The sequence below is a fragment of the Larus michahellis genome, chromosome 15 (genome assembly GCF_964199755.1).
Source record: "Larus michahellis chromosome 15, bLarMic1.1, whole genome shotgun sequence".
NCBI lineage: Eukaryota > Metazoa > Chordata > Aves > Charadriiformes > Laridae > Larus > Larus michahellis.
This window is the reverse complement of record NC_133910.1, coordinates 11,352,866-11,632,940: the sequence shown is the minus strand read 5'-3', so window position 1 is coordinate 11,632,940 and position 280,075 is coordinate 11,352,866. Positions and strand designations below refer to the sequence as shown.

General features: G+C 50.7%; 9 protein-coding genes across 34 annotated transcripts; 7 read left to right on the top strand and 2 right to left on the bottom strand.

Annotated features, from left to right (window-relative positions):
- Positions 1–42,193: 42,193 nt before the first annotated feature.
- Positions 42,194–86,997, top strand: NOTCH1 (notch receptor 1). 2 transcript variants are annotated; one of them, XM_074608685.1, is made up of 34 exons: positions 42,194–42,373; positions 44,101–44,182; positions 61,822–62,084; positions 62,460–62,798; positions 66,243–66,365; positions 66,539–66,772; positions 66,915–67,070; positions 67,173–67,358; positions 67,804–67,917; positions 68,510–68,623; positions 69,615–69,848; positions 70,180–70,290; positions 71,065–71,257; positions 71,514–71,659; positions 71,986–72,099; positions 73,091–73,210; positions 73,564–73,716; positions 74,130–74,358; positions 74,522–74,723; positions 74,869–75,022; positions 75,278–75,462; positions 75,660–75,792; positions 76,245–76,364; positions 76,470–76,582; positions 77,110–77,681; positions 78,405–78,833; positions 79,633–79,781; positions 80,406–80,622; positions 80,968–81,058; positions 81,333–81,498; positions 82,240–82,535; positions 82,868–83,015; positions 83,128–83,225; positions 83,669–86,997. In XM_074608685.1, exons 1-34 carry the CDS (start codon positions 42,316–42,318, stop codon positions 85,136–85,138), a joined length of 7,512 nt encoding a protein of 2,503 aa, XP_074464786.1. In that variant the 5' UTR covers positions 42,194–42,315; the 3' UTR covers positions 85,139–86,997. The 2 variants fall into 2 exon arrangements, with proteins under 2 accessions (XP_074464786.1, XP_074464785.1); XM_074608684.1 differs by having other exon boundaries at positions 76,107–76,364.
- A 4,437-nt stretch (positions 86,998–91,434) lies between these two features.
- Positions 91,435–123,245, top strand: SEC16A (SEC16 homolog A, endoplasmic reticulum export factor). Of its 10 annotated transcripts, XM_074608885.1 has the most exons (33): positions 91,435–91,741; positions 95,819–98,401; positions 99,170–99,700; positions 100,270–100,415; positions 103,434–103,519; positions 104,451–104,586; positions 105,344–105,542; positions 106,668–106,845; positions 107,618–107,760; positions 108,520–108,581; positions 108,812–108,950; positions 109,202–109,444; positions 109,772–109,869; positions 110,692–110,773; positions 110,956–111,073; positions 111,316–111,427; positions 111,708–111,813; positions 112,261–112,401; positions 112,512–112,625; positions 113,227–113,431; positions 113,643–113,891; positions 114,150–114,238; positions 115,171–115,218; positions 115,397–115,555; positions 115,795–115,872; positions 116,122–116,178; positions 116,871–116,982; positions 118,421–118,558; positions 119,066–119,166; positions 119,597–119,665; positions 120,282–120,341; positions 121,257–121,331; positions 121,574–123,245. In XM_074608885.1, exons 2-33 carry the CDS (start codon positions 95,894–95,896, stop codon positions 121,640–121,642), a joined length of 6,651 nt encoding a protein of 2,216 aa, XP_074464986.1. In that variant the 5' UTR covers positions 91,435–91,741; positions 95,819–95,893; the 3' UTR covers positions 121,643–123,245. The 10 variants fall into 10 exon arrangements, 8 of the variants coding, with proteins under 8 accessions (XP_074464986.1, XP_074464987.1, XP_074464982.1 ...); XM_074608886.1 differs by lacking the exon at positions 115,171–115,218; XM_074608881.1 differs by having other exon boundaries at positions 95,819–99,700; positions 106,728–106,845.
- Positions 123,246–124,684: 1,439 nt separating this feature from the next.
- INPP5E (inositol polyphosphate-5-phosphatase E) lies at positions 124,685–134,446 on the top strand. Of its 2 annotated transcripts, none has more exons than XM_074608876.1 (10): positions 124,685–125,675; positions 127,460–127,583; positions 127,924–128,021; positions 128,719–128,843; positions 128,998–129,117; positions 129,497–129,604; positions 130,516–130,677; positions 131,239–131,354; positions 131,808–131,944; positions 133,010–134,446. In XM_074608876.1, exons 1-10 carry the CDS (start codon positions 124,831–124,833, stop codon positions 133,140–133,142), a joined length of 1,968 nt encoding a protein of 655 aa, XP_074464977.1. In that variant the 5' UTR covers positions 124,685–124,830; the 3' UTR covers positions 133,143–134,446. The 2 variants fall into 2 exon arrangements, 1 of the variants encoding a protein (XP_074464977.1); XR_012590053.1 differs by having other exon boundaries at positions 124,691–125,675; positions 131,808–132,668; positions 133,010–134,419.
- Positions 134,447–134,629: 183 nt separating this feature from the next.
- Positions 134,630–141,045, bottom strand: PMPCA (peptidase, mitochondrial processing subunit alpha). Its single transcript, XM_074608877.1, has 13 exons — positions 140,899–141,045; positions 140,589–140,791; positions 140,335–140,414; positions 139,916–139,998; positions 139,526–139,620; positions 139,266–139,366; positions 138,611–138,874; positions 138,285–138,377; positions 137,935–138,053; positions 137,001–137,091; positions 136,816–136,878; positions 136,436–136,580; positions 134,630–136,166 (listed from the first exon to the last, which is right to left on the bottom strand). The coding sequence occupies exons 1-13, from the start codon at positions 140,949–140,951 to the stop codon at positions 135,997–135,999; spliced, it is 1,560 nt and encodes a 519-aa protein (XP_074464978.1). The 5' UTR covers positions 140,952–141,045; the 3' UTR covers positions 134,630–135,996.
- A 99-nt stretch (positions 141,046–141,144) lies between these two features.
- On the top strand, positions 141,145–145,362 carry ENTR1 (endosome associated trafficking regulator 1). The gene is made up of 7 exons (XM_074608900.1): positions 141,145–141,342; positions 141,422–141,706; positions 142,287–142,360; positions 143,131–143,242; positions 143,845–143,907; positions 144,614–144,753; positions 145,186–145,362. The coding sequence occupies exons 1-7, from the start codon at positions 141,229–141,231 to the stop codon at positions 145,277–145,279; spliced, it is 882 nt and encodes a 293-aa protein (XP_074465001.1). The 5' UTR covers positions 141,145–141,228; the 3' UTR covers positions 145,280–145,362.
- SNAPC4 (small nuclear RNA activating complex polypeptide 4) lies at positions 145,328–165,077 on the top strand. 3 transcript variants are annotated; one of them, XM_074608889.1, is made up of 23 exons: positions 145,328–145,461; positions 146,800–146,840; positions 147,893–148,051; positions 148,602–148,727; positions 149,595–149,673; positions 150,316–150,397; positions 151,280–151,384; positions 151,975–152,047; positions 152,366–152,530; positions 152,763–152,910; positions 153,917–154,023; positions 154,293–154,387; positions 155,093–155,187; positions 155,821–155,906; positions 156,619–157,029; positions 157,867–157,956; positions 158,190–158,430; positions 158,534–158,604; positions 159,092–159,190; positions 159,444–159,471; positions 160,031–162,135; positions 163,491–163,618; positions 164,496–165,077. In XM_074608889.1, the coding sequence occupies exons 2-22, from the start codon at positions 146,838–146,840 to the stop codon at positions 163,608–163,610; spliced, it is 4,488 nt and encodes a 1,495-aa protein (XP_074464990.1). In that variant the 5' UTR covers positions 145,328–145,461; positions 146,800–146,837; the 3' UTR covers positions 163,611–163,618; positions 164,496–165,077. The 3 variants fall into 3 exon arrangements, with proteins under 3 accessions (XP_074464990.1, XP_074464988.1, XP_074464989.1); XM_074608887.1 differs by having other exon boundaries at positions 145,438–145,779; XM_074608888.1 differs by lacking the exon at positions 151,280–151,384 and having other exon boundaries at positions 145,438–145,779.
- Positions 165,078–166,733: 1,656 nt separating this feature from the next.
- Positions 166,734–177,294, top strand: CARD9 (caspase recruitment domain family member 9). 3 transcript variants are annotated; one of them, XM_074608899.1, is made up of 13 exons: positions 166,734–166,970; positions 168,528–168,751; positions 169,859–169,996; positions 170,444–170,769; positions 171,171–171,350; positions 171,539–171,688; positions 172,173–172,298; positions 172,421–172,612; positions 173,174–173,215; positions 173,824–173,869; positions 175,110–175,180; positions 175,933–176,015; positions 176,911–177,290. In XM_074608899.1, the coding sequence occupies exons 2-13, from the start codon at positions 168,568–168,570 to the stop codon at positions 177,005–177,007; spliced, it is 1,635 nt and encodes a 544-aa protein (XP_074465000.1). In that variant the 5' UTR covers positions 166,734–166,970; positions 168,528–168,567; the 3' UTR covers positions 177,008–177,290. The 3 variants fall into 3 exon arrangements, with proteins under 3 accessions (XP_074465000.1, XP_074464999.1, XP_074464998.1); XM_074608898.1 differs by having other exon boundaries at positions 166,773–166,970; positions 171,536–171,688; positions 176,911–177,294; XM_074608897.1 differs by having other exon boundaries at positions 166,784–166,970; positions 175,933–176,027; positions 176,911–177,289.
- On the top strand, positions 177,237–186,069 carry DNLZ (DNL-type zinc finger). Of its 6 annotated transcripts, XR_012590060.1 has the most exons (8): positions 177,237–177,788; positions 178,082–178,221; positions 181,436–181,642; positions 182,182–182,329; positions 182,961–183,057; positions 183,322–183,398; positions 184,964–185,812; positions 185,901–186,069. XR_012590060.1 is itself a non-coding variant. In XM_074608901.1 (3 exons), exons 1-3 carry the CDS (start codon positions 177,363–177,365, stop codon positions 179,011–179,013), a joined length of 738 nt encoding a protein of 245 aa, XP_074465002.1. In that variant the 5' UTR covers positions 177,286–177,362; the 3' UTR covers positions 179,014–179,121. The 6 variants fall into 6 exon arrangements, 1 of the variants encoding a protein (XP_074465002.1); XR_012590059.1 differs by lacking the exon at positions 182,961–183,057; XR_012590057.1 differs by having other exon boundaries at positions 184,964–186,069.
- Positions 184,353–266,258, bottom strand: GPSM1 (G protein signaling modulator 1). Of its 6 annotated transcripts, none has more exons than XM_074608894.1 (14): positions 266,125–266,258; positions 239,949–240,170; positions 239,282–239,417; positions 238,845–238,987; positions 237,189–237,312; positions 235,879–235,994; positions 235,444–235,599; positions 233,558–233,666; positions 230,434–230,560; positions 216,015–216,085; positions 212,569–212,748; positions 190,408–190,567; positions 187,009–187,217; positions 184,353–186,600 (listed from the first exon to the last, which is right to left on the bottom strand). In XM_074608894.1, exons 2-14 carry the CDS (start codon positions 240,167–240,169, stop codon positions 186,412–186,414), a joined length of 1,941 nt encoding a protein of 646 aa, XP_074464995.1. In that variant the 5' UTR covers position 240,170; positions 266,125–266,258; the 3' UTR covers positions 184,353–186,411. The 6 variants fall into 6 exon arrangements, with proteins under 6 accessions (XP_074464995.1, XP_074464991.1, XP_074464994.1 ...); XM_074608890.1 differs by lacking the exon at positions 266,125–266,258 and adding an exon at positions 265,662–266,027; XM_074608893.1 differs by lacking the exon at positions 266,125–266,258 and adding an exon at positions 254,615–254,858.
- Between the last annotated feature and the right edge of the window lie 13,817 nt (positions 266,259–280,075).

Sequence of the window (280,075 nt, the reverse complement as noted above, 5' to 3'; positions counted from 1 at the left end):
TCCCACCCTGTCCTGCCCAGGCACCCCCAGTTTGGGGACAGGGAAGAGCGGTTGCAAACATCCCAGAGCAGCATCTTCCCCCCGAGCTCTCCGGTCCGGATTCCTCCAGCGGGGTCTGTTTTCTTTGGGCACCATGTTCTTCTGGGGCGCCGGCCAGGCAGGAGCCCTTCTCCTCCAGCCCCTCTCCCTGCTGCAGTCCTGCTGGCTCCAGCGCCGCTGTCCCCAGCCGCCCGCTGTCCCAGCACCCCGCACTCGCCGCTCCCCTGCTGCTGAGCACGGACAAGCTCGCTGCACGCACTGGCACGCACAGCTCAAACCCGGTGTCGGTGTCAACCCCGGGTGCTGCTGGCAATCCTTGTCACATTTTCTCAGTAGCTCCCTCCTTCCCCACACAATGAAGGTCAGGGTGCAGAGGGACATTTGGTTTCTTGCCATCAAAAGAGCATGGTTTTGGTGTTGGGTTTTTTTTTTCCTTCTTCCTGCCCATCAAATCCGAGCTCCCTGTATCCAGCAGCCCCAAGGCGAGGTGGCCAACGCGGCATGTGGCTACTGGGTCGGGGCAGCCCTGAGCCAGCCCCGCCGGCTGCCGCTTTGCAGCAGAGCCCTGTGATCTGTCCTGCGCAGATGGGATGCCGCTCACCCAGACTCCCACCCGGGCAAGCCGGGAAATGACCAAAACGGGAAATTAATGTAGTCAACAAGCTTTTGCAGCTTTGCCTATTTTTTTTTACTGCTTAGAGTTTGGGGTTTTTTTTGAAAGGGCTCAGATGTTTCCACGGGTGGGAAAGCCCGCCCCAGAGCTAACCCACTGGGACATCCAGACCCGGGGGAGCAAGAAGATTCTGGTGATTTTGAAATAAAACTTTTTTTTTCTGTTAGAAAAGCAAGTACTTGGCTGGCCAAAGACAAATATTTTGAGTGTCTCCTTTTAACGCTTTCGGCACCAGCCATCTGTGCCTTTGTTTAACAAGAGTTTCTCACCTTGCAACGCTCCTTAAGTGCGGGGTTGCTAGCTTTTTAAACTAACTTGAAATCAAATCCAAAAATGGTTTAATTTGTTCCAAAAGAACACAATTTATTGTTTGGCTTTGTGAAGAGAAGCTTTTTCTGTCCGTGTGGGTTTTGCACAACCCAAACAAGCCTTCTCCTGCCCACCACAGCCACGCCACCAGCTCTCGAGCTTCCCCCACCTCGTGCCCAGCACAGCTCCGTCTGCGCAGGAGCGTGTGGGGCCAAATCCAGCCTCCTCTGACCCAGGAGTGACAATCTCAAAGCTGTTTGCTGCCAGCAAGTTTCACGCATGTAGGAGGTGGAATAAAAGGTCAAAGAGGCCCTATTGGTGTCGCTGCTGGTGTCACCTTCAAGAAAGAGAATACACGGGGAGCTCAGCCTTCTTATTAGACAGCAGAGCACCCACACACGAGAAACCCTCTGAGCGATAAGTGCGTAGGAAACCAGGCTAGTTTCCTGTCTCAGCTCTGCTGCTCCGGGCGCTGCTTCGTGCTCTGAGCCCCAGTTGAGCCCCAGCTCTGTCCGTACCAGCTCTCGTGCAGCGTGGCACAGCATGGAGCTCATGGGGCTCACGGCAGCTCTGCCCTGCTTTGGGGGGAACGCTGGCAGCTGCCCCCACCACGGTGCCCATGGCTGTGCAGCTCCGTCAGGAATCACCGCAGCATCATGTAATGCTTTGCTGAACTCTTGCTTCCCCTATTGATAGGAGCACGCTCTTGGCCAGTGCCCAGGGCCAGGTTCTCCGTGAAAAGGGGGATGCGGCTGGCAGGCACTCCCTGGCATGAAGTTACCAGGCTCCAGGATGGAGGCACAAGCTTCCTGGGAACTGAGGGATGGGACATCTCCTTTGCTTGGGCATAGTGGGAGGTGGGAAGGATCAGATTTATGGGACTTGTTGTCCTGGTGTCAGCAACCATCATGCTGTGATCTCCACAAAGCTCTGGTGACAACATGGCCTGGGCAGGCAACCAGCTCTGGGCACCAAATGCCTCGGTCTGGCCTGCGATGGGGAAGGGGAGCCCAAGGCACCCCCCTCCCCCGGGCTGCACTGCCCCTTCCCACCCCAGAGGCTGGCTGGTGCCATGCTGTGCCATGCCATGCCATACTACACCATGCTAAGCCATGCCACATCAAGTAACACCATGCCATGCTGCGCCACGCAGCCAGGCAAGCCACACGGTGCCATGGTGGAGGCGAGGAGCCCCATGGAGACAAAGGGCCGGCACTCTGCAGGCCGGCGCTCGCTGGGGCTCAGAGGAGGAATCTCAGCTGTTTGTGTTCAAAGCCATGGGCGGCTGGGGCCGGGAGCACGGCAGGAGGGTGCGGAGCAGCCTGGCCGGGTTTTCAAACCCATTGGTTCACAGAGGAGCCAGCAAGGGAGGGGCAAGGGAGCAGCCTGCCTTGTAATTGCATTAATTAACCAGGCTTGCTCCGAGCAGGATCCCACACTGAGCATGCCACGTTTGGGGCTGTGCCATCCACGCCAAAGGCAGGTGCCTCATCATCCTCTACCTGGGCAGCTGTGCCCCAGCAGTGTCACCGTCCCCTCCTGTCCCCACCGTCCCAGCAGGAGCATCCAGCCAAGCCTGGGGCAAACTCTGCTCCGAAGGTGGCTCCCAAGCTGCTTCCCTGTCCCCATCAGACAGCAAGGGTCACATCTGGGGTCATCCTGGCGGTGCAGCCCTTGGAGACGATGACTTTTGGGAGCAGCCCAGAGCGGTCACACACTTCCTCCTGGGAAGGGAGGGCAAGGCGAGGGTTCCCAGTGATGCTCAGGGTATCGTCAGCGTCCCTGTGTCCTGTCAATCAGCGGGGTAGCACCGGGCTGCCAGGAGGACGCTGTGCTTTGCAGGACCGGGCAAGGTGGTGTGTGTGGGATCTGGCCCTCGGGCGTTCGCTCAGCCCGTGTCGAAGTGACGCAATGGAAAGCGGCAAGCAGGAGCGTGCCTTGCCCCTACTTGCAGCTCTTCCAGCTCTAGGGCTCGATGGTGGAGATAAACGGCCTTGATGGGACGGCAGGACAAGTTCCAACACTGCTTCCCAGCGCCTGCTGCCAGCTTCGGAGCGTGAGAAAATACCAGGCAGAGAGGGAAGGATCAGCATCGCACGGATGTTTAGAGATGATTGATATTTTTATGGTGAAGTTGGGATTTTTGGGTTCCTCCATCCCTCCACGTGGCAGGTTTCTAGGTTCGGGCTTGCATGCACGTGTTCGGCACAGTGCTGCCCACGGGCGCCCAGCGACCTGCCAGGGGCCGGGCTGCACCCCGACTTCTCGCGCGTGCACCCACAGCTGGGTGCAGGCGCCCGCTGAGGCCGTGCACAGCTCAACGCATGGCCGGCCAGCCCCAGCCCCTTCCCCACTCAGCACCAGCATCCCTGGTTGAGCCCAGAGGCTGGTTAAAACCTAGAGAGTCTGAAAGTAAATAAAGCAAAGCACCAAAAGCACAAGTCACCCACGGATCTCTATCCATCGGAGATGGATAGAGATCCATCTCTGTGGCCAGGGAACCCCGAGGTACGCCCTGGGGGCTGGGTGCCTGCAGGGAGCTGCTACCTCCCTGCCTGTGGTGCAGCCGACTCTGTGGACTGGCCACAGGACAGGGCTCTGATTAAAGAAGGAACAGAGACAACTTGTTGCTTCTTAGACAGGCAGTGAAATAACCTTTCCACTCAGCTCTGGGTAATGATGCCGTGGGGATCAGAAGGTCCCAGAACAGCCCCACTCCCCCCTTGCTTGGGCTGTCTGCATTTACGGCAGCTCTAGCACCAGCTGGGAGATTGAATCCTGGGAGATGGCATCTCGCGGCCAGCTGGGGAGGACCAGACCCTTCTCAAGATGCTCTAAGACATCTCATTTGTCTCTTTTCACCAGCACTTCCTTCATACCGTTAAGAAGACAGAAACCAGACGGGGAACTCAACTCTCATCTCCTAGCAGGTTGTGGGACATGTCCGGGCATAAGCCGGCTCCGTGCTGCAGACGATGAGCCACCGCATGCTCTGGAGATGCTGCCTCCGTGCAGGGGCTTCGGTGTGGGCAGGAGCTCTGGGACAGGTCCCCAGCAGGAGCCTGTGCCCCTCCATGCTCCCTCGGGAGTGGGAAAAACACAAAGAGCAAGCTCAGTTCTCTGGGAAAGCTCCTTGCCTGCTATTCAGTGCCGAATCCCTTGAGGTTGTCTAGAGGAATTCAGCCTGATTATCATTAGAATAAAGGCCAAAGCAGCCCAGCTCTCTCCCTGGACTCTCTCCTGCTCTCAGCTTCCCCCAGTGTCCCCGCTGGGTCCAGCTCGTCCCCGAGTGCCTGGCGCAGGAGCGTGCTGTGGGGCAGGCAGGGCTGCAGCCAGAGGTCCTGAGCCCATGTGAAATGGCCTGTCCTGCAGCAGAAAGGCCATGCTTCCAGCAAGTATGTGTTGGCGCTCCCCAACAAACACATGTTTTATCTGGTCCCAGGCCCTCCAAAACGAGCCACTCTCCTGCTCTCTGTTACCAGCCTGCCTGGTCATCACCACCCAAAATTCCTAAAGGGAGAGATGTTAAAAGGCACATGCTCCAGAAGGATGCAGGCTTGATCCAAAGCCTGAATGAACATCCTGGAGCATCTTATCAGTGCTTCCTCTGGGACATGGGTTAGGAGTAGATGTAGCCGGATAGAGGGCGGTCTGTTCCTTCCCGGACCTACGTGCCTTCCCCAAGTGAGGCTGGAATTGCAAAAAGAGAGTTTTTCCTAAAGGAAGATGAGGCTGAGCCACAGACAGCAGGAACTGAACTAGAAAGGCACAGCTTGCTTCAAAATCAATGTCCTTGCAGAGCAGCCGCTCAGGGCAAAGAGAGACTTCAGACAGGCAGCCCCAGCCTCGGGCAGTCCTTCCACACCACATGTGGATGCTCCAGAAAAGGGGGAGGTAAATCTACCTGGGTAATTGGGTGCTCTTTCAATTAATGGGGAACCTGCACATGGTTCCTATCATTATTTATGTCTGAGTGTGCAAAAGCAACAACCACGCATCTTGGAAGCAGGGCACACACTTTTTGCCTCTAGCCCTCCCAGCAAACACACGTTTCCGCTCGGGTCCTGGAGGTTTGCTCTCGCCTCCTTATCGGAGCCGGGACACGTGTGGTTTTTTGATGGGGAATTGTGGCCCCAGGCGCTCCACCTGCCAGCTCCCCTCCGCCGCTCCCTGTGGAGGAGGAGGCTCCGCACCGTGGGATTTCTCATCCTCCAGAGCAGCGACGCGGGGAAGCGGCTGTGCCCGGGCACGTTCCTGCAGCAGGCAGCGCTCGGCTCCCCCAGGCACTGGGGATGCGCACCTCCATGGCCGTGAGCTCACCCCAGCCGCTCACCCCAACTCAGTCCGTTCCTCTTGTCCTCCTCCAGCCGGGACCTTGAGGGATGGGGGCTGTCTGTGGGGCAGTGGTGGAGGGGACCCCAAATAGGAGGTGAGGCTCAGAGTCCGGGCAGGGCAGGCCAGTCCCTTATACTGCCCTCAGACATCTGCACAGCCATGGTTTAACCCTGCTCTGGTCCCTTTCCAGCTCTTGGGCTGTTCCCTTGGAAGTCCAAAAGCTGTCCATGAGGGATATGACCCCACAAAGACCCACAACAGGGCTGGAGCAGAGGAAATATTTATACCCAACCTTTAAACCACCTGGTTTTCAGAGAATTGATCTGCAGATACGTGAGTGCAACAGCCTGTCCGCATCCCCCTTGCAAGTGAGTGATGCTCAGTGCCTGGCCCCATGGCTGGAGGGCTTGGCAGGTCCCCCCTGTCCCTGCCACCGCTGTGCTGGCCTGGGGCGAGGGCGTCCATCAGGCAGCACCTGATGCATGAATTCACCTGGAAAGCCCCAGCCAGCAGTGCCAGGACGAGCGGAGGGGACATGGAGAGCTGCCCTTGCACACTCGCACCCCACCGAGCCATCGCCTGCCCTGCTGAAAAGGGCTCAGTGCTGCGCTGGCTGAAACGGGGAGCAGTGTGGGGCTGATGTACCCAAGCCAGGGCGATGCCTTGGAACAAAAGGTTGGGAGTTTAATATTACACCAGGAAAACAACTCACTGGAAACACGCCACCGTTCATAAATAAATAGGGGACGAGCCCTGACAAGTCAGGCTCATAGCTCCGGTGACACAACCGCTCTCTCTTCCCCGTGCCCTTTAAAAAGTCCTGTAAGCGCGGATGGAGAGCATCCTCCCTCCTGCGCTCTCCAGGGCTGGGGATCGTGCCTGGCAGGCCGCTGCTGCACTGTCCAGGGACCGTGGCTTTTTCCCAGGGACCAGCCATGGCTCTTCCAGGCAAAGCAGTGACACGTGGCCCAATGCCCCGGCATGGCCGCTCTGCCCATCCTGCATCCCACCCGTTCTGGCCACTAAGCACCTTGCTGTGAGGCGGGGAACGGCACCCGGGAATGCTACAGGGTGACCCTTCCCCAGGGAATACCCTCACTAAAGCCACCAGGGAAGTTCAGGGCAGGGGAATTCCGGTGTCCAGAGCACGCTCAGCCCCTGTGAGTGGTGACTGACAGCTGTCAATCAACAGCTGACACAAAAGGGGCTGGGAATGGCAGTTTGAGTGCATCTGCCCTCCCGTGGGGGCCCGGGCCAAACATCTGCCTGCCAACCTACTGATAAAAAATAGTGTTTTCATAAAACTGAGATTTGGGGGGAGGGTGCGTGGGGGGTGACATTTCCAACAAAACTCTTCTCTAGTGCCGGAACAGCAATCATTTTTATCACTTTTTGGCAGCCAACCAGATTTACAACGGCCTTTCACTGAAGAAACAGAGCTTCTGTTTGTTTTCGGGGCATCCACATTCCCAGGGTTTGACAGAAATGACTATTTCCCCCCCTCTTTTCTTCCAAATGTTGACACAGGAGTGAAACACTGCCTTTGCTGCCAGGTCGCTGGCCAAGCTGAGAAAGGGAAACGTGCTGCTTTGCTGGAGGAGAAGCCGGGACGTGCCCGGGTTTGCCTGTGCCCCTGGGATGCTCCATCTGCCCAGCCCAGCCCGGCTGGGATTGCTCTGAGTCCAGAGCGGCTTCTCTGACCCTGCTGCACCAGCACCACGTCCTGCATGGTCCCAGGGAGATGCTGCAGCCTGGGAACTACCACGGGGAAGGGCAAACCCAGCAGGAGCAGCGCTGTGATGCCCTCCCTCACTGCCATGTCGAGCAAGAAGCCCAGAGCCATGGCGGGTCATGGCTTTGCAGGGATCCCCGTGGTGGTCACGGATGTGCAGGGACCCCCAAGGTGGTCGTGGCTTTGCAGAGATCCCTGTAGCCATCTCAGTCCCCATGTGCGGAGGTACCAGCAGTGCCCAGCCTGGCACAGGGCACAGGTCCCTCTGCAAAGGGGGCTCCCCCGCGGGACAGGGCATGAGGAAGGCATGGCCCAGGACCCCTGGGCTTTGAGGAGCCCGAGCACTGAGCCGTGCCCAGACCCATTTCTGCCCTAGAGCAGGGTGCCAATCTGCAGACAACCCCAGCAAGACCCATGGGCGAAAGGCTCAGCTCCATGTTTTAATGCACCCTCTTTATGCAGGGAACCCCAGTTTCTCTCCCAGCCTCTGTTCACCCCTCCAGCCCTGCAGCAGCCTCTTCACAGGGAGCCTTTGGGGCTGCTCATGGCCCTGACACACCATCCCCAGCCCATCCTGCCCCCCCGAGAGCACGAGCCCGTCCCTCGCTGGCAGCAGCCCAGGCGGGGGCCATGCGGGGCGGTAGGAAAGCAGAGATGCGTGCACCTGCCCGTGGCCCCGGGGGGGTGGGCGGCTGCGCAGGGAGGAGGCAGGGGTGGGCTGGGGGAGCAGCATCCTCCAGCGGGGAAGGAGGAGGCTGGAGCAAGGACAAGCCGGGGGAAAAGGCCGGGCAAACTCATTTCTTGGTCTTTGGGCCAGGGCGCCAGGGTATGGGGAGGATGGGCCACCGGATGCCTGTCTGACACCATCCCCGCACCGAGACTGAATCCTGCTGGGAGACAGGTGCCGACGGGAGGCCGCGGGCCTCTCCGGCATGTCCCCACACGCCCGCCTGCCTCGGTGTCTCCTTCTGCAAGAAACCGGGAGCTGCACCAGCCTCCCTGTCTCCTGCCTGCTGCCGCCAGCACTGGGTGCTCGCGTCCCCCGGGGATGGGTGAAGCACACAGCCCGCAGCCCACGGGCAGTGGTTTGCTCCTGCATTCCTGCCAGCGCTTTGCATGGAGGTGCCTGGCTAAATAAATAAGGATAAATTAATGACAAATAAGGATAAATTAAAAAAACCAACACGTCTTGGGCTGCTGGGTTGCCCCCAGTGAGGCGGTGGGCTTACATCTCGACTCTTAGGGTTGCTCTCCGTCCTGGTTTGAGGTAAAACATGAACCTTGGAGAGAGAGGTGGGAGAGAGCATCTGTCTTCTTTCAGTGGCCAGCCTGGCCCAAACCGCGACACTCGCAGCAGGCGCAGCAGACCCAGGCCAGAGCAGCAGGGAGCTCCCAGCCCCGGTGCTTCGGAAGCTGGAAGCACCCTTCCTCCGGGTAACACCAGTGCCAGATTCCCAGGGAACTTGAAACGAAACAAATCCAGTCCAAGACACGCATCTCCAAGCTCTGTAGCTGGAGGGCACCGGGGGGAGCTCAGGGGGAGAAAAGATGAGGGGAATCAAAACTTTTTTTTGCAGCCAAGTGCGCGTTTTCCCAAATCCTTTGCAGCTCTTGCATCAGAGGCTGTAATTACCAAGACTTGCCCTGTCTCTCTGCACCAGGCTGCTGGATGCTGCCCCGACACTTTGAAGTCGCTCTTTGCAGCAGGGTAGAGGTTCATTAACTCTTTTGGGACGAGCAGGGCAACCTCCGTCATCTCCTGGCTGGTGAGCGGTGAGAGCACCTGCAGCACCGTGGTCGGAGCTCGGCCTCCACCGCTGCGGCCATGATTTGACGTCGCTGCCAACCGCCTGGCCCTGCCGTAACCATGCCTCGGCAGGACCATCCCACCACGGTCCTGCCCTGCCACCAGCTGAGGGGATGTCAGACGGTGTCCTGCGCCCGGGCCATTTCCAAATGGTGACCAGCAGCATGGCAGGGTCCGACGCTGCGTGCCCGGACGTGTCAGCAGATGGCAATGTTTCTGTGCTCTGCATGTCTCCGCAGATCTCTCCTTCTCATCCCGCAGCCCACTACCAACTCTGGCAGCATCAGCAGGACCTCCCTGTGGGATCCAACCAGGACCCAGCCCAGAAAGTCCAGAGCACCACGGTCCAATGATGTTAACAAGCCCAAACACCTCCAGCACCCTGCTAGCAAGGTCTCCCAGCGTTTCTCCTCCATCCATGCCCAGGACACAGCCGTCTCATCCTCTCCGTTGTGGCGTTACTGTTTCTGCTCTCAGCCCTAGCCAGGAAGGGCAGAGGCAATGACAAAAATAGCCAACAAACTGTTCAATGAAGGCTTTTCAGACGCTTGGGTGTGGTGTGACGTTTGGGCAAGAGATCAGGGGTTGGCTTTTTCCATCCGGCACTGCTCCCCTGCACTGGCTCGGCTCAGCTTGGCTGCGCCAGGGAGCTTGGGAGCACTAATGCAAGCAGGCAGAGACTGGGAACGGAGGAGGAGGTGGAAGAAGGTTGTCCTGGCAGTGGCTTTAGTAAAATGTCAGCCAAAACATCCCTGTGGGGAGCTCTGAAACGCCAGGTCTGAACAGCAGCAAGCCAGGCTTTGGCACTTTCAGTCCCTCTCACCATCCTCCAGCAAAAGCCGTTCCCTGTACCGCCGGTGCCTGGCCACAGCTCAGCCCGCCTCGCTCGCAGCGGGAGATTTCTATTTCCCAGACTTCCTCTTTTGGGTGAGATTTATGAATGTCTGATCACGGCAATTAGGAACTGGGAATGACCCGGCAAGCCTGCCCCAGGCAGGTAAAAATAGCCCCGGGTGGTGACTCAACAGCTTGTGGTGTGCAGAGCCCCGAGGCTGGGGACACGCTCCAGGCTGGTGATGCTGCCACAGCCCTGTGTCACCCGCCCTGTGTGGTCCTGTCCTGCAGACGCGTCAGGAACTCTTTGCGTCCCACTGATTAGCCGTGTGGGAAGGCGCCAGGGGCATCGAGCTGAGCCGAGCCGGGGCAGTTTGCATGATGGGGTGCTCCAGAGGCGACCTGGCTCTCTGGAGCTGATGCCTCATTGCAGGTTTCCACGTGCCCTGAGGGAGCTGGTGTTCATCCCTGAGCATGGCCGTATTGCTGTGTTTGCCTTTTGACATCTCCCAGCAGCCGGCAGAGCCGGTCCAGGGGCAGCTATGGGATGGGGGCTGCTTTCCATGGAGCCTCACGCCCTGCTGGGAGAAGGCACGGCAGCAGCGAGGGCCTGGGAGAAGCCAGGTGGGACGTTGGGAACATTTAGGGATTACGTTTTACCTTCCAGTGTAAAAGCCTGCACCCCAGCAGCCCTGTCACTCCCTGCCCGCAGGCTGGGACTGGAGGGGGGCCAGACCCTTCGTGCCGGCACAGCACCGCAGCACTTCCCTGCCACGTCCCCATGCCATTCCCTTTCTCTGTCTAATCCCATCAGGTAACGACCTTCGCTGATGCGAAGCCCCAAGCAGTCAGGCACACTCGGCTGAGTTGTGTGTCAACTCGGCTGAGCAGAAGTGTCTGCTGAGGGTGGGTGGTGACCGCAGGGTAATATGTGCTTCCTCTGTGCAAGCTAAAAATAGATGGCAGAGCGCAAAGAAACAAGGTGCTGGGTGCACCTTTGCAGGCGCAGGGCACGGGGGAAGGAGGATCTCGACAGCTTCTGGGTAGATGTTGCAAGAACAGCTTAATTCAATGCAACATGCACTCCAGTTTCGGGACTCCTTTTTGTTTTCACAGGAGATTTGCACTTGAAAAGCCACTGTCAAATTTGCATGCACAAACATGTACATAGTCAGTCCAGAATGAGAAGCGATGCCCTCTGGTTTCCAGAGCAGTCCCTGCTTCCTATTGCGTACCTGGCTTGCATACCCACGGAGCAGCACCGGGCTGGGCTCCCGGAGCAGTCGGTGAAAGCAGTGTGGCAACCAACAGCCAGGCAGTCGGTGAAAGCAGTGTGGCAACCAACAGCCAGGCCCATACCCCATCACGGAGCAGCTCTGCCCTGCCTGCTGGTTAATGACCCTCCGCTGAGATTTCCCAGAAAGAAGCAAGCATCTTTCCAAGGGAAGGAGCTCGTTTCTTATAATGCAGCCCTAACCACTCCCGCCATCCATTGCAAAAGGGGCTTTGAGCATGAACTCCCACTCTGGAGGCTGACTTTGCATTCCTGATTTAGGAAAAGCAGCAATGCCCTTGCGAGCCCATTCCTCCGGCTGCCAGCCCTGCCCCGGAGCCACTCAGGACGCGGGAGCAGCTCGGTGCACATCGCCCTGGAGCAGAGCAGAGCAGAGCTGATCCCCGGCACAGTCTTTCTCTCCTTTGATGGCACCCGCCCTCCCGCGCAGCGAGCTGTTCCCTCGCGTGGCTACACGTCCCCAGCCGAGCCACCGAGCAGCAGCAGCACCGGTGCCAACTTGTATTTAAAGCCGAATCCTCGGCGGCTTAAGGGACCTGTGTGGTCTGAGCATCACTTCAATCCGCCCCCGCGGGGGCTCGCTCCCAGCACATGCGGCTGAGTGCCTGCACGGGGCGAGCGGTGCCGTGCCAGAGCCCATGAGGAGCGTTGCTGGCCGGGCTGGAGCTGGAGATGGGACCCAGCTTTAGGGCCCTTTGCCTGGCCAGGGTCTCCCCCAGGCAGGTGTGGGGAAACGTGGTTTGCACTCCTGCAGCGTGGAGCTCTTTTTGCAAAGTAAAGCCAGCTGCCCATCATCCCAGCACCATTCCAGAGGGGCAACGCAAGAAACCACAACCCTGGCCAGCCCCAAAACATCCCACTGGCCCATTGGGCCAGCAGCATCCAGCCTCCTGCACAGCATTTGCTCCTTGTGCTTTTGTCCGGAGCGAGCACAGAAAGATGGACCAGGCCGGGGAGGAGCCGTGCCAAGAGCTGATCCTCTCCCACTCGCCGCTGGAAGGGTTATCAGGACAGGAGCGAAATCTGGAGCGGGGCCGAGCTGGGAGAGGTGTGGGAACGCAGACAAGGCAGGGTTATTTCCCCTGCACTGCGGAGAAGCGAGGCAGGAAAGACACACAAATAGACATAATTGAGGCTAAATGTCTTAGGTTTTTGAATCAACATGCACCACTGAGAGCACAATCAAAGGCTCTTTAGTAATTTATTGACTTACCCTGAAGTTAAATTATCTGCGCGTATTTATCACACCCACACCCACACCCACCCCTTCCTATTCGGTAACTGAGTCCTTCCAGACCGCTCCGCTCCCCGGTGCCGCGCACGGGTGGGAGGAGGATGGGATGTGGGACGGGGACCTCGGCGCGGGAACCAGCCTCGCGCCATCGAGGCGCACATCAGCGCCCAGGAGGGTGCACATTTGCTGCCTCCCCATCAGGTCAGTGGACAAGGCCAGATCCTGCTGCTCTGAAATTCAAATCAGATCAAAACGCTGCTCCAGAGAGACCCTCAAGGCATTTGGTGGTTCTGCAAGAGCCATGACCATGGGGAATGGGGAGATTCCCAGCTCTGGCTCTAAGCCAGGGAGCCTTGCATGGATCAGCAGCACCGTCGCATCCATCACACCCTCCCTGCCCAGCCCAGGAGCACAAAGAGGCTCCGGCAGAGCAAAGGGAGATGGTACAAAGCACTGGAGTTTTGCGTTCAGCCCCCCACGATGACCCAGCTCCCTGTTGCTCTGCTCCCAGCTGGATGCGCGCCCCCTTCCTGCAAAGCTCAGCTGAGCCCAAGCAAACTCATGGCAGGGGTGGCCTGCCCTACGGCCAGGCCAGCCCGAGTGACATTTCAGCCCCCGCTTTCCAGGCAGAAAGGGGAAGGCAGCGGCGAGAGGCGCAGTCACCGGGCCCCGAGGTCAGGCTCAGTTTCAAAAGGCACACGCAGGTTTTCTGCGCTTGCAAAACTTCCCCCTCCCTCCTCTTACGAAAGACCCTCAGCTTGCAAAACAGCGGGAGGTTTGGAGCACGCAAAACAAACAATTAGTAAAGAAAAAAAGAAACAACTTAAGGTATCAAGCTTGCAATGGAAGTGAGCACCTGTCTCTGGTTTCCCCACCATGCCAGCAGCGAGGGCAGCCTATGCCTCAGTTTCCCCTGCCGAGAAGCGGGGCAGGCGCTGGGAGAGCAGCCGGTGCCGCGGGGCTCCCCCCGGCAGGCTCCCGGCCGTGCTCCTGCTCCCGCACTGGCACCCGGCCCTGGCCTGGGGGCTCGGAAAAACCCTCCCTCCCCACTGTGCACTGCAGATTCAAAATGCTGATTTTTATTACTGACAAATGAGGCGGCCAGTCGGACGAGGCCGATCCTGACCCCGCATCCTTGGAAAGCACCGACTGCCGCAGCGGGCAGCTGGGAGCATCCCTGGCTCCCTTGGGATGCATCGCCCTGGCTCAGCTCGGTGGGTCCATCCCAGCCCGCTGCAGCTGGACAAACACCCCATTCCCTGGCACAGCTACAGTCCAGATTCCTGAGGATCCCCAAAAATATAGGGAAAGCCTTGCTGTGGTCCTTGGGAGCCCAACTCACCGCGGTAGGGCAGGCAAGGGGCTGTCCAGCCTGGGGAGAGCCGGCAGTGACCCGGCCCTGTGCTGCAGCCTCGGGGAGCCGGGCGAACCCTGCTTATAATTAGCTGGCGGCGAAAGCCCGAAGGGGAAACACATTTGTTTGTGCAATCCCGTGCACAGCAGACAGGGGAAAAAAGCTCCTACGCAAAGCCTTGCCCACGCTTCCTGGCGGACACGGCTCAGCGGTGGCCATCCCACGCAGGATTGCTGCCGCGGCTCGGCCGGGATGAGGTGTGCTGTGACCGCGCCGGGAGCACACATCTGTCCCCAGCTCGGTCACCTCCCCTTGTGACAGCCCTGAGCGGGTGCCAGAAATGGACTCAGGCTCTTCTGTTCCCACCAAGGACTAGTTGTTACTGTGGGGAAACTAAAATAATTGGAGGTTCGGCCCCAGCGTTGGGTCTCTCGGCTGCTCACCCAGCCCATCTTCCGAAATAAACATCTTCCCAGCGCCCGCGAGGGGAAGGGAGCTTCTGCCGCTGCAGAAAAAACACACAAAGTGAACCAAAGCCACAACCAAACAGGAACACACGCCACCACTTCCCCACACCAGGGAAGATGAATCATCGGGAGATGAATCTTCGCCAGTGGGAGACGCCGGGACCGGGCACAGCCCTCCTGCACCCCAGCACGCGTATCAGGGGCCATGAGCCAAAACAGGGGCTAGATGGGGTTTTACAGCCCCAAGACTCATCCCTGGGCACCGAGGACAAAATGTGGAGCAGAGCTGAGCCAGGGGCAAGCCCCGAAAAGAGCACAGAGCCCGTGCAGCCCCCAGATGTCTCCAGACATGGGGAGAGGAGCAGGGTCCAGCCCAGCACCTGGGTGCAGGGGGGGTCCACACAAAGCCCCCAGGCTGGGAAATGGGGTATTTTCCCCCTGGCTTGCCCCGGCCCTATCGCACAGAGCCAGCTGCTCTGCGCATGGGAAACTGTGAGCACGAGAGAGAAAGATAGTGGCCAAGGGGAGATATAGCCCTGGCTTCCTGCGGGCAGCACACAGCCCTCCGCTCCACGCCGGCCACGGGAAGCTGCGGTTCACCAGCCCCAGAGCCCCTCTGGCCCACGGGTCATCTCCTCGCCTGGCACCAGTCAGCCCGATTAGCACCAGGACTTCGCACAGTGATAGATCAGGAGCAGAGCCTGGTCTGTGCAGGGACAGGACGAGGGGATGCTTCTCCCGGGCTGGCACTAGCCCCCAAAAAGGGGCAGCGCTGGTGGCCCCGTCTCATTTCAGTCGCAGGCAACCTCCTGGAGGCCAGCCCTGGACGGAGGGTGGCACAGCTGGGAGTCAGAGCAGCCTCAGGGCTTCCTGTAAAGCCATGTTTAGATGTGCTCTTAAGCACACTTCTCATGGGCACCGCAAAACCGAGTGATTCGGGACCCAGCAAACCACTGCCAGAATAACGTAAACACCCATTACAGGTGCCTCGCATCCTGCTGCCGCGAGAGTTTGGCCCCAAAATCACAAAAAAACCCCTCAGTGCTGGGCAGAGCGATGCCTGAATCCCTCCTGCTGCTGCCCAGGCCAAAGAGAGAGAAAAGCAGTGTCGTGGGTGCAGGAGCGCACAGGTGTGCGGGTAATGGCTGCGCGAGCAGGGCCAGGCGTGCGCGCACACCTCGGGACACGGCTGGCAGCAGGTCATCACCCGGGTCGAGCCCTGCCTTGTGCATGTCGTGAAGTCGAGGGGCCGGGAAGGGGCAGGGGGCTGATGCTGGCGTCGTCCCCAGTGACAGACCTGGCCCTGGGAACAATCACCAGCAGCTCCGGTTGTGCCGCCGTGAATTATGGACACCTCCCCGCCGCCGACGCGGCCGGTCCCCGCGGCAGAAGGCACTGCTTGGGTTCAGCCCCCGCATCTGCCTCCCCAGGGCTCCCCGGGGATGGTCGGCCCTGGGAACCGGCACTTCGCAGGGCAGAGCGCAGCCGTGCCAGGATGGGACCCACATCCTCTGCTCTGCCCTGGCAGCCCCGCTTTCACGCTCTGCGGTGAAGCGCAGCACCCGTGCCATGCTGCACAGCCGTCCTGGAGCTACTTGAGCTCCCACCGGAGCCCAAAGGAGTCCTGCAGCTGGGAAAGAACAATCCGCCCCATAAATCTATCAACCTTTCCCTTTTTACCAGGAAAACGTCTGGAAAAGGGATATCGTTATTAAAGTAGCCCAAGTGCTGGGCTCAGCTGGGTGGAGGTGTGGGGCGAGATGAAAACGGAGCTGCACGAGGGCTCCCGAGACACCAACAGTGGAAAGGTGCAGCCCCATCTGCTGCAGGCAGGATTCAGCCCCATCGTGCAGGATTCAGCCCCATCGTGCAGGATTCATCTCTGCCGGGGTGGCCTATCGGGGTTCTGCTCGCCCGGTCACGCAGGTCTGAACATGGATGCTCCCATGCCAGCTTACAGCAGGATAAATCCTCGCCGAGCCCCAGGATGAGCCTGGAGCGGTGCAGAGTCCTGCGAGAGCCAGCTGGGGACAATCCCTGGGCGAGGAAGATGTGTGGGGGCAGGAAAACACAAGGCAGGGAAATGCGGCAGCACTGGGAAAAGTCTGCTTTTTTTTTTTCTTTTATTATTGTTGGGGGTTTTTGTTCTTTTCTTTTTTTTTCTTTTTTTTTTTTTTTTTTTTTTCGGAAGGTGCCTGGGAAAGGAAGCGATTGTTTGGAGCAGATCTTGATGGCTCCAGGCCCCTCGTTGGGGAGATAACCAGGCGCAGCCCCTCTGCGGCAGCGAGCCCCAGCCCGGCCCCAGTGGGAAACGTCCCGCTGCAGCCGGGCAGCTGCGGGGGGGCCAGGGGGCTCTGGCACCAAAACTCACCACCCTCGGAGCCGGTGTGACTTGGGGAGGGGGACTGTGAGAACTGCAGGGTCCCCGGCATTGCCACCCCCACGGCTGATGTCCCCGGGGCAGCCCCAGGCCGCGTCCCCGTGTCTGCTTGGGGCTATTTTAGGGGCAAGCAGGAATTAAGCAGCTTCAGCTCCTTTCTGATGCTGTTGCCAAAAATCTTGGCTAAGCACATGTAATTAGGGACTCCGTCATCTTTGGAGCCATTACCCCCCCTACCCGGTGCTGATTTGCAATATCCACGTCTTAAATACCACCCTCCTGGACCTCTCCTCTGCCTCCCACTGTCTCTCACGGCTTGAGCTGGAGATTAGGGAACAAGAGAGGGGTTTGGGGCCTCGCCATCAGTTGGGAGATAGGGCCGGGTTTGCTCTGAGGAGGGAATTATTCTGGGTATGAATTATGTCATTTTCCTCTCCGGAAACGGCGCATGCTCCCGGGTGTCACAGCTGGCGGGGCGGAGGGGGAGGCTCTCTCGCCGGCACGTCCCGGCTCCCCGACCTCCCCAGGTCCCCAAACCACCAGGAGAAAAAAAGGAGCGGCCAGAGGATGAAGGAAAATGAGCAGCGACCCCTCTCCCCTCCACCCCAGGGGAAGGATGCGGCCGCAGTTGTGCCGGGGCCGTGCCAGGCCCGCGGGCTCAGCTGTGCCTGGGGTGCAGGCGAGCTGGGGACATAATCCAGGCTGGCAACAGGGGGGTGATGTGGGGTGGATCAAAGGCCCCAGAGCCCCTCTCCCAGCTCCCCCCAGGGAGCACCCGCCGGGGTCCGGGCTCTGCGGCACGTGGAGCATCCCAAGAATCAGAGCAAATGGTGGGGGGCTGCGTCCCCCTGCCCTTGGCGGGGCGGTTAAAGATAGCAACGGGGAGAAAGAGCTCTGGAGGGGACGGGAGCATCTGCCCCGTGACCGGCAGCACCTGGCTCGAAGTCGGTCGGCAGTGGAGGGCTGAGACGAGCCCGATCGGGGTGCAACACCCCACACCCTTGCTGGCACCCCACAAACCCAGCTTGGGAGCGCTGCGTGGCAGCAGCCTTGAACCCCGTTCCTCATCCTGGCCCTTGGCAGACACCGTCAAAGGGAGCATTTAGGGCCGTGCTGGCACCCTCGGCAGGCGCCGGGGCGGGCGGCCGGGCCAGCTGCTGCCGCTGGCGCCGGAGCCGGCGGCGCGGGCTGCGGGGCAGGTGGACGGCTGGCTCGGCCGCCTCACTCCCCACAAAGGCGCCCCTTTCTCCGGGGCAGAATCGGAGCTGAATGAATCCGCCTGATTTATTTGGCATCATTTCCTCAAATGGCTTTCCCCTTCCAGCGTGTCCGCGCCACTTCTCCCCCCTCCCGCCGCCGGCACAGCCCGGGTGTTCGTGGTGGGGAGCGTGGGCAGCAGGTGAGGGTCCCTCCGGAGCAGACGGTTGCTCCCACCTCTGCGGATCCCCCCCCCAGATGTCTGGGGAAGGGGACACCTGAACATTTCTGCAGAAAGGCTAAATGCGAGGGCAAATGGTTTGCCAGCCCCTGGGGAAGATGCTGGGCACTATGTGTGTGCAAGGAGGGAATTGCTGCTGGGACGTGCTCCCAAGGCCCACCTTTACCCCTAAATACTTCCAAAAATGCACAGTCCAAACCTCCCCACATCCTCCCCTTGTGCAATGGTGGGCTCTGGGCTTGCAGAGGGAGAAGCAGAGCGAAGGCCCGCTCCATCCCTGCAGGCAGCGGGATCACACCCTGCCTGCCCCGGCACCCCGACCCCGGCAGCACCCGAGAGCCAGGAGCCCCCCGGGGACCCGGGGCTCTGCAGGAGAGCTGGGGCCCAGACATGAAAAGGCCTCCACAATTTTCCTTCCTCGTGTTATCCGAGCACAATATCAATTAAAAACCGCTCTGTTTAAAAATGCAAATGATCCCTGGCATGCCAATGCAGACAGAGGGAGTCTCCCCGTCTCTGTCGGTGAGGGCCCAGATCTGCTCATTTCACTATCTCACTCCGTCGGAAATCTTAATTAAATTCTCCCTTTGATTTGGGCATGCTCCTGCACCCCGCGCGGCTCCTGCCGGGGCGTGCAAGCCTCCCCCAGCCCCCGACTCCCTCCTCCTGCTCAGGGGAGCACCCCACGCCCACGGACCTTGGGGGTGGCCGTAGGAGAAACCCCACCAAGACGGCGGGTCCTGGCGGCCACGCAAGCCACGGCGCAGCACACGGAGCAGGTGTGAGCCACACCATGTCTGCCCACGCGTGGCAAAGCAGGGACCCATGATGGGAAAAACTTTGCCTTCTCGGCTCTTGAGGGCTGGTGACTGGGAGGCTGGTCGGAGGTGCCTTTTCCTTCTGGGGTTTTCCACCAGGGTTGGCATCCACCTGGCCAGCCATGCACTTGGCTGCACATCCGTGCCTCTGCTTAAAAAGAAAATAAAAGAGAAACATCAGTCCCAAGAAGACGCCCTGGCTCATTGCAGGCTTGTTTGCGCACCCTCAGACAGCCGAAAGGCCATCCACACTGATCCAAGATTCCTTCCCTGAGCATCCCAGCTGCCTTTTACTGAGTGGGGCTCTCCCAGGGCAGCCCCCTCCCTGACACGCTGCCGGCGGGGGGGTTTCCATCCCCGCTGGAAAAGCAGCCGGAGGGCGAAGCCAGGCGAGTGCCTGACAGCTCACAGATGGGGCAGAGCAGCAAAGTAGGACAGCTTGGGGAGGCAGCTCTGCCTCTCCGGCCCCATTGTCCCCTTTTCTTCCCTGAGCCCCAGCGCGGGGAGGACGCGCGGTGCTCAGCATCACGCCGGCGGGTTACCATGGCATTTCCCTGCCAACACCAGCCGGCGGCTGCCCCGCTGCCTGGCCCCTCCGTGCCTGCTGCCGCCTGAGCACAGCCGAGCTCCTGCCCGCGCCGGGGGCTGCCTCCCTCCCCTCCTGCCTTTCTGCTGGGACGGTGGATGAGCAGCCGTTGGGGAAGGAAGCGGCAGGGAGGAATACATTGACCCGGTGTCAGCTGCGCTGGCACGGCTGGAGCTGCTCCAAGGATGCATTTCACCTGCCCAGTGCAACGTTAAAGTGGGACTTTCCTACCCAGGTAACTTGGACCAAGCGCAGGATCACCTCATTTGCTGCTAATTTGCTATTTTGTTCCTGCTGCTATGGCAAATATTTGTGTGCGGTATGTGTGGAGAAGTTCCTTCTTTGTTCCGCAGCCTCTCCCTTTGCCAGTCCCTGCAGCAAAAGCAGTCTGGGCTGACTGTTGATGCAAAGTGGTTTGGCAGGAAAGATCCTGTCTCTCCCCAAAATCTCCATCAGCGATGGGCTTGGGATGGCACAAGGCTCCGCTTCCCACCTCTCCTCCTCCACACGGGCCAAGGGAAGAGGGACTGAGCAGGAAAGCGGGAAGTCTGTTCTGTAGGAATTCAGAGACAAGTTTGCAAAAGATTTCAGGCATGCATTTTTGCAGACTCCACTGTGGCAGAGCCAGAAAAATTCCCGCCTCCCAAGGCACAGGAGCAAACGAAACGGTTCAAAGGCTTGGTGCTGGAAGCCTTGATGACCTGAGAAACCCCCCAGCCCCAGGTCTTGTACAAGCACACGGGCTTGTAGGAGACACTGCCCTGTCCCAGGGACCTGTCCCTCCTGCAGCCAGTGTGTTGGGACCAAAGACCTCATGGAAAATCCGGGGCTTTCAGTGGATGCTGATCCCCCCTGCAGCCCTGCACAGCCCACCCAGGGCTCCCCTCCAGCCGTGGGCAGCACCTGCTGCGGGGCAGGGAGGTGACAGAGGGGCAGTGGGGATGGCTGGGAGACTTTGCACACCCCAGTTCACGCTGTGCTCCTCACAGCACCCCAAAATGAGGGCAAACAGTGCCAAATCCAACCCTGAAGACAGAAACCGAAATTCATTTGCTTTGTTAATTACCTAATTACACTGGAGATAAACAACAGAGAATGTCTCCTGGGCCCTCTCCATCTGTTGGATGTCAGGTACCTCCAGCCCAGCCATCCCGCAGCAGATCAATTTTGGGGTGCCTCATGCAAGGGCTCTCTCCTGCTCCAGGCACTGCCCCGAGCTGGGCAGCCCCCCCCCCGCCTCCTTCCCGACTCCACTCCCACCCAGCGCCCACCCACCAGAGCCAGGAAAAGGAATTTGGCCTCCGGGGCCACGTTCATTAAGATTGCTCCTTGCTGCCGCTGCTGCATCCAGCGGATGAGGTTCCCCTTGCAAACACCCGTCTCCCCAGCGCGGGACTGTGGGGGCTGGGACATGCCGTCCCCGTGCTGCAGGTGCTCCCGCATCCACCTGCCACCTCGTCCCGCAGCGCCGAGACACGGCACAGCGAAGGGTGGCTGGGGAACGGCGCTTCTTCCCAGCACCCTCCTGCCGCGGGGATATGCCCGGGCATATTCCCCATCGCTAAAATGCAGCCACCCGAAACTCGCTTTCCCAGAGTTCAAACGTGCAGAGATGTCCCCAGGGCGCGTGGAGAAGGGACCCTGCCGCCTGTGCGGACACGTCGCCTGCACGTGGGGTCCTCGCGCCTCCCTTGGGAGCACTGGAAACCCTCTTGGGTTGGAAAGGAAGGGTCCCAGCTGAGCTAATCCCAGCAGCCCCCCCAGTACAGCCAGGCCTCCCCAGCCTGCCCAAACCACCCCGTGCCATCCCTGGAGGTGCGTGGGAGGGGGTGGTCCGGTGCTGGCGGTCCCTGAGCCGGGCTGAGCACGGCGTTGCCGCAGACAGGCTGGTTTCACAGTGCGGGCAGGTTTCCAGCTGGGGCCTGGCCAAAACCAACCCATTCGTTACAGTCCGGATCTCAGACTGGGCTTTACAGACACCGCGGTTCCGGGGTGGGGGGGAGAGGTGCCTGAGCCCGGCCACCCCGTGGCTCCTGCCCTCCCCGGCCACCCGTCGCCCCTGTCCCTCCGGCACCAGCCACCTCCAATGCCCCGGTGCCAGAGCTCTGGTGGGAGAGCCCAGCAGGAGAGAGTCCAGCCGGCCGGACCCTGCTCGGCAAAGCACCGGCACCAGGGGATTTGGGGCTGGCGAGCCCCCTCCTTCCCAGGCAGCCCCCCCCTCCTCGCCCCATGGGACCCACTCTCCTCAGGGGAGCGTGTCAGTGGGGCAACTGGAGGGGCTGCAGTTCTAGCCCTTGGGATGACTTTGCTGGCACGGTCTTGGGCACGATGGTGAACGGTTTAGCTGGTGTCTATGAGACAATTCCCTGCTCCGAAGGGCCGGGCTGCTCCCAGGAAAGCTTCGTGGTGGAGGCACGGTGGGTGTCCCTCCTCCCATGGGGACCCTGAGGTGCCAAACCCCAGCCAGGCATGGTGGCAGCAGGGAGAGATCGGAAAAAGTCCGTGCTGGAATTGGGGGGAAGAGCAGTAGGGAAAGACATCTTGAATTCCCCCTCCACTGGGATCCTTATGGTTAAAACTGAACATCTTTGGCAGAGACGTGTGGGTTGCTCAAGTGACTCCCCGGCCGTGAGGAGGCTCGGGGGGGGCCGGCGGCAGGCCGTGGGCGTGCGGGACGGCAGCTTAAATTACCCCAACCGCCTCTCCATAGCCAAGACTTTGGAAAGACTCTCCGGAGCCTGGGAAGAGTCTCTGCCAGGCTTGACCTCACGTCAGTGACGCTTTGGAGCACAGACACTCTCCCTTCGGGGTTCTCGCAGAAGCACCGCTGCAATCAGCCCGGCGCGGGGCGAGGACGCGGTGACGGGGGGCAGCAGAACCGGTGGTGGCCACGGCAGCACGAGCAGTGCCCGGCTCGTTGCCCCGATGCTGGGCTGGCTCCAGCTGGAGTGCGAGCGCAGGCGTGCGGGCAGCCGGCCCCTGCCCAGGGCAGCGGGCTCCGGCTGGGGGGTGCGTTCGGCACGGCTGGGAGCAGCGGTGGGGACGGGGACAGAGGCACCGGCACCCCGGCTGCCATCCCACAGCCCCCCCATGGAGCTCCCCACCTCTTTTCCCTACCGCAATTCAGGATTTTGTGTATGGAAACGAAAGGAGCGGCCCCCAAAAGTTTAATTTCCTCCACCCTCCCCTTCCCGCTCGCAGCAGCGCGAGTTGAATTTAATGCTGTTAGTCAGGCAGTGCCTGGCTGGCTGTGCCGCTCTGCAAGCTGATGGGGAAACCAATTGAGGGCAAAATTGCTGCAAACAATTGTCCTTTTGTCCCTTTCCCTGGGGTCTGTCTGCCAAGGTTAGTGGAGCTGAATAAAACTCACTTGAGCTGCAACTCACACAACATACCAAGGGCTCCTTTCGGGGCTCGGCGGGGCGGGAGGAGGGGGAGCAGGAGGAAGGGAGGATGGGGAGCAGGAGGGGATGGCGAGGGGAGGACAATCCGCCGGGTGCCGGGATGCGGCGATGGGCTGGGGAGCATCCTCCCAGCTCCGGCTCGGACCCAGCGGTCCATGGCCAACCTCCGGCAGTGAGCGAGCCGCCGGGAAACAGGACTTCACCGAGGTTGAGCCATGGCTCGTCTCACCTCCTCGGCACCCCAAAACAGGCAGTGCCACCTTCCTGGGGAGCCCAATGGGGCTGTGGATCCTCTCCTGAGCACCCCCTGCCTGGTGGCAACCCAAGAGCAGTTCGGCCGGGCCCTCCTCATGCACTAAGCAGCCTCAGCAGGAATCATCCCTCCGTGCCCGTGCGCTGCCCAGGCAAACCCTTGTAAAACACACGGAAACCGATGCCTCCTCTGAATAAATAATAGCACACTTGTTTGATTTCCTGAGCACAATAATTAAAAGCCCGGGGGCAGGAGGCATTGTCTGAACGCCCCTGGGACCCAGCTCCCTCAGCTGACTCTTTACATTCCCCCAGTTATTCTTTGCATCCTTTTTTTAGCTTCTCCATTGGCAAATGAAAAATAAAAGCACTTTTTTCCATCAATCTGGCTTTGTTACTGGAAGCCGATGCCTGAAAAGAACTTCTGTGGGTTTTTTTTTTTTCATGAGTAATGAGCACTTCTGTTCTTGCTGCCCGCACATGTATGTGTTTTCCCATGGGGATGCCCCTCGCTTCCTCTCCCCCCTCTCCCCTAGGTTTGTCCTGGGAGATTTCTTGCCTTATGTGTGCAACGCGCTGGAGTAACGGCCGGAGCCACTTCTCCCTTTCCCTGCCGTGTTGCCTCTCTTTAAGTATTTCCTCTCCTGGCAGGCGGTGCAGCATGGACATGGTGGGATGGGACCTGCAGGCTCGAGGTCCAGGTGATGGGCTGGCATTAGCAGGAGAGGACCTGCAGGCTCAAGGCCTGGGTGATGGGCTCCTGGACATCTGGGCATCTAGGCTAGCAGATCTGTCCCAGCATCTCCAGGAGGACAGGAGCAGGGGCTCAGCCTCACCGGCACACGATGCAACGCTTTGGGGCTCTTCCGTGCCGAGGGCTCCTGCCCCAATGCGGAGACCCTTCTCTCTGCTCCCGCTGGGGGGTCAGAGGGGCTGTGGGTGATGCAGCCCCCCCAGCCACTGCCAGGCCGTGGTGGAAAGCTCCAACATGCAAGAAAAATAAAGCGAAAGGACACCAAAGCAGGGCTGCGCACTTCATTGTCATCATTCCCAGATTTGTTCGCAAAGCTGCGCTGAGCAAAATCCAACTCCTGGGACCTTTCTGGGAAGCCAACCAGCTGTGGGGAGGACAAGGGACGGGCGGGCTGGTGGCAGCTCTGCCACCCCAACGGGGACCATTTCCCTGCCGTTACGGGGCAGGTTTCAGTTCCTCCCCAGGGATGGCTCCTCCGAGGCGAGAGGGGCTGTTGCCCGCCTGGCTGCGCTGGTGGCCCCAGGGGAATGGCACGCTGGGGTCCCTCAGGGCGCAGGGGCCGGGCAGGGGAGCGAGGGGTGGCAGAAGAGGGCAGCAGGGCTGCTCCAGCTCTCAGGATGAGCGTTCCCACAGGCAACACCCCTCCGGGTATTTTTATTCCCCCACTCGGAGGTCTTGCTTTGCCAATGGGTGTGAAATCTCTCGTCTGCCTGTGAAGAGCAGCCGGGATGGCCCCCGTCCCCATCCCCCCGGTGTCTCGGTGCCGGCACAGCCCATGTGCCCAACAGCTCCAGCGCCACCACCCCAGGGACACCCCGTTTCTACTGAAACATGAGCAAGAGGAGACCGAGGCCTCGCGCCGAGGCCGTGCTGGGAGCTGCGCACCCTGTCACCCCCAAAAGCCTGCGGTGTCCCCAGGACGAGCCACCGAGGAGCAGCAGCAGCGAGTGGTGTCAGGGCATCGGAGCAGGAGCACTGGGAAGGGTCGGGGTGTCCCGTTGCCTGGCCACCACCTGGGAGGCATTTTTGCCTCTCCATTTTTAACTTTGCTGGTGACGAAAAGCAGCAAACCCCCCCAAAGGAGCTGCGGGGAGGGGGAAATGCCTGAAAGTGAATCAAGCCAAGCCCAACACTGCAGTTTGCAGCCGGTGGCGCTGGTAAGACCCCGACGTGCATTGCACCATCGGCTCCAACGTGGCAATTAGCTGCCTCTGTGAAGCGAAACCTCCTGAGATGCCAGCTCAGCGCTGGTTTACCAGGCACCCAGTTTGGCACTTGATTTAGCGAGTTGGAAACCAGAGGGGCCCATGGCAGCCACAGCAGCGGGGTGCCCGAGCAGAGATCTACAGGCACTGCCAGCTGCGGGCTCGGCCACGGAGCCACGCTCCTATCAGCCCAGAAGTGATTCTGACCCAGAGAGTTTTTAGTTTACAGTTGCGAAAGGCAAAAAAAAAAAAAAAAGAAAAACCAAAATCCAAATCATTATTTTTATCCCTGTTTTGGCAAGTTTTGCTCTGAAAAACCTCTGAGCGTCGTAGTATTGTTGTCTTTTTCCAAGCCAGAGGCTGCCTAGTGATTCGAACCATCAATGAAAGCTGCTGCCCCGGCCACAGCAAAATGAGGCGCTTTCAGCAGCCTGAACGTGTCGTTGGGAGGTTGCCATCAAACGCTGGTTAAAAAAACACAGCAAAAAAAAAAAACCCCAAAACAAAACAAAACAAAAGCAAGAGTACAAACAGACAGGGCTTGGGATCAGACTGAAGGACAAAAAAAAGAGAAGTTATGAACTATATTTACTCTGCCCGAGATCCTTCACTGCCTTCACTTCTGTGTGCGGTTATTTATTCACTGAGGGCCAAATCGCAGGAAGCGCTCGCAGCCGGCAGCTCCCGGCAACTCACTGTGGCCACCGTGGCCACCACAGCAATCCTGCCCCTGTGCCCCCCACCCACCTGGCCACGCTGTCACGCACCCTGGGGACCGTCTCCCGCCACGACCCGACGCCCGTGGTGTGGCCGGGAGAGCCCGGTGATCCCCAGCGACTGCAAACCATCAACCAGCGCACGAGTGGATCCCCACGGTTGATCCCCACTGCGTTACCCCCAGGTGATGGTTTCCAGCTTTTCTGGATTCTTATTGACACCCCCAGCACAACACCAGCACGAGCATCACAAGCTGCCGCCACCACCAGTGTTTCTGCAGAGCAGATTGGGTTTTAGTCAAGTGGGAGTTGCTGTCCCACAGTACCCTGAGCCCAAATTTCGGGGAGGAGCTGGCTGGGCACCCATAAACCATCCCAGCTCCTGCTAGAGCCGAGCGAGGTGCATTGGCCCCTGCAGCTGGGGCAGGGGACTGGGTCGGGTCCCACAGCGAGCAGAGCTGCCACCGAGGGAGTCGCAGGGTCAATGCCACCCAACGGCAGGAGCTGGTTGCTTGTCCATGCTGTGATTTACCAGTGGGGTAATGGATGCACTAGAGGTGTCCGTAAATTGCAGCCCTTGGAGCGACCATGAGGCCGCCGGTGCATGGACTGCCCAAGCTCAAAATGGAATAAAAGTGGAGGAAGCCCTTCGAGCAGGTTCCCTTTCCCAGCACCAAGGAAAGGTGATGCCGGTTACCAGCACCAGCTGTGGCAAGGAGAGGAGACCTCCAGGATGTCCCTCCATGAGGGACCAGCCTTTCTGCCAGCCCCACATCACACCCTGTGCCCCGGAGTGGGCTCCCGGCCGGGCTGAGCCCCGAGTCCAGCCCGCTCCAGTTTTACAAGGCAAGCAGAGCGATGGGACCCACCGCGCCAGCCCCAGAGTTCTGCCCAACCAGCATGGCCAGGCTGCTCCCTAAAGTGGGATGGGAGTGAAGGCTGACGGCTGACCCCACATTATTTTTCATTTTCTTATTGTTATTTTTTGCCAAAATGCCTCCTCCCCAGGCTCAGGGGTTTCTCACAGACCCCAGGCAGGTCGCTGGCAGTGCTTTCACCCCGCTTTGGGGGCGGCAGGTGGGGAATGACTTGAAATGCAAACTCTCCTTTGCTTTCTGATGCTCTTAACACATCAATCAAGCCGGCAGTGAAAGCGTGCTGCAGCCCTGCCGAGCACTTCACACCAAGGTGTGCAGCCCACTGCCACCACCGCCACCACCGCCGCCGCCACCACCACCAGCACCACCGGCACCACCGGCACCAGCAGCACCACCAACCAACCCATGGGTCTCCCCAGCCCAACGCCGGGCAGTGGGGCCGGCTGGCGGCTGCAGAAAGGTTTCCCTTTGACTCTCCGCTGCTTTCCAGGAGCACCAGCAGCAGCGCGGGGTTTCTGCCGGCTGGGAGCCCCGCAGCCGTCAGGGCTCGGCACTCCCACGTGCCTGCACGCAGGGTTATTTTTCTAGCATTTACTTTCTTTCCACTCATCCGGTACGGTTGTTGTGACACTACAGTCAGCAAATATCATTGAACAGTAGGAAACTTGAGGTTTTACTGCTTCAGTGAGATTCGTCTGATAAAAAGAGGAAGAGAGAAACCCTCTTTGAGAGGGTGCGAAGTCCCGTCGTGCCACCCCCAGACCTCCCCACATCCCTCGCCTGCTCAGACCCCCTTGGTCTGGGTCCAACCCACAGCTGCAGCCCCACTTGGGGTGGGGGGACGTGCTGGGGCTCACCCGCAAACATGCTGGGGCATCACTGCCTGGTGTCACCCCAGTCCTGAGGCAGCAGCAGGGTACGACCCCCTCACTGCCACCACAGAGTGCCTGGGGGACTGGGGCTGGGGGCTGCAGCCGGGTCCCCCAAAGCCTGGGTAAAAGCCATGGGCTTGCTCTCACCGGTGCTAGTAGCCATGCAATACTCATGGCCGGCACAGCCCAGGGAGCCGTTTTCAGCTCCTTTATCTGATGGGACATTTTGAGGGAACAATGTCCCCCATGGCAGAACTGGGGCAAACAATGGGCGCGGGGCGGCGGGCGGCTCGGCGGCCGGGCTGCGGGACCCTGGGCGCCCCGGTCCGCAGGAAATCCTTTTATTTTTCACTTGTGAACTGAAACAAACACAAGCTCTTGTTTATTTCCTGGTCGATTGTATTTTGGAGGATGGAGGTGGCTTCCCCACGCCGGGCAGCTTAACTCCTCCTGCGCCGGCTGTGACTGTCCCCCTCCCCGCAGCGAGGTTCGCTCCTCGCGTGGTGGTCGCCAAGTGGCAGGACCCCCGTTTCCCCTCCCCGCCCCCGCTAATTTATGTTTAATTTCAAAACCTGGGAGTCATAAATAACACGTGCTGGCGTGGGAAGTCTGGGAAGCGGGAAGCCGGCGCGTCCCTTCACGCAGCCGGGGCTTTAGGGCTGGAGCTGCTGCGGGAGGAGCAGTGCAGCATCCCTGGGGCTGCTCCACACCAACAGCCCAAAGCGGCCACCGCCATGGCCCCAAGGGATGTCCCGCTCCGAAATGGGATGGAAATGGGTCTCCGACGCAGCGCTGGCTCAGCACAGAGATGCTGGGCAGGATTTGTCCCTCCTCTCCCCATCCCTCTGCGCTTCTCCCCGCCATCCCCCAGCCCGGACTGCCACCGTCTCTCGGGCTTAGGGCTGGCATCGTCCCGTGTCTGTGGCTTCCGAGCCCTCTCCTGTGAGGGAGAGCGGCTCCCACGGCGAGGCCGAAGGTTTGCCGACCTCAGGCTTTTCTCACAGCTTCCCCGTCACATCCTCTCCGGCTCCCACGTCTGCCGTTCACAGGCGCTGCTCTCTTGGCTCCCGGCCCCGGGGCCTGCGCCTGGGTGGAAACAGCATCCAGATGGAGCTATTTTTTCACATTTTTGGGGGGGAGGGGAGGAAGGTTTGGGAAAAAACCGCCGGGACCAGGAAAACAGAGGGAAGGAGCAGATTTACAAGGGGGCTGGTTAGCACAGCCCCGTTTCTGCAGGGTGTTCCTGGGAGCAGGGGGGGGCTCGGTGGGGAAACTGAGGCACAGAGCACCCCACCCAGGGCTGTGTCCTGGCTGACCGTGAAGTCCTTAACTCCTGCCCCATCCTCATGTGGATGTAAGTGGGGGGACGGCATGGTCCGGATCACACCTCCATCAGTGGGGAGAAGCTGCCTGGACTGGGAGTTCGGTGCCGCAGGCAGAGCCCAAACTTGGCTCTCGCTCATCCAGAGGCTGGAGGGGGAGGAAAAGCCCCCTCCGCCCCCTCAACCTTAAATCACATCCATAGAAAACTTTCAAAACCCCACCATTGTGTTAGAGGATAAACATTTATTGAATATTTCCTGTTTGGCACAAATACGCTTTGACTCCTCTATGGTCTTTTTCTTCTCCTGTCTTTAAACGAGAATGATTTGAGCTGGATGTAAAGGAAAAGTATCCCCGGAGCACGGAGCCCCTGGGAGCGCGGAGCGAAGGAAAGCCCACGTGTGTGCCATGCCTGCTTGCTGTTAGCTATTAATTTCTGTCTCCCGAGGTCTGACATGAGCAATGCATTATGCAAAGGTTGTGGGAATATTTCAGACGCTGCATCCCGGGAGAACTACAATTTCAGTTTTACAGGGTTTTAGGGTATTTTTCCCCCCCCCCACCTTTCTTTCAAATGTGTTATTTCACTGAGATGTAACAGCAGTTATGACTTACACAGCAGAGGGAAGGAGGAGCCGGGGCTGGATGGGGTGGTCAAGGGCTCACCGCCCCCGGGCACCCACGGTTCAGTCTGGTCCCCTGCGTCCCCAGGCTGGAGCCAGGGAAGGTGGGGGGACACGGGGCCACCCTGTCCCATGCCACCGGGAGCCCGGAGGGAGAGAGTGGGCTCAGGTTGGGATGAAGTTGAACGGGGCTGGGCCAGAGGCAGACTAATTCTGGCCCAGGCACAATCAAAAGGGATTTATTTTTAGGCTCTGGGCTATCGCTGCTTTGGGGAACTGAATGGAAAATGTATATTTAGCCTCTTTGGTGATTTGCTTAGAAAAATAAGCTCCTGTCACCGCTGCGGGTGGTGATTTGTGCCAGCCCTGCCCTCGCCAGCGCCGCCAGGCCCCCAGGCAGCCGAGCGAAGCCGGGAGACATCGCCCTGCCGCACCACTGGTGGCTGCGGCCCCGGCTCGCTTGGGCAGCCCTGAGCCGGCAGCTGGCTGCAGGCTGGCTTCTTTTTTGTGTCTTGAAAGGATCTGCAGCGCAGACTTTGCCCTCGCGGTGCAAATGCAGGTGTTGGAGGGCAGCACCGGGCACCCCTTGGGGTATCCCACCCGGCACCGGCACCGGCACCATCCCTGGGACCGGTGGCCAGCACGGAGGGATGCAGTCACGTAGGTCCCACCGCGGGGACCTCATTTGCGCAGTGCCTGTGGGAAGCGCTGAGGCCTCTCTGGTGTGAAAGACGCGCACAAACGCATGGGAGGGAGGTGGTGTTTCCTCCCCGAAATGCAGGTGAGAGCCAGAAGAGCAGAGCGTTACGGAGCCATTCAGACTATAAATACACGCGATACACAGGAACCCGGGGCCCGTAGCTATTTTTGCCCGCAGGAAGCCGGGATGAGAAGGAGAGCATCCCTCCCTCCCCAGCACGTTGCTGGCAGCGGGATGTGCCCAGGGCCAGCGGTGCCAGGCGGGGCACGTCCTGCCCCATGCCAGCTCTGAGCCCTTCGGTTGCACGCCACCGATGCCAAAACAGGCAAGAACGGGCACGGGGCCGGCGCTGCCCCATCGCCCTCACCCTCCCGCGGCAAAGAGCGGTTTCCAGAGAGCTGCTGTCCCTCAGCAGGGTGCGTGGTCCCTCTGCCAGGCTGCTGCAAGCGTCATGTCTCAGGGCGGTGGAGATGGCCAGGATAGGACCTGGCATCGGGTAACCCCAGAGCTGCTGGACCCCGCAGCAGCTGGTGCTCCCCAGGACCGCCTGGCCGGGTGGCTAAAGGAAAAGACACCTTGTCTTCTCCGGGGCTGACACCAGCTCCACATCCTGCAGAGATGTCTGCTGACCGATGGCCTGTTCCCCTTGAACATGGGAAATCCCATCGGTGTCACAGGCACCGGATCAGGCCCGCGAAGCGTACACAGCTGGTACGGGAGGCAGCGAGGGCTCCATCACACTCCTCCCTCCTCTTCCTCGCTGGCGGCACTGAAGGCAACTCCTGAGCAGCTTCAGCTCCCGATCTGTTTTCTGATCCCACTTTTGGCTCTCTGGGCTGCGTTGCCGTGGGGTCACCGTCACTCCCGTGTCTCGTTGGAGCACACCGGTGAGCCGAAATGCAAACCGCGTGGAGGGGATTAAAGGCACTTGGCCCCGAGAGGGGAGAGCGAGAACAGGAGCACGCTTGGGGCTGCTTCATCCCCTGGTCAGGTCTCTCTCCATCCACACTCAGCTGTCCCGATTTCCTCGTTGCTCGGCTATCTCTTGGCCGGCATCTCTTCTTTGGAAGAAGCCAAAGGCAAGAATTGCACGAAACCAGTGATGGCAAATCACCAGCAGCAGCGTCACTAATTGCACAGATGTTATCTCCACCGTCAGCAGTGCCTGTCTGTCTCTGCATCCTCGAAACTCTAGAAACATTTCCTGGTCCAAAAAAACCTACGGCAGAGTCCTGTCTCTGCCGGACATTTGCTTAGTGCCTATATGTGTGTGTGCTGCACAGACGTGCCTGTGGGTTTGAGTGTGTGCGTGTTTACGTGTGGGTGCACTTGTAGATAAAGCACATTTTGCAACAGACAAACGGGAATAAAATATTTCAAGAATGTCTCTTGAATAAAGTAATCTTGGGGAATTTGACAGCCAAGGTCACCAGCAACTTTTGCTCCTTGTTTGCTCAGTGCAGAGCCAGCTCTGGGCTCTGCACAGGCAGGGTCCCACGGAGGAGGAAGGTGGCAGGTCCCCGTGTCCCCAGCTGAGGACAGCTGTGTGTTTGGGGATCTGTGTCCAAGGGCAGCAATAGCTCCAGGACGTGGCTGGGACCCGGAGCCCCCACCTCAGCCCCGTGGGAGGAAACCTGCCCGGGGAGCGTCTCTCCTCCGAGTCCCGGTGTGACCTGCTGGGGCACGCTCCCTCGCCGGCATTCAGCAAAAGAAAAGAGGCAGGAAGAAAAAAAAGTCAGGTCCTCGTGATGTAGCCTCATAATTACCTGTTATTCTCATATTGAGGTAATTAACAATTAGGCAGCTGTCTGAATCACATGCAGAGGAACAATTATTTCATTATTAATGGATTCTATTTAACAGGTCCTATTTTCCCAGATGTTTTGTTTTTTTTTCCTTGTGCTCTCATGAATTATCCTAGCAATTAAACCAGCACCAGAAAGAGGGAGGAGTAGTCCTAATATTTACTGAACCTTGCAAAGCATCACATTTCTCAGCTTATGAACCTGTCACAAGTCATCGGGGGGCTCCAGCGGTGATGGGGAGCCGGTAACCCAACACCCTCCGCTGTCACCTGCGCAGATCTGCTGGCTCTGCCCCGCCGCTGCCGGGGAGCTTATTCATTTCACGGGTACCGCTGCAGATAAAAGCTATTATTTACAGTCAGTTACATATTTCCGTTGGCAAACCTCCTCCCTTAAGTGCAGGTTTGAAAACATCCCGCTCAGCAAACCGAAGCCGCACACGCTAAAGCCAACCCGCTCTCGCATGGGTGCCGTTCCCCCGATGCCCCGGTGGTGCTGTGCCGGGTGTCACCCCAGGACGGCCGCGGTTTGGGGCGCGGGAACAGCCCGGCTGGGCCCTTCGTGCTCCCTAAAGGCACGCCAGGCTCTCCCCGGAGCTGCTGCCGAGAAGGGATGCGCTCCCCTTCCCCAGGCACCGTGCTTCTCTCCCGCAGTGCCGTGCAAAGGGACACGTCAATAGCCCCCGAACACTGAAAGCCCCGTGGCAGGGACAGCCCAGCTCCAGCCCTTTGGGTGAGCTCCCAGGGGTGGTTTTGGCTGGGCTGCCCAGGGCTCCGCAGGGACGGGGACCCGCCGGGCTGCCCTGGGGACCCTGGGTGGGCACAGGAGCAGCCACGGGCTGGTGTGGCAAGTGGCAGGGATGCCGGGAGGAGGGCAGAAGGTACACAGGGGCTAATCCCTCTCCAGGGACAGTTTCCTTTTGATTTTGCCACCTTTTGAGTTTGGCTCGTGCTCTAAAGCAGGAGGGTTTGACTCTTTCTCAAACCCTTGAGTTTGGGTGGGGTTTTTTTCAAAGGGGATAGTTTTTTGAGTTTGCTTTCACCGGTTTGTGAGTAGGGACTGGTCCAGCTCTGGAGTTTGTGTTTTCAACAGAGGGCCAGGGCTGAGCCCCCGCAGCCGCCCTGCCCAGGGCCAGGCACCTGCTCCGCTCCCATTTGTTTTTTCCAGGCACGGAGTTGGAGTTTTCACTGAAAAACAGGAACTTTGCTGGACAGCAGCTGCTCCGAGGCGGTGAATCAGCCCATCCCGCTGACGCCCAGCGGAGCGGTGCCAGCGCCGCGCAGTGCTCCCATGCCCAACGCCCCCCATGCTCAGCACCCCGACGCGGCAGCACGTGCCACCATCCCGTCGGGCAGCCCCTGCGGCGCAGGGACCCGGACGGCGGCTGCGACCACCCGCATGGCAGCAGCGAGGGGTCTGCGGCTGGTGCCCTGTCCCCGCCGCCGGCGCAGAGGTCAGCGGGCCATGACCAGGCGCAGACGGCTAATGCCTTTTGTCCCAAGCCTGACTTTTCCCCTCCTGGCGGGATTAGGACGGGATGACCAGGCAAGGAGGCCCCTAATCCTATTACCGGACCCTTGCGCAGCCCCGTCAGGCAGCCCTGGGAACCGGCCGCGCTGCAAGGCACGAGGGCAGCGGGCGAGGAAACGGCCCGTGACGCGCTGCACCGCTGCTGCAAAGCCTGCTGCCCACTCACCCCTGTCTCCACTGGTTTTCCTAAAACCACTTTGCTCCGCAGAGCTCTGGGCACGATGCCCCGGTACATGTGGACAGCAGGAGATGCACAGGCACCCCCGGCCCCCGCAGCCCCCACCGGTGGGGCTCAGCCCCCCGCAGCCACACACCCGGCAGCGTTTGGGGCAGGTGGTCCTGAGCCCTTTTGGCCCATTTGGCTCATTTGGCTCATTTGGCACATTTCTCCAGGGGATTGCAGCTGAGAGGGCGGCAAACCTTCTCCCGCCTGGAGAGTAAGTTGTTTTTCTCCCCCGACAGTTGCAAGGAGCCATGTTTGTCTTTCTCTCCCTTCCTGTTTACTCGCTGCCATCAGGACGGGCTTTGATGTGTTTTTGCTGCTGGACGTTCGTGGGAGCATCATCTCGCAGGCGCCTGCAGCTCCCTGCGCAGTGCAGTGGAGACCGTGGCTCTCAATGTGGCAGCTCCAACCGCGCCAGGGCCCCAGCAGAGCCCGGTGCCGCAGGGGCACAGCTCGGCGAGGTGCCGGAGCAGGAGGGAGCGAGCACGTCACCACCCTTGGCAGTGCCTGGGCTCCAAAGTCCAGGTGGAAGCGAGAGCCCTCCCTGGCCGTGCCCGGGGCAGACGCTGCTCTGGTGGGTCTCAGGCTCCTGCTGGGAGTGGGGAGCATGGGGGTCCCACTGGGCAGCATCACCCTGTCCCTATGTGCCAGAGCAGGGGGTCAACCCCATCCGTCCAGTGGGTCCAGGGATGCACAGATCCCCCCGCCCCGGATCCCCACTTCCTCCCTGGCTGTGAGTCTCACCGCCCCGTGCAAGAGCTGCTGCATTTGAAAGGCCGCGGGGCTTTGAAGTCGGGGGCTCGGGGCGGCAGGGGAGGGCTCACACCTTGATGGCATCTCTTTGCCAGCCAGTTCCCAGCCCGCCACCCGCCCCGGCCCGTGCCACGGGGAGAGGTGCTGCCGGTGGGTGGTACGGCACACGGCACGGCCCGTGCCACCAGCCCTCTGCCGCGGCGTGGGAGCCACGGCACCGTCCCTAAACGTGGGGACGGGGAGAATCCCCACGGGCCAGCCAGGATGCCGGAGGGGACAGCCCGAGTGAGAGTCCCCATCCCGGCATCAGCTCCAAGCAGGAGCGATCCCTCCCTGTGGAGGGGACCCCACAAAGGGATGAAGGGTCGTGGCATCACAAGGGTTTTTTTGTTAATTTGTTTTTCAGCCTAATTCTAAAGAAAGTCCACGATGATTTTCCAGGAAATAAATCGCTCAGGTACAGCTGCCAGCGGGCAGAGGTCGGAGAATGGGCTCTGGGGCTTCTCCAAACCCTGTGCCACCGGTTGCGGCACCGTGAAAGCCCTCGAGTGCAGCCAGCCCCATGGGAGCCACCACCCCACCGGGGCAGGGGACCTCCAGTGCCCCGGCACGAGGGGTGCACTGGGCATGATGGGGGGTTTCCTGGGGCTCCTGGGTGCACCCAAAGGAGGTTCGGGGGGGTCTTCCCTCCCTCCCTTCCAGGAATGGAGCCCACGGTGGCAGGGGACCCTGTGATAAAGCCGGCGGCTCCAAGGAGGCAGCCAGTGCCCTGCAGCCTCTCCCCTCCAAGAGGAAACGGCATCTTGCGGCCGATTTCTCCTGGTTCCCGTCTTCGTGTGCCTGGCTTTGATTCACGGCCGAGCCCTGTGATAATGTGGCTGCCTGGGAAGGAAGGGAGTAGAAGGAACGGGCTATTATGCTTGGCCCCTCTCCAGGAGGTGTTTTTGCTGGGAGGCACCAAGGTCAGAGCTGGGTGGGAAGCGTTCCCCGACAGCAGCCCTCGCACATGTGCCCGGCCATGGCGGGTGGGACGCAGGAGCCCCCACACCACCCCGGCAGCGGGGCTGCCATCCCGGCTGCCCACAGCCCAACTCAGCTTACGTCGGCGCAGAAGATGCGTGGTCCCCTCTGCATGTGTTGGGTTTTTTTTGGGGGGGAAAGGGGGGAGGCAGGCGGGAAGAGCTGCTTTGCAGCTGCTCTGTGAAATTTAACATCTCCAAATCTTCCTGTTTCCACGCGGAAGGAAAGAGGGGGCGGTGGGTGGGAGCGCCCGCGAACAGAGACAGCAGCAAGGGCTGGGATGCAGAAAGCGCTTTTTCGCCCTCTTTTTGTAATCACTTAAGAATTTCAGCTGGCTTCAGCCTGGCGCAGGAGCTCCCAAGTCCCGAATCCCATTGCTGTGAGAACAGAGCTGGCACTGAAGCACCCCTGAAACTCCCTGCCGGCACCAGTGGCACCCCCGGACCCTGCAAACCAGCCCCCCCGGGGGCCAGCGCAGCGAGAAAGGGCATGCCCGAGTATCCGGGAGCGACGACTCCCAAAAAAAACCTGCCCAAAAATCTGCAAGGAGCGAGTGTCCATGCGGCATGACATCTTTCTTGAGCGCTTGCCCTGGGAGAGGCGAATCCCAGTGGCGCGCAGCCGGGTGAAACTGCGGGGATGCCAGCCTAACTCAGATGTGCTTGGCATCGCGCGGCGGTCCAGAAATCCAGTATCAGGTTCATGCCCAGGCTTGTGTGCAGAGTATCACGCTTGGGTTTTCACTGCTGCGAGCGATGGTTTTCAATTATTTAACATAAATATCAGAGGAGGCCCGATCCTGGCCCCTCCACACACTCCGGTGAGCAATTTCTTTGCGGAGATGATGAAAAGTTCCATTTGCCTCAGCAGGAAAAGGAAGAACGGAAGAAAAAGCAAAGAAATGGACATTCTTGAAAGAAGATGCTCGTGAAACGCAGGGTGCAAACGCATCCCACACGTCCCCAGGGCTGGGGACAAGGCTGGGCTGGGGTCTGCACTTTGAGAGAGCAGGGTCAGATCCCACCTACCCCGGGCAGGGCCACCCCCCGCCCCATGTTGTGTGCCCACGATGCTCCCAGAGTCATTGCCCCGACAAGGGAGGGGAGGGGACGGGGACACGCAGGTTTGCAGCCCCCGGGTGCAGGCAAGGGCACAAGCAAGCCTGGAGGGGACAAGGACACCCACCGAGGGACCAGAGGGACACGCATCCCAAGCCAGCCAGTGCGGGTAGGTGCACCCACGTCCCGGCACCCGCAAGGGAGCAGCGCGGGGATGGGACGGGCTTGGGGACAGGCACATTGTCACCTGCAGCTCCATAAACCCCGTCGGCCTCTGTTTACACAACAGCAAATATTTCGGTTGGTTTATGGAGGCGGATAAGAGCAGCGCGGGGGCCGGCGAGGCCGGGGCCGGGCAGAGAGACGCCTGCCCAGCACCTGCTCTCCCTCCACAGCCCATAAAGGTGTTTTATTTTAAACGTGACACATTTTATAGAGCAATAGCGCAGCAGCACCTTTCACCCCAGTACAAACAGTGTGGGGAAATCTGCTCCTCCGGGACATCTCCTGTCGCTAATCCCGTGGGTGAGAGTTACTAAACTGACTTTACACGCCGAGAAATGATGGCCAGAAGCAACCTTGCAATTAAAACCAGTTTCAGCAGCCTGCGAGGAGGAAAACCCCGCAGGCACCGAGCCCGGGCGCAGCAGCCGTGGCAGGGCAGGGACAGGCATGGCATCGACCTGTGCCCATGGCGGGGCTGGCTGTCCTCTGTGCCATCCCGACCCCGGACACCCTGGTGGGACCGATCCTCACAGCGCTGCGGGGAGGAAAGTCATCGTCCATGGGCACGTGCTGCCGGAGGCGCTGCCGTCACCGCCGTGCCAGAGGGATGGCGCGATCGCTGTGATTTATCCTATGGCCGCCCATTCACAACCCTCCACTCAGCTATTTAAGAAAAAAAAAAAAAAAAAGAAGAAAAAAGTCAGGATTTAGACCATTCTTGCAAATCCAGCCTCATTTCTCCGGTGCCCCAGGGAATCGCAGTTTAATCCCATTATGGGGCAGCTTTGGCTGGGATAGTTTTACATCGCAGGCTCCCTGACCAGCTGTATTTTTATCTGCTCAGACTTTCCAGGATGCTCTGCCCACTTTGCTTTACGCTCAATTACTAAAAATTGCTTTTTTTGAGAGCGCGAGCAAAGGTGCGGGTGCGTGTACCCGTGCAAGGAGGGCTCACCCCGCGAGCTGCTCCGAAAACCAGCCGGCAGAGCGATGCCAAGTCAAGCACGGTGGGGAGAGCAGGAGAAATCCAGTTTGATGTCTGCCTTATCGGTCCTATTTTTATTGCACTGAATGTATAAGAGCAAAATATTGATTGTGATGATAAAGAGATGAAAGTGTCAAGAAGGAATAGGCACACTAGTTACTCAAGCGATTGGAAGCCGCGTTGGTTGTATTTAACAGGCATTTGCCATTAAAAAAACGCCTGTTTTTATTTAAATAGCCTAGGGCAAATTTCTCACTAAACCAACTTTCCCACGCCAGCCCAGTGCTCTAACTCTGGTTTTTGGCAAATTTTTTCCTGAGCTGTCAAGGCAAAATATATATAAGAATGCTGGTCTCACTTAGGTTTTTTTCCAGCCCCTGGAGACATGAAAATAATTTACAGATGTGCATTACCTGTTTATATTTGTATTAAGTTTTGCTTAACGGACATAATTTTCTTAGCTTGCAGTAACAAAAAAATATTCCCAGAGTTTCACTCATTTAATTTTAACTTATTAAAACTTTTAAACATGTGTGGAGGTTTCATGTTTTTAAATCACTAATCACATGGACAGTTGCCAAGGTTTCTATTAAAGCCTTTTATGAACGCTATTTTTAAGAGTACCTAAAATCCCATTATTTTTAACCCCTGAAGACCACTCAAAATAAAAATTTTCTTTGGATTTATGTCATATTCACCTCCTATTGCAAAAGGATTTATGCTGAACGCTGGCTTTTCCCTTCCTCCCTTTTTTTTTACCTTTTGCTGGTGGGAGTCTCTGGGGGAGGCGTTTGGAAGAAGGAAACTCAAGGAGGTTCCCTGCGAGGATCTTGCACCAGATCCCCCCTGTACCAGGGGAGGGATGGCACCAGGTGGAAGCGGGGCATCCCACGGCAGCGCCTGGCTGGAGGAGTCATCCTCACGCCGATGCTCGTGCCCCCGTCCTGCCCATGGGAAACCACAGCGGAGCCTTTTACCTCCCTCGTGGCAAAGCCCTCCCCGGTGCAGAGCCGCCCGGCTGCCGCAGGGTGATGGCAATAAATAGATGTATTTGACCTTTCGTGTTCGGGGGGGTGAGGCGGCACGGCTGCGCGGCCGCACGCACGGGTGTGTTTGCATTTATCGGCAGCCTTGCCCCCGGCCGCCGCGGGCAGACCCTCCCCACCGCCGAGGAAGGACGGGGCCAGGGCACGCACGTGGCTTCCCATGGGCTCTTTCGGCCCTGGGCTCATGGGTGTCCAGCACCCGAGAGCAGCCGGTGCCAGGGACACCCGGTTGCCCAGCAGTGCCGGGGCAGCAGGCAGGGCTGGGTGTCCCCAACCGCCCGCTCCTGCCACCGCATCCTGCCACGCCGTGCATCACCACCCCTCCGTCCCCAGTCGGTGCAGGCACAGCGGGTACCCCAATGGCCCCGTGTACCCCAGCACGGCCACGATGGTCTGGCGGGGCTGGGGGGGCTCTCTCCAGTTTCGGGGAGCAAGCCCCCGAGCACAGCTAAGCTGAACGCGTGGTGCTTTTCTGCACATGGGGAACAAGCCCGGGCAAAGCTACAGCCGGTATTTCCAGGCAGGTAGAGCCGAGATGCTCCCTGCTCGCTGGGCGCCGACAGGGAGGGAGAAGGGGGGAAGATGGAGAGGAAGAGAGCTGAAGGCTCCGTCTCCAAGAAAGCCCGAGCGGTGGAAGCCTCCAGCCACCCTCACGGATGCCTCGTCTGCGGCCAAGGCTGAAGGTGGTGGCAACATCGTGGTGGCACAGGGACACCACTCAGCCAGGGCAGCGGCAGGGGACGCATCCCACTGCCTAGCTGCTGTCATCTCATCTTCCTCCTGCCTGCAGGGAGGAGAACACGGGGGCAGCACCCACTTCCCTACCAAGGGCCAAAATGAGGGTGAGGAGCCATTGCAGCCTCGCTTCCTTTGGCATCTGTTATTTGCTCTTGAAACGGGCTGGTGGCCCGGCCTTGCCCCTGCTCTGCCATGATGGAGCGAGGCAAGTGGCACCTTCCCGGGGTGATTTAAGGTTTCAGAGTGGGCTCAAGCTCCCAGTGGCACCCGAACCTGAGCGGCACCGTGCTCTGCCCAGAGCCCTGACTCCCCCAGCCGGACCAGGGCACCGCTTTAGAGCCCAAAGTGCCGAATGCAGGAGGAGCAGGGAAGGAGGGGAGAGCGCGGGAGCGAGGTACCGCTGCAGGGCTCGCTCCTTTGATCTGACGAGCAGACTCTGCCCTTCGGTTTGTTTAATTGTTTCACACTTGCTCTGGAAATAATTTACAACAGGAAGCAGTGGGATAACACTGGGCCTGGCATGGGACGGGATGAGCCCGGGGGCTGCCGAAGAGGTGCCCTGTGATGAGAGACACAGATGACAGTGTCACCTCCTTCCCATTAACCCGTTGCCTACCCCCGCTCCTCTTCCTCTTTCCCAAGCTTTCAGCCAAAGGCCGTCAGCTGGCCCCTCACGTCCCCATATTTGAGAGTTGTAAAAGAGCCATCCGATGGCCTCCAACAGCCACAGCTCTGAGGGGTTCGGGGGGAGACCCAGGAGCCTGATGGAATTTAGGTGCCCCTCATCCCCAAGGCAGTTGGTACCCCAAATTCTCTGTGCCCTGAGCTTTTGCCCCCTCACTTTGGAGGCATGGTGGCGCAGTGCTGCGGTGGCAGACCCCAGGCTGGCCTGGTGTGAAGCAGAGTTACTGGTGTGGCGATGAGCCTGGCTGAGCAGGGCTGGCCCCCACAGCCCCGCGAGGAAGCATCCATCACTCATTAGCACCCTCGCACGGGCTGTTTTGGGTGGCGGTGCTCTGTGGGTACAGCCACTGAGCACCCCTCTGCAGGCACAGCCCTGGAGTGACACCGGCAAACACCAGTTTGAGTGCTTAAGCCCATCCTCATCCTCGGTCTCAAGGCCTGGCTGGGTTTCGGGTGGGACATCCCCACACTCCCATCCCATGGGCTCTGGGGCCGGGCTGGACCGCGGCACAGCGATGGCCGGGGGCTGGAGTGGGGCTCTGGGGACACAGGGATGACGGCGTGGGGACCCACAGGCAGCGCTGCACACGCGGGAAGCCTGCACGCATCTGGGGGTTGTCGGGCTGCAGCCTCCCGGGTTTGGCTTCCCTCCTTCTTCTAATTTATTTGTTTATTTGTTGATGCGGCGCATGGGGCTGGCCGGGGCTCTGCCTGCGAGTTCATTAGTTCACAGCACAAAACAAACAACATCCGACCCCGGCTCCACGGCAGCTGCATGCACCTATGGCAAAGGCGGGGAGGAAAGGGCTCGCCGTACCTGCGCGCCTGCCTGCACGCACCCGCGTCCTGGCGCAGGGCACAGGGTGAATCCCAGCCCCATGCCCCCAAGCGCACCCTGCGCCCAGCTGTCCTCAGACCCTCAGGGGTTGCTGAGTCCAAGCCCTGGTCCCTCCGTGCAACCGGCCACACACACCCCTGTGTGTCCCTACGGTTTTTGCTCCCAGGGCCCCCTCCAGACACGCTGTGGGTCAGGCTGGGGGCTGGGGTCCTCCTATGGTCCGTGACCAGGGGCTGCAACCCACAGGGGCTGTGTCTCCCGGGCTGTGCAAGGGCTGGGGGGGGCTGCACTGGGGGGGCTGTGCAGGGCTGAGGGTGGTTAAGAGGGCTGCACCAGAGCTGGGAGGGGGTTGTGCTGGTGCTGCACTGGGACGATGGGGGGAACTGCACTGGGATTATGCAGGGTGTGCATGGGGGGGCTGGAGTGGGGGGCTGAACTAGAGGTGTCCAGGGATGTCCAGGGGTTGCACTGGGACAAGGTGGGGGCTGCTTGGCCGGAGGAGGTGGGGGGGTGCGTGGAGGTGTCAGGGGTTGCACTGGGGCTGTTTGGGAGGGCTGCACTGGAGCTGCACCGGGGATGGGGGGGCTGCACTTTAGAGTTGTGGGGACTGCATGGAGGGGGGCTGCATTGGGAGTGTCTGGGGGCTGCATGGGGAAGCTTCACTGGGGTGTCCAAGGCTGCACCGGGGGTGTTTGGTGGCTGCAGGGGGGGAGACTGCACTGGTGGTGTCCAGTGGCTGCATGGGGGGGTCTGCACTGGGGGTGTCCGGCGACTGCAGGGGAGGGGGCTGCACTGGGGGTGTCCGGTGGCGGCACGGTGGGGGGCTGCACTGGGGGTGTCCGGTGGCTGCGGGGGAGGGAGGGAACTCGGTGTGTCCAGTGGCTGCATGTGGGGGGGCTGCGCTGGGGGTGTCCGGTGGCTGAGGAGGGGAGGGGGGGAACTCGGGGTGTCCGGTGGCTGCATGTGGGGGGGCTGCGCTGGGGGTGCCCGTGGGGGCCGCGCGGAGCCCGCAGCCCCACTCCGTCCCCACGCAGGGACCCTCTGTGGCGGGAAGGGGGATCCCAGCGGCAGCCCCCCGGGCTGGGCAGGGAGGAGCGTCCCGTCCCGTCCCGTCCCATCCCATCCCGTGCCGCGCCGTGCCGCGCCGTCCCGCCCCGCACCGTCCCGCCCCCCCCCCCGCCCTCCCGCCCGGCCCGGCCCGGCCCGCCGGGGCTGAGCAGCCGCGGGAGGCGCCGGCGCTGGGAGTCGCTGCGTTCGGCGCTGGGTCGCGGTGTGTCTGGGGGGGGGCTCCCGGCGGGGCAGCGCGGAGCGGCACCGGCTCGGCTGGGCTCGGCCGAGCCCCCGCGGATCTATGCGGCTGTGAGCGGCGGGAGCAGAGCGGGGATGGAGCGGCTCCTGGCGCCCGGCTTCCTGGTGCTCCTGCTGCCCGCCCTGACGCGAGGTGAGGGCCGCCGCGACGGGACCCGGGACCGGCAGGAAGTTTGCTGAGAGCGGGGCCGGGCGCGGTGTGTGCCTCGCTCCCGGCCGGGCACCGCGGGCACCGGAGCCGCGGAACCGTCGAGGGGGAGCGGGTGGTTCGGGATGCGGGGTCCTCGTGGGAACCGGGACTCGGTGCCGCGGGATGCCGGGGGACCGGACTCGGCTCTTGCGGGGGGGGACCGGAGCTCGGGGCCGGAACCGTGGAGGGGGAGCGGAGCTCGGCACCGCGGGGGGGCCGGGGCTCGGTGCCTGCGGAGAAAGTGGCGGGGGAACGGCCCTCGGGGCCGCCGGGAACCGGAGCTGGGTCCCGGGGGGTGCTGCGGGGAGCCGCGCTCGCTGCCGTCGCGGGGAGCGGCGCTCGGTACGGGGGGCGGGCGGAGCGGGGCGCGGGGGGAGCCGGAGCTGGGGACGGGCTCGGCCCGGCGGAGGTGCGCGCAGGGCGGCCGCGCTCCTGCCTGTTGTTCTGCGAGAGCTTTTGACCGTTTTGCAAATTTTTCTCGGTTTCCTGTTTCTTGAAAGTCAGCCGGGGCCCCTCCGCGCCCCCCCCCCCCCCCGCCCCTGCCCCGGGGCGGGTCTCAGCGCTTCGCCGCAAAGCGCTGGGCGACCGTCGGGGGCGGCCGGTCGGGGCCGGGGTAAAGAGCCCTAAAAGTGACCGGAGATGCGGAGCGGAACGGGGAGCTGCCCGCCCCGGGGGGGCCGGGACCCTGCGATGTCCCCGCGGCCCTGCGATGCCCACCTCTCCCGTCCTGGGGCCGGGCGAGCAGCCTCCTCCGTCGCGATAGCGTCCTGGGTGGATTTTGGGAAGGGGGAGGCAGAGGGGCTGCCGTCATCCTGCTCCACACCGGGCTGAGAGCCGTGCCTGGGCCCTGGCTGCTCGGAGCCAAAGTTTGTAGAAAGTTGTGCCCGGCCAGAGCGGTCCCCAGCACCCCACTCCATCCCCCGTTGGGACACACGGGGCTGGGGACAGAGCCCCGAGGGCAGCAGGGGGTCCCCGGGCAGGGGGCAGAGCCCCGAGGGCAGCGGGGTATCCCCGAGGGCTCAGCAGCCGTCCAGGGGGAGAAGTTTGGTTCTGGCGGTGGCGGTGCGAAGCTGTAGTCGCTCAATGTGAAACTGCTCTGGCTGCACACGCGTGTCGCAGAACCGGTTACCGTGAAGAGCGAGCGGGGCAGAGAAGGGGAAGAGCGAGCCGTGGTGGAAATCGGAAGCGATTCTGGTACTTTCAGCGAGTTGCTGTGGTAACTGTGCAGAATTTGGCTCTGAGGGCCAGACAATGAAACCTCTACTCATAGCAAGTTGTGTCGGACGACTCATTTCGTTACTGAGTTAATGGCAACTAATGGGCCCTCGGGCAGATGGTTTTTCCCAAATGGCATTTGTCACTCAGGGGCCTGATCTGGGGTTTCTCTGTCAGTCCTCCCGCTGGAGGAGAAGGCAGAGCCTACCCTTAAGCCCACCCTGAGTTTATTTTTAGGTGAGCCTCTCAGCGCTGGGGCCATGCGGTCCCTGCCTGCCTCCGTCAGCCCGCGGGTGGGGGCCGCCGGGTGCTGCAGCCCCCATCTTCCCAGGCTTCCAGGGGTAGGGTGCTCTGGGGATCTCTGCGAGCCTGTCCCCGGCCCAGGTGACACTAGGGGATGCAGCCCCCCCGCCACTCCACTGGCGCTGTGGCTAACTCTCTCCTTCTGTTTGCAGGTTTACGGTGCACGCAGCTTGCTGAATCCTGCCTCAACGGGGGCAAGTGTGAAACTTTTCTCAATGGGACGGAGGTGTGCCAGTAAGTATGGAGGAGGCAGAGGATTTTCATCTCCCCCGACCAAAGTATTGACATGCATGTTGACTTTGCTTTGAAGGCTCTGGATTTAATAGGGCAAGATGCGTTTTCTTTCCTTGAGTGGCAAGAATAACCTGCTTGTGTAGGAGTCGCTGCGAGTCTGGCAGGATCGGGCTTTGTTCCTAGCTGGGTGGAAAAACATGGGCAAAGGGCCATGTTTTACTGGTGTTAACCTATGCAGACTGTCCTGCTGATGGAGCAGGAGGTAGGGCCAGCCCGCGGCGCTTGTTGGACCGTCGGGCAGGGAGGGAGGCTGGCTGTCTGTCTGTCTGTCTTCCAGCGACTCCCTCCAGGCCCCGAAGCGTTGCCTTTCAGTCCCTCACACCCTGGCAGTTCCTGCTGCAGTGTCCAGTACACGTCCGATAAATGTTCAAGAGAGGTTTCATGGTGTGGCTCTGGCTGCTGGAGATGCCCCACTGGTGTCTGTGGGTCTGCAGGGCATCACCCAGGGCAGGCAGGGGAGCAGGGCCACCTCCTCCCCGCAGCCCTGCTGGCACCGGTGCCGAGCTGCGGTCCAGCTCGGCATTCCTGGTGGGACCTGGCACCCGGGCAGGAGCTTTCTCCAAGCCGATTGTGGGGGAAACGGATGTGTAAAGCGTTGGGACTCTTTGAAGGACCCAGCGACCCACCGCAGCGATGGCCGATTCACTCCAGGCTCCCAGGGAACAATAACCAAGAGAAATGAATAAGACTCCAGCTCCCTTTTTAAAACTATTCCATAAAAGAAATGTGAATGGGCAAGGCTCTGTTTTCCGGCCAGATTTCCCCTCTGCCTGTTGAACGTGGCCTGAGCCGAGAGCAGGCGGGGAGACGTTCCCACCCACCCCAAATTTCCAAATAGGAAGTCCTCGGCGGAGGAACCTGAAGGCATTTCCAATCCCAACCTGTTGAATGGCAGTTTCCCTTGACAATGTGTGTTGCTTTTTGCGAATCCGCCTGGGTGCCGTTACTCTGCCCAGTAGCTGGGCACCTCCCGCCCCCTTCTCCAAGCTGAGCCCCCCAACCCTTTGGTGCAAATAAATCAGCAAATCAATCAGGCACATGAGCAATTTAATGGACAAAGGCTGGGTCCCTTTGTGAGCCACTAATGAATGCACGCCACTTTTTTTTGCACAGAAGCCCTTACCAACGCTTGACGCTCTAAATCTTGTTTTCTTTCATTCAAAGAGCGACAGCTGGGATTCGGTCGAAATTCGGCAGCTATTGTTAAGGGAGGCAGATTAATGCTGTGTGACTAATCATGTATGGCTTCCCAGAATGCCCAACCCTCCACCCCCTCCCCAACCTTACACCCCTCCTTTTCCTTGTGGTCATTCTTCCCTTTTTTTCTTAAGTCTCTGCAACTCCTGATTTACATTTCGTGTGCAGATGGTGATGGAATCTAATTAGATCTGATGTGTGCGAGCTCTATTTGGAGGAGAAGCCTCCAAAGTAGGCTCGGGGTGGGTTTTTTTTAAGAGAAAAAGTTAACTTTAAAGAACTTCATCGTTGCTAGCTGTGAATAACCGTCTCTCTCTTGGCGGCAGCCGCCGGGATGGCTTCGCGAGTGTGTGCGAGTTATTTTTTTGCGGGAAAGCAAAGTGTGGTGTGCTCGCAGTGTGTTACAGTGCTTGTCCCGTGCGGGGTGCGCTCCGTGAGCGATGGGGGCAGATATTAGAGGCACTGCCAGACTGGAGGAGGTGCAACTTTCCAAGGTATCTGATAGCAGCTCGCAAAATCCTGGTTTTTCACTTGTTTGAATATCTCTTTACGAGGAGTTTTGCTTCCAAGCTTCTTAAACAAAGCAGAGCCAAGAACACAGATACCAGACGCAGAAAAGCTTGGCACTGCCCTTTGGCGCCTGCGTGAAATGCACCATTTTGGCTGCTGGCCACATCTCCGCTCGGCCTGGCACTTAACAAAGTTTGGCCATAAAGCCCCATTGTGCTGCCCCCACAAATCCAATTAGAAAGTGGAGTGAAATAAATAGCGTACGAGGGAGACGCTACTCCAGCGGACAAGTGTCCTGGCGTTTGTGGCGGGAGAGAGTTAGTTGGGTTACGTGAAGACGGCTCTGATAACACCAAAACCGAGTTATCAGCCCTGTTACGGAAAGGGAATCGCCGGTGCGAGACGAGGAGCTTTCTCCGCCTTTATTATTTTACAGCGATAGTTTGTAAAACTCCAGGTGCCTTATCTTGCTTGTCCCTTTGCCAGGCAGTCCGGGGCATGCAGGGCTTTAATTGAATGGAGGGGACGGAGCATTTGATCGGCTGGAGGGCTCGCGACAGAAGCGGCCTAATTAAGCCGCCTTTGGAGCTGCTTTCCATCTTGGCAGGGGCGGTTGGGTCTTTCAGTGCTGGAAGAGCAGCGGCGGAGTTCGGTGCATCGTGCCCAGACTCCAGCCGAAGGCGCGGGGTGTTTCCGTCCCACGCAGGACACTCGCACCGGATCCGGAGCTTTAGAAGGTCCGGGCTGCGGAGGGCTCGGAGCAGCAGGCGACGGCTGCTGCGGTGTTTGACGTGTGGTTTCACGGCGCTGGGGAGCTGTGGCTTTCCAGAAAAGGCACTCGCTTTTGACTGAAGCATTTTCCCAGGCAAAATGAGAAGGTTTTCCAAAAGGTCGTTTTGATTTCTAGGGATAGCTCCTAATTAGACTGTTGGATAACCGTAGTTTTGCCTGGCATCCCTGCAAATGAGTGGGGCTGATTTTAGATCGCTGTGCCATGTGACGGTTATTCCCAGGACCTCCCTTGCTCCGCTAGTTAAAAGCAGATGGCATGAAAGAGGGCTGAGTTTCAAACCCCGCTCCACCAGCCTTTCACCATTAGAGTCAGAGGAGCTGCGCCTGGGTTGTCATACTCTTGCCCGGAGAAGCCAAAGAGACGGCAAAGGAAAAGAATAAGTTAAATTAATCACTAGGCTTGCGCTGAAAAGGGGGAAAAGTCGGTTTGCTAAAGTACTTCCTCTGTTTACGAATCAGCGCGGCGTTGTAGTTCAGCTGGGGCCGATGGCTCCTGAGCTGGTGCCCATTGCCACTACCAGCTTCCACGGGCAGCGGGCCAGAAACCTTAGAAGAAACATTCAGAGGGGAGACCGTAGCGGGACGAGATGATTATTTTAGCTCAAAACTCTTTCAGGAGACAACCAGGAAGACAGAGGAGTGACCTGAGCCCTCCAGCTCTCTGCGCCCTTCGAGTTATTCAACTGCTCAGTCATTGTTATCTCATTGTAAAGGGCGGAAGTTTCCTTCTGGTTTGCTTTTTCTCATGTGCTTTAACCCAGCGTTATTTCCATGAAATAATAACAAAGAAAAAATGCAGTCTCCGTGCTGGAGAGGAAGAGGGTGGAGTGTTGAACAATCAACCAGAGGAAGCTCTTAAAGAAGTAGCCGAGCGGTGATTCAGCCATGTTGAGAACTCTTGATGGCTCTTTCGAGTCTGATCTCATTCTCGGAAAGAACAAGGTGGAAATGGGTAAGAGGGTACATTAAAAATACAAAAGCGTCACCTGTTGCGGATTCCAGTGGAAGAGAAACTTAGCTGAGAAGCCCAGCTGGTGAGGTCACTAGGACAGCAGTGGGATTTTTTGGCGCTTTTCTAGAAGAATCTCTGTTTACATCTCTCCTCTCTGCAAGGTGTCGTGATGGTCATCCGTTGCCTCAGGTGGTCCCACTGACTCCCGCTAACTTGCCTTGGGATTTTATTGGTTGGGCTGAGGGTTTTTTTGCTTGATTTTTCTCCTGGCTTGGTACTTGCGATGGCCAGAGGGTTGCACCGCGTTTGGGCAGGGGCCAGCACGGGTCATGCTCAGGAGGAGATATCTCAGCAGGTCCCTCAGCAGTGCCTGCGGTACGGAGATGAGCAGGAGAGGTGGGGTGATGCCTGCTGAGATGAATTTGCTCGGGGGCTCCCCAGGATGCGGAGGGGATGAGGTATTCGTGGTGGCCATCACCTGAGATGAGAGGGGCTATTCCCCACCAGGTACTTGCAGCTGTTAAAACGCGTGATCCCGCGGTGTGGTGCAGTGCACGGGGCTCTGCTCCATGGGCAGCTTCTGGAGGTGGCTTGCTTCATCACACAGGGTATGTTTTATTCCACCGAAACCTCTGACTTGCTGTCTTCCTACATGCTGGAAGCCACAATACATCCTTTTGTATCTGCACGCCCTGGTCTCACCTCCAAGGCTGTTATGGTTTATTGTATGTAGCATGAGGCAGACATGCTTGGTCCTTGCAAGGCCAAGCTATTCACCAATTAAGGGCTTGGATAACATAATCAGCAGGCAGTTAGCAAGTTTTAAAATAACATTGTTTGGAAATTAACCTGCTCTTTCCAGGCCTGGAGGTGTGCTGACCCTCGTTTTGCTCGTGTTGGTAGGTGTCCCGAATGGTAACGGCATGTGTACATGAGTGGAATGTGAAATTTATAGAGCATCGGTGTGTTTAACGAGGGAGTAGCCTCGAGGTGCAGTTACCGAGAGCTGGTAAGCTCTGGATGGAGACTTCTCCACAGTTAACGTGTTGCCAAACTCCAGGTGAAGGTTTTAGATCATGTATTGGGGCTGCGGCGTGGAAGAGCCTCTGGGATACAACTTAACGCCCCTTAGGAACACAGATCTGCAATGGGGTCTCGGTTGAGTCCCGCCTCCGTCCCAGCGGCCAAAAAGGTGGTTGGGGTCTGTCTGCGTCACTGCAGGTGCGTGGCTTTGTGTCCAGCAGGTTCCTGCTGCTGCCGAGGATGGGGCAGCACCGCAGGACACTTGTGCTGCATGTTCACCACTGCCCAGGTCAGCCTGGGGCTGACCTCCTGCAGCCCTTTGCTTTGGGGGCCAGGGTTAGAGAGACCATCAGGCTGGAGAGGTGAAGGTTTGGGGTGATTCCAGATACTTTCCAAACGGTCTTTTCATCTCATGGCATGCCGTTGGCATAAAGCACCGAGCCCCAGCGCCTGGAAGTGGCTGTGCCAAAATTCTGCAGGTCCCTGACATCGCCCCGCTGCACAGGGCCCTTGTGAGCCTGGATTTGCTGTGGGGAAGAGGCATCCCAGCTTCCGCAGTCCATCCATGCATGGAAGGGCTCCATCCTTGGGGTTGGCCTTGATGGGAATTGGCAGTGGCAGGTCAGTGTTACCACCATCCCGAGGGCTGCTGGCCATGGGCGTTGTGTTGGGCACTCACCAGCCCGGGGCTGTGCTCGCACTTGGGTCTGGGGTGAAGCTGCAGCTACTCGTGCTGGCCAAAGATGTGGAATGAGCAGTAGAAATGCTGCTCTGGTGTTGAGGGGGGGGGGGGGTGTTGCATTTTTGTTTCTTGGATATCTGAGCTCAGAGGCATCCAGGAGCAGAGACGTGAGAGTCAGGGCTTTGGCACCGCCGGCGTCAGTGGGGTCTGATAAGGGGCACGGAGCCGGGGCTCTGAAGGGCTGAGGAAGCCCTGCTTGGACTTCATAGCACAACTCTCTTGGCACATCAAGGCCAGGCTGGATCGGGCTTTGAGCAGCCTGGTCTAGTGGGAGGTGTCCCTGCCTGTGGCAGGAGGGTTGGAGCTAGGTGATCTTTAAGGTCCCTTCCAACCCAAAGCCTTCTGTGATTCTATCATGTGTGATGTTGGGAAGCCTTCGCAACACTCCACTAGGTCTTAGTGGCACCAGATCGTGGCAGCTCACATCTGCCTGCTTGGAGAGCCCAGGGACAATTAGAGATGCCCACCTGGGGACACCCCAGTCTTTACTTTGAAATCTGAGTCTTGCTGGTAGAGCAGCTCGGCGCTGCTTCCAGGTGGCCATCTAGCCAAGGTGTGACGGTGCCCGTTCAGACTTGTGTGCCCTTGTGTGGACTCTGCCTTCCCCGGTGCAGGGCAGCGCCTGGACCCATTGCAGTGCCTCCCTCTACAGCTCTACCATGTGTCTGGTGGAGCTGTCTGGTGGATCTCGTCTCACCTCCCCGTGTTGGCGAGTGCCCCATGGCAGAGGTTTGCAGTACAGGATGGTGTCAGGGTTTCCACGTACATCAAGTGAGGTCTGCTCAGTGCCTCGGTTTCCCTCCACGTGCTGCTGCTTATCTGAACATCAAAACCTGTCTTGGTGTGAGCTGGAGCAGCACGACCTGCCAGGCGCATCCCGGCTCACGGAGGTCAATTAGGTGATGGAGGTGCCTGTCGGTAAACGCAGTGCTCGGCGTGAGAGGTGCAGGAGCAGGACCACGACTCAATCCTACACACGGGCTTTAGGGGGAAGGATCCGTCTGGGTCCTGCGGGGAGCCCTGCCCCAGGACGGAGCAGCATCCTCCCCACACGCAGTGGGGTTCATCCCTGCTCGTGGCCGGCGGTGTCCCACCTCTGTCTGCGGAGGGCCGTTGGGAGCAGGTGAGCGGTGCGAGGGCTGGGTGTGCTCCCCTCGCACAGCAGTAATTAAGTCCGCTTCAAGCTTTCACCCATCACGTCCTCCCCTCCCCCCACGGCAGCCTGGAGTTAATATTGGAAAAGTCAGTTAAACAGTTAATGTTTAGGCCCTGGTTATTAGGCTCTTGCACATTTCCAGCAAAGGGACCGGAGTTGCATTTTAATGGGAAACTTTCACGCTCAGTCAAGTTGCAAAAATTTATTTGTGCAGAAGTCATTTTCTTTTAACAAGTTTTCACCCTAATTCCCTTCCCCAAAATCTGAATTTAATGGTATTTATATGGGAAATGGATTTATTAAGTTTTAATGATGCCATAACTTTGCCCTTATTTAATAGAAGGGGCACCCTGCAGGCAAGCGGGGGTGGTGGTGGGCTGGGAGGGCTGGGTGCCGGCAGCACCGATGGGCTGGGGAACCTGGTGCTTTGGGCTTGGTCTGAAGTGAGATGGAGGTGCCAGGTGAGAGCGGCGGTGCCAGGCTTTGCTTGGACCTCCAGGGCTGGGCAGGATCAGTCCCAGGCTGTCGCAAGGGCTGCAGGGCTGAGCCTTGCCTCCTGATTCCTCGTCATCCTCCTGGCGTGATGTGATACCACCTGTGGCCACCACGACTGTCCCCAAGTGGAGCAACCAAAAGAGGGTCTTCACTTTGTCAACTGCCCTGTCCCGCGTCCCTGTAGCCGACAGCACCTGCGTCAGCGGGGCGATGGGGACCCCAAGGACCACATGTTCCCCGCTGGCATCGCTGCCTGGGGGGGGTGAGTGTTTGTGAGCGTGCAGTGATTTATTTTAAGACGGAAACAGTCTGCTGTTGATGGGCAGCCGTGGAGGAGAGCGTGTCCCCAGCACTCCCGCCCCACGGGTGCATCCTTGCGCAAGGGGATCAGGAAAAGAGCCTCCCAAAGGCTCTGACGGCCGCTTAACCCATGGAATAGCTCCTCTCGGGGCAGGTGGAGGAATGTGGCTGTCGACAGCGGGATGTGCAGCACCGCCGGCTCCCGCCTCGCACCCGCTGCCCGTCGAGCCCCTGGCTTCGGGGCGGGCTGGGAGACTGACCCTGCGGGGGAGCACCCGGGAGAAGGGGGGGCCTCTCCCCGGCCCCCAGCCCCTATTAAAATGTTAGACACAGACCTCCAAGTCAAAAGGCAGGGCGACAGACGGCCCTTTCACAGGGCCTGCTGCTCCCCACAAAAGGGGGGTTTCCAGGGGAGGGGGGCAGGAATGCGGGCTGCGGCCGGAGGGCAGAACCGCCACCATTGTCCCCGCTCCCTCGGCGAGGGCGTCATGTTGACACAGGGATTTCTGCCGGCAAAAGGTGTCGGAGGCAGAGTCTTCCCTCCCTCCCTCGCCGTTTCCTTGGTTAAACTCAGCAGCAACAGAAATCCCAGGATACAGATCCCGGGAGCAGATACCCGTCTGCTCGGAGGTGCTTTACGTCCCTCGGGCCGTAGTTTCCAAGGGGGCGAGGTTTTTTGTTGTTAATAACTATTTTCGTTGCTAATAACTATTTTTGGGAGCTTTGCTTTGCTTGCAAAGAGAAACCAGCAGCTTTGTGGCTCTGAGGAGCTGGATCCGTCGCTGTTTGGCCGTTGCCATCTTTGCCCGCTCACCGTCTCACCGAGACATCCCCGGCGCCATTTGCTCTGCCTTTGGGGAGGGTTTGTGCCGCAGGGGCACCCGTGTGCTCTGCAAAACCCCCTCTCCTCCCGTTTATAAATATCAGGGCTAAATATAGCTTGTTTAAACTCTCGGTGGCTGTTCAGATCCTAATCTCAAGTTTAATGTTCAGGATTAGAAGAGTGGGATGGTGGGGTCACGCGTGTCCCTGGTGGGAGTTTTCCATATTTGGCTCTCGGGCAGCGCGGTGTTTAGCCAAAACTTGGTTTGAGGGGAAAAAGGGGAAAAAAAAAAAAATAATAGTTCATCATTGCTTAGTGAGACGGTGACACCGGCACTGCATGTGTGCCAGAGCTCCCGGGAGCACGGCAGCGGGAATTCGCCCTGCACAGGCAGCAAGAGTGGGCAGAGTGGGAGAAAATGGGCATTTACCCCAAAAAAGGGGTGGGGAAGGGAGAGCGGCCTCGGGCAGCAGCAGTGCTGGGCTGGCGGGTGGCTCGGGGAGGTGGGAATTCCTCATCTCCCCCACATTCCAACTTTTCCCTCTGCTGGCTTAAAAAAATAAAACATTTTTAAAGGGAACATGTTTCCAAATGAAAAATTGAAGCAGGGAGCAGTTGCAGCGGGTGCTCTGGAATGCCGCAGCCGCTGGAAAAGAAGAGCTGAGTAACTTAATGGTGTCTAACAGGGACACCCGTCTCCCCTGTGGGCGCTTGCTTGAGGGCCTGCCCAGGGGTGCTCGCCCCTGCACCGTGGGTGGGCGGTGGGACCATTTGCCGGCCTCAGCACAGGTTATTCCCTGGGGATCCTCCGCTGGGAGCGCATCCTTCCTGGTCACCCCATCACGAGACTCCTCCAAGAGAAGGAGCAGGGAGCGGGGCGGAGCGGGGAGAGCCGCGCAGGGCAGCCCGCTCCCACAGACAATGGGGCCGTGCGGATCCGCACCGGCAGAGGATATAAAAAACATCAACTGGGGCGGGGGGAGGGAGAAAAAAAATATTTCATAGCAGCCATTGTTGAGGGTGGGAATGAGGCAAGTTTTGTCTTGGTCTCTTCCTTCGACATCTTTCATGTTTATTGTGAATGAAGCTCCATTGAAAGGCAGCTCCTTCCCAGGTAGCCATTACCAGCCGGTGAATAGCCTGGCCACTTTGCTTAGTAATGGGATTATATTGTTTTTCATTACAATGGGAACTTTGATTCCCAAACTGTCCTGACTAATGTCTGCTTAAGAAACAAAGCCATTTTTTTTTCCCCCTCTCTCCTTCACGCTGGAGAAGGAGTTTTTCCCCACTCCTGTCCATGAGTATATCCAGCTTTGGGAATTCCTTTAGTTTCTCTCCAGATGAAAGTCTGGGTCTTAAAATCTCAATTAGATGGCTTGGGCTAGGTCAAAAATGAAGTGGAACAAAAAAAACACATCAAAGACTTCGGATTGCAGTTTGCTTTTTTTAATTAAACAAGACTGGAGATCTGCTCTTGCTTTATTAACCTGGTGTCACTCGAAGTAACCTGCTGCTTTGCCAACCACCCTCCCTGTGTGAAACTCTGTTTTTTTCCCAGGCTGGAGTCCTGGAGTGTTTAATAAAGCAGGACCTGGATGGGACTTCATAAAAAACCACGGTTTTGGTCTAGCGCTGGGTTTTGGTGCTGGAAGCGGCGTTGCAGCTGCCGGCGGTGTTTGTGGGGCCGTGCTGGCGCCGGGGGAGTGCAGCAGGGCCGGCAGGAGCTTTGGGGTGCATCGCCCGGTCGGGGTGCCCCGTGTGGGCGAGGGGGAGCTGGGCAGCTCTGCCTTGGCTCTCCTGGGAGCTGTGGCGAAGCCTTTGGTTTCCTAACGAATGCATGTGCCAGAAGCCACAGAGCGAAGCTGCAGGTGGGGCGCGGGGAGCCCGGCCGTGCCCGCTGCCGGGAGGGGGCTCGAGCGGCCCCCGCCAGCCCCTGGCTGCCAGGGCAGGAGGGAGCATCCACGGCCCCGTGTGCCCCAGGGAGCTCAGGGCAGCGTCCAAAAGTGTTCCTTGTCTCCCTGCACCCATCTTCCTTCTGCTGGCCGCAGGGGTGCCGTGTCACCCCGAGCAGGGTGGCGATGCCAGAGCAGGAGATGGGAGCAGAGCGCAGGGTGCTGAGCTCTGCTTTCCCAGCAGGACCGTTTTCCAGGGCTGTCTGCCTGCCTTCCCCTGGCTCCGGAGAGTGCTCCCACACTCAGCAGGGTGTTCCTGAGGTGGGATGACGCCGCTGGGAAGCCATCCCATAGACAGTCATGAGCACCTGCGGTCTCCAATGATCACAGAATCACAGACTGGTTTGGGTTGAAGGGACCTTAAAGCCCACCCAGTGCCACCCCTACCCTGGGCAGGGACACCTCCCACCAGCCCAGGTTGCTCCAAGCCCCGTCCAACCTGGCCTTGAACCCCTCCAGGGATGGGGCAGCCACAGCTTCTCTGGGCACCCTGGGCCAGGGGCTCACCGTGCAGGAACACAGGAGGGGCTCATGGGGAGGTGGTGGAATAGGGATGAATGGAATAGATGGAATGGGAAGATGGAGCAAGAAACAGATCTCTTCCCTCAGTGACACCGATACGTATCCCCGAGCACTGGCCCTTTCTCTGGTCGATTGGAGCTGGAGGAGATCAGGATCCGCCGGGCTGGCACCGAGGAAACGCGTTCTTAGAGGGAAGGGTGTAACTTCAGGAGAAAGTTGGGGTGTTGCTTCTCGGCTGTGCCAGGCAGGGAGACGCTGGCACAACTGGAAAAGTGACTCTTGTGCGTGGATGGCTGATGGAAAGCGAGCTTAACGCCCGGGGTCTGCAGCTGCTGGGGTTGCGCGGGGGAAGGTGTGAAAGCAGGCGGTTGTGGTTCCCGTTTGTGAGCCCGAGGGTGAGAGTTACCCCGGGAGGTGTGGGGACGATGGGGTAGGGTCGTGTCACCGCTCTGCGGCTGGCAGCAGCCTGCAGTGGCTGTGGTCTGCGTGCAGGTGAGGGAGATTCTCCTGCTGGGTATTTCTCCTTCCCTCAGCTGTTGTCAGCAAACACGTGAAATCTGAGTGTCCCGCTCACGTTTGGCCACTTGCTTCGCTCTGCGGGGTCCGGACCGTGCTGGCACAGCTCAGTCGTGCAGGGTGTTTGCTGGTACACAGGGCTCTGCGGGTGCGATGGTCTGTCGGTGGGGACCCTCTGCACCACGCAAGGTCACGGTCCTGGTTTCTGAACGACCTCTGCGCTGGGGGGGCTCTGCCGGAGACTCTGGGGCACCAGGAGGGTGGCTCGTCTGGGGTGGCTGCTCCGGGCCACGGGTACCACAGAGCAGAGAGCAGCATCCCGCACAGCCCAGCCTGCGCCAGGGGACGGGTGTCAGGGTGGGGGATGCTCCCCCCGGCGGGGGAGACCGTTCGCTGCTGCCACAGAGGCAGCGGGGACCCTCCTGGCCCCATTAGGCTCAAGTACCCTCAAAATGGGGCTGGAGTGAAGAGCTGAGCCTCCCCTCCTCGGCTTTCCCACGGTGCTCGTACCTTGGGGAAAACAACCACGGCCGTTTATGCTTCCAGCAGATGAGGGTGAGGAAGAGGTTATGAGATAGCAGCGCAGATAAGAGGCAGCCTGGACGCGGGGCTGGCAGCTGGGATGGGGCTCCTCGCCAGCCCCCCGTCCCCTCCTGCCCCCCAGACCTGCCCCTCCATGGGATGGGGACAGGGGGCAGCCCCTGCATGTCTGGTGGCAGTGCTTCAGCTTACACCTGGTTTTCATTTTGCTTGTTGGTTTATTTTGTGAGTTTTAAGCCCAAAGTGGGTTTTAGCTCCAGCCCTGACACAGTCTCAGCCCTTGGGAGGACGCCCTGGGGCCGGGCAGGAGGGCAGTGGGTGGTGTGAGCGCGGCCGTTCTCAGCTGCGGGGCGGTGCACACTGAGCCCTCCCCATCCAGGGCATCCCCCATGCACCCAGCACCTCTGAAACACCCCCCCGGCCCCCAGGCTGTGCTTGTGCAGGGCTGACGCATCCCAAATTTGAACAAAGCCCCCGTGCTGCCATGCGGGAGCCGTGCCGGGGAGGGCTGGGCTGCGGGAGCGCCTGGGTGTCATCTGTGCCGGCTATGGCAGATGGCAGCTTAGCGCAGAAAGGAAAACATTAGTCTTGGGTCAGAGGTCGGAGAAACATCTGCCTCGGGATGCTTTCAGTGCCCGCATTGCTGCAGAGGGACAAAACCTGTTGCTGGTGGGTTGGAGGAAAAGCCTTGCGCGCTGCGAGCGGGGAGGAGCGAACAAAGGGCCGGCGGAGCCGCGCGCACCGGAGCACCCGGCGTGGTGGCCACGGGCTAGCAGGGGGCCAGGATGGGCACCCTGACTCTGCCGGTGCCGCTCGTGGGGGTGCTGGAAGCTGCAGCACCCCGGCAAGCACGTGCGTAATGCGAAGCCGGGGCAGCGGCGTGGCAGCCGGGCTCTGATATTGGCACTCTGATATTTCTGCGGCTCATTCATGCTTTTGATTACACGATCCGCCGAGCTTTTCCTGGAGCCTTGCTGAAATCACTGCAGCGTTGGGCCCTTGTTTGCAACTCGTTAAGGATGTGCAGCAGACACAACAAATGCACGTGCCCACGCTGAGCAGATCCAGATTTGGCCTGGGCTCGGCGCTGGGAGCCAGGGTGGGAATTTGGGGCCACTGTTCCCGTTCCCAGGCCGTCCCCCGGGACTCGCTGTCTGACCTTGGACAAGGCCTTCTCCATCACCCTTCACATCGCCCATGAATCGTGCCAGAGATTTATGGGTTGGGAGCGCAGCGCATTATTAATTGTGCCTCCCCCCTCGCAGCAGTTTGCGCTCCGGGTGCGGGTGCTCGCTTGGGGCCGGCGTGGAGGGGGAAGACGCGTCGCAGCCCGGTGTTGTGGGAATCCAGCCCCCAGCCTCTGCCTGACCCCCCGAAACAAAAAGCCACCGGGATGGACAGGAGCCCCAAACGCTCGCGGGGGGTGTAAATCAGTGTGTTCGCACCTGCAAGGAGCACACGCAGCATCCCCGTCCCCGGGGATGGGGACCGGCTGCTGCATCCCTGTTCCCTGTCCTGCCCGGTGCTTCGGTGACAGGTCCCTTGGTTAAGTCATATAGAAAATATCCTAGAAGTGAAGAGCTGTGACTGTCCGCCCTGTCTGCTCCGTGTGCCAGCACGGTGCTAGGAGAGGGAGCATCGTGCATTGGAGCCGGGCTCGGCCGTCACCAGGGTCGGGATGCCGTCACCTTCCGTCACCGTCTAAAACGGCAGGGTGGGTCGCGCCTGGAGCGTTTGGTGCCTCTTCAGCAGGTTAGTGAGTCAACGGAAACGTTTCTCAGCTGCGTGCTCAGGGGAGGGAGAGACACCGGTATTTTTAGCCGTTCCTGCCTGGGTCGGGAACGGGGCGTGCGTCACGCGTGGGACCAGGAGCATGGCCACGCTGGCCACTCCGGGCATCTCACAGGGGCTCCTCAGGACCCCAGGGAGCTTGGCCGCCTTTCACCTCCTCGGAGCTGGTTTCTAATGGCTCTTCTGAGCTGTTTTGATCTTGGAGCACCCGCCCTGTCCTCTGCCAGCGCATATATCTATAATTAAAGCATAGCTTTAATGTCTCTTCTGCTAATTTCCATAAGCTGCTTGGGGTTTGGTTTGGGTAGCCCTCGCTTGGGAAATGCCAAAGGAAAAACCACAGGGTGATCTTCACCTGGCTGAGCCTGCAGGGACGTCGCATCCTCCATGTCTGCTCACCTGGGAGACCTGATGCCACCACCCACTGGTATCTTTTTTACAGAAAATAAAGCTTTGCTCCCTGGGCTGAGCTTCAGGAGTGGTTTTAAGCCTCTGGAGAAGTAGGTGGGACGTATGATGAGGTTGCAACGTGGCTGGGAGCTGAACCAGGCTCTGCTGAATCCAGCCTTTCCAGACCTAGGAGAGATGAAAAGTAGCTACGTCTTGGGCTGGCCTTATTCTTCACCTGGTTTTTGATCTCTTGCTTTGCATGCGAGGCTCGTCTCCAGGCTTTCCTCCGCAGCCGGGACTCTGAAGCTGTTGCGGTCGTCAGGCTTTTAAATGCAGCTCGAGAGTCTCTGGCTGTGAGTGAGCTCTGGGAGCTGCGCGGGGAGGAAACAGCAGGGGATGATCCCATGGCTTCGTCAGCAGCCATGCTCTTCCCTGCCACGTCTCAGACTCGCAGCATGGGCAGGAACAGCATCGTTTCTGTGCAGAAGTATCTATAGATGATGCAGGAGTGGTGTCGAAGCCGCCGGGTGCGAGGCTGCCGGTGGGCACATCCCGGGCGCTGCTGTGTGCGAGCAGAGGAGCGTCTGGTGTCCTCATTTCGTGCTCTTGCACTCTTGTGGTAGTGATATCCCTGCCGTCAGAGACTGAGGTGACTTAGGAACTGTGGAAAGAGGTTGAGAGGGCTCCCCCAGCTGGGAGCTGGCACGGTGTGTGGGTACGTGGGGGCTGTCCCCGTCCCTGCTGCGGTTGTGACCCGGGAATCGCCAGGCATCCGCAGCAGGTCTGTGCTGCACAGATGCAAACTCTGCACAATGCAAACTCCTCCGTGGGTTGCAGGAGGGACTACTGGATTTTAAGGGTGCCTTTGTTGTATTGCTTTTTTTCCGAAGAGTTGCTTCACCAGTACTCCTCAGTGGCTGGAAATACCCCTCCTGCAGGGAGGAGAAATGCGACGCGTGAGCGTACCCTGGTCCCGCCTGCCCGCGAGCGCCCATCGCTCCGCTCAGCCCCTCCAGCCAGGGCAGACCCCTGCCAAGCCCTTCCCCGGCATCTGCAGCACCCTCCTCGCTGCTTGAGCTGATTGCGGCCATAAACCAGCTCTTAGAACAAACGCATAGGAAGCCACTTAAAAAAAATCTGCAAACTCCATGAAACTTGAGGGGTTTCCTGAAGCAAAAGCCTGGAAAGCACCCGGGCAGCCCAGCCTGGGCACTGCCAGCGGCCCCAAACCCCCCGGTGCCTTCAGGCATGGGCTCCCCTGTTCCCCAGGGGAGTTCCTCCAATCACAAATTAACCTCCTGGCTAATAACCGTGCCCATGCTTGGGCTGGGCTCTGCTCTGGCTTCCCATCCATGAGCTCAAACCACCGTTTGCCTTCACTGAAATTGGAAACGGTCTGAAAACTAATTGGGTGGGAGGGCTTTCGGCTCCGCGCCCCTCGCCCCGGCCTCGCTGAAGCCCCGTGATATGGGAACCCCGATCCCAGTGGATCCCCCCGGGATGCAGAGCATCCCCTCCTGGTCCCGGCTGCCCATGGCTAAAGCCCACTCTGTGGCCGTTCCCGCGCACTCGGTGTTTCCCGCGCTGCCCTTGGGGCTCTTTGTCCAGCATCGAATAATTTTTTTTTTTCTTACTCCTTTTTTTTTTTTTTTTCCTGCCTTTTTCTCCCATTGGAGCATCTCGTGACGCTTCCCTGTCCGCCAGCCGCCGCCAGAGCCCGGAGGATTGTTTTAAGAAAAAAAGCGTGTGTGGTGCGGGGAGGCAGGGGGGGCGAAGAGCGGTGCTTTTAACAGATGACTGCACACTTGAGCGGTTTGCCGGCGGCGTGCCTTCGCCGGCCGCCCGGCCCCGCACAATGGCCCCTCTCAGCCCTCGCATTCCCCCACGCGGGGCCACGGCGCAGCCACCCAGAAGCGCCGTCGCCCCACGGCCGCGGCGCCCCGGGCTCGGAGCTGGGCATGGACCGCGGGCGCCGGCAGCTGCTCTGCCTCATTAGGATGCACACCTGCTCCCCGCCGCCCTTTGTGTGCCGAGCAGATGCCCTGATTTATTATTATACACATTTTCTTTTTCATTTGGCCTGGATAATGCCGTCTCATTAACTCAAAATGTCTCCGAATCCTGACAAATTCTCACACAATCCCCAACAATGAAATCAGAATTGGGTTAAAAAAAAAAAAAAAAAAAAAAAAGAAGTAGGGGAAGAAGAGAAGGGGGGAGCAGGGCCGAAATGTGGTGCCGGCGTGGCGCGGCAAAGCACGGTGGCTCCGGGTTGGGGCCGGCTGAGGGTGGGGGTTTGCTGCTGTGCTTCACCGGAGGAGCCCCACGTTCTCGTTTTGGGGTTCGCAGGCTGGTGGGGGTTGTGGGTGGGTGCTCTGCTCTGCGTTCCCTGCAACCCTCCCTGCTCACCCCAGGGGGGTTGTGTGCTGCAGGAGCCTTGGAGGCCATGCACAAGGCTCGGTCCCACCAGCTGATGTGGCGACGGCTGCGAGCACATGGGGGATGCCCCAAACCCCACCCTGCCAAAGCACAACGGGGAGCACGGTCCCCCAGTGCCCGGGTGCTGTCGTCTTCCCCAGCCATCACCTCCGGCGGTGGTTGGCTTACCCCGAGCTCACGACAATGCATGCAGCCACCCCCAAATTTATTTCTGCTCCCGAGGCCTCTGATAGCCGCCCGGCATGAGCAGAGCGCAGCGTGCCCTGCTCTGCTGCAGTGGCATTGCCATCGCGGTGTGGGACAGCAGCGTGCCGGCTGCATCTCACTCCTCCCATGCCCAACTCGCGACGGCTGCTCGGCGCAGCCCAGCCAGGGTGGAAAATCCCCCTTTGGAAGCGGCGTAATGTGAGCAGAGCTGGTTGGGGACAAAACGCGTGGCATCTCACGTTGCAGACGTGATACAAGAGATGCTGTGCTGGGAGGGTTTGCGCTGAAGGGCCTCATCCCCGGCATCTTTTGATGTCAGGTTCCCTCAGTCTCTCTGTGCACAGCTTTGCTCCGTCCTCCCTTTCCTGGGGGGCAGCTCCCCCCTCTGCAGGATTCTTCGCCAGCTCTGCATCCTCGACAGGATTTACCCTTGTGGCCCGTCCCCGTCGCCAGTCCCGGTCCTGCAGCAGGCAGTTGGTCCAGCCCCGTCGGCCAATGGTGACAGATGGTAGAGCTGGTGGCCGCGTCGGGTGGGCCTTTTCTCAGGGCCCCCATGCAGAGGGACGCGGCAGCCGGGGCCGCTCGTCCCTCCTTGTGCAGGGTTCATCTTTGGGGAAGATGTCAGCAGGCTGTGAGGAGCAGGAGCGTGTCCTGCCTGCTACCAGCCAACACTGAGCCCGTGTTTGATCATGTTCGAGTGATTTCGTATGATGGAGGGAAGATAAAAACCACTCTGGTGGAGCAGGGACTGTGGTGCAGGCAGGGACAGGCAGGGGTGTAGGACTGTCCCCGTGCTGCTTGGCCCCACGGGCCACGGCGGGGTTTCCTCTCCCTCGGGATCTGTAGGTGCCCTGGGTTGGGTGCAGGTATGGGGTTGACCCTCCTGGCTCCACCACGTCCCCCCTTGTGCCTTGGTTTCCTCTTCAGCAAGTGGGGTGGCAAAAAAAGCCCGTTGCGATGAGAAGCAGGACGTCAGCGCTGGAGGCTGCGGTTCTGCAAGTCGGTGCAGGCCCCTGGATGGGGGACGCCTTTGTTCTCAGCGCCTCTTTCATCTTCCTCTTCTCAGCCCAGAGCGGCCAGGGCAGAGCCTTGCAATTGCCAAACCCGACGTGCCGGGATGCAGTGCGGGGTCAGTCTGGAGAGGCGTTGCCGGATCCGGTCCCTGGGGTGGCCGGGTGCCCCGCAGCCATCACGTCCCATCCCGCTGACGGCGTGTCTCGTCCCTCCAGGTGTAGCGGTGCCTACGTGGGCGAGCGGTGCCAGTTGCCCAACCCCTGCCTCAGCTCCCCCTGCAAGAACGCCGGCACCTGCACCCCGGTGGTGCGCGGCAGCACCGTGGACTACACCTGCGCCTGCCGCCTGGGCTTCACCGACGAGCTCTGCCTGACGCCCCGCGACAACGTCTGCCTCAGCAACCCCTGCCGCAACGGGGGCACCTGCGACCTGCTGACGCTCAGCGAGTACAAGTGCCGCTGCCCACCGGGCTGGTCAGGTGAGGCGGTGCCGTGGGGACACAGTGACACGGTGACGCGGCCAGCGGGGAGGGGGACAGCCGGTGACAGGGGTTGCTCCTGGAAAAACCCCATGGATGGAGAAGGGTGCTGCCTCTGATTTTGGCTTCCTCCAACACTGGGGGAAAGGAGGGGAGCCTGCACACCTGAGCAGGGGTTAGGGAGGGTCCGGGCTGGGTGAGCTGCAAGCCTCCTGCATGGGTGAGGGTTTTTGGGGGAGCAGAGGTGGGGGGAATTAGTTGCACCCCTTGTGAACACAGTCCCAGAGCCGGGTCTGCGCCCCAGCACAAAGCTCACTCTCGCTAAGAGCCTGAGCTGTGGTTTGCATCCTCATCCTCCCTCCCTGCCCTCCCCAGGCAAAACCTGCCAGCAGGCCGACCCATGTGCCTCCAACCCCTGCGCCAACGGCGGCCAGTGCGTCCCCTTCGAAGCCCACTACATCTGCCGGTGCACCGCCGGCTTCCACGGTGCCAACTGCAAGCAGGACGTGAACGAATGCAACATCTCACCCTCCGTCTGCAAGAACGGCGGGAGCTGCACCAACGAGGTGGGCACCTACCAGTGCTCCTGCAAGCCGGCGTACACCGGGCAGAACTGTGAGCACCTCTACGTGCCCTGCAACCCCTCGCCCTGCCAGAACGGGGGGACGTGCCGCCAGATTGGAGACACCACCTACGACTGCACCTGCCTGCCAGGTAGGGGCTGCCTCCGATGGGGGGATACGGGGACCAGGGACCCTCTTGCAGTCGCTTTGCCCCCCCTAAACAAGTAGTGCCCAGTCTTCTCTTCCCCTCAGTTATGGCTCTGAGAGGGACAAAAACGAGGGGCCGTGGGCTCACTGTGCCGCCTGCGTTTGGGAAGACGTTGGGCAGCGATGCCCGAAGAGAAGAGGTCACCCGGGGGCTTTTTATATTTGGTGATTCACCAAAATAGCTCTTCCAAAACAACTGTTGCAGCAGAGGCCCCTGTGCGGATGCTCATATTCCAGAATAAGAGTGCCTTTTTCCGCTTTAGCTTAATCCACTTCCAGAATGGAATAATTAGCCCGGAATAGCTATTTTGGAAAGTTTCCGAGTGCAAATGGAGTTGGGGAAGGGAGACCCTCTCCGTGCTCACTGCTGCTCCCTCCGGCAAGCGCCAGAGCAGCCCAGCCGATTTACAGCCTCTGGAATGAAGGGCTCTTGTGGGAGGGGGGCCGGTGGGGGCTGTCCTGGGGCTCAGCACCCTGTACAGGAGCTCAGCACCCTGCGGGGGAGCTCAGCACCCTGCGTGCCAGAGGAAAGAGAAGCGGCTGTGAATGGGCCCCCTGACCCCGGCAAGCCCTTTCGCTTCTGCCCTCGGCAGCGGTCTGCAGGGAGCGGAAGGGGCTGCGTGCAGCCCCACGTTGCCCCCGGCCCCGTGACAATGAGAGAAATGAAATAGCGGAGTTTCCTGCCGGCGGGTGGCACAGCCCCGAGCCAGGCTACCGCCCGGTGCAGCCCCATGCTTACACCAGGCTGTGTTTGCCAGGGGGCGAGTGCCATTTCTCGCCCAAGCCAGCCGCGCTGGCCGGCTGCGGCAGATGCGGAGGGGATGCATCCGCCCTCTCCCTTGGAAGGAAGCTGAGGGCAGTGTTAGGCCGCCTGAGAAGCCCCTCGTGGGCTTGCTTTTGTCTCCTCTGGTCGCCCGTAGCCCCACAGGGGCTGGGGCAGGATGAGGGGTAGGCGGCTTCTCTGCTCTGCTCCCCAGGCAGTGCTTGGCATTGCCGGGGGGAGCTCCAGCCTCCCCCAGCCATAGCTCCTGCCCCACCACCACTGGGGACATGGCATCAGGGTGGGGATGGGGTCCCCCAGCCAGCACAGACGTACCCGCATCCTGCTGGCAGCCCAGGAAGATGCATGATCCCCGTGGGGTAGCATGGGGGATCTCATCTTGATCTCTGGCACAGGCTCAGAGGTTCAGTCCCCTTCCCAAAGCTTTTGGCTGCAAAAATTCAGGAGACCCAGTGGTGAAACCCTGGCCCAGGTTGCCCAGAGAGGTGATAGGTGCTCCATCGCTGGAAGCATTCAAAGTCAAGTTGGATGGGGCTCTGAGCAACCTGATCTAGTTGTCCCTGCTCCTTGCAGGGGGCTTGGACTAGATGGTCTTTAAAGGTCCCTTCCAACCCCAACTATTCTATGGTTAACCATCGAAAATACGCAGGGCCCTGCAGGATCTCCTGCTTCCCCTCCATGCCTGCTCACCCAGGCTGGAGCAAAGCTCCTGTCCTTCAGGGCAGCAAGGCGCTGAGGCTGACGGCACGAGCGGTGCCGGGGAAGGAAGCCTTTCCTTCCAGGATGAGCGGGTGCAGCCGGGAGCTCCCAGGGGCGATGCTCTGTGGGAGCAGCCCAGAGCCCTGGCCCGGCCGCGCAGTGTTGCCGCCGGGACGGGCAGGAGGAGCAGCGCTGGCCCTGCCCTGCCGTTCCGCTGACGAGGCACTTTCCCCAGAGCAGCCTGAGCATGGGGCAGGTTGGGGTGAGGTTTGGCCCTGAGGGAGCATCCCTGCTGCAGGGGGCCGGAAAACGGCGCTTTCACACCCAGCTGCGGCTTCGTGGGCCGCTTCCAGGAGCTTTGCATGCTGCACGAGCTGGTTTGTCTCCCGTGGGGTGGCACGGCCCCCGCTCCGGGGGGGACAAGGGGAGGGTCCCTCGGCACCGCCGCCATCCGGCATGGCTCGCTGCAGGAGCTGCATCGGCTTTGGGCAGAGGCAGGAGGGACAGGGGGCTGTTTCTCATGATAAGAGGGTGATTGATACGCTGGTATGCAGCGCAGCAGACCTGAAACAATGTCCCCTTTTCATTCCCGGAGAGGCCTGGCCGTACCGGGTTTCTTCAAGTTAAACTAATCATGGCTGTTTTATCATGCCATCGCTGTAGAATGTAACCCTGAGTTTAAAGTAATTGCAGTACTAATTACTCATTCGGATGGTTCAAAATGAGTTAATCCTGGTATCTAGGACATTGCCAGTTATTGCTGTTCAGTCTCAGCCCAGCTGCTTAAAAATGAGGCGCAAATCAATGTTATCTGCTTTGGACTCCTACCAGCAATCGTAAATAGCTGTTGCTGCTCCTTGTGTGATGGGGCTGAGGCTACGGGGGAGGGGAAAATATGGCCCTTCGGAGAGAGTAGGGGGAAAAGCCCCAGCTGGGACAGGGTCTGGGGTCCCACAGAGGCTGAGCCTGGACACCCGGTCCCTTCCCCGTGGAGGCGGAGGTGACGCAGTGAGCTGCCTGCGCCGGGGAGCAGCCTGGTCCGGACCTGCAGAACACCTTGGGGAGTTAGGGGGAGCTGCAGGTGCACGCTGGCACCGCTGGCATTGCCAACCCGACCCTGAGCGCCGGGGGGGGCTTGGAAGGCAGACACCCAACGAGGGGCTGGGTGGGGAGCTGCGCTGCCCTTACAGCAAACACAGCTCTTAACCCACGTTGCAGTTTGGGGGGGACGGGGTGGCTTGGCAGATGCCCTGCGAAGGGCTTGGTTATTTTATTTCTGCTGCAGACAGCGCTGGGAGAGGCCGGGGGCGGCATGGTTTCCATGCCTGCTGCACGCTCAGGTGGAGGCGATAAAACAAACCCGAGCGGCCGGGCTGGGATTAGCCCCGCGCCATGCAGGGCGGTGGTTCACCCTGCCAGGGACTCGGATCCCCCTCCGGGGGAAGCGCTGCTGATGAGGCTCTTTACATGTGAAATTAAAAGCCGGTGATTCAGCACCGGGTGCCGCAAGCCTTCGTGGGAGCAGCCCCGGTTCATCCCGGCTTGCTGTGGAGCCAGATCCTCCGCTGCTCGGGGCGAGCGTCTCCGCAGCCGGGGGCTTTGGCAGACGAGCCCCGCACCGGGGACGCCCTGTCTGCCCTGCGTGGAGGAAGCCGCCGCTGCTTGCCAGGCTCCGGTGATGGCGGCCTGGCAGGGAAACCTGCACGGCAGAACCGAGCCCCAGCAGAGGCGGGACAGGGCTGGGGATGAAACCAGGCGGCTGGCTTCAAAGCCGGGCTGGGAGCGCCTGGCGCACGCTCAGCACCCAATAACCGGCAACCTGCCATCGGCGGGGGGGTGGCGGGGGGCTGAGGCAGTGGCACGGCCGGTTGGTCGGTCGGCATCACAGCAGACATCTCCTCTGCACAGGGTTCACGGGTCAGAACTGTGAGGAGAACATCAATGACTGTCCGGGCAACAACTGCAAGAATGGGGGCACCTGCGTGGACGGTGTCAACACCTACAACTGCCAATGTCCGCCTGAGTGGACAGGTAACGCCGCCGCTGGCAGCGAGGGTGGCACGGGGCTGGGTGGGAGGACAGGTCCTGTCCCAAGGGATGCCGGGGACCGGGCGGGGAGAGCCGTCCTGCTTCGCAGCGATGCTTGGGGAACCTGCAGGAGCTGGGCAGCGCCAGCCTCATGCAGGTGCCCTGTCCCCTGGCAGGTCAGTACTGCACCGAGGACGTGGACGAGTGCCAGCTGATGCCCAACGCCTGCCAGAACGGGGGCACCTGCCACAACAACCATGGCGGCTACAACTGCGTCTGCGTCAATGGCTGGACGGGTGAGGACTGCAGCGAGAACATTGATGACTGTGCCATGGCCGCCTGCTTCCACGGGGCCACCTGCCACGACCGGGTGGCCTCTTTCTACTGCGAGTGCCCCCACGGCCGCACAGGTGAGGCCCTGTCCCATCTTCCCCCTGCTCACGGAGTGGGATGGCAGCTCCTGGTGTGTCCCCTGCCTCCTAGCTGAGGTCTCGGTGTGCGATGACTTGTGTGCCCATCACCCTTGACATGTGCGTGCCTTTTGCTGCCCAGGTTTGCTGTGCCACCTTGATGACGCCTGCATCAGCAACCCCTGCAACGAGGGCTCCAACTGCGACACCAACCCCGTTAACGGCAAAGCCATCTGCACGTGTCCTTCGGGGTACATGGGGCCCGCCTGCAACCAGGACGTGGACGAGTGTTCGCTGGGTGAGCGCCGGGGCTGGGCTCATACAAGCGGCCAAGGAGCAGCTTGGGAAAGCACCGGTGCAGCCGGGAGCGTGTCCTTTAAGCCGTGCTTGTGTTTTGCAGGAGCCAACCCTTGTGAGCACGCAGGGAAGTGCATCAACACCCAGGGGTCCTTCCAGTGCCAGTGCCTGCAGGGCTACTCGGGCCCTCGCTGTGAGATCGATGTCAACGAGTGTCTCTCCAACCCCTGCCAGAACGATGCCACCTGCCTGGACCAGATCGGGGAGTTCCAGTGCATCTGCATGCCCGGTGGGTGGGCAGCCCTGCAGACCCCTGCCCCTGTGCTGGGTGCGGGCGGCGGGAGGGCTCCGGGTGCCCCTGAGCTTCAGCTTGTTGTTGGTTTGGGTGAGAAGCCATGGGAGGTGCCTGGGGACAGCAATGAAAAGAAAGAGCTTGGTAAAGATTGCACGTTCTCCCGCAGCAGTGGCAGGACGGGAGGTGAGAGTTGGGCACCATCATCCCTGCTCTGCACTCCTCCTCTTGCCGAGCTCGGTGGCTTGGATCAGGCCAAAGGCAGGGAGATCTGGGATGGACAACCATGGAGCAGCTTGTGCGTCAGGTCCCACCACCTGTAGCACCGCTCCTGAGCTGCCTTTGTAAAGACAGAGGGACCAAATACACCCTGGTGTAACCTGCCCGTCCTTCGCGTTGTGCCGGCCCCGTGCTGCGGCGCTGACGCTGGGTCTCTCTGCAGGTTACGAGGGGGTTTACTGTGAGATCAACACGGACGAGTGTGCCAGCAGCCCCTGCCTGCACAACGGCAACTGCCTCGACAAGATCAACGAGTTCCACTGCGAGTGCCCCACCGGTACGCGGCATCCATCCCGCTGCCATCGCGGTGGAAACAAAGCCATGGTGCATCCCGGCTCGAGCTGGGAAGGAGCAGAAAATGAGCTCCTTAAATTTCGGAGACCCCCAAAATGGGGAGAGGGCACTGAGCACCTCTTGGTGCTTTTGGTGGGGGGGTTCACCCGTAATGGTGAGGGGCTGAGCCCCATGTGGGCGATGGTCCAGCCCATGGGAGAGGGGAAGGAGGATTAAACTCCGTGGCTTTGCACTTGAAAAGGCCCCTCTTTGGGAAGGAGGGCCGGGGGCCGGGGGGGGCTGCGCCAGCGGCTTTGAATGTGGTGTCAAAGTCACGGGGTGGAGCGGAGAATGGGGAGACGGTTAATCTGTGAAAGGAGGTTTTGAAGTTCAGAGACTTTGCTCCTCTAGAGATGTAAATAAGATGCTCTCAATGGCGGGTCGCAGCCCCACATTCAGGGCCCCCAGCAGCCATCCCCATGGAAACCCGGCGCCCCGGCTGGGACGCGGGGGGCCCGGCGGGATCTGCCCAGCGGCGGGGGGAGGCCGGCGGGTCCGGCCGCTGCACGGGGACGTGACTTCTCCCTCCGTTCCAGGCTTTAACGGGCACCTGTGCCAGTTCGACATCGACGAGTGCGCCAGCACCCCCTGCAAGAACGGCGCCAAGTGCGTGGACGGCCCCAACACCTACAGCTGCGAGTGCACCGAAGGTGAGGGGTCCGGGGGGCTCGGGGGAACAAGCCACCTTTCTGCCCCATGGTGTGCTGCAAAACCACATCACTGAATTATTAACACCTGCCCACCTCCCCAAACACCTGCCGTGGGACATCCCCGAACCCCCTGGCAGTGGGGTCGCTCCCTGCTGCCATGACTCCCGTGGGACAGGACTGTCCCTTTTCCCACACGATGGAGCGAGCGGAGCCCTGCTGCCCGCCAGCCCCGCAGCCGGGTGTAACGTGCCCAGCGCTCATTAGGTGTGGCCCCGCAGCAGCCGTCCCGCCGTGCTCCCTGCCTCGGCGGCGGGCGGCAGCGAGGGGGAAGGCAGGAAGGAAGGAATAAAGCTGCCTCTATGGGGACGCAAGGTGCAGGGCTGCGGGGGCTTGCCGACCGAAACCCAAGGAGCGGTTGCACAAAATGATGACTTGAGCCCTGGTGGCAAACAGTGGCTCTTTTGTGGAGCAGCTCCCGCCAGAAATCTTCCAGCTGAATGGCCTCTAATTAGTGTCTTGCTAATGCCAAGCCCCGATGAAAAGCTGCTATGTGGGCTTGGCGGGGTCTAGTCAAAGCTGTACTTTGTCCTCAGCTCTCCACCCCCAGCCCGGCGGGGAGGGAGCCGGCCAGGAGAATAGGATCTGTCGGGGGGGTTATTATTCGGGGGTGCTTGTGGCCGACCCCCCCGTGCGCTCCGGGACGAGCCGCAGGCGAGCGCGGGGCCCCGCTCCTGAGCCGAGGCGGCTTTAATGCAGGTCATTGTGCACCCCGGGACAAAGCCCGCGAGCCGGGGTCTGACCAGCCCCGCCGCCAGGGTACTCCCCTGCCTGCACCCTACTCCCGGGGGTCCCGAGGCTCATCACGGGGAGGGTGGGCAGGCCAAGCCATCCCGATGTACTGCCCCACACCTGGCCAGGGCGAGAAGGAGTGTCCCCCCACCCTGACCCCGCATCCCACATCCTGACCCCGTGTCCCTCCCGCGGGTGGCAGGTTTCTCGGGCGCTCACTGCGAGATCGACATCGATGAGTGCGACCCCGACCCGTGCCACTATGGGACCTGCAAGGACAGCATCGCCGCCTTCACCTGCCTCTGCCAGCCCGGCTACACGGGCCACCGCTGCGACATCAACATCAACGAGTGCCAGAGCCAGCCCTGCAAAAACGGGGGGACCTGCCAGGACAGGAACAACGCCTACAACTGCCTCTGCCTCAAAGGGACCACAGGTGAGCGGGAGGGACCCCCCGGGGGCTCCACGCGGGTCGGCCGTGCTGCACGGCACCTCGGTCCCATCCCCATCCCCGGGCGGGTTGGCCCTGGGCCACCGCCAGCAGCCGCCCTGGTGGCGGGGCCAGCCTGGGGCGTCCTCGGTGAGGGCGAGTTCTCCCGGTTTGGTGCCCGGCTCTCGCAGGAACCGCGCCCCAGCCGGGGGCCGGGGAGCTGCTGGTGGCGGAGGCGCTTTGTTGTGGAGTGGCGGTGGCGGTCAGTGCCGGTGGGCTTCGTTTTGCCTCGTCAGCGGGGCCACGGACCCCCTAATGGCACCGCTCTCCTCCCCAGGGCCCAACTGCGAGATCAACCTGGACGACTGCGCCAGCAGCCCCTGCGACTACGGCAAGTGCATCGACAAGATCAACGGCTACGAGTGCACCTGCGAGCCAGGGTACACAGGTGAGAGCAGTGCGTGGTGGCCATCATGGCACCCTGGGACCTGATCTGGATGCAGCCTTTTGTCAGGGAGCCCTGGGATGTCCCCTGTCCCTGCAGCAGTTCAAGGATGCCCGCAGCTGGTGGTGCTCCACGCAGCTGGGGCAAGGGTGCAGCCAGGAGGGGAGATGCTGCCATCCCACTTGCCGGAGGTTTTGCACCCTCCAGCGCTCCTGTTTGTTCAGGAGGGTGACCCTGGCTCAGGCCAAAATCAAAGGGGTGTCTGGTGCCGCGAATTCGACTCCCGCTGCGCCCACTCCCATGGGTATCGGGTTGCCGCCTTGTCCGACTGGTTTGTTTGATCGCTGCTGGAAATGGCGGAGGGCTTTGATGGCAGCAGCCCCCGCCTCTCCCCGCTCCCGCAGCCCCTTGTCCTTCTGCCCGCCGGGAGCCGCAATAAAGCCTGGCTTTGTCAGCCGTGGCAGGTAGGGTTACAGGCTGAAACCGACTCCCTTCGTTAGTCCCTCCTGGACCAAACGAGCCCAGGGCATGGCCTCTTCCCAGTCACATTTAATTAAGCCAGGCAGGCGATGCAGGGGTGTGAAGTCACCCTACCCAGAGGGAGCCCGCTCCTATGTGTCCAGCACACGTGTGCCCAGAGATCTGAGCCTCTGGCAGATGTTCCCTGGGTGGCTGGAGGGGGGGACCTGCCCGATGGGTGCCTCCCCGGAGGCAGTGCGTGCCCACTGTGCCGTGCATCCTACGGGGTAACACTTCCTCACACCCCCCCTTTCCCAGGGCGAATGTGCAACATCAACATCGATGAGTGCTCCAGCAACCCTTGCCACAATGGGGGCACGTGCAAGGATGGCATCAACGGCTTCACCTGCCTCTGCCCCGAGGGCTTCCACGACCCCAAGTGCCTGTCTGAAGTGAACGAGTGCAACAGCAACCCCTGCATCCACGGGAAATGCCACGACGGGCTCAACGGGTAGGCTGGAGGGCACGGGGGCTGCTGGGGGGGCCGCAGGGACCAAAGGGCCACCCAGAAAAGTCAAGGTTAGAGGCAGGGTGAGCAGCCATCCCCCGTGCTGGAGCTCATCCGTGCTCCGTGCTGGTGGTGAGGGATGTTTCGCTGCAGGGCCATGATTATGAGCCAGGGTTTGCTGGGTAAAAGATGGCTGGTGTAGCCAGGAGGGCCAGGTCAGACCAGATCCCATGCGTTATGCCCCAATTTTTCCCCAAAGCTACAGGTGTGACTGCGACCCAGGCTGGAGTGGGACAAACTGTGACATTAACAATAACGAGTGTGAATCCAATCCCTGCATGAACGGTGGCACCTGCAAGGACATGACCAGCGGCTACATCTGCACCTGCAGGGAGGGCTTCAGCGGTAAGGGTGCAGGCGGGGACACCGCCCCGTCCCCCCCACGGTGGGGCCTGGGTGGGGGCAGTGGGTGGGTGCCCCATGATGCCAGATGAGCTGGAGGCTTCGCTGTGGGGCTGGTGGAGACCCCAGGTCTGGTTGGGAGATGTGGCAGTGCAGCCTAGGGACCTTCAGCAGAGTTCAGGCACCCATGGCTGGAGCTGAGAGCAGAAGGCTGTTCCAGGGCGATGGGTGGGCCATTGCCATTGTCACCATGTCCCCACTGTACCCCCAGCCCCCTCCCACCAGCACACCTCCATCACAGCCACTTTTATCGGTTTTTCCTAACACAGGACCCAACTGCCAGACCAATATCAACGAATGCGCTTCCAACCCCTGCCTGAACCAGGGCACCTGCATCGACGATGTCGCTGGCTACACCTGCAACTGTCTCCTGCCCTACACAGGTGAGGGGGAGCCCCCCCGTGTCCCCTGGGCCGTCAGCGGGGCTCTGCAGGGCTGTTGCTTTGGGTGTGACAGCAAATCGGTCCCTCTGCACATGCAATGAGCCACCACCAGCGCAGAGGCTTCCCTCACACTGCCCTGCCGTGGGGCTGCCCATGGCCACAGCTCCACCTCCCTGTACCGTGGTACAGCTGGAGGAAACTTGGAAGAACTTTGGGAAGCAGCCAGCCGAGAGCTTCCTCCCTCTTCCTCCTCCTCCTCCTCCTCCTGGAGGGCACCGAGGTGGTGGCTCAGCCACAGCCTGCACCAGGCGGCCGCCCCCCTCCCACCCCACCGCCCTGGGGGGTCGGCGCTGCCGGTGGCCCCTTTCTCCTGCCATGACGCTCACGCTGGAAAAAGCGAGCTGAGGCCGAGGGCTTGGGGGGATTCTGCTGAGCCAATTCCTGTTTGCCGGCCTCCCGCTTCCGCTCGCGCAGAGCGGCAGCCGGTGCACAATTGCAGGAAGCCGTGAGCCGTTTCCTGCCCTCGGCAGTGGCCATAGAAACCCCTGGGGGGACGGGGACGGGGCAGGCGGGGAGGGGAAGGCTCTGGAAAATAGCAAAGGCCAGTTCAGGAGATACTGGCTGACAGGGAAGATAAGGGTTCGGAGGGAACGTGTCCCTCAGCTGGACGTAAACAGGAAAAGCGGCTGAGAGGGACTGGGGGGAGCGCAAGGGGGAAAAGACACCCCGAGCGGTGGTTCCCTGCCAAAGGAAGTGTGCAGCGCTTTAATGCAGCCCAGATTGCCAGGGCTTAAAGGCTTCGTGGGGGGCCTGGGGTCATGGGGGACCAGGAATGGAGCAGACGGCCCCAACTGCGCTGCCCTGGGGCGATGGGGAAGCCCAGAGCCTCCCCAGGGCTGGCAGCGGCCCAGGGCCAGGGGATGGGGGTAGCCGGGTCTTGGGCCACCCGTGGTTTCGGAGCGGGTGTCAGTGGGTGCTTGTGCCTGTGCAGGAGCCACCTGTGAGGATGTGCTGGCCCCCTGCGCTGGCAGCCCCTGCAAGAACGGTGGCGAGTGCCAGGAGTCAGAAGACTACGAGAGCTTCTCCTGCAGTTGCCCCTCTGGCTGGCAAGGTAGGGGCATGGCCTGTCTTGGGGATCAGCACACCCTACTCTCCTCAGCTGCTCAGGGAGTGGAAGGTGGAGGGGAGGGAGCATGGCTGGGGAGCAGCGGGCAGGTGATTGCCCCCATGCCCTGCCAGACGGGAGCAGCCCTGCACGGTGCCTGGCCTCGGGGAGGGTCCTGACCTGCCCCACGGCTTAGCTGGGTGGACGGGACGTTGCCATCACCCTCACCCCTTGGCGAGGGCAGTTTGCTGTGAGGGCTCCCACCGTGGTGCAAGAGGTGCCCAAGACGTCGTCATCATCCCCGGGGCCTTCGCCAGCACCTCCAGCCCACATGGTCCCTGTCCCGCTCTGTCCCGCAGGTCAGACCTGCGAGATTGACATCAACGAGTGTGTGAAGAGCCCCTGCCGCAATGGGGCCACGTGCCAGAACACCAATGGGAGCTACCGCTGCGCCTGCAGAACCGGCTTCACCGGCCGCAACTGCGACACCGACATCGATGACTGCAAGCCCAGTAAGAGTGGGGGCCGCTCCGCAGACCATGCTCAGCCTGCACCCAGCCATCAGCTCCATTACCCTTTCTGGGGCTGGGGTCCTCCTCCCCGTGCATGGTCTGGGCCATGCTGCAAGCCCTTCTTGGGCTTTTGGGCCACCTCGAGCCCGTCCTGGTTGAGCTGCATCAATCCAAGGCCAGACAGGAGCTGGCTGGGGGGTATAATGACGTGCAGGCGGTGAGCAAGTGTGTCCCATGTGCCCTCCTTGTGCCCAGTCACCTGGTGGGGCTGGCCCAGCTTCTGCCTGGTCCATGGGCTCTGTCCCATCCCTCCATGTGGCCAGGGGACACGTGTGGGGACAATTCCGCAGGGCAGGGCTGCTGCACCAGGGCTGGACCCATTGCATCTTCACATGCACATCCCTCCTCTCCAGATCCATGCCACAATGGTGGCTCCTGCTCCGATGGCGTCGGCACGTTCTTCTGCGAGTGCCTGGCTGGTTTCCGTGGGCCCAAGTGCGAGGAGGACATCAATGAGTGTGCCAGCAACCCCTGCAAGAATGGCGCCAACTGCACCGACTGCGTCAACAGCTACACCTGCACTTGCCCCTCTGGCTTCAGCGGCATCCACTGCGAGAACAACACGCCTGACTGCACCGAGAGGTACAGCCCGGCACTGCTCCTGCCACGGGCACAGCCCTTGTCAGGGCTGGAGCAAGGGGCTGAGGTCCCTGCGCTGCCCCGTAGCCCTGGGCCAGTTTGTGGGGGCTTCGGCACAGAGCACGACCAGCAGTGACTCACCGGGACGTGATGTCTGTGTTCCCAGCTCCTGCTTCAACGGTGGGACCTGCGTGGATGGCATCAACACCTTCACCTGCGTCTGCCCGCCCGGCTTCACGGGCAGCTACTGCGAGCATGACATCAACGAGTGTGACTCCAAGCCATGCCTGAACGGGGGCACGTGTCAGGACAGCTACGGGACATACAAGTGCACTTGTCCCCAGGGATACACCGGGCTCAACTGCCAGGTAGAAGACCCTTGGGCTGTCGGACGCTGACCCCAGTGTCCATCCGTGCATGCTTGGTGTGGGGATTTGGGGTGTCTCTGCAGTCTCCACACCTGCAGGAGCTCTGCTGGATCCTGACCCCCATCTCTTGCTCTGCTCCCCCCAGAACCTGGTGCGTTGGTGCGACTCCTCTCCCTGCAAAAACGGAGGCAAGTGCTGGCAGACCAACAACCTGTACCGCTGCGAGTGCAACAGCGGGTGGACAGGGCTCTACTGCGATGTCCCCAGTGTCTCCTGCGAGGTGGCTGCTAAGCAGCAAGGTAAGTCCCTGCCATGTGTATGGGCTCACAGGGCCAGGGTGGGGTCCCGTGGTGGCCCCCGTGCTGGGCTGTGAGCAGGGACGTGCTCAGTTGTCTTGGTGGGGATCTTTGGCATGACCGGAGCGATCTCAAGGATGGCTCTCAGGTGCACCCACCAAGGCTGCAGTCCTGGCTTCGATTCCTGGTGGCCAGGACAGGGCCCTGTGGTGTGCGGGTGTCACCAAGGTCCCCGTGTCTTTCTGCTCTCCCTGGCAGGTATCGATGTAGCACATCTCTGCAGGAATTCAGGGCTGTGTGTGGACACTGGCAACACTCACTTCTGCCGCTGCCAGGCCGGTTATACTGGCAGCTACTGCGAGGAGCAGGTGGATGAGTGTTCTCCCAACCCCTGCCAGAATGGAGCCACCTGCACAGACTACCTGGGAGGCTACTCCTGCGAGGTGGGTGCCGTGGGGGACAGAGATGCGTGGGGAGAAAGCACCAGTTCCTGCCTTCCTGCTGCCCAAGGAGCTGCCCCAGCCTCGGGCTGGCTCGGTGCCCCTCTACCGAGTTGAAGGCTGGGGTGCTGGCTGTGCTCCTGCAGCCGTGTGGGAACTGAGCGAACCTCTCTGATAGTTCCCCTCTTCCCTCCTTGTAGTGTGTGGCTGGTTATCATGGAGTTAACTGCTCGGAGGAGATCAATGAGTGCTTGTCCCACCCATGCCAGAATGGAGGAACCTGCATCGATCTCATCAATACCTACAAATGCTCCTGCCCCAGAGGAACTCAAGGTAAATTACTTCCCCAGGCTGGGGCATTAGTGGGCTGAGTGCAGATATCCTCGGTATCTGCTCATTAGCTGCTCGGGCTAGCAGAAGCAAATGCAGCGGTAGAGGTTTGTGGTTGCTCGCGAGCTTAGCTATCAAGGCCACGCAACCTTGGATGCAAGCTGCGCGGTGCTGCGTGCCTCCTGCCAGAGCAGCAGCTCAGATGGCCATTGAGTTGGCCAGGCTCAGCCCCTTCGCAGGGAAGGCTGACACAAGGGACAGCCCGGCACCCCGATACTGTTTGATGAGCTGTGTGGGTTGTTCCCCCATTTCTCTAGGGGTGCACTGTGAGATCAATGTGGATGACTGCAGCCCTTTCTTTGATCCTGTCACCCTGGGGCCCAAGTGCTTTAACAATGGCAAGTGCACGGATCGGGTAGGTGGCTACAGCTGCATCTGCCCCCCTGGCTTTGTAGGGGAGCGCTGCGAGGGAGACGTCAACGAGTGCCTGTCCAACCCCTGCGATGCCCGCGGCACCCAGAACTGCGTGCAGCGGGTCAATGACTACAAATGCGAGTGCCGACCGGGCTATGCAGGTGAGCGCTGCATTCCCCCTGCCCCCAGCCCTGCAGCCCCCCCCAGCCACCCCAAGCATCTCGCACCCCTTCCTCTGCTCCTCACGCGCTCCTCTCCCTCGGCAGGCCGTCGCTGCGACACCGTGGTGGACGGCTGTAAAGGCAAACCCTGCAGGAACGGTGGAACGTGCGCGGTTGCCAGCAACACTGGCCGTGGCTTCATCTGCAAATGTCCCCCGGTAGGTACCTGCTCCGCTCCAGCTCTGAGCATGGGATGTTGCATGGGCCCTGAAAGTCAAGGGGCCAGTTTAGCCCCTGAGGCTTCCCCAGCTGGGGTAGCCAGGGGTAGGCATGGAGGGGAAGATGTTTTGCTGTGGGTGCTCACTGGAGGGAGGTGTATCCGTATTTACGTACCCTCCTCACTTGCAAGGAGACTGGGTTGGGTAGGGAGAAGGAGGTGGCTCAGCCCTGCAGGTACGACGCACAGCTCTGTAGGACACACTCTTGCCTGGTTGACCATTATCTGCACCACGTAAAGGTGGAGCAGGCAGCTATGGAGAAGAGCTCCCTTCATTCTGAGGGGGATGCCCTAACGGGGTTTATTTCTAGATTATTCTCGCCCATCACTACTTTCAGAGGACGTGCCAGAGCCATGCCCTAGGTACATGGATCTGATTCACTGCGTTTGTGCTGAGTTTCCCAGAATACACACGTGTATAGGACAGCGTCAGTGATTCTGACTGCCTCCTTGCTGTCACCTCCCCAGGGTTTTGTGGGTGCCACCTGCGAGAACGACTCCCGCACCTGTGGGAACCTCCACTGCCTGAACGGTGGCACCTGCATCTCCATCCACAAGAGCTCCAAGTGCATGTGCGCGCCGGCCTTCACGGGTCCCGAGTGCCAGTACCCAGCCAGCAGCCCCTGCACATCCACCCCCTGCTACAACGGGGGCACCTGCGAGTTCTTCAGCGATGCCTCCCCCTACTACCGCTGCAACTGCCCTGCCAACTTCAACGGACTCAACTGCCACATCCTCGACTTCGATTTCCAAGGTGGGATCGGGCAGGATATCATCCCCCCCAAAATTGAGGAGAAGTGCGAGATTGCCGTTTGCGCGGGGTACGCCGGCAACAAGATCTGCGATGCGAAATGCAACAACCATGCCTGCGGCTGGGACGGGGGCGACTGCTCCCTGAATTTCAACGACCCCTGGAAGAACTGCTCCCAGTCTCTGCAGTGCTGGAAATACTTCAACGATGGCAAGTGCGACTCTCAGTGCAATAACGCCGGCTGCCTGTACGATGGATTTGACTGCCAGAAATACGAAGGGCAGTGCAAGTAAGTGACTTGCTCATTGGCCCTCTTGTTTTAAAGCCGTCACCTCTGTTCTGATCATCTGGGGGAATTTTCTGCTAGGGATCCTAAGTGCAGACACGTTATTCACTCTCTACGTTCTGTTCTGCTGTCTATGGGGCTGCAACTCAAGCAACCGTACTTCCCTGTGGTCTTACTGAGTTTATATACACTTGGAAGCTCTCTGGGTTTGGCTCATTCCAGACGGCTTCCCCGTCCTTGCTTGCATCACGCCACAGAAGTGAATTCTCCAACTCAGAGTAGTAACACAGTGAGTTTCAGTGTAGGGAGACCCCAGATGGAGGAGCAGACAGAAAACATGATGATGTTAACATCCAGGCATCTACCAAGCATTGTCTTTGGCAACAGCAGGAACTTAATCCCAGATTCCTGGATGAACTCTGGTCTGAGTAACTATTCTGTATCCCCACATCTTCTCTGAGTCACAGTAATTTGTCCCTTTTCCTGGCATCTAAATTGCAACTTATAATTTAACAGCTGTTATCTTTCACCTGCAGAGGTGAAGGCTTCACAGCGCTGCATGGAACAGTTGCCTTCTATGTAAACTGGCTTAGTGTCTATCAGGATGAAGAATATTTATATAAAAGAGAGGTCCTTGTGGACCACCGCTTATTTTCTCAGCAGACGGGTAATATGCGCAGTACTTGGTCTAATTCATTTTTCTGCCTTTCTTTTTCTTCTGCCCAGCCCTCTGTATGACCAGTACTGCAAAGATCACTTCTCAGATGGTCACTGTGACCAGGGCTGCAATAATTTTGAGTGCGAATGGGATGGTCTGGACTGTGCAAACAACATGCCGGAGAAGCTTGCGGACGGCACGCTGGTGGTGGTGGTCCTCATCACTCCCGAGAACCTGAAGAACAACTCTTTCAACTTCCTGCGGGAGCTGAGCCGCGTGCTGCACACCAACGTGGTCTTCAAGAAGAACCCCAAGGGGGAGTATATGATCTTTCCATACTACGGCAATGAGGAGGAGCTGAAAAAGCATTACATCAAGAGGTCAACAGAGGACTGGTCAGATATGTCTAGTGCTGTCATCAACAAAGTGAAGAGCAGCCTCTACTCCAGGGCTGGCAGAAGGCAGAAGAGAGAGCTCGATCAGATGGACATCAGAGGGTAAGGGGGACCACTGGGCTCCTTTTTCACTGAGCAGCATTTGTTTTCTGTCTTGATAATAGTAACAGGCTATAAAGGGAAGGATGTAGGCCAGATAATTGTATTTAGATGTTGCTTTCTGTGTGAACAGAAACCGGATTTTGCTCTCGTGTGGGAAAAGCGAGTGATCGCTCAGGAATCCCTGATACAATGCCGCGCCGACTCTCACGATTGAAGGAGTCCTGTGTATTGTTGGGAGCCGGGGCTGGGCTGGGTGGGACCTGGAAGCAGAGGTTGGCCTGACCGACTGTCTGACTTCAGGAAGTCATTAAGTTAAGCCTCAGTTTCTCCCTGGGAAATGCTTTCTAGAGCTTTGTTGTAAAACTCAATTACTGCAAACTGTGTTTGGAGATCTTTGATATAAACATATAGATCTAACCTCCTCCCTCTCTGTGGGCTCAATCAAAAGCCACCAAAAGCAAAGGAGTTAGAGCAGCGAAACTGATGTGAAAAGATCTGAAGGCTCCCAAACAGCATGATTTAAGATACCGTAGTGTCTGGGTAATTTTAAAATATTGTGAAGCAGAGACTCCCTTCCGTTCCTGTAGATAAGGAGTTAGATTTCACAGTATTCATTGAGGCAAATCCAATAGACCATGAGCGTGAGCTGCAGGGCTTGGGCCACGGGGAAGCGAGGAGATGGGGTCCCACCTTCTGATTCCCACTGGCGGGGGGTTAAGGAGGGAAGGGAGACAGGGCTCGTCTGTCACCTCAGCGTGGGCATCGCTCCCTGTGTCTCATTGACTCTTCTCTCGCACAGATCCATTGTCTACTTGGAAATCGATAACCGCCAGTGCATCCAGTCATCTTCCCAGTGCTTCCAGAGCGCAACCGATGTGGCGGCGTTCCTGGGGGCCTTGGCCTCCCTTGGCAACCTGAACATACCCTACAAAATAGAAGCCGTTAAAAGTAAGTACAGCTGGTCGGCTGGGGAGGAGACAGCTAAAACTTTCCAACCTTATCCATGTTTAGTTATCTGTGAGCTGGCTGCATTTGAGCACAGTCTGGTTTTAATAACCTTGCATCCTTTTTTTTTTTTGTCTTTAAGTCTGTTCTTAAAAAAAATTGCAAAACCAGTTTATTATTTTTGCTTATTCCAGGTTTATTTCAAAATCATTATCACTATAAAAGTTATTAAAAAAAAAAAAAAAAAGAAAAGAAAAAGAAAACCCAAGGAGCTCCAATCAATCAGTGACATGCGAGGAGTTGAAGTTTGTAGCTTGAAAATCCCCCCTAAATCCTTTTGTCTTAACAGCTCAATGCAAGCGCAATGATTTGAAGTTTGCTAATCCTTTTCCTTAAAGGAGAAAAAAGTGAAGCTGTCTCCTGATGCACACTGGCTTGTGCAGCCGAGAATTTGCCGATAGTTTGCAATTCTGATTAATAGCGTATAAAATGACCTTATTTTGGGGGGGCTGATTTAGATCAGTCTTAGGTACCTCTATTAACTAATTTTCCTTCATTTCCACCCTGTCACTGGTTTGCTATGCAGCTTAATGTCTCAGCATCTCTTTGTGCCCCACTGTTTTGTAGGTGAAACAGCTGAGCCCACGAAGAACTCCCAGCTGTATCCTATGTACGTGGTGGTGGCTGTGCTGGTCTTGCTTGTTTTCATTGGAGTGGGAGTACTGGTGTCTCGTAAGCGGCGCAGGGAGCATGGGCAGCTTTGGTTCCCAGAAGGCTTCAAAGTGACAGAGTCAAGCAAGAAGAAGCGACGAGAACCACTTGGGGAGGATTCTGTTGGACTGAAGTGAGTAATTTGCTTGCTAACCCGTTAAACACAGCGCAGCGGGGCTGCTCGGGGCTCTTCTGAAAGAACCCATCGGAGTTCTGTTCTCTAGTGCATCATATTGGCGCAGTGGGGAGGAGAAAAATCAGGTTTCTTAAAGTTCTGCATGGGGGAAACAGTGTTTCCTTCTGGAGGAGGTTTTTAAATGCTTTGTGGTCCGTTTGTACTTGGTAAAAAATGAAAGGCAACCTGAGGGGAAATTGCCTTGTCGATTCTCCTTTCAGGTTGTGCATGTAGATAAACACAGTCCGTCACAGACTGGTTCCTGCAGAGGAGCTAATTTTTTGTATGGTTTTATTTTTAAAGACCCCTCAAAAATGCTTCAGACGGCACGCTGATGGATGACAACCAAAATGAGTGGGGTGATGAGGAGACCTTGGACACCAAGAAGTTCAGGGTAAGCTCACTGCCACATCCCCTTTCTGTGCTGCGAGTCGTCGCTCGCTGGGTTTTGTCGTGGAAGGAGCAGAGCGCTGTGAAAGCAGCAGAGCGCAGGGACCTCAGGCATCTGGTCTGCGCTGCACATCGCTGCTGCCGGCTCCTTGGCTAACCTGCGTGTGACAAACGCGCCTCTGAGACTTGCAGAGCCTCCCAGGCGAGAGCTCAGCCCCCTGCTCCCACCCCGACTCGTGCGCTTTGCTTGGTGCTCATTTCCCGCTGTCGTTCCTCAGTTCGAGGAGCAGGCGATGCTGCCCGACACGGACGATCAGACGGACCACAGGCAGTGGACCCAGCAGCACCTGGATGCCGCTGACCTGCGCATATCCTCCATGGCGCCCACCCCACCGCAGGGGGAAATCGATGCAGACTGTATGGATGTCAACGTCAGAGGTCCCGGTAAGGTGGATTCCTTTCATTTCTGTGCTGCTCGTCAGCTAATCTAAAATCCTCCCTTACCCCTCGCAGATGAGCAGCCCCAGGCAGCCCGACCTGTCTCCATTTCTAATAGAGTCGCTGCTAACCCTTCTGCATCCCATTGGTGCCGGTGTCTGTGATTTAGACATAGACCCTGTCACATTTTGCTTTCCATGAGATCTCTTTCGTTTAATCACTGAGATGGAAACTAGAGAATACAGAAGAAGTACCTATTAAATCATCCAGTTTTTATCTCTCTGCCACTCCTAGAGTCCTCTCCTCCCACCAAACTGCACATTTCCCAATCCTCTTTTCAGGGTTTTAACTGTAATAATAGTTAGTAGGCTTTTAAATTATTACAAACATTTGGTCTTCCCCACATCTGTGAAATTGTCCCCTGAAATAAGAAAAATATTTAAGGCTGCGCTGTACCGTACTCAAGTTTGCTTTGAGCAACCTTCCTTATAAATTGTACCTTACACGTTAGTGTGCGAGCTAGCAGATGAAATAGGAAAAGCAGTGAGTGGTGAGATACCACTAAGGAATTTCAGATCCATATCAGAGGAAGGATATTCGTGTTTGATGTTTAGAACCAGCCAGGAACTCAGTCTTGATGCACCCATGAGAATAAGCATCTATCGCAGGCAGAGCATCTTGCTGAGCCGCCTGCATTACAGAGGGGTAAAAAGCCTTTTTTTCACCGAGTTCCCCTGTGCTTTTCAGATGGCTTCACCCCCCTCATGATCGCCTCGTGCAGCGGAGGAGGGCTGGAGACCGGCAATAGCGAAGAAGAAGACGATGCTCCTGCCGTCATCTCCGATTTCATTTACCAAGGCGCCAGCTTACACAACCAGACTGACCGCACCGGCGAGACGGCGCTTCACCTGGCGGCCAGGTACTCCCGCTCGGACGCTGCCAAGCGTCTGCTGGAAGCCAGTGCTGATGCAAACATCCAGGATAACATGGGCAGGACACCCCTCCACGCCGCCGTCTCTGCCGATGCCCAAGGAGTCTTCCAGGTAATCGATCCTTTTGCCGCCAGTCTCAGGGTTTTCTGGGGAACGTACTGGTGCTACATATCGAGCCGATCACACAACTGAGCTTGTCACAGGATCTCCAGCTTGTCATGGTGAGGTGTGGGGTGAAAGTCTCACAGGCTGAAGCCCCTCTTGTCTCAGGGCAGCGCACAGCAAAGTAGCTGCCCTCGGATGTGCACCTCCGGACTGGTAGCGGGGACTGGAGGGACTGGCATCCAGAAAGGGGTTTGCAGGTCCTGAGACCTGGGTACCTGGCGTGCCGGCTGTCTGTCCCTCCTAACGTTTGTGTTTCCTGCCCTTTTGCCTTGTGGCAGATCCTCATTAGGAACAGGGCAACCGATCTCGATGCCCGGATGCATGATGGGACCACTCCTCTGATTCTGGCCGCTCGCTTGGCTGTGGAGGGCATGCTGGACGATCTCATCAACTGCCATGCAGACGTCAATGCCGTGGATGATCTAGGTACTGCAGGCAACCAAAACACAGGCTCCCTCCGGGGTGGAAGGAAGGGGCCGCTTGCTGTTACTCTTACCCCTCACTAACGCCTCTTCTATTTCATGGTCTTCCTCTGTAGGCAAGTCAGCACTGCACTGGGCAGCTGCTGTGAATAATGTTGAAGCCGCAGTAGTCCTCCTGAAGAATGGTGCCAATAAGGATATGCAGAACAATAAGGTAAGGGTCTCCTGGGCTGACGTGGGCAAGGAAAGAACCATTTTGGGAGTCCGTTAAAGGGTAAATTTTGCCTAAAATACAACACACTCTGGCACTGAGACTCTGATTTGATTGTTCTGCTATGAATGATGCTGTTGGATTTAGCTCAAAGGAGCATTTTGGGATTTGGTCCTACGGGTGATGTTGAGGGGCCATGCAGTGCTTGGTGAGCAGTGTGATACAGTGTTCGTGTGGCCATCTCCTCACATGTTCTGGGTCACTTGTAGGGTTCCTGGTTTGATATGGCTCAGCAGGGTAGGAAAAAGCAGCAGCAAAACCTCACCAGAGGAGAGACAATTACTGTCTGTGCCACCCAACTGCATGGTGTTGGGCGCGGAGCTCGGGATGGTGTTAGCCAGGAGAATCGGTGAACTTAAGCCTAACCATCTTTGCTGGCTTTCCAGGAGGAAACCCCACTGTTCCTCGCAGCCAGAGAAGGGAGCTACGAAACTGCCAAGGTCCTGCTGGACCATTTTGCCAACCGCGACATCACAGACCACATGGACCGGCTCCCCCGGGACATCGCCCAGGAGCGCATGCACCACGACATCGTGAGGCTGCTGGACGAGTACAACCTGGTGCGGAGCCCACCGCTGCACAACGGCCCGCTGGGGGCACCCACGCTGTCCCCACCGCTCTGCTCTCCCAACAGCTACATCGGCAACCTGAAACCTGCCGTCCAGGGCAAGAAGGCCAGGAAACCGAGTACCAAGGGCCTGAGCTGCAACGGCAAAGATGCCAAAGACCTCAAAGCCCGCAGGAAAAAATCGCAAGATGGAAAAGGATGTCTGCTTGACAACTCCAGCGTGTTGTCTCCAGTGGACTCCCTGGAGTCACCCCACGGGTACCTGTCAGATGTCGCCTCTCCTCCGCTGATGACCTCGCCGTTTCAGCAGTCCCCTTCCATGCCTCTGAATCATCTGCCAGGCATGCCTGATGCCCACATGAGCATCAACCACCTCAACATGGCGGGGAAGCAGGATATGGCCATGGGAAACTCCAGCAGGATGGCCTTCGATTCGGTGCCGCCGCGTCTCTCTCACCTCCCCGTCTCCAGCCCCAGCACAGTGATGAGCAATGCCCCGATGAATTTCTCTGTCGGCGGAGCGGCCGGTCTGAACGGGCAGTGTGACTGGCTCACCAGGCTGCAGAACGGCATGGTCCAGAACCAGTACAACCCGATGAGAGGCAACATGCAACCAGGAGCGCATCAGCAGACGCAAAACCTTCAGCACGGCATGATGACCTCCCTGCACAACGGCTTGCCCACCACAAGCTTGTCGCAGATGATGAGCTACCAAGCCATGCCCAACACCCGGCTGGCTTCCCAGCCTCACCTGATGCAGAGCCAGCAGCTCCAGCAGATGCAGCAGCAGCAGCTCCAGCAGCAAAACATGCAGCCGCAGCAGCAGCCGCAGCAACCCCAGCAGCAGCCGCAGCAGCAGCAGCCGCAGCAGCATCACAACCCCAGCTCCAACGCGAGCGGCCACATCGGCCAAAATTTCCTCGGTACGGAGCTGAGCCAGCCCGACATGCAGCCGGTGAGCAGCAGTACCATGGCGGTCCACACCATCCTGCCTCAAGATTCCCAGATGCTGCCCACCTCTCTGCCATCCTCCCTCGCCCAGCCCATGACCACCACGCAGTTTCTAACTCCACCTTCCCAGCACAGTTATTCCTCCCCCTTGGACAACACCCCCAGCCACCAGCTCCAGGTGCCCGACCACCCTTTCCTAACACCGTCTCCGGAGTCGCCGGACCAGTGGTCCAGCTCATCTCCTCACTCCAACGTGTCCGACTGGTCCGAGGGCATCTCCAGCCCTCCCACCAGCATGCAGTCACAGATGGGACACATCCCCGAAGCCTTCAAGTAAAACGACGGTGTTTCAGAGACGCTGGTGCTCAGTGGGAGTTAGAAGCTTGAGGGAGATTTTTTTTTAAAAGGACATTGGATGCTTTTATTAAAGGATCCTTTTTAAATATGTTTTTATAAAAAAAAAAAAGACAAATTAATTCCTCTTTTTTTTAGTATTTATTTATGTGCTTTTTATTTTACATGAAAACACTGCCTTTTTATTTATATGTTCTATTGTTAAGAACTCAATGTGGGACACCAGTTGTGTTTCAAGAAATCAAAAAATTAGGTTTTTATAGGACATTCTCTTTTGTTTAGGGGGTTCATTGTGTTTGATTTGAGAGGAAATGTATATGTAAAGCTATAAGCAGCAATTTGTGATTCTGAAATGCCATTAATTTATTTTTTTCTCTTTCAACTCAGAAAGAGAGGTGAGAAAGAAAAGGGGAAGTAAAAATCGACTAAAAATACCACTCCTTGGGGGGAGAGGGGGAAATTAAGTAAGGATGGATTTTTGAAATGTACTTTAAAATGTTTTCTTTGCTGTTGTATCTGAGAGGACATTTTATGGTACCAGTCATAAATCTTTGTTTAAATTTCAGTATTATATAGTTGTACATTTGCCTTGATAATAGAAATTTTTGTTCTCTCTTGTTTTTATATATATAAGAATATATATATTTAAATGATTTTTATGATCTAAAAAAAAAAAAAAAATCAGGATTATAGACCTGTAAGAACAGGTTCTAAGCTAAAAAAAAAACACCCCTACAAAACATGAATACTGTCCCCCACCAAAAAGAAGTGTGTTTGCCAAACTTCTAAGAGAGCAAGCCCATGACTACGGAGTATATACCAAACCCATAACTGTGGAGTTTATACACAAAGGAGACTTAATTTTACTTCGAGTATCTTTACTGTTTTGTTTTTTGTTTTTTTTTTTTGTTCTCGTGTTTGCATTTGAGTAACTGTTTAAGAAGTAAATGCCAATATAAACTTGTAAACCACATCCTTATTTTAAGGATGGCCTGCCTGTTTTAAAGAAGGCGTGTCTATTAATGCAGAGAACCTGAGTGAGATTGCAAAGCATTATAACACTGCCACCGCCGAGCGCTCGCCCGCATCCAGCTCCTCTGGCAGCGCGATTGCTGGGTGCTCAGCGGAAAGCGCTGCCGGGTTTGGTGGGATGCTGGACCGGCTAAACAGGAGGGCGAAGGCCAGCACAGCCGAGTCTGTGCCGGGAAGCGTTAACATTTTGTTCTTGTTAGTCTGGAGTGATGCATCTTTTTTTATATTGATGTACACTCTTTCTGTGTATCATGTAAAATATAGTATAAGCCTGTGGCAGATTTAATGTTTGTAAATACGTTTTGGGGTTTTTTTTATAAGAAAAGGTGGATTTTGTTTCAAAAATCTAAATGAGCAAGTCTTAAATATATCATAAATATATCACCTTATAGAGGTGTTGGAATATCACTCACTCGGGTGCAAAGGCAAGCAGACACCCTCAGACTAGATATGTGTATGGGACAGGCAGATAGAGAGCAGTTAATCAAGAAAACCTAAGAAAACGGTTTCTTTTCCTCATTCCCTTTTATTAGAACACCAAATAAAATGGATATTTCTCAAGGCACAGCACCTTGCCGAGCACTCATCTTAGTTAACGTTTCAGACCATTGTTATTGTGATATGCCTAATATGAGTGATAAAAACATCACGTGGTGTTGAATCTTCCTATGTTTTATAAACTAGAGTGTAGTTTAAGAAAAGATATCTTCTGTAATAAAGTTATCTACATGCAAAGTTGTAGTTTGCAAAAATGATGTATTTTTTTTGGTTAACTGATTTGCAATAAATGATGCTTCTGGGCATCTAGATTTTACTAAAACTGGAACTTAGTGTTTTTGTTACGGATTGGTTGAAATCTGGGCTTGATACCCCCTGTCCTTCAATACTGCTGGGCTGCCTTTCGGCACCGACACTTTCCTAACGTCTTGGTTTCTGTTAAAGTTCAGAGCAGGGCTTTGGACAATGAAACCTTCTCCTTAACTTGTGCAAAACTCTCACCGACTTGAGCTGTCTGGTTTGAGCAAGGCAGGAGGGGCTCTGCCCGGGTAGCCCCTGTGGATGCTCTGATGTCCCCTCAGGCCTCTGCCGTTAGGTCAGGATCTAAAAGGGGAAACACTGAAAAGTTGTTTTAAAGACCAGCACTCACACGCATTCAAAGTACTGTATTCTGTTACTTTAAAACTTTGCCTTCTCATCAGTTTTTTAGGAGCATTCTCTCGCTGATGAGACAGCCAAGGGTAAAAAACAGCCACGTGCTTTTAATTACATAGTGCCTATGGAAACAGAGCCCTCTGCAAATGGTGTTAAGAGTTGTGTGTAGTGTTTCCTACTTCGCACACAGTGCTGAGCATGTGGCTGGGCACTCAGATGCAGCGGCTTGCAGAGATAGGAACTGGGAAGCCATCCGATGACACCGCCGAGGGGCAGCAGCACCCAAGGGAGTTTCACTAATGCCACTCCGGGCACAAACACAGCACAGAAACGTTTGCTGTTCTTGCTGCACTCAAGCTTTTTAAGGTAATTTAATTTAATTTATTTATTTCTCTTCCCCATGGGGACTCTGTAGTCCAAATGCAGCTGCAAAGTCCCCAAATAACTAGACATAAATAGCCAAGCCGTGGACCTCCTCCCAAATCAGATAAGCCTGGTAACTCCTGGAATGCTGGTATTTTCCACTCCACGGCTGGGGAAGGGAGTGGGCATGTGTGTACATGTACCTGGTATCCAGCCCCAGACGGATTCGGGGCCACCAGACATTTGCTCTACGACCGGTCAGAAGCTGGTGCTGTAGCAGTGGCATTTCATGTGCCGCCCAGCAGCAGTGAAACTCAGCACCGTCAGAGGTCAGGGAGGCGATGTGCCGGCATGCACTCCCTGTAGGCTCTGTGGAAAAGGGTGTTTTAACTGAGGACAAATCCCTCTTCCCCCCGCAAAATGTGGTTCACCAGTGAGGATCTCGTTGCTCCAAGGGACTCCCTGGAGCTGGGCTTCCTGAGACGTGCTCTTCCCCCAAGTTGTGTCTTGCTGCATCCCATCTGGGGTACGCGAGATGAAGTGTGTCTGCCTTCCCTGCGATTCGCACATGTGCTGGCCATGAATCACGTCTGGGAACATCCAGCCACGTTCCCACGCAGTCCATCCTTCCAGGCTTCTCCCACACGTACACATCCCAGCGCTCATGCCCACGGCTGGCTGCCAGCACGGCCTCCAGGCTGCTGGTGAGACCGGGAGATGCTCATGTCAACATGAGGCATTAGTAAGGCGCTCTCCTGTCCGCGTGCAACACTCCGGTCCTCATCAAAGCATGAATTTAGCCTGGAATGGGTTAAAAAAGGGGGGGGTTGAGGATGTGCAAAACAATGTGACGTTGCAAGAGGCAACCCAACACATCTAAGATGAGTAGGGCTGCAAAGCATGTAATTTTCCATGAGGATGGGACAGAGGGGGCTAAATACCAGGGAAAGAGGCAAAACAGAAAAGGTCTGCACTGGCACATGAATAGATACTAATAAATTTGCCCCAAGGTAATTCAAACTAAACGTCAGTAAAAGGTTTTCTAAGCAGTAGAGGAGTAAGGATGCACAGTTTTTAAGCATTTAGCCCCCAATGACCCTTGCATTTATGAAGGCATCTGGTGACCCAAAAACTCATAAAGGTTCCTCGTTCCTGCTTTCCTGAGCAGGTACATGAGGTGATTGTGGGGTCACGGATCCCCAGGTGGGATCAAGGCAAAGTGAAATGAGAAATACGGCCCGTTTCAAACCCTCTCTCCACATATACGCTTTCCCACCAGCTCTCTATCCAGAAGGATTTGACTTCCCCCAGCCCCCTCCAAGCAACCCACGGTTTGCAACCACAAGCCCATCTTTACCTCATGTTGGTGAGGATGCTGGGAGCTGAATTTCAAGCTCTCATGTCAACAGAAGATGCTGAGGGATGAATGGGTCACAGCTGGTTTAGCGTTCCAGGTGAAAAAGGCTGAGAAGCACTAAAATTGCATCCCATGCCAAGGGAAGGGTTCAGAAATGTTTGCGTGAAACAAGATTAGCACCGAGTTATTCCGATGGCAAGTATGTTGATGCTATGAAGAATCGGTGCATCTGAACTATTTGTTTACATGCTGGAGGGCTTGGTTTTTTTATTCTTTGTTTTCATTATTCCTGCTCAATTAGATGGGACATTTAGAAATTGCTACTCTGTATTGCTTTTACCTCCAGGCTATCCCTGTTTGCTCAGAAAGTTGCTACCAGCTGCTTGAACCCTGATTGCCGAACTGTTACTGCAGCTGGAATCACCCCCTTAAGAATGTACAAAAGGAGCCAAATTCATCTCAGGTGAAGCCTCTCCCAAATTACACAAGGGTTAACGTGACTGGGGTAGTCTGAATAATCACGACAACTATATGAGTAAATAAATAAAGCTCAGCCTGTCCGAGTCAGCTAACCTGATACAGGATACAGATACTCATACGCGAAACTCTCCTTTAGCCTGTTTCCAAACCCAGAGAATTATCTTTTTAATAGTGTGTTCCTGGGGCAGGGCTGTGTTTATGGCTGCCTGCAACCTGAAGGCTGAGTAATTTATCAGAACTCAGTGGGAAAAGGTTATTATCATTTGTGTTGTAACCCACCTAAAACGATGAAGCAGGAGAGAAGGACACACGCTGCCGTCATCCCGCAGCAAGCCTTTTATTTGTAATGGGTCACTCCCAAATCCAGAACTGGCTGCATTTGTTGAGTTCAGCAAATCAGTTAGAAAACTTCAGGGTAAAAAGGGATCAATTGTCTTAACATGGTAATTCTTTAGGATCACATGCTTATCAGAAGATCAGCAAAGGTGAGATCCCATCATTAGTGTTCGCGTTGTCTATGTATAAGTGTATATGAAAAGCGTTAGATACATAATGTAAATACAAAGCTATAAGCTGTTGACAGTATTTACAGAATACATATGTATTTTTTAAAAGCCAATCAGGCTAATTAAAATCACGTTTCCACAGATTACACCTGTTGGGGGAAATATCAAAGGAGGACCAGGGCTTTATCTACAATTCACGCCTGTGCAGGGAAATTGTATTTGACAAGCTGGTTTATAAGAACGTTCCTACACAAGAGGGAGATGAAAAGCACTTTAAAAATCACAGCGCTGCCTCTGGTTCCCACACCAGCATCAATGTGCTGCTTCCCGTGCTCGGGCTGGGCTTTGAGGACATTAATGACCAAGTGTGCAGACCGCGCTGATAATGACCCTTGATTAAGATGTTTGTTTAGGTCGTTTGTGTTTTCCCGTCCAAGGCTTGTTGTTGGGTGCAGAGTGTGACAACATCGGCACGGCCACCGCCTGGGTGCAAACCCCGGTAAGCGAGACACCTCCTCCTCGCATTTGGGCATCAATTCTCCTTAAAAGCTTCATGTTTGTGTGAAAGAGACCCTCAAAGCAGAGCCGGAACACAGAGCAGTGGGGGAAAACCTTGAGACTTGCACATAACTGTTTGATATGCTGTGATCTTGTCTAAAAAAAACCCACCCAAAACAAACAACCACAGGAACATATGCTTCTCTGGAGAAGTGATTTTATAAGCCTTGGAGTTAATTCATCCCAGGGACAGCTGTGTGCGGAGGGCTGAACCCAGGCTGCAGCTTTTGGACGCTTGTATGCCAGCGTTCCACACGTTCGCGTGATTAACATCCCTTCACACAATTAATATCCCTTCACATGATTCAAATCCTTTCACAAACTAAGCCCTCACGGACCGGCGCGACGGGAACCCCGCGGCGGGGTCCGGTCGAGGGGCGCCCGGCCCCTCTGCCCTCAGCTCCCGCCATGACAGAAACAGGCCCAAGGCGAGGCCGGCCGGGGGCCCGCGGCCCTCTGTCCCGCCCTGGCGGCCGCTTTCGCCACTGCACCCGCTCCGCCAAACCCGGGGGCTCGGAACTGCCGGAACAAGCACGGCGGCTGCCCGAGGGGAACGGGTACCCCCCGAGGCCGCGCTCCACCAAACCCCGGCCGGTCGGAGCGAGGCCCGTGGCGGACAGGGCCTTAAAACCGTAGGTGCCCCCCAGGGAGAAGGGTCCCCTCGGCAGGCCCGCACCCGAGGGGGCAGCCGGCGGGTCGTGAAGACCGGCCGCGCCTGGAACTGCCTCAGCCGGGACTCGAACTGGCAGGAGCCCCCGCAGCCGCCCAAGCCGGGACTCGAACCAGCGACGCCTGAGGCCGCAGCCGTACTGCGCCTGCGCTACACTGTGGCGCTGCCAGCCCCGCACCGTCGAGGCCGCTTCCGCCCTTAGTGGTTGGGTTTTTTTACCCTCCGACACTTCTGCCTTCCCCCTTTTCCCTTTAAAGGAAGGCGGAAGGGCGGGGGGACCCGGCGGGAGAGAAACACAAACAAGCGCGCGCGGCCGTGGCGTCATCGCGCGGCGCGGCGTGACACGTCGGCGGCGGCGGCGGAACTCCCAGCCGGATGTTCCAAGATGGCGGTGGCCGGTGCTGCGGCCGTGAGGGGAGGCGGCGCCCGCTGCTGAGGGACCTCCGTCTGCCCGGGAGGGGCTGCCAGGTACCGTGAGGGGTGGCTGAGGGAAGCGGGACTCTGGGCCGGGGACAGTCAGAAGGCTGGGGGATCGCGGGTGGAGTGCCGGGGCCTGGGCTGTGGGCCCTGGGGCTGGCGCTGCCCCGGCGCCGCCGTGCCTCAGCGCGGGTGGGCCGCGGGGCAGGGAGGCGGCGGGTCACTGGCCGGCCCGGGAGGTGACCCCTGCCACCGGTTGGGCTGAGTGGTGGAAGGGCTCCGCGGCCGGTGGGGCGGTGCTGCCGGGACGGCTTCTCCGGTGGGGCTTGGGCTGTTCTGGGTCGGCTGCGGTGCGGCGGGGGGCTGGTCGCGCACGCTGCGGGTGTTGTCAGTAAGATTTCGTGCGGTGGGGAGGGCGAGGGAGGGGAGAGAAAAAGAGATCCTGTGGTCAAAAGTATCGCCTGGCGTTTCGGTATCGTGTATTTCCTTTGACGAGACACAATACTTCTCGCCAGTCAGGGTTGGTTTTTTCGAGTTGTCAGGTGTCATAGGTCTGTGCTTTATTGGAGCAGCAACTGGTGCTGACTCAGGAGTACGGTGAAAGTGTTCAGGACCTGCTGGTGCAATGGCCTGGTGGTCAGTCTCTTTAGCAAAACAAGTAGGAATGTTTTATGCTGCCGCTGTCTATAAGTCATATTAAACTCTGTGCTTTTGATTTGTAAAGAGCTCTTTTTGCTGAATAACATTTGTAACTATAGTTGCTATTTATGAGAGAGCCGGTAGGAAGCTATCGGCAGTACTAAAGATGTGGAATGTGTTCAGTCTGATTGTCATCCACGTGTTTGCGGATGTGCAGCTGTCTACATAGAAAAAAAAAATCTGAAAAACTTGTGTCCCAGATACTGGTTTTCAAAGCTGCAAACCTTATTTTCCAGCTGTTCTTGTCTTTGGGATTGCAGTGGGGTTTTTTTATTCACTTTGTTCTCATCGTTAGGAATCTATGTATGTGAACATGTTATTTATTTTTTGGTACATGCACAGGTGTGTGCAAATGTGTGTATATATATATGTAGATGCACGTGAGTATTAATATTAGTATTCTGTAACGTGGGCATACTTATTCTTGTTTAAGAGTAATTTACTTAGCTTATGTCCCTTGGAGATAGGATTAAATTAATTCCCCCCAAATAAATTATTCCTTCATGCAGATAAATTTTCAGAGAGGAGTTTAAAACTAGTCATGCTTAGAGCTCGTCAGGTGAAATTTATTGCTGGTCTTGTCTAGAGGGTGGTTTTAATCTCCCTCCCCCCCCCCCCTTCAGTAACATTTTCTTGGCATGTCTGGGAACACCTTCTGCAATTGTTATTTCTGGTGACTAATGTTTAGCAGGCTGCTCTGCATTATCTACTAATAAACCTGCTGAAAGTTAAGAATTTCCAAACTAGATAAAGCAGAGATTGATTGCTCTCAACTTACATAGTTATTTCTCATGTATAAATTTCTTAAAATCAGTGTTTCTGTTAATACTGGATTGGGGGCAGGGTAGTTCAGTATCACCAAGTTGATATCTTCTGTTTAAATTACCTGACATGGGCACATTCATTTTATTTGGACTTAATTCTTCAAATCTTGCATGCATTTTACTACTGTGTGCGGTCTGTTAATATTAACTTTCCTTCTGTAAGGAATCTGATACCCTCGTATTGAACTTCTGTAATACAGCATTAGAGATCTTTTTATAGGAATGGCAAGCCAGCACTTTAAGGTAGAACTCTTCACTTATTTTAATTAGGTAATTACTGGTACTGGTTGTGACAAAAATGTAGTAAAGTAATAGGATTTTTTTCTTTGTGTACATCTGATAAGAGACTTGAAAGAGTGAAGTCCACATTAGAAGTTTGGAAGTGGGTATTTAAGTTGTAAAAGCAAAAGTTGGCTTTTGTGCTCAGAAACAACTTTTCTATTAAGAACAGAACTCTGAGATAGATATCAATGTTTTGTTCACTTAAGTTAGTGCTTTCCAGGAGGTAACTGTCTTGGCAGATGATTTAATTAGCTTTCTTCCTCTCTGTTTCACAGTATGTTGCATAAAAACACTAGTTTATTTGGAGAGAAGAGAGGAGTTTTTGCATTTAGGTTAATCCAGTAAAGAACATGATGAAAAATAAATGGGGATGCCCAGAACAGCATGGGGTTTCTTAAGCATGTAGAAACTGAGGTGGGTGTTAAGGCAGGGTTTCCTGGTAACATGGCTGGCAGTAAGCCTGGCCAGCTGGAAAACCTTCACGTTGGTATCATATTAGGAGAAAAGATTGCCAAGCACTAAAAGCTTTTTTTTAAGTATTCCTTGATAGGAATTCAACAGGCAGCTGTGTTTTTAAAAAGAATGTTGAAGACAAATTCAAGTAATGCATGAAACTAATGAAGTGTTCTATGTAATGCTTTTCTGTTGAATTTAATTTCTGGTCGTCTTTCCTGTTTTAACAAAACACAAATTTTTACAAATTTACAAAATCTTAACTTAAGATATGGCTAGGAAATATATGGGCATGGGGGAAAAAATTGTGAAATTGTCTCTCTTGCCTGGTACTTTAGGCCCTGTGAAAGAGGGACCTGGATTATACATAGGACTGTTGGATTCTGCAGGGATGAGTAGAAGAGACTTTTCCGTAGGGTAAATTGTACTGATGTCCGATAAAGTCTGTATAGATCATGCTGTGGTATCAGTCAGTATGCTTTTTTTGGATTTTTTTATTTATAAATCTTTATGAAATGCATGTAGTTACACAGCGTTCACTCAATATGTATTTTTGTTAACCAGAAGCGTTATGCATTTGAACTTCCCTATAGTTATTAAAATTTTGGCTTTATTACAAACATCTGACTTTTCTGGCTTCCCTTTTTATTACTCTTACTGAGAAGGTGCTGAGTCTTAAAAAACAAAACAAAAACCCAAGCAACTAAAAATTGCACAGCTTTTGTCTGTCTTCTATAAACAGAAGCGCATCTGGTATGAAACAATTGCCGTGGGTACTTCACTTTACGTGATATAAACCGTATTTGTTGTGTACTGTTAGAAAACAAGACTATCAACGTGTTGCTAAAGCTTCACTGAGCTGAACTGGACAAGTACTGAAGAAGAAGTCTAGTTTTGTCAGCTTCCCTCCTCCCCAGATTAATTTACTGAACTTCCTCTATACCAAATTCCTAACTGGAATTGTTTGGAATTCTTGCTGGCAATGTTGGAATACTTCTGTGATTACTGTTTTCCCCCTGAAATACAGCTTGTCTGTATTTCTGTCTGATAGTGTGCCAGAGTCCCACTAGTGTTAAAGTGAGAACATTGATTAATAGGTGGATGGAGTTGGTTTGTCATTTATATTCTTACATGCAGTTTTACTATTATACAGCATTCATCTAGAAGAGAGAATGTTTGTGATGAAAACCTAGTTGCCTTTCTCTAAATAACACTACTGTCCTACACAGTGTTTTCTTTATTAAAACAAAAATGGACTGCATTCTGTTGAGGGGAATAACATCTGATGAGTTCTTTCTTGAGATGCTCGCTTCTCATCTTACCTGTAAAAGGCTCCATTCACATTGAGCAACAGTGCAACGGAGCTGAAGATCATCTCTAACTGAATTAGAGTTAGATAATAATTTCTTGACTCTTTACAATTGAGTTGAACTTGCCATAGTGCTTGCAGGTTCTGTATAGGCTGGCTGCTGCTGTGTCTTGTCTGTGATGCATACTTCTGCTTAAAACAAATGTTGGGAAATGTAGCAGTGTGCTGAGCTAGATGTAACAGTGTGCAGCCATGGGTGCTTTAACAGTCTGAGATTTTAACATTTGTACAGGACTGAACTGTGTTCAGTTACTCTTACTTGAAACTATTTGTTAATACAGTTAAATAATGTGCATTGTTACCACACAGCATTAAGCTTCATTAATACTGGACTTGGATTTAGAAATACAATGTTATATGCAAATTTCTTATGCATTCTGGAGAACAGACATTTTCCACTTCAAGTTCTTTGAGTAATTTTGTTTGTAAAATAAAAATTGCTTAGGTACTGCATGTATCATGAGAAAGGAAATTGACTTGCTCTCTTTTTTGCCTTATCAGGGTGGAAGAAGGAATCCGTCTACAGCATCCACTACTAGTTTTTCATCTGGCATCTGACCCTGCTAGAAGGCCATCATGCAGCAGCCTCCACAGACTGTTCCAGCAGGAGCAGCAGCTCCACCTCCTGCAGGCATTGCTCGGAATGCATACTGGAGAAACAGCTCGCTCAGTAAGCGAGCAAATGCAACAGCTGCCCCGGTGCAGCCTGTGACAGACCCTTTTGCATTTGGCAGACAAACTCCACAGGGTTCCCCTTTAGATAATCCATCCAAGGGCAATGCATTGGTTATGCAAAGCTCTTCCCCAGCGGTGTTTCCACAGCCAGCTGTTATGCATACTTCACCGTCACGTGCAGGGGACAGTCCTCATGGACTGCATACGTCTTTATCAGCTCCTGTATCTCAACCAGGAATAAATACCAGTACATTTTCTAATGTTCCAGTTCCTTCACTGTCCCCAGGTTATGTTATAAATAGTACTGCAGAAGTGAATCCGAATGCAGACCTTGGACTCCGTGGGCCTGCAGTACCATTGCATTATAGTACAGGAGCAGCAGTTGAAAATTCTTTCAGTGCGCATCCTGGAATGGTGTCTGCATCAAACAAACCTGGAGGTAGACAAGATGTTAGTAGAGATCCAAATGATGTTTCTTCAGGACCCACTGCAACAACACTCTTCCCTCCACCTCCTCAGCAGCCTGTGTCTCAGTGGAGGCCTGTTCAAGGTAACCTGCAGTCTCCAGTTCGAAATTTTGTGCCCTATCCTGAGCCATCTTCTCAGCTTGACGTTCATAACATTTCTCAGTCTTCTGTTAGTTCTTCTCATCCTCCTCCGCAGGCAAATTTACAGCAGGGTCCTGTACACCAAGGTATTCCACAAAATACCATGCAAGCACCTTTAGCTGTTGGTTGTGAAAAGAATGGGAAAAATGGCTCTGCAAATAGCAGTCATCATGTGAACAGCATCCAGCCTGGAAATGTGTTTAGGCAGAATACAGAAATGCCTAATACTTGGTTAAATCAGCCATACCAGGAACAGTTTTACTCACAGCCACCATTGCAAGACTCCAGTTTCGTCGTTCCCACAGCTCAGGAAAATAACCCCAAAAAACAGTCTCCAGATATGTCTGAAACATCAAATAGACCTATTCCCACAGATAGAGATTCAGGAACTCTCTCCATGTTTTTCAAAGGGGATGAGACAGAAAATGAAGAAATACTGTCATCTGAAAAAAATTACATAGTTGAGAAAACAGAGTTTGATGCTTATCAGCCAAATTCGGCATCCTCGTATCACCAGCCAGTGCATCCTCAGCGAGTTGCAGCTAATGTTCTCTCTCAGGCACAGTTTGGTACAGGTTCAGCCAATGAGATGGTACAAAAAGGAATGGACGTCCAGTACTTTCCTAAAATTGTAAGTCAGCAGGAGCCACAGGCTGCTAAGCACTCTATGTTTGTTAGTGATGACAAGGCACATATAGGTGACACGTCTGGGAATGGTGGGTCACAGTATGAAAATGTTGAGAACCTGGAGTGCATTCAAAACCAAGAAGTTCTGCCGAGTGAACCACAGAACATCAACGCTTCATCCCCTGCTGCTGGTCCTGATTTGTACAGATATGGATCCTTTCCAGGTCAGATGCTTCCAAAGAATGCTCTTGTGAGCCATGCCGAAGGAGGACCAAATTTGGAGGCACCTGATTCATTACCTCATCCCGTCCGACCAGATAGTGTATCTTCAAACTATAGCAACATTAGCCATAGGAGCGCTTCTAGCTCAGCAAGACCTCAAGAGCAAGTTGGTACGTTTATTCAGCAAGAAAGTGGGAAGCCTGAAGAAGAATCTTCTGCTAGCTTCTTTAAACAGATTGACTCCTCTCCTTTGGGGGGCGATTCAAGTGAGCTAAACCTGGGCAAGAACTACCATGGTAATCTGTCCCAACCTCCAACTCCAAGTCCTCCTAAGCCCACAGGAGTATTTCAGACAAGTGCAAATAGTTCTTTTGAACCTGTGAGGTCCCATGGAGTTGGTATAAAACCTGCAGAGATTGACCAAGCAAAGATGGTGGTTGAATTAAGAGAGAACCACTCAAACCAAAAGAATATCAAGAATACAACTGTACCGGCTGCTTCTCCAGGCAACCTTGAACAGCCGCCAGATAATCTGGAAACTATTTTCATGCCTCAGGTACACCCACTGCCTCTTGCAGTAACTGGTGAAGCTGGAAATATGTTGCACTCTGGACCTCTTATGGAAAACATACAATCAGTATCTGAGAGAAGGTCCTCAACAAGAGCTCAGGGAGCAGTTAAGAAGTGTGATAGCCCAGCAACAACTCTGTGGGCTCATAATGAGTTACCTAATTTTGGGGGAAATGTTCTTCTGGCTCCTGCTGCTCCTGCAGTGTATGTACCTGCCAAACAAACTGTAGAAGTCATTCAGCCACCAGAAGAAGGCCTGTCTAATCAGCAGCCAAGTAAACCAGGGACTATTGCTGTGCATCTTTCCCAAGATGGAAATATATCTTCTGAAAATCTTGAGAATCCTCCCAAAATGGGAGAAGAGGAGGCACTTCAGTCTCAGGCAAGTTCTGGTTATGCAAGTTTGTTGTCTTCTCCACCTACAGAGTCTTTGCAAAATCAGCCTATCCTGATTGCTCAGCCTAATCAAAGCTATAACTTGGCTCAGCCAATTAATTTTTCTATTTCTCTGTCTAATCAGCTAAGCAGCAATGAAAACAATCAGCCAATGAAGGACTCTGGGGTTGGGGACAAGCCTGCAATGGGTCCCCATACTTCACATGCTGGTGGGATCATTTCTGGGGAAAACATGCCATTACCTGTGATGCAAGTTGGATCTCTGTTAGTTAGTGCACTTCCAAATACTAATCTGTTAAAACATAATTCATTACAAAGCCCTGTTAATTCCTCTGATACTGCTTCTAATCAGCCTGCAAACTTGCTTATGAAAACTCCGCTTAATTTGGCCCCAGAAGGGCAAAAGAATGTTAATATGGAAAGTTTTGTGCCTGAATTTGCTAGCAAGCCAGGGTCTAACTCATCCGTTTCTCCTGGTATGAATCTCCCCAGTGGAAGTGCAAGTGCACTGGTACCCCCTGTTAATTCTGTAGTACAGGCTAATAATTCTACAAATCATTCAAATAGCAAAGAAGAAGCTGCTGGAGTGCTTGACTTTACAGTATCACGGATGTTGGAGAAAAGCAGTGCAAGTAATTCTGTACAGGTGCATAATCAGTCACTTTCTGGTGGTCCAGTATATCCTCAACAGTCAGCTGGTAGTGCTGGTCAGGTGGGTCCTGAGGTGCATGACGAACAACATTTCTATCAACAGGTGACAAAAGATGTACAGCATCAGGCTGTCTCAGACAGGGCTGTACAGGGAGCATTGCCACCTCAACCACAAATGCAAGCAGCTCAAATGCAGCAACCAACATCATCTGGGCAGTCCTCGGTTCCTTCAAACTACCAGATTGCCACAGGGACTAAAGCCATGCAGGCATCACAGCAGCATGAGAAGCAGGTGCTGAGTAACCATCCTCCACCTGTGGGTCCCCAAGAGGCAAGTTCAGTGCAGTTGACAGCAAGGTACGATCAGACGAGTCCTGATAAGCAACCAGTGTCTGGACAGCCATCGGGTGCTTCAACTTCCACAGCCCCTTCTACTGCCACCAGTCAGTCAGTCACGCCAAATGTGCAACAAGACCTGCAGCGTCCGTCCTTGCCTCAGACTCCTCAGGATGCCTTTGGTCCACCCCAGAACCCTTACTACTACTATAGACATCCTTATGATGCTTACCAGCCTCCATATCCGCCACCTTATCCTCCTGCAGACCCCAGAACAGCAGCACATCTTTATTACATGGTAAGTTTTTATTTTCCCCTTCCTCTACCCTCAGAATGTGTTAGTAATTTTCATCTTTGAATTAGGAGTTTAAACAGTTGTCATGATCAACATTCATTATAGCATTCATGTTAAGTATTTAATTGTAGGGAAAATCCAGATAGGAGTAACAAAACTTACAAAGATTATTAAAGCTTAAAGTAGCTGCTGATACCAGTTCCAGTTGGCAGAGGTATCAGCTGATAGGAATTTATTTGCTTCTTTGGAAAAAGTTGGCAGTTACAACTGTTTTAGCTGTCCAGGTCTTCAAATTTGGTTCCCATCTGCTGCCTGAATTATTGACAGTTCAGCAGAGTGGCCAGAATAGTGGTTGAACTGCCCTTAGTCCAGATGTAATCTTTTTTCTTAAGTTTAGGATATTAATGGACTTGAATATAACTTGCCATAACAGATACTGAAAGCTGTACCGTAGTCTATTGATCTGTATCTCTCCAGGTATCACAGTTGTGCGTATGGTGATTTGTTTGGTTTTAAAGGTTTATTCTTAGAGGTGGGAAGCCTCTTACCTTACATGTCAATCTCTTTTCTAGGAGGATAGCTACGGACAGTATGACCCACGGTACAGACACTATGATAGCACCGGCACTGCTTATATGGAGCCTGGGAGCTATCGGTATTCTGAGCCTGAACGTCCTAGTTCCAGAGCTAGTCACTGCTCTGACAGGCCTTCTTCTAGGTATGCAATTCCTAAATTGAGTAAAGATCTGGTACATCCCGAAACAATGAGTGTAATGATGCCTGTTGAAGTTTTATAGCATAAGCTGCAGTGAGGAAGTTCAAAAACTCATTGTGTGCTGCCATAGGAACAGATGGTATCAAATGTAATGTCTGAAAAGGATACGATTCCGCAGTCTTTTCTGTTAACAAAGCTTTATTACTCCTTTCATTCAGTTCTCTGGGTGGTTGTTGGCATTTCTGCCAGGCAGGATGTCACTGCGATGGAGTCGGTGCTGAGGTTAGCTCTTTTTCATGTGTGCTGTGAAAGAGCAGGCCGTGGGTTTGTTAATCAATAGTAGTTTCATTTCTGTCTAGCACTGAAGCAGTGGCCCCTAGTTCTCTTAATTAATGGCGCTTTTGCACATTGGTCGGGGATTTGGCTTGCAAGCGTAGCAATACGTGTGGCCTATTGATAGACGATGTTTCAGATGTTCAGAAGGCAGAGATGGTGAATCAAGTGAGCGCGTCCTTGTTCTGTGTCAGTAATCATCTGTCTGATGATTACTTCAGCTGTGTGGATAAGCTTTCTCACAAAACTCCAAAACTGTGATCTGTGGTGCTATGTGGGCACATTTCACCTGCTGACTTCACGACAGGTTTTGATGCAGGTAGCACATGATTAGGAAAACTTGAAAGCCTTGGTCTTTCTGATTATATGAAATAAAAAAATTTGAGAGAGGGGAAACAATGTGTTCAGGTGCTACTTGCAAATATTAAATAAAAAGCAGAAATGAAATCTCTATTATCTGTCAAGCAAGAAGCAGCAAATTACCTTCCAGGGATGACTGCTTTTTGATGGTTATTGCATAAGTGATTTGTTTGAACTTCAAATTAATGACAAAAGGTTACTGTTGCATTATCTGGTGGGTGGGTTTGCAGGTTTCCGAGAGAGAATAACAAGTTATCTGTCTGGAAATGATGAAAGCCTTTGCAGTATTTGTCTGGTTTTGTTGGTAGTTCGCTCGTGGAGCAGTCTTCAAATTAAAAACATAACATTTTGCTTACCACCTCTGGAAGATTATAGGAGGTGTATATTGGCCTGGAGGAGTACAAAACAATGGCTGTAGGTGCAAGTGATAACTTTTATCATCATCTTAAATGAATCTAAGTGCACTGTGAGATCTTGTGATGAGATAACAACCTCTAGTAGCACTTCTTGGTGTGTACTCTTCTTAGGTACTATTTTCATAAGAGGTTGAAATTCCTATAGGTGGCATTGGGCAGATCAAAACCTGTTACGAGTAGCTGTGGCAGTGCAGTTGGATGTAGGCTGAGGTACGGTACTGCAGGGCAGCAGAGCATGAGAGTAGCAAAGTCAGTGCGATAGCATGTCTGAAATTCCCTCAATGTACCAGTGTTGATGATGCAGCTTTGTAAACTCTGTTTGGGGAGGGGAATATTTTTGTGAAGGAGACTGAGAAGACTGGTTGGGTGGATAAACCTGATCTGATAAGATCAAATCTCCTCCTCTGCAGAGGTAGGTGCTGTGTTAGCAAACTTCCCGCACGTTCCAGGGAGGAGCATCGCTTGACTTGCTTGGCCACTTTGGAGTTTGCACGATCAGTTGTAGAGGAACATGAAAGTTCCCATTATTCCACATTAGCATTAAATGTCTTTACCTCCTGTGCGTGTATGTGTACATATGTGTGTTTGTGAGTTTTATACACATGTGTAGATATAAACACATGTATATACATATATGTGTACATACATATATGTAGACACTACATTTTTCATCTAGCATTCATCTTCTAGCTTTTTTTCAGAAATTGAGGGATGGTGTCCTAAAAATGGCATATAATAAAGGTTCATGATTTCTTCAAGTAATGGCCAGATCTTTCTTTTTCCATCAAAAGTATTCTAATTATCTTTTGTATATATATGCACTGACTCTTACTTTGATGTGTTGGTTTTAGTTAGGTTCTCTTGCTTGTTCTGTTCATTTGGACAATCAGTATTCTAACACGGGGTCTGTAAATGAGTTTTTTCTTCTATTCGGGCTTCTCTATTTATTTGCTGTAATGAAAAACAAGCCTTTCCTACATGCTGCTGTCCATCCAAGCCTGTTGAGAAGGCTAATAACCTAGAAGATGCCTCAAATTAGTTGAGTAGTGATGTGCTGTGTTACAATTGCATCTCAATGCTATTTCATTTATTCACTGAAGTATTAAATGTAAGGATGTGCTAACACTCAAAACATTGCTGCATCTACTGAAAAACTGATATTGAGAAACAGCCTGAGTGCAGAAAGGAAAGAAAAAAAAAAAAAAAAGCATTGAGATTAGGGTAGTGCTGGCCCTACAATGTTAGTATTCTGTGCGCTTGCCAGCAACATGCTGGCATCAGCTCCAAGTTGAACAAGGTGATACAGTATTGAGTTCTTTGGCCAGGTACCCAAAGAAAGGTGTAGTGCACTTTGGTTTTGTTTCTTTTCTGGCTGTATTTAACACTGGTGACAGACGCCGTAATGGCAGCCCTGGAGGCTGAAACATTCTGTTCAGAACTAACTAGGAGAGTGCTAGTTCATGTCCTGACCCGTTTTCATGACCTCTTCTCCAGACCATAGTCCTCTTTTCATCACCATAAGATGTATAACAAAACACCATTAAAGTAGAGGGAGCAATTATTTCATTACTTGTTAAGTTACTGACTTCTCAGTTGAGACAGCTCAAAGGATGCTAATTATAGCAGTAGTTTTTGTGATAAATCGTCTATAAGTAATTAAGCTTATCACTGATGCAGTTTACAAAAATCACTAAATTGTTGTAAAGTAGGGGCTGTCAGCTTTCTATGGCACACAGCAAGTTAATGATACATTGGTTTGTAGAGTCTTAATTTTACAATTCCTTGATTTCCTGTAAATGCATTATTTTAAATATGAAACTCTACCTTGTGGCGTATCGTTCTTCATATCTCGTGCTGACTTTAGAAGAGGTCAAAGGAGGAATAATAACTATACCTGCATGCTTTCTTTCAGGCAAGGGTATACTGAAGATTATTATACAAAAAGTGGATGGAGTGATTATTATCCAGGCTATTACCCAAACTCATATGATTATGGAGGTAAGGTGTCAAAACAAACTCTTGAGTTTTTCTGTAGAAAATTGCAGGTTTAAACAAAGATTTATATGGAAGAGGAACTTCAAGATCAGAGAATTACTATATTTTTCCATATTAATAACACTGATATCCTTTCCACAACCAGCAAGAATAAAGTTATACTTGATGAAAATTGATCTTTGGGCCTACTTCAGTTCTTAATACCATGCTATCCTTCCTGTATGTTTTTTATTCAGTAGAAGTAGTAAATAGAAAAGAAACTGTTTTTTTTCCTCACTCCCAGCCTTCAATTTGCCTTTCCATTGTGAAAGCACACCCTTGTAAGTCTACAGAATAGTTTTCTTCAATGTGTTGCGAGCCTGTCAGTCACTGGGGTGTATCCTTGGTGGGTAACATGCAGACAGGCTTCTAAAGTAAATTTTAGGTGGGTGTAAACAGAAATTGACTCAGGACTAGAATTTGGTTTTGTCCATAATTATCTGAATGCTCACAGAGACGTACTGGCGGTGGTAATCTGAAGATAATTGCTTGTATAGTTCCTGGTGGGATTTTAAGCAACATCTGTCCACATCCTGAGACATCTAGCATGATGCTCTGAAGACTGATCACAAAGATTCTGTTAATATTTGTTATTATCATGTTGTGATCAAGTTTTAAAGTTGTTAGAAAAGATCTGTCTGTCTGATAGTAAACACTATCCCTTCAAGAGTATCTAGCTAACTATAATACTCTGAAAGGTGTGAAAGTGATTTGGTTTTTGTTTGGTTTTTTTAAAGTCAAAATAAGTAGATGTATTTATGTAGTTTTAAGTACTTTTTTTTTTTTTGCTATATGCTTCAGGACCAAATCAGCCTGTAATTAAAAAGAAAGGAGTAGAAAAAGGTTATAGATAACGGCTTCCAATACCTACACCATTTCTTTTTATTTTCCAAAGATCCAAGTCGCTGGGAACGTTACTCATCAGCATATGACCCCAGATACAGAGATCCTAGAAGTTATGATCAGAGGTATTGGTATGATGGTGAACACAACCCTTACCAGAAGAGAGAAGCATATCCATATGGCAACAGGTTTGTCCATTCGACCCGTGTCCTCTCAGTGCTCTTTCCAGATCTAGGCCAGCATGGGACCTGGATGCTGGTGACTATCAGAGAATGGGTGTGTGTCTGAGTGAAGGTGGAGAATCTGGTATTGGTTTCTACAGGGCTGAGCCCCCCATAGCCAGAAAATCAAGTTATGGCAGTGAGTGTTAAGACAAAGGCTGAAGCTTTGCTTGTGCACTAACAGAAATACTATTTGCCTGAAGATCTGCCCCAAAGCCTTCAAAATTTATGAACTGTTGTGGTAGTTGTATCAGGCATCAGAATTTCAGGGTGTCCTGCAGCTTTCTAAGTAAAATCCTCTCAATATTCTTTAGGAAAGCAGATGCATCCTGTAACAGACCATTAAAATGCAGGATTACACATGGATGTTGCTGGTCCTTTCTGTGGCTTTAACATAGGTCATTGAGGAAAAACAGATGAGCTGTCACGTCACCCTTAAGAAAAGGATTTAGGCAGTATGACTTGTTTTCAAATCAGGTGAACATTCTGTGGTTTTTCCTGGAACAGACAGAGTATGATGTTGGTTTTGATCTTGAATACTCTGGACGAACTTCTTGAAGAAATGTCAGTTTGTTTACTGTAATAAAAACCTCAACCTAGGAAATAATCCAAAAGCCATTCTGAAGTTAGGTGCAGTTTTTTTCTTGACAGGTATGCAGTGAAGTCACTTCCCTCAAGGGTATGGGTGGCTTTGTTCATTTTTGCTTGTATGTTTCTTCTTCAGACATGACCGATACGAAGATAACTGGAGATATGATCCTCGTTTTACTGGAAGTTTTGATGATGAATCTGAACCCCATAGAGATCCTTATGGTGATGAATTTGATAGACGCAGTGTCCACAGTGAACATTCTGGTCATAGTCTCCGTAGCTCCCGCAGTGTTCACAGTCACCAAAGTAGTTTCAGCTCTCGCTCTCAACAAGTGAGTTTCAAATGGTCACATCAAGGATTCTTTCAGCTGAGTTGGGTCTTTATGTTGGGGTGGGTGAAATATGGAAATATTTCTGGGTTTAGCTTGGGGAATACGTATTTTGAAAACTTTTATTCTGTAAGTTAAGGCTGTTTTGTAATATAGTTTTGAACTTAATATTTATCACAGTTGTTGAGAACTTTAACCAAAATCATCACTCAGCTGTGCAAGTTGCCAGACACACAGAAATGGAAAATTTCCTCTACTGAATCCATTTGCTGTTTGTGAGAACTTTGCCCTTATTGTGCTTCGCTGTATTTGATAATGTGTCTGGCTTTCAGTGCTAGGTCATTTTTCTCATCACAAGCATGAATGCTATTACTGAACTTGGGATCTCTTAAAAGATTAACTCCATATTTGTATGATGCTATTTTGATTTTAAAAGCAAAACACGAATCTAACTGACTCGTCATCTACTTATGCCATAAGTACAAATACCTGAAAAACATGGAATATTTGGGTAATTTTTGAGGTACAGTCTTTGCTAGAGGAATGTGTCATTTTAGCTGCAGTCTCACGTGTTGGTTCATCATATTTCTTGGAAGTTTAGGTGGTTTTCCGGTCTGAACTCCCAATTCATTTAGGAATATTGCAAGTAGTATTGGAGATCATTTAGGCATTAATCTTTAGGCACCTGAAATCATTTAGGCATTCATCAGGTTTAATCAGTTGAGATTTTCTGTCAAAGCATTACAGCAGAGGTGAGCGCTGGTTCTGATCCATAGTTGCAGGTACAGCAACACTTGAACCTGTAACTCATTTTATAATGTTATTCTTCACACAAGCATATAGACGTTCTGTCATGAGAGAACTGAACATATTTGGATGTGAACAGATCAAATGGTAGTAAAAACACTGAGGGAGAACATTAAAATATATTAATTATCTTCTGTAGCCTATTGCTGCAGGTGCCTTGCAGGGTAGCTTTCTCAAATGCAATGATGCAGTAAGCCTGGTTTACAAGCAGCATAAAGAATCAAAGCTGGGGGTAATGCTTACTGTCTTGAGTCATGCTTGCAGTCTTGCTTTGTGTAACTTCATGCTCTCTGCTAACAATTACTAATATGATCTATTTAGAGCCAGCTGTATAGAAGTAATCATGATCTAACGGCTAATGTGTATGAAACTACTGCGCAGGCAGTGTCGCTCCACGCAGATTATCCATATGGCGGATATGCTCCTAACTTTGATGGACAACAGCCTTTTACAGATTATGGCTACCCGACTGAAACTGGATGGTCAGCTGTAGAACAAGGTATTGGCACCACTGGGGAAGGAGGAGGGAAGGCGCTGTGCTTGTGAGGTTGTCTACCAGTAGTAGTTTGCACTTCTGTTAGTATTTGTAGTATATGGGATGCCTTTCATGTATTCATTGAGCCTCTTGAAAGGAAAAAAAATAGGCTGTTTTACAGTGTATGTACACACAAAGTTTTGTTTCCTTTTCAAGGATAACTTGCTTACTGAAAACTGGGTATATCACAGAACAGTAGTAGCTGGGGAGTGTTTGCTATTAAATACTGCATACTTACATTTCTAAATGTCTTTTTGGATAGATTTTAACTGCACTGCTTGTGCTTCGTGGGGAATGGTTAAAGTTTAACTTAAACTTCAGATTTTTCCATAAATTTTTCTTACCCTTTTGGTGTGGAACAAAACACTGTTTCTCTGGAAAAGCTTTTCCAGAGTATGTTGAAGTATATCATTAGCTCTTTGAAGATGCGTCATATATTTGTACAGAGATCACAGAAATGTGTCCAATACAAACAATCCAAACCCCCACATTGAAAAAATGAGTGGATTTTGAAGTTCTATAGTCTAGTTTTGTTCTTGTTGTTGCAAATCTTCAGAAGATCTTTGGGACTATAATGGAACTGATTAATTGTTGCTTATAAAGTTTAGCTAAATTGAATGGCAGGGTTTTCTCCACTAGTACTGCGGGATTACTGAATTGGATAAATACATCAGCAAGTTTATTTAGTTGCAAGACAGGCTGCTTGTTCTTATTTTATCTTTTCTTCCCATTTCAGCACCTTTAAGGCCCTCAACGCCTGAGAAATTTTCAGTGCCTCATATCTGTGCTAGGTTTGGTCCTGGGGGCTTCTTAATAAAAGTGCTGCCAAACCTGCCTTCAGAAGGACAGCCAGCTCTGGTTGAAATACACAGTATGGAGGTAAAGTTTGAAAGAAAAGGAGTAGGTAGAATTACAGGCCCTTCTTTTGGAAGGGGAGTAGAGAACTTGGATGTGTATCTTCCTAGGTTTGGGGTTTTTTTAGTACATCAATGCATATATCTTTATCTGTAAGTACAACAGTAACTTTAAAAATTCTTTTCCTCTGAGAGGTGATGTAGTCATGACCAGATCATCCAGCTCCTTCTAATTTTGTTCAGGTAAAATCCTTAAATCCTAGAACAGCTGAAATTGTGTTGGTTTGTTTCTAATGTATTGCCATTCATAGAGACAACATTGTCCTTGTACATTCTCTGCAGGGCTAAGAACTGCTTGCCGTCTAGGTGGACTGGGGATTAAATATCATGGAGATATTTTCGTTCTTCTTGTGCTTCTACAAAGAAATGCAGTACTCTAGTAATGGAAAATACATGGAAGGACAGGCTTACGTGATGAGAGTAGAATTCATTGGTAAAATGTCACTAGAAGAAAGTAGAATTGTATGCAAGTACTAGAACAGCATTGGGGAAGTTACTAAGGAGACATGAGGCAGATTTTTCTATTATGCTACAGAATGCCTTCGCATGTGAAGTAATTTTGTCACTTCTTATCCTTGTGCAGATTGCAAGTCATGGTGTGTATTTAGTTTAAGAGCGATAGGCTTAATTACACTAGAGGCTATGTTTAAGTCTGGGGGTTTTATTATTAAAAAGCATAATTCATAGTTATAAGAGTTTCTTATGGTTTATATTTGTGTTTTAGACTATGTTACAACATTCTCCAGAGCAAGAAGAGATGAGAGCATTTCCTGGTCCTCTTGCTAAGTATGTTCTTACAGATTTCAAAAATAACTTTCATGCATTCAGTTTCATTTCTTCATCAAACTCTTACTTGTCTGCAAATTATGGGATTTAAACTGACTCAAAATATTTATGGCTTTTCACCTGCTTTAAATAATACGTGAGCTTTAGATGTATTCCTCATACTAATGACAATAATAATCTGCATGTTTACATTTATCTCACTAAAAACGTCTTAATTTTTTTTATTTCAGGGATGACACGCATAAAGTGGATGTTATTAATTTTGCACAAAATAAAGCTACACAGTGCTTTAAGAATGAAAATTTAATCGACAAAGAATCTGCAAGTCTGCTTTGGGACTTCATTGTACTGTTGTGCAGGCAGAATGGGGTACGTCTCACTGCTTGAGTTTTTGTCTATCCTAAAATATTTTAGACACAAAATGGTATTTATGTAAAAGACAGTAATGTGCTTGTAGTGGCTTATCTTGGAATAGTCCACAGATTCACAGAACAGGTAAACTGGTTACCTGTTCTCAGATGCTCAGAGGTGCTGATATTCATAGGTTGTATTGAAGCGACAAATAAAATGAAGGCAATGTTGAAATAACAGATTTTTATTTTTTCTCTCCACCTCTGTAGACTGTTGTGGGAACAGACCTGGCTGAACTTTTGCTCCGAGATCATAAAACGGTGTGGCTTCCTGGGAAGTCCCCTAATGAGGCAAATCTGATTGATTTCACTAATGAGGCTTTGGAACAAGTGGAAGAGGAATCTGGCGAAGCCCAGCTCTCATTTCTCACTGACAGTCTTGTAACTGCAATTGACAGTCTTGAGAAAGAGACAGAGAGATTCAGAGAGTTGCTGCTTTATGGCCGCAAGAAGGTGAATGCTTATACTGTTGTTCTAAATACTATAGGTGTTCTTATTTTGTTTACTTATTTTTCACAAATCTTAAGGCTCTACACAGCAGTTAAAATCATTTTTGCAACTTGCAGTGCCTGTAATACTTCATGGCACTCTACTGCACTGTACGGAAAAATGTTGTGCCCTACAGGTGATAATATAAAACAAAATTGTGGTCATGTGTTTAGTATTTGATCTAAACAATCATTTTTTCATTCAGTCGCGAAGTACCACTGTAAAACAGTCACTGTTTATCTGAGTAGTATGTTAAGCTATCCCCAGGAAACTAATTTCTCTATTAATTAGGATGCTTTGGAGTCTGCCATGAAGCATGGTTTATGGGGTCATGCTCTGCTACTTGCCAGCAAAATGGACAACAGAACACATGCAAGAGTTATGACCAGGTACTGATTTGCTTGTTGTTTAGTACATACAATGTGACTGTCTATTCTGCTAATGAGGTAGGGACTTGGTGCTCAGAAATCTTAACGTCAAAATCAGGAGTTATCCTTAGCAGCTCATGCAAGAATTATGCTTTAATTTCACCTGTATGTTCAGTTGTCATCTGTTACTCTTTTTTTCTGGGGTTTTCCGGCTGCAAACTTAAACCTGAGAGGCTTTTCTATGCTACTTGTTCCATTTAAGGGGCATTTGAACAGTGTCATCCTTGGGTTTGTTTGAAAGGCGCTGTTATCAGGCTTTGAAAACACTGCAGAAAACCATCTGTCGGCTTGGTTAAAGCCAAGAAACTCTGTGGTACCCTTCGTGGTACCCTTCGTGGTACCCTTCGTGGTACCCTTCGTGGTACCCTTCGTGGTACCCTTCGTGGTACCCTTCGTGGTACCCTTCGTGGTACCCTTCGTGGTACCCTTCATTCTCCTTGCCTGAACGAAGCAGATGTGTTCATGCGTGCTTTGTCTATAGACGGGAAAACTTTCTCTCAGCTTCCCTGAGCTACTGAAACCATGTACTGAGTCTAGTCAGCTGGCGTGGGGGGAACCCTGCGGTTTTTCCCAGCTTGGACTGACCTGTGTCAGAGTAGCAGATCCAGTTAATGTTTTGCTTTTGAACATTATCCACTGGACAATTGCTTATTCAGTGTAGTATTTTCAAATAGCATTTCCTTCTCTTCAACTAAGCTAGATTAACTGCCGCTGACTGTTCAAGTATATTTTAACTGCTTACCCCATGTTTGTGTTTTGTTTTTCTGTATAATGTCTCTGTAGATTTGCCAACAGTCTCCCAATTAATGACCCTCTGCAGACTGTTTACCAGCTCATGTCTGGAAGGATGCCAGCTGCATCCACGGTAAGATTCAAGTGTGAGCTGCGCTTGAGACATAACTGCAGTGAGCAGTGTAGTTCACAATAGCAGTCTTTCCATGTGCTTTTCCTAGAATGTCAGATAAGTTTTGGTCCTTTTTAGGTTGAAACACTTACCCATGCAGAGCTCCAGTCACTGATTTGACTAAGTAATTCTTCTAATTTTAGTGCTGTGGAGATGAGAAATGGGGAGACTGGAGGCCTCATCTAGCAATGGTGTTATCCAACTTGACCAATAATGTGGACTTGGAATCCAGGACCATTGCTACCATGGGAGACACTCTTGGTAACTCTTGGGGAATAAACAGGGTGATGACTGAAGGAGAAGCTTTCTGAAAGCTTTAATTACTCAGCTTATTTTTTTGAAAACAAGCAATTGCTGTGTAAAATGTAAAGAGGAATAGTTTTATATGGCTGTGTCTCTATTGTGAAGGTATTTGAATTCAAAGCCAAAACAATATGGGACACTGAATTACAATGTGCCACTGCAAGGAAATATCCAGAGTTCTATTGCTTATTTCTCCACAGCTTCCAAAGGCCTGCTGGATGCTGCTCATTTTTGTTACCTTATGGCCCAAGTTGGTTTTGGAGTTTACACAAGGAAGACAACAAAGCTTGTCCTAATTGGATCAAATCACAGGTCTGGCTTTCCTATTCTTTTTTTTAAACACAACTTTTAAGATGCAAAAATGAAAGCTTAGTGGCTTGAGAGACTGAATTGCACTGCTTCCCTTATCACTAGCCGCAGCTGGTTTTGAGATAACTGTTTGATGACCTGTCCTTGTTTGAGGAGTAGGAGTTATTGATACTGTGTCTAACAGACCTATGGTTTTGGCTATATTTCTGATTTACAGATCTATATTGTCAGCGTATGTAATCTCAATGTTAAATAGTATTTTTCCTCTCCTATTCCTGAATAGCTTGCCGTTCTTGAAGTTTGCCACCAATGAAGCCATTCAAAGAACAGAAGCCTATGAATATGCACAGTCACTAGGAACTCAGCCTGGCTGCTTGCCCAACTTCCAGGTGAAGAGCTGTTTCATCTTTTCTTATTTTGGCAAGGTTTATGCAAGGTTTTCATCTCTGGTGCTGTATTCAGCATAGCAAACACTTTACCCATTGTAACATGAAATATTCATGGATAACATAGGACAAGATAGGTTTTCTCCTGTTGTCAATTAAATCTCCTTTTTGCATTTTTCATCTATGCATTCTGAACTTCTGAATTTTAAATTTTGTTGTTATTTTAACTCTGTATTCCAAAAGAAAAATCCAGAATTTGTTAGCAGTAGCTGTAGACAAACAGATAACTTCCATTGGATAAGAGAATTGAATGCTTTTTCCCTAACCTTTTTTTTTCCTGACTAGTATAGATGTGATAATGGGATATCTGAAATAAGAGACTGCCTTTCATTTGATACTTTTAGGAATGTTCTGTTCATTTGGTTTATTTCACCTGTTTGCGTTCCATAGGTTTTCAAATTCATCTATGCTTGCCGACTAGCTGAAATGGGGCTTGCTGCTCAGGCTTTCCATTATTGTGAAGTGATTTCCAGAACTGTCCTTAAAGATCCACATTACTATTCACCTGTACTTATTGGCCAGCTAATCCAGGTAACGTAAGGAAGAATAAAGTGTGTGTGGCTTTGTATTGTAGGTGGTAAGCTGTGGCTAATGTTGCCTTTTGTTGGATGGTTAAAATTTACAATGATTTCTTTCTCCAGATGTCATCACAGCTACGCCTGTTTGACCCACAGATAAAAGAAAAACCAGAACAGGAATCTTTTATTGAACCTTCATGGTTAGTAAGGCTTCGACATGTGGATGGACAGATCAAGGTACAGAATGTACTTTTTAACGTGAAGTATTATCTTTTAAGGATTAGTGTAAATCCCATTTTTAAAGTGGTTTCGTTTATACTGCTAATTACAGAAACATAAAGAGTGACCTTATGATAAATTCATGTCGTAAAGTGCGAATGTTATGATTTAAACCAAGTGGATTTACCACACTTTAGTGCCCTAAGATTCAATACAGAATAGTTATAGGAGATCAGGCTTTTCTTAGTACTGTAATGCAAGGAGAATTGCAAGACTTGTTAGGTTGCAATAACTCCTGCTGTAAGCAGAGGATCTTGCTTGCCAGAAAAAAACAGTTGTGTGTGAATTAGTGTAGCTGGATTATAACAGAGTGGAAATAATTGCCATTTATTTAAAGAGATCTGTTAGAAATTTGAACCTTGAGCTAATTAACTAAGATTCCAATTTAAAAAAAAAAAAGTTTTGGTTGAACTTGGCCCGCAAATGTTTGACAACTCTTTCGACTAAACACAAAAAAATTGTGTGCTGTTTTTACCGTTAAGATTTCCTTTGCTATATATTCCCTTGGTTATGAACTTAATGTCTGGTACAGTTAATAAGTTCTTGCTTTTTTGTGCAGGAGGGTGCAATAGCTTATAACACAGACAGATCCACCCCACCACCGTATGCATGTAGTACACCAAGCTCTGAATTAGACCATGCTAGTCAATGTGATGGAGCAGGAGTTGGCCGTGACGTGGGTCCAGGTGCTGAAAATGCATTGTTAGCATCCTTATTACCCAACATGGCTCAACAGATGCAAAGTGTGCAGCTGATGCCTTCAGGTTAGTGTTTCATATCCTTCTTCGTGACAGAGAGAAAATCAACATTTCAGGTTTCTGGTATAAGAAACCACTTAAGAGGGTGGTAGAAACAGTGAGATTTCACTTACGCGTTGTATCATTTTATTCATAGGGTAAAAGGTTTATACACTAGAATCTCTTGTTTAGTTATAACTTGATTTTTTTGGTTGTTTTTTTTTGTCCTGTGCTGCAGTACCTCAGGCTGTCCTTGATGGGTCAGCTGCTATGATTCCTCCTGGTGACCAGGAAGCTGTCCGAAGTGTCCCTTTCTATTCAGTACCTTCTCAGCCTGTTGGTCCAGGACCTGGCTTTGCACCTGCAGGATTTTCAAATCCGTATGGAACTGAACCATCACCAGTGTATTTAGGGTCAGCACTACCACCAGGAGGGCCACCACAAGAAACTGAACCACGGTCAGAAGAGCCGACAAACCTGGAAACAGGTCTGGGATCTTAGTAAATAGCTTTCCTTTCTTAAAAGGGGAATGAAGTATTTTTGGGAACAATGCAAAATGTCTCAATATTTAGAAAGTAGTAAGTCAAGGGTAATGAAAATTTAAAACCACCACGTAATGGTACAGAAACATCTGTGGAAAGTTACAGTGTTCATCCTGCCTGTGGTGTTTGGGGGCTCTCTTTTTTTGTTGTTGTTATGTTCCTCTCGCTAACATAATCGAATTATTTTATTTTTTTTTTTTAAGGAATGCAGAGAATTGCCCCAGAGACTCCTTCACAAAACTCCTTCCCTGAACAGAGAGAGGAGGATTTCTATGGCAGAATGGCTAGCATGGTATTTTTATTTCATACATCTCCACAGCAAGTGTCAGCTGCATTGCAAATCTTTGCAAGCACAATAGTGTACTGGAATAAATAATGAAGAACTAGTAGAAATTTTTACCCGTAATTTTCTTCTCTAAGAAGAATTAATTTTTTTTAGAAAGCGTGTGGAGGGGGGGATACCAGCTGTTGTCTGAAGAGTTTAATTTATCTTTATCTTCCCTGCCTTCCTCTCCCATCTCCCAGAATGATTCTTCATAGCCAGAAGAGCTTATAGCATACATCAGCAAGTGAGGCAAGCAGGCCCTAAAGAACAGTTCTGTGACTGAGTTCTAAAAGCGGAGCATTGACTACCGCTTGGTCATGACTGGAAACGTGGAAGGTGTTTATTAAAATCCAAAACCCCTTTTTAAAATATATAGTATTTTCAGTGTTTAAATATTACTGGACTTGGAAGTTAGTTTAGTCTCCTGAAGTGACAATTGTTTGAAAGAATTAATATAAACATTTTTAATAGCGATATATGTGGCAACTGATAAAGGATGGGGAGATTTTTTAACTAGAAATTGACCATACTGATAGACAGTGTATTTTTTTTTTTATGCTTGAGATGCTATACAAACATTAGAAGAACGACCTAATGTTGGAGGGGGGGAAAAAATGCAGCAACCACTTCTTGGTGCAGCATTTTTACATCTTTCCTCTTATGGGCTGGTTAGCCTGCACAGTAGTGCCCTGTTTTAATGCTTTTTAATGGATAGCGCAATTACTTGGCCAGACTTCAGCTCTTTTTCTGCACCTCCTACATGTTGGAGGAGATAGAAGTACCCAAATAACCGTCTTGAATATCTTGAATTGTGTGGGAATTTTTGATAAAAAGTGGATGTCGTGTCAGATGTTTAGCTGCTTGCTTATTAAGCATGTCCTGGCTTTGTATCTAACCAGGCACCAGGACGAAGATCCAGATCTGCATCTCAGTCTTCAGCACATATGGTATGCCACGAGCAGGCTGTTTTGTTTGCTAAATTTTCATTCTTTGTTTATTTTTATGTGCTTTTGTATCTCTTACTATTCCTAACTTCTCAAAGAAGGATTTTGTTTAGCAAGATGAAATGTAATCCATCACTCCAGCAGTGACAACTTTGTACTTTCCTGTCTGTTCGTAATACAGGGCTATGGACGAAGATCACGAACGACTTCAGAGTCCTCTGCTCATTCTGTGGGACGCGAGAGATCCAACTCTGCAGCAAAACAGCCCTCTCCTTCTCCCTCTGTTCCTGTAGGGAAAGAAACTAAAAAAGAAATAAAAAAGGAGCCAGCACCTAAAAAGGTAAATTTTCTCATAAAAGTAGCTATAGCTAGAGGAGATTTGTTAGTATACATGGTAACTCCTGGTCCAGCGTACTGATTTAAGAGGTCCTGACTAAACTCTTTCTATTTATTGGGTGTAACTCTGGGCTCAGAGTTTAAGTCTCTAACAGAAACTGAATTGTTGCATGCATGTTTCTTTTAATCTGTCTGTAAAGACAGTGCTGAGAGAATTAACTGAATAGATTAATTTATTTTTAGACTGGTGCAAACTGGTTTCGCTGGCTGATGGGAAAAGGAAAGAATGAAGCTCACCTTCCAGATGACAAGAACAAATCAGTAAGGCCCCTAAATCACAAAAACCTTTATACGTTTTAAAGTGTTCAAAATGTTCATCTGTCATCCAGCAAAACATTGTTTTTACAAGTAAACAAACGTGTGTAAAAGTTTTAAGATTATGCTTATTCCAAGACTGGCTTCTCAAAAAGAAAAAAAAATGCTACTTTTTTTTGTTGATGTGTTTTTGGGGTTTTTTTTCCTTAACAGCTGTGTTTGAACTCCTAATCTTTGACTGTCATTTCCTTGTAGATTGTTTGGGATGAACAGAAGCAACGCTGGGTTAATCTGGATGAACCAGAAGAAGAGGTAAAAGTCTGAGGACTCATTATTTCCCTAAGTGGAAAACTGAAATCTGTGCTGACACACAATTTTCTTTATTCTGTTATTGGCTTTTAAGAGCTGCCTTTTACTGAATTTGGATTAAGATGTGCAACATCTTGACACTAATTAAACAGGTTACATGTTCTTACAGTCTTGCATCTTTCTGGAACTATTTGTATCTGTAATTGCTGGCATGGATCCAGTAATTGCGATTGAATTTACAAGGGAATTTGCTGTAAACCTAGTCCAGTGTATCTCTTTATAGAGGTTGGCATCATGTAGACAATTTTTTGTAATTGATTTGCTGCAAGCAGAATATAGGGGGGGAAAAAAGTGGTAAGAGTCAATTCAATAGTTTTCAAAATGTAATGCGTCATATAGCAAAGAAAATCACGCCTCCTGTCCATCCTTGTCATTTAAGGATCTGTCTTAAAACACAAACAAATGGTAAGAACCACTGTTAGAAATGTTTCCTTTTAGAGTGAGCATAGATGGGTTGTAGAAATGCCTTGACGTTAGTTATCATATGGAATATTGGTCCATATTACAAGATATGTGTCCGTATACCCAATTTTATGTGTTCTATAATAGGTAAGGAAAGTAAGTTAGATGGGTACTTGGTTTAAAACTCTCAGTCAGTGATGTGATTGGATATTTTCTTTTTGTTCTCCCTGCAGAGTAAGCCTCCACCGCCACCTCCAACAGGATTTCCTAAAGTTCCTCAGACTGCACCACCTGGAGCTGGAAGCCCACCTGGTGCCCCTGTCAACATGTTCTCCAGAAGAGCAGGTAACAGACAACATTGACGCTTGAAGTATGGAATACTTCAGATTTTCTCTTGCATAAAATGTGAAGGTAGAAGTCTTGGCTTCTCTGGGGTTGTTTGGGAACAGTTGGCAGCTCAGTGATATAGAATCATAGAATTGTTGAGGTTGGAAGGGACCTTTAAGATCATCGAGTCCAACCTTTAGCCTACCCTGACAAGAGCCACTTCTAAACCATGTCCCTAAGTGCCCCATCTACCCTTTTTTTTAAACACCTCCAGGGATGGTGAATCCACCACCTCCCTGGGCAGCCTATTCCAATGTTTAATAACCCTTTCAGTGAAAAAATGTCTCCTAATATCTAATCTAAACCTCCCCTGACGTAATTTGAACCCGTTTCCCCTCGTCCTATCACTTGTCACCAGGGAGAAGAGGTCAGCCCCCATCTCTCTACAACCTCCTTTCAGGTAGTTGTAGAGGGTGATAAGGTCTCCCCTCAGCCTCCTCTTTTCCAGGCTAAACAACCCCAGCTCCCTCAGTCGTTCCTCATAAGGTTTGTCCTCCAGACCCCTCACCAGCTTTGTAGCCCTTCTCTGGACATGCTCCAACACCTCAATGTCCCTCTTGTAGCGAGGGGCCCAAAACTGAACGCAGTACTCGAGGTGGGGCCTCACCAGTGCCGAGTACAGGGGGATGATCACTTCCCTAGTCCGGCTCACCACACTATTCCTGATACAGGCTAGGATGCTGTTGGCCTTCTTGGCCACCTGGGCACACTGCTGGCTCATATTCAGCTGGCTGTCAACCAACACTCCCAAGTCCTTTTCTGTCAAGCCATTCTGCCCCAATCCTGTAGCGCTGCATGGGGTTGTTGTGTCCCAAGTGCAGGACCCGGCATTTGGCCTTGTTGAACCTCATACCATTGGTCTCAGCCCATCGGTCCAGCCTGTCCAGATCCCTCTGCAGAGCCAACCTACCCTCAAGCAGATCAACACGCCCGCCCAGTTTAGTGTCATCTGCGAACTTACTGAGGGTGCATTCGATCCCTTCATCCAGATCATTGATAAAGATATTAAAGAGAACCGGCCCCAGCACCGAGCCCTGGGGGACACCACTTGTGACCGGACACCAACTGGATTTAACTCCGTTTACCACCACTCTCTGGGCACGGCCATCCAGCCAGTTTTTTACCCAGCGAAGAGTACACCTGTCCAGGCCATGAGCAGCCAGTTTCTCCAGGAGAATGCTCATGGAGCTGTGGCTATTGCTGGCCTTGCTTGTGCTGAACTTCTGCACTGTGATCGCTGTCACAACTGTATCGTGACTTGTGTATTATTGTTTGTATCCCTGGAGCATTATTTTCTGATTCGGAAAGATGGCTTAACCTCTTGACTGTTCAAAATAGACATGGGGATGACTAACACAAGGCTTATTTCTGTTACTTCTGTATTTTTCTGTTTTAGCTGGAAGCAGAGCCCGTTATGTTGATGTCCTGAATCCAGGTGGAACCAAGTCAAGCGGTGCTGCTCCTGCACCATCAGACCTATTTGCCCCTTTGGCACCAATGCCAATTCCTGCTAATGTATTTGTTCCAAACTCAGGTGTGTCACGAGTGGATAAAATTGTAAGGAGGTTGTATGATTATTTATGGTTATATGGTCATCTGCCACTTTTGCCAGTGTGTGTATTATGTAGCCTTTAATGAATGTTTAAGAATGTTCATTCTCATTAACTGCAATTTGGTTTAGAAGTAGAATTAGTCTGGGAACTGCAGTAAAACAAATGGGTTAGTAAAGCTCAGCTCTGCGTGCTGCAAACAAAGGTCTTACCTGCACACTTGCTTACCATCTTCCCCCCCACACCCCGCTGTCGCTGCTTGCTGTGTTGCACCAAGATTATCTGTATGAACTGTATGCACTCCTGCTCTTGCAGACTTCTAACAAGACTTGGGGCATCTAGAGACGTTGACATTGCCCTTTTTAAATTACCTTTTTCCTGGGAGAAGATTGGTATTGTAGAAAAACTGTTCTGCTGATGTCCCTGCTTCTCACTCTGTGAAGTCAAATATCCTGGTATGGTGTGTTGGCTAAATCCCACTTCCTTTGCAGTTCCAGGGGAACCCCAGCCAATGGAAGGGAGCGGTGCAGCAGAGCACGCACCAGCTGCAAATCAGACCAACACAGATCCTGCTGCAGCTGTTGAACCAGAGGTGGGTTAGAAAGAATGTCTTTTTTATATATATATATATTTATATATATATAAAAATTCAAACTTCTTATTAAAAAAAATCCCCATGATTCTGAATAGTAGTTTCATAGCCATGGTACGTACAAATCATGTTGTTGTAGGAATTACATTTGTGTATAACACTTTAGTTAAAGAACTGGAGAAGGGAAATGCAAGTGAAAATGGAAGTGGGAAGCCCATGAGAAGTTGCATTTCCTAATTTGGCAAGGCTGCAGGCCTATGGGTGCAGTATGTGTCAGGAAAGGGACCAAGAACATAGTAAGAGCCATACACTGCATGTTTCACCTGACTTGATTTATTGCAACATCTTGCTTCAGTGGGATCAATATAGCAGAAATGTGAAATAGCATCATAATAGCGAAGATAAACAAAAGTGTATTGTTTCTTCTTAGTATTTAAACCCTACGATCCTTCCTCCTGGATCTGGACTTCCTAACACTGATGGCTCCCAATCAGGCGAGGTAAGACTTGATGCAAAGTAGTTAGCTAATGACTTTTGCAAGATATTTTAACCATTAATTTGTAGTGGGCCATCTAAAACAAGAAGCAACTGATTCAGTTGCTGATGACTAGCCAAGATGGAATCGTATGACTGCCTCCAGAATTGTACAAAAAAGACCTTAAGCCCACACAAGAAGTTCAGGCTCTGTGTCCTACATTCTGTGATGTGATCTCCTTTTTCTATATAAGTAGACTTTTCACAAGCCTTTTTCAGAGTGAAATGTCAGTAGCAGTTTGAGGATCTCTTGTTGCCTCCATGCATGCATATAATTTCACTAATATTAAGTGCAAGACACAACAAGAATAGATTGCTGTGTGCCAGGCAGAGTAACGTTACCTTTGTTCCTACTAAATGTTTTCTATACCTACATAATTTTGTGCTTTAAGAAGTCCTTTTGATTTAAACTAACTTCTGGCTTTACATTTTATTTTGTTTTAACTTGAAGTTGGTTTAACCTTTGGCAGTGAGACTTTTAAAATTAAATAAAACAACTGAAAGCTTGGGGCAGTGACATGCATGACGACTTTTTTTATTTGTGTTTTTTTTTGTATTTGTGTGTTCTTGCTGTTTTGTAGCTTTCGCGCTCTAGTTCAATGAGTTCATTATCACGTGAAGTAAGCCAGCATTTTAATCAGGTACATGTGGCTGGCCATTCTCATTTATGTTAACTTATTTACTTTTCCCTTCCTTTATTTTGCATTTGCTCAAGTACTTACTAATGCTGCTTTTAGTCATTTTCCCCTCTTCTCATTTCACATAAATAACGTTAAAAGTAACTAATGATGTAGTGTTCCTTTTAACACCCGAACAGGGTCTTCAGAGTTTTTTTGTATTTATGAGAATGCATGTAATCCAGGCATGCTTTTTGTTTATGTTCATGTTCCGAAGAGATTCACTTGATAATTTTGATCAGCTCTTTCCTGGGATACCAAAGAAGTCAATTGTGTTTAAAGGAAAAAAAAAAAAAACCGCAAACCCAATAAAAAAAAAAACCTCCGAAAAAGACTCACACAAGCAAAATGTCATTCTTCTACTGCCAGTCTCCAATTGGTAATAATACCGTTGCCTCTTCCATCTGTAAAAGCCCCTGTAGGAATTAAAGGAATGCTTCATCTCTGCTGTAAGTTCAGTACTGGGGGGTCACCATAAAGGGGTGACACGAACTCTTTCTGATATTTCTTAGTAAAGCAAAACTTGACATAGAATGTTTATTTTGGGGCAAGTCCTAAGGTCTACTAACAAAAGCAGAAGGTACTAATTCAGTGAAGTCGCACTGGTGTCTTGTTTTGGTTTTGCATGCTTTGGATTTTTCAGAGCTATTTACAGTTTGTGCATGTGACATTGTTTTGCCAATTCCTACATTAAGCAAGTAATATTAAAGATGTGGATGCAAACTGTACCAGCACTTTTTGCAGTTGTTACAATATGCTGCGCTGTCCATATTGTTGGCATTTTTAATGTGAATATTTGTTCTGTAAGGCTAAGCAAACCCCATTGGAGAGGCAGTGAAGCTCTGCTCTTGTGTAACTTCAGTGTTATCTACTTTCTAGCCTGCAGCTGTACCGCCTTCGGGGGGGCCCTCAGCAGGAACAGTACCGTTCTACAATCCTTCTCAATTTGCACAAGTGAGTAAAGGCCTCCTCTTTACTTTCAACAAAACTATTAAACAAAACCATGATTTTATGTTTTGCTAACTTAATCTGGACTGTTGCATGTAGACTGTTAAATGTGCACATAGACCAGTCTAGCACCTGTTCAACTTAAACAGGTTTGTGTTCAAAACTTAATTGCCGACTCTTTGTATTTTGTCTCCAGTATGACACTTTTACAGAACATTTTCTTTTTTATTCCTCTTCTCCTTTTCCAGTCTCCTGCAGTCACTGGAAGTTCAAGACTGGGAAGAATTGGACAGAGGAAGTATCCGACATTGAAGTAGAGTACGATGGCTTTGTATTTGGAATTCTCACTTGTGTTCCGAGTATACAAAGAACTACTCAATCTTACAGCACATGGTATCAGTACTACCTGCAGTTGAGATGACAGAAATTTAATGATGGGTGATTTTTTTTTCATGGGTCTCCCTACTTGCACCTCATCTACGCAAATCATTACCAAACATGAAATATATGTAACTTTTCCTTTTAAAAATACCTGGCTAGAAATAGCTTTGCTGTGATAAAGAATAGACACAAGGGAGGAAACAGTTGCTGTCTGTTACAAAAACTATTTGTAAATTGCATAGGCAATTTATTCCTTAAGTTTATTTTAAACCTACTAGTGTGACCTTGGAAGGCATAGTTTCAGGGATTCCTTAATTTCTGAAGGATGCTCCCCTCCCAGCGGAGGGAAAGGAAAAGGTTGTCCACATTGTAACATACTGCTCTGTGGCCTTAAGAGGACCATGCGCAATTGTGATGCTCATCAAAGAGGACTTGGTTTGTCAGTGTATGAAGCCAGAGATGTTTGTTCCTCTGGGAAATGCCTTGTGCTGGTGTGGTTTTGGAAGGAGGGAGGGGGCCACAGCTCATCCAAATAAGTTGACCTATATTGAATGAAAACTGTGACTGTAATCTAATACTAATTTGATTTGGATCTTACATAGTATGTATGTAGTTTGTGGTTTAGACTACTTGTAAAGCAAATTGTATAGTCTGAAAGAAGCTCTCTGTATAATAGCCCATGCTGTACTATTTGACGAGTGAGTGTTCTTTTAAGTGCAATACGGTTACTCGCTTTCTCTCGAACTGCTGGCACTGTACATTAAGGTGGTAACAGCTGGACAGTTGTTGAAGTTTTTTCCTGTTGAGTGCCAGAATCAGCATAGTACTCTATTCTTGAATTTCCATTACTAAAACAAACCAAGGTCTTAAATAGCTAACAGCTGAATTTCAAACATACTAAATGTAGACGGATTAGACCTCTACCGATGGACTTTAAAATCTTTAGGCTTAATATAAGAAATCTTGAAAACCATGATATGCAACATTCATATTCACTGAAGAATCTGAATTATCTGCAAAGAGAGAAATAAACTTTAAATATTTATTAAATCATTAGGCCATATTTTATTTAGAACTTGCCACCAAACTATTTTATTTTACTTGAATTTCTGCCCATGAGTAGAAATAACGTGAATGTGAAATTGACAGTTTTGGTCCCCGATTGTTTCTTCTTTTCCTGCATAACGCTACCTTTCCGAGATCTCGATAGCCTTACGTATGTCCTAAAAGGTTTGTATGTAACAGAGGTAAAATGCTGTTTGGGGGATTAGAAACCTTTGCATAATGGTCCATACTCAATTCCAGACGTGGTCAGCAGCAGTCGGCATTGTTTACTTTTCTATAATTGAAACCCCGTCAGACACTTGGCTTTTCCTCCAGTTCGCCAGGCTGCTGCTGATTTTCTCCTTTCAGTAGAGACTGCCAGACAACTTAATTCAAGAAGGCTTCCTTTGAGCTGGGAGCGGCTATCTTTCCTAAGTGTAAGATTTGACACTGTAAATTCTTAAATAAAATATTTTGCGCTCTGGAGCACTTTCACATTTTACTACTTCTTGTGGTTATTGCTTTTAGCAAGCAGGGGGAAGGCACCTCTCCTCGGGGTTTGGAAGTGCTCTGCTTAAAGCAAGGGAGCTGGAGCTACCTGTGCGTAGAGCTTCACTGCCGTGGTCGAAATTGAAGGTGTAGAAGTGTAAAATGCTTCGGTTTAAACTGCTTATTTTAAAGGGCTTTAAGGATTGATTGATTTATTTAATTATCGCCCTCCCACCCCCTGGCGGGGGCCGGCGGCGCGGTCCTCCGGCCCCCAGGGGGCGCTGTCGCCGCTCGCGGGGCGGGCCCAGCCCGGCGTCGCCACCGCCGTTGCTACGGGCGGGGCTGGGGCGGCCTCCACCGCCGCCCGCTCGGCCCGTCCGCCGCCGGGCCCGGGCCGCCGCCCGCCCCGCTCTGAGGGGCCGCGGGGAGAAGGGGGGCTGGGCCGCCCCCGGGTGCAGCCGGCGGGGCCCGGCCCGCTGAAGTACCGCCGAGGCCAGCGCAGCGGAGCCGGCCTCCGCCGGGGCGGCAGCGGGCCCGGAGGTCAGTGGTCTCTCTGAGGCGGCCGGTGCCCGCGGCCGTGGGGAGGGGTCGCGTCCGTCGTGTCGTCCCTTCTCAGGGCTGGGGCCGTGGTGGCGGAGCGGGGCCGTGTGAGGGGCTGGCGGAGCTCTCCCTCCGCTCCGGGCAGCGCAGAGGGCGGGCGGTCTCGCCTCGGGCGCAGAACTAGCGCTTTACGGGATTTGGCGTTTCCAGTACAGAGCTACGGAGTGTGTCTCTGCAGCTGGGAAGTTTGGGTCCCATAACTGCAGAAAAAGGAGGTGCTTTCCCCCCCGAGTTTACCTTACCCCCCCCTAAGGAGTTTACCTTGAACCCTGATGCTGTATCCCTAGAACTGCTCCTCGGATATTTTCTCAGTTCCAGTGGTGGTGGCTGGAGCTTGGCACAAAGCAAGCAAAGGTGTCAGCGAGCTCCCTGCTGTGAGATCACGGTAGAAGCTGAGATCACTGGAAATTTCCTGGCCTCTGGCACCCAGTGCTCTGGGCAGCCCGAAGGCTGGTTGTACTGGTGACTCATGGTACAGCAAGGGGGACAAGCTGTGATTTATGTGCAGTTCTAATTTCCTTTCATGCTAACAGTATACACAAGCTTTTCTTAAAGAAGTCTGTACGCAGCCGTGATGCCCACAGCAGCGAGGAAGTCAGTTCGCTGCTTTGCCTTTGAAAAAAAAAAAAAAGAAAATAACATTGATCTTCTGACAAGGTCATGTTAAGGTTTGAGTTGTTCTAGAGGGAGGTGCTGTGAGGAGCTTGCTTTCTGACTAAGGATCAGAATTCGCAGCTCAATAACTTTTCATTCTTACATGTTTCTCTTGGCGAAATCCAGGTATCCCACCTCTTGAAATTGTGCAGACAATGCATTGGCCTACACATAACCCTGCCCTTCATTCTCAACTGAAGACTGAGCTGTCTCCGATTTCCGTGTCTTTCTGGCTTGGTTAAAGCCCTGTGAGTCTCTGGGCTAAGCAAGGGAAGGAAACTATGCGGTGAGGAACTTTTCATACGGAGCAGTGTCCGTAGCTGGTACCCAGGGGAGAATGAGTACTCCAAATGGATTTCCGCAGCACTCAGGGGCATGTGTTACTCGGAGCACGGAGGGTGGAGCAGTACAGGACCTGCACGCTAAAAAAGCTGGCAAAGCAGCCAAGAAGGAGGCTGGTGGCGATGGGGTGCTTACCTTTGAAGATCCTCCAAGTGTAGGCACCTCTTTAAATGAAACCCTAAAGCTTCTACCAGATGAACTCAAAGCTCATATGAAAATTAAATCGATCACTCCAAGGCCTCCTCGGAAACCCCGGCTGGAGCGTGCTGCATCTTTGGATGAGAAAAGCTGGAGGAGGTGGAGGCGGTTTAGAACGAGTCAGGAAAGTCTGACTGATCCCAACGAGACAAGTTCCTCAAATGGTTCTCTGCAAGAAGCGTCTCTCAGCCCTCCCGTCAGGGGTAGGGCAAGCCCCTGCCAGCAGAACTCCTTGCACAGTTCACCAGACGCCTCAGAAGCTGGTCCCATGGGGAAGAGCAGAGGAGGCACCTCCGACCTGGGGAAACGAGCCTCCGAGATCTCCAGTGCCTTTGGCGGGCTTCTGCGGGGGAAAGCATTTGCAGGCGGCAAACCCCGGCTGTCCCAAATAATGCCGGCTCGACCTCTGCCGCCCATGGAGTTCAATGTGGCCTCTCACACACTGAGGACAGCTAATAGGATTGACTCAGATTGTATGGATTATCGACATTATTCTCAGCACAAGTTTGGGAGGGTAAGCAGCAGCCTGAGCGATAGCAGGCTACATGGCAACGGGATGGTCTGTGATAATTGCTCCACAGACTCCATGAAATCTACGTTCAGCCTGCTCACTCCCATTCGCTCCAAGGATGTTCGAAGCAGGTACGTCCCCCAGCTTCTCCTGGCAAGGTTTGGGGGATGTTAGCAGGGAGCCAGCTGCCCTGCAGAATCCTGCCGGGCAGAGGCAGGGAGCTTCAGACCAATCGGGAGAGCACAGAAGTTGTTCTGTGTTGTTTATCCCGCTGTGGAGACTGGAAACAGTTAGAAGATGAAGAGATTAGTACAAATACCGTATATTTGCTCCTTTCAGCTGGGTATAGTTTGATGTAACTGTAAGTTTGATTTGCTGTCAGCTTGCTTGTAATATTTAAGTAATCTGTTTTGAAAATTAAGAAACAGTAGCTGTGCATGCTAACAGTTGGGAAAAACTAATATTTTTTTTTAAATCTAAAAGTACATTCAGCTCAAACGGAAGTGTATAATGGCAGGAGAAAACCCGAATATTTTAGCTTGAAACTGTCATGCAGTACAATTCTGTAAAGTGCTGAGAGTCCTCTGCAGATGTTGAGCTTCTGGCAGGATCAAATCATGTGCTGTGAACTGCGTCAGTGTCCCACGGGAGCTCCTCTGCCCCAGCTTTTCCAGGAATCTCTTGAGTCTGATTCCAGACAGATCTCAGCACTTTCTCCTAGTGTGGCCCTGGCCTCTTGCTCTGGTCGCTCATTTGTCTCCATTCTTAGCTCAATATAGGTTATTGATTGGAGGGAACTGGGGTGGGTGTATTACTCTGCTTGCTGGTGTATCGAATCCTCTTCTTGTGTTGGCTGCAGAACCACTATTCGTGAAGACCTGGCAGCGCACAGCACAAACGCTGCAGCGGGTATTATTGGTAATGCTGCAGGTCAGGAAACGTGTTAAATGGTAAAGGATATCAAATACTCGGCTAAAGGCGGTATGTTACAGACACACAACAGTCTGCAAGACCTTGAGGGATAAATCTGATCATTGATCCAAAGAGTGGGAGTCAGTGGTACAGGGGAAAATAATTCTGAGATAAAGTGTTACTAACTGGTAAAAAAGCCCCAAAGGTAGATCGTTCCTTGTTTGCCGTGAGGGGTTTTCTTTCACTTGCCTCTGCAAGGCTTGGAGTCAGGTAGGCGGCTGGGCAGAGCAGTGGGTTGCGCAGCGTTCCCTGGCGTCATGCTGTCATCGTTATTTGTAGAGCTTAAGCAAGATTAAAAGTGCTTATTCACCTTGTAGTCCTTTTGCCAATACCCCTTGCTTTTGTAAGCAGCATGTTCTTTGGAGAGGCAGGTGCTGTGGGGCAGATCTGTCCTTTTCAAAGGTGATGTTCTTTTAGACCTCAGACTCAAGAAATTATTTACTTGAAAGCTAATTTGATGAGCTGAATTGAAGGAAGAATGTGAGTTTGAATCCTTGATTAGGAGCAATTTGGTGCCAGAACACTGGGAATGGTGGAGTTCTTTTCATGTTTTAAGTACGCTGACCTGCTTCAAGACACTCAAGTATCAAACCAATCTCTTCAATTTGTGTCTGCGGTAAGTTCTAGGGGGATGGAAAACTTTGGATGGCTTCAGTCTTCTCATCACGGAACCTGTGCAGCATCAGGCTCACCATCATACTCGTGTCCTGGCTTGGAAAAGGACAGTTTATGACAATAGTTTTGTTTTCTTGCATGTGATCCATGAACTCTCTATAAGGGTTGGAACTTTATAAGGAACTTCAGGCAAGCAGAACACTATATAAATACTAAATGCCATTTTCTTGAGCTGAAGATACGTTCTTGATTAACTCAAGATTCAAACGTTACAAATCATTATTCCAACATTTCCTTAGATGCTCTTTTATGCGTCTTCTCTTCACAGAAGCTATTTGGAAGGCAGCCTTCTGGCAACTGGTGCCTTACTGGGAGCAGAAGAACTTAGCAGATATTTCCCTGATCGAAATATTGGCATTTTTGTGGCCACCTGGAACATGCAGGGTCAGAAGGTATGTGCACGTAAGTCTCCACAGGTCTTTTGGCAGTGGTAAAGTTACCCTGACTTTACTGCAAAGACTGGTGCAATGGTTTTTTTCTGTTTGTGACTATGTTCCTTGTCAACCTGAGTTTATTGTCTTTATAAAATTATAAGGCCTTCTCATGCACGTTCACCTTAGCGAGAATTCTTAGTATTATCACTTAACCTATTGTTTGAAGTGTGAATTGTTGATATATGCTGTGGAACTTGTAGCTTAGCCTGGACTTTTCTGACTTTTCTAGTAAATCTTCACGTAACTAATACTGCTCGTTTGGGGTTTTTTTTGTGTGTTTTTTTTTTTTAAATAATAGGAACTTCCTGTGAATCTGGATGATTTCTTATTACCAACAGATCCTGACTACGCCCAGGACATGTATGTCATTGGGGTTCAAGAAGGCTGTCCAGACAGGTAGCAAAAACAATGTAATGAACCATCCTCTTTTATTGTTAACTAATTACTTTGGTTTTAATTAGTCTCCAGATAGTCTCCATCATATTAATATTTTCAATAAACCCATTTAATAAGACTCTGAACTCCAGTGCATGAGAACCAGGGGAAATGAGTTTTAGAGATAAATGTCACAAAAATCTGTAGATACAGAGCTTGGTCCTGTTGTCAGGGCAGCTAATAGCCAAACTCCTGTGTGATTTCTGTGGGCATCCTACTGTGGATCTGAGCTGGCTGTGAGCTGGCCCAGGGGCTGGCCGTTAGCGTTAGCAAGAACGTGCTCATTAGTAGCACATTGCTGCAAATTTCTAGTCCGTCTGAGATTGACCAACCCTAGAAGAGCAGGTTGAAGCCTCATGTCAGACTCTGCTTTTTTAGGGTGTCTTCCCAGTGGGACTCCCTTTTCCCCAGGTTTGCAAGCTGCTCGGTACAGCAGCTGTAATACTCTCACCGACACACAGAGCCCCTGCGTGGCATGTGTGGAGTTACACGTCAAACTGACCAGCCTTCCCTGCAGCATGGCTGTGGCAGTGGAGGTTTTGCTTACGCTTACTCGACCTTGGCAAAGGGATTGCTCTGTTTTCGCGGTGCTGATTTCCTTTCCTGGTTATTGTCTCTTGTACTGTCCTTCTGATCCAGCTGTTGTTCTTTCCTGCAGAAGAGAGTGGGAGATCCGCCTGCAAGAGACACTAGGCCCCCACTACGTCATGCTCTACTCAGCTGCGCATGGGGTGCTGTACATGTCGGTCTTCATTCGCAGGGACCTCATCTGGTTCTGCTCAGGTGTGTGGTCCAGTAAGAGCTGGAGAGTGGGGAAGGGAAAGGACTGCTGCCATCGGGCGTCCTGTCCTTCCTCCAAGGCCATCCCTTGCCTAACTTTCCTGCTCACTACCTCTAGAGGCTTTTCGGTAACAGCAGCTTCCTTTTCTCTTTCCAGAGGTGGAGTATGCCACGGTGACGACTCGAATCGTATCTCAGATCAAAACCAAGGGAGCTCTGGGAATCTGCTTCACGTTTTTTGGGACCTCCTTTCTCTTCATCACCTCACACTTCACATGTGAGACATTTACGGTCTTGTTAGGAGCGTCCTGATTGAGGGAGGAGGGGGGTTGCTTTATAAAAGTAAAAAAATCTGCAGGGGGGTAGAGGAGCAGGGCAGACTGAAGTTAAAGCTCAGGATTGCTGAGCTGAGAATAGTAAGGGAGGAGGATTTTTTTTGTAGCAAACTTACCAAAGAACAGTGTTTAGAAAAACAAAAATTAACTCTGCACGTTTGTATCCCTTTTTCCACACTTTCTGTCATTATTTTTCAGTCTGTATGCTCCCTGGGTCAGTGTGTTACATTTTACATGTCCAATGCCCTTTGGAAGCTGCCGTTGTAACCAAAAATGGTAATTGAATTGAAACGATGCGTTGGTGGGATTTCTGTCTTTCAGCTGGGGACAGCAAGGTGAATGAGAGGAAACTGGACTACAATAAAACCATTCAAGCCCTTACACTTCCCAAGAACGTTCCGGACACAAACCCATATCGATCTAGTTCTAGTAAGTGTGAAACCATGGTTGTTTGGGAGCCCACATGAACAGAGTTTGTGCATTGTCAGTCTACACTCAGGAAGAGAGAATGAGAGTGCTAATTTGAGATAGTATAAACAGAGACCACGAGTCTTTTTGTCTGAGGATGGTTACTGTTCACGTAATTTCTTTTTTTAGGTGGGGCGTAATTTTGGGGGGAATTTGAGAGAAAAAGTTGAAATGGAGGGGGAGAGAGGAAATTTGAAGAGAATTTTCATGTGATGTATTTTTTCTCAGAACAGCAATAAGGTAATTTTGGTGTAATTTTTATCAGTATTATGGATGTGTTTCATTTTCCAAGTGTTTTCTAGAACAACTAGAAATTATTTTGAAACTTAAGGGGAGGAACATATTTCAATTTGCATGTCAATTTGCAGGTCAGCGTATTGTTTGCCAAATTCCATTATTGTTTCTTAATACTGTGCTGTTAACATGAAGTGTAGGTATATAATAGCTAAGTCCTTTTTCTAGAAAGATGAATTTACTCTTAATCTGCTGTGTAGCGTTAAGTTTTTGCGTTCGTAATATTTTTAGGTTCTATAGATAGTTTGGTCTCTTTCAGCTTTTTTTATGTTTTTTTAAAATTTCGCTTCAGTTTTCTACTGTTTTTTTTATTACCACGTTCTGTGATGGTCACGGGCAGAAAGCATACTCAAGTATTATATCTCCTGGTAGTAAAAAGAAAGAACTTATGCCTGCTGCTTGAACATATCTAGCCGTGCATCATACAGCTGTAGCGTGTAGCTACATCATATACTTTGATTTTCCTCAAAAGTCAAAAGGAGATTTAGAGAAGAAAGGTTTGGGATTTTTTTTTTTTTGCTTTCCGAATTTTTCCGGATGTTTACCTTTATACTGACACTTCTGGCTTGAATTTGCAGATGATGTCACAACTCGGTTTGATGAAGTTTTCTGGTTTGGTGACTTCAATTTCCGACTAAATAAGGATCGTGAGACCGTGGATTCCATCTTGAACCAGAACCCAGAAACAGACGTGTCCAAGCTACTGGCATATGACCAACTTACTAGTGAAATGAGTAGGGGTGAGGGACAGCTGTTTTTCTTCTGAGTCTCCAGGAACAGAAATAATTACAGCCAAATCTCTATTTCCTAGAGAACTTTCCTGCTTTCTCTTATTAAGTTCCATAAAAAAGGAAGGCAGCAGTTGTCAAATACAGGGACAATCTGTACAAGGGACTTTTTGCGATAGCATTTTGCTGTATATAGTGTAATCTCCCAAGCCATTTTCTGCTCTGTTTCATCTGACACCTCTACAAACTGGACATCATTCCATCACAGTGTCTGGGGCATTTAGGTTTGAATAGCCAGCATTTGCGAAGCAGCATGAGCTTTCAGTGGAAGGGGAAGTGCATGCACGAAGTGTTTGTTGTTTAAATAGCCACTGGCTATTTTTTATCCTCAGTGTAAGAACTTGAGCTTGCTCCCTTTCTGGAGACCAAGCCCAGGTTTTTCTAGTCCCGTACGTACATGGCTGTTGTTTCTCGCCAGCATCAGTTAAGCAGTGTTGAGTAAATGCAAAAAGTGTGCCAGGTTCTTAGGAAGGAGGAATTTGTTATTCATGCTGTTCTCCCCTTCCCTTACAGGGTCTATTTTCAAAGGATTCCAAGAGGCTGACATTAATTTCCGTCCTTCCTACAAGTTTGACATAGGAAAGGACAGCTATGACACCACTTCCAAACAAAGGACTCCTTCCTACACGGTAAGGGTGATTTCAGAGCAGCGTGCTCGGAAGGGCTGCTCAGCCTCACGTCCACCTCCAAAGGGGATTCTCGCCTGCGAGAAAAAGCTGCCTTCCACAGTTGGGCTGCATGAGATACAGTCCTGCTGAGGTTTGTTGCTTAAGGGCAACAGGGCATGTGGAACTGGTTTGAATCTGTGAGCAGAGGGAGAGTTTGGCATGGGCTGCTAATTTCATTTTCCCTGCCTTACATCCTGTTCCAGTGCATTCTCCCCTGTGCTCAGAGCTGGGCACAGAACCGCTGTTGGGATCAGACACACTTTCTTCATGAATGTGTCCCTGCCCAAGACACTTAATTTCACTGAGCGGAGTGTGATAAATGAATAGATTTGTCTCTTGTGAACCAGTGTGTTTTTGCAGGGGGTGTGTGTAAAGGGAGCTACCATCAGTCTCCCCTTTCTCTCTGCCTCCCAGGATCGAGTTGTATACCGCAGTCGGTACAGAGACGACATCCATGCTGTCAAGTACTCATCTTGTCCTGTGATCAAAACTTCAGACCATCGGCCTGTATTTGCCTTGTTTCGTGTGAAAGTGAGACCTGGCAGAGACAAGTTAGTACCTCCTCAACCATTCTGTATGATTGCACATGGCTCCGGTGATCCTGAGGATATGCTCCTGTTCAGAGTTTGTCCTCTCAGGAGAGTTCCTGAAATAGAGTTTATCCCATGTAGCACTCCACAGCTTCTTTGTTTTTTACCCAATATACACGCTCAGTGGTCAGAGCAATAAGAGTGCTTAAGCCTTGCACTGACAACTGAAATCCCGGCTGCCGGGTCCCTTAATCCTCCTGAGGGAGATAAACGGAGTGCATTGCCGTTGACTATAAATCTGTGTTTTATCTGAGATACAGCTCTCTTCTTCCTGTCAGCATGGACAACTTCCCTCTTCTGTTCTTCTTTCCCTCTTCGGGATCAGTGCTGTTTTCTCTCCTCGGTGGCTGCATTTCAACGTAGCTGTATGTCAGTGAAATATTTTGAGATCTTCCAAGTTTCTTAATGCCCCGCTGTGGACTGCCATGCTAGTAGAACTCCATAGAAAATTTGGTTAAGTCACTGAAATTTAGTTAGTTTCTTTCCTGGGAGTAGCACACTTGGGGATTTCAAGACCCAGGTAGCAAGAAAATGGCCATTTTTCAAAGCACTTGATCAGCAGTGCAATTAGAATTGGGATTTTATTTTGTTTATGGGTATTAAATACCCATTAAACAGAAGTATTGCGGAGTCTGTGAAGCTGGGCTGCCAGGGTTTCCTTCTGGCCTCTCTGGAGCAGACCAAGGTAAGAACTGTTGTGCATGAACAATACCAGCGAATACACAGAGCTAACAGTAAGCTAGTTTAGCTTTTGAAATGAGTATTTTTTGGTTTAGGGTCATAAAGAATGTCCTCTATGTATGCACCTTATGAATACAGGCATGCTCATGCTTAAATTGAAAGTACATTTGCCTTTTACAACCAATATTTTCTTAATTTAAAGGTATTGTGAAAAACCTTACCGAATGCCTTAAGAAAGTAAAAATTAGGTTTCTGGCCTTTGTTGTATGAACTAGTTGGGAAATGTTGGGTAAACAAGAAGAATGTATTTGTGCCCTGATCTAATTGCTTGTGTTTATATTGTAGCATTCCACTTGCTGCAGGGCAGTTTGACAGAGAACTCTATTTAATCGGAATAAAGAGGCGGATTACAAGGGAACTTCAGAAACGGCAAGAGCAAAAGGACCAAAAATCCAGCAGCATATGTAGCGTTTCCTGAGCTGAGGACTCTGCAATGCTTGTGTTAGAGGTGCCCGGAAAGAGGATTTCAGGCCATGGCAAACTCTGCAGGGAATTGTCTGCCTAAGCACCTCTGGCAGTTGCTGTGGCTTGTGAAGAATGTCTTAAACCTCATCCTCCATTTGCATGAGCTAATCCATGTAGCTCAAGTGCTTTTGCGCAAGAAAATGGAGTCACTTATTTAGGACATCCATCCCAACAGATGTAATTGATTTATTTTTAACCGTACTATCTTTGGAAGCAACCGGGTACAGTCTCTTGGTTCTAAGATGAGTCCACGCAGGGAGCACAGCTTCTGGAATTGGCGTGACCAGGGGCAGGGGACCTAAGAAAAGCCTGCAGAAAGGTGAACATTTGTGTTTGTCTGTTTGATTTGATCTGGTTTACATACATACGATGTGGGGTTGTGTTTTTTTCTCCTTATCTATCTGTAGCCAAGCGTATGGTATCTGTAAAACTTGTAACAGGGACCACTTAGGGGACTTGGGCAGTTTTGTGTAAGGATGGTGCTCCTGCATTGGGCTTTTTTGGTCCTCTACAGCAAGATCTGTGTGAATGTACTACTGTACATTTGAAGTGTAGAAACATTGCCTTTCAGCAATTATTCTCTAGGCCTTCTGTTACTAAGGGGGTAAATATCAGTCTCTCACACCATATATTTGGCTGTTGAGACTGCTTGAACCAATCCCTTTCTTAACTCACTTGCCCTCCCCAGGGGTGATAAAACACTACCTGCCTTCAGCAGCAGGACACTCGAGTTGAAAATAATGGCCTAAGTACAGCTGCTGTGTAATGCTTCACCAAAGTGATTATGATGTCAAGGGAGGGTACTAGGGAAGCACGCAGAGAAACTGCAGCAAGTCGGATGAGCGCAGTTCCATTACCTCTGATTACAGTTAATTCCTTTTGTTTTTATGTTTCCAATTCAGTGAACTGTGAATAACTTACTGTTTTTGAAGTAGTGTTGTCTTAAGGCTAAACATACTACATGGACCAGTCAGTATGGCACTGGTAAAACGTTACGTACAGCTAATACTTCATGGGCACAGATCGGCTGGATCATTAATCACCTTAGTACATAAAACAGCGTGCAAACAACTTGAAGGAAGTGCTGCTAACTATGCAACCTGTCCAAGACAGAGCTTCTGTTCTGCGGTACAAACATTTATGGCACTGACCTGTCTGTAGCCATCAGGTATTTGAATTTCCTTTCTTTTTAAAGGAATAAAAATAAATTAATGCAATACCTTAAATGAGATGCAGCTCTTACTGCAGGGTTGTCAGAACTAGTGTTCTTTGTGTGATGCATGCTAACCATTCGGGTCACCTGAGCCATTTGTTTTCAGCTGGAAAAGTGGGACAGATTCCTTTGGGATTGTTTGCATTTAACAAACAAAGCACATTTCACCTGCCAGTTCAAGAAACCCAGCCCATTAGCCGATGAATTTCAGAACTCTTACTACTTGCTCCAGTCATTTAGAGATCTCTTTATTTTCTTACAAACATACACAACAACTGAATAGGACTTTCATACTGTGGGTTCCCCAAGAAGCAATGCAACATGTTTTCTTCTAGTTGCACGAGAAAGGAGTGGGGGTAAAGCAGGTAATAGCTGCCTCACAGTGTTGTGCTCCCAGTTTGATTGCTCCTTACAATGCACATCGAGCCAGTGAAGTGCTGCAACGCAGCTGTCTACATTTTTAAGCCCGTATGTTAGGGGATTAGGTAAATCGGATGTTTAATTTCCTCTCTATTGGGTCTTCTTCAGTATATCAAATGCGTGGCACTTAGCTTCGTGTCACTTTAAAGATCGTGAGCTTTCTGAAAGTCATTTTGTTGATCTGGACTCCTAGCTGAGCTCCATCTCTGTTCTGAGACTGACCATTGTGTCTTTTTGCAAAGCCTTAAGTTCATCTGTGTGACAATTTGAAGGAAGGAGGGTGCAGCAGCAACTCCTTTAATAACTTCCTATTTGGGTACCAACTCTGGAGTAAAAGAACTTTTGTTCTTTAGCATAGCTCACTTCCAAGTGAAAAAACTAAAGAATGGGATTGCTTTAATTCTACAATAAGTAAGTGTGCATGTAGCATTATGCACAGTATCTCTGTAGACGAACTCCACAGAAACTTATTTATGCCATAGGTCTACTTTCCTCTGAGCTCTAGCAAAATGATGAAGTTACTTCCAGATGTGACTTCTAGTAGTACTAGAGATGGTAAACTACACTGGTGAAATGGATCCATGATGCTTGTAACAAAACCTGGACTGCAGGAAACTTGTTGCCTAACTTCACATGGATAATAACTGGTTATTTTCCTCATTCAGTTTGACTAAGTCTTTGTTCACCTTGGTAACAGCTATAAATATTCTTTGAATTCAGATACATAAGCCCAGCTCTTTAACATGCCACCACATCCCACCAGAAGGGCACACACAGGGCCTTCAGCGTGACAGCCCCACCTCTGCTGGCGATGTGACTAAGTGGTAACACAGCAGTGACTTACTTCTCAGATACATGCTTTCAGTTGTAGTGATGAATATTTTGGCTTGCTATGTTCTCCCTGATGCCAACAGAAGGCTGTATACACCCATCTTCTCTTGTAACCTACTCAGAGGGTCAAAGCAGTCATCCGGCGTCAGGGTGGGCATTTAAGCCCAACATAACGAGCTCTTCACAGTCCAGTGTTGTGAAGCAGCTTTGTTCGGCTGTAGCATAGCTCCATGTTTGCACAGTATGCCTGGAAAGATTGGGGGAGAGGGCTTGCAGCAATATTATAATCTCAAAATCATATTAAAAAAGAAGCAAGTCTGTCAGAGGTGCGGGATGCACTGCTTTATCGAAAGAGACGGTACATCCGAGGGAGTCGCCCATCCTTGCTGGAAAGCGCTGTCTGGATGTGTTCGTAAGTGGGCAAATCTGTTAAGTCACCCAGGGCAGCCACAGCTGGTTTTTTATGAAGCATCTTAGTGACCACTCTCTTGATATCAGCAGATTTCACTTGGCCTGCAGGAAAAAAGAAAGCCAGAATTGTGACAACCATCACTAACTCTAGACTTTCTCTACCATGCTTCTGTTTTTTCCTTCCTTGTGACAAAAATAAGCATTGTGGTAGCTTGCAAGCAATTGAGATTGGTTTGAAATACAGATCTGTAGTATTTATGCCCCCATGCTAAGGCAATTTATCTGTGCTATAAGAATATGTTGTAAGTTGCTCCCCCCACCCAATTGTACCTACAATTCAGTCAAGGCAAGGAAAAGCATTGTGTACTCACTGATCAGGGCACAGAGCTCATGAGGTAGCTTCCTTGTGTTTGTGGCCAACACTTGCCTTCCCACATCTTCAAAGATAACTGGCCGAGACTCAAGGTTCATCATGAGCATGGACTTCAGCTGCGTCTTCGCTCGCTCAAGTTCTACCTGTAAATGAGCAGCAAATACAAGGAGATGTTTAAAAAAGCCTGGCCACTGCTCTCTAATACAAGATACCATGTAAGAGTTCTGGGAAAACCTCCCTCTTTGTGAACGTGGTGCTAAAATTACTGTATTTTTTTACAGAAATACTTGTCTACAGAAATTCATTCTAGCACGGTCAGTGCAATGCAGTATTTCAGCTCAAAGGCCATCTGCATAGTCTGTACGTTAGGGTGCTGACCTCTCCTACTGCTCCTGCCATTAGAATGAATTCCCTTGTGATGATTTCCACCATCTCTCGAACCTAGGAAAAAACAGATAATTGAAAGAAGATTAGAACAATGCTTATTTTATTAACATTACTGTCTGGTAATGAGATGTGATTACTTTTTAAGGACAGCTGTCTTTGAATACCAGCCTATATACCTGTTTTGGATCTGCACTGGCATGTATACACAGGAGACCTGTATCCTCATAACTGTGGTGGTAAGAGGTTGCATTATACATCCAGTGGTGCCTGTGGGTATACAAACAGTATTTAAAAACTTAAAAAACAGAATTTAAATGTAAAAATGAAACATGAAAAATTTAAATGTAAAAATGAAACATGAAAAATGAACATGAAAGTTCCCTCCTGGTGCACTTTCAGGATTCTCAGCAGTGCCAATGAGAACTGTCAGTTCCTGCCTCTGACGTAACTTCTGCATGTGCCATCGTAACTTCTGCATCTGCCTTACAGGAGGATGGGGCCAGGCTCTTCTCAGTGGTGCCCGGGGACAGGACAAGAGGCAATGGGCACAAACTTGAGCATAGGAAGTTCCACCTAAACATGAGGAGGAACTTCTTTACTCTGAGGGTGGCAGAGCACTGGAACAGGCTGCCCAGAGAGGTGGTGGAGTCTCCAACTCTGGAGACATTCAAAACCCACCTGGACATGTTCCTGTGTAACCTGCTCTAGGTGACCCTGCTCTGGCAGGGGGGTTGGACTAGATGATCTCCAGAGGGCCCTTCCAACCCTATGATTCTATGATTCTATGATCTACTTCCTTCTCTCCACTTGCTTCCCCAAGACCAAACCCAGAACAACACAGAGCAGCATTACTGGTGCCTACTGCCAATTCTTCTGTTACCGTCCCCTGATTAAAGGACGGAGTGGTCTGGTGGAGGAAGACGGGGTTCCTGGTCACTTCTGACCTTTACTTTCACCCTCTCAAAATGCCCACTGACAAATCAATCACGCGTGTTTCAAGCAGAATAAGCCAATGTAAAACCTGGGGGTGTTGGCTTTCAGAAGATGAAGCCATCCATGAGAACCTGCTAGAGAAGACTGCTCTGCCCTTAAACAGAAAGGCAAACACACCTGTTGAGCACATTGAGATACAGTCGGGTGAACATGCCCTTGCCAGGCCCTCCAGCTGAAAAAGAGCCACCGCCTCCCATCATCATGTTTAACACCGCAAAGGGAATGAAATCTTCCTCCTGAATTGCAGCAAGAAATTCACTCAGTTAACAGCAGAGCTCTCAAGGGTCCGTGATGAGTAAAGAGGGAGAAAAAGAGCCAGAAAGAAACATGGCACAAGAAGAGCGTAAAGGTCAGTGCCTTTATCAAACTGTCAGTGAAAAAGCTGCTTGTCTGTATGTGCAGCAAGAGGGCCAATGTTTCTTCAAGAACAGGGCACGCAAAACAAATGATTTGAGGTTGATACTTACTAAAAATGAGCAGCTTTCTAACCCAATCATGATGTGTGTAAGCTCTGGGATGGGAGTAGGGCCCAAACTCACATCTGACATATCTTTTTCAACCTGTGGGAAGGGCAGATAAATTATTAGAGCAGATTTTCACCTCTCTTGTATCCAGCTTCATGCATTCCCAGTAATTAACCTGTCATGCAGATAATGGCTGTCATGGCCAGTTTTGTCTCTCATTCATGAACAGTATGTAATGTTAGAAAAGCAAAGCCTATGGAGAAATCAGCTGAAGTACAAATCTGCACCTCCAACCGACAGGCACGATGCCACCTCCCCCTTCCTTTTACCTTCACAATGCCTCCTGTGTACTGAGCCACAGATCTGTCCACGTCCTTGGTCTGCCCGCTGCCCCACACCGGCTCCACTCCAAGCAGGTGTTTCCTCGCACACTCCACTAACTGCTCGTGCTCGATTCCCACCCCGGCAAGCACCATCCTGTCTGGCGTATAGTAGTTGCGCAGGTACGAATGCAGGACTTCTCGATCAATTTTGTCAGTATTTTCCACTGGGCAGAACCTGTTCAGTCCAACTGTATTGTCTCTGTAGGCTGCCTAAAAGGAAACAGATACATTAAAGTAACATGTTACTTCATCTAAACCTTCTCCTTTTTTAGAATTATGCCTACCTGTTTGAGATATGCAACAGAGGAAAGGCTGAGCATTATTTCACTAATGTCAGTGTTACTCAACAACATGCTGTCATCCAGGTCAACAAAGATAAGTTATAGATAGTTTTAATTTAGGTTAAAATCTTTCACGTGTGTAGAATGTAGGATTTCAAAGTGGAGGGACAGCAAAATTCTCCCTCTCGCCATTGAAATCTAATTGAATAACAGAAAAATCTGTTTTCAGAATAGTCTAAAATAAACCCTTAGTTGAGGGAGAGAATGCAGCATGTCACATACAGGGGACTGCACGCAAGGTAGACTTTTCAGTGTTTTACCGCATGGATCATTTCTGTGAGGAGAGGCTCTGGATCAGGTCTCATATTCAAGTCTTCAAGCTCAAAGCGTATAGCTGTTCGAGTCATCTCAATTTCTTCATCTGTAACAAGAGAGAAAGCAAGAGATAACAACCACCATGCAAAATACCCAACTGCTACATAACTTCTTGACAAGCGCGATCTAACAAAGAATTCTGAAATCTAATAGCAAGTCATGCATTGTGGGTCTTTTTTTGAGACAGAGACTTATGTTCCCAGACCTGATAACCTGGGCTGTAGCGCTACATCAGCCAGCAAGTTGACCACTGTGTCCAGGCCTTTGGCATCAGCAGAAACAGCGTACATTATGGTGTCCCTGCAACACAAGCAGACGGTTCGGCACTGAGAAGTCACATCTATGATCATTCAATAAGTGTGCATCAGGAAATCACAAATAAAAGTGCTCGACCGTTATTAAATGCTTTCAAAAGGAAACAGAACTGACTTTTATAAGCCTTTCAGGTTCACTTTTGTATCTTCTTAGCAGTCGGCAGAAATGGATTTCTGGTGCTTAGAAGCAAAAAGTGGCTTTTACTGTCACACACCAGAAAAAGCAACTCAAACCACTGTCAGTGTTACACCACTCAGGTAACAGAGAAAGAGCATCATACCTGGATGCCTGGCAGTCACAAATGCCTCCATGCTTTTCTAAGGTGAGGAGAATTTCATCTTTGCTGCCAAACTGAGCTGTGGACTAAGAATGAAGACACCAATGTCACGAACTGGTAAAATGATAACGTTATAATCCTTCAGTGTGACCCAGAACGAGCATCATCTTCTACATTCTTTAAGTCAAAAGCTGGCTAAATACTCACTGATCTTGGAAGTAAAAGCACAACAGACTTTCAAATATAATTATGGTCATAACAACCAGGAATACCATCACCATCTACTTAAACAGATCAAACCCATGGTGCCGCTGCGAGGAGCAGGCCACTCTCTCTCGCTTCCCCTGGTCGCTCACTGCTGTGCAAATTTAAGGTGTTTTTCACAAATTCTGGGACCCCGTCAGGACAAGAATGGTACTCACGGAGAAAGCCAGCTTTTCCAAGAAGTGAGAGATCCCACTGAGGTATTTCGCTTCGTGTCTTGATCCCGAATTTATAAGAACTAAAGTTAAGAAGAGAAAAAGCGTGACTTTTACCCCCACACCTGTCCTTACGCACAGCCCAGGCTCCCGGGGGAGATGAAGTGTCACTGCCGCGGCCACGGCCAGGCCCAGTGCGGCTGTCCCCAGCTCAGCCCAGTGCCCGCGCCCGGTGTCCCCCCGGTGCCGGTACTCACGGCCCACGGTGCAGAACTGCCCAAACTTCTTCTGGGAGGCGACTCGCAGCCCGTTCTCCAGCACCGTCACCCGCGTCTCGAACCGCTCCCGGCCCTCGGCCGCCGCGAACACCGCCTTGGGCACGCCGGGCAGCGGGCAGGTCAGCGACACGCTGGGGTAGGCGCCGCCGCCGCTGTAGCTCCGGCCGGCCGCCAGCCCGCACCTGCGGGATAGAGGAAGTTCCGTGAGGGAGGCCGGGCCCGGCGGCACCTCCCTGCGGCCGATACCGGGCGCTGCATCCCCCCGGTTTCCCCGCGGCCCTCTCCTCACCGCCGGACCGGGCCCCAAGCGCCCCGCCGCAGCCACGCCATGGCGGCCGCCATCTTGCCGTCACCCGGCAGCCTCGCTGCCGCCGGCTGCGGGGGAGGCAGCACTGCGCAGGCGCGCTGACCCCGGGGATGTGCTCAGCCCCGCCCCTTTTCCCGCCCACCCACCCCCCGGGGAGGTGGGACTCGGAGGAAGCCGCGATTGGGTGAGGGTGTGGTGGCCACTCGCTGATTGGTTCGTTCTGAAGGAGGGGCGGGGCCTCGCCTCAGAGTGGACCCCGCCCCGCGCTCGGTGGCCGCCCCGCCTCGGCCCGCTCCGCCACCGGGGGTGGCTATGGCGGCGGGGGGGCTGCCGGCGGCGGGATCGGCTGAGCCCAACCCTTTCTCCTTCCACGAGTTCGTCCGCAGCAAGGCCCGGAGCGGCGAGGAGGCGGGCGACGCTCGACAGGTAGGCCCCGGGCAGGGCCCCGCCGCGATGAGGCGCCCGTCCCGCGCTCACCTCAGCCTTTCTGCTCTGCTCTCTGCAGGCGGCGCGGCCCGGCCCAAGCCTCGGCCCTCTCTTGTTCCCAGATCCGGCGCCGCTTGGAGAGGAGGAGGAGGAGGAGGAGGAGGAGGAGGAATGGAGCGGGAGCTACCGGCCCTTGGCCGTGGAGCAGGCCCACCTCGCCCCTCTGGGCCCTGCCTCGCCCTCCACCGACTCCTTCTTCTGCGAGGGCACGGGGCTGGCGGGCAGCGAGGACCCGAGCGTGGCCTCCCTTGGAGCCCCCCCGGGACCGGGCTTCTACTCCCTGCGGCAGCCCAGTTACGAGGAGGTAGGGATCTCGACTGCTCGCCTGGCACCTTTCTCAGGGCGGACACAAACGTCGCCTGCGGGCTCGGTCTTCTGTCAAGCGAGTTCTGAGCTCCTGTGTCGGGTTGTTACAGAAACTTGGTGTCAGCCTCCAGCGTTATTAAAGCGTGCTGTCAGCAAGGGCTGCGCAATACGTCGTAGCTTGTTGGAGACGCTTACGGAAAGGAATTAGCTCTGAAAAACTCTGTAGCATGAGTCAGATCCCATACCTTGTCTGTCCTACTGCTTTTGGCGTGACCCAGGTGCCTTCCTCATGCTCTTGCCTCTTGAGGTCATATTAATTTAGAATTAACAGCATTTGATTAGTCATATTGACACTGGTTGCTTGGTGCCACATTTCTGTGCCCCGCAGGGTTAGTAAAGTAAAATGGTTTTGAGAGGGGAAAACTAGGTGTGAAAGTAAGCTTGAATGTAATAGAAAGTGCAAGACTTTCCAGCACTGAAGTTAAAGCTGAATATTTCTTCTGGTACTGGTCTTGGAGTGTTAGTAGCATTGTGAAACGACACCCTCATTTCTTCTAATGAGAATTTTTATTTTTTAGCTAAAAGAAGAGAATGCCAGTTTGAGAAGCAAGATCAATAAGCTTCAGATTTTCTCTGAAACTCAAGCAGACAAGTGCGTAAGCAACAGTACGGGGAAAAGTAACCACATAAGCAAGGAGTTATCTTAGAAGAGATGCTCACTGGAAACAGTTGAAGTCTTTTAAGAATAAAAATGTAGTCGAAATCTATGCTATTTGTTAAGAAGCTTTAAGAAACCTGGTTTTCTTATTGAAAAAGGCTTGGAAAGTAAGTGGCAAGCTGACATCTGATGAGTGTGGCTATGTGCTTACGCTTCATGCAGTTTAGGTGGTTAGGAAATGAGGGTAGGGCTTGACAGGATGCATTTCATAACGATTCAGACTAACAAAATAATGAATCTTAGTCTCTTTTCCTGGAAGCAAGAAAAGCATTTTTATTTTGCTGGTGAGCACCTTGATATTGGGGGAGTTGAATTTCCTGAGGCTAAACAACCCCGTGACTGATCCAGGGTGGCAATTTCTGAAGTTCCTCTGCACTGTGCTGCTCCTTGCAGTGAGGCAGCTGGTACTTCCATGGTGATGGGGTAACCGTTTGTTTCACAATTATCCTTATCTAGGCTGATTGTGAACAGCCGTGTTTTCGTGTTTTCTGTACGGCCTTTCTGCAGTCAGCTGTCTAGTTCCCCTTAACGCTAATGGATGTTGAACAAAGAAGTCCCCTGAGCCACAACCTAGAACTGTACTACTGTGGGAAGACTTCATTTTTCTTATAACATGAATGAGTTTCTTGATCCTTCTCTAGAATTTTCTTACTAAGGTATTTAATGCTACAAGTCTTACTGAGCATTGTCTCTTGTTTCTTAAGGATGAGGAAGCTTGAAAGAAAGCTTGAGGAAAATAAAATTAAAGAAGAAAAAGAAGCGCAGGATTTGGAAGCAATGGTGCAGCACGTGGAACAAAATCTCCAGCTGATGACTGTAAGTGTTGGCGTTTGCCGTAGTAGCAGAAGCTTGTGTGGAAACTGTGTAGCTCTGTTTCTTTTCCTTCCTCCCCCAGGAGTGAGGGAAGCTGAAGTGATTCCGTCACCTATGTGAGCACTAAACAGCTCTGACATGGGTTTGAACTTTTCCCTTATAACAAGACTGCATCCCAGTCCAGAACTCCTTTTCTTACCTACAGTAAGGGAGGTCTTTGCAGAAATACTATTTTCAGATTCATCAACACCTTCAATTGCTTTTTTGCAGTCTTCTGTAAGCACCTCCTATATGAACTAAGAGCTGTTTTTCCGGCTTGCTTATTTATACTGAGTACCTTTTCCTCTTGTCTGTGAAAAAAATTTAATGGCTGGAGGTGATGGACAGCACCTGAAGATATCAGAAAGGAAAAATGGGGAGGGGAGGAGAGGAGACAGCGGATCAGACATGGTTGGGGACACCATTCCCATCTCGTAAAGCATTCAGAACACAAGGGGCTGTAACACAAACCATATCATGCTGGAATCATGCACTCCTGCGTAGCTCAAACTGCCTGGTATGTCCTAAGCGCTGCTATGGTATCAATAACCTTTATTCTATTTCAGAAACGGGCTGTTAAAGCAGAAAACAATGCCACAAAACTGAAACAGGAGAATGCACTACTTCAGGTACGAAGCAGTATATTTAAGGCCTTGCCGAATGTACTGGGACCAAAAGCGTACACCTTGAAATTGAGCCTATAAAAAAGATACTGAAAAATTTTAATGACGCCTCACTTTTCCTAGGAAATGTTATAGAAGATGTTCTAGACTAGAACATTTCAGCTCTGCGCAGACTGTTAACTTCATCTCTGCCACGTGTGGTACTTCACTGACAGTTTGCTGAAGTTTCATGTGATGTTCAAATGCCATTCGATATTTGGGACCTGTGAACGCTGTAACACAACAGGGCAAAGGGGGGGTTCAGCTGCAGGAACATGCCTGACAGAAGGGAGAGAAGCTTGAGAAGTACTTAATAGAGAGAGTTCAGCCACGCCTGCGGAGTGTTAGGTGATAGCATCGGGGGCAGAGAACAGCCTCCTCCCTGCCGTCACAGTCAGAATATGCCACTCCAGCGCTGGATGGTTCTGTGAAACAAGCAGAGCAGGCTGGCATGAAAATGCGCAGATGTTTTCTGCTTTAATAAAGGCTTTTTAGCTGTAGTTTCGTGTCTGAGAGCAGAAAGTCTGCTCTCCAGAGCTGGGAAGACATTCTCTCTAGGCAGTCTGGTTATGGGATCTGCTCGTTAGTTGCTGTACCCTGCTCAAAATTGTGAAGTGTCTGCTGGAGTTCTGTAGTTATTTTCATATCAAGTTTTTGGCCGTTTCCTTCCTAGGTTCAGCTGAAAAATTACAAGACGGAGAATGAAGCCCTGAGGTCGGGGCAGTCGGCGAGCCTGGCCGCAGTGAAGCAGAACGCAGACCTCGCCTTGCAGAACCTCCTCACCATCATAACGAACTCCCGGTCGTCCATAAAGTGAGTTGTTTTAAGATGACTCTCCTGACGCTGTCCCACCTTTGTCTAAATACCGAGGTCACAACTAAATGTCCCCAGTGGGTTTTTTAGGATTGAAACTCGAGTTTTTGTATTCTCTGTGCCAGATCAGCACATCCATGTTCTTACTTAACTGCTGGGTATTTTTCCTCCAAGTTTAGGGAATAAAAATAACTAGAATGTGTCTTATTTTTTAACTTAATGTGAAACCATTAGACTCTCTAAGCCTCTCAGACTTTATTTCTCTATGACTTTTCCGCTTCACTCCAAGCAGTGAAGTCTTCAGTCTAGATAAATGGCTTCTTGAAAAACCACTTTTTAAAAATTTTTTTTAAAAAATAACAGCACCAAGGCGCTGCCTGTCTGCCTTGTCCTTCCCTCCTACCCCTGACACTGCCCTTCTCCCCGTTGCAGGCAGCTGGTGTCTGGAGCTGAATCCCTGCAGCTGATCGCCGACCTCCTGAGGTCCATAGACCGGATCGCTGAGGTGCCAGAGGACGGACAGTGACTCAAACCAAACGGACTCAAACCCAGAACTTCGCTTTCACTCAGAAATCATTACTTAAAAACTAATTTCTGATATTCAGCCTGGTTGCGGCCTCCGGACGCGGTCTGTAGTGCCGGTGCCGTTAACGGCGGGGAGCTGGGACCCGGGGGAGCCTTTTCGCCAGCCCCGCCCCGATTGGCTAGGTAGCGTCACGTGCGGAGGGTCTCAGCTGACCGCGGTGCCCAACAGTGATTGGGCGGAGGGCTAGGGGGCGGGCTCTGCGGCAGGGTGGAGCGGCCTAGGCCCGGGAGGCTGCCGCGCCGCCATGTCCCGCTGGACGGGCCCGGCCGGGGCTTGCTGCCCCCCCGGTGCTGGGGCCGCGCTGTCCCCCGCGGCTCTCGACCTGAACGTGGAGCGGGAGAAGATCCGCCGGGAGATCGAGGAGCTGGAGCGGAGCCTGGGGCCCGGCGGCGCCAGCATCCAGGTGGCCGTGTCCGACTCTAGCCTCAGCTCCGGCACGGGTACGGCGGGGCGCGGGCTCGCCCCTCTCCAACCGCCCCCGGTGCTTTTGCTGAGGCATTAAGTTACTGTTCTGGCTCTTGAGACGCGTCCCTGGCCTGACGGGAGGAAGGGTCGTCTCGTGTTTGTGTTAGCCCCACCATTTCTGCTCGGCGCTCTGGACAGATGGTGCTGGGAACGAGGACTTGAGGCGAGGCGTCTCCTCAAGGCTTTCCTTAGCCAGCGTCCTTGCAGGATAAGCCTCTTGCACCGGTGTTTTGCGTATTTTCTTATGAAACCCACGGCAAGCGAGGGGGGGGAAGGTTGAGAGAGCCATCATGCCTCCTGATGGAGGTCTCTAGTCAGGGCGGGTGGTGATGAGCTGACTCATGAAACGCAACAGCCCACCAAGTACTGTAAATAGTTAAACCGAAGCCGTTTCCACACCATCTGAATGGACAACACAAACTCTCCTGTGTGAGCCGCTCTGTTTTGCAGCCTGCCTGTGCCTCCTAAAATTAATTTTTCAAAGCAAGGGTGGGGTGGTAATAGTTCTGTGTCTATATGGTGGCTGTCACAGTTGTTTCATCCACCTGTGTTTTGATCATGTGAGCCCAAATAATGTATGTCAGAACTCTGCAGCCACACTCAATGTAAACCCAAAGATTGCTGAAGAGTGTGGAAGGGCTGTTAGGTGATTACAGAGTTTATGGGTTTTATTGGGTTGGAATGTTCACTTGGCTGCATACTCTGGAGCCTTTATTTTACTAAGATGTGTAGGACTAAGATGGAGCTTGATTATTGCTGTAGTTATCAGAAGCCGCTCTTTTCTCCTACTCTAGAACAAAAAAAGTGCATATATGGAGTATAATTAAATATAACTTTTACTTGACAATATTGGCAGTACCTGAAACTGCTAATGGTCGCATCTGAGATACTATGCGGTGCTTTATTCTGTATGCTTTAATTGAAAAGTCTTTGGTTTTGAAGCTTTCCTTTTTTCCCACTGTAGTCAGCCTTTTTTAATTTTTGTTGTCTAACAGATGATGGTGAAGATGATGACTCAGATTCTCCTGCTGAAATGGTAACAATTTCCTCCTTAAGCATATTTTTCCATCTGTCTATTGAAGGGAGCAGGAGGAAGGGGAATTTCACTCTGCAGTGGGGAAATCTAGGCAGCTGGCTTGACTCTGTAGCTTTGGAAGAATTAATAATAGACCTGGAAGTTTAGTTATTCCTGCCCAGGACTCTGTTATTCATGTGTAATAGCCTTCGTGTGAAAACAAATGACAGGGATCAGAGGCCTTGCTGCTCTAGCGCTTGCTGATCCCTGTCACACATGATGTTCTGTGGAGGTTGCAGAGCAATTGCACAGGAGAAAGCCATCATCAGCTTGTGATCAAGAAATCTTTTAGTTCTTTGTACCTGAAGAATGCTTGTGCATGAGGGGAAAATTACTTATAAAACTTTTTACAAGTCTGTTTACCTTTGGTGTTGTTTCAAACGTAATATTTTCTCAGACTTCATATAAAAACGTTTAAGCAGAGAAATATCTTAAGACCTGTGTAGCACAGGAAAGGAGAAGCTAGTTTGTAAAGACACATCTGCTGGTACAGATTGGACTCAGGTGCAGAGCAGTTTCATGAAACAGTCAGAGCCCTGCTTTGTATCTGAAGCATGTGGTAATGAATTGTGTAAGGGAAGAATTGCTTCAGTAGAAGCACAAATGAGCTGGAAATTTGAAGGGGTCGTTTTGAAGTACAGACTTAGCAGGTCAGAGAGCTCCAATATGAAGTACTTCTATTTTGCAGTTTACTTACAGTTTTACAACTGATGGCACAAGACCAGGCATTAGCAAAGTTTGGAGTCAGACTTTGGTTCAAATAGCAGCAGGCTGAACTAATGAGCAGGGCGAAGAGGAGCTAGGCAAGGCTGGTAACTGCCTCTGGGAGCATTCAGAACAACTGCCAGGGACAGACAAACAGTTATGTCCCTCCAGTTCTCTTGAAAATCAGTTTTGTAAGATAATAGAAGTATTAATTCATAAAAATAGTTATGTTACATACCCGCTTTTAAAGCAAGCATTTTTCTCTCTTCTTTCCCCCTCCCCTGCCCCCATGCGTTATTTGCTTCAAGGAAATGGAAAGAGAGGATGACAGTAGTGATGATGATATTGAAAGTAGTCTGCCACAGGATCCAGAAACGTGTCTGCAGATGAACCATGTGTACCAAGAGGTTATCCAGGAAAAGATTGATGAAGTCGAGCTTCTCATTGCGCAAAACAAAGAACAGCAGGTGAGCAAAACAGGAGTAAAACATTAATTCCTTTTCCTTTCTGGGTTGCCATTTGCCATCTTCCCCTGCCCATCAAGCCCAGTAAAACTTTTCAGGACATTCCTAGTCCATCACAGGTACTGGTGGAATCAGCTGCAGCATAGTCCCTTATTCACATGCTAGTGCAGGGCTCGGCTTGCTTGCCCAGGAACTAGGTTAATTTTCTTCATGGCAGTTCAAACCAATGTCACTTGAGCAGCCTTTCGAATGGCTTATTTGACTGATGTTTTTGGGCTTTCTTATCACCAAAAATGCTAAAGCTACTAGGGTATTTTGTATCTTATAGTTTAGCTTCTTGTAGCAAGTTAGTGGGGTTTTTTTTAATCATCTGCAGTGAACTATACAAACTTAGGAAGCTGCAAATCCTGTCATTAACACGTACACTGATTTACAGTCTGGTGCTGCAAATTTGAACCCTGCCTGGGATGTTTGTGACGGCTCAGCCACTGCTCTCTGAAATTAGGAATTTGAAGGAGACACTGACACTGTTTAATTAATTCTTGTTTTGCAGAAGGAAATCATGTGCGAGCTTGGTGGTCCAAAAATAGCAAAGGCAGGAGATGGTAGAAATCTACCAGCAAATATATTTTTGGGTCATTTTATGAAGCCATACTTTAAGGATAAAACAACAGGAATTGTAAGTAAATATAACTAGGTTACGTACTCATATGTTTTTCAATGATAGATTTAAATTGTAACTGTGTTAGAGTTGTGTTATGTTTCAGTGGAGTAACTGTGAATGTTACTCCTCAGTTTGAAACCTTCCCCCCCCCCGCTCACTTCTTGTTTACTTACCCTCTTTCAGAAATGTTTATTCAACCCACGTTGGTCTGTGGTGCCTGAAAGTGAGTTCTGAGGAGTGGCATTCTAGCCATGGGACACTTGAACATTCTTGTTTTCAATTTTGTTTGTCTTCATCTCCACGATCCAATTCCATCCTGTCGTTTAAAGTACTCGTTGAAATCTGATTGTCTTTGAAAATGAGTTTTCTGAGGCAAATGTCACCACTTTTTTCATGTGTTTTTACAGGGTCACTGGCAAAAAGAGATCCTGACTTTTTGTTGTAGCTAAGGTGTTAACGGTCACCATATGTATATTAATATAATATTCAAGCAATGACTGGTAATTTTTCTGTTAAATCCTGTCCAAGTTGGTAGTCCATCTTAAGTAGGGATGAACACGCGTAATATGTGTCCCCGCGTTCAAATGCTACTTCAGACAACTGTCAGCTCAGAGCCAGCAGGCCTGGCTCTGAGCCAAGGATGTGCTATGCAACTGTGGGCAAACTTACTTGCTTGAAGCAGCTATTTGTATTTGTTTTCTTATGATGCATCTGTGAGCTAGTGCTAATAAAGGTAACTTAGAAGTTTGAATATGACAGTTTGCTCAAGTTTGAGTTGCCAGTCTTTTTTTTTTTTTTTTCAGCAGTTCATGCTAGAGTTCTAAGAAGAAAGGACAATTTTTCTGTGTATCTGACTCTTCCAATGTATCTCATCTTCATTAGGGCCCTCCTTCCAATGAAGATGCAAAGGAAAAGGCAGCTCAGGGCATAAAATCCTTTGAACAACTGATTTCAACAAAATGTAAGAAACTCTGTGTGCTGTTCAGTGTTCTATAAGAGCTATAACAAATGTGTATATTCATATTGTTGGTTCCCTCCCACCATTTGCAGTTAAACATCAACACTTCTGATGTTTCATACTTGCTCCACAAAAAAAGTAGTTAAAAGTAAATGGGATGCTCTGTAAATTGTTTCATTGAGTGATTAGTGGCTCGCTTCTTTCATTTGCATTTGTTCTGATGCATCACAGCACAACTCCTGTGAGCACTCCAAAACCAAATGAGATTATGCAAGGGGTAGTGCTCAGATGAGAGAAGTTCAAGGGACGCTTTACAGCTCTGGATAGTTACAAACACCTGGGTGATGATCTTTATTGAGGTCTCTTCGGAACTAAAACCAAGCAAGAGGCTGCAGTTTGCCCAAGTCAGACATGACATTAGTCATCTTGGTGGAGAACGGAATCAATTTACCTAGTCTCTGGTAGCCACTTTGCCCAACAAAACTGCAAAATTGTGTAGCTAATAGAGATGAACTGTTACAGAAGACCTGAGGGATACTTGAATAGTGATATTGAAAGCAGTGGATACCTTTTTTTTTTTTTCTTCTTTTCTTGGCAGTGGGATTGCACTAATGTCTGAATGCTCGATTACCTTGTTTTGTCTAGGGAAAAGCAGAGAGAAGACGTTATTGCAGAAATCGGTAGTAAGTGACCGCTTGCAGCGCCTGCTTCAGCCAAAGTTACTGAAGTAAGTATTGTGCAAAAACCTTCTTTCTCCTGATGAGAACATTACTTATGGAGGGAGAAAAGGATATATTTGAAGATTCCACCTTCCTTACATTCTTGTGTTATCTGTTTGCAATTTGGTAATGTTACAAAACACAGCAGAGATACTTTGTCTGCCACTGTTGGGCCTGGGAGAGCTGCTGTGTGAGTTACAGCAGTGGTCCTCAAACTCCCCTGTCCTGTGGGTGTCAGTGCAAAGGACAACACTGTTGTAGGTGACAGCATCTTTCATTCTTTGTTGACGTCTATATTATCTGGGTGTGCATGTGGTACCGAAGGGTCTTGGACTGCAATGTGCTGGCTGTAGGCAAGAGGTTACAGCATTCAGGTTGGGTTGTAAACGCTTGATAATTGTTTTGTGGGTATCTGGCAGGTGGAGAGGTTTTGTTTGGAGGTATTGTCATTTTGTGGCCATTTATTTCTTCCCATTCACACAGTGGTATAACTTAAAGTAGTCTACAGGGCTTGAAACTGAAATTGTGATAGGCAGTGAGTCGTAATGGGGTGTCCAGCGAGAGATCTCTGTGCCGGGAGCTGGTACAGTCTGTCTTTGTTGCTGTTGCAACAACCGTTGGTTCTCTCTGTAAATACTAAAATGATTAATCTGAGACCTATTCTGGGTCAATGATTTGCATTGAAGGGGCAAAAATAGGACAATGAGTGTGCAGTGTGGGAAAACCTAGAAGAACAAGTTTTGTGTAGTGTGGAAATAAACTTGAAGGGAAGAATGATGGACTTGAATGAAAGACTGCTGGGGAAACTATCTTAGCCATATGTCTTCTGATACTGTTGACCTCACTCCCACCTAGTCATATTAAGTAATGATAAAAATGTCTTTGAACAGGATGAATTATTGGAATCAGAAACTGGAAAAAGTCAAGACTGAAATGGAGAAACAGATGTTGGTAAAACAAATCAAAGAACTGGAGCAAGAAATAGAGGCAATTAAGTGAGAAGTCATCTTCTTATTTTCTTGGTGAAAATCAAAGTCTGTTCTCGGAGTTTACCTCTTAAAATTTCCCTCCTTCCTCAAGTAGTTCTAAATAGGACATTTGGAGAAAACTTCAGTGTTCACTTGCAAAAAAACTAAGTGCAAAAAATTCAAACTCAGAGGAACTCTCATCTCCACAGTTCTTTACTAAGAACTGTGGTTTGGATCTTGATATACAATTGTAGTATCTATATCCAATATACAGGTGCTGTTTCAAATAGTTCTTGATTTAGCAATAAGGAAGCAGAGAGCTCAACAGTTCTGAGCTTTTGCTCATTAACATGCCTCGAGCAATGTATTTTGATATTGCTTTAATAATTTTTCCTGCTAAGCCAACATCATCTTGTAGGGGACTTTTAAAGAAGAAAGATTGTTTTGGGCAAAGTTGCTATGTTAAAGAGCCGATGCTTTGAGATAGGGGGTGTTCAGTTCTTGTGGAAATCAGTAACAGGTGGGGAGGAGTAAGATGAAGCAAGATCAGGAAGACAAAGTGACTGTTGAATTAACCATTTAATCTGGTTCTTTTTCTCTTGTACCTTCTGCTTTAGCCAACTCCCAGAAGGTGACTTGTTAGGAAACAGATTTGATGAGCATGACTGGGAGAAAATTTCAAACATCCACGTAAGTTGGGAGATCAGCTGTTTTATTACTCCTGATATCTGTGTCCCTTCTCTTGAGAATTACCTGACTTGGTCTAGTCTGCACCCGCTGTTTCCATCATGCATTTCTCAAAGTTGACTGTTCGGTGGTCTCAACTTGGCAGGTACAGAAGCACTGAAAATTTGATGTTATTGGTTAAATTTGATCTTTTAATTCTGGAAAATTTAGCTATATGACATATCTAGAATGCAAAATATGTTCCTTGTGTCAGTGTTCCTGTCTGTCCAGGTGTTTCAGTCCCAGCTACAATACAAAACAGATTTTTGCTCTTTCTTTTAGTTTGATGGACAACGTAGTTCAGAAGAACTGAGGAAGTTTTGGCAAAATTGCGAGCATCCAAGCATCAACAAAAAGGAATGGACTGAGGAGGAAATAGAGAAACTAAAGAAGATAGCTGCTAAACACGGTCATCTGGACTGGGAGACTATAGCCCAGGAGTTGGGGGTAAGGTCTTCTGAGCTCAGAAACACGTGACAAGTCAGTTAATTCTGACTTAACTGTGTCTCATGTCAATTTTTAGAAAATGATGGTAATGTTAATTCATTGTTAATTAATGCTTTTCTGAGATACATTCAAGAACAATACCAAAAAAGTTTGGTACTTTAGCCTTTCCCTCTTGTTTTTTGTCCTCGTAAGTAACCAGGTATGTGCATATTTCTGTTTTCATTGTGTCAAGACCAACAGGACACCTTTCCAGTGCTTGCAGAAGTATCAAGTCTATAACAAAGATTTGAAAAGGAAAGAATGGACCAAAAGTGAAGACCAGATGCTTTTAGAGCTTGTTCAAGAGATGAGAGTAGGAAGTCATATCCCATACAAGAAAAGTAAGTGACCTACAAATTAAAATGCTTTCCATTCACCTGTAACTTTCTTTTGTTCTCCTAGGCTTATGTCTGTTAATGTTTCTGCATACTAGAGCACCCAGACTGCTCTGATTCAAGGAATTAATAAAGCTTTATTTCCTATGAGTGTTTCCACTTCCAGGATAGTTGCAGTTCTGTTTTCACCTTCCTGTTCTAGCCTGTGACCTAGACAGGGCACAACAGTGCTGTGTCTCATCTGAAACTACAGGTGTACTGATTTCTAAAAACCCCTTGTTGGGGAGATGAATGAAAGAGAAGGGCTGAGTTTTCCTCTCTCTCCTTGATGGGAGCGGGGATATATGCCTTTCCTGTACCTACCTTGAAGTTTCATTATATCAGCAAGAACTTAGTATCTCTTGGAACCTTTATCCATCTTTGAAATTTGGTTGAAACTGGCAGAGTTATTAACAAGTACTGATGATTGTGTGAGCTTTGGTTTTTGTAGCAAAATCATCAGAGTTCTTCCCTGGAAAGGCAGCATTCATTCATTCATGGCCAGCTGTTTTAGCAGTTCTTGGTGCTGTGCCCAGAATCCTTTTCTAGGGGCTCAGTACTGCTGCTTCTGTTCCTTAGAAGTGTGGGAGGCAGTATGACTGCTGAGGAGTAGAGCTGAGATTAGTAACCAAGTATCTGGGGTCCTAAATCCAAGCCTGTGAGTATAACACCTGGGGTCTTGAACCTGTCTGATATATATTGGAGCTGAAACCTTTCTTAGCAGTTCTCTGTTGTTGCAGGATGGATTGTTGGGCCATCATATGCCTAGTATGGATAATGCCATTATAAATAGTAACATTTTGTGTATGCCATGCTCTTTCAATTCTTGTTGTGTACCATTGTTTAAGTATTTAAGGTGCGATTTAAATGCTTCTAATGGAGATCCACTGTTTGAAAATATCCCAGTTACAATGTAAGTAAAGGAAGAAACGCTGTTTGCAACAGACTTTAAAATGCACTTTTGCATTTCTAGTTGCTTATTACATGGAAGGAAGAGATTCTGCTCAGCTGATTTACCGATGGACAAAGAGTGTGGACCCCGGTTTGAAGAAAGGACCCTGGACACCAGAGGAAGATGCTGTAAGCTCCATTCTCTGAGGCCTAGAATCGCAGGGTGCAAAAAGTGGAGAGGTTAGACTGTTGAGGTGTTGCATGGCTGTATACATCTGAGCTTTAACAGAGGCACAATGGAATGTAAAATGGACTAAGGTGGCAATTTGCAAGTCAAGAGGGCTTAGTTCTGTTCAGAGATTTAGAACACAGTGGAAACAAATGCAACTGTTTCTCTCGGGTCTGTTAGGATTATTACTGATGAGAATTTCAACTCTTGCTTTGTCTGATTAACATAGATGCTGTTGGCTGCAGTTAAGAAGTATGGAGAGCGTGACTGGTATAAAATTCGGACAGAAGTGCCAGGGCGGAGTGATGCTCAGTGCAGAGATCGGTAAGTACTAAATGTAGCAACTGTGCTTTCAAGTTTATTACATAGAGCCAAGATGAAACTTATATTACAAATATGTTTCTTTTACTTACACCAGTGTCACCTTAAAGAATGTTTTGTAAAAAGTGGTTATGGTCTAAATATAGTTGCTAACATTGTCTCCGCATTACTGCATTCGCAGTTGGAAGTCAAAAAATGGAAATTAAGTTTAACAGAGAACAGTGCATCATTGCCTGTGGCGTGCTGCTTCCTAGTGTAGTTGCCTGTGGATTAGCAGAAGTTGGGAAGGATGTTGCCCGAACTAAAGCAAAGGGGTCATTGAATGTGCATGAGTGAATATAGGGAGGGAAGGTTGTCATCCACGGATTGCCTGCATCTGAAAATGATCTAGTCAGTGACTTCTTGTAACTGAACACCAATAATGAGGTGCTGAGCAATTTTCAGCCTTGGAACTTCAGAAGATTCAGAGTACAGTATGTCCTAATTTCAGTGACCCATTTTGCCAGCTGCTTGTTGTAATTCTTAATTATGTGGCCTGATATTTTTGAGAATAAAGAGATTGTAGCTGTGCTGTATCAAGGGAGTAGGGATGGGACCCCTTAGACAAAGGAAAGATCTGATAAGGAATGCATACTCGGAGCATGGAGTAATGATCAAACTGTACAAGCAGGATTGAGTGTTCCTTACTTTAATGTTTTAATTTTGAAGGTACTTAAAAGCATTGCACTGTGATGTAAAGAAAGGCAAGTGGAGTTTAGAGGAAGAGGAGCAGCTAATTGAACTGGTTCAAAAGCATGGCCTGGGTAAGTGTTTCTGTGGCTTAATCTTTAGAAGTTTAGAGAAGTAAGTATTATTACGGAATTTATCATTTAAGTTTTCTCCCCTTTTATTTTAAGCCCCCTGCAGCTGATGCTAGCAGGCTGTGTTTCTTATTGATGATTGTAACCTTCCTTTCATTGTGAAGTCTGTTCCTGGAAATTGAGTTATTGAGGGATTGTGCAGTAAAGAGTTCTGTAGCTGTGTTAGCAAGGTATCAGAGCAGTGACAGTTTAGAGGGGGTGAGTTTTTCTCTAAACAGCATGTGAAAGAATTCTCTTATTTTCTGTAACACAGCTTTCCTTACAAATAGCTTTTCAGCATTCTGTTTAAGCTTTCCTCTAAGCGCTCTTATTACTGCTGCAAGGGAACGTGTAGTTCTGCCAGGGTTTTCATCACTGGTTCATTTGTTGTATTTTCTAGCTCTTGCTGAGTGTATAGTAGCAAAAAGTCTGACTGAAGAATGCAAATGAGTATTAAGGTTTTGAGATCCATTAATATAGTAACTCTTGTCTTTTATACGAGGAAACGTATAATACGTGTATGAAGTTCTGCACTGCAAAGGCCTGTTGCTCAGTTCGTTCCATTAATAGGTATGCTCTGCTCTGTACCCTTTTTAGGTCACTGGAGTAAAATAGCTTCTGAATTGCCACATCGGACTGGTTCCCAATGTCTAAGCAAGTGGAAACTCATGATTGGGTCTAAGGTATTGTACAAAATTCTGCTATGTCACAGTTCTGTCTCTTTAAGATTTTCTAAACTAAAAGTAAAATCCTATGAAATCAATGCAAAATTGACATTGATTTCACACAACCAAGATGTTGTCATGGATGCTCATGGTCTTAATGTTTGATGTCTTAAAGCAGCCTTTGTTCTGAAGGTCTGAAGTTAATTTGCTGCATATTTGTATATTATCCAGAATTTCTTTATTGCCTTGAAGTGCCCGTAAGGATGGGATATACCTAGGTGTTCATGTGTGTATCTCATGAGTTGCCAGTTTTGGTACCAGGCACTCCAGAAATTCTGGCTGATTCAGACCATGTTAGAGAGTGTCTTGTTTCCATTGGCAAAGCGCCTGCTTGAGAGAAGGGTTCATGGAAACCCGAATGTGTCGAGATGGAGCACTGTACTTAGTTTGTACTTCCACATGCACCAGTTCTTAACACAGACTTGTCTCTGTCTGTAGCTCTTCTTTGCATACAAGAATATAAACCAATAAAAATCTGCATCTAAAGGCAATTGTCAATTGTACTGGATTTAGTTAATCTTAGCAGAAATAAAGCAGAACTATCCCTTTGCAAGTCACACCTTACTGATAGGATACTGCCTCAAAACATTTTAGTTTACTGATTTGAGAGATTTGCAAGACGAGGGTGAACACTGGCTAAAACTTGTCTGTGCTTTTTTTGACTGAGAAGAAAAGATCTAGGCCAACAAAACGCCAACACGTGCAAGAGAGTTCCAGCTCTTCAGAGAGCAGCAGTGAAGACATAGAACTGGACTTACCAGACAGTTCAGAGGAGGAGATGACAAGTGAGGGGGAGATGACAAGCAAGGAGGAGCGTGCATTTCCCAGCATTGATTTGTGGATACCAACACGGACAAATACACAGGAGTCAAACCAAGGAAGATACCAAACTCCATCCCTTTTCTTGCCCGCAAGTGCTGATGCAAAGACCAGTAGCAGTGAAGATCCAAGTGCAATGTGTGATGGAGACAAGGACAGAGTTGCCGATAAATCAACAGAGTTGAACACTCTCCTGAGAGGCATCGCACGTCCACATTCAACGGATATCATTGTGAAGAATCCAGTAGAAGTAATGAACAAGGTGAATCCTGGGATTCTCATTCTGTTCTTGATGGGACTGGAGCTTAGATCAGAAAGGACCAGGAAGCGTAGTTGCTACAGTAAAAAGAGTATGTGATGAGTTAAAAGTCAAAATGGCTTTTGCGCCTCTGGTTGGCTGCTTTCTCACTATGCCATTGGGGGGTGCTGTTGGAAACGGAGCTGTGGGATTAAACAGAAATTTCTAGCACTGCCTCCCCATGCATTTCCTAGAATCTATCTGTGTTTGCCTACGTGTAGTGTCACTGAAACAAAACTTTTCTTAGATCTTCATAACACAGAATTGTCCAGTGAATTGTGGTGTCTCTGTACCCTGGTGACTAGGGCATATTGTTTTAGAGTGTGGAAGAATTAACTTACTTACACATCTGTATCTAATTCTGAGCTAGGTTCTCACCCCAGGTCAGGTACTGAGACAGTATGGAGTCTTGTAGCACATTTTTGCAGGAAGATACTCCTTAGAAAAATATTAAATGTCTAATGTCTATTAAATGTCTGTGCTATTTAAGTTCACATAAGCAAAATTGTTCTGACTTAAAAAAATGCGAAGAGAATCAGCCAATAAATTCTGACCCTCAGTGTGGGTTTTTGTAGATACGTAACACAAAGGCTTTTATGAAATAGACATTTGGTATTGTGATAATGCACAAGGACTAAAAGATAAGGTAAACGTCTGTACTTCAGGGCTGATTTCATTTAATAAGATACTTTCAACAGTAGGAATGTTGAAAACTTTTGTACCTTCTGTGTATATTCAGTGCAAGTAATTTTCTGTGAGATGCTTTCCCATTTATCTTTTCCTGTATGCTTTCATTTTAAGGCTTCCAGGTGTGGAAAGCAAGTGCTGCGGGTTAGCCTGGAGAATGTGAGAAGAGTATTAAGATACAACACGTGCTTTCAGAGGAAACTTGTAAGTGGCTCTTCCGTCTTGTTTGCTTTTGTGATATGAGCACTGCCAGGCTGTATTTAGTGGGAAATATTTGGGGGTTTTTTTGATAGAATCACATACCTTCTTGCACTGTATTCCCAAGAGGAGAAGCTCATGATTATTTTTCATAATTGCCCTGTGAATAGCTTGTCCTGGGACAATTATGGTAGTACCTTCACAATTGGAACTCTAATTATGTATTTGTTCATGTACAGCAATCAAAGATACTAAAACCTTCTGCTGCTGTTTTAACAAAAACATCTGGAGTTAGTACGTCTGGTCAGAAGCTTCAGGGGTTGCAGAACATCACGGAGAAAACTTATCGTCAAGAGAGAGAGCGTCTGAGAAGAATGAACCTTGACAGAAAGCTTCTAATGGCAGTGACACCTTGGGTGGGCAATGTGCTACTGCCTTGCACCTTGCAAACCGGGAAGATGGCTTTTCATCAGACAAAAGGTACTGGTGACCCATCGGGGATAGTATCTCCTACTTTTTGTTGCACTTTCTTACATCTTGTAAGTGAATGCCCAGCTGATTTTGATGTTGGACTCTTTTGTAGCTGATTCTATTCAAGAGAAGATTAAATCGGTCAGTCTTGCGAGCACTCCACTGTTCACACTTTTCATTCAGGTAGGTTTTACTGTCTTAGTAGCGCTATTCAGTTAGTTTTTACTGTCTTAGTAGCGCTATTCAGTTAGTTTTTACTGTCTTAGTAGCGCTATTCAGTTAGCTTTTACTGTCTTAGTAGCGCTATTCAGTTAGCTTTTACTGTCTTAGTAGCGCTATTCAGTTAGCTTTTACTGTCTTAGTAGCATTATCTGCTTTTCAAGCAGTGGTAATCTCTATTTCTGTATTTGATGCTTTAGTAAATGGCTTGTCTTTGTTCCTTAAACTAATCATCTAATTACTGGATTAGTCTGACCTCATGGTTTGCATATGATGTTTCTTAAATAAATTCTGCATCCAAAATCTAGTACTGTCAGGATTTTTTCTGTAAGTGTAAAAATGTCCCCAGTATCTTGCATGTGAAGCCTCTCCCATCCATCTTGTATTGTCACTGGCTCTACCAGAATATTTTTGTTCTCAATCAAATTTTAATGAAATTCTCATCTTGCAGCTCTTTCAGATTGATACCAATGGCTGTATGAAGATTATTCGTGAGAGAAGGCTAAGGCAGTCAGAGCTTCTTAGGGCTAGTGCAAGAAGGCCTCAGCAGGTATTGCATGGGGTCTGTTTCTAAGGTTTTCCCACTGAAGTCTTGACTTAAGTAGAGATTTTTCATTGTGTGTGGCCGGTGGCGCTCTTTGTGTGCGTGTTACCAGTTCCTTTTGGTTCAGAAGCATAATAAGATGCTGGCTGTGCACCCGCTTGTATCAGATGTTGGCAGATGTGTGTTTGATTCACATCTGTGCTGTTTTAATGATCTTTAGATATCTCAGAAATATAATTTAATATAATTTTTTTGGCAGGCTTCCCAAAATATGGAGACTTCTTCAGGTACCTACCAGAACATTTATTTTTATGATGTGCAAGAACTTTCACTTAATTCATCACGATTACATTAATGACCAATTTAACTGAAGGAGAACTTTTGGAACGAAACTACATTGTCATGCTCATTTTTGCTAGCTCTTGGATCTTTCAGTTATTGCCTAAATATGTTACCCTTTGGTAAGGACTGGAAAAAATGCCGAAGGGCTGGGGGACCAGTGGCACTGGGCCACCAGTTCTGTAGATAATTGCTGTTATGCTTTTCTCCAGCAAGGTGCTGGCTATAATGAATGTGCTGTCACTGACCAAAGTCCCAGTTTGTTGTTTTCATCCTGACTGGTGTGAAGTGCCTGTGTAGTACTGACTGGTACAGGTCCTCGTGTGCGGTGTTAAGGTGTGTTCCTAGCCCATCTGTGATTTCTGGGGAAAATTATGTAATTATTGAACAAGTGGTAAGCTACTGCATCAGAATTGTCTGAAGGATGTCATGGTGGGGCTTGATTAAATGAAGACTGTCGTGTGTAGGGACTCTTAATTTTTTTATTTTACTCCCCCTCCTCTATAGGCAATTCGTCACAACCTTGTACTCAGAGGAACTTGCAAAGGGGCATACCAAGGAATGCTGTCAGGAGACCTGTTGCCTTAAAAGCACGGGAGACTTCTGTCTTCGAGAGCAGCACCCCTGCCATACAGGCAGCTCTTCCAGCCCAAGGGCAAAGGCAGAAGCCCAAAACTGTCTCAGAATTGCTGAGAGAGAAGCGGCTAAGGGAATCCCGGGCTAAGAAAGCTATGCAGAGGACAGTATTTGTTGCCCCGCAGATGCTGGTTTCAGGGCCTCTGATAATCCAGCATCCACCACAGCAAATCATTCCTTCTGCACAAGCAGGGAGCAGACCTGCAGCAGCTGGTTGTCCAAATAGCCAAGTACAGTGTGCACCAGCTCCATTGCCAGCATTCACCTCTGTTGCAGGTTCAACTTCTACTGCTATTGTGCTTGAAAACCATTCCTCATCAGTGCCAGAAACTGGGGAAATCCCTGGTGCCTCACAAGGGACAGAACTACAATCCAATAAGGAACTAAAAGAGCAGTCTTTGGAAAGTAGCTCTGAAGGAGGGGCTATTCCAGGCGTGAATCCAGCTGCAGCAGAGAAAGCCCTAAATCAGGGAGGGTGCAATGGTCAGGTCCTAGCTGGTAGCTCAGCTTCAGTAGTGTTGCAAAACCAAGCTTTTGTGCCACATCAGATTACAGTGGTGCCTGTTGGCATTGAGTCTGGCACCACCAGCTTGTCTCTTCCCACACCGGTTACCTGTGAGCTGAATAATAACGGACCACAACAGGGGCCAGTCAATCTATTGCCTGCTCTTGTAGCTCCACAAGCTGGTTCGCATTTAATTCCCAACGGTATACTGCCTTTCACGTGGGTCGTAACACCACAGGCTTTGCTCCCCACCACTGTACAAACTGTGGTGGGTGTCCCCCAAGGACTGCCAGCTGCTGCTGTGAGAAGTCAATGTCAGACAACTGTAGCTTCCAATGGCAATGTCTCTAGCTTAGGAGTGCCTCCTGTACCAGCTGGAGCACGTATGCCTCAGCCTAGCTGTGCAGAGACAAAAGCACCAAATGCCCAGTCAGCAGAAGGAGCACCTTTGGGAAAGACAGCTAACCATTCCATGATTCTCTTACCTGTGACCTCAGCGAGTCCTGGGTGCACCACATCCAGCATTTCTTCTGCAACGCCTGCATGTTCAGATGGCTTCTCCAAGGCTTCTGACTCCTCTGCAGCTCAGACTGCTCTTCCAGCTGATGGCCCAACTCTGTGTGCTGTGCTGCTGCCCCAAACACAGCTACCTGCAAGCACTCAGGGGTCTGATTCCCAGTGTGTGTCAAGTCTCACCGGCTTGGGAAAGAGCCGTGACTCCATTACAACAAATGGATCAACTTCCAATCCAAGCATCATCACAAAAGGGCTTGTGCTCCAGCCGGAAGATCCAGTTCCCCATAACAATGTCCCAAGGAACTCTGGTTGCTTTGCTGCACAAGCATTGAAAAATAGACCGATTGCCTCCAAACCTCCAACTATGCAGCCTGCTGAGAGTCCACCCCAGCCAACCGCTTCCAGTGCAGAAAAGAATCTACTTGACTTTAGCCTAATTTCTCTTGAAGATGAGGGGGTAGTGAAGGAGTGGCTGAATGGGAAACAAGGTGTCCAAGTACCATCACTGCAAACTAGGTTGCCTTATTTGCCACCTTTTCTGTGCAACTTAAAAACCCTCTCAAAGCTACTTCTACAGAAAGCAGCTTTAGAAGAGCAAGCAGCATGTCTTCTGCCTCCTGATGCCAGTCGGGATGAGGGCACTGGGGTTGATTTGCACGCTATCAAAGAACTGGTGCAGCAGAAACTCGGCGATAACCCTGCTTACCTCCTACTGAAAGCCAGATTCCTAGCAGCCTTCACACTCCCAGCTGTACTAGCAACTCTGCCTCCTCCAAAAGTGACAACAACTCTGTCAGCCAGCAGGAAGCAATATGAAGAGAGTGATGAAGAGGAGTGGCAGAGTGAGAAGGAAGTGTCTGAGGAAGAAAGTTGTAGGAATGAACTAACAGGTGTACAGTTGGATGGGACAGTTGGTGATGAGCCTGGAGACAAAGATGCTGATTTACTAAATCAGGTAAAATAGAGGTGCCAGGGACTAAAAGCAGAAAGTTACTGCCAGCTAAATATTGCTCCCACTGGAATCCAGGGTGAAACCCCCACTGTTCTTACGTGTAGCAGAAACTTGGTCCCTTTGAATGAGCATAGTTTTGCAGCTGATAAAAAGCTCTCTGGCTCAACCGGGAGCCCTTAGTCCTCACAAATGTAAAAGCCTGTGTTTTGTGTAGCACGTTAAACTAGACATGATAGTTTCCGGAAGTGGGTATCAAAATGCTCTTCCTCTAATAATCTGCTGCACTGACTCCTGTATGTTTGAAATCAGGCCCTTGTTTTTCATTGTGTGTGTGTCCTTTAAACCCCAGTAATATCAGGGGAATTGTGTATGTTTGCTCCTATTACCATTTGAGGTCTTCATCCCAAATTGTTTTATATGACTAGAGATTATTAGAGTATACAGATCTACAGAAGCCATAATGTTAACCTAAAATCTGTCTCTGATTTTAAGCTAAATCCATTACTGCCCAGCACTGTTTCTTACAGAATATGCCAGGAAGTTGTGTAGCTCAAACTTGCATTTCAATTCATTGTGGCTCCAAAATAAACAAACAACTAATGAAGATGAATAAACAAGGTAACTGACTCTTTCTATAGAAGGATGGCTCAGCTGCCTAAGAATCAGAGCATTCCCGTACTAAAAGCCAGCATTTATCTCTCTCTTCTGGCTCTGACTTTTGGGTCTGGGCCATGTTCAGTGTAGTTTGAACTATGAGCAGTTGGTCCAAAAGTCAACAGCAGTTTTTCACCTGATAGCCTTACTGCCAGCGTCTGTCCTGTGCCATCTTCCACAAGGCTCCATCCCACTGCTTTTATTAATGCTATAGCCACATTGTTCTCCTGGTGCTTTTCAGTGAAAAGTCTGTGGTAGGGGTGTGCTGCATGAGAAATCCAGTTTGTGTTGACCTGTGTTGTCTGGGGCATTGTCTGGCTCCAGCAGTGCAAGCTAAAGCATCAATTGAGGCAGACATGGATGCAGCCTCTCTAATGAAAGGTTATGCCACAATCGTTCTGTAACGAACAGTCCTGCCCAGACAGAAGCTACAACGGGAATTGCTCTAGTTTGGTAGCAGCAATAGAAGCATACGCTGCAGGAAGAAATGCCAGTGTTGGCTAAAGGTCTTACTCTGAAAAGTTTGCGTTTGGGATGTTTTGTGCTTGCTAATAGAATGTTGTTGTCCCATGCTTAATTTTGAAGGTAAATGGAAGATTGTTTTGGAAATCTTGCTGAGCTCCCTAAAATAAAAAGATGGCTGAAAGGGTTCTTGCAATTATGCCGGCTCTCATGATACTGCATGTCTTCTGCTTATGTTGCAGGGCATGGGAGCTGAAGAGATTGCTGCACAATCTGTCTTGGACTCCTGCATCAATGTGGCTGATGCCAGTGCTCCTCAAATCAGGAGAAGTACCCGCTTCAGGAAAAGGAAGAGGATGTGAGAAGGAAAGTGTTAGTAGCTACTCAGTGAATCTTTTATTTCTTGCCTGAGAAGAGAATGTGAAACGTTTCTGTCTGTGGTACAGCTTAGACACTGAATCGTGACCCTAGGAGAGGACTGAAGTTACTTCGACTTTTGTTCTGTTAGGACACAAAGTTCTACAATCACCTATTAATCATAGGCTAATACTTTGACTTTCAGGGGGAGGGAAAATTGATGTCTGCGTGATGGAATTATATACAAAAGTCAGGAAGTTCAAACATCTGGCAGCCTACTGGTATTCTACCAAGTTGGTAGCAGTCTACAGGCTTGGCTGCTAAAATGAGACTAATTTAATAATAAAGGGTTGTAATTTGTGGGACCGGAAAGCCTGGGCAGCTGCTGCTGAAGGAGAAGGTTTGTGTGTGTGAGTGCTAAACACTTGGAGCAGAAGCCGAAGTAAATCCTTGGAGCAGGTTCCAGCAAGCTGGTGGAAACTTGTCCTTGCTCTGGATTGTCAGGCAATCTTCTGCAGCGGCAGCTCTGTGTAGTTTGCCCTCTGTAACCTGGCTTGTGAGTCTCAAAGAATAGTATTAAAAGCTGGTGGGAAGCTGGGACTTAAGACTAGTGGGTACTTCTTTGGAGTTTGTCATCTTTGAACAACTTTGTGGTGGTGTGTTTTTCCCCCTCTGTGGCTTCATTTCTGTACATGTATAACGGGACAGCTTCTGTAGGGCACAATTATGTCATGTCTTAATATATGTCAAGGGTTTTGGTGAAATAGGCCAAAGGAACATAGTCGGTGTTGGATTCACATAGTTGTCAGATGGGTTGGTTTTTTTTAAAATTGGCTTTAGAAGCTCCAAAAATGCTGTGACTAATAGGAGTTGTTTGTGCTTTGTTACAGGAGTCACTAGAATGAGGTCTGCCTTCCTGCATGGCAGTAGCAGATACTCTTTGCACTAGTCACTTCTAACACTTCCAACAAATTGACTATACAGACCTGGGGAAGAGAGGACAACGTCCAGACTGGTTTTCCCATTGCCTAACAAAGTCCTGCGTCTTCAGACAAGTTGCAAAAAATGAAACAAAATGGCTGGAGGGAAGTCTTTCAGGCATAGACCAATCCTGTTCTCTTTCAAACTAGTACCTGCCATAGATGCTGGGGGAAAAATTGCTGGAGATCTGGGGAGACCAGCAATGATGCTTATTTATTTCCTTTTTGTGTTAGCCCCTATTTATGTGAATGTTTATCCATGTTCAGAACATGTTGTTCATTGGCTGTTTTTTTTTGTTTTAGTGCTGTGACAGTGGTTTTGCTTGATAGCTAACTGACTTGAGTCCTGCTGAATAAGCAGCAGATTAATTTTGTATCAAAATGAGTCTTGAGTATTTGTTGAAATACAGATGTTTTATTTTTCTCACTTAAAAATTACTGATGTATTCTGTGTGAGTTTTTTTTCTGGTAAATAGTGCTTTTAATAATGTGTGGATGAGTGTGATTGCTAATGAGAAAAATGAAGCTTGCAAGCTGCATGAAAACCAGGGAGAGTGTGGAAGATGAATATGCATGTGGCTAAAACTGCAAGACTGAATTAGGTTTGGATTCTTTCTTGATTCTTCCACAGCCTGCCCCATACAGACATTAGCAAATCACTCAACAAAAACTTGTTTCTTCATTCATAAAACAGCCATTTCTGTCTTACAGAGAGGTGCAAAGCTAACTGAGTCAAAGCTGATAAAATCTAGTGGGAAGGTGCTGCAGAAAGGTTCATTCCCCTGCCCTGGCTGAGCTTCCCGAGAGTGTAGTGGTGACTTTAGAGCACTGTGAATTGCAACTCTTCTGCAAGGGCCCCTTAGGCAGAGCTGAGGTCGGGGGACAGCGGGTACCAATGTTGCTGTAATCGGGTGTCAAGACATTATGGAGCAAAAGGAATGATTTTGACATGGCTTTCGTCTTGCAGTTCACTCTGTTTTCCATAAGCCAGTATAGATAACATTTTTCCAAGATATTCAGATGTGGCAGAAGTACTGCCATATAGATCTGGGTGTGATTCACCACAGGCTGTTACTGTGAGGAACCGGGAGTAAATGTGATCTGTGCTAGAGCTCACACTTGATTTTTGTGTGAGCTTTGCAAATGTTACTCAAGAGATGCTCTTGTAAATCTTACTGCTTGTGGAAAAACTTTGTATAACTACAAGAAGAAGCTGTCTTTGTTCTGTTTCAGGATTAATCTGTTAATATAGAACAAAAATTCCTGGGGCTAGATTGGCCAGTCAGCAGACATTCTGATTATCTTCAGCAAGGGCATAGCTAGTAGAGGTACTGCATCTTTTTTTAGCATAAAGCTAATTTAATGCCTAATAAGAAGCACAGGCTTAAAGAATCTCTGAGCATCTCTGCCCCACTCTTAATGATAACATGGAGAAACTCTCCATAAACTTAGAAAGCAGAACAAAGAGTAGAGTGGGAAGCTAATGGGAAGATGTGTCATGCTGCCATGGTATCAGAGCGTCTCCAGACTTTTTTAAAACAGCCAGTTAGTGAGTTCTTGTTGCAGCTACAGTTCTAGGGCTGTGGGAAGGCGGGCAGGCAGTCAGAGGTATGATGTTGATGCTTAACATCATCACAATGCTGCTTGCTGTGCTGCTCCTTTAATTACCGTTAGAGCCACAGCCTGTAATTTGGGAATCGTGGGTTATGTTCCTTGCTTTGCCAAGACTTGACTCTCTTTCCCTCAGAATACTGAGTTGTCATAATTATGCTTGAAGCCTAAGGACATCCAAAATTAGAGGCATCATTATAGAAATAATCCTTTTCAGATGAACTCTAAACCAAGACAGTTCTTGCTGACAACTGCTTTTCTGTATAAAGATGTTAACAGCTGAAAGGCCGTTTGAAGAGCCTCTTTCTTCTACCTCTGTCTTGTTTTGTCCCCTGAAATCAGCTGGAGAGACCTATGCCTGTGACCTTCACTCTTTTTAGTCTTTCTCACCACTACACAAAGAAACTTTCTGGACTCTAGCTGGTACTAGGTTTGAAAACAAAGCCAAAATGAGTCTAAAATCAGACCGTATGTAATGCTGCTGACTCACAATGTGACTAATGTTTTTCTCCTCCCCCATCACCCATTCTGGCTTCCCCCTTTTTTTTTTTTTTTTCAGTCTTCCCCCCACTCCCCTTCCTTTTCCCGTCTGAGTGTAGCTGAGAAGTTTCCCCTTTTTTCTCAAACCAGTTTTGCTCCTGGAATGATCTTTACTCTAGCCAGAACATAAAGGGAAGCTGCATCCAAGGCAAGTTTTCTCACAGACAGGACACAGACGAGTGTTGCTAGACCAGGAGAGAGGAAACCAGGAGGCTTTTGACTGCGCAGGCTCAGGTTGGTCCATGTAATGCAGAATGGCTTATATTAACAGGGAAAAAAAAAGTATTTTACAGCTCTGAGGGAAGGATGTGGTGTTTATCAACAGGTGAATGCATTTCTTGTAACTTGCTGGGGCTGGTTTGATGTCAGACAGAGCAGAGCATTTTCTCCACGATAAGTAATGACTAGTTCTATGTCAGTCCAGCTCATTAAAGTTAACTGACAATGTAGTGTGTACCAATTATGTGCTGAAGATGTTTGGAGCCTCTCTGTGCTGGAACAGAAAAACAATGAAGGTTTGAGATGACCTTAGAGAGAGATGCAGTAAGATGGGTGTGAAATCCCAGCCCCTGTATAGCTGCTGAGGGTCAGAGCTCTGTTCCCACCCTCCCAGCCCCCAAACAAAACGACTGAAAACGTGAACACTGAGGTTTCTGTCAGCCTTCCTGAGCCACTGCAAATGGCAACGGCTACTGCAGTCAACTCATACGCGTGATATAAGCATAGTAATTAATGACTGGGGTTTCGGAAGGTACTCATTATGGAACAATCTGACCACAAAGGGGCAAACAAAAATAATGCTAGTTTCTTACTCAAAAGGCAAAGAAGCCTAGGTATGTAAGGGTTTTCTGCATCTGTTTACCTGCACGCTTTCAGGCTGAGAAGTAGTAGTTTTTCTGAGCCTGTGGTTAATAGCAGGCTCTTGTAGGGAAGCAGGTAACTAGTAACGTTGGAGTACAGCTGCTGCAGGGCAGCACTGCAGCAAGCTCCCACCAAACACACACACACAAGCACTTTTCATCAACGGGATTGCTTTTTTTTGTGGGTGTTACATTTAGTGTCTTTGTGGTCAGAGAGAACACAGGGATCTCTTGAATGCTGGGAGGTGGAGGAGGAAGAGTGAATTGTTCGTAAAGCAGAGGCAACAGCTAATTAGGAGAGCTTTAAAGATGTTTTCACTTCTTCAGAGGATTCTTAGTTTCAAATGGGAAAGTTGTGGTTTGACCTCAGCTTATCCTGTGTTGTGTTCTACCCTTTTTGTATTTTTTATGGGGAGTAAAGATTTAATTCTAAGCATAGCTGGGCATATGGAGAACCCGTAGTGCTGTCAGTGAGATCTGACAGCCCTTTTCTGGGGTATGCTGTTGGGAATCTAGAATTAGTTGGATTTTCCTCTATTTATGGCTCTTTCAATGACTTGCATATCACCGGTGGACCTGTTGCTAAATAGTTACACTTGCAGTGAGATCTGGGAGATGTTCAGCTGGTTGGAGGGAGGTCATCGAGTTTTGGTAACTTCAGTTTTCTCAGAATTTCATGCTAGCTCTCCTTTGTGTACGTGTCAGCAGCATTGGCACTAGCCTCTGTTCTTTCAGGTATGACTGTAGTGTACCACCGTGTTCTGCAGCTGATTTGCAAGCGCTGCGTTAAAGACTGCATGGGAGACGTGTTCCTGTATCTAAGACACACTTCCATTCTCAGTCTGTTAACATACTTGGTTTTACCACCACTCCCCACTACTCGAGGAGGCTTAGAGTCTGCTTGATTGTTTTCCGGTTTTATTTTTTCAAGACAGGACAACACTGCTCACTAGTACTTCTCACTCACCAACATGTTGGAAGAAGATAATGATGAGACATGTTGGAATGACCTGGAGAACTTCCGGGTGAAACTGATCTCTGTGATAGATCCTTCCCGTATAACACCCTATCTTCGCCAGTGCAAAGTGATCAGCCATGATGATGAGGAACAAGTTCTTAATGACCCCAGCCTGGTCATGCGCAAACGTAAGGCAGGTGGGTGAAGTGCAGCCATCGGCTCCGTAGATGCTCCCGTGCTCTGTCAGCTCTTGGGAGCAGATTGGAAGAGAGTGCTAACGGACTGGGCTTGGAGGAGAGCATCGCCTCTGTGATACCATCTGCCTGTGTTTAAACACAAACGCTGTAGGCACTGCTATGCAACGCCTTTCCCCAGCACGTCATTGTGGGGAGAGGAGGAATGGAGATGGCTCTATCAATGCATTCCCGAGCTGTGTAATGGGAGCACAGAGAGTGTGCGGCCTTTAGTGTTTTGGATGTCTAGATTAGCATAAGGGAGGGAGTTGCTTGGCTTTGACCCACAAGGCTATTCTTGTGCAATAATTTTGCAGGAGGTGGTTTCCAAGATTAATTCAGCATGCATTTGTCCCTTGTTCCTATCTTCTGGTGTTTGAGGGAACGCTGGCAGCGCATTCAGTAAGGTCTTCATGACTGTTCCTTACAGTCCTAGTCTTGTTCCAGAGAGAATGACAGAATTCATTATGCTATTAGTGCATCTTTTGGATTGGATTAACTCTTATTGATAAATTAATGAGTGTCATTGAAAAAAAAATTTATTTTCCCTGCTTTTCAGACTGGGAATCTGCACAACACACCCTGTTTGGTACAGAGTATTTCTAGACAAAGTAGGGAACTGAGCTCAAAGTCAAAAGCCTTTGGGAATCCAGGTTCTCTTAGGCTTGTCCCTACTGCCTCTCTAGTTATGCGCAGTCTTCTTACACTAGTGGGCCCTTTTTCCCATATTTGTCTCTGGTATTTGGAAGTGGAGCTTCAAGCACTGTTGTGGTGCTTTGTTTTAACTTACCTTTTCTGTAATTATCAGCAGGATAACATAAAGTGCTCTTCTGAGATCTGCTCTGTACACCCACGATAGTAGGAGCTAGGTACAACTGTTAAGTTTGAACTGTTCCTTCACAGTTAAAATACTTCTGTATAGTTACTGGGCAATTGGCTTGGGATTGGCTGGGGGATTTGATCCCAGGGACTTTAGTCTGCTTGAAAAGAAAGTGGAGCAATTTTTTGTTATGTGAGAAATAGGTAAAGAGATAAATAAATGAATAGAATATCCTGTTGCTATTATTTCAGGTGTTCTTCTGGACATTCTTCAGCGGACGGGACACAAGGGCTTTGAGGCATTTCTGGAGAGTCTTGAGCTTTATTATCCACAACTGTATAAGAAAATAACTGGCAAGGAGCCCAGCAGGGTTTTCTCTATGATTATAGGTAAAGTTTGTGTTCGGAAAAAAACAGCTCTTCGTTTGCTGTTGCTGTGTGAATTAAGCGGGGATTTACCTGCGCTAATGCCTCTCCCCGGCTTCGAGGAGCAGCTGGGAGTGTTCCCTGGCTTGCTCCCTGTGTGCTTCGGGAGGGTTCTGGCAAGAATGGCCCTGCTGCCTGGCATCACAGCCTGGAGCTGGGAGAGTGGAGGAGGAAGCAGAAGGATCAGTTCTTCCTTCTGCCTGTTCTGTCAGTGACACTGTGGTGTAGAAAGGCACAGAGCAGGGGAGAAACAGCGGGAATAATTCGATCACACGTGCCGTCAGGGTTTGCATGTGTGTGCGTGGCATGTGATGGTCCCGAGCTGCGGTGATAAGTGGGTGGGAACCTGTGCTGTACGTGTGTTCGGGGAGCAGACAGGACAGCGATGGCTGATGCCTGCCCACCAAACAGACACCGCAGGGGAATCTGGCCTGAGCCAGCTCCTGATGAATGAGATCATGAAGCTGCAGAGCACCATGCAGGAGGAGAGGCGGAAGGCCCAGGAGCTCACCATGTGGCTGCACACCAAAGAGGACACGATCAAAGAGATGTGGGTGAGGGACAGCCTGCTCCGCAAGCACCAAGAGCGGGCGCAGAAGATGAAGGAGGAGAGGGACAGCCTGAGCAAGGAGCTGCGGAAGTGCAAGGACGAGAACTACAACCTGGCAATGAGCTATGCCAAACAGAGTGAGGAGAAGAGCGCTGCCCTCATGAAGAACCGGGACCTGATCCTAGAGGTCAGAGTCACCCTTTTCTAAAGCTTCCTCCTCCTTACCTGATCCCTGGAAGGCTGTGCTGTGCACCAGGCTTGTCTTTGCCTGGGATGCTCTGGACCGGTTCAGCGTGAGGTTCTGTGGCATGTCTTGGTGATCCCTACCTCAGCCCAGTAGTATTATAAGTTATGCTGTGTAGAATTAACAGTCTTGCCCTAACTCAAGACTGGGCCCTCTCACAAGAGCGATGTGTTTTATCCATTTAGCACCCAGGCAGGACTCTGGTCCCCAGAGCACTGAGCATCCTGAGGAAAACAAAGCTGGGGAAGAGCCTGCCCCATGTTTCTCTCGGGAATGGCATGAGAACAGCTTTTGCAGGCCAGAGTTTTCTCTTTGTTATTGATGAGCTCTGAACCTTCTTGTAGATCGATCACTTGAAGCACAGGCTCATGAAGGCTGAGGATGACTGCAAACTGGAGCGTAAGCACACGATGAAACTGAAGCATGCCATAGAGCAGCGTCCAAGCCATGAGGTGATGTGGGAGATCCAGCAGGAGAAGGAGTTGCTCCTGGCCAAGAATCAGGAGCTGGAGAACACTCTCCAGGTTGGTGAGGTGGTTGAATATGGACTCCTGAGAGATGATTACTTGTAGCAGCCAGGGCAGCGATGGGGCTGCACTGAAGGTTGTGTGGGTTAGCTGTGGCCTGCTTCTCCTAAGTCAAATAGAGCATATAGGACTGTGGGAAGAGAGTACGGAGTTAGAGGAGTGCTGTACCTTTTTTTGTCCAGCAGGTTGCCAGGGAACAGAATTTGGAGAAGAGCCTCTCCAATGAGACTCTGGAGAATGACTGTAGCCAGATACTAGAAGAGCGCCGGGAGCTGATGAACACCATTTACAGCCTTCGCAAGGAGCTGCGGCAAGCCGAGGCGCTCCAAGAAAGAGTACGTGATGCATTGCAAATTCCTGCTGAGGGTCAGTGGGTAAGACAGGCAGATGAAGCACCTGCAACATCTTGCCTATGGAGCAGAGGAGCTGCTCGGCAGCAATCCTTGCGGCTCCTACTCTAGTGTCTGTGTTATAGTTTGTTAAAAAAAGGCACACCAATATATTAGCATTCTGTGTCTGTGGCATTAACTGTTACCTGTTAATGCCTATGTTAATTAACACTCCCTGCTTCGGCCTGGAGGGTAATGGGAGCTTTTATCATGATTGGCGGCTCAGGTACACATAAATCCATCATGTTAGCAGTGCTCCTAGTCATGTTGACCAACCTTTTGGTTGGCCTTGCTCCAGCTGGACAGTCTGGCTGAACTTTGACGTTGCATGGCGGTCTGGCCATAGCAATCTGTGGCACAGAGCAGAAGTGGTGAGAGCCTAGCTCAGGCTCTGCCCACAAGTAGGGTGCTTTTGACCTTGTCTCAACAGTATGCAGAGGAAAAGGAGATGCTTGAACTACAATGCACGTCTCTGAGGAAGGACTCCCAGATGTATAAAAAACGGATTGAAGCTGTGTTGCAGCAGATGGAGGAAGTGGCTTCAGAAAGAGACCAGGTGATGAAACTTTCCTCTTGGAGCTGCCGCTAATCCCCGCTTCACTGCTTGAAGTGGGCAGATACTGTAACCCTGAATGAACTGTTGTGTGACATGCCACAACATGTTGTCCCTTATGCCAGGCACTCCTGACCCGAGAACAGTTCTATACGCAGTACTCCAAGAGCCTGGTTGAGAGGGACGCTTACCGCAAGCAGATTCGGGAACTGGGGGAGCGATGTGATGAAATGCAACTGCAGCTCTTCCAAAAGGAGAGTCAGTTACTGGCTACTGAAGCCAAGCTGAAAAGGTTGGAGCTGGAGCTACCCACACCGGTATGTCTGTGGGGTTGTCATCTGTGCTGGGTTGGGAAGCTGAGTATAGGGCAGAGTGTGGCTGTTCGAGGCCGTTGCACCTAACCAGTTTGAATCCAGCAGGCCATGGCCATCTGCGTGGGTAACTATTTCCATGCAAATGCTGAATTTAGAAAAACGAGACACGTTATGGTTCCCGTTACCTCACCCTGGTTCCAGGCATGGATAAGCTGCACTGATGCAAGCTGAGGCCTTCTGTGTTTGTGTTTGGAGCATTTCCAAAGATGACAAGGGATCCTCAACCACCAAAGAGTGATCTCTATTTGGAGACCATATATAAGCCATTTGGATGAAATAGGAGCAAAGTGTAAGGGTGCTAAAGTTTCTGGAATGAAATTAGATATACAAGGGCAATTTTAATTAATGTGGAATCTTCTTTTGTTCCTCCAAGTGATCAGAGAGGAGTGTAGGAGGGAGGAAGACCACACTTCTCTGTTTTATGTAGCTTTGTCTCTTGTATATTCACTTACTACCACTTCCTTGTTTACGAGAAATGATTAATTTATGCTGGTTTTATTTCAGACCTCTGACCTGGACGATACCTCCTCCAGAGATTCCCAGGAAGTGAGTAGGGTGCCTCGTTTACCCTTTACCGTCTTCTGGGATGGTTTCAAATTCCTCACTTGTGCTCAGTTCCCTAAGTAATAGCAATTTTCAATCCATGGCTCAGGCTCATTTCAGTGATATCAAAAAGTACAGAGGCAGCAAAACAGGCCAGTGACGGAATCTCCCCGTGTCCTGAGATTTCTAAGTTATGGTGTTAGTCAGCAAGATTTGCTGAGTCTAAGAAAATCAGGGGAATTGAATTATTTTGAGTTGCTTCTGATTGTCTCTCTTGTGGGAAAACAGGCAAAAATAAGTCTTACCCCAGGGATATCTGTAGTAAAGTTTTCACTTAGTTCATAACTTCAGTGTGGAAGTGAATGTCACATTGTCTGAAGGCTAAAAGTATAAATGAGACCAAAGCAAATGGATCTACTAATGGGGGATAAATCCATGAGTAGATCTGTAACTTCTGGCTCAGTCTCCCATTTTGCTGACAGCAAGATGCACTAAGGAAAAGTCGGTTCTACACATGTCCTGTTTCTTATATTCCTCCATCTGATCCCAGCTACTGTGTGAGACAGAATAATGGTCAGTTCTCATGTTCTTGCTTTGTTTCTGTCCCATAGCTTACTCTTCATGGTCATCTAGATGAAGATACACAGCCGGCTAAAAGTAAGGCTTTTCTTGAGAGCACAGTCCAGTGTTTCAAAGGGACCAGAAAAGACATTCCTGAGTTTTAGTGAAAAATAGGTCGTCTGACTGGGGACTCAGTTCGTGAGAGATGCTTCTCAGTGAGGTGTGCTTGGCACTATGAGTAAAGACCTCTTTGAGATGACTCAGAATAGGTACCCATAAATCAAGGCTTTCTGACATACCACCATCCTTCTCACCTATAAAAAGGAGAACATGTCCCCAGATGCTGGGAACAGTGAATGCTTGTAAAGCTTTTTTGAGAGAAAAAGCTCCACGTGCTTTCTTTTTACTATATGGTCTCTGAAAGGGTCTTTCATACAGCTGAATGATTTGGGAAAAGTGGTATCATTAGACCATACTAGTACCTCGAGTCTTTTTTAGGCAATCTGTCTACTGAATTTGTCCAGGAAAAACCACCTGGTACCTGGTGCCTTTGAGAAATAGCTCCTGGTGCCTTTCCCCCCCGTCACCTCTTGCATTTATGTCAGAGCTGAGAACGGAACAAACATCCTTCCGCTTCAGCTGGACCACGTGGCATTCTCCAGGGATTTTCCCCTCCCCTCTTCCCTTTTGTGTTGCAGGCTATTTTCACAAGAGCAGAACTATGTAGTTAACGCTGTCACTGGTTCTGTTTCTGTGGCATCCCCAGTGGAAATGATTCAGCAGTGTGGAAAGGAATTAATAGGCTCCTCTAAGAACTTGAAATTCTCTTTCAAAACCTGCTGAGAAAGGAAGGAAACTAGCACAGCAGAAGTAGTTTTCTGGTTTGATCTCCTAGAAGATCTAAATGATCTTTTCATTGATTGAGCTGGGTGATTTTTCACAAAAGCTAAGTATGATTAACATGATTTCTCATGGTGACGTCTAACACGGTTTATTTTTTTTTTAATGACGCTAAGCAGAGGTGCTGCTTTGCAAATGTTCGTTTTGCTCCTGCATAAGCAGAAACTAAAAAGCTGCTGTATCTTTCTGAGCCTGGTGGGGAACTCCATCAGCCTCAGCAAGATTCAGGGTTCAAGTAAAATGGGAAGTGACTCGTGCATTGCTCACAGGACTGAATCCTGAACGTTTGGAGGCTTGGTTTCAGTTCTGCTGTTGGCTCTGTGTAGCGCTGGGCAGCTGTTACGCGACAGCTATTGCTGTTTGACAAACTGGTGGAGGGAGAAGTTACTTCGCAATGGCAACTATGACTAAAGCTGTGATTTTTTCCTTCTCTTAGAAGATTGCCCTGAAGGACAAAACGAGCAATTTAACCCTCAAGAGAGCAGTCTGCCTCCAAAGTCACCCAGTGTAAGAGAATCTCTGTGGGCTCTTCTTTACTATGACTGCGGTTTGTAACCTTTAATGTTCTTGTTAATGATGGATTTACCAGGTTTGAGAAGCATGTAAGCAGCTACTGCTTTTCCAAAATCTGAGCACTTTGTGCAAAATTCACCCTCCAAAAAGGGTAAGCTCTGAACAGCAGAACACTTATAGTGGTTATTTCTCCCATCTGTGCCTGTAAACTTTTTCTACTTACTTTCCGACCTTCGTGTCTGGGTATGGATGTTTTCCAGTTTAATTGTATGCAGTATTACTGTTGGTACAGGAAACAGAATCCCAGATTTACAAATAGGAGAGAATAAAGATGGTAAAACTGCGAAACAGATGTATTATCGTCCTGCACACGCAACAGTGGACAGCCCAGAAATGAACGTGCTGTACTTTGCTCTGCAGGCCCGAGCAGATGCAGGAAGCTGGCTGTGGACTGCTTTCCTGGAGGAGGGTTTTGATAGTAAACAGCTGTTCTGGTCATCTGAAGGCATAGGTTCCCATTTTTTTTCTCCTTCATTTAAATGAAAAATGATTCATTGCACAAACAGGTCTGAGAGGAGAAATGACCAAGCTTATCTGGGTGGTCTGCAGCCTTTTACCCTGCAGAGGCCAGATGCAGTACATCGGCCTCAAAACCCGCCTCCTTTGCAGAGCGGGTTTGCTCTGGTGCTAACATTGATCTGATCTTCAGAGGAATCCAGTTTGTATTTCTTTGGATTTTTTTCCAGTTCAAGGAATGTGGCTTAGCCAACGAGGAACTGGCAGAAAAGGAGCGGAGAAGGATGAAGGACTGCTTTGAGCGTTACCGAAGGTCAGGACTTCAGTAAGCAGGACTAATTTAGACATACCCGTGTGACTTAATTGATTAGCTTGTTGTATGTATTTCCTCTTTCCTGTCCATCCCCTGTCCCCAAGCTTGATTCATGGAGGGCATAAATTCATTACAGATCTTATCTTCAGAGGCTACGCTTGTAGCTGAACTGGTTGAGGCTCCAGCTTTAGTACCAGCGGTAGCCAAGTTAGCAGTGATCGCATTTGCTCTGGACCACGCAGATGGTTCTACAGCAGGGAGTGGAGGGCACTCTGAAAAATTGCTAGTTTAATAAATTTGATATATTTCTCCCATGCAAGTGAAATCTGTGTGACCTTCACTGTGTTTGACTGATGTACTGCTGACATTCAAGACCAAGCTCCCACGACTGTGAATGGGAGATTTCCACCCTCTGTCCTCTTCACATGCTCTTGTTTGAAGGCCTGTTTTCCAAATGCCTGGTGTCTTCACTGATCACTGCCTTTATGGAGCACGAGACCAATGAAAACCTTGTAAAACAGGGACCTTAGTTCTAGCATTAGATAGAAGTGCTCCTAATGGCACTGTAAACTGTTATTCTGATTGTTGACAATACTATTTTTATTAAAGAAAGGACTTTGGGTAGTATTTTCTGGCATCTTCAACTGGAGCATCAACAATACACCACACTTCAAGAAATCTAAGAATGTCTTCATCAATTTAGACGAATTCTCTTTACCCTATGAGTGCTGCCAGCATCAGCTTTGTTGGGGGTGTGAGTAAACCGTCACCTTGAGTTAAACACGAAGTGGATGGATACATACTGAACCTCCCCACTGAACTCCCCAAAGTGTTCAAATGCCACTTGTTTGCAGAAAATGTCTTCTAAAAATGAAACGTCTAGTCTTGTTTTCAGAAAAAGAGCCATGCGGAGGGTACCGAAGGACCGGCACCACGAGGCCGACTGGGAGAACACCACCGGCAGTGACAACACCGACACCGAAGGCTCCTGAGAGCGGCAGCCACCTGCACGGGGAACACCAGCCCGGTCTGGGGGCTGCTGTGCGTGTTTCTCTCTTAATGGACTCCTGAGATTGTAAAATCTGTCCAAACAAACATTTATCAGAAGTTAACGTTTGTAATGGGGCTATTTTCCCCTCATCCATCTCTCTCTTTAGATGTCCATCTCTCTCCCCTGACGTCCCCTCATCCGTCTCTCTCAGAAATGCAGTGATGTGAGAGGTGCACAGTGCACAAACGAAATAAACAGGATTTAAGGGCCCAAGGCCCTGGGGCTCTGTGCGCAGCGCTCGCTCCCTGCCCAACGAGGCCCAAGCTGAGCTTCTCTTAAGGCAGGGCCCTGGTCCAATGCCCCTGCGGAGGGGGAGGCCCTGCTCCTGCAGGGCTCCGGAGAACCCTCGGTCTGTGCAGGGAGGAGGCGGCCGGGTCCTATCGACCGACGGGCGGGAGGTGCGGCCCGGTTACCGGCCCCGGGCCTCCCGCGGCACGGTCGGCGGCTGCCCGCACCCGACATGGCCGCCGCCCTCACCTGACATGGCCGCCGCCGCCTCAGTGCCCGCCCCCCCACCGTGCGCCGTCGCCGTCGCCGTCGCCATGCAGCGCGCGGCGCGGCCGTTGCTGTGGGCCCTGCTCCGCGCCGCGCCTCCATGGCGGCCTCGCCGTCCCCCGCCCGCTCCGCCGCCCCGCTGCCCGCCGCCCCGCCGCCCGCTCTGCACCGCCGCCGCCTCGGGGCAGCCGCAGGCCGCGCACTACCGCCTGGTGTACACCTGCAAGGTGGGCGCCGGGGGGCGATGGCGGGGCGGCGGGGGAGGGCCGCGGCGGCGGCGGGCTGAGGGGAACGGCGCTTCCCAGAGACAAGGCCCCTGTGCGGACGGGCCTCCGCCGGGGTCCGGACCGTGCGCCCGTTAGTGCGGAGCTACACGGCGTCGTAACGCGAGTGCAGTAGACAGAGGTGAGGGAGGGGGAAAGAAACCTTTTAATCGGGTAAATAATTATTTTTTTTTCTTTTAAAAAGTAGAGAAGCTGCAGTTGCCGCCATCATGAAATCCGTTTTGTTTGCTCTGTAGGTCTGCCAGACCCGGTCAGCAAAAACCATTTCCAAGGCGGCCTACCATAAGGGGGTGGTGATCGTGACATGTCCCGGCTGCGGCAGCCACCACGTCATGGCCGACAACCTGGGCTGGTTCTCGGATCTGCAGGGGAAGAGGTGGGTGTGCGGCAGCGCTCGCTGCCGAGCCGCAACGGCGTCCTCCTGCACCCATACGTTACTTCTTCGATGCTTTGAAAATGACGTTCAGAGAAAATCAGAGTATTTGCTGGGTATAAGTCCGTTTCGTCCACTGTCTTAAAGCACACAAAGCTTTATAATCGCCTGTAATTTGACCATTGCTACCCAGGATCCAAATAAAACGCTGTAAAGCTGTGTGACACACAGGCATCCTTGTTGGTGCCAGCCTGTGAATTACTGCCTGTGGGCTGCTTCTGTGCTCCCTCAGGCTTTATCACATCGCTGCTAGGTTTCCCTCCCCAAGCATTTCAAACGTGCAGACCCATCCGATTTCTAACTTCCTGACATACCTTTAAAAATTTCTGTTTAGCCATAATTGCTAAATCATTGATGCTAATGGATGAAAATAGTCCCAGAAGGTTTGGGTGGTTTTATCTGCTTCCCAGGCTCTTTATGGAGAAATACTGTGGTAATGCTCGTGTGTGATTCACTGCGTAGAGTTAATTCTGAGAGCAACGCGTGAGGGAGCGAACCTGCGCTTGATTCTTAGGTCTGGCCTTTGCTGTGGTGTCACTGTTGGTTTTCAAATCACTGTTAAGGAATATCGAGGAAATCCTGGCAGCCAAAGGGGAGAAGGTGAGACGTGTGGCTGGTGAGGAAGCCTTGGAACTGCTTCTGGAAAGCTCGGCAGATACCGGGTCTCAAGGTCAGCTCGCAGAGGGAGAAAGCGGGGAAGTCCCCCCCGAGACTGGCGGCAAGGGACAGACCTGACAAGTGGGATTTGTGTCGTTCTACTGATGGCAAGAGAGACTCTTAACCTTTATTCCCTGATTTCAATGGGAAATTTCTCTGTTAAATAAACTCGGGCATTGGTCTTTCTCTGTTGTGTGTCTTTGTCTTGCATAATTTTGCCTTTGATCAAGCTAATGTTTTTAGAGATGGAGCGCCGATATTTTTCCTGCTACTTGTAGGCAAGTCTTGGTACTTCGGTAACGTCAGGAGCTTTGTTTTCTGCTGAGAGGGGAGCCAGTAGTTCTTTGTCCGTGTGCTTTGGAGTAGGGAGGTGCAGCTGCAGCTGGAGGTTTTAACGATGTCTCCTGGCCCAGGTGTAGCACAGCAGCAGTGGGTTCCAGGCCTGGTGGAGGTGTGTCCTGTGGGAGAGCAGCAATTGATACCACCTGAGGTGTGCCCCAACCCCCTGTGAGTTTGCAGAAGGGTCACATCACTACCTCTTACTGCAGTCACGTGCTGCTTTTTTCTTTCCCTTGCCATCTTCCAGAGTTTCACTCCTGTGCCGCTTCCATCAGGGCTGAAAGTCCTCTGTCTTGGTGAGTGATGGTGTGAGCTGCCCTGTGGGAGCATCAGCCCCTGCACTGGGGATGATGTGTCGGCGAGCGGTTCCCGGCGTTGGGGTTGTGCAGCTTCCTTGCTGGTGAGGGGGAGGCTGGGCGTGCAGGCAAAAGTAGTGTCTGTGAGGCGTGTTGGAGATAAGCAGGGCAGCTAGAAAGTTGTCTTGGAGTCACTTGACAGATATTGAGGTGCTTGTTAATGCCACTGCTGCACGTTAAGATCAGTTAGAAGAAAAATTAATTCAATACATTAAAAAGTAGGTATTTACCAGTAATTTACCATTACCATACCACCAGGTAGTGATGAATCAGGCAGTGAGGTGATCATATTGCACTTTGTCAGGGCTTACTTCCTCTGCCTGCACGAAAGTTTAACTTCTCTTGAGGTCCATTAGCCTGAAACACAGTGAAGTGTCTGCTTTCTTATGGTTTTAAATTTGCAATCAAAGAATAATTCAGGTTGGAAGAGACCTGTGGAGGTTTCTAGTTCAATGCTCTTGTTCAGAGGAGGATGCTCAGGGTCTTGTCTGGAGTATCTCTGAGGATGGAGATCCCACCTCTTTGGACCCTTGTTCTGGTATTTGACCAATCCCATAGTGAAAAAAACCCAACACCAAACTGAAATTTGCTGTGTTCCAGCTTGCACCCATTACCTGCTTTCCAAGCACTGCGCGCTTCTGAGGAGAGCCTGGCCCTCCGTGCTCCACACTCTCGTTAGCGAGCTACAGAAAGCACTTAGCCTTTGCGTCTCTGGCCTGAACAAACCCAGTTCTTTCAGCCAAGCATGTCCAGGTGATACGGTCCTTAATAAGCCAAGTATTCAAGGAGGGGATTGCATGTATTAATGAGCATTAATGAGTTTACTGTATTCATCTGAAGTGTTCATAGTAATTTTATACGTGTTGCAAGCATGGATCAGGGCGACAGGAAAGCAGTCATGTTTTCCTGTTGGTGTGTAAGTTCAGAGTGATGAAACAGTGTTGAGGGGCAGGAACTGCATCCGTCAGCCGACTTGTGCGTGTTCAGATCCTAGTGAAATACAGCTCTGGAACAACTAGATGCTAGAGTGATATGCGTATTTATTAATTAAGAAATTGCATCTCAGAGCATTGCTCTGTGCTCACCCTGTTGTGAGTTGCTGGCACATGTTATCATTCTGCTGGAAGAGTGGTTATTTTATTACCCTTTACCTGAAAATTAGCATTCGGCTTCCATTGTGCTAATGCCTTTGATGGAGTGGAACAGAGCAGCTGTTGCAGCATCTGTGTTGCCTTGGAAACAGTTCATTTACAACCTGACTTTTTTATACAGTTTCCTTACCTTTCTTACCTTTTACTGTGCCCCAGCTACAGAAAGGGGGTGATTGATAGTTTTGCTACAGTTTTTACTGTAACGCAGGAAAAGTCTGTCAGTGCTGGCTTTCATAGATTTTGGTGTTTGCTCAGTCCAGTGTCCTCTGCCACGAGGTGCTCTGGATGCAGGACAGCGTGCCTGCCTCTGCAGCACCCAGAGCGGAGGCTGGAGGGTGGTGTGGTTTTTGCTGCTGCTTTGAAGGTTCGGGCCAACATCATGGACAGAACAGGAGGCAGCGGATTACAGGGGGTGGGCAAATCCTCAGGCTCAGGCGCTGGTGTGGAGCACAGAGGCTGCAGTACCCAACGGTGCAGGAAATCGGTGCTTCTCGTGACAAAACATTGTGGGGCTTTCAGCTGGAAGGGTAGAGGGTTGCAGTTATGTGAGGGAATTTGCATGTAATGTGGAAGGTTTTGCTGATGCTTTGCAGGTGAAAAAGAATTTTGTGCTCCCTTTTGAAGGGCTTTTTCTTGAAAAATGTTGTGTCACAGGGAAGTGTGTCTGTTCTTGAAAAAGGAGAGCGGTGAGCACGCTTTGTCTAGGAGGAGCCCAGCAGACGGTGTTTGAGCCAAAGACAAAGGAGCAGGGAGAAGCAGCCTTTCTCCTGAACTGGAGGTGTGGCAAGATGGGGAAGAAGGTGCGGTGAAGGCCTGGTGCAGCAGAGCAGAGGAGAGCCACTGAAAGTGCAGCTGACCGGGGTAAGCCTTTGCGGCACAGAGGAGCGGTAGCAATTTCAAGAGGCGGGGGGGGCAAAGCAGGATGGGTGGCAAACATAAAGCTGTTTGCATGTTCCTTAAAGCATTTCACTGTGGCTGTTAAGGGAGGGATCCCGTTTCTGAATCCTGGCCCATGAGAGCTTTTCTGCAAAATGGCAAATACTTTGCCACTTGTTTTCTGCCTCTTTGAGCAAATCCTCCTCTTGTAGTGCAGCCAAATGCCGGTGTTGCTCTGGCCGGTGTGGGACTCTGATGGGTCACGTCTGTCAGCTGCAGGGTTACTGGTGTTCTGGCCCGTGCTCAGCAGGAAGGCAGCGGGGTTTGGTGCAGGTGGGTGAGAGGGGGGGCCCTGAGGGGCTGGGAAGCGAGTGGTGATGGGACTCACTGAGGGCAGGCCTTTGCGCAGGCCCACACAAGAGGCAGGCTGGGGTGCAGAGGGCCATTTGCTGGGGCCACCTGACATAACACCTGCTGCTTTTTTTGCTACCAACATGCATGAATGTGTCGTGTGTGCTGTGCAGGGCCGTGCTTCCTGCTGCCTTACACAGAGACAGCAGTTCTAAACCCCACCGTGCCTGGATGTGCTGTGGAGGGCTCAGCTGTACCGAGGATCCACTTGGGAGCCTCTCCGGGGGATTTGCCTGCGGCACTGAAGTGGCCATTGGACAGGTATGTTTCTTTTCTCGTCGCATCGGTGCAGGCAGTGAGGAGGGGCACAGGGATCTGTGAAATGAATCACCACTTATTTGTGCTCCTTGCATAGGGTCTAACATAGGTGGGTTCTGGGCCTCCAGGTCCTACTGCAGGGTAGGCAGCGCGGCACAGTGAGCCCGCCACTCAAAACCCTGCACGCATCTGTCGCCACTGTGTCCCTGGGCTGGGCTGTTCAGTGCGGGGGTGGGCCTGCCTTACTGCAAAGCTGTGCAGGAGTTAACTTAGCCCACAGCTGTGTCCTGGCCTCGCGGGGTCCCTGGAGATTGCTATGGAGAGAGCTGCCCAAAGCTGTCCAACTCCAGGCTGAAATTTACAGTGCCTGGGTGCTCCGGGCCAGCGTATCCCTCCTGCAGGCTGAGAGCCTCTCTGGCCAGATGAAGATCAATGATGGCTGGAGCAGTAACAGCACGAGGCTCTGGGGAGGGTTGAGGTAAGTGCGGAGACTCAGCCCTGACGTGACTTGGCAGATGAGCAATACAAAAAGCCCCGTGGGCCTGACATCAGCCCTGCCTCCCGAGTGCCTCTCAGGGCACGTGTACAGCTGAGTAGGAGAGAGCAGTGCCTTGTGTTTCTGCTGGTTTTGTAGAGTTCCTCGTCACCTCCAGCCCTGCACCGGGGACAGCACCTTGCTCTGCGGCAACTCTGCACTTCACAGCTGCTGCAGCAGCGCTCCGTGCCAAACAGTAAGCAGGTCCATTAGTTCTACGCAGGCCCTGGCAATCCCGCGTCTATCCGGCGGGTGTCAGCATCAGAGAGCACATCGCTACGTGAGATGAAGCTCTGCGGGCCCGGGCGCCTTGGGAGCGGGGAGGACTGGCCTTGGACAGCCTGGCCAGCACACTGCTGTCTCTGCTGCTGCAGGGTACAGGGGAGCAGCAGCCATTGCAGGCTGTGAGTTGGTTTGGTGATTCCCTCCTGCTCACAGGGGCTCTTCTTCTGTTTGGTAGGTGCCCTGAGCGAGAGAACATTTACTGGACAGCATGTGCTCCCTTCTCCAGCTGCTAAGGACAGCGAGAGACCACGGGTGAGACCCCTCTCATGCACTCACAGTGATTTCACCTGTTCCTGGGAATACAAGGCCCTATCCTTTGCACACCTGGGGGCCTGGTTCTGTCCCCAAATCACACAGAGGCTTCTAGCACAGGGCTTCTTGTGTTCAGGCACCAAGAGGCATGAGAATGCCTGATGAGAACAAGCTGGTGGCTCTTCATTAGTCTTTGATCTTTGACTGGCAGTGGCCAGCACAAGTTAGCCAGGCGTGGGAAGACCAGCTGTGACTTGGCTTTATTCTCACACAGCTCAGGATCCAAAATCTGCTACTCTCAGGCCCACTTTCTAGCAAAGTCTAAGGGCCTGCTCATGCCTGCTGTGTTGGAATGAGCTAGGGCTGCTGCCTGCTGCTTTGTGAGTGTCTTTGGTAAGGGCTGATGCCAGGGCTTTGAACAGCACTCGCTGCCCTTTTCCTCTGGTAGCTGCTGCCAGGGAAACAAGACACAGCTTTTGGGCCAGGCGCCGAGAAGGCACCGAGACAGGGCTGAGCCGGAGTCCCAGGCCTGAAAGGAAAGGCTCAGCCGCGTTCCTAGAGGAGGGCTCACACCGACTGAGAAGAGCCAGTCCTTTCTCTGCCACTGCAGGGCTGTGTCTGCCCTGTCATCCTGGTGACTTCGGGGCTTGGGACAATGCTCTGGACAGGGAATGCTCAGGGCTTTGTGTCTCCTGCCACAGCCGCACAGTCAGATCGATGCTGTGCGTTCAAGGCAGACAGGGCTGGGGATGGTGCTGCTGCCTAAGAGACCAGTGTGCTCTTAATGTAAAGGGATGTATAGGGGAGTGCATACACCCTTTTCTTACACACAGCAGTGTCTGTCACAAGAGCCCACCACCCACCCCCAACCCCATTCCAAAGGGCCAGCATTAGCTCTGCTATCAGCAAAGCAGCCAAGCTGGCCAAGAAATAATGGAAATGAATTTTTGTCACTGAAGCTTAGACACAAATATTTATTAAGCACAACCCCCCCTCTTCCCCTTGAGCTGTATTCATTTCTAATATATTAATTCATTTGGCAGATTATTTTTTAGAAAAAAAAGTACCTGTGGGTTGGAAAGTCCCCATTAAAATGACATTAGCAAATGCACATGTAAAAAATAAATAAGCTTGTACATTCAAGTATATGGCAAATAATTAACACCTTTGAAAGCTTAACGGTCAGATTCCAGTTCACCACCTGGCTGAGAGCTGCACAGGCCCAAGCCTGCAGCTGGTCAAGTCGTCATCATCTTCAATGTTTTCCTCCTCTTTAAAAATGCAAGGTGGGTCGGTATGTGGGTGGCTGGGCAGGTCTCCTCTCCCTTCTCTAGAGCCCTGGGCAGCCCCAGGGAGGACCAAGCCTCGGCCGAGCCATCCATGCAGCAGTGTAGCCGGTGAGTGCTCCCTGGTAGCAGGTGAAATGCAGCTACCCCTCCACATGGTCAGTGCAGGCAGGTTAAATGCCCGATGAGCAGCATCACTGGTCTAAAACTCTTACTGCTGGTTGGAAACGTTTCCATCAAATGTACGTCAAATAGAAAGTGCCGATTTGTTCTCTACAGGAACATACCTGCTTTGGCAGAACTCATTAACTGGAGTTTCTGAAGTCCAAGGTAGCCTGTCTGGTCAAGCAAATTAAAAATACTCCACCTCCTGAAGTTAGATGCCTGCTCCCCTCTTCCCTGGGCTTGCTTTTCCAGCTGTTCCAAAAGGGTAAGGAATGGAAGTAAATGTAGACCCTTGCGCTTGCGTGGGGGGTGGAACTGACTTCCCAGCCAGCACCCCAGCGTGCATCTCTCGTGAGGCTCCATTTATTGAAGACAGATTGTGGAAAACCAGAGGGCCTTGCCGAGAGCAGCTCTGCCGGGGCCCGCAGGGACGGGGAGAAGCTCGGCACTGATTTGGGGAGGAACAAGGGAAGGCAAGCGCTACTGGACACAAAAGGTTGCTCTCCTGACAAGCCGTGGACAGAACACTTTGCTGGCCCTGGAAGCAGGTCATTGCCAAATGAAGGCTTCTGCCTCGCGGCACACTCACCCCACACAGGACAATCCTGCAAGAGACTTCTGGCTCAGCGGCACCGGAGGCGATGAGTTGCCCACGTTGTGCTGAAACAGACGGGCAGAGATTTCCTTCCTCCCTTCCCAGGCACAGGCCCCTGTCTCGGGGCTGCAGTTCGGGCTGCACAGCTGGCAGCTGCCTTTCAGGCTTTGTCCCAGGCTGAAGCTGCTCTTTGCTGGACGGCTGTTCTCCAGAGGTAACCAAATTCCACTAAAGCTCGGGACGAGCGAGGCCTTGCTCCTGCTCAGAAGGTCCCAGTACAGCTCTGCACAGGACTGCGGCTGGAGAAGCAGAGGGGGTGTCGCGGGGCTCACTGCAGAGTCCTCAGCAAACCTAAAATAAACTTACGGGTGTGTGGGACCATGACTGCAGCTGGGGCAGGGGTGAGGTCTGAAAGGACCGGTGCAGCCTCTGATTTGGGCTCACTTCCTCCTGTAGAAAGAACAAAGCTGAGCAAGATGTTCCAGGGAAGGACCCAGAGGAATTTGTGTCACCTCGTCAGGCAGGCAAAACAGGAGGACTTCAAAATGGAAAAGGTGCTCTCTTCCCTTCCCTCATTAATTAAAAGTGTTGTGGAAATAAAAGACATCAAGGCTGGAGTTAATTACCCACTCTGCGCTTCTCCTTTGGCTGACAGGATTCTTCCTGTTCCTGGATTTTTAGGTGATAAGCAAAGGGGCTGCCAAAGTCTTCTTCCCTCGTGCTGTGTCCAGTGTTACAGTGGCCATGTGTCCTAAGAAACCCCCTTGTTTAAAAACCATCACCCATCTCGTGGGCCTTCCTGTAACGCTGCCTCTGCAGCGCAGCCCGGTGCAACACAGCGGAGGGGCAGTTCCTGGGAGAAGTCTGTGGTAGCGCAGGAGCGCTTGGGTTTGAAACCACCTACACTTTTTTCTTCTTAAAAAACAAAATGAAACCAAAACAACCCCCCCAAAACAAACCCCAGTTCTTAGCTGGAACCAGGCTTCTGCTGCTCCTCTGCTGCCTCCTCCTGGGCTGAGGCCAAATCTACTCGCTGCTCGTCCATGCGTTTGGCCTGGACGCGCTGGATGAGGCTGAAAAAGTCTTCGTCTGGCATCGTAGGGCCACGGGGAATGGAGTCTGGTGGTGCACAGCGCTGGTCGTCTATTCTGGAGGACTGCCCAGGGAGGAGAACAGGCATTAGGGCTGGGAGCAGCGCCCAGGAGGTGTCCACTCTGCCTGTCCCGGGGTGCAGGGCAGTGGGACCAGCAATGCTGCACCCTGCTGTGGGCTCCAGCGTAAGGGAAGAGCAGTGACCCAGCCCAGGGAGTAGGCACCGCGTGGAAGGTGGCTGCTCCAGCCACCTGCTCACAGCCCTCAGTACAGGGTAAAAAGAAGGACCTGGAGGCAAAGGCAAGTACCTGCCTGGGTGCCCAGGGCTGCGGGGGGGTGGCTGCTGGCCACAGCCCCTCCCAGCAGGGCAGGTGGGATGAGGAGACGGCATTTGCCTGTTGGGGAGAAACTATCCCCCACACAGCACAGTCCCCCCTCCAGCTCAGCAGCCCACCCAGCCCCACTCCGGTACCTGACACTTCATGAGCATGTTGAAGAACTCATCCCCGGGCTCCTGGGCGTCCCCCTCCACACGCAGGTGCCCCAGGTTGTTGTGTGTTATCCGGAGGCCTGGCAGGTTGCCCACGTTGGCCCGCTGGTCATCCAGCCGTCTGCTCTGGGAGCTGGCGATGAGATCGAAGAACTCCTCCGTCTGCGGAGACGCCATTAGGGAGGACTGTGCTGCGAGTGGGGAGAGGGGCACACGCCAGGGTCACAGCTCTGCCTGCTCATGCCTGAGCTGCAGCTCCGCTGTGTGCAGAAAACCCAAATCCTCGTCACCAAACTGCTGTTCAACCACCCGGGCTGCAGCCGAGCCTTACACAGTCCCCTGAGGGACAGGGGCTGAGGTAGGATGCTGCCTTCTTATGTGACTGACAGCATCTCCTGCCACCCTGCACGGGGGAGCAGGAACAACGTGAAACCAACAAGTGTTACGGGGAGCAAAACCCACTGCCCCATCTCGCAACCACTCGCTCCCTTTTCTGAAGGCCGGTGCTATCGCACAGCCCTTGGTACCCGCCTCCCAAAAAGGCCTTGGGCTGCATCCCTGGAGCTGCCCTGCACGAAGGGCGAGCAGGGCCGGCTGCGAGGAGCCTGCCTGCACGCAGCTCCCAGCCCAGCAGCCTTTAGCGGGACCCTCTGCGCTGCCTTCCCTAGGGGAAGCAGAAAAGCTCCGGTTCAGCAGAGCTGCGGTTTCCATGTCCAGGTGTCCCCCAAGGGCTGTCCCCGCTGCCTCCAGCACGCTCCCTGGCCAAAAACTTCTCAAACGAACACATCCAATTTATGGGGCTGGGCTGTGAAAACAGCGCGGTACAGTACACTCCCGAGCTCGCCTCCCGCAACCAGCCTGCACAAACCTGTCAGGCAGCAAAGGGGGAAAGGAGGTGCCTTGGCAGGGTAAAGAGCCTCACGTACTCATCTCCTGCTGCTGGAGCTCCCACGAGGGGTCCCTGCTATTCACTGCGCTTCAGTCAGCTCCTGGAGGACACCAAAGCTGCCGCCTCGGCCCAGAAGATCCACTTCCCCGACATTAATCGCTGCCTGTGAGTGATCCCTGTTGTTTCCAGCACAACTACAGGCAGCTTCCACTGCTGCTTCCACTCTGGTTTCCACCTTGAGCCAAGAGGTGCCACTGCACAAGGGCCAACCCGCACCGTGCTCAGGGCACGGCGCTGGGCACACACCGGTGATTGCAGGTGAGCACAGAGTTCCTGAGCACGTGTTTGGCTCGGTGACGGGCACCCTGCACGGTCCCAAGGGCCGGGTATAATTACAGGCAGGAAATCAGCCTGGCAGCGCCACACACCTGGTGGCACACCCTTCCCCAGCCCCGCAAAAGCCCGGCCTCTTTGGGCCAGCTCAAGCAGAGGCACTGCCGGGGAGAGCCCTGCAGACGCTCCGGCCGTCAGGAGCTGCAGGACCTGCGTCACAGCACGCGCGGCAAAAACACTCGTGGGCTCTGGTTCTTCTCATCCCGCGGAGCGGAGCCAGCCCGGGCTCACTCTGCCGGGAGAGAGCTGGCACGAACTGGCAGCAGGGGGTCCCGCTCCAGAACCTATACATATAATCTATGCTAACCTATACATACCATCTACACTCTGTAAACCCTTGGGGGGAGTATCCTGCCCAGACACCCAACATGCCTGGTGCTTTCTAGCCACGGGGGAGCACTGGAGGAGCCCTTGGGCCCTGTACAGCCAGAGCACAGCTGTGCACAGGCGGTGTCCCCAGCCTTGGCACGCCTGCTCCGGGTGGCACCGCGTTGGCTGGCACGGGACAAAGGGAGGATTGTCAGACACAGCACACGAGCAATGCCGGGACCTCGGCAAAGCGAGCGAGTCACCCCCCAGCCCTGGAAACGCCTCTCGGGCAGCGCTCAATGGAAAGAGCCTCTTGGCTCCTGGCAGCTGCCGGGCAGTGAAACGCTCCCAAACAACAGACACTGCGCTTGGGACAGGGACAAGCAAAAGAAAACCGTAAGAAATCCGGCCCAGTTGGTGTTACTGTGCCCCGAGGCTCCCAACACGACGTGCTCTTTTTAGAGCCCCAGCTCATGCGTTTCTGCAACTCCACAAAAATCTCAGCACTGACACAAAGACGAGTTTCTTCCACTTCAGCTCACAACGAAACCTTGAAAATAACATGTCTGAAAGGCTCAGAGACCAAACGAGAGCTGAACAGAACGTGTGCCTACTTGTACATTCTTTATAAAGCTTCGTATTTTAAACCCAGTCTCCTAAATTACACAGTTGTTACAGCCAAATGCACTTCTGTATCAGAAACGTGTATCTTGAAAAAGTGATGCTCATTTCCACCCTATTTTTAGAAGATAAAAACCTGCTCGTGTCACAGCCAACCTGCCTTCCTGCCACAGCCTGACCTTCTCCGTGCAGCTTTGCTCTCGCTGCCACTTCATCCCCTGCTCCTGGCACCTACTTCTCCGAGCAGTCTTGTGCTGCAGCTCTTGCCGCACTCGGAGGGACGTCAGCGGTCTCCTCCCCTCCTGTTTGTACTTCATTCATTTGGAAAGCGATAAACAAACCCATCCGTTCAAATGAAGTGTTTGGAGCCCTTTGTGATGGTGCTTAAGTGTGAAAGTGTGACCTGCACATTTTAGTGCTTCTCTCCAGCTTGGTTTAAACAAAGGACCTCAACGTTGTATCATAAAAAAAGACATGAAACTGTAGTATAAACACAGACCTGACCTGCCTTTCCTGTCCCGTCTATTTGTCAGACAGCTTCCTCGATTTATCCCTGTTCCTCCTACGGGTGAGCTGTCAGCCTGCTGGACCTTCCTAGTGTTTATCCATCCTTCTGGCTTCTCTGCTTTTCCACATCACCTATCGCCACAGCATCCAACAACTGTACAAGATCCAGAAGTTTTTCCTCCACGGCAATGCTATGAGAAAAACTGTCAATACTTCAACTTGCCTGTGAAACCCACCCCAGGCCTCCGCGTGCCCCCGCTCTCCAGGCTCTCACAAGGCTCCCTCAGTAACAACCATCAGCATCTTCCTCCTGGAGATGCTGCCAGAGACAGAACTCCTCGTGCCAACCTCACTGTTCAGAAACCAAGACCTTCTAAAGATCCATACTGAAAAAATCCAAGTATATTTTGCATTTCTCTTGCTAATTTACTCTCTAAGCCTCAGTTCACATTCTCCAGCCTTTCCCTCAGCAACCATTAACATAAGAATGTTTCTTCCTTTCTTAAATAATGACAGAGATTGCCAAAGAACTGCTGAATTCAGAGAACTGAGGCTTGGGGAAAACATCACAAGGTTCCCAGTAAAAGCATGACAGCTGGCCACACCACGGGAGCAGCATCACTCCCATAGTAACACTGACTTATAAACGCGTCGGTGCTTACATATCCGTTCTTCCAAGGCAGGGACCGGCGTGGCAGCTGCCTCTGCAGCCTCCGATGGGCATTCTTCCAAGGGGCAGCGCTGATCATCCATCCGGTTGCTCTGGAACTTGCTCAGCAGGTCAAAGAAGCATTCCTCATCCGAAGGGGTCCGGTTGATTTTCTGGAAAGACAGTGAAATACAGAAGAGAGTCAGAACACCCCAAATAGCTCTGGCGTGGCCTCGGCAATGCGTCTCCCGGTCTGTTCGGAGGCCGGCTCCTGGCTGTGCTCACAGCTTGCCAAGCTCCGCAGCCTGCCAGGGGTCACTGCTACTTGGTCCCTCTGTCCTCCTGGCTCTGAAATAACCTCTCCCTTTTTCCCTTGCCGCCCTTCGGTGAGGACAATCTACCGCCACCCTCTCAGAGAGGGCCACAGGCAGAGCATCCTGAAGGTCCCCTCTCCCTCTGGGACCCCTGCGTGGGAGCGGGGTGAAGAGCTGCTCTGCGGAACGGGGCATCCATGGAGAGCTGTGGCCGTCCCCAGAGGCTCTGGGCACTTCTGCAGCCCAAACCAAAGCCAGGCTCCTACCAGCGAGCGGACGAGCCCCAGGCAGAGCAGCCTCCGTTGCTGCAGTGTCTTGAGCGCCCAGAACAAACTGGAGGCAGAAGAGGAAAGAGGGGAGGAAAGGGGACAGCATTCACCCTGGCACAGCTCCGCGGGGAAGAGGAGCTTTGGGCTGGCAAAGGGGTGGGTTCAGAGAGGGACCGTGGTCAGGAGTGCAAGGGACAAAGGGGAACCGTACGGAGACCCTGGCTGAAGCTCGACTCAGGCACGCCAGCATTCAGCTGTCCTTTAGAACCAGCTAATTTTAACCTTTGCGGGCCACTGCCCCCTGCACTCCCAATGCTGCTTCCTTTTGGTGCTCCTGGATCCTCAGCACATCACTGCTCGTAACAGTCACCGAGCTGCAAATGCCACAAAATTATAGTTTTTCAGGGAAACGGTTCTTGCATGAGCGCCCCAAATAAGCACCTTGCACTAGACAGTGATATATTTATGTCGTGCTGCAGAAGGGTTTGCGTCTGAGGAAGCCTTTCAAAAGCGCTGTGCTGTGTCCAGTTCCAGCGCAGAGAGGGGCTGCGTGTCCTGCTCTGGAGCAACCAGCACGGTAGGAACAGCCAATCTTCCCGAGGAGCCACTCGGAGCGGGATATAAAATTAGACAGCGATAAGAGGGGCATCTGCCAGACGCAGGAAGCCGGCGCGCTGAGCTGGTCCCACCAGATGCTGGAAAAAATACCACAACAGAAACCAACCAAAAACTCCTACAACTGGGTCTGCCTGTGCTGAGCTATTTTCCAGCAAGGGTTTGGGGAAGGCCAGTCCAGGAAGGGGCACTGGGTCCCTCCTGGGGAGCCGCACACCCGGCCGGAGAGAGCGCGGGGAGAGCCGGCCCGGAGCGCCAGGCCTCTCAGCGGAGAAAGGGATCTCTCCTTGGCTGTGCATGAAGCAAAGCCCCTCTCCCAGCTCTGCCACTGGCCATCCTGGGCGGACTGCGAGCCCTCCCTCTCCTACCACGCATGGTGCCATTCCCAGCAGAGAGCTCTTCGCCGGGACAGAGGCACCCAAAGCACTTCAAGGGAGTTCTGGGCTGGGGAGAGCCTTGTGCTGACAGGGTTAAAGCCACAAGTTGGATTCAGTGACTGAAGGGAAACAATTTTCCCGTATGCTAAGCGAAGCAGATGAGATGCACTCAGCTTCTATTTAGGGCAGCGTCAAAATTAGCAGCAGGCCAGAGAGGAACATTAGCAATGTGGGAGCTGATCGGGGAGGGGAAAAACCCCTCTCACCTCTTTCCACGTGCCGACCCGCTAATGAAACAGCGGCTCAGATGGACCCTCTGAACCATCAACAGTTGCACCTTGGAAATCAAGGCTTGCTTGGGCTGGAACCGAGGATGAACTACATCTCTCACAGCTCTGCTATGTCAGCTTGCGTGACCCAAATTTCAGGCTAGAGGAGGAAGCCGGCTCATTCACACCAAACCTCCCTCTAGCTTCCCCGCAACCACACGGAGTAAATCAGAGCAGTCACAGGTCCGCAGGAGAAGTTTTGAATTGCAGGGAGCAGCCGGGCAGCGCGTTGGCCAGAGCCCCCAGCTCAGGGCTTCCCCCCAGCAGAGACCAGATTCCCCCCGGGGCGCATCCTGCCAGGGAACCTGCAATTCTCCGCATCAGGATCTCTGCTCAAAACGTGCCTGGGAGAGAAAAGGATGCTCCGAATCAGTACGAAGAGCAGCCAGTGCATGCGAAGTGCGGGACAGGGCTGGCTGCATGCCTGGCTACCTCCCGGTACAGCGGCACACCCAGAGGGGCAGGCGGCCGGTGCCTGTGGGCCAGCGTTCGGGCTAGCACGTGCTTTGCCAGGCTGGGACGTGGGTGCCGCAGGGCCCGCTGACGCCAGGCTCCCTCCAGCGCTGCCCCGGCCAAACCGTGCCCCAGGTCTGCACCTCTCTAATTAAAATGCCCAAATACGACAAGGTGCGGAGCGCTCGGCTCCCCCCACTCACAGTCTGCTCCTGGCCCCAAGGATGGAGCTATGAGGGCAGATGGATGTGCAATCACACCCTGGGGCCCACCATCTGCTGCCAAGCTGTGCTTGCCCAGGGCTTGGCACATCCAGGATGGTCAGGAGGCTTCCTGAGAGCCAGGGCATCCCCTAACGGGGCTGAGCGACAGTCCTGCGATAGCACAGACACACAACAACCGGTCACCACCGGCCCAAGACCCAGAGCCCTAAATGGTTCCTGGGCAGCAGCTTTGGTTTCCAGCCCCGAGACCACTTCTCACCCCACGGCTGGGGTCCCTGCCTGGCCTCGTCCCACATCCTCTGCCTCTAGCACCGTAACTGCCCAAATTCTGCCAACTGTTGTTTTCCCCTGGTCAGACAGTCCCCATCGTGGGCAAATCCACCCCATTTGCCCTGGGCAGAGGGACCCGGGGCTGGCACCCACAGCCTGGGGGCTGCTGGTACTGCAGAGATCACCCCCGGGCAGCTTTGGCTGCAAACACGCTGCCCCTCGGCACGGGCACAGAGACACACGCGCCTCTCCCCACACAGGGACAAGGACAAGCAAGGAGCCTCTGCTCCTGCTCCCTGACCTCGGCAGGACAGGGATGGCCGCTGTCTCAGGCGGGCAGAGGTCCCGTACATGGCAGGGGTCAGAGCCTTGTTCCCATTCTCTGTGAGTGGTATTTCCCCCCAGACACTGCCAGCTGAGCAACCTGGCTAAGGACAGGCCGGGAGCGCGAGCCGCTCACCTGAGACAGGTCTCCCTCGCTGGGAAGCATCCAGACTTCCACAGACATTTATTTGCTGGTGGATGAGCAGGCTGTTTAACCTGCCAGGTTGGATCCGGGATGCGTAAAGCACAGCTGAGGTGTTGGAAAGGCAGCAAAGAGCAGCTGCGGGGGGAGACGGGGTGCCTGCTGCCGCTCTCCCTCCCCCTGCAGCGATGTCCCCCCAGGGACCCCCTCAGCTTGGCCAGGACCGAGGTCCCTGGTGCTGGGGCTGCCCCAAGCCCCTGCCTCTCCCAGGCTGCAGGTCGCTGCCCTGCGGAGCACAAATGCATCCTTATTTCCTCTCTGATAAACTCTCACTCATGCTAAATAAAACCTTTCACAGCCTCTGGCCGAGGAGGTCCTGGGCTGCCCAGCTCTGCGCCCCACGCAGGGCCCAGACCAGCATCTCATGGAGAAATCCCTCGGACTGGCTGCTCGGGGCACGCAGGCGAGGCCAAGGCTGAAGCCATCCCCGTCAAAGCAAAACAAAGTCAGAACAGACTCCTGGGCCTACACCCCCTTGGCCATTTTCACTCGGACGCAGGAAAGCCATTAAACAAATGTAGAAGGACTTAATTGCGAGAACTAAATCACTTTCCAGCTCCCAACACCCGAAGCCACAGCCCACAAATACCCCGCGGGGTTTCCACCCTTGGATGCTGCTGCCCACCGGGGGCTCTGCGGAGAAGAGCCCTTCTCTGACATGTTCCCGAGCCCCATCTTGGGATCGGCAGAGGACATTTTAATTATTTCTGTGCTAGTTTCACATGGTGTTCCCATGCCTGAGGTCTCTGAGGGCCCTGTGGAGCAGGACACGGCACTCCTTGGCAGGCAGAGAAGGGGGGGTCCTCATGCCCAGCCCCACACTCACATCCCAGGCCAGAAGCAGTTAAGTCTTTGTTTGGAGCAGGGCAATGCCATCGGCACCGTGGCTTGGGCTTTCTGCTCCATGACGCTGCTCCAGCTCCCGGGCAGCACCCTGTCCCCAGTCCCGTTTCGCACCCGAGCAGCCCATACCCACCGCCAGCCCCGGCTGTGCTCTCCCACCGCACACCAGCGCCTGCTGTTGGAAATACCCTCAACCCAAAGGCTCTGGTGACGGTGGTTTCTCCCACAGCTTCCTGCTGCCCCCACAGGTTTAAAGTCAGCGCGGGCAGAGCTGGAGGGCTCCCCGGGGAGCAGCGTCAGCCAGAGCGGGATGCAGCTCTCCCTGCACCTGCTGCTGAGCCCCGCCAAAAGCCTGCCCGATCGTGGCTGCACGACAACACGCTCCCAGGTTGCTCAGGGACAGGGCTCCAGAGGCCCCCAAGGACCACGGCAGACGATCTCTGTGCTGGCAGAGCCATGGCACGTCCCCCAGCGATTCCTGCCACTGCCACGTACTGAAAGCACCTGCTGTACCATGCATGCGTGAGCAATCCCCTTCGAAGGGAGCGCTGCCCAGCAGACCAAACTGCAGATGCTCTCACGAGCTACCCAAAGGGCCAAACCTTGTTCCTCTGTCAGATCAGCTCCTCTTTTTGTTCCTCTCCTCTTTGGTCCCCCTCCTCTCCTCCAGGCTCAACATCCCGCAGACCTGCCTCAATGCAGCAAGGGCTCGTCACACTCGAGGACTGCTCGCTCCGGCTTCACCCAGCCCTGCGAGGGGGCTGGCGCTGCCCTACCTGTGGGCAGAACCTGCTGCCCAGCGGCTGATGGACCCCAGCGGGTCTGGCACAGTGGATCCAGCTCAGGAGTAGGTTCAGGGATAACACAGCAGTTTTCACCGTTACTCCCACAGCATCCTCTCAGAGAGCACTGCCTTGGCATTTATGTGTCCACCGCCAATCCCTCCTTCTCACGTTATTTAGGTAAGACGACAACCTGGAGGTGAAGTGACTTGACCGTGGCCTGCAGTGACGCAGTGGCAGAGCTGGGACAGGACCCAGCAATCTGTCCCCAGGGACAAGCTCTTGACTGCAAACAGTTCTTGGAAAAATTGCACCCCTTGTTTTAGCAGGGAGTTATCTGCCCAGGGCCTGGCAGATATTCATCCCAACACATCTATGCCCGCGTGCCATACCTTATCTGTCTCTCCCTCTATAAACCAGATGCATCACAACTGCTCACCTACTTTTTTCAAGGCAGTTGACTCCAAAATCACCAGGCAGGAGCGGGGCTGGGGTGGTGCTGGTGACTGCCAGTGCTGGGAGCACTTTATCCTGCGCTGCCCCGCTGCCTGCCAGTCCCCCGCACGCGGCTTTGCTTTATCCCTGCATCACCACAACACCTTGTCTCGGAGGAAACCGTCACGGAGGCCAGCACCGCTGGCACGGCCACGACCCCAAACCCTCTCACCTTGCGGGTGCATCACGCACTGACCTGACCCCCCTGCCTCATTGCTTCACCTGGTGAAAGGCACCGGAGGGGAGGTTTGGAAAGAACCTCCCAGAAGGTGAGTGGAGGCTGGAGGAGAGGAGTGGAAGGAAACCCCTGGCCAAAAGCCTCGGTCTGTTCTACCGAGAGGTGAAATGTCTGGAGCATCATCCCTGAACTCAGGGCTCTCCCAGTCGCCGGCCGCCAACGGCTCGGTGCTGGCTGGATTCTCCACTCCTTGACGAGACCATCATCTTCAGAGTCAGAAAAGCTGTTGAACTTGTCCAGTCTTTGCTGAGGACAGCACTTCCCTTTCAATGCCAATCCTTGCGCACTGCTGCCACGCTCCCTCCCGACCGGCCGGGCTGGCCGGCAGACACCCCGTCCTCCCCCAGTGAGTACTGACGTATGGGTATGGAGAACCACCAACCGCACTTGCCACGCTCTGCTGCAAGACATCGGCAGACACCCGAGCAGCCTGTGCATTGCTTGAATCTATTTCCCATAAATTTGCAAAAATATTAGTACTAAAAAGTTCAAACGGAGGCTACCTGAAAACTTTAAAAAAACCACACCTACACAGGCAGTATCCAAGCCCTGGCCCGAGTAAATCTCTCTCCTGTTTCTCTGTATCTACCTCCCTTCTCTTACTCCCGATCTGGCCTCTCATTTCAGAGGATAGAAGGGAAACAAAAACAAAACCCGAGTTTTACTTACTGACCCCAGCAGCCAGCTCTTCCCCAGGCTCCAGCTTTTACATGTCCACGGGCAGGAAGGTCCTCACCTCGCAGGGCAGAGCCGGGCGATGCGGGGCTGCCGCTTTGATGCTCGTTAGCTGCCGCTAGCAGCCAGGGAGAGCTCTCCCCAGCTCCGCTCCGGCTGCCGGAGCAGAGATTTATGCGGAGCGCGCAGCCATGTGAAGAACGTCGCCAGCACCAATGACCCGCTGGGTGCGAGATGCAGCTTAAAGCGACAGCCCTGCTCGCCACGCTCCTCCCGGAGTCACTCCTGTGCCCTCGCACCGGGGGGTGGGCTCCAGCGAAGCTCCTCTCTGCCTCACCTCGCTGCCACGATCCCAGCGTTATTAGATGATGCTCTTAAACACACAGCGGAGCTATGTGAATATTTAGCTTTCCTTCCACCTCCTCACCTCCTACCCACCACACACACTTTACCTTAAAAATAGATTGGGATCAATTTTCCTAAACTACATCTGCAAACACACTCAGCTCTACAGGCACACGCACCACGACGGTAAATGCGCTGTGCACATACAGACACAATACGATCACTCAGATTTAAAGCACCAAAATATTGAAGGACCATTTTTAGCTCCTGATAGTCCTCCTGCTCCTCATATTATTAGATAAGTGATATTTTTTTTTTGTCCTATTGCAAGAGCCAAAGATGCTCAGCCATAAACATCTCTTAATTTAAACGTACCACTGTTTAACAGAGGGAAATTTCTAATTGCAACAAGGTTCTAAACATGGAAAGATAGAAATGCTACACAACAGCCAAAGAGCTGTTCTGACCTCCCGTTTGTGAAATGTGAATGTGAAATGGGAAATTCTGACCGTGAAATGGGTCACTGGAAAGAAAAGCAGCTTGCCAAAGGCTGCTTTGGCACAGGGCAATGGCAAAAAGGAGAGAGAGTCCCATCGGCACCTTTGGCTCCCTGTCCACACTGTCTTACACTTTATTCTCATTTTTCATTGCAGAAGTAGGAAATTTCTTTACCCTGAACAAATGCAGCTTTTGGGGACTGCCTGTGCCTCTCCATAGCAGTAAATTTATTTCCAGGAGTCACACAGTAATTGGAAACGTGGGAACTATGTGGGGTCTGAGATCAGGACTCCTGGCTCGGTACCTGGCCACTGCCAGGCTGTGCACGGGGCACATCGGGTCCCAGCCCCGTCCTGTGCCCAAGTGGGGCTGTGAAGCCTCAGGGGGCTTGGCAACGATCCTGGGCCCAAGGGCAAGGCATCGGGGACGCATAAAGCATCTCCAGAAGGAGAGCAGCAGGGCTGGGGCAGCCGTGAACCGTGAATCCATGGGTGCCCAGGAGGCTGACAGGGGAGGGGGCCAGGCTGTGCAAACACAAGCACTGGAGCAACAAGTGATAAAACCCCCTGTGCTGATGAGGCACGGGCAGAACTGCCGCGGTGGGGATGCTGCAGGCATGAAAGATGGACAACCCCGGAGCAGCAGCGATGCTGGCCAGGATCTGTCCTGTGGGGCAGCCCCATCTGCCGTGTGCCAGGAAAAGCCAACTCTCCGTCACTCAGGACCTTGCATAATCCCAGTATCAGGACAGCGCGGGCAAAAGGCAATTACTCTGCATCTATTTCATTCTGGTGCCACCGGCTATGGAAGGTAAGAGACCATTGGGAATTGGCCTCAAACTAAGCTGCTGCCTGGGGAGCTCACGTACTAAACTTCAATTTAGTTTGTGATTTAATTTTTAAAAGTGCTACAGCAACCGAGGAGGGAAAGAAGGGGCAAGGAAAGGCAAGGGGCACCCTGCTGTGTCACTGCTGCAGGGCTGAGCCAAAGGAATACTTCGGTGGGAAGGGAGAAGAAGGGAATAAACTGGAACAGAGACTCTGTCCCTTATGCGAAGAGCTGAGTTGACTTGGGAGAGCTATGAAAGAGGACATCTGAAGCTGGTATTGAGGGTGAAATGCAGAAGACAGCTATAATCACAGAATGGTAGGGGTTGGAAGGGACCTCTGGAGACCATCCAGTCCAACCCCCTGCCAGAGCAGGGTCACCCAGAGCAGGTGGCACAGGAACGCGTCCAGGCGGGGTTGGAATGTCTCCAGAGACGGAGACTCCCCCACCTCCCTGGGCAGCCTGTGCCAGGGCTCTGCCACCCTCACAGGAAAGAAGTTCCTCCTCGTGTTGAGATGGAACCTCCTATGTTCAGGTTTGTGCCCGTTACCTCTTGTCTTGGAACAGAGCCCCCGCATAAGAGGTCAGTGCTTGGAACAGCAAGAAGAAGCGACTTTCTGCATCTGGGTTTAAGATGCGGCAAAGGAGAGCGAGTGAGACGTCCCTGATCTGCAACTTCAGACTCCAACTCTCGCATCAGGGAGATGCGAGCGCGTGTCCGAGTGCGCCCGTGGCACCCGTGTGCCCTTCGGAGGGTTTTGCGAGCTGCACAGCCCCTGTGCCTGGCATAGACCATACACACCCCGCACAGACACGGGACGTGCACACAGCGCTTCCCTTGTAGGATGAAATTATCACCCTTACTTGGACTGTTTTCAAAGATTTTTTTTTTCCTTTAAACAACTCGCCCACTCATCCCTATAAACGCCGGTGCTAAAAGCTGCTTCTGTTGTTAAGATTTCAAATAACTTGGGTTTTATTGTTTCAAACAAAATCAAAATAACTCACCCACGCTCCCTCCTTCCCTAATACACTAACTGCTGACCTGTTGGGAGCATGCCCTACTGCCACACGTGGCTTAAATCCGCGCCTTCGGATCAGTAGCAGGTGACAATACCATTTTTGCTTTTTTTTGAGACGGAGCGTGGCGTGTCTGTGTGGGTGTCTGGCTGAAGTGTTACTGACACCTTTGCTACGTGCGGCGCTGATCCGACTGCCTGAAAGCTAATGCAAATGTGCTCAGATTTGGCTACTTTGTGCAACAACCTTATTAATTCTGGATTTACACTTTTTCCCCAGCTATGCTGCCATCTACCCTGCAATCACAGGTGCAGGTAGCCAGCCCTCGCTGCAGAGACCAGTGCATCCATAGTGTGGAAATTACTTCTGGTTTCTTTTTGGGAGGGAATATGTTAGTCAGCGTATTCAGACAGTCCTCAAAGAGCTACATCAATGCCCTGTAGTTAATATAGCAACTTTTCCACATAGGTTTTGCCAGCATTTACCAGGCCAGGCTGGCTTTCCCCGCCACCATTTAATAGAAACACACAAGCCTAGGTTTAGCACCTAAAGCTTGAATTACGAACCAAGGAGACAGGTTAGAAGCATTGTCATTCCGTGTCAGTCTCTCCAGTCCATGGGAGATGATGGGAAGCTCCAGAGCCCAATTTGGCCGATCAAAACCTTGGAGGTCCCTTAGATACCAGAAGTGGTAGTGAACCTGAACTACTTGCTCGAAACAATTCAGGTTACAGGCAGACGGCAGCAAGCAGTAAATTCTGGGAGCGTAACCAATGCTCAGCCTCAGACAGAGCTGCGGTACCCGGCCGTGCTCACCGCAACACACCCCAGCAGCAAAGCAGGGTGTTTTAGCTGACGCTGGTCGCAGGGATTTACCTTGCAGTTGGAGGGGGGTGGAACTAGGACCCCGCTCAGCTGTTGAGTCTCAGCTGAGCAGCAGTAATTTGCTAAACTGAAATAACTCCATTGCTTTAAATGGTATAACCCATATTCTTGATTAATTAGCACAGAAGCCAAGGTTAATATATAGCGCTCCACTCCCAGTCACCTCCTCTATCCACCGGACCGCGACACCTCCCCGCTTCCAGCCCTACCGAGGAGCGATGGAGGAGACAGGTGCCTGTGAGCCCGCTGCCGGCGAAGGACACGCTCCTCTCCAGCGATGGAAATGATCCAACGCTCCCCCAGCAGCAGCAATGCCCTCCTCCCCGCCATACACTGCGCTCGGTGCATCTGAAATGGGAACCGACTGACAATTTGCTTTGAAAACGCTCTGCAAAAGAGCCTACTTGTCTCCAGATTGCCAAAATTGTGCTGCTTTCTTGAAATGTACTTTTATTTAGACACCTACTTGCTCTTAGCACAGCGCTGTGTTAAAAAGCAGCTGAGCAGAGGCAGCACCTTTACCAGGGGCGGTGACGATCGGGTGAAGTTAGTCGGTGGAAGCCGCACACACCCATCTACATTTGCACCCATAATGCACACCTAACCTTCACATAAACACCCTTCACTGCAGCAAACGCCCAAATCTTAATTATTATTTACCCTATCCCAGTACTGCCTGAAGGTCGCGCTCAAGATCAAGGCCTTGTTACGCAAGGCACCCCACAAAACATGAAATCCTGGCCCTGCCGGGGCAGGGAGGATCCTGGGGCCGGTACCCCTGGGTTTACCATTTCAGCGATGGTCAGACACAGCCCTCCTCAGAAGGGCTTAAACAGGTAAGACAAAAATCACATGCAAACACAGGAACAGCTTCTCCTATCAGCCAAAAGCAGCTCTTGCTCTGGTACATGCTGTTTGAAAGGGCAAGATGAAACTACGCCCCGTTTGGGGAAGGCAAAGATGGGGAGGCTGATTTGCTCCATGTGACAATGCCCAGAGAATACCAGGATGCAAATGGCTTTGGATACAGGCAAAAAATCCTCCAGGGACTTTTCTGCACATCTCAGGGGACGTGCACCTCTTGCACCCAAGCATATTCAGTGGTTTTACTCTGCTGCACCGACAGTTCCCCTCAACTCCAGCTTAACAAGCACTGCAGGGAACTGCAACTCTCTCTGTGGCACAGACACCACAATCCAGGATGGAAAAGTTGGATCCACAGCATCATTAGGAGCCCTTCCCTAATTGCACATCTCCCCAAGGAGCTTCCCCAGCAGTCCCTGCACACGAAGCACGTCACTGGGCTCAGCTCCCTGCCAGGTTCGGGCTGCAGCCTTCTGGGGCCGCATGGGGCACAGGAAGGAGCCAGGGGCTCTGAAAAACCATTATTTAGGCTTTTTTAGATTAATTGGTGTTAATTGCTTTGGGAGGCTCAAAATAGCACTGCTAATGGGAAACGTGGACGCAGGCTGAAGGTGAGGTGTGAGCAGAGACTCGTGATCGCCAGATTAACCCGGATGCAGGTTGTGCCCTTCCCAGCGGGCAGCGACTGCCAAGAGCAGGGAGACCTTCTCCTGGTCTTCTGCCTGTCCTGGTCTTCTCCCTGTCCAGCTGGGATTTGCCTGCTGGCACCCCTAACCCTGACACCCCCTCGACAGCCGCATTCACACTCATACAGGGGCAGAGGGAGCCTTTGGGCTGCCACAAGAGTTTTTGTATCATGAAATCTCAAAGAAACAGCACTTGGACCTTCCTTATTTCAGGCTCCTTTGATTTATGGATTCACACCCTTCTCCTCAATCCCGCAACTGTGGAGGACCCTCAGCCAGCTCCCAGGGAGCCCCAGTTTCCTGCACCTAGTCCAAGCACCGACACAAGGACAACTCAGAGAGACCCAAAACCTTCGCTCACCCCAAGGCCATCCTAAATCCAGAAGAGAGGATTGGCATTAGATGGGACCGCGTCTATCCATAAGCGGGGGGTTAAAGAGCAACCAGAGGAGGCTACTGCCCGTCGCCTGGGTGGCTGAACTCTCCTGCCTGACCAGAAACGAACGCTGGGGATGGAGCTGCGCTGGTGATGAAGGAAGGCAGCGGGGTGGCCTCCCGGCAGGATGCCCAAGCGACCACACGGGACAAGCTGCCCGCAGGCTGTGATCTGGCCTCCCCAAAGCTGGGCAATAACAGGCAGAAGCCAAACTTGCCCCAAGGCCGTGCTGTGTTTGTGTCTGCTGGGAGAGCCTCCAGCGCCATAGCCCTGTCCTGCAGCGGGTAACAGCCGTTACCAGCGACAAAGTACAGACAAAACTGCTCTGATTATACAGGCTCCTGCACTGCTACAGGTCTGTCCCTAAATGAAACCCAAACCCCATATTATCAGGGTGCGTTTCCCCATTTTTAAGTATAATTCCTATAAAGAGAAACTCAAGTTACCGGTACAGAAAAGATGATCTACATAAACCCACCAAGCAACAGAAAAGCCGACAGCACGTCTCCAGCAAGCTCAGCCAGACCACGCTCCCTTCCCAGCCTCAGTCCACGCACAGAGACAGGCTGGGTCCATCAGGTGCTCCCTTACATCCCAGATGCCACCAGTCACAGCTGGGAGCTCCGCCCCCGGCGCTGGCACGGAGAGAGGGCACTGCTGGCGCCCCAGTGAAGCACAGGCACAGCCACGCTGCCTCTTGTGCTCGCGTTTGCCTGAGCAAGAGATACTCATGCAAGAAAACCAAACAAAATCCCTGGTCAGGGATTTTGGGTCAGGGGCCTCCCAAGTCACTGGAGGCCCCTGTGTCATCTGGTGTCATTATAGCTCCATTGATTTAAGCAGAGTTATGCTGATTTACATCCAAAGAGAACCTGGACTATGATATTTTTTTTTAAGCTCTTCTGGCATGTGTAGTTTATTAAACGCGAGAGGCCGGAACTGTGAACGTACAAAGTGCCCCAGGCACAGCAGAGACCCTAGAAATGAATGAAGAGTTCCAGATTTTGAGAGAAGTCAAACATTTGGAGTTTTATTGCTCTGGGTCTGGCTTTGATTCATCGCTCTTTTTAGTATTGTTCTCTTTAAAGTGACAGCTTCTAGGAAATGGTGAGTGTACATCTCTCTTACTGTCTCTTGATGGCTGACAATTTGCCGGGAGAAAGGCAAGGCAAGGAGCTTCAAAGTGCCAATAACTGAAAACTCAGTTACAGTGAGTCAGGGGAAAAAGAATGTATTTCAGTAGCTTGGTTAGTCAGCTCCAGCCTGGCCCACTGGACTGGCCGGTCTGCAGACCTTCTGTTGTAACCTCCAACACAGGCCTGCTGGGAGACCTTGGACAACCAGTTCAGTTTTTACCTCCTTCCTAGGGCAGGTTCCTCTGGTAAGAGGATCTTTCTTACAGTTTTCTACCTCCAAAACTGGCCTCCAATGCTTAGCCAGTTATGGATGGAATATGGGGTTCTCAGATGGGCCTTCATACATTCCCCTGCTTCTCAGCGCAAAGCATCCTTGAGCCATTATGTTCCTTTTTTATGCATGCAGTTGATGCACAAGCCCAGGCTTGTGTTAAATCCTGCCTCCTATCTCCCTTCCACAGCACAGCTTTGATTCACAACCTGACCTCAGTCTGGGAGGAGGAGAAGCAAGGGACAGGACTAGTGGGAAGAAGCAGAAACAGGGTGTACCAGTAGCAAGAATATCGTGAGGACAGGAAGATAAGGAATTCAGCTTTATCTCTGGGACCTTAAGCAGTGAAGTATCTCACCAAGGACAAGGTCTAGGGGCTGACGCCAAGGCACGGAGGCAGCGATACCTCTGCCTTGCTTCTCTTCAGAGCAAAAAGTGGGCAGGACACTGCAAGGACCAGCCCTGAGCAAGCAATCCTCAACTCATTGCTGCCCCAGATGAAGGATACTGATTGAGCCGCTGCCCGTACAGATACCGTCATCCTGTCCCACAGAACGTGTGGGTGTTATCTGCCTCTTAAGTGGTGGCAGGTTCTCTTTTCTACTTAGCTTTTGCCCTCCATATCATCTGCAGGACAAAGGGAGAGAACAGTTAACACTTGTCCTGTGATGCACAGCGCACTTTGTAGGGGTCATTTCTCCTGCTTCAGCACCCAAAAGGGTCAAATATTCACAGGTGACCCAGAGATCACAGTCTGACCTTTTTCTGGCTTAAATTAAGAAGTGTCAAAACCATTCACTGCACCTCGAGGGGCTCTGTAGCAGAGCAGTCACTTTTCCAAAATGAAAACAGCATCAGCTGAGTCTCCTGCGTGCTGAAAAGCCCACTGCTCTGGGCAGAGACCCCCCTGGGACCCGGCTGCACGGGGTGGTTAAAGCAGCCAGTGTCCATATCCTTCTCATAAGCAAAAGCTGTGGGTAGAAGAGATGATCGCTGCTTCCTAATCAGGCCAGGCAGCCATCTACATTGCACCCAAGGCATCTAAGGCAGAGTCTCTGGACTCCCATGTTTGGACTCTGCAGGGCAGAAGCCTCTCTGGCCACCCAGACAAGCAAGGCAGAGGATGCAAAGGAAAAGCCTTGGACTGGCACAACATGGACTGTTGTGCAGAGCACAGGGGTCTGCGCACAGCTCCTTGAGGACAGCTGGTCTCTCACAAACCCAAACCTCAAGTCACAGAGCTGCCCAAAATGCAGGTGCCATCCCCAAGCGAGGAGGGGCTTGCCGGCAGAGGCACAAGCACAGCATTCAGCCCCAGCGCTCTGGAGGACCAGGACGGCTCCTGCCTCACCTCACCCTGCCGGGGACACTGCTCCCTCCCGACCACGCCTCGCCAGGACCAGCTTCTCCTCCCCAGGTTGCCAAGGAGCCTGGCAGGTAATTCTGGCTTTTACCCCAACTACAGATACTAGCCTACCTCCCAGACCTGCCCCTCTGCAGGAGAAAAAGTAACTTAATGAAGGATCGTAAAACCATAAGCCCCATGTAGCTGCTTGTGCAGCCCCAGCCCCACACGCCGGCGCAGTCCCCCAGGCACGACACTTGCCTGCAGCAGAGCCTGCCATGCCTCCCTCTCGCTCACACGCTCTCATTGGATAATTACAGAGAAAACCAAGGCAAATCCCAATTTTAGTGCCATTATAAAACAGAGAGGGGGAATTCATTACCTGGCAGCTGTTAATATTTAAGGAAGAAACTGATAATTTACCTCTGAGGCAATGAACGCGGCAAAGGCAGTGCAAGCCAGAAAATGCTATTACCTCCCCCCACCATCTCTGTGCAGTTACTTTGCAGAGATTTTCTATCTACCCGTTTATTTCCCTGCCTCCCATGCCAGCACTAAAGTCCCAGCGAGAACAGCGTGTGCCAGGGCTCTGCACTGCAAAACTCACGAGAGTCTTGGCTCTGGCTCTGCTGTCCCTGCTGCACCTCTAGATTTGGGAGAGCGTTTTTTAAATCCCTCCTGGGTCACGCAGCATCTGTGCAAGCAGCCCACCTGAGTCAGACAAGAGGAGCTAAAGAAAAGAAGGGCCCTAGAGCTTAACAAAGAGACTCGTATGGATATATGGAAGGAAAGGTCAGACAGTTTAAGATGACACTGGGGAGGCAACCACGTCACTGGCTGCCTCTCCGAACAGCCCAAATCCCTGGAAGTCTCCCGATACCTGCCAGACTCAAGCCCTGCAGGAAGTTTCCCGGCGTGTCCTGCCTCCAGCTAGGAAATATCTCAGCCTCAGCCTGTCTCCCAGGTCTGCGTCTGCACGAAGCACTACAGAAGGTCCCACAAACTGAACAGGAAGATAAAAGCATTACGAGAACGAGCCATGGCTCAGTGTTTACCTGCTCAGTTCCAACAGGACTGACACCAGCCCAGCAGCCTCCAGGTGTCATAGGAACAGTCTTAAATTTATCTCCCTGACTCTGGCTTCTCTCTTCCTCTCCATCCCCCTCACTCTTGGATTCTTGGAGCACATTTACACCAGAAAGCCTGACCAACGATAATGGCGTAATTATATCCATGCAGTTAAACAAAATATAAAGACTGTGGGATGAAGGAGGGCGTGCATTTGCACTGCCCTTGCATTGTGGTCGTTTACACATCAGTAAGACAAAGAGGCTAGCACTTCATCTTAAAAGAGAGGTAAGATGCACAGCCAGCCGCCACAGAGCAGCAAAGGCTGCCTGGTGCAAACCCCGTGTTCAAGCTCCAGAGGGACTGCAAGGAAGCATCAGTTTAATCTTCTCCCAAACAACACAAGACAACCAGGGAAAGAAGCTTCGGGGCCAGAGTGCAAGTGTCTGGGGGGACGCCCCTGAGGCTGTATTTATCCTTGCACCCGAGCACCCATCTGGCCAATTCTGCAGTCCATGGTGAAGTCACAGGGGACAGATGGGAGCACCTGACAGCCTGGACAACACATGATTCGGCAGGGACAGGCAGGACCTCCCTGCCCAGCTCCGCCACAGACCCCACGCTGCCCTCCAGTTCTGCTCCCCTCCCAGTGACAGCAGGCACTGAACTCTCACACTTGGAGGCCAGGCAGAGCGTCAACCATGGGCACCCGCTCTGCACATCGCTCCTGCGACCTGACACACCACTAGAAAACCACGAGAGAGAAAAACCATCAAAAGAGCTCTGGCAACCTGCCTTTGGGGCGGGGGGATATGAACTAGAAAATTTTCCCTTCTTTTATGGTTGCTTCTCACCGTAATCATAAAAATGGTCTTATAAAAACATTTGTCCCAGGGAATGCTTGGCGATGCAGCGTACTTGCAAATCGTTCAGAGTCTAAATACATCAGCAACCCATCTCTGCAAGTCATCACTGCAATCAAACACGGCTCCTCTTTCTCTTGACTATAAATGGTCTTTGCTGAGGACAGGATGGATGACAGGTTTGAAGAGCAAGGAAGCGTTCCCTTGAGCTGATGCACTCCCCTGGGAAGAGGAGAGTCCAGATGAACAGGATCATTTCTAGAGCATGGATCCCCAAGGAAGGGAGAGGACTGGGTTCGATCCTTACCTCTCTCCATGGTTTTTGTTCCAGCTGTTGGACCTTGACCCAATAAAGTGCTTTACCCCTTGCACATGCACAGTCCCATGACTTCAGAGATTTTAGCTCGGTGCTGACCTCAAACACAAGGCCCAGAATTGGTGCAGGTCCCCAGCCTCTCCCCAGACAGTCTTTTCAGAAATACAGAGACCCTTTCTTCCATGGGCCCCCTCCTTTTTCCACAGTGGCTGCTCTCAGAGAGGGGGGTGAGGGACACACAACCTCTGTTATTTCTGAAGTGTTAGAAAAATCACATCCTTCCAGTAGCCCTCTAAAATACAGCTGTTACCAAGTCAATCAAGAGCTGGCGCGTTATGACCTTCTCTGCAGAGGGGTTAAATTTATGAGCAAGCCTTTGATGTCTGCAAGCCTCATGTGGTACAAAACCTTCTGCTTTGATGTTAGTTTTAAAAGGGGGGAAACTCCGAAAGTGTGCGGTGCATGAGTCCCAGGGAGCACTCGGATCCGGCCGCCCGTGACTGCAGGCACAGGGACCAAGCTCTAATGTGGCTACTTTTGCTCAAGGCTCCGCTGTGACGGACAGAAAACGCAAACGCACGCATCTCCCCCTCCCCAGCTTCTCCCAGCCCAAACCCAGCTTTGCTCTGCCTGTGGAGAACCAGGCACTCGCTGCCCTGAATCTTCCCGCAGGAGCTCCAGATCTGACCTCAAAGGAGAAGAGGACCCTGCCTTTGCGCGTCCCGCAGACCCAGGCAGTCCTGGTCCCTCTCCTCCCAGCGACCACCAGCCATGGCTGGGAAATTCCCCACCTTCACGGGGCCACGGGAGGGGTAAGGAAACACGTTTCTCTGCCCCACCACCGATACAACCCTCCTGCACAAGCTCTCCATCGCGTGCAACACCAGCATCTTGCACCGCCGTGGCAGGAAGGTCTAAGCCGCAGGGAGGGACCTGCTGCAGGCCCTGGCACGCTCTCCTACCTTACGCAGCACCTGGGCCATGGCTTCTCCTATCCATCCCAGCATCCCCACGGCTTTGCTAACAGGCTGAGCCCTTCTCCCAGGGCCCGACAGAGCTGCCAGCAGGGACAGGCTCCTCTCCATCCCCGAGCTCACTTCGCCTCCCTTCCCTTTTTCCTGCCTCCCCTCCCCTCTCCCGCCTCCTCCCATGGGGAGTTTCCCAGCAGTTCAGTAATTAGCATCATCATCACCAATGCTAATAACACCACCACAGCTCCTGCCATCCACAGCTCAAACAACTTTACAGCCATCATCACGCCTCTGTAACCTCCCCAGGGTAGGCAGGGAAGCAGCATTACCCCATCACGCAGATGGGGAAGAGGGAGGGAAACACGAGGCAGAGATGGGCAGCGAAGACGGGAGCTCTGACTCAGGCACTGCACCCGCGGGACCTGCCTGTCCCAGGGACCTCCCCGCTGCAGGGAGGCCCCTTCGGGAGGAGGCCAGTGGCTGTGTTGACAGCAGGACTTATCCAGAGATTTCATCACTCAGCTTGGGGCCTGGGAGTCCTGGGACAAGGTTTGTTCCGGGGCATCCCTGTGCACAGCCTTGGTTCCCCTCTGCAAAACGACTGTGGGAGAGCAGTACCCAGGACTGCATGCGTAGGCTGGGTGCACGCCTCCCGATGGGACGGCGGGTATCGTGGCATCCCATAAAAGCACCTTAAATCAACCATCAGAGCTCACCTCTAATTAAGGACTTGCTCTTTACTGATGGATTAAAGATGATTTTTGCTTTGAACATTCACAAAATGAGGAATCGGGAAAGATTCTTGTCTGAACAGCCTTACCAGGGAAAGCTTCTCTCCCATCTTGGGGGGAGTTTACTACATTTGATTTAAAGAATTTAAAAAGAATTACAGCTTTTCAAAAAAGCCCACCCACACTCCCCATACAACAGACTGACGTGGCCCTGGCAGCCCTCTGACAGACGGGGACAAACACAGAACACAAGGCAATGGGTTGCTTTGCTTTTGGCAAGTACCTGCAAGGTGACACCGACTTAAAGTGTTCTGAGGTCTGGTCTATGCTACGCAGTCAGGCTGGCGTAACTGTCAGCTGGGAGCACCAACACAAAACAAAATTCACCTGAAGTGACCCAGCCTCATCCACCAGAACGTACTGCAGAGACGTTCCCCTGGCAAAAGAGCCCTTTCTGGAGGGTATGTCGTGTGGCAGGGCATGGTCTGAAGACAACCAGCTGGTGTAAGCCACGTGCCAGCGAGGCTCCTGCCTGCCTGCAACAGGGGTGACAGACCATTTACTCCTATGCCTGGGCAAACAGCACATGCAGCATCACCAGGCACCAGAATTTCAAACACCTCCTGAGCCTCTCCAGCTCTGGTTTCTGAGGAGCTCCTGGATTTCTGAGGGTGTTTCAGAAAACTTCAGGAAAGGGGATATAAATACACCTGCCTTCACTTTGTGGGTGCACAGGCAGGGGCAAAACCGAGTTGGGAGCTCCGGTCTCCTTGGCAAGGAAGGATGGCAGGATGCCCCACCGACAGCAACACTGGGAGGTTTTGTATCCCACCTGCATTTTGCCAGACTCCCCTCTGCCATTCAGAGCATCTGCCTACAAAGACTGCAACCCTGATCATGCTACATAACTCTGTATAGCTACTGGTCTGAAGAAAAAACAAATAAAACACTTGTCATTGTCACTTTTATGGTCCATGGTCCATTAGATACCAAATAAGGGGCATTCTTTAAAGTGTAAGACAGGCAGTCTCCCTTCTCCTCCAGCCACAAGCACTGCTGAGAGCATTGACCAACTCTCTCTTGGGATAAAATGGGAGACGTTTAGTGTCTGAAAGGAGGAAGATACCATCTTTTTTCCACGCATTGCTGCTCTGCATATCCTGTTGAATTCACTCAATGCTATTTCACTACCACGTGCACCAGGCGTGCCTGGGAACTGAGCTGAAAATGGACTCTTGGAGCTCAGCTCACAGGCACTCAGGGAGCTGACACACACACGCACACACTGCAACGTCAGGGCACACAGGGAAGAGGCCTTGGGAGAGCAGATGGTGAAAGAATGGGACTGCAGCAGGCAGGGAGAGCCTGAGCCACCCTCTGCAAGAACAAACCTTGGGCTTTGCATCCCTGCTGCGCATCCTTTGCATTCAGGAAGGGTGGGAGGAGCAGCGTGTCCTTCGCCTGCTCACACATTCCGTCAGTCAGGAGCCAGGATGTACCCCACGTGTCCGAAAGGCACCTCCTGTGGCTGGAATGTGTATCTCTACACTTGCTTTTTCATGGACATTCACCAAAACCCCATGTGCACCGTCACGAGGTCACTGGTGGTTGGCAATGTCCCACGGGGCCTTTTCTTAGACAGTCTATGTACTCACAACCACACTCCTGAGGAATGCTTTTTGCCTTGCTTTTGATGGAGCATGACTTGTGTTTGGTTTCTGGCTGAACATCTGAGTTATTTTTATACATGGCTATTTCTGGCAGAAGTGAGGTTTTTTTCTGCCTTTGTCTTGTCTTGGATGCCCCCGTGCTGCTGTCTCCTTTCTGGCTCAGATGAGCTTTGTTTTCCTTCTCAATGATCATGTTTGCACCGGTGAGCGGTAGGAAATGCTTTTGCTATTAGAACATTTCCATGAGCACTGTTGGGAATGAAGAATGAGCTCAGAGAAGTCTAAAAAAAACTGAGTTGGTGTAAAGATCCTGTCTCCAGTGGTCAGAGAACTGAAAATCAGGAATGTCTGTGGTCAAAAAGGGATGCGTATGTGCGCACATGCACGCAGGTACAGCAGGATTTGTTCTCCCCATGACCCGCAGACCAGGAACAAACGGCTCAGTGCTAGAAACACTTTCAAGCGCCCTCACTGTACAGACAGGCTTCATCCCAAGCTCTGCAGCTCAGACTGTTTGTTACCCAGCACAAAAATATTTTATTTTGCTTTTCTTAAATGGCAAGAAAAAATAGGTCTATCTTTCCTGGCTTAGATTTTATTCCATCTGGAATCACTGCATGATCACAGGATTGTGATAGTGTGTGTTACAGCCTCAGCAGAAAGCAAGAGCCCAAATACTTTCAAAAATCCGTGCAATCGTTAAATCTTTGCTGTTACGTTCTATCTCCTGGCAACAACAAGCTGAGGACTTGAGGCTTCTCACTCGAGATCACTGAGTTCAAGTATCACCGAGCCCCCTCCCACGATCCAGAAACATGCCATCGTTTGTGGGTGTGATCCCTGTCTCCAGGACTGAGAACAAAACCACTACAGCTGCAGGAAGCCTCCCCAGGACATTGTATTTGCCACATGTCACAACAAACATGAACATAACTGGAAGATAACAGCCTAACAAACAGCTCAATTGTTCAAGCTAAAGACATCAAAAAGGCATGTGGAGAGCTTTCCAGGGCACAGGTCCCCACCACCTTCTGGGGAGGCAAGCACAGACTGAGTCAGAGCTCTTCAACACCCAACACAGGACTTGCTGCGTGCCAGTAACCCATAAATCACTCACATCACGGCCAGCTCCTCTTGCCAGCTTCTGCTCTTTAGGAAGCATGCTCTGCCTAACTTGCTTCCAAAGAGAAGCTCTTCGACAATGATTTTCTATCATCTGTGCCTAATGACTGATGAATTTGGAGACCACTCTGTGGATTGCCACTCTGGAGACCATCAACGTGATCAGGAGATGAGAGGGGACAGGACCTAAGGTCCCACATTTGGCAAAGGCAACCACCATTTTCGGCTGCTCATCAAAAACCTGAAAAGGGCTCTGTTTCTTGAAGGCAACAAGCCCACTCCTTATGAACTGAGGGAGGCTGATGAAGTCGGGCTGCGCAAAGCAAAGGGTCCAAATTGCTGTGTTGTTCTGGAATTCAAAGCACCACATCCTGACAGTCACAAACTCAGGAAACTTCAGGTCTAGGCTCCCGTCCCTCAAGAGAAGATTAGAAATACCACCACTAAATACCAAGCTCTCATAAACGAGTTCATGATGGAGGGTGGTACCATTGTTCTGTTAAATGGATGAGGCTCAGGCTGAGGCTCAAAAAGGCAAAATGATCTGCCTACTGTTGCCCAAACAGTGAAGAGAGGAGCCAGATGCAGGCTCTGTTTTCCAGCCAACAGGCCACACTGCCACCCACACACAAGGTTAGAAATGAGGTAAGAACAAACATGCTACAAGAAACCCCCAGATCAGTACTGTAAGAAAAAATCATCTTCCTACCGACTGTGACACCTGGACTCGGACTTCGCTGGTATCCAGTGGTGACGTACTTGACCCCTGGGACTTCCTCTCTGAACTGGATTGGTGCTCCCGGTATTTCTTGGACCTCACAGGTAACGACAAGAACTCTTTTCCTGAGATCTTCAGGTCTCCCACATGATGGCTGTCCCCATTCTGGTCCTTGGGAGAGCAAGAAACAGTCATCACACAAATTGCCCATCTCTGGTTTACATGGAGATCTGTTGGCAAGTATCCACAGAACAGGAGACGCAAAGAAGCAAGAAGTTAATGTGGAGTTTAGATGGTGTGAGTTGCCACTTGTCATGTGCAGGGTTGAATGAGGACATTCTGTCTATCTCTACAGCATGTGATTTTAATGAGTGGTGAGTAAGCATCACCCAAACAACACACAGCAGTCAACTTCTCCACAGGGTGAGTCAGGGAAAAGTAGCATCCTCTTAAAAAACCCCAGGTATGCCAGTAGAAGTATGGCTGGACCATTGCCTGCCTCAGTGTCTCCCACTGTCTTCAGCAAGAAGAGCCCTTACCCAACGGTTTCCTCAAAGACAGGTTGACATGAACGGTTCAGGTCTCTTGACAACCCTCATGCTACCAGAGGCACGTGGGGACTGCAGGGTAACACGACCAACTACACCAGATGGTTATGAGCAGTCCTCTGTTCTCTCACTGCTGTCCTCTTTCGCTCTCTTAAATCCTTGTGCTCAGTGCTCCCATAGACATATAAAATACAGGGTTATCACCCCCATGTAATGCACGGGGAAACTGAGGTGACAAGAGGTTACACACCTCTTGAAGTTTTTGTCCCTTCTCACAGCAGCTCCTCACTTTTCCAGGCCCTGCCCCACGCCTGGCTCCTCCGTTCTCACCCCCTTCCTGTAAGACGCACACGACTCTACCCCTTCTCTGTCAGAAGACTCAAGTTAATGGCCCTGCCTGTATTACCATAACAGCCTGGTTACTGCTGCCACACAGATGAGGCCCTCGCATAGAAGCACAAGCAGGAGTATTCAGTGTTTAGCTCCAAAGACTTATTAAAGGCACCAGGCACTTTACGTGTAACTGGTGGGAACTGAGTGCCTAAAGCTGCTTGGATGCTTTTGGGCATCAGTGTTTCCGGTGGCAAATCACCTCTTTATCATACATGAAGCACTGAGGGGACTCCCCAGGGTGTCCTCACTGCAGCAACCACAGGCAGGTGAATGAAGCTCGAGCATGGCTCAGGAGATGACCCAAGGGCCCACAAGATTAGGATTTAAGTGCCCATAGACTGAAAAGCTGAGGATAGTGCACAGGATCTGAAGTCACAGCACACCAACAGCACAGTAGGATGCTGTAGCCAAAATGACTTTTCCATTCCTTGCAATACAAACAGGAACCGTGAGAACAAGTAAGGAGAGATTCATTTCCCTAGATGCTATTGATGGGGCCAACTGCAGCCAGGCTGGTGTCCACATTTTGAAAAGCAGCCACAAAAATGGATTTCAGAACTGGAGGGAAACTGCCTTACCATGCCTTATTGCCTTAGTTAGAGCCCTCAAACTGTTTAGTCCATGACAAAAAGAATAGATGACTCAATTACAGCACATAAGCACCTTCAGGGTAAAAACCAGCATGCGATAAAAAGATTTTTAGTCTGGTAGAGAGAGGAATAAACAAGAACCAATGGCTAGGAGCTAAAAACAGAGTAGCTCAAAACAAGGAATGAGGCACAGGTTGGAGAGATCAGGATGATCAGGGAAGTAGTGCTCCTGCTATCTGCAGGGACATTCAGAGCCGACATTGGTGTTTCCTGGCGGATATGCTCTACCCAGACACGCGACTGCGTGCAGAGGGAAGGGACAAGAGTTCCTGGCCTGTGCGGTAACAGGGTCCCTGCTGACTTTGAAGGCTCTCTGGCAGCGACAATGGACAGACAGGGTGAGACAGTAATGAGAGGATGCTGGAGAGATCACACTTCACTCCACTGATTTATTCTTTACAATCTTATCACCCTCACCATAGCAAGCCTGAAGGAAACAACCCTCTCCCATGACTGTAATCACCTCTCCCTAGGAGCTGCAGCAGGAGAGACGAAGGGGAATTGTATCCAAAACGCCCACAAGGAGAGGCGAACTCACACACCCGCCACGGGACCACTGCAGGGGAAACGGGACTATTCACGTCTGACTCCACAGCTGGACTACCCACAGCTCCTGTTTACTCCATCCTCCCTGGAAATTCCTGAAATCCCATAACCACACCTGAACTATTGAATGAGGTTCAGCGTTTACAGCAAAGAGTAGGAAACCAACAGCGTTAGCAGCAAATCACACATCAGCAAAACTCTCCCTCCTGCCGGTCCTCTGGGCCACGCTGCTCCGATGAGGATACACAGCCGAACGTCTCCCTCACACGGGGCAGTGCTATCCCTGCTATCAACACACCAGAGTTGGAGTCACACTGGTGAAAGCAGGTAGGAGCCAAAATGGCCAGCGGGCATTTGGGAGAATGAATATGTGTATTTAGCATTTAACTCCCCAAAAGGGTTAATTCCGGGAAGAGCTTTTGTCTGGTCCTCCCAGTTCTTACTGGGATGTTTAGGCACTCAAATGGTTTTGCAAGCCTGAGGTTGTTCGCCATTGTCCGTCTGCACCTACCTTGCACCTTGGATGAGTGTTTTCTCTCTGTAACACTTCTGTAAAAGGGGAAACGCCCCCTGGGATGCTCAGGATAGCTGTGCCTAGAAAGTGCTGGACGAACGTAAATTATTTGTGCCAAAGACATTCCAAAAAGGCAGAGCCCGGCTGCCTGCATGGCCACCTTCGCTAGGAACGGGCATGACTGAGCCCCATGGCTGCACCAGACCCAGCGATCCTGCGTGGGATTTCCTGAGAAACTTAAGTGATCCCTGTAGGTGGAAAGGCTCAGTGCCTCCCAGCTGACTGTAGAAACAGACTTTGCGCTGGGGAGACTGAGAAAACGCTGATCTACTCGGATCTGACATTTCCAGCAGTGAACCAGAGCAGAGACAATCCTTAGAGCCCCTTGGAACAAAACCCTCTGCCTCCTGCAACGCACCATCCCCTGCTTCTGCCCTCTCCTTCCCTACTTGTGCTGCATGCAGCGCTCCGCTGGGCTAATAAGGCACTGAGATTTGCCACCAGCCACTAAAGGGGCTAAAATGCCAGCGATTATCCTCTCAATAAAGGGCTGGGTTTTTTTCAAAAAGGCATAGAAGTGGCTTTTTCAGCTTTCAGTTGTTAAGTGCCTTTTCAGTCAGGCCAGCTGTTCCTCTCCTCCAAGCTCTCTAGAAACCCTCTTTGGTTAATCCCATTGACTCCAATGATATCTGCTAATTGCATACTTCCCTGTAAATGAAGCCAGTCAACAAGCCATTACAGATTCCTACTGATATTTAATCTTTGAGACCAGACATCTTTGCTTACCTTTTCAGAAGGGAACTTCAGGAGGTCTAAGCTGTCCATGCTGTTCCTTTGGAGTCTCTTTGGCCTGGCTCCTGCAAAACAACGCACTCTCACATCAGGAGGGTGTCACTCACTGACAGCACTAATGTCACACAGATAAAACTCAAACCAGGCCAGACCTTCCGCTCCTGTTAGCTCCTGTTAACTACAAAGTCAAAAGGACGGGATGCTGCAGCTGTGCTGTCCTTGAGGTTCAAACGTGTTTTTTTTTTCCTCTATTGTTTTGGGTCTTTTTCAAGACACTATCACAGCACAGTCAGCAACAGCTATGGCTGCGTGAAGCTTTTGCTACCGAAACAGTGGCCGGGTCACACTATGACCTTGATCTCAACTGAGGTCTCTGGAATTCAGGAGTTACCAACCCCACTCTAAACAACAAAAGTCAGGGGACTGACATGGAGAAAAATCATAACAAAAATATAATTTAATAGATGCCTGGATTTGTTACTTTATCTTCATGTTTTTATCTTAAAGAATGTAATCTGGGACACAGCTTTGAGCTTTTCTCTACAGTCACAAGGGCTGGAAAACTAAGCGAAGGAGCAAGTATTTTCTAACTGTCTTAGGCCCAGCCTTAAGGGGAGCAAAACCTTGCCCTGAAGCTCACAGAGACATCAGAATATTTGACAGCGTTCATTACATTTATTTGAGATTTCATGAAATTCCTTTTAATGTAGTATTCTAGCAATAACAGAGTGGGTGAAACACAGTTCAGCTCCTGCTTTCCAAACTCGCTTTACTTCCATGTCTTCTCCATCCAACCTGCCACCAGCATCTGTTGCCTTGCTCACTAACACAGCCAGGATTTACAAAACGGCCCTGGGACGCCTTCACCACATCTGGGAAAGCTTCTGCCCTTTCACTCTCCTGCTCCCCTTCCCTGAAGGTCCAGTTTAGCTGGGCACCACATGACATCCCACACCAGCAACACCAAACAGGGCAGAGATGAAAGCTTTGGACGCACAGTCCCATGACAACTTCCAAGCTCCAGGGGAAATCCTCAGGGAGGGTGGATGAATGCATGTGAATTGAAACCCATCCCGGGGCTGAGCCCTGAGAACGGAAACCACTGAGCTTTGTGTGGTTCCTGCAACAGCAAACTCACCAAACCTAAAGATTCCCCAGTTTCCCACCACTACCTAACAGCACCGTTGCTTCTGTTACAGCATAATTATGTTTACAACAGCCCCCACGGGCCCTGTTCAAATCCAGGGCGCCACTGAGCCGCTCACAGGACAAATTTAACGAGAGAGAAGGCAAAAAAAAAATCATGAACCAATTCAAGACTGACTGTAAGCAGAATACGCTCATTAAATGGAAAGAGCCACCAGGCAGGGGATACTCCTGCATTACCACACATCCAGCTCTACCAGGGCTCCAGATGCGACCGAAGTTGTCTCCAAACTGCAGCAACTCCAAAGACACTGCTGCTTTCAAAAGTTCAAGCTCACTCAGCTTTGTGAGACACGAGACAAGCTCAGATCAGCTGGGACTTCGCTAAGGGTCGTGCACATTTATCACATCTTAGTTATAAACGACCTGAAGTTAATTTCACTGCCCCTCACTAGCCTAAAGCAATTTACTTCTTGCAGCCATAAAGACTCAAATCAGCAAAATACTTCTACACGTTTCTGTCTCTCTATTCCAAAAAGCACATTAGCACCAGCTTCATTTTAAGGTGGCTTCGTTACTAGGCTCTGAGTCGAGAAGGGACTGACATCATGGTTGGTGAATAGGTGCAGAATAAATATTGATGCGAACACGCAGAGTGCAAGGAAAACACATAATGACAAGCAGTTGTCACTTCTACCAGCCTCTACTCTCTCCCGCACCGCACAACCAGTCGCTCCCTTGGCAGCAGCTCAGTCACAACAGGATTTCATCCCAGAAGGTCAGCAATCGCTGCTGCCACCAGCCAAGGCTCAGACACGGGGCTGCCCTCCCTTTGGAGTGGGCAGGAAAAAAGGACTTTGCTGCCCTCAATAAAGCAGGCACAACTCTTTGATTTTACCATTTTTATTCCAGTCTTTGTTTATGTTTACTAAGGTATCTTATGTTTGCTAACATATCTTAAGCACCTCCCGCGAGCAGTTGGGAAAGGCTCCCACTGTTGGATACCAACAAAACGATGCAGTTATTTGCTAGCTGAACACATCTATTACCACGGGCTGGATGTGCACTCAGCCATGAAGACGGGTGAAAAGATCAAGTGCGAGCCTCTCCCACCATAAAATGGAGAGAGCCGCACTCTCGGCGGGAAGGCACAACCCACCACCCTGCCAGAGACACCAGTTCACTCCATACAGGACTCCCCTTCTGTGTGCTAAATGCTGCCCAACCTCACGCTCCCCCAGGGCATCAGCGGTACCAGTTTTCAGCTGAGAGGACCCAGAGCTCTAAAACAAAGCTGAGGTCCTGTACCAACCCAGTGGGAGACACGAGACGCCCCACACCCAGCTCCCATCGCTCCACCACACTCCCACCAGCAACCTGGGGGCATCAGCACAGAGGAGGTAGCTATGCAGCAGCCGGGTGGCTACCGCTGGCCCCAGGTCTCCTCCCACACTGCCAAATGAGCAAAGGGCTTTTGGCTGCTGCCACGTCGGTCAGGCAGGAGCTCAGCGAGGGGAAGGCAGTGGTGGGTTGTGCCCGGTGGCAATGACGTTCTGGACATTGCTATAGCTGCTCATGGCGCTCGGCTTCCCTCAGAATAACCTACAGTCTTATGTGTGGAGCAGCAAGGTGGGTCTGGAATAAAATAAACCTACAAACACTTAATCAGATGGTATATTTGGGTTTCAAAGCAATGCCCAAGAGGCAAGGCCAGCATCTGGAAGTGAGCGTGCGTCACAGTGGCTTTTAACAGCCACTTCCAGGAAAGCAAGAAAGAAGCGAAGTGTGTCTGATTAGATAAACACACATCATTTCCAACAGTCTAAAGAGTCGTTAATTATACACCTCCGTCCTCAGGTGCTTTTGTACATTTGCAATAGCATTAAACTGCTGGCCAGAAACCATTAATCTCTGATCTGAGAAAACCTGCCTTCCCCTTTGTTAATTTAATATACGTAGTCAGCTGAGACTACCCCAGCAATTAGGGCACGCAGAACAATTTGTCTTTTTCAGTTGTTTTGATGCTGGTGGTCCTCTGTTACCATGCGGGTTTCACATTCTGTTGAGCTAAGAGACGAAGAAGTTAAGAGATACAAACTCAACTTCAGAGTCAAACTCAGCTACTTTCTTACAGAAAAGCAAGGAAGTTTTGGGGCCAAACATTGGCCTCAAAAAAGCCCATGGTTCCACCACCCCCATTCACCGTGAGCTGTTCCACGGGTGGAGCAAGCAGCACCATTAAAACAAGCAGATAGAAGAATTAAGAGGCTACCTATCGGTCAGGGCTACCGTAAACCAGGTCGGCAAAGGCAGCAATTCCCATCACACGTGTGGGAGCTTCTCCCCTTCACTCCACAGCAGACAGGCTGGGTAGCCTGCACATACCCATCTTCCAGCAGAGCAGAGAGATTTCCATACTCACAAGCACCCCACGACAGAAGGAGTCACATTAGCTTCCTTTCTCTGACCAGGACATTCCCTCAGATGGCTCCAGACGAAACTTTCAGTCTCCTCCAAGTAATTTTTCCCAGAAATACCTGCAGCACCGCCTAATACTCAGCAAAAGTTCAACTCTGCCTCTTTCTTCCCAATGCTGATCAACAGTGGCGGCGGCAGCAGCCGTGGATGCAAAAGATCGAGCAGCTGAAAACCTGTGTCTGTTCCTCTGGAAGGTTTTTTCCTCTCTCTCCAGTATTTATTGGCATGTTTACCAAGCCTACTGCAGAGTAACGGAAAACCTCAGGGGCATTTCTAAATGCTCTCTCTGTCTTCAAGGTTTACTGAGGTCTCTATTAGAGCAAGTTGAAACCTTCTTGTGAACATCAGCTGAGCAACGCTACTGACTGGCTGTATTCATACCTTGTTTTCCTGGAGCTCCTCGGATGTTATTCTTTTCACTGCTCAGGCTCAGGGCTGTTGTTTCTTTTTTAAATATTTTTTTTCAAAATCTCCCCCTCCCCCCCACCATGATCTCAACACCACCATGAACCAAAGGGATTTTTTTTTTTTTTTAATTTTGCTTTTGCAATTTGGTTCCTGAGGCGAGTTTAACGGTTTTCACATTCTTGTATTTTAAAACTCGATGAAGGAATCACCTCCCTCCCTGGAAGGGGGCAATGGACTCCGCGGAGGGGGAAGTTCACTGCAACAGAGCAGAAGGTGATGCTTGTGTGCTTGCCTGCATGCACGTGAGAATCCTTGCCTCCCCCAGCTCCTTCATATCCCCCCATCTCACAAATACTCCCTATTCTTCTGTCTTTGGGACACTAACACAATATATCCTCGTGTCAGATACCCACTTAGACCCATCTTTTTTCTGTCTCACATCCCCACCCTGCAGAGATGGGGACAGCCCTTCAGCACATCCTTGTGCTACCTGTGATGATATGGATACAGGAACCTTTATCTGCAATCTCTACAGTCAGAAGTTTGGTGGCACGTGGTCCCTACTTTCCTTGGGCTTTTTAAGCTGATCGGTGTAGAGCTACACTGGGCTCTGCATGTCTGATGGAAAGGCTAAACCAGAGAGCTGACGTGGTGCACACAGCAAACACAGCATCTTACCCCCCCCGTTCTTCTCCTGTCCCCTTGCTATCTGTCACCAGCTCCATACTGCCTGGAAGGGCAGGATCAGTATGGTCTCTGGAGGGAAGGACTCTATTCCAGGTCCTCCAACAGGCAAGTCCTCAGTTTTCAGGATGCAATTAGAGGAAAGATGCTCACATAGCAGAAATTCTCTAGCAACACCTTGCTACAAAGGAGATGTAGCCACAGAAAACAGAAGGAAGTGTTTTATCATAGGATGGTGATGGGATCATCCCATGTAAATTTGCAGTAGGGCAAAGGCGGGTAGACAGCGTGGGCAGAGTTTTGTTCCTCTATGGACAATCTCCATATCCAGCTGGTGCTCCTGAGATTTCAGAGTTGACAAGATCGAGCAGAACGTGTGTAGCAGCGACTCAGGGAGCCCTGCCAGGAGCTCTCATCAAGTTGACATGCGCTTTGATAACTCCTAGGCTCTCCCCCATCTGCAGCAGCCTGGAGAGCTGCCTACTCCATACCTCTTTGAGACGAAGCGAACCCCCCCAACACAGATCAAGCAACAGTTCTATTTGCAGGCCAGGAACATGCTGCAGCCCTCTGGGGTGGCTGTACCGGAGGAAGCAGAATTAAATCTGACAGCGGACTCCACAGAAGACCAACAGGGAAAGGTTGTACGGCCAACATCGTTCCCCCTCTGTCTCCAGCGCTCCCGGCTGAGCAGCACACACAGCTCAGCGGTGGCAGTTGCCCCATGGAGCACAGGCTTTGCACCCCAGAGAACACGGCAAATCTTGGCATAAGCACTTACTGTATTTTCATGAAAAGGTCATTTCTCTCTGTACCTGTATTAACTAAGATACTGACTTGTCTTTTGGGTGAGTTCTTGCAGCCCAGGACAGTGTCTCCCCCCATTTGTACAGACCCCAGCATTTCAGAACCTTGATTTTGGCAGACAATCCTAAATATTTTTCAATATGATTAAATTAGACCAGACAGTTGTTTGGGATGGAAGACTGGTCTATAAACCCTACCAAGCTCAGAAGTGACCATGGAGATATGATCCAGCAATCCAAATGCTCACAGAGCATCTCAAATCGTATGCCACTGACATCTAATCAGGAAAGCTCTGTCAATCTACTGCTCCATTATTTCAGCAAGCTCCTCAAAGAGAAAAGGCAGGGGGGTGGGGAGGAAGCAAGTACAGCAGCAAGAAAAGAAAGGAGGGAAAAAAAAGGCAAAAAAAGCAGCCTCCAGTAGGACAAGCATCTCATTTAAAGCTTTAATTAGTCTTCAAACACATAATGGGTTCTGGCAGTATAAATCCACTTGACCTCTATCATTGCCAGCACGTGAATGATAAACGCTGGTATTTGTTTTCCCGGTTGTTACTGGGATAGAACAATACTTTTCTCTAAATAGAGAAACCAAATAATATCAGTTATTTACGGTGACTGCCATAAAATGCTGGCACCAAGCTGCGGTGTGTCAATCCATGGGAAGGACCATCTGCTTACCCCCAATCCTTTAGACAGGAAAGGACAAGAGGAATCCTGACAGCTCTGGCCCCTTCTGTGTCTGAAGATATGGCTACGTGGGCAAAACAATGTTTTTCTCTCTATCAGTTATTTGAGGGCTTTTCCGCCTGTACAGCGTGGACAAAAGCCAAGAGCAGGTATGGCTTACAACAGAAAGGATAGTACACATGAAAATAATAAAGTCAACCCGTAGGCTAAGGGCCAGGGAAAGCCGTGGAAAGGCTGTTTTCAATGTGGTGTCACATCAGACTTCCTCAGGAATGCTTTGGTCTCGTGCAAGGCCTCCATCCTCAGCTCTCCATTGTCAGAACTGGGAGCCAAAAGGAGAGGAATGAAACCCCTTCTGCTGGGAAGATCGGGCTCCAGCATGTTTGCTCTGACATGCTGTATTCATTGGCACACAGACAGCACACAGCTGAGCAAATATCAACCTTCCAGACAGATCCTGAGCATTACAAAAACCTTCTCCAGAATAACAATTTTGCAGATTTTTTTCTCCATGGTAAAACTGTTTCTTTAAAAAAAAAGTATATACAAAATGCAGTAATAAAGAGAAGTTAGTTTTGAATCAAGATGCTCATTTGCCTGGTTTGGCAGAAGATGCTTTGCGTATGTGTCACCTGAGTTTCGCATCCTCTAGAATCCAGTCTGACAGCTGAACAACTGGCTGAAAATAGCAGCAGTGTTGCACATCTGCACGGCACCCCGGAGCCCCTTGACATTTGCCTGATGGCACTCAGGGTGAGCAGTGAGCACCGAGGCTTCTCAGAGAGGGAATAAGGAGACACTCTGGACCACGTGCCAGACAAGCCTTCTCATTCACATGGAAGAGATAAGACTTGGAGCAAAAGTCCTCCTTGGAGATGGCACAAGTGAGCTACTGTCCCCTAGTGGGGGCAAAACCAGCGTAGCTCAGGACAGCTGCAATCTTTGAGTGAGAAGGGGATCCTACATCTTGTGGCCATACAAACTATTACCAATTGCCGTGACATCAGGCACATCTTTGATTCCGCTTTTCCCCCCACGTGTGCAATGGGCATTAGCTTTTCTCTAATTGAGCAAAGGTGGAATAAGGCTTATTTGCAAAAAAGTATTGGTAATTCAGGCCAAAGAATGAAATATTTCAGTATGTGTTTGCAGGATCTAGAAGACGCAGAGTGCCCAATCACGCAACACCTAACAGATAGTCAAATACAAGCCTTGGAGCTTGTGGGAAGCTCCAAGAGGAGAGGAGGCCTCCTATAACCGTAACTTTCTCCAGGTGATGGTCTGCTTAATAGATTAACAGTTGTGGGGACAGGAGGATTTTCTGGGAGATAAACTGAACTGGGTGGAGCAGGCTGAGAAGAGGCATGTAACCTCAGGGCTAATTTAAGAACAGCCATGAAAGGCTTGGAAGGAACACCTGGCTTTCTTCTAAGAGCAGGATTTTCTCTGCCAGTATATAGCAGAGCCTCATGACATCCCATTTTCCATTATCAGCTTGTGTTGAACAAGCAGAGATCAAAAAGAAACCCAGTTTCAGCTAGAAAGTGACACACGGTGATTAACACAGGCAACATCTCCAGCAGCTAGACAAGCCCAATTACAGCAGCTGTGTCCTAAACACTGACTCAGGGAGGGCAAGGCAAAGAGCAACACGCCTGTCAGAGCCTTGCAGTGATCAATCATGCACAGCAAAATCCTCTAAGAAGAGGGGCAATGTACTTGATCCCTCCTCCTGGATGCCGTTGTGAATCAGACACCAGCTTGCAGCAGCCAGGCACTTTCCAGCTACCGAACATAGCTGGTCACCCTGGGCTTTGAATCCACGAGGTCTGTCTCTACAAGCTGCCGGGTCTCTTTGATAAGCAAAGGTCTGCCGCCTTGGTGCTCATCCCTGCCAGGCTAGGGGCCAGCCTGGCTGCTGAGTGAAGGAGTATGGGTCCTGAGGTCAGTCAAGGGATAATGGTGACTCATGCTGAGGGTTTGGCCTTGCTCAGTGAAGTGCCAAAGACGACCATGATCATCCATACAAAAGCCTTTGAGAGATAAAAAGTCTTTCTATCTGGGTGAGAAAGAGAACTTCCTTCTTCTTGGTCCCTTTCTTGCTCTGTGCTGCGAGGAAACACAGTAAGCAGAGGCATCTTGTTCCTATTAGTAATACTGTACTGTTAGACAAAAGATCACCGTAGCCATAGGCATTTCCCACACCTTGGCTACCAAAGGAAACTGTCTGTGGAAAGTGCATTCAGGAAGGAGGCAGCACCCACCAGAGCTGGGACGGCTGCAGGAGCCTGGAACAGCAGCCAAGGGGAACTTCAGGCTTCCCAGCCTGGAGCAGGAGTTTGCGTAAGGAACTGACAATTGCCAAAGAGTTAGCTCTCCCCACAAGAAGAGATCCCTTGATTTAATGGATGGCTTTGCCAAAAGCCACGTTGTGCCTTCTCTGCCACAGGCTTCAAGAACTGGCCTCTTCCTCATCCTCCTTTCCAGCACTTACAGCCTCCCCTGGCATCAAGGTAAAACAAGCACCCGAGCTTCCTTAGCACAACATCCTCTCCTCCAGTCCTGGGGCATCTCCTCTGCTGTGAGCTGAGAAGTCTTGCTGTACTTTACATTGGCGCTGGGAAGGAGACCCGTGTACAGAGCAAGATGAGAGAAGAACATTAAATCCTTCTTAACACTTTGAGAAGAATGTTTTAAAACTTTATAAAGCCGATACTGGGGCAGTCTGAACTGAGTGCTAAATTACTTGGTTTAAATCCAAATGACTCAGAGGTTCATCCCCCCCATCAGAGCTGCTGGAATGATTTAACAGCTGTAATAGCAGAGGTTACTCAGATTTGGAAAAGACTCATTACAAAGATAATGAAGAGGCATCATTTAGAAGTCCTAAATCTTCACCCATGCAAGCAGCACTCCTGTCCTTCCTGCCCTGCTCCCTTAAGCATCACAGCAAGGACCACCACAGACTCAGGTCTTTTTGGACACCTTCCTGCAGGTGCCTTACTGGGAGGCACGTGGGAATATTTGCGCTAGCACTCCTCTGAGCTCAGAAGCTAAAGCTCCACTGAGCATCTGTTAGAGCACAATAACACGACCAGACCACTCTGCATTCTACCTTCCACTTGGCCAAAAGCTACTCTGCTTCAGTCAACAACCTCATCCATCAAAACCCTGCATAAGCAGGTACAATTAACCAGCACAGCCTCGGGCATTCATTTTCACAATGAAAAAAGACCGAGCTGCAGCACATCAGCTCTTGGGAAAAATCAAATATAGCTGAGGATACTTAATATTAAGCAATTTCAATTGCTACTATGCTTACTCGGTCTGGCCAATAAGAACAGGGCAGGATCCATGCTGAAGCCGCTAGCGATGTGACCCCCTGTAGTCGTCTGTTGAGCGGAAGGCAAGTCCTACATAGACACCAAAATCACAGTTGCAGTGAGCAGGGTTGTTCCACTGTCAGGACACTGGTCTCGGAGGGACATATCTCTCAGCCATCACCCAGCACAGTCCTTTGCAGAAGGGTTGAGGAAACCATGGAGAAGGAACATCCCTGTCCCTGGGCAACATCCCAGCACAGGCTGGCGTGGGTTAGCAGCACTGCCGCCTCCCTGCTTTGTGTCAATAGAGGGCTGGTCAATCCAGCATATTTCAGCAGCCCTAAACACTTCTTAAATACTTCAAAGATATTTAAAGCAAGCAAACAAACAAAAACAAACAGGCTGGGAAACATAAAAGCAGGTTTCTTCTATCCCTGTCTAATTGATCCAAGGGTTCAAAAGATTCCTGTGAAGAAGGCAGGCTCAAAACTGCATTGAAGATGCAAAGACCCACACTCAAAGCCACACAGAGCTGATTACTGCTCAGGAAGGGGGGTTTCATGCCCACCCAGGCTCAGCTGCCCACTTCACCACCTGAGAATACAACCTGAGGCATGGCTGTCGCTCACGCACAGATGAGCAGGACCCAGCACGGAGGCTCCTGAACACCAAAGCAACGGACTCGCCTTGTGCCTACCCTTTTGCAGCAGACGATGTGCAGGGAGCGGGGGAAGTCAGGCTCACAGCCGAATCCTTTCCTGCCCTCAGAGCTTGTTAAGCACAGCTGGGCAGCAGTGTCTGCGTACTGCAAACAGCACAGAAACCACGCCAGGAACCAGCTTGCAATGCTCTGAAAGCATCTACATGCCAACGCCTTCTGGAACATCTGCATCCCTCCCCACCTACACCCAACTGCCAGGAGAGGTGTTGCTCAGTGTCTCCTAACAGTACAGATGCTATCAGAGATGGCGGCTGAGGCTGACACGCTGCTGAGAGTGGAAGAAAAGCAGCCCAGAGTCAGTTTTCACTTTGAAGAGCTGACAAGGAGGAACTGAAGAGGAGAAAGCTGCAAGGCAGCATCTGTTCAGTGTACATCGGAGACCCGGGGACGGCCCAGGCAGGCGCTGCCACCAGGCTCGGTCTAGGAAGGGCTCAGCTCTGTGCTCCTGATTCACTGCTACCCCCGAGCACTCGACACAGCCAACCCCTTGCTGAGCAGATGCTGAAACCTCAGCCCAAACCTATTGATCTAGAAAAGGGCAGCCAGCGAGGCTGGCACTGGCAGCCAGCGCTCCCAGCCCATGGCCAGCAGCTGTGCCGAGGGCAGAGCTGGCCGTTTGCACCGTGGGACACCTCCCGGCACCAGGCAGCGCTTCTTGTTGTTCACAATTACCTTCACCGCTACAAAACAACCCCCTTATAGGCACAGCAAGTTCCCTGACTTCTCTCCAAAGGTAAAAGCCTACCAGTACAATACGCTTGCAGCGTGTGAAAGAGGGCAAGACCAGTTTTCAGGGCCACATTTTTGTGTGTTTGGAGAAACAGACACAACCTCTGTTTATTTGCTTCATGTTTTAGCTACTCTCTAGCTTCTTTCAGTTTGTTTCTTCAAGCTCTCTGTTGTTTGCATTTCTTGACAAGGTCGTTGCTTTCACAAGACTTTTGCAGCACTGTCCCACTTCCCTGGCCTCCAGCTTTGTCTTCTGACGTCCAATTGCTCTCAGAATATTAATTGAAGTCACAAAGAGCTCAGGAAGAGGAGCCAGAACAGCAGAGGAAAACATCAGACACTCCTTCCTCCCCCAGGCCCCCGGCAGAGGGCAATGCCCAAGACTTAGTAGCAAAAGTAACCTGTGAAGGACATTTTTCATAGTCTTATGGTCTGGCTCAGGGTTTCTCAGCCAACAGTACAGATTTTCCCAGAACTCAAGTTTGCTATGAAGCTTTATTCTACTTGCTTGATGAAATTAACGTGTTTTATAACATGCATGCCCCATCAGATGATTTTAGCATCCTTATGAATATGCAGACATTTTATAACCTTAAGCAGAGCAAATAATCTGAGCGGAAAAAAATCCGAAAGCTCTCCTCACCACGAGATTTGTTGACATCAAAAGGCATGGCTGGTTCAGAAGTCAACTTGAATCTCAACTCTCTCACCTGCTTCCTATTACAGAAGCAGATGTTCCTCTTGCTGTAAATTGCTGCTATTAATAATATAAATAATTATGCTTTTCTAATCATTTAATAGGTGCACAGGAGGGTACTAAAGTTCCTGGCAGTCATTAAATACACCTCCCTTCTTTTCAAGGGCTGAGAAACAAGTCGGTGGCCTCTCTTATCCTCCACTGCAGTTCAGAACAAGAGAGCTGAAGCCAGAATAAAAGCTAAGGAGAAATCAAGGGAGGCAGGCTCCTCTGCAGACGCATCCTCTCTGCGAATCTCTCCATGGGCAGCACCTTTCCCACCTGAGATTCATGCATCAGAGCCCGCACGTGATTAAGCACTGCGACACTCATGCTCCCTTCCTCACATGAGACGCTGCTGCACAGCCCCAGCTGATTTTTACCTCCCCAGCGAGTTCCCAGGACCCGTCGAGGGGCAGCACCCGCCACGTCCCGCCAGCTGCAGAAGCCCCACTCTGCAAGGGAACCTGCCCCGGTCCCTCCCTCCCTGCACTGCAAACCTCAGTCATTTGCTGGTTTTCCTCCAGAGAACGCTTTATCCTTCTGTTGACAACAGCCCCAGCCTTGGGAACATGAGCAATGACACCGCAGATTAACGAGGTCACTGCAACCTCCAGCGAACACTGCCCTTGACCATGGCTGCTCAGCCCCTCTCTTCCCACCCTCCAGCCATCACACACGCAGACTGGCATGGTTCTGGCTCTGTCAGATGAGAGAAAAATCACTATGGCTCCAGACGTTACCACAGCACAGGCACATCTGGATCACTGGAGGGCAGTGAGCAGCCTGTGGGCCACACGCTGGCTCTGCCTTGCCCTGTCTCACCTTCAGAGTTAAGCCCAGTGACCAACCAGGCTCGCCACGTGCCTTAACCAAAAACTCCAACTCTTCAGTGCCACGCGCTCTCCACGTATCATGCTACAAGATGCCGTCAGTGGGGCCGTGCCAGGGAGAAAGAGGGGCTGTGTCACCCCCCAGGGCGTTCTCCCCTCAGCTCTCCCCAAGAAGGGCTCTGCTCAGACCAAGACCCTCCCTGACCCCCAAGGCACACTGTCCTGCCTGCAAGTGGGACACCAGACCAATCCATAGCAGGTTGTGTTCAAGCTAAGATTCAACAGAGAGCGTGTTATGAGAGCAGAGATTCCCTTACTTTACTTTTTTTTTTTTTAATTCTTTCCAGCTAAGAACAGGCTGTGCACTCCTGATTATGCAGTCAGAGCTGCAGAGCCCCTCTTCCAGATAAATATGGCCTGACTTCTTCCTGCTGTGGCTCTTCCACGCAATATGCTCACGCATTCAGTCAAGCATGTCTCGGCATGCAGTGCTCGTGTGCCCAGGCAGTCCTTTGGGCCCCCCTGCGCCCCTCCGTTCCCCAGCCCGAGGGACCTGGCACCCCACCAGCTCGTTTCCTCCACACTTCACTGTCCCAGGAGCAGCAGTAACATCAAGGTTAATTTCCTGTTCCCCTTTCAGAGCAAAACAATTGGCCAAAAGGAAGCCCCTAACGAGGTGCCAGGAATGAACAGAAGGCCCTAGCCAGTAAGTTTCCCAGCAGTTATAAAGACGGACCTGACGTGCAAAAGGGAGGCTGGGGCAGCCGCTGTGGCCCACACAGCGTTTGAGGAGACAGCTCAGTTCCAGTGCAGCTCCTGATGGGGCACAGCCAGGTACGCTGGCTCTCTCGCCCACAGCTCAACTGCTCAGGAAGAGATTTAGCACTGACGTAGCAGGCTACACCTTCAAGATCAATACAGAGAGCAGAGGCACACAGCCAGCCTTTCTCCCTCCCAGAACACTGTGCCTCAACCCAAGCGTCATCTTCTCTACGCCAGTTCTACCAAGAGGAAAGAGAACACACCACCTGAGAAAACACGGTTGCATTAACCAAGGTCATATTTAATCAGCCGGCACCTCCTGGAATGCAGTTTCGTCTGTGTGAATTAATAAGTCTGTCCACAGCGACAGAGCAACCAGCTGGAAGTGCCCCATGCCAGGCACCCACAAATGTCTGCAGTGGGCAGTTCCAGGACAGGCAGACGGTTCCCGAGCTGGGGACACACGTCAGGCTGTCCATGCTGTGGCAAGGACTCAGTTGTGCTCTCCTGCTCACTGGCGAGCAGAGGCAGAATGACCCAGTGCGGCAAGTAAAGCCATTTTGTCTGCTGTGACCAAGTCTTGCCACATCTTTGTTTCCAAGTTGGGTGTCACTGCAGGTGTTCCAGGGGTGAGACAGCACCCAGCCTGCTGATGCCCACAACCTGCCTTCAGTCCTTGCTGTAGGCTTGTTCCTTGGGTGCTAATCAGAACGAGAGCAGCCAAAATTCCCTGCCAGTCACCTTTTGAAAGGTTGCTTTATCAGTCAAATCAGTTAAAAGGGCCCTGCAGAGCTTTAAGAGAGACAAAAGCTGATTTGCTGCTTGGCACATGGAATTTCATTCCCAATGCAGATTAATTCCGTTAACTCGTTCTGTGCCCCTTTTTTGGGGCGGATCCTTCCCTGCCCTTGCAGCTTCTGGAAAGCACAGAGCAAACAGACCACAGTCTCCTTTCTGGTAAAGGCACTAGAGAGCTCATCTTCCTCCAACATTCATATGCCCTCCCACGTTGCCCACTAGCAAACACCTCCCCTCCCCACGCACCATACCACATCCTTCACGAGAACTTTCAATGCCAGGAAAAGCTCAAAACTCACCTTGTGCTTCATAGCCAGAATAGTGGTGAGCTGTACCCGTGTCCTCATCCCCGGGGCCTAAGCCAAGGGCTGACTTAAGCTGGGCCATGTTCACCTGTGCTGTCAGCTCTCCGTTCCGGTCCCCGATCTACAGGGTGAAAACCAAGAGGGCAGCTGGTTAAAAGGCAACAAGCTCTAAGCAAACAGCCCCTAGCAAAGGGTTTGCCAGTCCCATATCAAAGCAAACACAGCCAGCCAGAAGACAGCTTGGAGACACCCTGAGAGACCATACGGCTCAGCTTTCAACACTAAAGCAACTCTCCAAAACCATTCCTCAGTGGTAATTTGGGAGAGGGGCCACGCATGCCGTGCTGCATACTGGTGGCATCTCAAAATGCATTTCGGCAAAGTTCAGTACAGGCAACTGAGGGGGCACAGCTCACCCACTGCTACAGAACTGGGACAGAGGTAAATGTGCACATCTGGGTCTGTCCTGGAGCTGCACATGGCTTGTCACATCGCCCCAAAACTCTCAAACCCCTTCCTCAAGTATTTCCATAGTTACCGAGCACCAGGGAGCCATGCTACTATCAGCCACGTGGGCAATGTCACACTTAGGGCTTGGATGCTCTGAGAGCCCTTCTCTCCCAGCTCAGGCCCATACAGCTTTGAGTTGTGCTAGTGATCTACCCACAAAAGACTCCAAAATCTTTTGGGAGTCCAAGTTTTTCCAAATTCCTATCTCTCACTGGCCTGAGGAAGATGATGTTACTACTCTTCCTGAAGAAGAGATCTTTTCCAGTGGCTCCTGCTACTTAAAATGGGGAGTTATAAGACATGCTGCTGGGCCCTCCTCAAATTTTAACCAAAGAAGAAAATTACTGTGCTGCATATCACCAGCGAACACAGAGAGATCACTCAGAAATAGTCTCTAATCCTTAGAGGAACAGCAGCCTCTGTTACAGAGGAAGACCTTGGCTCTTCCCTTGGAGGGCCTGACTCCCTATTAAATGCCTTGCAACAGCTCTTTTGTGGTCCTTCGAGATAGACTGCGGGGTGAGTCGTCCTAGAACAAAATCATAAATCCCCACATTATTTATGACAAAGCCCCAAGCACTAGTAAAGGAAGGCAGATCAAACGGCTTATCAGGCATAAATCCCCTGCCAATTACAAGAGATTTGCCATTGACATCATCTCCCATGAAATTACTATGTCCTGGTGAGGTCTCACAGTCCTTGATGCTGTTCAATGCTTCCCTGACTTCCACTCATTCCAGATCCTCTCCAAGGCCCTATTAACATCAGAGGAACAGACTGGCAGGACAATGATCCAAGGCAGGACCTTCCACACACACCATAGCAGAGCCCTGTCTTCTGCCCTCAGCTCAGATGTCTCCGTTTCCCAGGAGCCCCCTGCCACATGCAGAAAAGGGAAAGGTACTCCAGAGCAGTGTCAGAGCTGGGGCAGCTTCCAAGGTTTTTAGGTACACATCCTTCACTCCAGCTGTTTCAGAAGAAATTTTTCAGTAACCTCTGATTAGCCTGCAGCAGCTTCCAACGTGCTTACCCTGAGCAGATTTAATTTGGATTCAAATATAACCATGAGATTTATGCTAGGGTAGAAGGGGGAAAGGGTGATGGGAAGTGAGCTGAATGCGTTAGTGTGCAAAGGTTTAACTTCACATTTTTCCTGGACAAAATGCTGGTGCTTGCCACAACAGCACAAGCAGCTCACTCGGCTCCCAAGGCTAAAATAAAACATCAGCTTTAGAACAGAATCACTAACCGCTAGCAGCTAATGCAGGCTCTCCTCACAAGCGGACAGTCTCTGCACTGCTCCATAATTAACGACATGGGGGAGTTTATTAGCCACCTGCCACGAGTAACCTACTCCTGACATGCCCTGTAATCACAGCCATCACCCCAGAACGAGAACACCACTGTGAACCCCCACCCCGCTGGGTTTCCCCTCCACCCCCAGAAGCCACCAGGACCCAACTCCTGCTCCTGTCCTCCCCTCGCCCCTCATCTGCACCCCACATCGCCGACCTGCCATCTGGCTCTGAGTAATCAGCCCCACGCTGCAACAGTCCTAGCAGACTAAAGCTGGAAAAGTTAATTTGTCCTAAAACGTACAGGGCCAGAGAACAGTATTTCTTCTGCATGTCTGATAAGTATAATTAAATACATAATAAGGCTGGTATGCCAGCCCTACCTCAAGACTTAGCCAACCTAATAGACAGGCAGGAGAACACGCAAAGCACTTACATATGGTGATTTCAGTTAGTGCTTCAATAGGGCAATTTCTTCATCTGGGGAGGACTAAAGAGGCCACGGCCGATTTCCTCATAACACACTGGAAAGAGCAAACAATGGCATTCTTGCTTTCTGTACTTCTAAGCCACATAAAAATGCCATATGTTTTTGCACCAGGAAAGCTGCAGCTCGCTGGACAAGGACGTCTGTGGAAACCAGAGTAGCTGGACGCCTGAAACCCCAAATGGTGCGGGAGCAGTACAGGGCTTCTGGCTGCGCTCATCCAGCATCAGCCGTCGATTGCGTTAGGAGAATGCGAGAGTTTACCACCTCACAGCTTCACTGAGAGGAAATAAGTTGTCACACGTTCACTCTGTTGCAGTGCAGAATACAGCAGGTTTAGAGCACCCAGCCACCAGGTAGAAGCCGGCCCTGTTTTCTCCAGGTAATTAACTTGCCAGCAAATCGGGTCAGACCACAGGGAGAATCACAAGGTCCATCTCAGCCAGGATCTCTCAAGCCTTGTGCTCAGGAAAAGGGGGTTTTACTAACAGACTGTTCACACCCGCTGCGTGCACACCACCTTGGCCAGCAGACCAGGCAAAACTAGTCCCCGGGTCCTTTCTCACCCAGGAACATCAGTTAAGAGCAAGGTACAGCCAATGTATTAGCGGTAATTAAGAGGAAGGCTGGGAGCCTCCCATAAAAAGAATATTTTCCAGGCAGGCTCTGCAGTTCCTAAAGACACCATTGAAACTGCACATAGACAAGGGCTTTCCAGAGTAGTCACAGCAAGAGAAGAACTATATTAATATAACTTATTGGCATAACATAAAGTCTCTCATCAGGGAGGACTGGGTCCCCTCTGATCCGAAGCAGCTTCTCTTACCTCTTGGGAGATTTCAAGATGTTTCCTTGCAAAGTGCAAAGCTTGTTCATGGTTCCCCAGGGAGACATAGGCATTTCCGAGACTCCAGCAGGCTCTTCCTTCTCCCACCCTGCAAAACAGGAAACTGTCAACCACAGAAATGCTGGGCAGAACCCAGCAGCACAGCAGCTCTTTCAGGGCCTCCTCGAGAGCACCAACAGCCAGGCCTCCTAGCAATGCTTTCAGCTACAGAAGTGTTCTACAAAGGAAAGTTAAATGCACCGTACATCTTAAACTCTTCTTGTGCTGAGATCAGTAAGATGAGGGAATGAGCAATAGCCTCAGAAGTAGACCTGCACCCACAGTGGCGAAAAGCTAAGCAGTGTAGCAATGGCCCAAAATGGTTCAGCTTCATTTGTGAGCACCAGCCTAAGGGCAGAAGCCAGAGCTCCTGTCCAGCTTCCACCCTCACACCGCAAAGATTCCTCTCCAGAGATGCACAGTGCATCAAGAAGACGTGTAACATCCAGCCCTTCAGTCCAAGAACAGCCCAGAGATAAATTAGCAAGAACGTGGCAAGGAGAGAACATCGCAGGCATGCAACGTTCTCCTGCTAAACACCAGCACGGCATCGCCCAGAACGCATGTACAAACTGAAACTGCATGCAACAGCCAAGCAAACATTGACCTATTTCCACAAGGTCTCCAGGGCGCTGCTTCTGGTTTTCAGAAGCCAGAGAAAGCGGGTGAGCGTGAAACCTGCCCGAGGCAGCCCTTGTCCCCAGTCCCCGAGTGCAGCCCACCCAAACCAGACACCCAAGTATCTCTGGAGCGGGTTTCAGCACTTGTTTGCACGAGCAGGCAGGGACCTACTGCTCATCAGAGCCTGCTCAGCTCTGCAAGCAAGCAGATGTGGGGGGTGATGGGATAAAAAAAGCACATGGGGGCGCAGGGGGAGGTTCAGCGTGACTGCAACTCCCTTTTCAGAGGTTTGGGCGGGTTGATCAGCATTTAAACATTTTTCTTGTCACCCTGTTCAATACCTTCTGCTCATAGGGTGTGTTCCCAGAAATGCAGGAGCCCACAGGCCTGCACCCCCACAGCATGATTCACCCTTGGGTGGGATTATACCTTCTCTGAGCAGATCCTGCCCGGATAGTGCCACAGAGCTTCCATTTTAATGTCTCTGCTCCATCTAGTGGAGGACACCCAGCTTCCCAAGAGCCATCAGCAGTAACACTGCACAAGGTGGCTGCAAAGTCACTTAAGCTGGAAGAAGGGGCCAGGATCACAGAGAGTGTATCCAGGAGAAAGGAACCAACCTTTCTTAAAAAAAAAAAATTTTTTTAAAAATTTAAAAATTATGCCAAGCCTCCTGAAGAAGGAGGAATGAGGCCAAGAAGCAAAACATATCAACTCCACAGGATCTATGTAACATCATTTGTTTCTACACGGAAGTTTCCAGCATCATCTCAGAGCAACAGGACAAAGCATCATGTATGTATGTACGCCCTAACCACACATGTTCTGAGGAGGACACAATTTTTGTGAACTTGAAGGAGACTTAGAGAGGCCCTTCTGGGGTAAACCAGCAGCAGCCTAACGGCAAAGCGCTGAATACAATGCATTTTCTTGAAGTACCTCTTATTAGAAATCTCACTCAGCCCACACAGGCATAGCTTTAAGGGCACCATCTCCAGCTTTAAATGACATGATAAAGGTGTCAATCATGTCACATTTTTGACAGATGACTGGACTAAGGCTGCGTTCTGAGAGATTTCTAAAGACTTCCAAGAATACATGCCATTGCTGTTTAGCCACAGCAGTAGAGAACAGTAAATCTACAGGGAAGGGTCAGCGCTGAGCCCACCGGCACAGAAACACCACCTCCTGAGGCAGTCCCTTACCTGTCTCCCAGCTCCTGTGCTATCACCAGGTGTTTTAGATGGTAGTCGATTGCTCTTTCGTAGTCTTGAAGCAATGTGTATGTGTTTCCAAGACTGTAGCAAGCCTGGGCTTCCACTGCTTGGTCTTTGAGCTGTCTGGAGAGCTGGAGTGTTTTCCTACATGGAAGAGGTGGAAAGGAAGAGACCTGGTCACCACAGGGCACCCCTGCAAGGCGACAGGGAAGTCACCGCTTCAGCATGTGCTGCGTTGAAGTTGATGCCTGTGACACACTGCGGGCTGTCAGGTGCCTGCATTACTCGCCACTGCGGAGCACCAGACATGCAACTGGCCTCCAGGTCCCTTGTCACATCCCACTGAGCCTATGAATTCACCGCAATAGGCCAAGATTTCCAGGGAACACATACCCTGAGTCTGCCTTAGCCCCTGGCACTTACTTGTAGTACTCAGCAGAGATGTCAAACCTCCCAAGGAAGATGTGTGCATTGCCCAGGTTGCTGTACGCTCTCCGCTCGGCTGCCTTGTCCCCAAACTCCTTAGCAATAGCAAGGCGCTGCAGCAGACACATATTAGTGAGTACAGGCTGGCCATTGCCAGGTTTCTGTTACAGAGCAACTTCTCTGAGAGGTTAACTTCTGGGTTTGCAAAGCTCCCGCCCAGCAAGGTAGTGTATCGGGGTTGGATGCAGCAGGAAATCTCTCCCTCCTTTGCAATTCAGGATCAGGAAAGGCCTTTGGAAAAGTGGAAGTCATGTCACATCTTCCTCTAACTCCTACTGCAGCACGGTCAGCACACATCTCTTCAGCTAAAGTGCTAAAGGAGTTATGCAAATAGTTCAACAGCTGAATAAAGTGGTGAACGGAGAGCTGTAGGTCAGGCTGGGAAGGGATGTGGTTGATCAGCAGACTAATGTGCAGAACACGGCTGTCACCGTGTGCGGTGCTGTGGCACAGAATGAACGTGGAGGAGTGTGCACTCCATCTCACCATCTGCGCTGCCACTGCTCCCCAGGCCTCTGCCCTTACCTTGCACCTCAGTCCTGCCTCTCCTCTTGCCGTCCCCCTTTCCCCACCTCTCACTCTCCACCTCGCAGCACCTGCTCCTGGTCCCAAATACAGCACAGAGTTTTCTTGCCCCTTTTCAAGCCCCTTCTCCCAAAGCATTGCTGGCTGCTGTCCTCCGGCACTTAAAAACCAGAAGAGCTGTGACAGGGCTGACTTTCCAAGGTGCCAAGCACCTTCCACTGCACGGAAACTGATTATACTCTGAACTAGAAGCTGAACTGCCTTTGAATGGGGGCAGGGACTGTGTCACCTCGCTCCTCTGTGAAACTTTACAGAAAGGCATTATGTTCTACAAGCAACATTTATGCCTGATCAACAGCTCTTTCAGCAGCTTAATTAAATTCATAGCTTGCATTTATTAAAATCTAGACTGATATAAATTAAGAGCAGAAAAGCTTTGCTAGGCCCAGCTGCAATTTGCACTTAGATATCACCTTCATTTTCCAAGCCAACAGCACCCTTCCCTCAAACCACTCATTAGGTGCTGATGGGGACTGGAGTACGACGTTGCTCAGCATGAGGTAGTACGACAGGGCCAGACACTGACATACACACGGGAGAGAGAAAAACAGCTGAGGGCAAACACCTCCCTGTACTTGCTGGGTTGCGGCAAGAAGAAAGGCTGCTCCCCAACAGCCAGTGCCAGCCCCTGGCCCCAGGAAGAGGGCACAGCGGTTTCCTACCTCCTTGTGGAAGGCTATAGCTTCACTGAAGTTGCCAAGTAAGTACTGGGTGTTGCCAAGGTTGCCATAAGCACGGCCCTGCGCAGCTCTGTCCCCCAGCTCCTTCACCAGGGACAGGTTCCTCCTGAAAGAAGTCAGAGCAGTACATCTGGTGAGACACAGCCAACACTCTCTGCAGGAGACACAGCAAAGAGACTTGTACCGTAAAGACAGGAGAGGCATTTCCCCTCCCCAGCCACCCGTCCCCGCGGCAGGCGAAGGGCTAGTGATCCATGCTAGCTCAGCTCTGGGAGATCATGCAGACCCGGTGGTGTAAGTCCCTGTTGCTCTCTCCACCTCCAGCAATCTACAGCTGCGTACAGGAACTGCTCACACACCGATGGTCCGACAGGATCCCACGTAAATAAGAAACAGCCACCTCACTGTATAGGCGAGAACCAGGAGCACAGGAGAAAGGAAACTACCTACAGCAGGACAGGGACAAACGGAGGAAAGGGGCAATATCCACAGTCCCATGCCAAGACTCTGCTCATGGAGCTTCCTAGCATTTCTTTATGTTGTTTTTTTGCCCCCCTTTATACATACAGCACACGTAGGGAAGCGTAGAGCTCCCAGCTGGCACAAATTTACCCACTGGCTATGCTACACATACCATTCTTTGGAAAAAGGATGGCGAGCTATACATAGGCACTATCACATCCTCAGATATGAGAAGACCGATATAAGATCTTGTCACTGTCTTCGTTTAAAAAGACTACTTTAAAAAACCTGTATTATCAAAGCAAAACTCTGAAGTACAAGGAGAAAAACGTTAGCCCGAAAGTCTAGTGACAACCTTCCTGTGTGGGACATCAGAGTGATCTTTGAAACTATTTAGGAAAGGGAAGGATGTTACAAGAAAGATAAACTACAGATCCATAAGAAGGACAATCGGGACTTCAAGTGAAAGCCTCCTCCCTGGAGTGAAGGAGAGTCTCTGTTCATGGCCCCAGCAGCTGAGACACACAGGGATCCTTCCCATCAAGGCCAGCAGAGAGCAGCAGGGGCTACAGAAGCTACTAGTTTAGCTTCCAAATACAGCTCTCAGAAGGAGCAGACTATTGAACTTAATTGCACGATCATACTTCAAACGACACTGAGTTTTACCAAGGCAATGCCAGGATGAATTTTAGCTCTGAGTTTATAAAAGCTCGCAGTCCCTATCTCGCCTTCCTTGAGATTAATTTGGCGTGATAACTCAGCATCTCTAGGGAATATTCCTAATTCATCACAACATGCAAAGTCTCACTCAGTGGCCTGATTTTCAACAATGTTGAGCCCACAGTCTCATTCTTTGCAACAAACATCTCCCAGAGCTCCCATAGCCTCAACGGCCCAGGAAACAAATCCCCCCCTATGAGAAATGCTTCCAAGAGGACTGAGCAAAAACTGTTGACTTGCACCCCATGCAGCTATCATTAGCCTATCAGCTATCAGAGCTCAGCCTAACCTGCAGACCGTGAAAGCTATCAGCAGAACAGGAATGCCACAAATACAGATTATGATCTAAGCAGGATAAGCTCAAAGGTGTACCTGTGTGCATTTTAGTAATCACTAAATTGCCTGACCAGCCCTCTTCCCTGCAGGAAGAGGCATCGGGCAAGCTTGAGTACTTACTCATAATATTCTGAAGCTTTCTGTAGCGTCTCCTTGACTTCTTGAGACAGGTAGCCTGGGTCTTGGGCCATGTTCCAAGATAAGTGCTTTCCCTTTGCATGGTAAACATTTCCTATATTATAGAGTGCTCTGGCTTCACCTACCTAAAGGCAGGAAGAACAGGGAACAGCAAGGTATTATACTTCTCATCCCAATATGGACCTTTCCATTGCTGGGCAGAGATGGACAAAGCCAGGAGGCCCACATTTTCCTTTCCTATCTTCACTAGCATGGCAGCTGTTACCGTCAGCAGCACACGACCTGTGATGCAGTCAGAAGGGAGAGCTCTACCCACCTCCTTCCAAAGCCCACCTTCACCAAATCACATTTAGTGACTTGCAAACAGATTCTTTTTAAAGCTAGGAAATATCTCCTGTTGGATGCCATGAACCAATTACCTTGTCTCCCTGCTCCTGAGAAATGTCCAAGTGTCTCTGGCAACAAACGACAGCTTCGTCAAACTGCCCAAGTATTTTCAACGTATTCCCGAGGTTGCCACTTGCCTTGGCTTCTCCAATGCGGTCCCCAATGGTTCTACAAGACGGCCGGAGGAAGGAAGAGAGGTGTTAAAGAGCTCACAGACTTTTATTCACCAGCTGTCAGAGGCAGAATTTGAGCTGCAGCGAGCACAGGATGGTACGGGCACCACACCCAGCAGTTCTCAGCACACACGCCTGACTGGAGTGCTTCGTACAAGCCCTCTCAATTTTGAACACAGATTCTTGCCTTTTGCTGTCTCAGGTGAGCTACTCTAATGACTTTAGGAGTACTTACAATGAATACCTGGGGAGAGGAGAACTGGACACTGCCCTGCTCTTGCTCCAAACACCCTCCTCACATCTATATCCCTTTCTCCACCTCCCTGCTCTGAAGGTGGCTGGCCCGTTCTTGTTGCCTCCTGAGTTCCCCACAGGACACTCACTCCATGCCTCAGGGCTAGATTTGAATGCTTATTTCTGGGTCAGATTCCCTCAGGCTGCTGGGGTCAGACCCCGCAGAACTTGTCTTCATTCAAGCCCCGGCCGGCTGTCTCCGATTAGGACAAAGCACTGCTGACATGCTTACCTGGCCAGGGTAAGGTCATGCTTATGGTATTCCAGGGCCTTGGAGTACTCCTTTAGGTAGAAATAGGCATTGCCCAGCTGACTGTAGATGGCACTAAGAGTCTTCAGGTCCTCTGTCCCCACCTGCACCGCTGCTTCGAAGAAGGCTGCCCCAGCTTTGAAGTCCCCAGCCTTGCACAAGCGCTCTCCTTCCAGGGCCAGTTCCAGGCAGGATGCCTCCATTCTGCCAAAAGCAAGACCATCATTACTAGAGGAGTTAAAAATGCAGTGCACCCACGCTGCTATGCGGTGGTTAAAAAGTTTACTTCATTGTGCACCTTTACTTACTCACTGCACCAGAAGAAAACTACAAAAACCCCTGGAGGTAGGCACCCTCCAGGCAGCAGCTGCCTCTCTGCGTTCAGCGCCAGCTCAAACACTGTTTGGGCAATAACTCTGGGACACACAGCTGGCACACCTCAGCAGTGTGGACACCAGCTTTCAGTGGACATGGTTGGCACTTAGCCCCTCAGAGAAACCAGCCTCCTAGGCATGAGATACAGGAGCATCCAGATTTACAGACCGCGTGGGCAAGTGGCCAAAGGCAGCCCCTGAGTTCCTGGTAGGAATTTGGACAAGAAACTTGGGGCTCCTGGCTCTCAAAACACACATTCACATCGCAAGAGTAACATGCCATCTGTTTTTCTTCCAGGTGGTGCACAGCGCAGGAGCTACATACACAGGCTATTCACGCCTGCACCACTTTCACCGGGGTAACAGAGAGGGTAGCCAAATTGTAACACGTTTTTATTGGATACAAGAGAAAACCCTGGACTGTGCAGAATTTCTTGGCTGAGCAGCTTCCAGTTCTCGGTGTCTGCTTTTCATTAACTCTCCTGCTGTCACTTTTTCCACAGGCGCTCTGCACGTTAGCCTCCAAGCTAACTTTCTCCCCTTGCATTTCTTGACACCTTTGGCAATGGCACATGCCGTGCTGTCAGTGCGAGCACTTCATGAGCTAGCGGAGAGGAACAAGACCAGCAATACTGCTTCAAGAGAAAGGAAAGGTGCTCCTTTGAGTGCCCCACCAAGTCCTCTCTAAGTTACAGCTGTCCCTGTTAGACCATGCGCATCCGAAGTTCTCAGAAGGGACAGAGCAGGCGTTTGAAAGTTCACATTTAGAAGTGTCTTGCCTGCCGCAATGTCATCCCCGCTGCAATGTCATGCCCTTCACGAGGCAGATGAACACAGCATGTTCCTGGTCCTCTATTCAGACGCTTTTCTTTGCTCTTTTCGGCTTTTTCATTTCTGCTCAACGTATTTTTAAAAGTCAAAACTATCTAGGGTCAAAGGTGGACATCTACTCAGAAAAAAAAAAACATAGCTCAACTGTCCAGCATCAGCAAAACAAGGGTCAGACAAAAGCTACTACATGCCCAAAGGCAGTTTCTATTCTGTTCTCAGGGGAAGAGCACTTGCCAGAAGTTTGACTGTGGTACCCAGACCAAGAGAACAACTTGCTCATCATCACTGCAAGAGCAGCCCCCTAGCTGACACTTCTGGCAGCAGTTCCCCTGAAGCCACCCTTGTGGTGAGCCAAGGCCTGGCCCCTGCAACCCGGGTCATGGCAGACCAAGGCTGAGGTTGTGCTGGACAAGCTGGGGCACTCTGAGCTGCTATGGCTTCTCTCCCTGAGGACACCACCTGCCAGCACGCACCCACACGTGCCCCATGCACACCGACTTCAGGACAGAGTTCCTCCTGCTCGGGGTCTGCGCTCCAGTATCTTCTGCCCAAGTCTGCACACAGAACTCACCTCCCCCTGCCGCGAAGGGGCACAGGGAGATGCACATACGAAATACCAATCCTGATATGTTTTTCCTATAAACAGGCAGAATAGCGTTCTCTCAGCTGCCAGGAAATAAAGCCAGCTCCTCTACGAGCAGTGCATAAACCGTCTAAAATCCAACACGATTTTCTGGCAATCTCCCTGCTGAGTCGGCTCCGTATGGCTCCAAACACCCAACGCTTGGCAGTCCAACAGCATATTGTCCAAAGCAGGACAACCCACAAGGATGGTCCAAACAACAACAGAAGGGGAAAGAGCTGGTTTCAGACTCTGTCCAAACACACTTGTGACCTCTCTGTCTCACTGTTCATTTGTCCCCAAAGCCACCGAGTTACAAGAGGGAGAACGGGATTGTGAAGCAGCTCATTTGAGCTCCCACCTCAAACTACCACACAAATATTTGATTTCAGGCTCACTGCAAAGCCCACATTTGAGTGGCTATTTTACTTGCACAAGAAGGCTGCTTGCAGTGCCAGTGCAGCATCAGTCCCTGCCTCAACTTCTGTTTGATAGGAGAAATAAAAATATTAAGACTGTTAATACTAAAAATGTTCAACTTTTCTCCACTGATCATCTTGTTAGACCATATGAAAATTACGAGAATGAGCTTCTGCTACGACATGTTGAATTAGAGGGACACATTTGGGGACGATACCAAACTTCCGTCAGTCCCAAGGCACATTCATGGTTTGCGGATCACTAGAGGGGTTACCTAGTGTCATCATCAGGTACTGACAAGTCTCTGCCAGCACCTCCCAAACAGCTGAAAGAAAGCGCGAGACTGAAGACAGACAAGGAACACCTTATACTCAAATCAGCAAGATTAAATTCAGGCAGCTTAGAGATGAGTCTTGAGAGGACTTGAAATGCAGGAACGAGCCGCTATTCACAGGATTTAATGCTGGGTTCTTGTTAGAAGATGGGAGAGACACAAGCAAATTTCAAAATAGTTTCAGTTCAAATTTCAACACAAACAAAACTCTTCCCAATACCCAGGTTTCCTTTAATAATCTGCGCTCACCAACTGTAAACAATCTAAAAACTGAGCTGGAGACCAATTTCCCTAATTCATGGCATTGCAGTCTAGCTCTGATCAAACTTGTGTGATTTGAATAGCTTGAAGCGAGGCATCCCATACCCGGAACACAGAAAGCCCTACAGCAACAGGACCCAACTACATGCTCCAAGGGTGGCAGCTCGCTCAGGCCGTATTTGCCAGTGGAAACATAACCAGAAGTGAAATTTGTGCCTGGGGGCCTGCATTCTGATACACTCGCACACACGCTTGCACACGCTCACGGTCTCTGTGTGCTTTCCTGGTGTTCCCATAGTAACTATTCAGGCACAATGCAGTGACATGACCTGCCAGCACACACAGCCTTTAATTAAAATCTGTTTGTCCTTGAACAGGCTGCTTTGCAGAGTATCTGACTTATCTAATTAACATCACTGCTCAGTTTGGGACCTAAGCAAACAAGGGGGAAGGGAGAGGAGGCTTTTTCTCTGCATCACGCTCTGCCAAGCCTTTGCTGCCATGTAAAAAGGGACACGAGTCAAGTACAGCAATTATTAGAAACACAACCCACTTCTAAAACCCACCTGCCCTTCCCACATCCTCAGGGCCCCACAGCCAGACCTAGTTCCGGGAAGCAACTTTGCATGCAGCTCAGTCACCGCAGGCACAAAAGCGCTCAGAAACACAATGCCAAGGGCAGAGGAACCAACTAAAGGTCAACAAACAATCTCAAGCACACTAAAACACTACACATACAACAGCTTCCAAAGGCCACAGCTCAGTTGTACATAAGAAAAGACCAGAAAGGAGATTCAGGCAGAAGAGAGAAACGTGCTGTTCAAGTGAGCCAACCTGACCATCTTGACACTGGCAAAGGAAAGGGAAAACATTGAACAAAGACAGACTCAAGTTACAGTCCCAGTTCCTCCCCACAGCACATGCCTGAGCCCTTCCATACCTCTTCTTCTGCAGGTTACGCATTTTGTGAACATAAACCCAGAGCTCCAAGCCCACTGGCAGAAGGAAGCAGCGGGGCTGAGGTCTACTTGGAACAATTTTGCAGACAGGTCTCTCTGTTAAGTTCACAGCTAGGATCCGGGGTTTTGAAGATGCTGATGGCATCTTCATGTCTGTACAACATGCACTGCTCTCCAGTTTTCACTCCATCTGCTTGGGAACCATTACCAGTAAGTTGCTAGAATCTTGAACTTTGTTTATATGGGACACTTCTTTTTCTCCCCGTAAGCTGCCCTTGAAAGGGAAGGTGTAAGGATTGCTTTTGCTTCCAGACACCTAGAGCAAGTAATGTCCTCTTTCTTCCAAGAAATATAATATCCTCCATCCACTGCTAGTTTCAGGTACCAGATAGGTGAGTTCAAAGCTGAAATCCAGGAACAAGAGAGTGTCTTTTCATTCACATACTTTCAGCGCTGCCCAAAGAAGAAATAGGGCCCTACAAGAGAGCATGAGATGGCCAGAGTTGAAGGCAAGCAGCTCCCTCCTTTCCGAATTGGTCTCTTCCCAAAGCACTTTGCCTCTGTGGTTACATCATCTATTCCTGTTGGTGCCTGTTTGCTCCAAGAGCAGAAGGACTTCTGCTGCTATGAACCTCTCTCCTTGTCAGGCGAGGAGCTCAGGGTTCCTCCAAAAGAGGGTCATCCTTGGGCAGAAGCACACATAAGTTTTACAGGCTCCAAAGAGGCCTCATCCAGCTGCTACCCAGCAAGCTTTGCAAGATCCAAAAATGATCCAAGCAGTTCCCAGACTGGGGAAAAGCAGGAGAAGGCAGATCCCACAGAGCACGTCCCTGGCCATTTAAATGGGTTCTAAAATATCCCCATCTGAGAAGACACAGCCCTTTACTCCCCATCCCCCCAGAATTAAGCTGCGCCTCTGCTGACACACAGACAACATGCCTGGGCCTGTACCACCTCAGCAAGCACCTACTATTCATGTCTTAATACCAGAAAAGAAGATTCAGTCCCTCCTGAGCCAGCAAATTACTGCTGACAAGGTGAAGGTGCTGGGCTTGGCCATATGGTGCGGTTCAGAAGAAAGACACCGCAGAACATGAGCTGCTTTTCTTATTTCCACAGCTGAGATGCTAGAGCTTGTTAATGCAATCCCCCCACTGCTCGACCTTGTAGCTAACAGCATGGGATGTCCCTGCCTGTGGGTTTGAACAGACACAGGGACGGGGGGATGCTCGCTTGGAGTGGCCCCTGTTCATAAGCCTTGCCCTAAATCTGCATAAACCACTCATACAGATTTGCGTGTTCCTCCAGATAGGCAGAATTCCCAACTATTGGCCAAAGTCACATCCCAGACTCCAGGCCCACCACAAGCAGCCAGGAAGGTCTGACAACTGATGAAGTCCCAGATCAAACCAAGACGTATAGCACATATAGCAAAGCGTTCTCTTCCGAACGCATGGAGGTGACAGTCGGTGTCAAGTCTGGCCAGATAAGAATAAGGTTTTGAAGACACCAGAATAAAGTTTTTTTTGTGTGTACAGCAGAGTCCCAGCATCAGCGTTAAGCAAGTCCCACAGCTCCTCCACACCTTGGGCTATGGACACATCCGTAAAACAGCACTGAAGGTGGCTCCCAGAGCACTTTGAGATCCTTTTGCAAAAGGTACTTCAAAAAGGGCAGTAAATGCGTGTAAGAAACAACAACAAAAAAACCCAAGCTTTTTTTAAAAGCAGTAAGAGGCCAAATATAAACTCAATGTTTGGCCACAAATGAGTTAGGCAATCTGCACAGCATTCTGCCAGAAGAATGAGCGAGTGGTGTAATGCTGGCAGATCGCTCAGCCCCCATCAATGCGAAAGCCGTGAATTTCAAACCCAGGAATGGATGTTGCTTCTGACACTCATATGAGGCAGAAAAGGGTGGCCTCCCACCGTGTGGTGACAGGGATGAGGAAGCCTCTCCCCTGCACAGGGCAGGGCCACCCTCCCTCCTCCTCGACTACTTCTTTAAAGGATAACTCATCTGAAGGCAGAAAGAGCCAAGAGGAACAGGAAGAGCAGATATTGCCTTTAACAAGAAGATTTCCCAAGGTCATCCATCACTGTCAGATAGCAGCTAATGATGATCTGTATCACAGATTGCCTTTTGGCAGCCTTGCCTTAAGAGCAAAAATGTTCCTTTATAAAAAGCGTACAGGCAAAATGCAAGGACTCTCACACATCAAATGTTTTCAAGCACCACAGCAATACGGAGAAGGCAGCGAGGGTCCCCAGAGTGCTGGGGATGCCGAGAACACTGCCAAGTACGAAACAAAGTAAACAGCACAAGGTGTTATCAGTGCCATTAACAATGATCACCAAGACTGCTGTCAAAACAGCACTATAATTAGGACTTGGGTGACGACAGGTCCCCAGAGAGGGAACTCTACTCATATCGTGTGTTCAGAAGCTTGGAGTTACAGTCAGACCTCCCAACTACCCACTGCCCCCCAAATCTTTGAGCCTCCCTTGCCAAATATGCTAAGAAAATAACACTGCATGGACAACATCACACTTGGCTCCCCTCTGCTAGGCTGGAGACCAACAGTGCAGAGTGCCTTTAGCCAAGAGCCATTCTGCAGGATCGTGGGCTAGGCACTGACCTGAAGCTCGGGGCTGCTGCAGCTCTTGGAGATACGGCCACAGAAGCCAGAGTAGGACACAGCGACATCCCACGTCCCAGGTCTGCACCAGGCAAGCGGAAAAAGGAGACCATACAGTGTCCAGCAATTAAACTTGTCTTACTCAAGCCCTCCCTTCCACACATCCAGGGCTGCCTTGGTGGGACTGCCTTGCTCACAGCACTAACCCTGCTGACAACAAATCCATCAAGCTACGCAGAAAATAATCACGTTGCAAGACAGAGCAAGCAGACAGTTGTCTGCTGCCTTAAATGCTGTAAATCTCACAGGACAAGAAAGCCTCTTCCTGCCTGCAAGGTGAAACTGCCTTTTAAAAAAAGAAAAAAAAATAAAGATATTTATAGGTATTTGATTCATATTAGTGGGGGCGATTGCAAAACACATTCCCAATCAGAGCTGCTGTAGTTCTAAAGTCAGGAATGAAAACCAAGCCTTTAGGAAAGAGGTAAAGCAGAAAAAAAAACCCCATCGAAAACATCGACAGTAGTAAAAAAACCTTTTAGTATATCTATTGATATGAACTAATGAAGCAACAGGTTTCAGCATCTTATTTGCAATCTGATTGAATTTTATACAAAAATAAGCATAATTTCAGAGCACTGATGACAGGGGCAATTAAACATTTTTTCCCAATCAAAAAGGAATCAAGTTTATCAGGTGCACTGGCTTAACTAACTAAATATGCATTTAAATAATTAACTGGCAGCACATCCTTAAAGAAAGTAATCAAGCTGGGAATTATTCCCCTTTAGTAATTTCCTTTTCCAGTCTTCGCACAGCTCCTGTATGTGAAAAGCACCAGAAAACACAGCCAGGTAGGAGCTGCTCGAACTCCCCAGCGACGGTTCCTCTTCACTGCCTGGGGACACGATGGAGGGAGCTCTCATCCCACGCGAACCAGCTCACACTTCTCCTGTGCCAAACAAAGCCCATGCTGCGCTCGATGAAGGGTCTAAACTATTTTCACGGGCTTCCCTACACAAGGAAAGCTATCCCACATCTTCCTGACGCACAGCCCAAATTTATTCATGGTGACTTTTTACCTGTTTAGCTTTGAGCCAGCACTGCGAGCTGGACTAGACTGCTCTTCTCTGCCTGGAGCACTCTCAAAATATGTTTCGGGCAGTTTCTCTCTGGCTACTCTGCCCCAGGCTGGGTTCTCGCTCCTCATCAAGCAACACTTTCCTCACAACTGGCTGGGGGCTCACATCATCGTATCAGTGGCACATACATGGCTGTCTGTCTCTCATTGCCCCCACACGATGAGCTCCCGTCTCCGAGTAGAAAAATCTTATTACTAGCTCCTAAGTACATGCGCTTGCAACTTCATACCATTATCTGTCAGCACATTGCCATGACACCAGACCTATCAATCACTCCGTTCCTCCTATTCAATACTCATCCTCCCCTGCACTGCTCGTACCTCCGTATCATCAACACACCCATTAGCAACCTGCTCTGTTTTGCAGGGAGGGCACTAATAAAATAGTCAATTAGCTCACTCCCAAGGCCAGTTCTTGTGCAATACGGCTAATGAAGCCTCTCCACCCTGCCAACAGCTCTCCTTGCAGCACAGCCCCTTGCTTCCCACCCATGTCACAACCCAGGCACTAATCCCCTCCTGACAAGCAGCTTCCCCACAAGGCACCATAACAAACACTGGCTGGTGGGGAAGAGTGACAAACCAACTAAGATATATATGAAATTAGCCTCATTCAAACTACTTTTGGTAGTTTGAAAACAACACATGGAAGCTGGTTTCCCTCTAGTCAATGGAGGGCAGAACCTCTGAGGCACTTTGACCCACACATCACCTTATTAGTGAGAGGAAGAAAACAAAACCTCTTGTTTTGTTTGGAGAGGAAAGGCCAAAGATGAAGCAATAAATGCTGCATCCTTTCCTTCCCAGCTCCTGAATGGGTTTCAAGTGTCTGGGCCAGTTTCCTTCACATCTCGTGAGGCACATGAGGTGCTGCAGAGGTAGCTCTGTGCCATCGGCACATCTGGAAGGGAGAAGGTTTCCACTCCACACAGTTTCACTCTCAGTGACCCCCAAACTGAAAATAATAAAATAATATATACACACACCCATTTACTGCTGCTTGAGAAGTGTTCAAGCTGGAGCTCCAGGGAGCACCAAGATGAAGCAGTTTTCACTGCAGTCTTTTGACAGGGGCATGAAACAGAGAATCCAGAGGGGAAAACTACCATGAGTTCTGGAAGCCACTGGGTCTGTGTGCTGGCTCCAGATTTCCTCTTCCACTCACTGATGGCAGCATCAGTACTCAACAGTAGTCATTTCAGTTAATTGCTATCTACCATTAGCTGCAGAGTACTTACAAGGGATTCAATTCCACTGCATATTTGCTAATAAATACCAAATGACAGCGAGGAAGACAGCTGTATTTAGTTGCATTTACCCTCTTATTAGCAGAGCTGAATAAGACCCCATTTCAATTCATAATGGCTCCAACAAGCTGCGTCATTGTCAGAAATTCAAATTCAAACTTCCCATCGCCCGCTTGAAAGCAAAAGTCATCCAGCACTCCCCTGCTTACCCAACTCCCCTGTGGCTGCACACAACTCTCCATTTGACCAAGGGGCACGCAGAACAATTACCTCTGTGGCTTCGATCCATGGGGATGGTAAGAACCAAGAGCAGACAGAAGTTATTTGCTGTTTTAGCAGCATTTTGTGAAGCAACTTATGATGCTGAACTGGTACGTGTAGAGACTTTTCAACTTAAGGACTGCAATATATTTTGCAAAGGTGGAAAGGTAGCAATTGTCCCATTTTGCAAAAAGGAAGCTAGGATACAGCAAGACAAAACTTGCCTATGGTGAGTCAGCTGTAGAGAATGGAAAGGAACCCAGTAGCTCTGGCTTCCAGCACCTCTGCAAGTCCTGCCTGGAAAGCACCAAATGAACCACTCAAACGAGACCTGCTCTGTTGGGGGCTGAGGGGCAGCATTTTCCACCCAGGCAAGGATGCTCACACAGCTGGTGCCACCAGCTCTACATGATGCAAATCAATCACTGAAGTTCTAACCCTACCCAAAGAGATGCCCTCAACTCCAGGAGATTAAGATACTCACGACCTCTAGAAACCTGCCCTACACCTGGAAGGATTTGCCTCTCAAATTATACACTAGTAATAATTATCTTGAATTTATGTACCTTCCCACAAATACCACTTAATCCATAGCAAGAACAGAAAACATAATGAAATTTTTCTGTGTCATCTGAGCAGCGAAACCTCTAAAAGGCAATGAGCATAAATTTAAGCCTTTGTGCTCCAAAATTACTCAAGTATCAAAGGATCATGATGGGATGTAATTAACTTGCAGCATTTGAGAAAGCTCAGATGGGATTAAGGTGCAAATGTGAATTTCATCTCGCCCTGCGTAACAATTTCACTTGATGCCCCGTTTCAAAGCACCCAGATTATAAAATGCAAATACTTTCCAGGGTCTAAGGAAGTTATGATTAAGAAGATACCAAGTTGAAAATTAATTCATAAAAACATGTTCTGACTCCTAAATAAATAAAAAAAAAGTAAATCCAAACATATGAACCAATGAAGATGCCTCAGTAGAGGGACTGTGCCGGAGAACTCACTTTCAAGAGTGAGAACAAAACCTTCTGAAGAGCCTGGAACATAATTCTCTTTGCTTGGCTCATCAGCAGGGTATAAACCCAACCACCACCACCACCTGCCATTTGAGCTAAAGGAAAATAAGTGTAGAGGCCAGCAGCACTAGCTTGCCAAATGCTAGTGGACTAACGATGCTCACGTCTGAGGATGCTCTTTCCTTCACAGGAGGAATGGATGCTCCATCTGTGCTGTCAGTAGCTTGTCTCACCCCTGTACCTGCAGACCACAGTCAAAGGTAACAGCTCTAACATCTGAATCCTGCCGTGCACAGTAGTAAGCAAGCCAGCCCTGCATCCAGATGAATTTTTAGGCATTCGGATTTTGTCACTGAGGATACTGCAAACGAACTCGGTGATTTCAGCACAACAAGGGAAACTTCCTGATTCTTCCAAGAGCATTTTGCTTTCTTGTACAATGCCAGTGCCTTCAGCGAAATTAATCCATCACACTGCAATGAAACAACACTCTTGGGATGATTTCACCAGAAGTGAAGTGCTATTTCCTTCAGTCACTTCCAGAAACCAGAGGGCAAGAGAGGACATGCAGTCTGAATGGCTTTTCATTATAGCATTACTTTGACAATTAGGTCAACACATCCTCTCACTAAAATATATGCTGTGATTTAAATCAGCATACTGCTCCTGCTACAAAATACATTGGGTTACAATTACAATACACATTAGAAAAAACAAAGTCACCTTAACAGCTATACAATGGAAACAGTGGATTTATTTATTACCCACCAAAATACAGGGGTTCCTTAACACCAAACTTGTTACAGAAAATGGTCGGCTTCTGGTTTGGGGGATTATCTTTCCCAATTCATCACTATAAATGAGAGAAGAGATGTTCAGAGCCAGACACCTCTTCTCCACAGCTGCCCCCCACAGATACCCAGCAGGGGCTCAACAGGCAGCTCCCATGGGGACAGCCTGGACCCCCCCAGCTGCTCTCCCCCCTGTCCCTGCCTGAGCCCTCCTGCCTTCTTCATCAGAGCCAGGGACAAGCTCTCATGGACCATAGTGGAGCTACAGCACAACAAAGCAAGCATGCAGCCTAGGGCTCAAGCTACGAGACAGCTTTGATCTCAAGGCATCACAGCCTCCCCCCTAATTCCTGCCCCAGGATCCTGCCACCCTCCCAGCTGCCGGCGGGGTCAAGGCTCAGCTCCACAAATGCCACCCAATTGTTCCAGTTGTGCCGTGTAATTGCACAGGGGCCTTAAGAGATTTCCTTTCCTGCACCCTCAGACTACTTTTCTGAAGCCAAGTGAAAGCAAGTCTTGTCTTCCCAGAAATACAGAGGCCACAGGCCCAAGTCTTTTCTTGGTTCAAGCTGCCTGGAAACCCCCCTCCAACTGCAGCCCCCCCTTCTCCTTCCTCTCTCACCCTGCCAACTGCTCCTGCCTCGGAGCACGGGCTTGAAGCAGGAAAACAACTGCACATTGAAAAGATGCTGCCAAGTCCCAGCAACACTAAGGACAATATAATGCTTAACCCCAGCCAACTGAAGCCCCCTCTGCCTGTCCCATGCCCCATCCCAAACCTCCCCTGCATCTGCCCAGCGGCAGCAGTCGGAGAGGCTGCACACACTCCCTGCACGCTGCTTCCTTCCTGCCCACATAAACCACCCATCACCGCTCAGGGCATGGCATACAGCCTCTCGTCGTGGTGAGGGGTAAAAGGCAACGATGACAAAGTTCACACCACAGTTTTACCACTGACTCCTTGGCAACCCATAGCCAATTTGGTTCTGTTCCCTTCTCTCATCTGCTTCCCTTCAGCCCCAGGCCAAGTGTTTAAAGCCAAGAGAGAGGCCTTTGGGATCCGTCTGAAAACACACACCCCAGATCTCTTGCTCCTGGGCCATCCAGGCTTTGAGCCAGGAAGACGCTGAGCGATTGCAGCTCACCAAGAGACTGCTTGGGACACTCTGCACCAACACTCACTCTTGAAAGGGATTTGGATGTGATTTTAGCAAGAGAAGCAGCATGAACCTGGCCCTCCTCTACTTTCTGCAGAAGTCGTTGAAAAGCAATTAGCAGAAACAAAGCGATCAAATCCAGCAAATCCAAACAAGCGGCAACTCCTTTTTCAAATTTCCACTTGGTAAAGCCAGTAAAGCGGGTGACATCAAGCCAAAGCACACCAGCGAGAGCTGGGATGGTTCCTGCCTCAGTGATTACAGTCCTCTGTGCCCAAACCAGAGAAAGCCACAAAGGAAGAGAGACACGGTGGTTCTCTGAGGTCACAAAGAGCCCGTGGGCAGAGCTTGTGTCAGGCTGGAAGGGGCACCAGGACAAAACTGTAGCAGAGCAGATCGCACCAATTCCATATTGCTTTTCTGCAGCTGTCTCGATCTCTGAGGGCTGTTAAAAGCATTGTCATGCTCTGAAAATTTCAGGGGTGCTAAAAATCAGAAACCAGCCCAGGAACACACATGCATTTAAAAAGCTGCTTTGGCAAACACTGCGAGAGCTCAGGTGCGCGACAGTGCTGTTCTCCCTGGCTGCTGCACAGCCACAGGGCACCCCTCTGGATTTTATGAAGATAATATTCCACATCTGTCTGAAAAAACAGGAAACAGAGACTCCCCAAGAGCTCAGATGTCAGCCGGGGCTCCTCAGCCCCTCTAGATACCGTTTCTGCAGCCCCTCTGTGCAAACCCAGACTCAGCAGTACAACAGCAAGAGTGCTTTTGGGTTCTTCATGGCATTATGGAAAAATCTATGGGTGCCATCAGATTGATCTGAAAGCCTATAAATCAGAGCATGGCAGGATTCCCAGAAGGCCAGGCCATCGCCTCACAGCAACGCAGCTCGCATGCAAGGTGAGAATTACGCTCGGCTTTGCTCATCCGAGGAGAGCAGACCCACCGTCTAGCACTGCACAGCAGTCTGTAGCGGGCGTCTGCTGCCTCTGCGGGGAACCCTGGAGCTCCAGCATCCTGCAAGCTGCTTTCGCTTCTTCCAGAGGATCGTGTGGCTTAGTCCTCCACCGCATTTCCCCAGATTTTTAGCACTTCTGTTCTAGTATAGCTCCACGGATAACATCTACCCTGGAAACGCTTGGCACCACCGTGCTGAGTGTCTATATGAATCGAGTGCACAGAGGCAAGTCCTCACTCCTCCCCGACACAGCGCCACATCGGGTTGTGCTCCCACACTGTGGTATTCGTGTAATTCAAACGTGTGTAAATACCAGGCAAGCATATATCACGACATGAGTTTGTCACATAGATCAAAAGCACGGTACATCTTTGCATCTGCTAAATGGACTCTGGTCCTGTTCCTCCATCGGAGGAATCTGTAAAAACATCAAATTTCTTGGAAAATCTTCCTGGATACAGCAAGAACACTAATGGTCTCCCTAATAATTGTCTCATTGCTATCACAAAATCATGAGTTAGTCCATATAATGATTTGCTTTTTAAGCAAATTGTGAAACTTATTATTAAAAAAATAACAAAGTTATGTTTTATATGTTTCTTGGAATTGAGCCTTTGTTAAGGGGAATAAAAGGGTGAAGCATCAGGTTTTTATGCAGTTCTATGCCAAAAAGTCTTGTCTCTTCCTCATGAAACAGGGTAAAGGCCTGCAGCACATCCTACTCGAGCAAAATATCCTAGGCTCCCTCCAAACCTCTGCACTCCCCTCTCCTGTCTGACACAACAGCCCCTGTCATGCCACAGCAGACACTCTCCCACACCTAGGAGACCAGCTGAGGTTTCTAGTCCAGCTGAGAGCAGGAGCAGATCCTCAGCTTACCGGGATGTTCCACCTTCGCTGTACACGGCAGCAACCAGGCAGGCGGCTGGACCACACCTAGAGCCATGTCTGCAGGCTAGAGGCAGAACCCAGTACCCTTTGGAATGGGGACATCCTTTCCAAATCAAGCTTCCTAAGGCCATGCCTTCCATGGCTTTAAATTCCGATTCCCTCTTTCCCCCCCGCCCCCATATTTCTTTCTCACCCTCACCTGCTCTGCTGCTGCACAGTCCCCCGTGGCACAGCAAGTATTTGTAACTGTGCATGTAGAAAGGAGAAAGCCAGAAGTTTAATGTTGTATCATGTATTACCTGCCTAATGGAAGCACACAGTTAAGGAGACAGAACAAGCAGGAATGGATAGCGGAGACCTCTCCACAGACCTATTTTAGGTTTCGGTTAGCTCCTTGTTACAACCTCAGAGGTATTGCGATGCCTTTATACGGAACACAGGATGCTCTGTAACACTGGAAGAATTCACTGCTCCCCTCCTCCCTTACGCTGGTGAAAGAAGGGAGGATACAGCGTCAGGGTTACCCACCCACCCAAATCAAGGGAATTCATTTATCCTGACTACTGAATAATGCATGTCTTCAGAAAAAAAAAAAATCTCCGTTCCTTCATAGAGACATCATCATCTAGCAGTGAAAGAAAGACATGGCACAACATCAGGCTGCACGGAGAAACGCACCTCAGGAGCACGGGCAGCAGCGACAGGGAGGATAAGACAGGCGACAAGAGAGCTCCTTACCTTAACCTGTATGGGTGGTGGGCTGTGGAAGCTGCTGCCATGCAGGATCGACACTGCTTCCACACGGATTTCGTGTGCTGGAGAAGCCTGCCTGTTTTAATCCAGGGCATTATGGAGTGGCTGCATTTGTGCTGTATAAACAGCCTCTACGAGCCTTTCAGGAGCACTTACATCCTCCAACACACATGGCTTTAATTGGGAATTCTTTTTTTTTTTTAATTTTAATTCCAGTCACATGTTTTGAGCTGTTACTTTTCTCTCCTCCGTGTGTGTATATAGATAGACAGATTTTTATGTCTCCTGTCTGTGTGCCATGTTAGCCTCAGGCAACCAGCTCTGGGAGAGAGTCGTCAGCCTTGACAAATGACTCAGTTCTTGTCTGGAGTCAGGTCTGTACAGCATCTCCCTCCTTCCCTTCCCAAGGCTGCTGTTAGCACAGCCATCCTGGCTCTGGACAGGGGAGCGCTGCCCTCTGCACAGGGGCTTGGAGCTTCACTGAGCACAGCTGGAGTCTGATCCTGCTTCAGCAAACCTGAAAGGACTCCCTGAAATCACACCGGTCAGACCCTCACCCAGGGTCCTTCAGAAACAGAGAGATTTCCACCTCAGCAGAACATCGTTTTGTTCTGAATTGGGGGGGGGGGGGCAGGTACGACACGGGTGGGTCACACAACAGCTTTCTCTGCTCACTCCTCATCCTTATGTCACTGCGTGTTTGGCTTTAAAACAGTGACAGGGAGAATCCTGGATGCTGGGGCCAGGACTCGTCCAGCCAGAGATCACAGACCATGTAACAGAGGACCCCCGCTCACTGGTGAGCCGAGACGCTCACAGGCCACGCGGCAGGACAGAGACAGCACACAGCCCTGGCGCTCCTTCCTGCCCACACACGGCACGACAGGACACCTCCGTTGGAGGCCAGTGTCAGGCACCCACACGGCTTTCATGGGCTTTCTTTTTCTGCTGCTGATCTCTCACGCACCTCCCTGCAAAACGCTAAGTGGCATGACTGATGACATCTTTCTGCTGAAACCACTGATGCCAAAGAATGGCTTTACTGAAGGAAACGTACATTTTGCAGTGCGAATTTTCATTTTCTTACAGAACAGCAGAGGAAGAAGTGGGTATTTTTAACCATTTCATTAACTCCTTAGACACCCAAACGTGTTGTCAAAGACAATGTCCTCCCAGAGCCTGTGGTATTTGCTGGCACACTTTTGCTGTTTGCACTCCCAGTGGTGCACATGAAGGAATGAACGCAGATATCACAACAGCCTCCCCTTCTCCAGTGCCTTTACCCAGGAAAGCACCAAACCACAGACTTCAATCAACCAAGCAGCTCACGCTTGCAGTTCCCTGGATTACAGCCCTGATGGAAGCAATTGATACAAGAGCTGGCCAAGGGCTGCAGCCTTAAAATTCTGGGCGCGTCGCTGTGAACTCGTATGTTTTATTATTTAGACCAGTGGAGAAGCGTAGACACTCGGCTGAACTCAGAGGTCAGGAAACGCCAAGGCACACGTGGAGTCTCATGATTCCAGAAGGTTCATCTGCATTTATGTATACAAGTCCCTGTTCACTCACCATGAGATATTGGACCATGGGTTTCCCAAGCGAGCTACTTCTCACTGAAATCAGAAGAGCTTATTGTCAGAAAGGAAAGAAACACATGTTGCTTATGATGCTAGTATTTCCATTTGTTAGTCACTGGTGGTTTATATTCCTGCCTTCATGCTGCAGAAAGCTTGGCCAGTAAACAAGTCAGATCCGATGGCCTCTGTGGTTTGCAGCAAGATACAATCCCCAATGCCATTTTCTCAATACAAATCTCTGAAGGCAGTTGCTAAAAGAGGAGCTGTTTTCTGAAGCAGCATCAGCAGTGATACAACAACTTTACAGGAGCACAACTGGAATACAGTAAGGGCAGGATCCTCCCCAAAGCACTGGCATCCACTGCCCATCACAAAAGCTTCCAAAAGCCCGACTGCAAGAACCGAGATGTGTGTTTTTCTCTCTCCATGTTTCACCATACCCCAAAGACTCACCCACCCCTCAAGGCACGGCACCCAGGAACTCCACTCGGTTCTTACGTGACTGAACTTGCAGGCGATTTTCTGACAGGAAACATTTTTCTCTGTGTCCCTCTCTCCCTTTTTAAATGAACTGCTCTCTTCTCAAAACCTGAGAGACAGGTAACTATGTAGAGTCACAAGTGCATGAGCTCTCTAACAACACGGGACTATTCTCCTGGTTTCTTCGAGCCAATACCTGGAGTTGGGCTCTTCACAGTGACCAGACCCCATGGCCACCCAGGCTGCTCCTTTTCCTCTCCCAGGGCCTGTGGTTTGCAGCATTCCCACCACATTTGCAAGGCACACCTTGCAAATGGGCAGAGCCTGCTGTTTAATTCACCAGCTGGTAACTCCCTTCTAAACAACTTTTTGCTCCCTCCCATATTAAGCAGAACAGCAGAACCATTGTAATATGGTGCAATGCAAGTGCTGCAGCTGCCCTGCACGCTTCAGTAAAAGACGAAGCCAAGGTCTCCTCTTCAATTCACAATTAATCTCACTGTGACGTGGGTAAGGAAGTGCTGAAGGGAAGGAGTGGGAGTCAGGACATTCAGCTCCCAGCTTTGCCACCTATATTCTCTTTCACCCTGAAAACTATACAATTTCTCACACTTGAAAACAGGAACAATATTTCCCAGAAAGGCTGCAGTAAAATACTGATGTTTACCAAGCACTCTGAAACCCTGGAATGGATATAACCCTTCCAGGATCCACTCAGTCTGGCACAGCACTGTGGGACGCTAGGCAGTACTGTAATACAAACCACGAATAGCAGTAATTAGCAAATAGCCCCAGAGAGATGAATATTAATCAGCACTTCCCAGCTCTCCTCGGGCATGAATGGATACTCCACAGATGGAGCACACAAAGAACAACATCAACTCTGCAGCGTGGATCAGAGGAGAAACCTGCCCTGCAGCTAGTTTGCACTCGAGCTGCTCCAAGCCAGAGCACAGGAAATCCTAACAATTTACACCAAAGTACCCAGGGAGGTACCACCAGCCAAGCCCCTGCTTGCTGGATGGGGTGAATGCTCAGAAAAGGCATCTGCTGGGACAACCACCAAAGAGCAAATACAGCCTGGTGGGCTGCAAAAATCACAGGACCGTTAAGAAAATCACGGAAGCATATAACCTGGCAAAGCCATTTGGTACAACGAACCATCCATTCTACCTGTAAATATGCACAACTTTTTTAAATCAAGACATGGAGAAACTGCACCGCACGTGGACCACCTGCCTGCCCCAGCAGCATGCTGGAGCTTCCCCTCGGGAACTCAACACAACTATGAATTATTTGTAAGCCCCATGGCAACGCTGGTCTCACTGTGCCAAGTTACTGCAGTCCCACAGCAGAAGTTGCCCCTCCATGGGCTAGATGGGGCAGACAAGCACAAGCCAGGCTGCAAATCAAATAACTTGCCCCAGGTCTCATCACGGGTCAGCAGCTGGACTCGCGTCCACAGCAAACTCCGCACAGTGTCCAGGAAAGGGGCTCAGAGGGGCGATGCTTTGCTGTCACATCAGCCATCCCTGTCTGCTCCCTGGCAGCCAGAGCGTGGGAGGGAAACGGAGCTGGATCCCCAGGGCAGGAAAGGAGCCCTGCCGCGCAACGCGTGTTCAAAGCTGCTTCCCAGGAGCATCACGCAGCCGTCATTTTCCACAGCTGAGAGAGCAAACTGCATATATCAACTGACGGCACTAAGTTTTAGCCATACATTTTTAAAAGCAGCTGCCAAGACAAAACATCTGCTCTCGGGTGGAGCCAGTGCTCAACATGTAATGGCTTCTACACTGAGCTATGTATTAGTATAACATAGATGTTTACCCCATTTCAAATCCATTTTCTTATTCTTTCTCCTGCAGCATCTGGAGGAAAGATGCATTAGCCCAAAAATTCTCAGGGAACTGCCCCTCTGGCTGCTCCAGAGGGTGTAAATGCAAAGGGTAACAGAAAAGCATGAGGGGAGACACGACAATCCAATATTCTTAATTCAAAATTCCTTCAGGTTTTGCAGCTGCACAGAGCTACTGACTCACCGCAGAAGATGAAGCTTCTTTAGATCGATCACTTCCAATCTCAGAGTCAGAAAGGCCTGACATCCGTGGGCAAAAGCCTCTTGCTGAAAGGAAACTGGAAACAGCAGAAGACTTAAAATATTTACTTCTACCCTGAAAGTAGTGACAGATAGTAGCACTGCCTTTCAAGTAATTCATTCAGGGCTTGTGTTGCTGCTCCAATGTCTAGGGCCTTGCAGAGGCATCTTTTTATTGCTTCCACTGAAATAAGGAAAAGCAATCAGGTATCAGTGAGATGCTTCAGCACGTGCTTGCTCCCCCTTTCCCAGGCTTCCAAGGACAGGGATCAGTCAGGCACTTGCAGGATCAGGCCATTACACTGGTTTGGGGTTTGGCTGCCCACCTTGAGGGCTCTCAGCCCAACACCTCAGATTCCGTTCTAAAAAGAGCCTGTATTTGCTCCACTCCCGGTGGGAACAGAGGGCACAGCTACTGCCCTTTACCAGCCCTGTCATTTTACCCCAGAGAAGGTAGTTAAGTCAGTTAAGTACAGGGTTGTGCTGCAAATTGCTCATTTAATATTGCCCTTGAAACTGCATTGTAATGATAAATTTTCACTTCCTTCCCATGGCAGTTGCATAACATTGCTGGGCATTGTTCAGAGAGCTGCTGCACTCCAAGCCACAGGCAGCTGGTGTCCCCGTCCCCTTCACCTCACCCAGCGCCAGCAGGACTGTTACCTACTGTTGTAGGTTTTTTTAACTCACTGTCAGCTTACTACATTAAACAACTGATAGTCGTGACTCTGAATGCAAGTAGCCTTCCAACAAGATTATTCCTACTTTCTTCAGCTTTCAGCAAGGAAAAAAAATAATCCCATTTATACCAGTCAAATCTAAGCCAGTTAGAAAGTCGTATCTGTCAAATAACATTTAATTAAAAGTATCTTAAGGGAGGGAGCAGCTCAGTCAACGCAGAGCTTTCCCACTGACAATATAAATAGCCCAGGCCCAGAACTCAACAGCCTCACTTTGTGGTCAGGCTACGCAGCCCGCGTGCCCAGACGCAGGAGGAATTTCTGTTTCATGGCTTTGGTCGGCGTGTTTTTTTATAACAGGAAAGTGGCTTTGAATTCTGGAGGCTGGACTGGCTGAGCAAAGCTATACAGAGCCGAAGTGGGAGGGAAGGCAAAATCGGGTATACTTGAACAGCAATTTGGAGATAAAATTGCTTTTAAAGCAGGACAGCATCAAGAGTTAAATAAGATGCATCCCTCCACTTCAGGAGGCTTACTGCTTGTGGCTTCTTGCAGCATAAAACCTGGCGGAATTCAAACTTGTTCTTCAAGCAAGGCTGAATGCAAGTTTGGACATCACCTAAAATGCAAAAATACAAGACAACAAAAAAAGCAACCACACCAGCACAAAACCCCCAGTTTATAGTCTCTGGTGACAGAAGGCCTGATCTGTTGGAGAGGAGACAAGGTAAGAGGTCCTGTTACCACTACAAACCCCAAGGACTTTTTCTCCATCCTTAAGACTGCCCCAGGCAGGCCCCCACCAATCTCCTGGTTATGAGAATCCTTTCCAGTGTCTCCCTTGCTGCCACGAGCTCTTTCAGCAACTTTCCCAGGAGGGATGCATCTGATGACTAATGCAACAGCCAGCAAAAGGCACCTCAGCGCTAACCATGGAGCACGGGCTAGCACAGCTCACTCCTGCTTCACAGACAGTGTCCCAGCCGGCAAGGGTCAAGGGCTCCCTCAGCGCCAGACCCAGCTCTCCATTCAGTTAGACCAACCGAAGAGAGCACTAATGTTCATCTCATGGGGAGCTGGCTTCAAGGGGTGCCCTCAGGCCACACAAGTATGAGTCACGTAAGCTTATTTGACTTCAGCTGACACAGGAGCAAACAGCATAACCCATGAACATGTGGCCAAGTCACAAAGTTCTCTTCTAGTCTGCTTGGCGCAAATGCCTCACACAATGCAAAGTATTTCAGGATAAAGAATCCAGAGGGACAGCTCTCACCCCAGAAGCACGAGGCACAACAAGCAGGAGACCTGGCACAACTTGAGTCAGTGAAGTGCAAGTCAGCACATGGAAAAAAAACAAACCACAGTGTATCATCACAACTTGATCTACACGTGCACATACAAGTCAAATTAACACCCTGAAGACAACAATTGTTTGCACTGCAGCAGCACCTAGAGGTCAGAAGTAAGATGAAGATCACGCTGTGCTAGGCACTGTACTGGTACAGGGCACATCCTCTACCCATTTAACACCAGAGACCAAAGGGAGAAGAAAAAGAGAGCTTCTCTCCCCGCATCCCACAAGGTGAAACACAGCAGAATCAAAAAGGATGCCCAAGGTCCTGGGGAAACCTGCAGCAATTCCAGATGCTGATTCCCAGTCCCAGGCCTGACCAGCAAAGGGTTCCCCCTCTCCCTGCTGTGGTGGAGACTGAATGTTCTGCTTGGCTCCACTTTGGGATGACCACATTACTCACAAATGCTGAAGCTACGAGCAAGTTGTTCAAAGCGTCCCAAAACAGATGTCAAAAAAACCAATACTGTGTGCTAAGCTATCAAATATTTTTTGCTCAGGCCACCTATTATGCAGCACAGCTATTTTAGAAGTGTTCGTCCTGTTTTTTGCATTCCTCTGCCTAACAGAGACCGAGTACCTAGGCCTACAAAAGAAAAATTGTACTCTTTCAGGAACCTCTAAAACAGCATTCTCAAGTGTAATAATCAAGCAATTTCAAGTTTGATCTATGGAGTAAAGAGACAAAAAAGGGTAATTTCCAGCTTTCTGGTGGTGCAAAGCACCATGTTTTCACCATGATGCCAACTAGTCCCCACTTCACAAACCTGCCCATCCAGGACAGACCACCTTCAGTCACAGCACTCGCAACACTGTCATTTTCAGTGGGAAAATCCTCACCTGAGGACAAGAAGAGGGTAGTTTTGGCAATTTGGAACATCAGAATAGGGAGACAAGGGAAATCTGCCAAGAAGTCAAAGACACAAACAGCAGGTAAAATAGCCTGCAAGCTCAAACAGGTTAAAAATCACATAAACATTGTATTATCTATGTAGGTCCTACTTGCATAAGAGATTTCATCTGCACCAAGTATTTTTATAAGGCAAAGACATACAAGTCGTTAATTCCCCATCCATCCACCCATCAAGAGCTACCCAAGGCATCAGCACCTGGTCCTGCCAGCTCCTTGCTGGCACTGCCACCCGCTCAGCCTGGCCGCTGGGCGCATGGCGAAGCCTTGCTTGCTCAGATCCCTGCACAGCCAGCCCCACAGCGGAGCAGCCCCCGGGACGCACACTCACGGCGTGGCGGCAGCAGCCGGAAAAGGTGAGCTCCCTTCTCCTGAACTCTGCCACCAGAGTCTGCAACAGCTGCTACTTCAGTAGTTCAGAGGTATCTTTAGCAAGTTCAAAGGGATCCCTTCAGCCAAGCCCCTTCCCAGTCCCACAGAACAAACTAATCACGCTCTTCCTCCTGTGAGCCAACAACTCTCCAACCCTCAGGCTCAGGGGATTTGTAGCAAGGCACAAAGCTCTTTGTCACCACACTGCTGCTCAAATCCATCCCAAGTTAATACAGAGCCAGCAGTTGTCACCAGAAGACTTATTCACTTGAGCATTCAGTAAAATTCCTAATGAACACCAAAACTAGCACTGCTGGTGGTGCTAATTTTCACCTCTGATGCATTTATCTTCTTCCTAAGAGGTGATATTTCATTGTATCTTAGAAGACAGCAATATGTAACTTTTTTCCCCTCTTCCTTTTGAACGAACAAAAGGCAACACTGCTTTTAGCATTTTATAAAGTCCAGACTTAAAAAGTTTCGAAAGCTTACAAGTACTAGCAGCTGGAAAGTGAACAGAATATTTCATGGTGGTGTGATCCCTTGGATATATGCAAAATGAACAGGAGCCATCCCAGAGGGAGGTCCACCCCAAAGGTGGACTTTCTTCCCAATTTGCTTTGGAAACACCAGTTTATTCTGCCTTAATTCCCATGCTGAGTTATGCTGCCTGTCACTGCCTTGCGACTCAGAAGGCCAACAATTCTTTCATCTCAGTTTTTCCATCAGAATAGGAGAAAGCTGCCTTCTCTAGAAAGATCCTTGGTGATCCGAGAGAGCGTTCTAATTGCCCAATGCGCATTCAGGTCAGGTACCCACTGTAGTGACATTAATGAGCGAGATGGAGACTGTTTATGACACAATCAAGAGAAGTTAGTAAACATTACAAAAGCCAACAGCTCTGCTGAAAATATGTAGCACTGCAAGAGAAAACAGAGCAAGGGAAGGGAAAGGGAGGCCCAGAAGGGAGGAACGAGACGTGCTATTATCTGAGTTTTCATGTCAGTTTTATACATTTCTGGCCCGACTGCAGCATTATCTAATGTTCCTGCTGTGTGGGATCAATAATGTTAATGATGTCAATGCAGTACAGCGATAGTTTCCCCAGAACATGCCCATGCCTCACCCCAGCCTTGGAAATCTCCAGAGCGGCCTCTTAAAAGCAAAGAGCCAAATCCAGTGGAGCTCTCTGAAGACCTAGTCCCCAGCACGAGCTTGACACACACTCAGGAACCATGGTCCAGGAGGATCATCTGGTGGGCTTGGTGCTTCCTACGTGTTCAAGGTCAGCCAGCCAGCGCAAAAAGGTGAGACTGTACCTGCAGCAGCGGAGACGTGAAGGGCATCTGCTGCAAGTGGGTATTTCACAGCTCCCACAGCACCGATTCTGTCCAACAGAAGTCCTCAGAGGTTACACACAGCTGAATTAGATGCACTTAAATTAGTACCGGAGCAAAACGCCATGGAAAGTAAAGCATTAGCTCAGGCGCATGTAACACTTGCTCCATTCAAGTTTGCAGAGCACTGTAACAGAGCTCGATGTTTCCAACAAGCCCCACCAGAGATCCTACGTTCAATACCGGGAGCTGGCCACCATGGACGCGCCGGCCCTGTACAGAGTCACAGCTGCTCAACTGCTTCCAAAGGCCTGGACTTCCAACAAGTTGCCCTCAAGACTAACAGTCCTGCTGTAGCAACAGCAATGAAATAAATGCAGTCAGAAAGGTTAGCAAGAGCTGACAAAGAGAGCTGCACAGGACCCCTTTTCCAAAAATGCAAACGGCATATTCTTGCTGTAGCAGAGATACTTCCAACTTCGGTCTCTCTAAATAGAAGAGTTTGGCCCAGTCAGCACACAGAATGCCTGCTGTAAGCACAACGACGGAACAGATGCCTTTGTTTAGGATGGGCTGAATTTAGGGAAATACCAAGGGATGTAGCAAAATGATCAAACACTTTAATTTCTTTGTGGCACACTTCCTTCCACCCCATCCCTCTTCCTAGAAGGAATTTACCTCCCTCAGCCCCCCCAGGTAAGGGGCCTGGCACTCCCTGCCTGCACAGGCACCTTCTGCCGTTCTTACACCTGAGTTACTGCTCCCAGGCCAAACAACACAGAGAAAGACTTTGATACCCATCATTATGGCTTTACCACCTGAACTGTCACCAGAGATTCTACCCGTCACCCCAAATACACCAACTGGATGGAGTTTAGAGTCATTTACTTCAAGTTAGAAGTTTCTACACTGTGACACAAGTGAAGTTAAGGAAGAAACTCTAAGTTACAACTCCAGTTAACAGTGCAGTAAAGAGAGAGACGTGTACTGTCAAGGCCTGCAAAGCAAGCCTGATGAGCACCGCAGGAACTTTTAACACCACCTGTTCTGCCAGAGCCAGCCTAAGCCACAGGAGAACTGCTTCCCATTTCTTTTTATTCTCTCTTCACTAAAGAGCTGGTAGCAGCGTTCACTGCGTTGCACAGGCATATTAGTAGTACACAGCCCTCCACTAGGATTTCCTTACCAAAAATGACCAAAGTCTATTCCCAAAAAGTTTTCAAGAAAAACAAAAGAGAAAGAAAGAAAAAGATTCAGTCTGATTAAAAGCCACTGTGTTTCTCTTCTCTAGCTCCACCAGGATAGGCAGGTCAATGGTTTTAACTCTGAATTCTCTTTTCATTTTCCCAGGAGTTGCTATACAATACAATGAAAACAAGAAACACCTGCTGTCGTAATGAACCAATACCCCTTAAACTAGACAACCCACTAGCTGCTATGCTAATTATTGCAAAGCATGCAAAGAGAATTAATGGAAAGCTACTATATTGCATATACTTTGAGCATTTTTTTTTTGTGTCCTCTAGTCCAGATACAGCATTACATTCACTTCTGACTGCTAGAGGAGAAGTAAAACACAATGAGGATGAACAACACAAACAACAATGCTCCAAGCAATGCCGTAAGGCCCCAAATTGACTCCAGTTCACTTTTTAATTTTTGATCTAAATGAAAAGAATGGGCAAGATATGGTATTTTCATGAATGCCAGTCAGCCTGAAGCTATTTTTTCCCCAGCCTTATATGAATTTCAGTAACGCTCAATTTTAAAGCTGAGACTTAAAGTCTCTGCAGTGCGACCAAGAGCCTCCCATGCAAACACCCAGCACAGACGAGGTTTCAGCATCAGCCTCCTTAACAGAAGGAGCCGATCGCTCCGGGCTAGTGCCAAGGAAAACCACAGTTTCCCTCTCAGCAACCTCAACACCCACCATCCCATACACGAAGCAAGAGCTGCCCCGGAGAGGAAACACCACGTCCTTCCCCTGCGTCTTCTCTCGCTCTACTCTTGCTGGGTCCCCAGGCGTGCAACAGCCTCTCACTTCCCACGGATGAGCGCTCCCCCCCCGCAAAAACGGCGGCCGCCAGGTCCCCGCTCCTCCCTCCCGGCGAGGGGCCGCGGGGCTCCGCGGGTCTCGCTGCCCGCGGCGGCGGGCGCAGCTCCGGGGCCGGCCGGGAGGGTCCGGAGCCGGGTTCCCCCGCGGCCGAGCTCCCGCCCCAGCCCCGCTCACCTCGAGTAGAGCCTGCGGGCGGCAGAGCGGGGGCTGTCCCCGCCGGGCAGGCACGCCATGGGCGCCGGCCCCGCCGAGCCCAGCCGCCCGCCGCGGCGGAGGCAGGCGCGGCTGCAGCCCGGCACCGGGCAGCGGAGTATGGCAGCGGCGGGAAGTGATGCACCGAGCAAAGAAACTCGCGGGCAGGCCCCTCCTCCGGCTGATGTCAGCCCCGCGGCGGGCAGCGGCCCTTCCTCCTTCTCCTCCGCCCGGCCCGCCGCGGTCGGCCCTGCCGCCCGCCCCGGGGGCCGCGGTGGGACGGCGGGAGAGCGGGGCTGAGCACCCGGGCGGAGCACCCTGCTTCCCCGGGCTGCCATCCCCCCTCCACCCGAGACACGGCGCAGGGGAGCAGCACGGCAGGGTGGGCCACAGGTCGTGCGTGTTCCCTGTAATTAACATCACATTGCAGCGCCTCAACACTCACCTTCTTCAGAGCCACCACAGCAGGGAAGGACAGAGCCACAGCGGTCCCACACACACACACCAGGGTGCAGGCACCACACCTGCATGGTAACACAAAAGGAGGGTTACATAGCATTACTGACTTCTGACCCACACTATATGCAGCCACTTAATTCCACACTAAGAGATCTCTGGTTTTGCTTAGCCTTAGCCCTTTTCTCCTAGAAAGTAAATGCCCACACCTGGAGGCAGTTCAGACGAGCAGCGGGGAGCGGGACCCGGCACAGCTGTGTCTGCCTTAGGCAGGTCAGGAGGAGTGTGCCCCACAGGGGCCCTGTCCCAGTAAGTCTGCGCAAGCAGACTTGGCCACAAAGAGAAGTCCGGATACTATCTTTGGTAGTGAGGAATTCGCCAGGTAAAGGGATGTTTCCCTCCGGTCCTCAGCAGCTTGCTTTCTGTGTTAACTCTGTTCTGTTGGGGCCTTTACTGTCTATTGTCAACCAAATGTCTCGAGGTGAATGCAGGTCATTGTCAAACGCTCCATTCAGCTCCCTCTGTTTTCCAAGGCTCAAAGCGCTCCTGTAAAAGTTAGTGAGCTGGCCATTCAGCAGAAGCCTGTCTGTAAATTAGTGTCACTTATCCAGCAACACCAAATTAAACATCATTATCATCACAGACATCCCAAAGAAGCTCGGGTATAAATTGTGGCTTTTAGTGGGCTCCAGAGCTAGCTCTGCAGACAGGAGAACCCTGTGGTCAGAGGGAATCCAGAGCCATACCCTACTTGATGGACTGTTTCCCCCTGGGGACCTGCACGAAAGCCCCTCTCAAGAGGAAGCAGAGCTCCTGCTCAGGAAAAAACATCATCAATAACACCCCACTAGCAAACCACAGAAACCTCTTTCCTCAGAGCTAATTGATTGGGCATTTAAATAAAAAAAAAACAACCAAACAACCATAAACAAACCTGTATCTGTGTCTTGGCTTAGGAAGAGTCTCAATTCTGTAGATAAAACCACAGAAGAGAAAGCTGAAACCACCCTGCTGAGAGCTGCCTCCTTGCCCAGGGAGGTGCACAGGTGTCCTGGGTATGTACCATACCACTCAACAAAAAGGGAGCCCCTCTGCACTCCCAAGCAACCAGCTGGAGGGGCTGCAGGCAAACCGTGGGCCAGGCTGGGACACTGTGCCTCACACCAGCTAGTTTTTATCCAGGTTTGTGGTTTCACTGGAAACAACAAACATCCTGGCACAAACAGCTGTTCACAAGCGTGTGGAAAGAAGTAACAGCCCGAAGAGATGTTGGTATTTCAGGGGGTGCGTTTGTCCATGCCTCCGCCCAGACCCTCTTCAAGTCAAGAATACTAGTGCAAAAGTTGAAAAGCAGCTGCTGTTGCTGCTGGCTGCAGCCCTTCCTCAACCGCAGGAGACAGAGGGTGCTTTGCTGTGCTGGGCCCACATTTAACGAATGTGGGCAGATAGAGTAATTGCCCTTTGGAGAAACAATGCTGGAAAGGGGAGCAAAAGAAAAGAGGGTGGAGGCCAGCTTCCAGTTTGGGCTCCGGCCAGATATATGGTATTCCACAGAGCTCCGTGCAAACGGGTCACCCACACGTTAATGACACAGGAATCACTGGGTCAAATTCCACGGCCTGGGTTATGCAGGGGGTCAGACTAAGATGAGCATAATGGCCCCCTTTGGCCTTAAAATTCATGAATTTGCAACAGATAATTTATCGTCTGACAAACTCAGCTTCTTTTTCTTCTTGCAGAAGTGGCAAACAGGTCACAATAGATTTGAATTCATTAGATGAAATAATTCAATTATTTTGCTGTGGGTTGGGTTTGGTTAACCCTACATATTCATGCCAAGAAGCTCCCTGCAAGTACTTGGACCTAAGCCACAACTGAGATCCATTGCTTAGCTGCAAGGAAACAGGCAAATTACAAGAGTACAGGTCAAAAGAAAGCACAATACTTTTAAAATGCCACTAATTCATCTGGTGAATTGTGTCCACATTGTGTCATGTGTTGGGAAGGACACGGAGCAATTAGAAAGACTCCAGATGAATGTGACAAGTGTGACCTATGAGAAAAAGGTAAAATAAATTGATTCGTTCAGTTCAGATAAGATCAAGAGGAAGTGGAGTAGTAATCTTTAACCATGAAAAGGGATGCTGCAAAGCGTTGCAAAAGGGAGAGATGGATCATGAAAAAGGGAGCAGGATACAAAATACTCAGGCTAGAATCCTTCCCAGGAGATGCAGAGGTCATGTTAGACAGTCAGACATTATGTGCCTTTGCACCCCCAACAGCATTTTGTTCCTGCAATCTTAAGGCACCACTGAGTCCTAGCAAAGAGCTAGGCTTACCAAATTACCTGCATCATCTTGTTCCTCCCAGTTACCAAATGTCTCTGTGTCTTCACTTATAAACAAAGGCAAAATCACAATGCTAATCAATAGCATTACAGGATCCTTAGAACTTCTTGAGCAGTTCTTAGTGTTTCTTTTAAAAACTGCTCTCCAAAGCTATCACAACACAACATGAAAGAGCTCCAACTATTGTCACATTTCCCACCACTTGGACGAGACAACCATAAAAGCAACAAGCCACAGAAAGCTGAGGGGGAGACAGCAATACAGAATTGTGATACAGTAGTCAACCAGTAAATTTTGCCAATCATTTAAGGATTGCTAGGACATAGGAACATTCCTCCATTGCCTCGGTATCTTCATCATCCAGACACACTAAGGAGTCAGGCACTCCCTCCGAAACACAAAGATCTCTTTTAATTAGCGTGGAAGCTTTCCTACAGCTCATTAAATGGATTGCTGGTGGCCTCTGCTGGGGTTTATGTGCAAAAAGAGCACTGTAATTCATATTCCTGAAGCTGACAAACCCCAGCTGAAATCACTACTGAACTAGCACTGTAATTGTCAGCTCTTACTGGCAACAGCTGTAATTAAACACCATCACCTTGCACTGTCTTTTTTTTCAAACTGGCAGGTTCTGAAAGCACCTTGCTATTGTCCTGAGTACTGGAAAAAGTTTACCATTTTCTAAATTCCTTCAAAGGTAGCCTGCAAGGAAAAGCAGGCTATGGTCTCTGTTTCTGTGGATGTAGAACTGAATGTTTTTTCTTGTGCTCTTTTTAGTGTGAAAATGATCCTTGTCTATGGGCAGGTGCATCCAATTTCTGCCTCTTCTCCACTGACAGTCATTTAAGTCCTAACTCTCTTTCAGAAGTTTAGCAGAAAGACAAGGGTTTTGAAGATAGATGGTCTCTATGAGGTTCTGGAAAATATTAGGATGAGGAGGCCTGTTACTGTCCTAGCCAAGAAAAGGCGGTAATGATAACTCAGATGGTGTTATGTGGCTGAAGATGTTCGCAGGCAGGTAGAAGAACAGGGTTTCTTTTAGAGTTCATACTTAACTAAGAATCCCATGACAAGAGACAAATCCACAGGAAAGCAGGTTTTTCAGCAGCAGCACTTGCAAAAAGATAAACCAGAACAGTGTGGGGTAATAATTTCTCTGCCCCCTTCCTTCCCATTTTAGGCAGCTCAATGACCTTAGTCTGCAGACAGAATAGTACTGGTTTAGATTGGTCTAAAAAGAATCACACAGTGAAACTCAGGAAACTTCATCTTGGCTTATATCAGATGGTTTTACAGCTGTGAATTTAGATGGAGATAAACATATCTTTGAGGAAGTTTGCACCTTTTTAATATCAAAGAATCCCAGTGGATGTAACTTCCTTTTGTGTGCAGGCTTGTAAATGCTAGCTTGAGTTGCAGGAAGTGTAGAGAGGGGGGATAGATGCAAATTTATAATTAGCAGAATTCCTTTAAAACCAACAATGGTAGTTTACAGTGAGTAGAGGTGAATAAGCAAGCAAGCAACAATGGCTGTCAAAAGCATTTCTATGGTAAACGCAAAAACCTGTAGAGACAGGATAAATCTGGCTGGGGCGCATGCTTTTTCTTTCCAGAAAAATTCTAATATGCATGTATTGTTGTTTGTACTTTAACTTGAAATATAAAGTAAAAAATCCATAGATGTCAAAAAACCTTGACATAACGAACAAGCGAGTTTCCTTGTTCCAAGCACAGATTTATATCTACATCACCTCGGCTCCTCTCAGTCACTGAGCAAGACTGTGCCACCAGGCAGGTCATTTAACCTTTCAAACTTTGTTTAGATCTGGCTAAGCCAGTGAAGCTTCTTCTGTTCCTCCTAGCCCGTCCCCGTGGTTCTTGAGCACTGGTCCAGCACAAAGTGTTCTTGTGGCCACACACTGAACTGAATCAGAGAACTGGTCCGAGGGAAAAGTGACCCGGTGAATGCTCCACACGTGTATCCACAGTGGGTGTTTTTCAGCTAGATCCATTTCTTCCCCAGTTTGTTGGGCAGGTGTCTGCACAGATGCAGGCAGCAGACAAAGAACTCAGGACTGGAAGGGAGGGGACGATGGCAGCACAGCCTTGGCCAGGGCTGCTTTCCTGTGAAACATCCCTGTTTGTGCTGCCGTACGCTAGTTTGTAAAGTGGAGATAACAAAATAACTTCTACCTATCCCTCCTGGGGAAGGAATAAGAATTAATGTCTGAAGATCTTAAATGTATTACTGAGTTGCGAGCAAAGTAGTTTCAATAAGCCTGAAACAGCATGAAGGTAAGTAAGAGAAGGCTTAGCCTTGTTAAAGACAAAGGGAATAATAGAAATGCACCTGGAGGGTGTGAAGGCTGGCGTGCAAATTGGGGCCACACACAGCCTGTCTGAACCAGGAACATTTCCTTTGGTTTAGGGATTTTCATAAAACATAATTACATGGGTTGGAACAACAAGTCTCCTCAGAACAGCCCAGGGCCATGGAGGAAACTCGTGAGGGGACAGGGATGGGTTTCAGCAGGAGCACTTAGCCATTCCTGTTATTTAAAACAACATATTAAGAACAAGGTTCAATATCTTTCTTTGGGGAACAGAACCCTGCATGCATCTGGAAGATTTAACAGGTCTAAATAAAATTGCTGTGCTGCACAGGTTTTTTTCAGGACTTGTAAAGAAATGACAATTTTCAAGGGCTTTTGCAATCCTTCTTTCCACTGAATCTTTCCACTGAAAGGCAACAAAACTCCGCTGTTCAGAGGGTGGGACTCAGTGAGGAACCATTATTTCCTCTTCAAAATAGAAGCACAAAAGGTTATCACAATCTCCAGATAACCTGGAATAGAGACTCACAGCCAGGAATATTATTCATACCTGAAATAAGGAGGACCATCTGAGAGGGTAGAGTTGCTTTGCTGACTGTGGTTGTCTCTTTTAAAACCTCTGGAGCACAGAGAACCTGGGAAAAGCTCTGAGTAACGAGCTTCTCTGAATAATTTAGCTGTGTGCACGAATGCCTGAAATGGCCACAACTGCTGAGCAGAGAGACTCTTTCTGGGGCTCACGTTCACAGCCACAGCTACGCTGCCCAGGCTCGTCCGCGGTGAGGTGGGTGAGATGCCTCTTGGGCAGTAAAGCTGGATGCATCCCCCTTCCCAGGACCTGGTAGTACCACAGCAAGCGCACTTTTAGCTTGCTTCCCCCACCCCAGGACAAGGCCCTCATGCCCACACCTCTCTTCTTCTAGTACAGCACGAAAACACACATCAAGCCCTTAACAGTTTTCACAAGTTACATTCCTTTATATTTGGGCGCATGCAGCAGTTGAAGTTTTGGCCTTTCCAGCTTTGTGCATATTTATACATCTTCTGTCTCTGATGTCCCTGAATTTCCTTTTCAATTAATACTTCTCTCGGCCTCGGAAGAGGCAAACAAAGAGGCAGAACTCATCCACTTCCTTTAGGTTTCAAGCTGGACTGAAAATAAACAGCAAGAGATCCTTAAAACTCCCTCGCCCTCAACCTTGTTGCTTGTTTGATGCAATCAAACCCTGTGGCCTGGCATTGGCCTGCTTGGGAGATGGGGATTTTTTAGGCAAGGCCAGAGAGGACTACCTCAACTTCTTTGTGCTAATGTCATGTATGCCTTGTATCCAAAAAGCCAGCACCTCCTTTTCAGCCAAAATCTTACTCTTTACCTCAGAGCAGAATGACTTTTTGTACAGGGTTCCTGGGAAGGCTTTTGCATTCAGCAGGTTTCAACCACAAGCAACCGATGCATGTTGTAACAGTGTTCTCCCTCACGCCATCCTCCTCCTCTGCCCTGGCATTGCTCACTCTGGACGCGGCTCGCCAAGGGGAGACTGGCCCAGCCTGCCCTGGCACCGCAGCCTCAGCGCTGCTCTGGCCCCAGCGTGGGGTGCTGGGGGGTCTCTGCAGACCCGTGCATCTTCCTTCATGCCTGGAATTAAAACTGGGGTGGTCTGCATTTCAGCTCGGCTTTGCCATAGCCATGAATTCCCTGAGACCCAGCCTGACTAATGAGGAAAGCTGGAGCTGACTGCAATGTCCAAGATGAATGATACTTCATAACCAGCTGGGGGGGGGTGTGAACAGCCTTAGCATTATTAATTGCCTCTCATACGTGCCCCCAGGCATCTCAGTGGTGTTTGCAGCAAGCTGGACATGCTCAAGCAACACATGAATTTTGCTTCCTTTCCGTCTCTTGGTAAATTCACATCACTTCTCACTGCTTGGGGGCACGGTCCCTGCCCTCTCACTGTTCCTGCAGGAGAATTTAACAGCCTGCAAGGTGCCTACTTCAAGAGGTCTTCTTAGGACTTCACCCAAAACCCCAAAACTTCCTGGGCTTGGAAGACTGGAATGGCAGTAACAGGGAGCTTTTCTCGAAGGCACTTTATCAAAGCTTTATTGCTCAGGCAAACACCCCAGAGCTCCCCAGCATGATCAGCCCCTATTTACAATAATACCAATGGGTTTGTTTAACCAACTGCAGTTTCCAATAGTCAACAGACAAAAACCAAATTTCTCCTGCTGGAAGTCTGGGAAAACCTCCTGTTAGCATTAACTGAAATAAAAAGTAATCTTCTGTTATATTTGAAACCCCAGGGGGAAAATACACATTTTCACCTTTGAAGGGGGCTTTATTTCCTTTTTCAATTGTAACTGTTGGTAATGACATCAATTACAACAAGCATGTTTGGGTTTGTTTTTAAAACAGATTGCCAATAGATACACTTTCATTGCGTTGTTCCGTCAAGCATCTGCAAGTGCTTTCCAAGCACCGTGCAACGGGCAGGGTTTATTTCTATTTAACTAACCAACAACTCGGAGAATCAGAAGGAGCAGAAGGAGCGGGTGAAGTGACTCTGTCACCAACCACAGCGCAAGGTCACGGAGGCTCCTGCAGTAGGACCAGACGGCGTCTCCCCTCGTGTCCCCAGACCAGCTCTTTGTGACAGGAAGCACATTCTGGTTATAACCAAAGCTGCAGCCTAACCACACGGGCTCGCGTCTAAACCCATCCATTTCTTAATCAGCAATGAAAGCCAATGCAAAAAATACCACCATTTACAGCTCAACTCTGCTAAGTGTTTATGGCAGGATATACAATTTTTTTTTCTACGTTTTGTTCCACTTGAAGATAAGTCTGTTCTTATCATTCTAACAGAATATTAGGACGATATTATAGCAACATTACACAGCATTTTCTAAAAGCAAAAATTCTCATTTTAGGACTGATAACTGGCACAGAGCACACTCTCTGCTGATTTTTGAGCAAATAACAGAACATAAGGAAAGTTTCAAAGGTCTGAGAAGAGACTAATAGTGAAATTAAATATTTTAGAAACGTATGTGTGGTGACTCAAGTAATTTCAGCCTCATTAGTCCAGTACTGTTGCCATGCTAATACAGGACACATTTAAAAGGGTCGTGGAATGTCAATCCCTTGCACCGGAAAACTGCTCATCAAACAAGCAATCTTTCTTTTGAGGAGATTATAAATTCAGTTAATAAAGGTAATTCTGCTGACATAATAGATGTCTGCAAAGCAGTTGACTTAATCTTGCGTGACATTCTATTAAAAATAGTACTCAACAAAATCAATGTAGCTTATATTAAATGGATGGAAAATTTGGTAACGTGCATCTAAAAGTAATTATCTGATGGAGGAATTTCTGATGTGTCCAAAGGGATTTGCTCTTGGTACAGTGTTATCCAACATTTTTATCAATGATCTGGAGAATAAGTTTAAAGAGATTACTGGTAAAATTCGTGTTAAAAAATGAAATTTAGAAGAACAGTAGCAATTAATGGGAGAGGTGGGATTGGTTTGTTTGGTAGGGGGGAATGCTTTGGAGCTTGGATTTTGGCACAGCCAAACATCACTGCGTCTGCAGTGCTGATGGCAAGAAGAAGATGAAAATGCACATGCGGAAACGAAGGGGCTGGGAAGAGGCTATGGGGGTGCTGGGAGCTAACAAACGCAGTGTAAGACCACAAAGCAACGCTGTAGCAAAGACCGTGAATAACAGGATGGGTTTTTTGCATCACAGGAGTGATGCAAAATCAGCAGGTCAATTAATTTAGGTTGCTTAAGTGAATTTTAAGGTGTGACTTAATCTTAGGTGACAGTTAACTTTATAGACAAGAAAATTTCTGTGAATAGAAAGCTTTTAGTGTAGTAGAAAGTGGCACATCCAGAACTTGCAGCTAGGCAAATTCAGACTGGAAATAAGATGTGATGTTTAAACGTAGGTAATTAAACAGTGGAACAACTAACTTCTTAGGAACCGCGTGCACCCTCCATTAGCTGTTATCTGTAAGAATGGTGTTTAAATATGCTGCAGTTCAAACACAAGTTGTGGGTCTGATGCAGCATTCACTGAGTGAGAGTGTTTGCGTTATGTCAGAACTCTAATTAGACAATCTGCTCTGTTATCTGTAAAACCACTCTTCTTGTTTTAACTATTGATCAGTTTTATCTACTGATATTTGATATTTTCCCTGGGTTGGCAAATCTCAACATTATGGTTGACAGGCAAGTCGTGTTTTTAGTGTAACATGTACTGCAGTATTGATCATACTATGTGATTAACAGCCTGCATTGCCTAAGGGACAAAATGAATATTAACATTTGCTCAGGTTGTCTGTTGAGATCAAATATTTGTGTCCTTTGTTGATTGCAGCCTGAAGGCTGCATTGGCCTCTTGGAAAAGAACAGAGCCCTGATTCTGAATGGAGGGCTTGGGAGTGGCAAAGCACAGTGTTAGTCTACGTTTACAATTCCACCCCCTCACTTTTGCTTGGGAAAGCAAAGGGAGTGAAGATAGTGGCTTGGCTCCTCTGAACAGTGTGTCTGCCTCCTGGCTGCTGCTTTTGACTTTCACTTGAGAGCTGCTAAATTATGTTGTCATAGAAACATAAAAGGGGCATCTGGGAACCCTCCCAGTCTGGGCTATGCACAGGACAGCACATTTCACTCATGTTGTATCTAGGTCTCCACAAACTTATTACCTTTCTACCAGACAGCCCAAATAACCAAGTCCAGATTTTCTTAGCAAATTCTTGTGTAGTGGTGGTACTCCGTGCTTATAGGGGCTCAGCCCCTAAATAACCATCATTTCCAGGTGTCCGGGATCTGTTCTTTCTCTCAGTGAAGTAACACTCCCACCAACTTTGCTGCAAGCAAACAGAAATTCCTCAGGCTCAGCTTCTCTACTTACATAAACTGGGACAGCTCTATTTACTGGCACAGGGCTACACCACTTTACATCAGCAGAGAATTTAGCCTTCAAACATATGATATGTTTATTTTCCATTGGAGATGGGTATGCAGCCAGTATCTATTTTCCTTTGCCCTTAGCTTCATATAGATTAATTTTGTCAATAATGAGGCAATATTTTTGCTGGTTTACATTATTATCTGAAGAGACGGGGAAAAAAAAAAAGCCCAGACAAACAAATTCCAGTCACAGTCATAAATGATCTGGGGTTAAATGACTGTGCTGTCTAGCATCCCAGGAGAGACAGCAATGAAACTCTGGCAAATCTGAGGGCAACCTGACTTGACAGAGCGTAACAAGGCAAAAGGCAGTCTGTTGTGTTAGCTTACCCTGCTACTTCTCCATTGACAATATTTTGGATTGGCACTTAGTGGTAAAGCAAATATAATCAAGGGGAAACTGGGTGAATTTACGAGCAGAGGGTCGATGGCCCCAGGGACTGTTCTTAGTAAGTGTGATATATAAAGCTCTTCTGCTCTTGTTACCTCTTCTATTTGCCCATACTGGTGTCCCAACCGGGACTGAGCAGATCAGCTCCGATGCAAGACAGATGTTGTGCATCAGAGATGGGCTGTCACGGTGCGTCTGTACACACCGCAATGTACTAGCCTGCCCGAGAGGTTTTACCGAGGTAATTAGATAAGCTTCTCACTATGTCATTTGCAAATGATGCAGGTCTGGTACTAGCGGCCTGCAAATTGATGAGTGGAGATAAAGAACTGAAAGGTGGCAGGAGGGATTTGGAAAGCCACTGAAGGTCCAAGGAAAGCACTACAGAGAGGAAAACATGCAAAAGGGAAGTGGAAGCTCGGGCTGGCAGCATCTGCTGCGTGGGCAGGACTCGACAGCAAAGAAACAGGCAGCAGCAGAGGAAGGACAGGAGTCCTCTGTCCTGGATTTTGATTACAGTATTTGGATTTTGAACATAAACTCTTCTTGAAGGAAAAGGGTGAAATCATGCCATTCTTGGTAGCTGTTTGATGCTTTATTGAAAGGTTGAAGCAGCACAAAGTAACATTTGAAGAAAAAGCTGTGGACCACAGTAAAACACGCTCACAGAGTGTACAGAGCTTTGAGTCTGCTGCCAAGGACACTGTATTCTCCAGCTCAAAAGGAATTTTCTTTCTTATATTTAACCTCACAAATATACCCAGGTGTGTACTAAACTGCATATTTAAATCCAGTCACACTAAGCCCAGGACACATGGTAAGTCAGGAGATTTTGAGCTCCGTTACTAGATATGACAACAAGGCAAGTTACTTAAGCGCATGAGGTTCTGCAGGAGCTAATGACCACACTGGCCCCATGGTGGTTCCATGTAAGTTAGATTTAACCATTGCCCTTAGCTGGGAGCAGGATCAGACAGGCGTGCAGTGTCTGATCCAGGAGAAGATTATGTGGCACTGTCACTCAGGTCTTGGTAATGTATGGTGATGAAGGCAGCACTGCAAAAATAATGTTGTTGCTGTCTCATACCACTCCATATATCACTGTGCTTGAATGTCAATAAATGGGAGAATCTGAAAACAGTAAATCATTCCCCACCATCTGATCCCCTGTTACAGAAGCACTGTTTGTGGCTTATAGCACACTTTGTCTCACTTGTAGGTGTAACAAGCTGGTTTGGGGGGTCTTTAACAGATGCACTCTTTCCCAGCTCCAAACCAGAAGCACAAACCGGGCAGCGTTCCTGAGCTGCGGGCTCTACCATCTGCAGGCTTGTGCAAGCAGGGAACAGACTCTGCTTCTCCTCTCTGAGTTTGTTGGGCACAGGTATGGTGCATCCTTGTGCCTTCTGCTCTGTTTTGGTGCACAGGGAACATATCCCTGCTCGCTGCATGCCTGGTCCAGCCCCGACCAAAACCCGCAAGAATCTTTGCATCAGCTTCTGCGGGTTTTAGGTCAGGCTTTAAGACACCTCATAACTTCATACTGCTGTAATTCTCCCCACCCACCTACCCTGCCTTTTTCATTTTACCGTGCACAGAGACAATGTGCAAGGAAATGATGTGCCAATTTACCTGTAGATTGTTGATTTAAATTGCCTAGTCCCAGCTTGGTGCTATAAATCCTCTCATGCAGCTGGAGAGCCCCATTTACTATAGCGGGTTTCCATGGCAATCCTGCACTCTCCCACGTTCAGCTGCATAGTGCAGGCAGCCCCCAACCCTCCCACCCTTCTTCACTTCAGATTCCATTCACACAGTCTCCTATTGATAGGAAAAAAACTCAAATGGACCATGGTGGGCCATGGATAGCGATTTCCTATCTTAACACACTTTCCCCCAATAACTGGATGATATATGTATCTTATACGTATCTTAGCACATAAAGATAACACTCGGCCTTTTCCAGACATCATTTGGCATGCAGAATAGCAGCCAGATATTCTGAAGGTCTGGTTCTTTCCTGACACACATTACTCTTGTTATTTTAGGACATCGATAGGAAAATACAAGCTTAATATTTCCTTGTGTTTCTGGCTGCAATCACTGCATCAAATCCCTCCCTAGGCTTGGGGCAGCTTGATGGTAGCCTCCCACCTGCATTTGAGCAGTTCTCTGTACAGCACTCAGTACAACTCAGTAACTCAGTGTACGGCACAGCCCATGGGAAAAATATCTGCTTATTCCTAACAACAGGGGAAACAGCATGAGCTGCTAGGAATAAAAGAAAAAAGAAATGAGATCAGTGGTTCCAGCAAAAATTCTGCAGCCAGGGTCACTCCTCCTTCTGTATCTCTGAGTGTTTTACATGAATATTGCTGGTTTACAACATTACCTGCAGAGGAAGAAATTTGTGTCTTATCTCAGGAACCATTTATCTCAGTCTTATTATGCTGCTGATTTGAGAGATAAGTACCCTTAAGGATTACTTCAATATGTAGTGGTCAACCCTAAGCTCTTTGCACGTTCAAATCAAACCCCGATTTATTAAGTGTCTTCATCTTTGTCCCTTTTAACTTCAGCTTGTGTTTTGTCACAGATTTCAGTGGGTGCAGTACTGGCCCTTGGCTGTCAGACTTCAGATCAGTAGACTTTTTTTTTATCAGCTGTCTCTTCCCACCATATGCTTACTACAAAATTCATGTCACATCCAGCTTGCAATCGAAGTCTAGATTTGTGCTTTGATTGTTTGCTAACTGAGAATTGCTGTGAAAAGTGGTTTACAATGTAAAATTCTTAGTCAGGCACTGTAAAAAACCCAACAAACAAGTACCATTTCCTTTCCTTTTAGCTGGACATATTTCCCAAAAGTGAGGGGACTCCCAACACTCTCACAAAGCATGGCATACAGAGCAAACCATCAAGAGAAAAAAAGCAGTGTGCCCACCAGAGCTGCGAATTATTGCTAATAAGATCCTTGGAGTATATCTGGTGGGCACAAAAATATTGCTGCACCATATGCAGCTGTTTGAAAACACGGAGACTTGGGAGGAATTTCTGGTGTTTGTTCACATACATGTGCACTTCCTGAATTTTGCTAGGTCTTGTGGGTTGTTGGTTTAAGTATTTCCTAAACAGTGACAGTGCACAACAGTGCACAACTGAAGCCTCTGGGAGGTGAGCCTGCAGCCTGAACCATGTCAAACAAACCTCCAGACCCTGAACAGCCTTGAGTGGGGTTGAGCAATTACCAAACCCGCTTGCCTTTGCCTTGCAAAACCACCAGAAAACCACGCTGAAGCTCAGAGTGCCACAGTGTGGCAGAGCTGGGCACTTCTTGTCCCACTTCATCATTGCGCATACAAGTATAACGGTAGCAGAAACTGCTGGTTGGGGAAAAGCAGAGACTCGTATCTGGACAATATGCTCTTCGTGGGATGATCCCACGCGATGGGCTAGCAGCATCTCTCTTGGCAGATTCTTAGCTGCAAGAAATTTTGTAATATCCTTTCCAGAAAAAGCCTAAAATGGCTTTTGTAAAACCTCCACTGGGTATGCCTGTAGTCTAATTTGCTAAAACTCGTAGGAGGCAGCATGAGTACCTCTGTAGGGGAAATTCAATGTTTGAGGGCTGATGCATCATAAATGCCATATGAGTGAAAACACGGGGCCTGATTCTGTCTTAGTTCCATGTGACAGGAGCTGTGGAGTCAGCAGCCCAGAACCGTACGTGACTGGCTCATTTTGCTCACACAGACCTAAAATACAAACCCAAATGGATTCTCTCCTATCTGCCTCGGCTCACACTTGTCTCCCTGATTTGGGAGTTTCACACACTGCAGAAGTGGGATTTGGCCCAACGATAGGTTTCACTTCATCTCTCAGCAGAT

Coding starts and splice junctions, on each gene's coding strand:
- PMPCA (XM_074608877.1), bottom strand. CDS start 140,951: ATGGCGGCCGCCATGGCGTGGCTGCGGCGGGGCGCTTGGGGCCCGGTC. Junction 140,415..140,588: donor GCAGTTCTGCACCGTGGGCC/GTGAGTACCGGC, acceptor TCTTAACTTTAG/TTCTTATAAATTCGGGATCA. Junction 136,879..137,000: donor CCAGTGCAGATCCAAAACAG/GTATATAGGCTG, acceptor GTTTTTTCCTAG/GTTCGAGAGATGGTGGAAAT.
- ENTR1 (XM_074608900.1), top strand. CDS start 141,229: ATGGCGGCGGGGGGGCTGCCGGCGGCGGGATCGGCTGAGCCCAACCCT. Junction 141,343..141,421: donor AGGCGGGCGACGCTCGACAG/GTAGGCCCCGGG, acceptor TGCTCTCTGCAG/GCGGCGCGGCCCGGCCCAAG. Junction 142,361..143,130: donor TCTGAAACTCAAGCAGACAA/GTGCGTAAGCAA, acceptor TTGTTTCTTAAG/GATGAGGAAGCTTGAAAGAA.
- NOTCH1 (XM_074608684.1), top strand. CDS start 42,316: ATGGAGCGGCTCCTGGCGCCCGGCTTCCTGGTGCTCCTGCTGCCCGCC. Junction 71,258..71,513: donor TGCCACGACGGGCTCAACGG/GTAGGCTGGAGG, acceptor TTTTCCCCAAAG/CTACAGGTGTGACTGCGACC. Junction 74,724..74,868: donor ACACCGGGCTCAACTGCCAG/GTAGAAGACCCT, acceptor TGCTCCCCCCAG/AACCTGGTGCGTTGGTGCGA.
- GPSM1 (XM_074608890.1), bottom strand. CDS start 266,017: ATGGCAGCCCGGGGAAGCAGGGTGCTCCGCCCGGGTGCTCAGCCCCGC. Junction 233,667..235,443: donor GCACAGGAGCTGGGAGACAG/GTAAGGGACTGC, acceptor CCTGTTTTGCAG/GGTGGGAGAAGGAAGAGCCT. Junction 212,749..216,014: donor TGAAGTTCCCTTCTGAAAAG/GTAAGCAAAGAT, acceptor TGCTCTCCCAAG/GACCAGAATGGGGACAGCCA.
- INPP5E (XM_074608876.1), top strand. CDS start 124,831: ATGAGTACTCCAAATGGATTTCCGCAGCACTCAGGGGCATGTGTTACT. Junction 127,584..127,923: donor GGAACATGCAGGGTCAGAAG/GTATGTGCACGT, acceptor TTTAAATAATAG/GAACTTCCTGTGAATCTGGA. Junction 129,118..129,496: donor CATCACCTCACACTTCACAT/GTGAGACATTTA, acceptor TCTGTCTTTCAG/CTGGGGACAGCAAGGTGAAT.
- SNAPC4 (XM_074608887.1), top strand. CDS start 145,584: ATGTCCCGCTGGACGGGCCCGGCCGGGGCTTGCTGCCCCCCCGGTGCT. Junction 146,841..147,892: donor CAGATTCTCCTGCTGAAATG/GTAACAATTTCC, acceptor ATTTGCTTCAAG/GAAATGGAAAGAGAGGATGA. Junction 159,191..159,443: donor GTGCAAGAAGGCCTCAGCAG/GTATTGCATGGG, acceptor TTTTTTTGGCAG/GCTTCCCAAAATATGGAGAC.
- CARD9 (XM_074608897.1), top strand. CDS start 168,568: ATGTTGGAAGAAGATAATGATGAGACATGTTGGAATGACCTGGAGAAC. Junction 168,752..169,858: donor CATGCGCAAACGTAAGGCAG/GTGGGTGAAGTG, acceptor CTATTATTTCAG/GTGTTCTTCTGGACATTCTT. Junction 176,028..176,910: donor TACCGAAGGTCAGGACTTCA/GTAAGCAGGACT, acceptor TCTTGTTTTCAG/AAAAAGAGCCATGCGGAGGG.
- DNLZ (XM_074608901.1), top strand. CDS start 177,363: ATGCCCCTGCGGAGGGGGAGGCCCTGCTCCTGCAGGGCTCCGGAGAAC. Junction 177,789..178,081: donor GCCTGGTGTACACCTGCAAG/GTGGGCGCCGGG, acceptor TTTGCTCTGTAG/GTCTGCCAGACCCGGTCAGC. Junction 178,222..178,841: donor TCGGATCTGCAGGGGAAGAG/GTGGGTGTGCGG, acceptor ATCACTGTTAAG/GAATATCGAGGAAATCCTGG.
- SEC16A (XM_074608878.1), top strand. CDS start 95,894: ATGCAGCAGCCTCCACAGACTGTTCCAGCAGGAGCAGCAGCTCCACCT. Junction 103,520..104,450: donor AAACTCATATGATTATGGAG/GTAAGGTGTCAA, acceptor TATTTTCCAAAG/ATCCAAGTCGCTGGGAACGT. Junction 119,167..119,596: donor CTGCAGCTGTTGAACCAGAG/GTGGGTTAGAAA, acceptor GTTTCTTCTTAG/TATTTAAACCCTACGATCCT.